At 40.1% G+C, this 288358-nt stretch overlaps 1 protein-coding gene across 1 annotated transcript; it reads right to left on the reverse strand.

Annotated features, from left to right (window-relative positions):
- Window positions 1-13375: 13375 nt before the first annotated feature.
- On the reverse strand, window positions 13376-186227 carry LOC133083034 (protein WWC3-like). The gene is made up of 25 exons (XM_061179696.1): window positions 185923-186227; window positions 139552-139661; window positions 137890-138093; window positions 124875-124951; window positions 123106-123185; window positions 91557-91686; window positions 78816-78965; window positions 73641-73714; window positions 69164-69406; window positions 55991-56080; window positions 54620-55171; window positions 51801-51811; window positions 49955-50060; window positions 49000-49074; window positions 47678-47764; window positions 47080-47272; window positions 46608-46739; window positions 45606-45770; window positions 45031-45182; window positions 43736-43901; window positions 19390-19554; window positions 17233-17325; window positions 15212-15439; window positions 14948-15075; window positions 13376-13527 (listed from the first exon to the last, which is right to left on the reverse strand). The coding sequence occupies exons 1-25, from the start codon at window positions 186225-186227 to the stop codon at window positions 13461-13463; spliced, it is 3783 nt and encodes a 1260-aa protein (XP_061035679.1). The 3' UTR covers window positions 13376-13460.
- Window positions 186228-288358: the final 102131 nt, after the last annotated feature.

The following is a 288358-nucleotide window of genomic DNA, read 5'->3' on the forward strand; positions in this document are numbered from 1 at the left end:
TCACATGCTATCTGCTAGAGATTGCAAAGACGGGAAGAAATTTTACTCTTTATATAGTTAGGTAGATACAACATGTTACAGTCATGTTTGCAAGGTAAAACTGTTCATTTTCTCCTATCATTATGACTCAAGGTTAAGTTTGTAATTTGGAGCCAGGAGACAACTGAATTAGGCCATCTTCCCCTGAAGTCCGTAAAGCCTTCTTCTTTCCTACATGATCCACCCATTCTAGCTCCCCAAAATTCTCAGCCACAATTTTGATGAGACATTTTTACATTTAAAGTAATTTCTGCTTTCTGTTCCTCCCGTTAACTCCCTATTTTCTACACATGTACCTGCCATTGTTTGCAGCCCTAAGTAATCACTAGTCCCCCACAAAAGCTGTATGTGGAAAATTAAGAAAATGGCCTGAAAATTAAGGAAATTCCCTGAAAAGTGAATAAGAAAATCTTTACAATTCTGCAAAAAATTTTTGAATGAAGTAACTGTCAAAATTCATGAACCTGTATCTCATGGGAGTATCTGTTTTATGTTCACAAAATGTTGAATGATGTAAAATTTCATTACTTACTGTAAATACACAAAATTCTGAATTAAAAACCATATTACACAAAGACATGCTCTTAATAATGGCACTCTTTCTAGGCTTGAAAAACTGCCTCCTAAAATATAATAAATATAAAAGGCATTACTAACTTTTTGTGCACATATTAAACACTTAACAAAGCCAGAGTAGTCAAATAGTCACAATGTTATTATAATAATTCTTTCAGCCATGAACAAAGAGAAATTCCTACTGATAATGGAGTGTTGTTATTTTTCAAACAAAGAAGAAACTTTTTATTCAATACTAAGATTGTTTCACAGAAATACTGTTTTATAATGATACCCCTATGTTGTTGGACAAAAGATTATTCCACATAATCTTTTAATAAAAATCCTTTGGCTCTTGCAGCAAAAGTAATTTTCCTCTTAGACACATATACAAATTTACTTTACTTATCACACTGTCTTTTTACTTGTTATCTCCCACTGTTTAGGATCTACTTAATGGTAGACCTACTACTTTCTGTTAAAATCTTATACTTCATGAGTATCAGACATTTACAGACATGCTAAATACAATCATGTTTATTACACTAATATGAAAATGTTTTGAATATTGTTTAATGCATAGACTACTTATATAGAATATACAGATAAATAACTTTATATTGTGAAATCAGTGATAACAGATCCATGCCAACTTTAAAAACTGAATTAAAAAACACAATATAAAAATAACCATTTTAAAGTATACAAGTCAGTGACATATAGTATCTTCCGAAATGGAGCTGGATGGCCACTGTTGATGTGAGTTCAGACATGTTCCTATACTACTGAGAACTTGAGTTTTCTAAACTTTATCAAATGTAAGGACACTACCAGCCTTTCTCAAAACAGTATCTGTTAGCAGCTGCCAGCTGCAACCTTCTGGTCTCAAGGTCTCTTCATAACTGTGAAACCCATCTCTTATTTTAGAAATAGTAGTGGCAAATGAGCCAGCTCAAGATACAGCCTCCCAGCAAAAGGCACTAGATTATTCAGCCAGAATACTATTAGCTAATAAAATTGCTTTAAATTACATTTTGGCAAAAAAAGAAAAGAGAGAGAGAGTGAGACAGAGAGAGAGACAAGTATAGTGGCCAATAGCTCCTATTATGTATAATACCCCTGGAAAAATGAAAAACCCAAATATAGAACAATTTAAAAGCTTACTTGGTTACTGAATATATTTAAAGAGGAAACACTCCAAAACTTATTTTTTCTGGTTGCATCTAGAAATAAAGGACTCTTTCTGATCATTATTCTCATTGTAATATGTTGGCTAATTTTCAAATGTTTGTCCAGGTGCTATAACAAAACAAAGAGAGAAGTAATGTTTTCATACTACAAAATATTGACGCTAAACTTGAAACTCAAGAGTATTTCCAGCTCTGTGTCCATTCCCAAATTAAGCAGGTCTATGTCCCATTTCATTAGGCAATAGCCAAAGTGGTTGTTGCCCCATTCCCTCAAAGAGTTGGGGAAAATTGAAACAGAAATGGAAACTAAAACTGAGTTCTTCTGCCATGTTTGTAATTAACTTCTCTATCCAAAACTTTATTCCCTTTCTTGTTCTCTACCTGTCCCTCAAGACTGAGGAGTATCAAAAAAGCAGGGGGGGGTGGGGGGGTGGAATTGTAACTGAGCAGGATCCTGTGGAGGTTTCCTGGAACAGACACTCCGCACAATGTCCTCTGCCTGCCCTTGTCTGTAGCAAAACTTTACCCTCCTAGACCTTCCTCAAGTTCCAAAGAGCAAATTTAATCAGAGAAGTGAGAATATGCAGAAAGAGAGGAAAAGAGTGAAGCAAAACAGAAATAATAATAGTTTAGCCATTAAACAAAGTGAAGGACCTTTAGTTCCTCCTCCAGGGCTACAGATCATATTCTGAGCCATGTCCTTTGAGCTGTTTTGCAGATACTGAAACCCCCACCAGGTGGGAGAAGTTAACTTCATGCTGCCCACAAGCACGTAGACTGCAGACTGCTTGGAACCAGAAGGTTGATGACGCTGACTCACGATGACCTCACCACCAACCAATCAGAAGAATGTCCACCAGCTGATCATGCAACCCACAACCCGCCCCCCCCCCCCCACAACCCCATCTTTAAAAGCCTTTTCCTGAAAGCCTGCAGGGAGTTCAGGCCTTTTGAGCACTAGCTGCCTGGACTCCTTGCTTGGCACTTGCAATAAAGGCTACACTTTCCTTCACCACAACTGGGTGTAAGTAGATTGGCTTCACTGCACACAGGTGAGCAGACCAAAGTGTGGTTTGGTAACACTACTGGCGCCGAGTGTGTGTGTAGAAGGGAGAGAAATCACTTTTATTTCAGAAACGAAATGGATTTATTTATGTGATGTGTTTATTTAAAAGATTCTTTAGGAATGAGATTTTGCAGATCTCATTTTTTTAAAGTTACTGTTTAAGTAAGCAGCCCGTATTTTATTTTAACTGGATAAATTTCATAGAGAAGTAAACACTGGCTGAATGTTACACTTTAATTGCTAGGAGACCAGTCATCTTGTGGTGTCACAGCTACTCAGGTTGAGAACCACTGTGATGGTCTAGACAGTTTATCTGTGTAGGTCTGCCAAAGCAGCATGTGAACCTGCGGGGTTGAAAAACAAGGTGAGAAAAGTAGCTGAAGAAAATTTTATTTGAAATGGCACATATTTCTTCAGAAATTCAAGATGCGTCTCCTAGAGATGGATCAACTGGTTCAGAAACCTTCATTAGTTTTCCATTGTGTGATCACACATTCACTGGGGACTCAGTCTTGAGATCTATGATGGAAGAAAATGCTTTTCAGGCTTTGTCTGAAGGATCCTTGATAAAAAGACCACGTTACATGTTTTGTGTCTCCAAACCAGCTGAAGATAATATTTTCTTTCTCTGACCTTTCCCAGAAAACTTTGGATGTATAGGAGTTTTGTAACAAAGGGCAGGTAGTCAGAATGTCAAAAGATTACAGTTAATTATAGAAAACCAGACATCTCAAGTGAATGAATTTAGCACTTTTCTACATATGGGAAGATACAAGAGCCTAGGCTCACTGAAAGCATTCCTTTGATATGCACCTTAGCTATCTAGGGTCAGAATCATGTTCTTTCCCATCCTGAGTCCCCTCTGGGTGCACCACTGGGGGCAGCTGTAGTGGCTGAGGGCTTAATGGTGGGCTTCCTGTTTTATCCTGAGTTCCCTCTGGGTTCACCTTCAGGGACAGCTGCAGTGGCTGATGGCTTGATGGCCACAACATCCTTTGTTTACTGATCTGGCTGGCAACACTCTTACTTCAGTGTGCTCTTCTCTCTATGCCCCCAGGAAAACAGACTGTATGTAGAGACCATTCTTAATCCTGATCATGATACCACCATGGGCGTCTACCTCAGCAAGACCTAAAGTGGTCCTGTTAGCAGTCTGCATGTATAAAGTTTGGCCTGCAAACTTCTTTAGTTTTGCTAAATAAACTAGAGCACCCATCACCCTTTGAACTGCTGTACATCCTCTGACCTGAGAGAAAGTCCTTTCTCCTACACCAAACACAACGAGAATGAAAGGGACAGCACATTCTACAGAGAACGAGTACACAGGGACTCATCAGTTAAAATATCCTCCAGCGGGCTTCCCTGGTGGCAGAGTGGCTGAGAATCTGCCTGCTAATGCAGGGAACGCGGGTTCGAGCCCTGGTCTGGGAAGGTCCCACATGCCGCGGAGCAACTGGGCCCGTGAGCCACGACTACTGAGCCTGCGCGTCTGGAGCCTGTGCTCCGCAACAGGAGAGGCTGCGATAATGAGAGGGCCGCGCACCGCGGTTAAGAGTGGCCCCCACTTGCCGCAACTAGAGAAAGCCCTCACACAGAAACGAAGACCCAACACAGCCATAAATAAATAAATAAATAAAACCCAAAGTTAAAAAAAATATATATATATCCTCCAGCTTCCAATTTCTGGTTATGGTGGGCAAGGCTTTTTTGGATCAACCTTCCTGCTTTTGAAAACAACTATAAGCACTGTATGAAAATATTTCTTATGAGGGAAGTTCCTGGTGGTCTAGTGCTTAGGAACTGACACTTTCACACTTTCTGGGCCTATAGGCCAGGTTCAATCCCTGGTGGAGGAACTAAGATCCCGCCAAGTGGTGTGGCAAAAAAGAAAAAAAATTACTTGCAAATCCTCCTAAAAGGACCTAAGGGGTGAGAAGACAGAAAGGAAATTCCAGACTCAAAACCAGGAGCAGAAAGAACTCAGAGCAAGGTAATTAATTTTTCCTTCTTTCATAAAGACTATCAGCTTTCTTTCTGATGACCTCCTAAGGAAACAGGAATAGAAATCAAAGCCCAAAGTTAAGTCTCAGGGTAAAGTTCAGTCTAATAGGAGACACTGCCCACAATTAGCTGGGCCCCAAAGGGCCATACCCTCACAAACAGCTGAGCTGAAAACAATCCCATCTTCCTAAGAACTTAAATGAATTTCACACTGCCTGGTCAGCACAAAGAATCTCAAGCCTCGATCAAGGGGATCTCAGGCTGACAGACACCCCAGAGACCAGAGAGATCAAAGTGCACATTATCTAAGAAGGAAACCAGAATTGTCCTAGGCCTCTTAATATTCTTACTAATTATATTTTGCACACACTGTCCAGCACAGATGGAACTAAGACAGCATGATAAGGAACCAGCAACCGCAGAAGTCAGGCTCAAACAGACTTCAGAATTTGGAACTGCTCTGAAAGCATCTACAAGGATAAAAGACAATCTTGGCAAAGTGACCAAGCAGATTTGAAAAACAATCAAGAAGAACTTTTAGGAATGAAAAATGCAGTAACTGAAATTAAAAACCAAATAGAATGGGTTTAAAGAATGTATTTACATTCAGTTGAAGAGCAAATTAGAAAAATGGAGGGTGATGAGAAAAAGTTGCTCTAAACTCACCATGGAAAGACAAAAAGGTGAAAAACAGAAGTATGGATGAACCTGACTAATGTGAAAAGACCTAACACAGGTTAAATCCAAGTCCGAGAAAAGAGAGGAGAGAGGAAGGAAAACCTAATTTTCCAGAACATGGCCAGAAACCATTCAAGCTCCAAGAAGTTAAAGAGGAGAGGGCTGTGGTATTCTCAAGAACTGTTTTCCCAGAAGAGGATAAAAAATTTTGAGCTTTGGTGGTTTCAGTATGCACGCTATAATTTCTACAGTTACCTTTAAAATAGCAGTATCAGAAATGGCTAACATTTAAAATCATTGAGGAAACATAAATTAAAAGTTGGAGCATTACAAAATAATCAGTCCAGGAAAGCTATGAAAGGGAAAGGGGGTGGGGGAAATAGCTGTACACAGAAGAGGCTGGACAAGTGGAAAGCACCGTAAAAAGTGATATATATATATGTATGTATATATGTATATATACACGTATAAATATATATCTCAAACCTTAAATGGGCCACACAAAAAGCCAGCATCAAAAAAATAAAATACAGGTCAGGTTTATCAGGTTTACCTATGATCTACAGATATCAAAAATCTGGAAAGAAACTGATATGCTGCATGAATACTAAACAAAAGGATGCTATAAGAGGTGAACTACCAGGGAGATACTGTATTTTTAATTTGTGTGTCCTAACAAGCTTAAAGTAGATACTGCAAAAACTGACAAATATAAAAGGACATATACAGAACATCACACCCAACATTCCTGGACACTATAGTTAATTAAGCACCAAGACTGTCTCCACCATGCCAACCTTCTAGTGGGTCAAGCATGAGTTTTGAACTTGTTTCTACTATCATGAAAGAAATTACTGGAAATACAGTTTGGATGAAAGAATGGCAGATCAGGGTCAAGAACCCACTTCCTTAGATGAAACCTATTTTAAAATTTAAAATTTTATTTTATTATTAAAATTAAATAAATTTAATTTATTAAATTAATAATAAATTAAATTGGATCTTCGTTGCTGCGCGCAGGCTTTCTCTAGTTGTGGCGAGCGGGGGCTACTCTTCGTTGCGGTGCGCGGGCTTCTCATTGTAGTGGCTTCCCTTGTTGCGGAGCATGGGCTCTAGGCCCGCAGGCTTCAGTAGTTACAGCACACCAGCTCAGTAGTTAATGACACATGGGCCCTAGAGCGCACAGGCTTCAGTAGCTGTGGCGCATGTGCTTAGTTACTCCAGGGCATGTGGGATCTTCCCCGCCCAGGGATCGAACCCGTGTCCCCTGCATTGGCAGGCAGATCCTTAACCACTGTGCCACCAGGGACGTCCTGAAACATTTTTGATTATACTTTTCCATACTGTTTTCTTCACTTCTGATCCAATCAAATTGGTCTTACATATTCAAAGGATGTGGATGAACAGGAAAAAAAAAAGAGCAACACAACTTCATACTGCAAACAGAAGCAAACAAACCTACCCAACAACATGCTGTTAACCAAGCATAGAGAAAATGGTGAGTAGTAAAGAGACATCTAGTCTTTGCCTTCCTCATCCCCAAGAGGTGACCTCTTCGCTCTTAGAACATCCAGCCTGATAACAGTGTTTCTGTTTACCTGGGGGCTTCCAGCTACACTTGACAGTCTAACAATGTGATAGATGGTAGGGACTTGGGGCTATTGGGTATTAGCTCTACCACTGAAGGGACTAGAGGCTAGGATCAGCCACAGGGGTGGTCAGCCACATGGCTGACCCCCAATAAAAACTCTGGACATTAAGGCTTGGGTGGGTCTGTCTGGTTGACCAAACTTCATGTCTATTGTCACACATCACAGCCAGGAATACTTAGCAATATCCATGACTTCACTGGGAGAAGACCATTGGAAGGTTTGTGTGTGTAGCTTTCCTAGACCCTGCCCTACTGCACCTCTTTCCTTGGCTGACTTTAATCGGTATCCTTTCCCTATAGTAAATTGTAACCGTGAGTGTAACAGCCTTTAGTGGGTATTGCAAGTTGTTCTAAAGTGTTATTAAATCCGGGTGTGGTTTGGGGACCCCCCCCACAAACTTGCAAGTGGTATCAGATATCAGGGTGTGGTATTGAGGATGACAATCTAACATTGCAACTGCTAGTAATCTACCAATACCACATTAGTAATACCAGGAATACAATTCCAGGGTCAAAAAGAACTACAAAAACATCTTTGTCTCCACTCAGTGGATTTCTTGTCCCTAGGAATACTGGCTTTGCAATTTTGATGTTATTTTATGTGTATTGTTTATAAAACTAAGTAACTTAATTAATACCAGGAGTTTCGTCCTAAGAGAAAGAGATATAGATATATGTAAAACAAAGTTAAGTTGGGGGGAAAATCTGTAACGTTAAATTTTAATTGGAAATTTAATTTAATAAATAACTTTGTTTAATTGGAAATAGGACATACAATTCAACTTCAAAAATTATTTTCAAAGGTTTGCAAAAGTTGAGAAAATAGCAGTAATGAGTCCCCATGTAAGCAACCCCAGCTTCAGCATTTTCCAACCCACGGCCAACCTTGATTCATCTTTACCTAAGCCGTCCTGCACTGGGTCATTCTGAAACAAATGCCCAACCACAAATCATTTGAACCTGAAATATTCTGTTACTCCTCTCTAAAAGGTAAGTAACTGCATCAGATTGCTAGGTTTCTTAGTCTCTTCCAATTTATGCTCTCCTCTCTCTTTTCATCCACGTTTGATTCTATCCTCCTTTTTGACAAGAATTCCTCACGAGAGGTATCACGCACTGCCACTGGGAGGCACATCATGTCTGGTTATCTCTTTTGTTGTCATGTTGAAATCAAGCAACAGGTTTAGGTGTCATAAGTGTGACCCCCAACACTAATATCCACTCTCAATGTTTTCACTCAAGGAAAAGAATTTTGACACCAATGAAGTATTCTGGTCTACAATTTCCAGGTGAGTATAAATAATCAGGAGTGCAGGTAGCACAGGTGCGAAGTCCTTGTGGTGAAATAAAAATTGAACAATCCCAGACTGTGGAGTACTGAATTAGACAAGCAGCCTGCACTCTTTAAAATTCAAAACAGGGAGGAAAACTCAGGTTAAAAGAGTCCCAAAGCGACACTACAGAAAACTGTGCGTGAGAACCTTGGTTGGTCCTTGGATCCACGTGGGGAAGGGAACACAGGCACAGGAAAAGAAAGAAAGAGTATAAAAGCAATAGAACAAGATGTTAACAATCATTTGCAGGTAGGCAGAAAATTAGCTGCCATTGGTTATTTGTCCTTGTCCTATTTTTTCAGTCTTTCTATATTTTGCGGTATTTCTGTTAAAACCAGTTGGGGAAAATATTGTACTTCATTAGCACATCAGATACCAGCCAACACTGGATGTGAACCTCTGTCAGAGGAATCTGAGGAGCGGAGAGGGGAAACAACTCTGCAGAAAAACATTTCATCTACACTAGGTTAAGGTTATTTGGACACCTTTAGCCCTTTACCTCAAGGAACCCACCTAAAGTCATCACACTCGAAACACAAAGTTTCCATCTCATGGCAAACTGTAGTTTATATAGGTAACCTGTAGAGACTGGGCTGATGGATGCAGCCCAAAGGGAAGTCACACAACTGTTTAGCATCAAGTTCAAGAGACCATCTGGCAACTTCTTGTCCTGGTAAAGAAAGCTAAATATGTGGACTGGGATGAGAATGGGACTCAAGAAGAACATCTCTGCCTGAAGCAACAGTCACATAGCTCTCTGACTTTCACATTGCAGTTCTCTCTAATCAACGTAGGTACAAATAAAATAGAAGGAGCAACAGGAAAAAGGAAGAAAGAGAGAGAAGGTTGAGAGGGAAGAAAGGAAACAAAAACTTACCTGTGTCAAATTTGATAAAGTTGGGTATCTTGCCAGTCCCTAAGTCAATCAGTACTGTGTCGTTCACCTTGATGAGACAACCTGGGTATTGAATGGTACAAGCATATGAGTTACCAAGTGCAGGATTCCCTTTGTACCCATAATTAACTTCCTCACTTCGTGTACTATCTCACACAGCGAAGAAAACCAATATAAAATGTAAAAGAAAACCAGCTGAAACAATCACCTAATTATTATCCCATCTGCATGATCAGACCCCCCAGATGGCTGTCCTCTTGCTCTCTGTACATCCCCTGCTGGACTGGTGCCTGCTTCACCTACACCCTACTCGCATGATTGACTTTGTCCTACATACCTGCCCCTGCCCCAGCTAGTGGTGGTTGTAGCTTTAGATCAGAACATCTTTACCAGGATAGTTTAACAAAGGGGCAGTGATGGGTGTGCCTCTCTACTAGTTTCCCTGGCAACTAATGAGCCAACCTGGTGTCAGTTCCACCTATAACTGGTAACCTTCCCCCTACCCCAGGAGTCCTGCCTGCTGTGAGCGGCACATGATGGGGTGTTGCTCCAGGACCTTGCTTAGATGTGTAAGTCCCCCCAGCCATTAAACCACTGATGTCTATGTTGCTGACCCCAGGCTCTTTCTTTGGTCTTAAAGCTGGGCAAGTGCAGGGCTTGCAGGCCTAGGGCTTGCAGGCCTCTGGCCTGCAGCCCAACAGTGGGACAAAGGAAATCTCACGGGGATGAAAGATTCAGGATATATAAAATTTTAAAAATAATAAAAAGATAAAGTAAGGTCAATAGAACGCTATGATATTTTGATTTAAAATGAGAAATATGTATTTTGGTCTTCATCCCAGGTTCTTCGTAACACAGAAATCAGTGCAAAGGTGAAATGAATGTCTTTTTTTTATTCCTAACAAGCTTCTTTCAACCATGAGTTTATTTTAATGAGACTTTTGGAAAACCCTGGATTAGTATAGGATGGGAGCTGAAATATTTACAGACAAAATGATATTGTGTGTGGGATTTGCTTTGAAATATGAGGAGAAGTGAATGAAAGTGTAAGAGAAACAAATTTGGCCATGACTGATCCATGTTGAAATTTGGTCAGAGGACCATAGGGATTTATTTTACTATTTTTATACATTTATAGTTCTCCAAAACTTAAAAGGAATTTTAAAACATATTTCCACTCTGTTTTAAGAACTCTAATTTTAAGAAATACTTTCAAACAATACAAATCGGAGGAAATGGTGGCATAAGCAAAGAGAGGAATATTGATTATTACTTATTCCCACAACAGAAGAATATTTATTTAAGCAGTTTTCAACCAAAGTTTGACAATTCAGTGATCATAGGAAGAAAAAATTCTTTTACTTGTAGCTCTATTTTAAAAGAAGCTTAGTGGCAGCATTTTGACAGTTTCTTGAAAAGGGATATCAACATTTGCAATCTACCTCTGACTACCCCAAGTAGGACTGCCAATAAAATAGGGCAGTTTTCTTAATGACAAAGGAAACATGTAAACATATTAGGTCATACAGTTCATGATGCTCCCATGACGTCAGGAATTTATTCTAGGGCCTACAATAGTGCCAGGTAAGTAGCAGGTGTTCAGTAAATATGTTTAATAAAGTAATGAATACATGAAAAAACATACAAATGACTGAGTTCTAAATTTTAATTGAGGAAGATATAGTATTTTATATCACTTCATCATGGGGACACAAAACTTAAGGATATACAAAGATAAACATAAAGCAACAGGACTCAACTTTTCGTTCATGTGGGATATGCTCTTGACAGTCTTAATTGATCAGAAGTTGCAAAATCAAGCCCACCATCTGCTCCACCACAGCCTCTAACACAGACCATTTGTCTTTTCCAGCATGAACAATGAACACTCAAAAAGGGGTCCTCCACAGGCAGCACAGAACTTTTCTTCATTTGTCCTGATTTTACTTCCTTACTATGATCTTATAAAAGCAATCACATGCAGGGCAGAGCCTGGAGAAGTAAAACAGAGAAGTGGCAAATGTAAGAGGCCACTGCACTGCCATAGAAGCGGGCATCATTTCTGCATTTGGCCAAGATGGGATTTAAAACAACAAAAATCCCCCAGCTCTCTAGCAGGGAAACACTTCCAAATGGAAATCTGTTGGAGCTGGGGATAGAGGGTGGAGAGGGGTATGTTAAGCAGTGTTATTCAAAAGCACTTGTTTGGGGCATTTCTATGCTGGCACAGCTGCTAAAGAGCACAGAGAAAATGCATTCTGCAAGTCTCCCTACATGAATGGAGACTGTACCTCAGACATAAATAACTTGCCATTTGCATGCTCTAGAGTCCAGTGGTAAACAGTTCTTTGTTTGATTTTAAAGTTTCAAATAGCTCAGAGAGCTCAGTTAGCTCAGTTAGAGAGGGCCTAACTGTCCTCACTTGCTTACCCATGCTGTCTGCTTGGCTGCTAATTCTAATAAGGAACGTTTTGTGAGTCTCTACTTCCACTGCCAGTATATACACTAAGAAATTGACGAGGGGAAAAAAAATTAGAAGCACAAACACATAGCAACAGATGATAACTGTGAATAGCATAAAGTTTTCAGTCTTAGTACTACTTACAAACTCTATTGTCCATATTATGTGGAATGCCAATGAAAGGCTTTCACAAAATAATTTTTAACTCAATTTAAAAGAAAGGCAGGTTATACTAGGGAAGAGGCTTCAGACTAATGAGACCATGATTAACAGATATTTTCAACGGAAAAGAGGGAGAAGAAAGTTACAGGAAGAGTTGTATTTTCTTTCTTTCACATTTTGTGACTGATCTTGTTTACTCATCCAAAGCTTCATGAAGAAGAGTGCATTTTAAATATAGTAAGTATATATAAGGCAAAATATTTATATCACTTGGCAATTCAAAAGAATAGTTGTATCCTTTTATTGAATAAAAATATTTTTCCTCATGAGCTAGTTCTAAGATTTCTTAAGAAATGTTGGGAAGACTCCAGTATGGGGCGGGGGCCCTCTGATCGAAAGCACACGCTCTCCTGTGAGTGACTCGCCGGGTACTTGGAGTTCCCACGGAAGCTGGCTTCCTCAAAAAAGCGCCTTCAAAGGTTATCGTGTCCATGCCGTGCCTGCTCTATCCATCAGCGGATCCAGTGACTCAGTGAAAACGCACCTTCCTTCTTCTCTTTTCACTTTCCTGCAGGGCAGAGCAGCAGAGCAGAAGCTCCACCACTGCCCTCCTTGTCAGTCAGGATCAGATGGGGCGGACTGAAAAGGCAGGCAGGGCTGCCGTGGCCGGGTGAGGGCGGGCTGTGCGGCTGCCGCTGCCGGGGGCTCCGTGACCGGCCTCAGACCCGGGGTGGGCACGGAAAGGTGCACGGAAACCAGGGGCTATGGGTGCCCAGCCCGCGAGGAAGACCGAGCTCCGCAACGCGCACCCCGCACTGACTTAGGACTGAGCCCCTAAGGTGGCATCTTAACAGAACACAAAGGGTGCCAAAGTGTACAATATACATGATAAATGCACACAGGAGAAACGGGGCGAGTGACGAGTTCAGCACATAGTGTTTGCATTTCCGATGTCAGACACAAAACCGGCCCCAAAGTTCCATTCTACCGCATGACAAATACTGAAGAACAAAATTTCAGTCTTAAAATACATCTTAAAGTCAGTATTTTCCTTCAAGGAAAAAAAAAGTACTATAAATAAATTACAATACAGTGAATTTGCCTGAACTCACTTCGTTTCTGTCTTCCAGCCTTTAAGTCAAATAAAACAGCGTAAAAACTGTACACTCTTAACATGATAATTGATCTCTTATAAAATAACCTGTCTTCAGAGATGTCAATTTCACAACAAGGAAAAACCAAGCCCTGTTGCCGTCACTATTATAAAATATATATGCATAGATATATGTGTTTTGTTTTTATTTATTTTTTACAAAATGTGTATATTAATAGCTTTGCACAAATATTTTAAAGACAAATTTAGCTAGTCTAAGAACTTCATGAAAATAAAACAGGCAGATAAATACTTCATGTGTACAAAGCACTACATCAAACATCGTCGGCGGGCAGAGGAGGTACGTTAATCCTTGGTCTTGTAAAAAATGCTATCTTCTCCCTGCGATTGGAAAGAATTACAGGTTAGAGGCTGATAGAAATGCAGTGAAAGGTGGCAAGAGGCTCTGCCATCAATGACAGCTTTTCTTACTCAGAGAACACATTGAATTTCAATCCCCAGGAGCACATCTGTATACAGATTCTCTGAAGTTTCTTGCCCCGGCCCCCTCTCTAAATTGTAATAGAAGTTACAAAGCCCCATGAGGGCAAGGGTTTGTCTCCAGTGCCTAGAACAGTGCCTGGTATACGCAGATGCTCAGCAAATAGTTCTTTATGAATAAATGAAAATCTCTACAAGGACTTCTAGATCATAGTTGAAGGAAGACAGCTATAGTGTTTTATACTCTTTTATGATGGGGAGGTAAAAATTCAGGGTATAAAAAAATTAAGACTAGAGGTCAGGCACATATTATTTAGCCCTAAAAAGGAACACTGCACTGATTCATGCTACAACATTGATGAACCTTAAAAATACTATCCTAAGTGAAAGCAGCCAAACACAAAAGACCACATACTGTATGACTTTTCTTATATGAAAGGTCCAGAACAGGCAAACCCATAGAGATGGAAAGGAGAATGGTGGCTGCCAGGAGCTGACGAGAGGTTGGCATGGGGAGTGACTGCTTAACGGGGGTACAGGGTTTCCTTTTGGGGTGATGGAAATGTTCTGGAACTGAATAGAGATTGTGACTGTACTAAATGCCATGGAATTGTTCACTTTAAAATGGTTAATCTTATGCTTCGTGAATTTCACCTCAATTTTTTAAAAAAGCCAGACACAAAAGAAAATAGATTAACTGGGTGATTTTCCTCATATAAAAAATAAAAACAGGGAAAGCTAATCTACGCTATTCAAATTCAAGATGGTGGTTATTCTGGTGTGGGAAATCTGGGGGTGCTGATAACATTTGATTCTTGCCATGTAGGGTTTATGACAATTCACTGAAATACTTCATATATAGGACGATATGCACGCTTTCCTGTATGTCTATTATGCTTCAATCAAAAGTTAACTAAAAAGGCAAAGGTGATACACATATGTATCTATATGTAGATCACTGTGCTGCTTACAAGGGCAAACATTTGGAAAGAAGCAGGGTATAAAATAGGTAAATTATATCTGTTAGATGAGACATTACAGCCAAAAAAGATAACAGATGATGTGGCAACATGGGGTATTTTAATTTAAAAAGAGCTAAATGCAAACTCGAACCCACACTGTGATTACAAGCAGCATGAAAAAAACAGTGTTTAGAAAAAAAGATCGGAAGAAAATGTGCACAATGCTAATAGCAGGGGAGATTCCTGCTTTGTCCTCGACTTCCTTGTGGGTCTTTCTCAATACTTACTTTACTCTTTATAATGACAAAGGTATGACAGTAAAAAGCAAGCGGGAGAGTGAGGCCTGGGCTTCTCCCCACCTGAACGCCTGCACTTGGATGGGCTCTTTGAGGTTCTGCCCGCGCAGCTGGCACACCCCTTTGGAGGCCTTCTTCAGCATCTGCTCAGCTGCCTGTTCTTGATGGAAGTCAAGTTGGGTCTGTCTCGTCTGGAACAGCAACGCGGGGTGAACCAGACGGGTTTGCTTCCAGTTTTAAGGAAGAGCGATGGAAGCTCCGGGCACCGGGAGGGGAGAAATGCCCGCCCGCCCGCCCCCTCCCCCCGCTGGCGGGCCGGGGCCTCACCTGCCTCTCGGCCTCCCGCAGCAGGCTCCGGAAGCGCTCGTCGCGCAGCAGCCAGGCCGGGGGCCCGGCGTGGCCGCGGAGCTGGGCGTCCTCCAGGCGCTGGCGCAGCTCGCGCAGGGCGCACAGCTCCTCGTTCAGCTGCCGCTGCCGCGTCCGCGACGCCTGGAGGTCCAGCTCCAGGTCCCGGGACGTGCGCGCCGCCAGCGCCGCCCGGGAGGACCTGCAGGGCTGCGAGACCGCGGCCGTGAGCGCGCCCACCCCGCCCGCGCCCTGCCTGCAGCTTCTTCCCCGAGTGACCGACCCCACTGGAGGGAGACACCCGCAGCGTGGCCCGACGCCAACACAACACGCACGTGGGCGACACGGGTTCAAACGTCCACTCCGGTAACGAGCCAGTGACAGCAAACTGTCCGCTGTAAGGACGACCTAGGCTTTGGCTAAAGCGCAGAGAAACAGACCCTCTCACACGGGGCAGGAGGGCATCATCTTTCTCAAGTGCTACTTGACAGTATAAGCAAGAGCCACAAAATGTGTGTTTTCTTTGGTTCTGAAATTTCATTTGACTTGCATCTGAAAGGCACAGCTGATGTGCAAAAGGTTTATGACAGAAAAAATCCTCCATACCTAACAAGAGAAAAGTGATCAAATACATTATAAGGCCAGCAGAAAACGCAGCTATTGTAAAAAGATGAACAATATACCGATGTGCCAAAATCTTAATGATCTACTGTATAACGGGAAAAAAGCACGTTATAAACCACGTTGAGGGCTTTCTGGTTAAACACACACAAGCTGTCAAAAACGTTCCTCCCCAGGGAATTCCCTGGTAGTCCAGTGGTTAGGCCTCCCCGCTTCCAATGCTGGGGTGCAAGTTCCATCCTTGGTCAGAGAACTAAGACTGCAAGCCGCGCAGCGAGGCCAAACAACAACAACAACAACAACAAAACGTTCCTCCCCATATAAGCCTGAAGTAAGCAAGTCTCCTGTTTTCAAGAAGGTTCTAAGGCGAGAATAGAATTTTGTACACGGAGCTGAGAGCAGTACTTCCCACCCCATGGCAAACAACGCTGGGGAAGGCAGTTAGTGCAGCAAAATCACACATCCACGAGCCTATCAGCGTTGTTGGGAGGACTGAGTAACTGTATGCGTTTTACACACCCGTAACACTATTGTGCACATATGCAGAAGTTAAATGCAAATGTAAGTGACTTAATAAACACGAACTCATTTAAAAGCTCCGCTGAATTCATAGCAGAGCTCACTGGTTCCCAACCAGGGGTGACTTGGGCCCTCAGGGGACATTTTTGGTTGTCACAACTGGGGGAGGGGGTGATACTGGCAACTAGTGGGTCAAGGCCAGGGATGCAGCTCAACAGCCCACAGTGCACAGGACAGCCCCCAACAAAGACAGACCTAGGCCAAAATGCCAACAGCATGGCTGCTGAGAAATACTTTTGTTGCTGAGTAATGTGTTTTCTTATCATTCTCAGTCAGCGGCTACTCTAAATACAACCACCACAAGGAGATCTGGGAATTTTTTTTCTTTCAAAGAATTCTTGCCCGGGCAAGTCAGGGAACCACTACCTTACAAATTAAAAGTGGCAAAACTGTGTGAAGTGGCGTGATGTGGAGAAAAAATTCGGTGTATATAAAGGAAAACTGTAGAACAGTCCTATGTAGGCGAATGCTCCACGTTGAAAGACTCAAATTTTCTAAACTGTATATACTCCCTTGTCAAAAAAGAGAGAAGAATCTCTTATACAGAATGGCTGTTTATTAATTTATTATATTTTAAAATGTAAAGATCATGTATTATCTTAGATTATGACATTATCTTAGGAAATTAACAAATATGGGTAACATATTGACATGATATACACTTTTTAAAATTATACCTAAGTAAACAAGGAAATAAACGTATCACCTTTCAATTAATCTTACCTAAAATATTACGTCTGCAGGTTTGTAGAAATAACTCCCAGCGTACATATAGACGGCACATTAGTCTACGTGGCACATACCTGCTTATAGCGAAGGGTTCGTCTTTGCAAAGTGTTTCGGACAAAGGGGGACTTCCGGGGCAGCGCTGAACTGTCGCTGTCACTACGATAAAGCTACACCAAAAAGATTGAGGTTCAGAAACATTTCCTCAAGAATTCAACATTCATTCTCTGTGTACTCTGAACTGGATTATTTTGTTTCTCGTGCAGGTACTCAAACAGTTATGACGTTTAGAGCTTTTACCAAGACTTTGGGTTTCGCTTACAAGAAAACCCTACACGAGAGTTTCAAGCCAAACAAAGACAAACCAAATAAGCAGAGCAACCCCCAGCCCCACCCCTCCTGCAGGTCCATCAACCGAACCAGCTGAGGTTTTCCAGGCTAATCGAGCAACACAATTTCAGTCCTATCAATGCCAACTGCCACTTGATACGGTGTGACGCTCATGAAAACCCGCACTCTCCTCGGCGCTTTTCACTTTTTATCAATCATTCTCATTTGCTGTGTTTCTAGCTTTGGCAAGAGCTGGGAAGACTGGCGTTCCAGAAAAGAGCCTCGTTCCTGGCAGGAGGACAAGCCCACACCACTAACACCCACCCTGCCCATCAAGGGAAAAGGCCTGGCTTTAAAGAGAAAAATAAATAATGCCGACTTCACGGGAGCCGAGACGTTACGTATTTCATTTGGCGGCAGGTTTTCATTTCAGGATCAACGTATATCTGTGTGAAAGCAAAGTCCTGGCCTTCACGGCCTTCCTTTCCATGCCAATGAACCCCAGATATCAGGAAATGTCGCAGCCCTGCACTTACATGCCTCCCAATCATCACAAACATATAATATAAACACAAAGAGGCCTCTAGAAGCATCGCCGGCCAGTGCGTGCCTTCGAGCAGGGCGCAAAGCCCAGTGCAGGGGCTGGAGGCCTGTCTCTGGGGAGGTGAAGGGCTCCCTCCGTCACCACCCTGTTCTCAGCAAGCAGGCTGGAGGCTGCTCCCAGGGGCTCGGCAGGAGTCTAGGATAAGGAAGGGTGGCCTTCGATCAGGCACCTCCACCCGCGTGATGAAGCATCAGGCCCCACAGGGCTGCAGCCTGATGGGGCGGGAGTGCCCCGCCTGACCCTGGGCTGCCCGGGGCAGCGCGACCGGGGCACCTCACCGCGTGGGGAGAGGAGCTGCAGGCCTCGCAGACGTGGCCACCCGGGCCCCAGCCCCTGTTGCTCCCTCCTGTGAGTAAAGGCTTCCCTCCCCAAGAAAGGTGGGCTCCCTGCTCAGCTCCTGGGCAGTGACCTGTAAGTCCCTAGAACGTTCCAAGTGTCTCTGTTTACCTGGGGACCTTGGCCCGGCCACACAGTCTCTGCTGACAATGTGAGGGGGGCCCTGGGCCACCCGCTTGGCCCTGGAGACGAAGGTCAGCCACGCCGGCCACCAGCTGTGCCTCGTGACGACCCCCACAAAACCCCTGGGCACCAAGCCTCGGGTGAACGCCCCTGGTCGGCTGTGCTCCCGGCACGCTGCCACTGCTCCGAGAGGTGAGAGCTCCCGCACAAATCCGCTGCGGGAGAAGGGCTGGAAGCTCCGCCCGGTCTCTCCGGAGTGCTGCCCGTCGCCTCTTCCCTCTGCGCGTCCGTCTGCACCCCTTCCCTGCGGCGCACCATCATCGTGGCTACGACGGCTTTTCTGAGTTCCGTGAGTCCTAGCCAATTTCTGAGCCTGAGGGTGGGCCTGGGGACCCCTCAGTGTCTCCCACGGAGGCCTGAGGGTCTGCCTCTCTCATATGATCAAACTCTGGCTTTGCCCTAATGCAGCGGCTCCTTGGCAGCCCCTTCAAGGGAAGATGCTTTCTCCAACGAGCCCCGTTAGAGGAGCGGGAGGGTCAAAGCTCTCCTCGAGCCAAACGGCGCCGCCAGTCTGCTGCGTCGTGAGCACTTACCCTCGACAGCGCCTCGTCTCTGCTAGTCCGTGCCGTCACTGTCACACGGCCACGGCCGGCCAACCTCCAACCTGCTGTCCTGTCTCCACGGACCACAGCAGGTGGGGTCTCCCCCTCCACCTGTCTCAGAGTTCTCAACCCTGCGTGCAGGTGAGGACCAGCCGGGAGCTCCAACCCTCTGCTGCCCAGCCCCGCCCGCGACCGATGAAGAATCCTTCCAGGCAGGTGGCAAAGGACTCCCAACTTACTCTGTAGACGTACTGGCTTCGTGCTCCGGGCGAGAAAGTCTGGGAACGCACAAGGGTGCTGCTCCGCGAGAAGGGCGAGCCGCGGGCCCTGCGGCCGGGCCTCTCCTTCGGCAGACTCGCCACCTCTTCCGGGAAGAGATCTTCTGTGTTGGTTTCCTTATCAACCTAGATAGTAATTTACTGTTTACCACGACTCTTTCTAGAACACAAGCATTGAATTAGTGTAGTCACCAAACAACCTTGCCATTTCCACTGGAGGTCTAAGTGGCATTTCACATTTAAGGAGTCTAAACTCCTGAATTTCTGTACTCTACCAAAAGTTTTTCATTTGTTCACGCAAAAAATCTTAGTGTCATCCTGGACTCCTGTCTTTCTCTCACACTCCATTATCTAGACCAAGAGAAACTGTGTTGGCTCAATTTTCAGAATTACAAGTATTCTGCACATGCATGAACCTAGAGCATATTAGGCTTAGTGAAATAAGTCACACAGAGAAAGACAAATGCTGTACGATTTCACTTATATGTGGAATCTAAAAAAACAAAATAAATGAACAAACATAAGAAAACAGCAGCAGAGTCATAAATCCAGAGACCAAACAGGGGATTGTCAGAGGGGAGACAGGTGATGGGAGGAAAGAAATAGGTGAGGGAGATTAAGAGGTACAAACTTACAATCACAAAACAAATGAATCATAGGTATGAATATACCGGGTGGGGAACAGAGCCAATACCTGTGCACTATCTTTGTGTCGTGACAGATGTTAACTCGACTTACTGTGGAGATCATTCTGACATGTATAGAAGTATGTTGTATAACAGGAACTAACAAAAGGTTGTAGGTCAGTTATATTTCAAAAACCAACAAGCTCACTGAAAACAGACAAGATCTGTGGTTACCAGAGGTGGGGATTGGGGGAGGGGGAATTCAATGAAGGCAGTCAAAAGGTACTAACTTCCAGTTACAAGATAAACAACTACTAAGCATGTATGTACAGCATGATAAATATAATGAACACTGCTGTATGTTATATATGAAAGTTGTCAAGAGAGTAAATTCTAAGAGTTTTCATTACAGGAAAAATACTTTTTTCTATTTCTGTTATTTTGTATCTATGTGAGATGATGGATGGTCACTAAACTTACTCTGGTATCATTCTAACATGTATGTAAATCCAACCATTATGATGTATACTTTAAACCTACGCAGTGTATATGTCAATTATATCTCAATAAAATGAAGAGAGAAAAAATTAGGCGTTTTTTGACCCCTTGTCACCAACCTTTCATCCAAGTCACCATAATCTCCTACTCAGCACATTTGTGCTATACACTTCTCACTGCCCTGCCTGATTCCATGCCTACCCTTCTCTTGAATCAATTCTTAGTGCAATTATGGAGATCCCAGTAAAACTGAAGTACAACCACGTCACCCCTGGGCTCAAAACTACTCCTCAATTTCCTACCCCTTTCAGAAAAAAACAAGAGTCCTGAGTGGACCCTACATAATTTGGTCCCTTCACTAACTCTGCTCTCAGCTGTGACAACTGCTTCTGCTCATCGCCCCAGCCCATGCTCCTTGCTATTCTCTCACCGTATTAGGCCTTCCACCTGTGTGCCTCAGTACATGCTCTTCCCCAGCTCCTGCACTTCCTTCCTTAAGGTCTCTACTCAAAACTCACCTTCTCAGAGATGCCTTAAAATGACCACCATCCCTAAAAATCTAAACCCTGATGATATTATTTGTTCGTTAGCCTCTCTGTTAAAATGCTTTCTTAAAACAGGGTGATTTTGGGAAAATGGTGAACTAGGAAGCTCTAAGTCCTTGTTTCTTCATGGAAACATCAAAAAACACTCAACTATACCTCAAAACAAAACAAAACCATACACTGCTGAAATAGACTTATAGGAGCTCTGCAAACAATCGCAGTCTTTAGTAAGCAAATGAATGAAGAAAAATGATAAAATATTCAAAATGAAAAAATATTCAAGTGGTAGGAAATTTTACAGCATTTTTTTTTTTTACTAGCCCTTGACCATGGTCTTTTAACTTAGAGGAGACAGCAGCCTAGTTCCCAATTCCCTCCCTTAAACTAGAAAAAGTAGGGTAGACCTTACTTGTAACATTTTAACATGTTAGGGAGCTAAAGGTTTGGACTAGTTTTGCCTAACTTGACTCTCAGGTGCAGGAGAAGCAGCATGGCCCATCTTAGTCGTAGAAAAGGATCAGAAGCAGCAGGCGGTACTCCTGAAAGCTGCTGCTGGACTGACCTACTGGTACAAACATACAATAGACCACAAAAAGCCCTAGAATAAGCTGGGTACAGACAATCTGGGAAATTGAGTGTTCAAAAAATTGAGCCATTTATATAGGGGAATTGAGAAAGCAGAAAGCAGGGTCAGTCAGCACACACTGAAGGAAAGACTCAACACACACTGAAGGAAAAAACTGGGGAGGTCATAAGCTTTCACTTCAAGGTGATGTCTAGGCTCACAGTCTGCAAAATCTGGGAAAAGTGCCTGTTTTTTCAAATGTACAATTTTCAACAACGACCAAAAAAAAATCACAAGGCATAGAAACATGGAAAGATGGCCCATTCAAAGGAAGCAAATAAATCAACAGAAATCATCTCAAAGCAAGCACAGACAACAAATCTACAATTTCAAATAACTGTATTAGATATGTCCAAAGAGCAAAAGGAAAAAAACATGCACAAAAAATAAGGAAATCAGGAAACAATATATGAATAAAATAATAATGATGATAATGAGTAAACGATATAAATTACTTTTTAAAAAAGCAAAGCTGGAGGTGAAAAAAATACAATAAGTGAATGAAGAAATTCACTAAAGAGGTAAAATGACATATTTAACTAGATATAAAAATAACAGGCAAACTGGAAGACAGGACAGTTGAAAATAAGGAATCCAGCAAACAAAGAAAGAAGATTGAAGGAAAGTGAACACAGCCTACAGGATTTATAGGACACTGTGTCAGTGGACCATTATGGGATCCTTATAAGGAGAAAAGAGAAAGTAGTGGAAAGATTTTTTTGAAGACATGGGAAGACTTTCCACATTTGATGAAATAGACGTTTATATAAATACAAGAAGCTTAACAACTACAAGTAGGGTAAACTCAGGGTGACCCACAACAAGACACATTATTATCAAACTGAACAAAGATAATGATGTAACACTGAAAGCAGCAAGACAGAAATGTCTGGACACATTTAAGGAAACCACAGTCAGATGATAAGCAGAAGCGTGGAGGACACAGGCAATAAGAAAAGTTGTCTGAGGACGTTTCTTTCCTAGGACTGTGCTTGCTTTGATTCCTGTTACCGGCATATACAGCTGCCTTTAAACGTCTTAATATAACTAAAGTCTCACCCTGGTTCTTTTCTGGACCGTATTTTCTGTTATATTCATCTGCCTATAACCTCTTATTCCTGGCTGACAGCAGGACTGCAGACCCCCTGCAGCTCTAACATACTGTGGCACCAGCCCTGATATATGTGGCCTCAAAGCTGATATCCAAACTATACCATTAGTGGTGTGAGTCTGGCAAGACAAGAACCAGCCCTTAGGGTAGTCCCCAGATAAGCCAGAACACTGTAAGCAGGTTCCACTCATTACCTTCGCCTGAGAGAAGAAACGGGAACTGGCATTTTCTTCCCAAACACGCTGTGCTACACCGGAAAGGGTCTGGGATAAAGGTGAGCAAAATGGCATGAAATTTCCTTGTTTTGAATGCAGCTTTTCTTGATTAGACATGTACTTGGTTCTTAATTCATTTCTAAAGTTCTTATAAACTATTTTGATCAAATATTATATATTTGATGTTTCCATGGGGGAAGAGAGCCTAGAGTTCCCTCGTCTGCCATCTTGTTGATTTCTCACTCTGAGGATCATTATCAGTAGCTCTGGTACACGACTGAAGTGAAGTTGGTATCAATTCAAATTAGGTTGTTATAACTTCAGGATCTTATATGCAATCCCCATGATAACCACACACACACAAAAACCTATCAGATATACATAAAGGGAAATGAGACGGGATACGAAACACGTCAAACAAACAAAAAAATCAACTAAATGTAAAAGAAGGAGGAAATGGAGGAAATGATGGGCAAAAAAACCTGTAAGATACAGAGAAAACAAGTAACAACATAGCAACAGAAAGCGTCCTTGTAAGAAATTACTTTAAATGTAAAGAGACTAAACTCCCCAAAGACATGCACTGACAGAACGGATAACACAAAAACCAACAACATATTGTTCAGGAGACCCATTTTTGATCTAAAGACACAGATACCTTGAAAGTAAAAGAAAAAATATTCTGTGGAAATGGTAACCAGAAGAGAGAAGGGGGACTATACAAGCCAAAAACCATTACAAAATACAAAGATTCATATATATGTAAATTTAATATTGACATATTGATGAAAAGTCTATTGATAAAAATGTCAATTCCTCATAAAAATTTAACAATTATAAATACATTTGAACCAAACATAAGAGCTCTATAATATGTGAAGCAAACATTGATATGAGGTTTGCTATGGATTTTCAATACATGGACTTTAATATGTTGAGGGATTTTATTTCTACTTAAGTACTTGAGTGTTTTGACCATGATGGTGGTCAAATCATTTCTTCTTCATTGTGTTAGTTTGCCACAGATGCACTTAAAAAGTACCACAGCGTCTGCTCTTACATTTTCGGGTAGATTGCCTATTTCCTCTTCATTTATTTGGTCTTGTAGGTTTTTACCTTGCTCCTTCATCTGTGACGTATTTTTTTGCCGTCTCTTTTTTTTTTTTTTAATGAGTGGGATTGTGTTCCTGTCTCACTGGTTGTTTGGCCTGAGGCTTCCAACACTGGAGTTTGTAGGCTATTGGGTAGAGCTGTCTTGGTGCTGAGATGAGGACCTCCATGAGACCTCACTCCGATGAATATTCCCTGGGGTCTGAGGTTCTCTGTTGGCAGGAATGTAAATTGATACAACCACTATGGAGAACAATATGGAGGTTCCTTAAAAAACTAAAAATAGAACTACCCTACGACCCAGCAATCCCACTACTGGGCACATACCGTGAGAAAACCGTAATTCAAAAAGAGTCATGTACCACAATGTTCACTGCAGCTCTACTTACAATAGCCAGGACACAGAAACAACCTAAGTGTCCATCGACAGCCGAATGGACAAAGCAGATGTGGCACGTATATACAGTGGAATATTACTCAGCCATAAAAAGAAAGGAAATTGAGTTATTTGTAGTGAGGTGGATGGACCTAGAGTCTGTCATACAGAGTGAAGTAAGTCAGAAAGAGAAAAACAAATACCCGTATGCTAACACATATATATGGAATCTAAAAAAAAAAGGCTCTGAAGAACCTAGGGGCAGGACCGGAATAAAGACGCAGACGTAGAGAATGGACTTGAGGACACGGGGAGGGGGAAGGGTAAGCTGGGACGAAGTGAGAGAGTGGCATGGACTTATACACACTACCAAATGTAAAAGAGAGAGCTAGTGGGAAGCAGCCGCATAGCACAGGGAGATCAGCTCGGTGCTTTGTGACCAACTAGAGGGGTGGAGTAGAGAGGGTGGGAGGGAGACGCAAGAGGGAGGGGATATGGGGATATACGTATACATATAGCTGATTCACTTTGTTATACAGCAGAAGCTAACCCAACAATGTAAAGCAATTATACTCCAATAAAGATCTATTAAAAAAAAATACCACAGACTAGGGAGATTAAACAACAGAAAAGTATTTTTTCACAATTATGGAAGCTCAAGTCCTACGTCAGGAGGGTTGTCAGCAGGGTTGATTTCTATTTTATTTATGTCTGGTTTAATCATTATTTCCTTCCTTCTGCTAGTTCTCATTTATTTGCTCCTCTTTCCTAGTTTCTTAAGTTGCAAGGTTTTGGTTTGTTGATTTGAGATATTGCTTCCTTTTTAAGGTAAGAGTTTATAGCCATTAATTTCCCTCTCAGTACATAGGAGGAAACCTTGCCACAACGTGGCAATGATGTTCTAGATACGACACCAAAAGCACAGGCCACAAAAGTAAAAAGGGCACAGTCAACAGACCTCAAAGACAACCCACTGAATGGGAGAAAATATACCCAAACCATGTATCCAGTAAAGAATTAATAACCAAAGTATCTGAAGAACTCCTACAAGTCAAAAACAAACAAATCTGATTTTAAAACTGGCAAAGAACTTAAAGAAGATATGCAAATAGCCATTAAGCTACATGAAAATATGATCACACTATGAATCCCTAGGGAAATAAAAAGCAAATCCACAGTGAATACTACTTTACATCCATTAGGATAATTCTTGTGAAAGAAACAGAAAACAACAAGTTTTGGCCAAGACTGGGAGAAAATGGAACTTCAAGGGCACTGCTCACAGGAATGCAAAATTGTGCAGCCACTGTAGAAGAAAATATGATGGATTCTTAAAAAATTTACTGTTGCCATATGATGAACCATTTCTATCTCTAGGTATATACCCAAAAGAAATGAAAGCAGGGACTGAAACAGATACTTGTATAACAATTTTCTAGCAACATTATTCATGATAGCCAAAAGATGGATGCAACTCAAGTGTATATCGACAGATGAATGTATAAACAAAATGTGCCACATATGTACAGAGGAATACTGTTCAGCCTTAAAAAGAAAGGAAATTCTGATGCAACCAACATGGATGAACGCTGAAGACATATGCTAAGTGAAATAATTCAGACACAAAATGATAAACATTGTATGACTGCATTTATACGAGGTAGCCAAACTAGGCAATCTCATAGAAACGGAAAGTGGAACAGTGTTTACTAAGACGTGGTTTGGGAAGAATTGGGAGTTGCTATTCAATGGGTACAGAGTTTCAGTTTGAGATGATGGAAAAGTTCTGGAAATGTAATGGCAATGACTGTACAACATTATGAACGTACTTAATGCCACTAAATTATACACCTAAAAGGGTTAAATAGGTAACTTTTATGTTATATATTTGCCACAATAAAAAACTTATCAAAGCTTTAAAAGCTCAAAAAAATCAGTATTGTACTTTACTGATTTATTTGGTCTATTGCATGCGTGCTCTTGAAAGCAGGGCTGTTTCTTTTCTGTGCTGTTGCGTGTGCAATCGGTGGTACATAACAGGTGTTCAATAAATACTTGAGGAAAGAATAAATTTGGAGAGTAGGTACTGGTATCTACAAAAATTAAACTATATATATTGTCCCTGCTATCAATAAATGTATGATCCATTGAGCAGATCAGTTACACGCATTAAATACCTAAAGAATTCCAAAGAAACATGAAAACAGTATGTAACAGTGTAGTATTGACTGTAATATGTAAATACTCATGGAATTCAGGATGAATTACTACGGGAAAATCATCATGAAGAAAATCTGAGTAATGTGGGACATAAAAGGAAAAAGAATGCAGTCTGAAATGGCATAGAGTGGGCACAAAGCAAATTTTTAAAAATTCAGGAGAAAATTTTCAAGTGGCACCAAAAAGACTAGGGGGTTGGGGGAAAGCCATGAAAAGGCTATCAGATCTATTTAGCTGATAGCAGGTCTGAAAGTTAGGATAAAGTACCTAGGATTGCACTGATGAGTCAGAAAAAAGATACAGCATCCTAAGCAAAGTGATGACCTAAGGAAAAGATGTTTAAGGGAATCAATCTGAGGCTGAAATGAAAAATAAACTAATGTGGGTGGAAAATAACGGCAATTTATGCAAAAAGTTCCCATAATGATCCGTTAAAGATATACTGAAGCCTACGGATCCTCTCCCCAAGAAAAAAAATCCATATACTTTGGCATGTGATTATCAGGTTGAGGACCTTAGACCTAGGCTAAAGAATTGGCTGTGAAAACAGAATGGCATGATTAAATCTAGGAGTTTACAATAAAGTAATGTAAAGAAAACTTAAAATCAGACACTTTTACCATGGATCCATTCACATAAATCAAATAGGACTAAAATTGACCGATATTTTGATTTTTAGATCTATAAACTGTTTTCTCTCTAGGGACATGGTTTACAAGGACTGCTTCAGGATTTTTAGCCAAGACTAAAATTCACAACTTCATGTTTTCTTTTAAAAGCATAAAACTAGCATCAAAATAAATGACAGTGTTGGATTATGATACAGAGGAGAGGAAAACAAAGGTGTGATTCCAAACTTGTTAACAAAAAATTTACTTTTAAAAATTAAGGGGGACGATCTCCCCACAAGACACTTATTAACTACAAGGGAAAAATATTAATTTTATTGCGGAGAAACGTTGACAGACATCATTTTAACAACATGAATAAAGCTGACTTCTTTAGCAGTATAGCAAATTCACCAACATGTGTCTCCTGATAGTATACATATGACTCAATGTCACTTCTAGATATTTCTGCCAAAAACACGAACCTGAATCTAATGAGGAAAAATCAGACAAAGCCACATGGAGGGACATCCTACAAAATAATGGGCCTGAATTTGTCAACCATGTTAAGGTCATAAAAGACAAAAATGTTCCAGAATAATGAAGATAAAGGGACTTGAGAGGTAAAAGCAAAGCATAAACCTTTATTGGAACCTTGATAAAAAATTTTTTCTTTTTCTTTAAACAATATTTGTGTTTCAATTGGTTAAATTTAAATATGTCTATAGATTTGATAATAGTAATAATTAGTTAATTTTCTGATTTCGATTACTATGGTAATGAGGCAGAATCATTGTTTTCAGGAAAACACACTGAAGAATTTGACTGGAAAAGGGTATGATATCTATAATGTATTCTCAAACAAATCAGAAGAGAAATTATATCATGTTAAGTAAATGGAACACTTGATTGTTAACTGGATCCCAAATAAACAACAAAAGAAACAAACCAAAATGCAACTAAATAATAAACAAAGAGGACTTCAAAGGAAATACCTAACTTTTAAAAAATACTTATGAAGCTGTGGACTAAGAATGCCACCTGCCATATCAGTGAACAACAGCCATCAGCCACTACAGCTGCCCCCAATGCTGAGCCCTGAGGGAACTCAAGATAAAAACAGGAAGCCCACCATCAAGCCCTCAGCCACTAGAGCCGCCCCCAATGGTGCACCCAGAGGGGACTCAGGATGGGAAAGAACATGATTCTGACCCTAGATAGCTAAGGTGCATATCAAAGGAATGCTTTCAGTGAGTCCAGACTCTTGTATCTTCCCATACGTAGAAAAGTGCTAAATTCATTCACTTGAGATGTCTGGTTTTCTAAAATTAACTTGCAGGAGTGGTGGAGGCAAGTCCTTGAACTGTGCAACCATCCCTATTCGGAAACCCACTCATTTTAATGAAAGCTTGCTCTGCTGGGAACGCGAATAAGTTCTGAGCATTGTGGTGGTCTTACACTACCAGAGGGAAAACCCAAGACACGTAAAAGGAGCTAAAACGACTTTAGGGCAAAACCCCGGAGGAGTTAGACTCACAAGCAGCACACTGGCCCACCCCACAATTTCAATGGAAAATTTTATCCCCAACAAATTCAACTTTAAAATGGGAAACAGATACTCTCAAACAGAGAAACACGGAGTGTCAGAAAGCCAGCCTCCACACTAACACTCTAGCCAGATTCACGTACAATACAAGGACCAACCGAATTAGGGAAATTAGAGTAAGAGATCTCAACCTTAAATGGCCAAATTGGGTCTGTTTTGACATTTGAAAACTAAGTTTTTTTTTTTGCATATGCAGCTAGAGAAAGGTCAAACAGAAATGGAATGCTTATTTCAATTGGTATTTAGACGCTTCTAAAAGGGGAAATGATAAAGTGACTTCTTCACAAAAAATCAACAAAAGGTTGCTCAAAATGATACTAGAATTTTTAAAAGCCACTAGCGTTAACCTTGTCTCTCACTCTGTTCCTTCTTTATATCCTCCTTTATCCGAAGTGCCTAACCCAGACGCGCTCTCTCTCTCTCTTCCACCAACCCATCCTCCTGCTGCTTCCCCTTCCCCAGGAAAGGAAGACATAAGATCAGAAGTACTCATAGCTCCCTTGAAGGAGAAACCTATTACAGGAAGAGGTGAACTGTACTCTGTGCTTACATACACATCCGGGACCCGAGCAGAACTTAGTTTTACCTAAGGACTTTCTCGAATGTAGTCAAGATCCATTGGGATTTGCTAAGGAATTTGAGCTAATCGTCCAAACCTGTTAAGCCCAGGTTTTCAGATTTATATCAATTAATACAGCTATTAGTTTCTAAAAGTCAAACAAAGGAATAAATAGAGAAAGCAGGATGGAGAGACCCCCTTAACAAATTTTGATTTATACAGCCCACAGGCTCAAGGTGAATGCAAGGAGTTAGCTCATAAATTACTCAGAATTATCACAGAGCTTTTTCCAAAAACTGCTGACTGGTCAAAGATTCAGCAACGTAAACAAACACGAGATGAACCAATCCTGGATTACTATGCGAGGTTCAAGGAAACTTTTAAACAATATTCCGGCATGACACCTGAATCATTCTTTAACCACCAAGATGATTCTTTGCTTAACTCCATCTTTTTAGACGGTCTAGATGAGGAATCGCCTACTCTAAACGACATGATTTAGGCATGTTAATCATTTAGACATGATTTGTCTGTATCACATACAAATGCCCTTGTCATGTTGGCTGACCAACTTTTCAAAAGTATTAAAAAGAAAAAGATGCCTCTATAAAAATTATGAACATTCAGTTGCAACAATTAAATAATCAATGTCAGTCTAAAGTTAACCCAACCCTATTCAATCCACGACTGGTAAATTCTGAAATTTGCTTTTACTGAAAAAAAACCGGGTCATTACTGGGGAAACTGCAAGAAAAGAAAAGAGAGACCTAGAAGGGAAACCAGATATTGACTGTAATTTCAAGTTAAACAAGAGTAAGGCTGATCTGAGGGAACATGGGGAGTCTTTCCCCTTCTCCTCTCTAACACTCTGGCAGAAACATAAACGATTATATGACGAGAAAACAATTAAAGCGGTAATAGATACAGGGGCTACCTTTTACATTTTGAGCCCTATCAAAATTAAAGGCTCTCTCTCTCTCTCTAATACCTCGGTACAGATGGTAGGGGTTTCTAATGCAAATATTAAGACCCTTAAATCATTACCTTTAGAATTATACTTAGGAGAACTTAAACGAAGGCACTCCTTTTTCCTAGTAGAAAATACCCCTATGCACCTGATAGGTATAGATTTATTAGAAACTTATGATGCTCATATTTCTTCTACTGTTAAGGGAGAAATGGTTTTAGCCCTAGAAGATTACTCAGATTTCTTCATCATATAACGTTTGTGACTGACAGTGATGCTGAACAAGAAAAACTGCCAGGCTTAGTACCTGAAGAATTGGGGTCACTTGATCCTACTGACATAGGGAAAATACATTCTGCAGCAGCCATTAAAATTACCACAGACCTAAATAAACCCCTGTCCAATATTAGTCAATACCTATCGAGGAGGGAAACACAGAAGAAATAGAACTTTTGGTATCAGCTTACATTAAGAAAGGGCTTATTGTGCCTTACACTAGCCCTTGTGACACTCCCATTCTGCCAGTTAAAAATCTAATGGCAAGAGTTAGAGATTTGTACGAGATTTGAGATCTATCAGTGCTATCATCTTCCCTGCCATTCTGTAGTGCCAAATACCCATACCTTACTGTCCTATGTCCCTAAAATAGTGACTTCTTTACTGTGAAAGATTTCTGCAGTGCATTCTTTAGTATCCCTGTACATCCTGATGACCAATATCTTTTTGCCTTTGCTTGGAATGCACAATAATATACATGGACTATGATGCCACAGGGCTACACTGAAAGCCCCACTTACTTTTCCCAGAAATTAAAAGTGGACTTACAGGGGAGACCTTCAAGATGGCGGAGGAGTAAGACGCGGAGATCACCTTCCTCCGCCCAAATACATCAGAAATACATCTACCTGTGGAACAACTCCTACAGAACACCTACTGAACGCTGGCAGAAGACCTCAGACCTCCCAAAAGGCAAGACACTCCCCACGTACCTGGGCAGGGCAAAAGAAAAAAGAAACAACAGAGACAAAAGAATAGGGACGGGACCTGCACCAGTGGGAGGGAGCTGTGAAGGAGGAAAGGTTTACACACACTAGGAAGACCCTTCGCTGGCGGAGATGGGGGTGGGCAGTGGGGTGAAGCTTCGGAGCCACGGAGGAGAGCGCAGTAATAGGGGTGCAAAGGGCAAAGCGGAGAGATTCCCGCACAGAGGATGGGTGCCGACCAGCACTCACCAGCCGGAGACGCCTGCTCACCCACCGGGGCCGGTGGGGGCTGGGAGCTGAGGCCCAGGCTTTGGAGGGCAGGTCCCAGGGAGAGGACTGGGGTTGGCTGCGTGAACACAGCCTGAAGGGGGATAATGCACCACAGCTAGCCGGGAGGGAGTCTGGGAAAAAGTCTGGAACTGCATAAGAGGCAAGAGACCATTGTTTCGGGGTGCGCGAGGAGAGGGGATTCAGAGCACCGCCTAAATGAGCTCCAGAGATGGGCGTGAGCTGCGGCTGTCAGTGAGGACACCAGAGACAGGTATGAGACGCTAAGGCTGCTGCTGCAGCCACCAAGGAGCCTGTGTGTAAGCACAGGTCACTATCCACACCTCCCCTCCCGGGAGCCTGTGCAGCCCGCCACTGCCAGGGTCCCGTGATCCAGGGACAACTTCCCTGGGAGAACACACGGCACACCTCAGGCTGGTGCAACGTCACGCTGGCTTCTGCGGCTGCAGGCTCCCCCCACATCCCATAGCCCTCCTTCTCCCCGGCCTGAGTGAGCCAGAGCCCCCGAATCAGCTGCTCCTTTAACCCTGTCCTGTCTGAGCGAAGAACAGATGTCCTCAGGCGACCTACACGCAGAGGCGGGGCCAAATCCAAAGCTGAACCCCAGGAGCTGTGTGAACAAAGACGAGAAGGGAAATCTCTCCCAGCAGCCTCAGGAGCAGAGGATTAAATCTCCACAATCAACTTGATGTACCTTGCATCTCTGGAATACTGAATAGACAACGAATCATCCCAAATTTGAGGTGGTGGACTTTGGGGTTTGCTTTCTGCACCTAATTTCTTTCTGGTTTTATGTTTATCTTAGTTTAGTACTTAAAGTTTATTATCATTGGTAGATTTATTTATTTGGTTGCTCTCGTCTTTCTTTTTTTTAATATATATATATATATATATTTTTTCTTTTCCTTTTTCTCTTTTTCTGAGTGTGTATGTGTATGCTTCTTGGTGTGATTTTCTCTGTATAGCTTTGCTTTTACCATTTGTCCTAGGGTTCTCTCTGTCCATTTTTTAGTATAGGTTTTAGCACTTGCTATCATCGGTGGATGTGTTATTTGGTTTGGTTGTGCTTTTCTTTCTTTCTTTTTATTTTTCTCTGTTTAATTACTTTCTAATTTTTTAAATTTTCAATAATTTTTTTGATTTTAATAACTTTATTTTCCATCCCTCACTCCTCCCTCCTCCCTCCTCCCTCCTCCCTCTCCCTCTCCCTCCCTCTCTCTCTCTCTCTCCTTCTTTTCTCCTGAGCTGTGTGGCTGACAGGGTCTTGGTGCTCCGGCCGCGTGTCAGGCCTGTGCCTCAGAGGTGGGAGAGCCGAGTTCAGGACATTGGTCCACCACAGACCTCCCGGCTCCATGTAATATCAAACGGCGAAAGCTCTCCCAGAGATCTCCATCTCAACGCCAAGACGCAGCTCCACTCAGTGACCAGCAAGCTACAGTGCTGGACACCCCATGCCAAACAACTACCAAGACAGGAACACAACCCCACCCATTAGCAGAGAGGTTGCCTAAAATCATACCAAGTTCACAGACAACCCAAAACACACTAGCAGACATGGCACAGCCCACCATAAAGACAAGATCCAGCCTCATCCACCAGAACACAGGCACTAGTCCCCTCCACCAGGAAGCCTACACAACCCACTGAACCAACCTTATCTACTGGGGGCAGACACGAAAAGCAACAGGAACTACGAACCTGCAGCCTGCGAAAAGGAAACCCCAAACACAGTAAGTTAAGCAAAATAAGAAGACAGAGAAACACACAGCAGATGAAGGAGCAAAGTAAAAACCCACCAGACCAAACAAATGAAGAGGAAATAGGCAGTCTACCTGAAAAAAATCAGAGTAATGATAGTAAACATGATCCAAATTCTTGGAAATAGAATGGAGAAAATACTAGAAACGTTTAACAAGGACCTAGAAGAACTAAAGAGCAAACAAAGATGAACAACACAATAAATGCAATTTAAAATTCTCTAGAAGGAGTCAATAGCACAATAACTGAGGCAGAAGAACGGATAAGTGACCTGGATGATAAAATAGTGGAAGTAACTACTGCAGAGCAGAATAAAGAAAAAAGAATGAAAAGAATTGAGGACAGTCTCAGAGACCTCTGGGCAAAAATCAAACGCACCAACATTCGAATTATAGGGGTCTCAGAAGAAGAAGAGTAAAAGAAAGGGTCTGAGAAACTATTTGAAGAGATTACAGTTGAAAACTTCCTTAACATGGGAAAGGAAATAGTCAACCAAGTCCAGGAAGCGCAGAGAGTTCCATACAGGATAAACCCAAGGAGAAACATGCCATGACACATATTAATCAAACTATCAGAAATTGAATACAAAGAAAAAATATTAAAAGCAGCAAGGGTAAAATAACAAAATACATACAAGGGAATCCCCATAAAGTTAACAGCTGATCTTTCAGCAGAAACTCTGCAAGCCAGAAGGGAGAGGCAAGGCATATTTAAAGTGATGAAAGGGAAAAACCTACAACCAAGATTACTCTACCCAGCACGGATCTCATTCAGATTCGACAGAGAAATTAAAACTTTACAGACAAGCAAAAGCTAAGAGAATTCAGCACCACCAAACCAGGTTTACAACAAATGCTAAAGGAACTTCTCTAGGCAGAAAACACAAGAAAAGAAAAAGACCTACAATAACAAACCCAAAACAATTAAGAAAATGGAAATAGGAACGAACATACATATTGATAACGACCTTAAATGTAAATGGATTAAATGCTCCAACCAAAAAACACAGACTGCCTGAATGGATACAAAAACAGGACCCGTATATATGCTGTCTACAAGAGACCCACTTCAGAGCTAGGGACACATACAGACTGAAAGCGAGGGGATGGAAAAAGATATTCCATGTAAATGGATATCAAAGGAAAGCTGGAGTAGCAATTCTCATAGCAGACAAAATAGACTTTAAAATAAAGACTATTACAAGAGACAAAGAAGGACACTACATAAGGATCAAGGGATCAATCCAAGAAGAAGATATAACAATTGTAAATATTTATGCAACCAACATAGGAGCACCTCAATACATAAGGCAAATACTAACAGCCATAAAAGGGGAAATCGACAGTAACACAATCATAGTAGGGTACTTTAATACCCCACTTTTACCAATGGACAGATCATCCAAAATGAAAATAAATAAGGAAATACAAGCTTTAAATGATACATTAAACAAGTTGGATTTCACTGATATTTATAGGACATGCCATCCAAAAACAACAGAATACGCTTTCTTCTCTAGTGCTCATGGAACATTCTCCTGGATAGATCATATCTTGGGTCACAATTCAAGCCTTGGTAAATTTAAGAAAATTGAAATCATATCAAGAACCTTTTCTGACCACAACGCTATGAGACTAGATTTCAATTACAGGAAAAAACATGTAAAAAATACAAACACATGGAGGCTAAACAATACACTACTTAATAAACAAGAGATCACTGAAGAAATCAAAGAAATCAAAAAATACCTAGAAACAAATAACAATGAAAACATGACGACCCAAAACCTATGGGATGCAGCAAAAGCAGTTCTAAGAGGGAAGTTTATAGCAATTCAATCCTACGTCAGGAAATAAGAAACACCCCAAATAAACAACCTAACCTTACACCTAAAGCAATTAGAGAAAGAAGAACAAAAAACCCCCAAAGTTAGCAGGAGGAAAGAAATCTTAAAGATCGGATCAGAAATAAATGAAAAAGAAATCAACGACACGATAGCAAGGATCAATAAAACTAAAAGCTGGTTCTTTGAGAAGATAAACAAAATTGATAAACCATTAGCCAGACTCATCAAGAAAAAAAGGGAGAAGACTCAAATCAATAGAATTAGAAATGAAAAAGAAGTAACAACTGACACTGCAGAAATACAAAGGATCATGAGAGATTACTACAAGCAACTCTATGCCAATAAAATGGACAACCTGGAAGAAATGGACAAATTCTAAAAGCACAACCTTCCTAGACTGAACCAGGAAGAAATAAAAAATATAAACAGACCACTCACAAGCACTGAAATTGAGAGTGTGATTAAAAAACTTCCAACAAACAAAAGCCCAGGACCAGATGGCTTCACAGGCGAATTCTACCAAACATTTAGACAAGAACTAACACCTATCCTTCTCAAACTCTTCCAAAATACAGCAGAGGGAGGAACACTCCCAAACTCATTCTACGAGGCCATCATCCTGATACCAAAACCAGACAAAGATGTCACAAAGAAAGAAAACTACAGACCAATATCACTGATGAACACAGATGCAAAAATCCTCAACAAAATACTAGCAAACAGCATCCAACAGCACACTAAAAAGATCATACACCATGAACAAGTGGGATTTATCCCAATATATGCAAATCAATGTGATAAACCATATTAACAGATTGAAGGAGAAAAGCCATATGATCATCTCAATAGATGCAGAACAAGCTTTTCACAAAATTCAACACCCATTTATGATAAAAACCCTCCAGAATTAGGCATAGAAGGAACTTACCTCAACATAATAAAGGCCATATATGACAAACCCACAGCCAACATCGTTCTCAATGGTGAAAAAATGAAACCATTTCCTCTAAGATCAGGAACAAGAGAAGATTGTCCACTCTCACGACTATTATTCATCATACTTTCGGAAGTTTTAGCCACAGCAATCAGAGAAGAAAAAGAAATAAACGGAATCCAAATTGGAAAAGAAGAAGTTAAGCTGTCACTGTTTGCAGATGACATGATACTATACATAGAGAATCCTACAGCTGCTACAAGAAAACTCCTGGAGCTAATCAATGAATTTGGTAAAGTAGCAGGAAACAAAATTAATGCACAGAAATCTCTTGCAGTCCGATACACTAATGATGAAAAATCTGAAACAGAATTTAAGGAAACACTCCCATGTACCACTGCAACAGAAAGAATAAAATACCTTGGAATAAACCTACCTAAGGAGACGAAAGACCTGTATGCAGAAAACTGTAAGACACTGACGAAAGAAATTAAAGATGATACAAACACATGGAGAGATAGACCATATTCCTGGATTGGAAGAATCAACATTGCGAAAATGACTCTACTACCGAAAGCAAGCTACAGATTCAATGCAATCCCTATCAAACTACCAAGGGCATTTTTCACAGAACAAGCACAAAAAATTGCACAGTTTGTATGGAGCCACCAAAGACGCCAAATAGCCAAAGCAATCTTGAGAAAGAAAAATGGATCTGGAGGAATCATCAGGCTCCCTGACTTCAGACTATACTACAAAGTTACAGTAATCAAGACAGTATGGTACTGGCACAAAAACAGAAATACAGATCAATGGAACAAGATAGCCCAGAGACAAACCCACGCAAATATGATCACCTTATTTTTGATAAACGAGGCAAGAATATACAATGGAGAAAAGACAGCCTCTTCAATAAGTGGTGCGGGGAAAACTGGACAGCTACATGTAAAAGAATGAAATTAGAACACTGCTTAACACCATACACAAAAATAAACTCAAAATGGATTAAAGACCTAAATGTAAGGCCAGACACTATAAACTCTTAGAGGAAAATATAGGGAGAACACTATGACATAAATCACAGCAAGATGCTTTCTGACCCACCTCCTAGAGACATGGAAATAAAAACAAAAATAAACAAATGGGATCTAATGGAACTTAAAAGCTTTTGCACAGCAAAGGAAACCATAAACAGGATGAAAAGACAACCCTCAGATTGGGAGAAAATATTTGCAAATGAAGCAGCTGACAAATGATTAATCTCCCAAATTTACAAGCAGCTCAATATCAAAAACACAAACAACCCAATCCAAAAAATGGGTAGAAGACTTAAATAGACATTTCTCCAAAGAAGATATACGGACTGACAACAAACACATGAAAGGATGCTCAACGTCACTAATCATTAGAGAAATGCAAATCAAAACTACAATGAGGGGCTTCCCTGGTAGCGCAGTGGTTGAGAGTCTGCCTGCCAATGCAGAGGACGCGGGTTCGAGCCCTGGTCCGGGAAGATCCCACATGCCGCGGAGCAGCTGGGCCCGTGAGCCACAATTACTGAGCCTGCACATCTGGAGCCCGTGCTCCGCAACAAGAGAGGATGCGATAGCGAGAGGCCCGCGCACCGCGATGAAGAGTGGCCCCCACTTGCCGCAACTAGAGAAAGCCCTCGCACAGAAACGAAGACCCAACACAGCCAAAATTAAATAAAGAAATAAAATTAAATAAAACAAAAACAAAAAACTACAATGAGGTGTCACCTCACACCAGTCAGAATGGCCATCATCAAAAAATCTACAAGCAATAAATGCTGCAGAGGGTGTGGAGAAAAGGGAACCCTCTTGCACTGTTGGTAGGAATGTAAATTGATACAGCCACGGTGGAGAACAGTATGGAGATTCCTTAAAAAACTAAAAACAGAACTACCATACGACCCAGCAATCCCACTACTGGGCATATACCCTGAGAAAACCATAATTCAGAAAGAGTCATGTACCACAATGTTCACTGCAGCTGTATTTACAATAGTCAGGACATGGAAGCAACTTAAGTGTCCATCAACAGATGAATGGATAAAGAAGATGTGGCACATATATACAATGGAATATTACTCAGCCATAAAAATAAACGAAACTTGAGTTATTTGTAGTGAGGTGGATGGACCTAGAATCTGTCATACAGAGTGAAGTAAGTCAGAAAGAGAAAAACAAATACCACATGCTAACACATATATATGGAATCTAAAAAAAAAAAAAAAAACTGGTTCTGAAGAACCTAGGGGCAGGACCGGAATAAAGACGCAGACGTAGAGAATGGACTTGAGGACACGGGGAGGGGGAAGGGTAAGCTGGGACAAAGTGAGAGAGTGGTATGGACATATATACACTACCAAATGTAAAAGAGATAGCTAGTGGGAAGCAGCCGCATAGTACAGGGAGATCAGCTCGGTGCTCTGTGACCACCTAGAGGGGTGGGATAGGGAGGGTGGGAGGGAGACGCAAGAGGGAGGAGATATGGGGATATATGTATATGTACAGCTGATTCACTTTGTTATACAGCAGAAACTAACACACCATTGTAAAGCAATAATACTCCAATAAAGGTATTAAAAATAATAATAAAAATAATAAAAAAAAGTGGACTTAACGTGATCCAGCGTTTCCTCATAAGTCAATTTTCATACAATATGTAGATGATTTGCTGTTGTGTTCAAACCCTTGATACATAATCAGCAAGACACCCTGTACTTGCTTCAGAAGTTAGCCTCAAAGGGATATAAAGCACCCAAAGAGTAATTACAATTTTGTGAGGCTAATGTAAAATACTTAGGATGTTCGGTATCTAAAGAAGGGGTTTCAATTGCTCTAGAGGCAATTTGGCTTTCCCTGCTCCTAAAACAAGAAGGCAACTAAGGAGATTTCTAGGCCTTGCAGGCTACCACAAGAGCTGGATTCCAAATTTTTCTTTAGCGTCTTGACCATAAATAATTTGCCTAAACAATACCAACCTGAACATCTTGGTTGGGGAATAGACCATTGCGAAGCCTCTAGTTTCTCTAAAGGGCTTCCTGGCAAAGGCCCCAGCCTCGGGGCACCCAAATTATGATTCTCCCTTTTTTCTCTTTGTGCATAAAAACAAGGGTGCCACACTAGGAGTATTAACTTTACGGCAGTCACTAATGACCAATAGGATTTTACTGCCAGCAGCTAGATCCAGTAGCTAAGGGCCTCCCCCTTGCCTCCGAGCTGTCACAGCAACAGCTGTGCTTTGTCAGACCACAGAGGAGACAGTCATGAGTCACCCTCTCACCGTCTTTGTTCCCCACTCCATGAAACCTCTACTAAACTCTCTTCACACACAACCTTATTCAGCGAGCCATTTAACTTCTCATGAGATTGTATTCCTCTCACCAAATGTAACTCTCCACAGGTGTAATGAACTTCGTCCAGTGACCTTGCTCCCCGAAGAATCAAATGGCAATAATGAAACGTATGATTGCATTGTTTTAACTGACAATTGTTAATCTTCTAGGATTGACCGTCAAGAAAGCCCAGTGGATAATCCTGACTTTATATTATTCACTGATGGTTCATATTTAGGAGGACCTCATGGAATGTACCAGGCTAGTAACGCTGTCGTTTCTCCACTGTGTATCCTTGAAAATGGGCCCTATCTAATGTCTTTTCTGCCCAACAGGCTGAACTAGCAGCACGAACAAGAGCCTGTCTGTCATTTGGCAAAAGGAAAATCTGCTAACATTTACACAGACAGCCACTGTACTTTTGGGGTGGCACATGATTTTGGTATGCTTTTGGAAAAAAAGAGGGGGGATTTTTAACATCCTCAGGACAGCCTACCAAAACTGGGGAACAAGTAGCAGAATTATTAGATGCAATTCTGTTGCCATGTGCACTTGCTGTTACTAAGGCATGGGGCCGTTCAAAGGCTGACGCTGCAGAAGCGAAAGGAAACTCTCTAGTCGATCATGCTGCCAAGACAGCAGCTCTGAAAAACAACAACAACCAACTAACCACTGTCTTTCCCTTTCAGCCTCCCAGTAAGCTTACTGATATACTGCTGAAGTTTCAGGGAATGGTGTTTTCTGAAAATGGTTAAAGCTTGCAGAAAAAAGAAAAAGACACCTAAACACAGAATGGAGGAAGAGTCAACTAACAAACAGCTGTGGACAGGTCCAAAGGGAAAGCCTATCTTTCTGTTTGGAGCTCAATATCCTATTTCACAATATATTTATGAGTTAACTCACTGGAACCCAGCTAAGGTGGTATTACGAGGTAAACAATATTTTTCGAAGCCTATTTTACAATAGCCCAGAAGGTTTACTCAAGATGTGCAACTTGTCCGAAGTATAACTCAGGGAAGCATTTACACAGTTCTCAAAGAAATTTCCCGTTACCTGCAGGTCTTCTTGAAATTTGGCATGTTGATTTTATACAAATGCCTCACTCACAAGGTTGTCAATACATTCTTGTTATAATTTGAATGTTTTCACATTGGGTTAAGGCATTCCCATGCAGAAAGGCCACAGTGCAGTAAGTAGAGAAATCAATTTTAGAGTGATACCTCTTTGAAGAAGCCCCTCAGAAATACATAGTGATAAAGGAACTCATTTTACTGGACAAATTATTAAGAAAATTTGCAAGATTTTTCCAACTATGCAGCACTTCTATTGTGTTTATAATCCCTAGGCTTCTGGTTAGTAGAAAGAACAAATGGAACAATTAAAAAACAACTGGCTAAAATTATGGAGGCTTATTCCTCACCTGGCCTAAGGCCCTTCCATTGGTTCTCCTCAACCTCAGATCCACCCCTCTTGGCAAACATCACTTCTCTCTCTTTGCGATGATCACAGGGAGAACAATGAGATTGAATGATGGATTACATTAATTTATATTATTAAAAGGGGACATATTACATCATGGCAGAAGCTTAACTGCATTTTTCAAAGGACATTCTAAGCTTGTTTCTGAAGCATATCATAGTAATGTATCCTCAAGCGAAGATCAGAAGCCCCATGACTTACAACCAGGAGATTATGTACATTGGAAAAGGCAGTATTTAAAAGACTACCTCCACCCTAGATGCAAGGTCCCTTATCAGGTTCTTTTAACTAACTCATGTGCAGCAAAACTGAAGGGAATTGACTCTAGGATTCATGTTTCCCACCTAAAAAGGGCTCCTGCACCAGACTGGTCTATAGAGAGGACTGATGACCTCAAACTCACCTTAAAGTGATGCTCCAATAGGAAAGAAACACCAACACCAGGATGAGAAGGTGACATCAGAAATAGACAGCTATGCCAAAAGGCTGGACCTGACCCATACGGTTATTTACAACATTTTATTCTTGGTTTCTTGGACTTCTGCACACAAACCAAATGTTTTCCTACAATGGGCACAGTTCTGTGCAAATTTTAGAAATCACTCCAATTGTTGGGATTATGGTCAATTACCTGCAGCCGGTACTTCTGGGTTATCTTGGTGGGTTTCTCCACTCCAGGGGTCTGATTGGACGGCCCTTAGGAAATCTATTTTAGAAGAAAGAAATTATAGTTCTGTCAGGCCACTACTGATATTACTAGAGAGGACTCCCTCACTTGGCCAATCAAACATACTTATTGTGACCCTAGCCATAAATATGAGTTTTCCATTGAGGTCAGTCAAGCTCAGTCAGAACAATGAACTCAATTTCAATCAAAAGGTGTAAGTTTTTAATTATTAGGAGGGACCCTCCCTCAGTTATGGGATGGATTTTTATGGCTGACACAACGCTATGGTCGTCTAAGTTTAAAGACCTCCCTGCATTGGGAACAGTTAAATCACACTAAAAACCATCAGCCTGATGACACTAGGAAATCAAGCTGTGTACATTATGAAAAATGCCAATATATCATTTCCCGTAAAGATAGTGATATGTATGGAACAGACTGGGTCAGGCGACGCGAATACAGTGGATCGCACCTAACGGAACTCAATGGCTTTGTGGGTCCAATATACGGGCCTGGCTTCCACCAGGATGGCTAGGAAGGTGTACTTTAGGATTCCCCTGGGCTCAAGGCCACTTATGTACAAATTTAGGTATAAGTCCAGCAAATTTACCATCAGTATGAGCCCAATGGACCAAGAGATCTGTATCTCACTGGTATGATTCCTTAGCAGTTATTTTTGTGCCTTCAGTAGGTCTGGAAGATACAGTTTCCCGCATCGAAGGCTTAACAGAATTCAGTCAAAAGGCCTTAAATGATAGCAACCATGCTATTAGCCTACTGAATTCTGAAGTCTCTATGATGAGAAAAGTGGTGCTATAAATTCCTTAACTTGAGGTGCCTGGTTTCCTTTCATTAACCATAATCTTTCAACGTTCCAACTACACGGTTTTTGTTGCAAAACCCCTATATATCCTGGCTCCTCCCTTACCTCTTTGGGGCAGTCTCTCAGAGCTACCTGAGAGGGTGTCTCCCAGGCTATAGTCCTCAGAAAGTCTGCCAAATAGAACAGAATTCTCAGCTTTTAGATTGTGCTTTTTTTTTTTCAGTCAACAAAGCACAACGGAACAATGGAGGAATTTTGTACGTGGACTTTATACTCGATGTCGTTGTTATATTTTCTGAGTCATTACTCTACTGTTAGGTAAGAAAATGTGCTTGTTCTTAGATTTGTACTGAATTGTTTAGGAGGAATGTGTCATGATCTTGAATTAGTTTTCAAATGATTCAGAAGGAAAAAGAAGCTGGGTGCACACACACATATATACACACAAAGAATGGAAATGTGAAGTATTAACAAAAGTGATTAGGGCATAAGTTAAACGTTGGGGAAGGGGGAAATACCAAAACTGCATCCCATGGCTGCTTACTCTGATTTGAGTCAATGACTGTAAAAGTGTTACAAAGCAGAACAATCACAATTATTGGCAGCCTAATCCAAAATAATTATTCCTGATGTAATGCACTTTAATCCACTTTAGAAAGATGCCAAGGGAGGGACTGTATGTCCACATTTGTTATGTGCTGAATAGTTTCGGAACAAAGATTTCCCCACTGGAGATACGGTGATGGGCACAACCAGGATTGGGTGAACAGAAGGGCCAAAAGGATGCTTCGCTGCTCTTAATGTCACAAACGGAGAACAACGACAAGTGTCCAAAATGTGAGGGACCCACGAAACACCCTGAGCCACACGCGGCGCTGAAGAGGGCACATGAAGGAGTAAAAATCCACCCCTTTTAGTTGTCCCTTCCTTTTAATTTAGAGTAGACAGACGTTTCCATGGTACCTGCTGTTTACAGATCTGAGGCCACTCACTTCAATTCCCTCGCGCGTAGGGCACACAGCCCCTCCTTCCAGGGCAGCGCCTGGTGCTGTGCGGCAAAACGTCAGGGGCTCCGCGAAATCCTTTGTCCTTTTCTGCCTACCTTCAGAGGCGGGGGCTGAAGTTTCTCGGGGCCGTAAGGGTCTGCCTGGCCAGCAAACGTGTGTCCGTGGATGGAGCTGACAGCAACGCAGCAGGGCTCTGGGTGCGGGGGGCTGGTCTGGGCGCAGCTGCTACAGCCACTGTCCACCGAGTCGGCTTGCCAACTCCTGAAGGCGGGCATGGCAAAAGCCCCCAAGACGTTCATCAGGGCACTGACTTTACTGCTGCACTCAGAGCACAGCAGCAGAGACGCCCCATATTTGCTTCCAATGACTGAAGACGGTTGCTTTTCTCATGAAATGAAAGGCAGTTCTGTTTCGTGGGGAAGACAGAGCTACAAGGCCTTTCATGAAGAGGGTCCGTCTGTCTGTATCGCCCAATTGCAGCCGCTGAAGATGCCAGCAGCCCGGAACCCCCTCTCCCCGAGCCCTCCCAGCCTCCTGCCCATCCCTGAACACACACCCTCCCCCTCTGCCGTGCACTTTCCCTTCCGAAAATAAATTCCTCTTGAAACTAAATCCAGAGAAAGCCATCAGGAAGAAGTAGCAAGCTTTGGAAGCATGATGCTCTTCATGGAAAACCGTGGAAGTAAAGCAACATGAAAGTGCTGCCGGAAAGGACCCGCAGGGAAGCGATCCACTCGCGGTGCCTGCCCATCTGAGCTACTCCTCTACTGCAGACACGTCTGCCCCACCCCGAGTCAAGCGTTCACCCACGGGCTGCTCCGGGGAAGAGGTAAAGGGCCATCGCATGATTCCGTTTACAAGAAAGGCCCAGGACAGGCAAATCCCTGGAGATGGCACGCAGACAGGCAGCCGCCAGGGGCCGGGAGGACCGGGCAGACTGTTAATGGGTATGGGGTTTCCTTTCGGCACGACGAAAACGCCCTCAACCTGAGTGTGACGTTGGCGGCACAGCTCTGTGCCTGCACTGCAAACCAGCGAATTGTCCACTTAATGGGTGAACCGTATGGCAGGGAGATTATATCCCAATAAAGCAGTTAATAAAGAAAAAGACAAAACTTAAAGGGCCCTATCGTATTCAATCCGGGCAGAGGGAGTCCCTCAACAGTCCGCCTCTTTGAGAGAAATTCGGGGAACAGAAGGAAAGGTGAAAAGCCTGCGCGTAGAGCTGGGGTCAATGTACTGCCCTCGTGCAGACTGGCATACAATCCCCCGTGAGAATCCCGACTTCTGGGCAAAGGTACCGAAGAGTCGCCGCACACATTCTACATCGCGTTGTGTCTGACGAACATCCCGGCTGCCTCTCCGCCGAGGGGCTGCTGGCCGCGCTCACCTCTCGGACACGGCCTCGGCCTGCTCCTCCGTGCGCTCCATCTCCAGGATCTCCTCCTCCGTGTACTCCAGCTTCACCCGCTCCTCGGCCAGCTCTCTCTCCACCGCCTGCAGCTGGGCCGTGGTTCTCGCCAGCAGCACCGTCACCGCGTCCTACAGGACGAAAGGGACGCTGCCAAGAAGCAGCCGAGGCCAGCGGCGTGCGGGCGGCAAAGCGGAAAGCGGGCGCGTGCACGGCCCTTGGGGAGCATCCCTGCTGCCGGGCTGGTGGCCGTCCCCGGCTGCTCTCCAGCAGGAAGCAGCTCACCCCCGGTTGACAGCAAGACGGTAACTTGGCCTTTCCATGTAGCTCTGAGGACTCAAATTTTAAAGCAACCAACGCATCACTCATGATCATGAACATGTTGCATTAAAGAATATTACCATGAATGGCCACATACATCACTACAGTCCGTTTTTATTACTTCCCTTGAAACCCTGCTTCTTCATCGCCACTGTGTTCTAAGACTAAGTCTACACACGTTTCTTAGAAACAATGTCCCCAGGAAAAGCCCGTCTCAAAGCCAGGCCACCTACTGTCTTTCCAGACGTGGTGTGTGCAGGGTCCCGGAAGTCGCTGTGCCCCAGCCGCTCGTCCTCCCGCCGGGGCGGCTCGGGGCCGGTGAACACCTGCACCGAGTACCAGCGCAGCTGCATCTCGCTCGAACCATCGTAATCAGCCAAGTTAATCTGAGCAATGCCCTGTGCGGTGTTAAAAAAAAAAAGGCAGAACAGGCCCTGAATGACTGCACCTTAACAACCAATGGGCATCAAGGTTAGCCTTTAATCTTTTTTTTTTTTTTTTTTTAATTAATTTTTTTTTTGGCTGTGCTGGGTCTTCGTTTCTGCACGAGGGCTTTCTCCAGTTGCGGCAAGCGGGGGCCACTCTTCATCGCGGTGCGCGGGCCTCTCACTATCGCGGCCTCTCTTGTTGCGGAGCACGGGCTCCAGACGCGCAGGCTCAGCAGTTGTGGCTCACGGGCCTAGTTGCTCCGCGGCATGTGGGATCCCCCCAGACCAGGGCTCGAACCCGTGTCCCCTGCATTGGCAGGCAGACTCCCAACCACTGCGCCACCAGGGAAGCCCACCCTTTAACCTTAAGCAGAAAGAATGGAAAGTATTTCATTCTTACTAACAGGACTAAGGTAAAACGAAAGTGGTGTTAAAGTGGTGTTGGAGGATGCTAGGGAGGATGACTCTCATGCTGCTTATTCAGCTCTATTAGAAACTGCTAGGAAGGGAAGAAGCAAAGAGAACAAAAGGTAACTCACAGTGAAGAAAATGGAAACTTCAGGATTGGATCTCACCCAGACTCTGGCCTATATGTTTCCTCCCTTGCTGATTTTAATCTGTATGTTACTCTGAAACAAACTGTAACCAAACAGAAGAACAGACAGAAACTGAGGAAGAGAGACAGGAAGAAAAGCAGGATTGAGGGAGAAGACAGGAGGATAGAAAGACTGATGTCAGAGACTGACAAAAAGAGACGGGGAAAGAGGGGTGGAAGGTAGGAAGGAGAGGGTGAGGAGGGCACCGTACCAGCAGTTCTTCCTGCAGCTGCGGATTCACTGAGCACATGTATAACTGAAGGGACTCCAACATCACCATGTTTGACTGCACAGGGATTTTGAAAACTTCATTAAACACCAAAAGAAAGTCCGAAGAACTGACCTACCTTGGGAGAGAGAAAAAAAAAGGGGAAGAAAAGGAAAGGAAAGAAAAGAAAAGAAAAAAAATTAGCAAAAAGAAAACATAAAAATCAGCAATTATAACTTCAGGGGGAGTCAAACAGACTTTCTGCTTTCACCACCTTTGTGGCAAAACATCTGCACTGATCTTTTCACGGCCCCCTGGCTCCCTCTCCAAGCTCTGCCTGCCTTGCCTCTCAGACTGCTTGCCCACCGAGGCACCCGCCGGGCTGGGCTCCCGGCCCTATCCACCCCCAGCACGGAAGCCAGCACCCAGGAGAAGCTCCAGCATCAGTGGAGTGAAGTACACCATCAGGGCGAACCCTCAGCCGCTGAACACCAGGCTGCTTCCAAGGCCTTCGGGAGGCCAGTTTACAAAGACGACTCACGGAAGGGGAAGGCACCGTCAGGCCTGAGCACCCATCACAGGTGGGTTCACCCGCCAGGGTAAGTGGGACCTCACACCCCCATCGGGCACCCATCTCCCCACCGGAGACAACACAGATTTCCTTCTCCCTGCTCGGACAAGGATGCCTGATCCCAGCCTGAGGCCTCTTCAGGCACCTCATCAGATCTCAAGAGCCGAGTGTGGCTGTGTCGCCACCAGCCTTGTGACCAGGATGGACGTTTTAAGCCCCAACGCTGCCGATGATGGGCACCCGGCACTTTGTCAGCATGGCCACGGCACATAACCAGCCTGGCTCCAGTAACTCCACCTGCCTCAAATAATAAACCAGCCTCTTCTTAAAACTTACAATCCTTTAGATTTCACACAGACATTCCCTGGCGTGTTATTCTAAATTCAGGTTCCAACACAGTCTTTTCCCTCCCCAAACTGCCACGTGCAGCAGGTCAGCCAGCGGTGCCGTGTGGAGGAGGGCCCGGGGGGAGGACACGGCCCCCACCGGCGCGGGAGCTTACATTTTGCAGTCTTCCTTCACCACCAGCCCGGCAAAGTTCTTCAGTTGGAGCACGTTCACGAGGAGACACTCGCTGGCACTGTCGTGCCTAGAAAATAAAATGCACGTTCACAGGCTGCAAATGCCCCACGGTGGAGAAATCCTGCTTGAACTACCGCAGTGGTCCTCACCCCACCCCCAGGGGACCTGTGCGAAGTCTAGAGACGTTTCTTACTGTCACACTGAGTGGAGGGGGGTGGCTACTGGATCTAGTGGGTGGAGGCCAGGGCTGCTGCTCAACACCCCAGAGGGCACAGGACGGCCCCAACCAAGAATGACCCAGCCCGAATGTCACGAGTGCCGAGAAACACTAGGATGACAAGAGTGAGCAAAAGAAAGAAATGAAATGGAGGTGTTTGTAATGAGGTGGATGGAGTTAGAGTCTGTCATACAGAGTGAAGTAAGTCAGAAAGAGAAAAACAAATACAGTATGCTAACACATATATATGGAATCTAAGGGAAAAAAAAAAAAAAAAAAAAGAGGTCATGAAGAACCTAGTGGCAAGATGGGAATAAAGACACAGACCTACTAGAGAATGGACTTGAGGATATGGGGAGGGGGAGGGGTGAGATGTGACAGGGTGAGAGAGTGTCATGGACATATATACACTACCAAATGTAAAACAGAAAACTAGTGGGAAGCAGCCGCATAGCACAGGGAGATCGGCTCGGTGCTTTGTGACCACCTAGAGGGGTGGGATAGGGAGGGTGGGAGGGAGGGAGATGCAAGAGGGAAGAGATATGGCAACATATGTATATGTGTAACTGATTCACTTTGTTGTAAAGCAGAAGCTAGCACACCATTGTAAAGCAATTATACTTCAATAAAGATGTTTAAAGGTTAAAAAAAAAAAAAAAAAAAAGAAAGCTGCTGGGATGTGATCATCCTGCCTCGTTCGCCTGAACACTGCTGGTTACTGCCTTCATAGACACTGCAGCTAGAAACCAAAACGCTTAGTGTTGCACAGCACCTGGCTACCCCAGCTCCGGCGGGAACTTCCCCGAGGGCCTGACCGTGCCCATGGGGTGACAGTCCCCAGCTGTGACTCGGTGTTGGAGGACGGCAGTGGAGCCGCTCTTGCCCATCTCTCCTTCCCGCCACCTCTGTCCCTTCACCTGAGAACGCTGAGATGGGCCCGGGGGTACCCAGGCCAGGGACCAGCAGCCGGATCACGCGGGTCCCCCCACGCCTCCTGGCCTGTGTGTGGAGGTGTGAGTCGCCGGGCGGGCCCCAATCTACCCGTCGTCTTTATGAGCAACAGGGAAGGAGCCTTCTGTACTCACAAAAATCCAACATGGATCTGGGGCCCCTCGTTACCGCAAGCGTCTCCAGGCACAGGCTCGTCGGCATCCTCACTCCTGCGCACAACCGGAAAGGCACCGCGTTATTCCGAGGGGACCTGCTTACCTCGGGCTCCGCAGAAGCTCTCTCACACTAGGGGTGCTTCTCACTGAGAAGGGCTTTATTAAGTTGCGACATAAATAAATGCTTTAAGTGACTGACAGGGCACGGCAGGTCCCCAGGATCCATGACGTCACCTCCCAGGGTACCTGCTGGCGAAGTGGCCTTTTTGAGAAAATACCTCTCAAAACCACACGTGATATTCACGACAACGTTCAAAAACATATACTTTTAAAACCTTTGCAAGGGGGACTTCTGGCGGTCCAGTGGTTTAAGACTCCGCGCTTCCACTGCAGGGGGCGCGGGTGCGATCCCTGGTCAGGGAACTAAGATCCCGCAAGCTGAGCAGCGCAGCCAAAAAAAAAAAAAAAAAAAAAAAGTTGGCGACAAGTGAAATGCATACAGACATCTGAGCTGAAAAAATGACATCAAAGGTCTCAAACAAAATAAAGCCCACGAGGGGTTTTGTTCTTGCAAAGCGATTCCTCCAGCGAAGGAAAGGGGACAGGGGGAACATCCATTTCTAGTGAACGTCCTTTCTAGAAAAGCAGGTCTCTCTCGCACACTGGTTCCCCTTTTCCGGCTCTACTGGGCTCATGCCTTCCAACCCCCGGGGCCGGAGAGAAAGCAGTCATCCTAGATGCCCGAAGCCAGGCCAGTCCCCAGACGCCACCTGGGAGGAGAGGGGGTCCATGGGGATGCTAAGGGCCCCTCCCGCATGGAGAGAAGCCAGAAGAGCTGCACCCCGGAGACACACAGAGTGTCAAGCCAGACAGGTCTCGGCAGGGGTGCCTTTTGGGAAGTCAGCCCAGGGAGGCCAGAAGGTCAGCTTCTAACCTTTTGGTGGCAGGTTCAAACACGCCGCTGTCGCTGGCCAGCGAGTAATCGGACAGGCAGGCAGACACGCAGCACGCTCTCCGCTCCAGCCTCTGGGCGCTGTCTTCTCGGGGGGGTCACCGCTGCAAGCGAGAGACACGGCCGGGCTCAGGAGGCGACAGCGCGGGAGCCCAGGGCAGAGCAGAGACAAAGGCACGAAGTGGTAGAGACAGGCCAGCACGTGTGCAGATGTGTGTTTACATGCGCTCTGCTCCAGTCTTTTCTTCTATTGGAAAATGGAAGAAACAGGCTTCTGGCTACTTCTTTAAAAGCTCTTTAAATGATCATCAATCTCCTTTCACCTCCTTAATGAGCGCACAGGTCAGAAGGTGGCGGGAAGGCCTTTGGCGTGGCCCTTTGAGAGAGCGTCACACGGGAAGCCCGGGAGAGAGACTTCGCCTGCACGCGGATGGCAGCGCACTCTCCGAGAAGTGGGAGGGGGTTGTTTCCTCCTTGACGCTGCTTGGTATTCTCCATACTTTATACAAGGAACATAGGCCACACTGCTTTATACTCAGAAGACAGAGTTTTTAAAAAGCATCAAATAACCCCCAACAAAATGGAGTGACTTTCAAGTCAGAGGACACAGAGGCACCCAGACTCGGCCTCTGCCAACGTCTCCGTGACCCCTCTGCCGCTCTAACTGCAGCGCCCTCCTCAGCAGCCCTGGGGCCAGGCTGGCTTCCAGAACTGTCTCCTGGGATTAGAAAGGACCATCACCGGGCAGCTTATTTTTGTCTCATATCTATTTTAACCAAGAGCCCAAGACAACCACTGACATTTTCCCTTTTACCATTTCATCAACTCTTTCTACTCCTTCCCTCACAGCAACAAGTTTCTTTTAACAAAAGCAACAGAAACAGGCATGCCGTCTCCCGCTGCTAAATGTGACGACGGACACAGGAACCTCAACACTTTCGAGAGAGGCACACACGGTTAGAACACAGGCTTAAAGCATGAAGCCCCAGAGTGAGCCTCACGCCAGCATCATGATGCCTCTTGTTAATAATGCAGGTCCCTCTGGTCTCTCTATGTTCTCCGGCCATCTAAGCTCTAGAAATTGAAAATCTAGACATCTGTGCACCCCTGACACCAATGACCACCTCTTTTCTTTTTTTTTCTTTTGGCTGCGCTGGGCCTTCTCTAGTTGTGGTGAGCGGGGGCTACTCTTCATTCCGGTGCACGGGCTTCTCAGGTCGGTGGCTTCTCTTGCTGCGGAGCATGGGCTCTAGGCATGCGGACTTCAACAGTTGCAGCGCATGGGCTCAGCAGTTGTGGCACACAGGCCCTAGAGCGCGCGAGCTTCAGTAGTTGCAGCTCTGGGCTCAGTAGTTGTGGCTCGCGGGCTCTAGAGTGCAAGCTCAGTAGTTGTGGCGCACGGGCTGAGCTGCTCCGTGGCACGTGGGATCTTCCTGGACCAGGGCTCGAATGCGTGTCCCCTGCACTGGCAGGCGGATTCTTAACCACTGCGCCACCAGGGAAATCCCCAACCATCTCTCTTTTCAGCCAAATTATTATTCACAGCAACAATTAAACCCCAATATATTCATCGGGATACAAAACAGGGCTGTGGCCTTTGGTCTCACGATGTTAACGGCAGACAAAAGCCGACCTTTCAAAGGTCTGCAGCGCCCAGCGTGGGGGCCACCGGCTCCGCCTCAGTCAGGGGCAGAAGCTGGCTCCGTCCTGGGGTGGCCGGAGGCACCGACTCTCAGATCGTAGATGACGACTCCCAAGTCCAGCTCTGCTCGTCACCCCCGCCCCACGGAAGGACCCAGAGCCCCCAGCTCTGAATTGCGGAGAGAACCCCTCAGTTTGCTGCATGGAACCCCAGCAAACACAATGGCTCACTACTTCCATTCCCAGCCCTGACACTCGGCCTTACATGCCTTTAAGGAAGTAACACCGCACAATGATCCAGTTAACTTCCAGGCAACCCAATGGTGTGACTGACAAAATTGCTCTCTCACTGCAATGAAAGTGGATGAAGAGAGAAAGGAAATGGGGGAATCAACCCTCAGTGATCCTGGGCTTAGCACATTCACGGAGCAACCGGATGCAGGAGTTGACAGAAGGAGGTACGGTCAGCACTTGCCCTGGGTGAGAAAGAAAGCACACGGCACACTCCACAGTACACACCGCAACCGTCTGCTCTTGGGCTTCAAGGCAACGAGACGGAAAGTGGGGAGCAACGCCAGTGAAGTAAGGAATAAACAAGCTTCCACACATTCATTTTATAAACCTCTGACCCTTCCATCATTAAACACAGACACACAGACACTGAGACCTAAGGACAGCAACGCTGCTTGACAAAAGGGAGGAAAGTATAAGGAAAATCACACCGTGGGCAAAGCTGCCAGCTGGCATATTAAAATAATGAAAGCGTTAAAGTCTGGGGAAAAAAACACAAGAAGGAAAAAATACGTCAAGCTCTTAGAAAAGTTCTTACACAACTTTCATAGCCAGGATGAATACCGTTCAAACGACAACAACAATAATAAGAGCAACTGTTGAGCTACATTAAAGCACAGCTATGAGCTATGCCCTTCCTGACCACACCCCGACCATCCTAAATACACTGATTCACTGCACAAAGATGTGGCACAGCCTGACCAGCAAGGCGAAGCGGAAGTCCAAGGTCACTTACAGTGAACATTTCTGTCGAGCCGCATGAGAAAAGAGATTAAAAAAAAAAAAAAAAAAGCACAAAGTGAAAAAACTGTAGCATTTAAGCCAACAATTTTAAACAGGGTATGAATGTAAAAAAAACATCAATAAACAGATGAACAAAGTCAAAATATTTATGGACGTATTAGCAAATACCAGTGCGAAATGAAAACAGGAACGGATTTCAGAATCATGACACATTTGACTTTTAAAGTGTGGGGAAGATAAAATTGTAGTAAACATGTAAAAACGGTTAAAGATGACAGTTTATTTCCCCACTCCCCTGCCCCACCTTCTGTCCCCTCAGACTGACTTAAAACACAATGGGCAATTCTGAATCTTATGTTACTAAAATTCTTCTCGCTAAAGCTTGCTTGAGTCAAACTTAGACGGTACTGTTCTTAGTCAGACTGGAGAGTGGAGGGAACTACGTGACCTCGGGCGTCATAAATGAGGGGTGGGGTTATTATAACGAGTACTGAGATCCTCGCCAACTTTCTGAAGCTGCGATGACTCTAGGCTCAGGCATTCCCACAAGCATCAAGGGAGGCAAGGAGTCACCCTGCGTCCAGGCCTGAAGCTGCTCACCCAGCCCTGCGCAAGCACCTATCAAGACCCATTCACTGAGTCAAGTACCTCTAGTTTGTAAGGGCCCAATTCTACTCATACGTGAACGCACCACCAGGTGGCAGTATCTGACCGTGCCGATAGCAAAGACCTCCCAGTCTACGAAGCTTGAAGCACTACAACATCCACCACCAAGTGGTGGATGAAATATAAAGAAATCAGCATCAGAAATTAAGTCAGCTCTTCTCCTTCCCACCCAGTCTCTCCCCTGGACCGAAAGGGGTCCTTACATCTTTTGCTGACTTTGTGTATAACTGGATTGATACTTCTATATTTCGGACTGTTTGCATAGGGAAAAGAAAAGTTTGCACAGGGAAAAGAAGAGTAAAGGCTAGACAATAAGTGAAAATGGAAAAGTTTTAAGGAAAGTTTGCAAAGGGAAAAGAAAAAAGTTAGACAATAAGTGAAAATGGACAAAAGAATACGGGTATAAAAAAGAACAAAGTAAATGCAGCTTACCTATGCATATGAACTATGGAAATAATTCATATTGGGATGTTGAAATAATGTATGAGCAGCATTTGCAAACAAAAAAGATAGGAAAACAATGGAGGTGCCAATTAGCCAAGGGACTGATTCAGAACATAGCTGGTCTGTCATCAGATATGTAAATGCTAAGAGAAACTAGTACTGTGTATATAACCCATGGGTAACAAAATGGTGTATTTGTTGAAGAGCAATGAAGCCGCGAGTCAACCAGATCTAAGGGTGCGCCCAAGGATATGCAGTTAGAGTTGAGTAGGCACGGATTTGAAGAGCACCAGAGAAAGTAATTTGGTAGAAATGACTAATGCTTACTGGGACAACTTCTGAAATCATGCAAAATACTGTCATTTCCTGCGTGACAGAATTAAGTCTTTGAAAATTCCAGGAACAAAGGATGAAGAGATGAAGTCACAGGGCCAACGTCAGTAGACATTTCTGCCGGGCCACAGCCAGACAGCAGCCCCAGTGCTGGTCTGAGGCGGGCACACACAGAACGTTGCATCTGGGCACACGCCCTGGAGAGTTCATGAAGGCCCGAGTACCTCTTCAGCAGCCTCCGAATGTGGAGGAACTGTCTCATTTTCGACAATTAAGTATATTCTGAAAACAAGCCAAATGCCTGGGAAAGACTACTTTCCATGACATTTCAAGGACCCAGGGCAAAAGCACGCAGAACGAGCGAGCGAGCGGGCGTGCGGGCCTCCTCTTGCCCTGGAGAGTCCTAAGCTGAGGGCTCACTAGGCCACAGCAGAGCCAGCTGGCTTCCATGCGGATGCACGCGGCTTCCTCCCTGAACTCGAGACCTTTCCTCCCCGGCCCCGGGGCACCCACCGGACCCATCAGGACGTACGTGCAGCCGTGGGAGCGGCAGCCGCTTGGGGTCCTCGCTCGCGAGGTCCTTCCCCGTCCCCGGGGCACCCGTGCGGCGGCAGGGACGCCGCGCCCGGCGGGTCTTCGTCCCCCAAGGCGGAGGCCTGAGCGCACAGCCTGTCCAGGGCGCCCAGGCCCGCCACCTCGAAGGCGTCCCCGAGCTGGGCCAGGGGCGAGTCTCGCGAGGCCGGGAGGAAGGGCGTGTCCAAGCGCGAGCTGGGCGGGGACAGCGAGGACAGGGACGCCAGGGACTGCGGCGTGTCCAGGGAGCGCGTGTGTTTGTGGAGGCCCGCGGGGCCCGGGGCCTCCGCCAAGGGGGCGTCCCGGCGCAGGGAGTCGAAGGAGACGAGGTCGAAGCGCAGGAGCGGGCCGCCCTCGGCGTCGGGCTTCTCGTACTGCGGGAGGCCGTAGATGTCGGTGAAGCTGACGGAGCTCAGGGAGCCCCGGCTGGAGGCCAGGGAGCCGCGGCTGGAGGCCAGGGAGCCGCGGCTGCTCCCCGAGGAGACGGTCAGGGTGCTGGCGGACAGGCTGAAACGAGAAGAGCAGCCTGGAGTCCGCGGCTGGAGCCTGCTCGTCCCCACCGCGAGCCGAGCCTCCGGTCTGCTCCACGAGGAGCAAAACTCTGCCTCGGGCCCGTTCACCCGGCGCCTCTTCAACACCTCGGAGCGTTTTAAGACACCCCTCCACCCCCGCCCCTTCGTGACTATCTCCTTTGTTTCTTTGATTGTCAGTAGAGAGCAGTAGTAAACGTCAAGGGCTCTTGCTCGAGTTCAAGTTCCAGCTCAAACTCAAGACTAGCTGAATGCATTTGATTTGGTCACGGGCTTTGCCCTTTCCCAGCCTCCCACCTTCTCACCCGGCGCTGGGATGATAGCGGTTCCTGCCTCAAGGCGCTGTGAGGAGGAGAACTGAGAAAATAATACCCAGAAAGCCCCTAACACTACACTTCACGATACGGTAAGTGCTTGAAAACTGGAGCTCTTACTGAGCATCCAAATCTGATTTTAAAGATATTCAGGCCTAATTAAAATGAATATCTTAAAAAAAAATAATTAAAAGTGTATGTGTGCATCTATGTAGATGGACATACACACTCCTGATGCTCTGAGTTACAAAATCCTTCGATAAATCTGACTTAAGATTCATTACTCTGAAGTCACACTTGGTTCTCCTCATATTCCTTGGGTCATATATAAGCAGCTCGTCTTAAAAATATCCTGTCTTCACTTTCCTGTCCTGTGCTTACAACCACTGCAGGTTCTAAGTTCTGGGAGAGAAAACCAGGGGCGCTATCAAAGCGTGAAGTTCACGGCCACTATGTTATAAGATGATAATCAAGTTACCTACCTTTGTAACTGGGACTGGAGATAGGACATTAGGCAGGTGGCTTCTTCCAGCTGCATCAGGAGACAGTTTCTTTTTTCCTGAAGTAGAATCCTGTAGGTACAAACACAGTCCACTGGTGGATTTCAAAGATGCCAAGTATATTTTCCTAACAAGAAATTCAACTCTATATTCCACCAAAACAGATTAATGACTATCAGTTCTAAAAGCACACCTACGTCACAAGTTCCAAGATAACTGGGTTTTTTTTTTGTTTTATTTCGCACTGTACCTCTAGAATCCTGAACAGTGCGAGTGATCCACACTAGAAGTTGGATGTGTGATGGAACAGATGTGTGGATGGATGGATAGAGAGATAAGATGGACGGATGGGAGGATGAGTGGGTGGACAGGCAGGTAAATAGACAGACGGATGGGAATCCAGCAGATGGGTTCAAATGCAGGGCTCATAGAAATCTACTGGATTTCCTTGGAATAAATCTGATTCCCTCATCCTAGGCCCTCTTCCAGGCAAAAAATAAATGCAATTCTAGTATCTAGAGAATAAAAGATCACAATCAAATGAAACAAAATATCAACCGTGTCCCTAGATCATGGGTTGGAGGTATATACTTCTTCTTCCTTCTGCCTTCTTCTACTTCATAATTTTCTAGAATATTTTTCTCCTACTGTAGTAAGCCTACTGCCGAGACTAGAGCCCTGCACATACAGTAAATAATTGTTGAACAGAGGGGACTGATTAATCTTGCCTTTATAACGAAAGACTGATTTACAAATCAAAATGATTGCATTTTGACACGTGACAGTGGAAAGAACCCATTAAACAAAGTTTTTCACCTGTTAGGGAAGGCAAAATGCTCAAGGAGAGGAAACCAGAAGGAGGTGAACTTTGGCAGCAGCCAGAGTTACAAAGTGTTGACTATTACTGATAAGCAAAAACTGGTATACCACTAATTTACAAAATGGAAGACAAGCTACTCAGAATTAATTTAAAGCCTGAATGATAAACATAAACTGTATCATACCTTCGTTTCTCTTAGATGGAAACAGAACTTCAAAATGTTTCCATGTAAAGCTCTTGTTTTATAGTAAAGACACATCATTCCTTTATAATCTAGCATGCAGGAATCACAGTACTTTCTGACTAATCAAATACCTTCGTAGCAAGAGCAAATGACCAAATTTAGATCTGAATAGTAAACGAGTGGTTTTCCAGGTGTGGTCCAAGGATCAGTGGGGATCCCAGAGACCCTTTTAGGGTGTCTAGTAAGGCTCCATTTCTCAGTGACACATCCATATGCAGTCAGATTTTCTTCATGTACCTAATCAAATTGACACATCACAACACCTGGTCAAGCAGCTGTCTTCCACTAAGTAAACCACTTGCCAAAATTGTAAAACCATACCACTCTTCTACACAATTATTAAAAATTATTTTTTATAAAATAAATTTTTCATGTTAAAATATAATGGGCATTATTATCACATAATAGATGATAAATATTTTTAAACTTCTCCATTCTAATTACTCATACATTAAATATAATCAGATAAAATCCACAAAAACAAAAGTGCTTCAGGATCCTTAGACTTTTTTTTTTTTAACAACTCTATTGGAGCTTAACTGTTCCACAATGGTGTGTCAGCCTCCGCTGTACAACAAACTGAATCAGCTACACACACACACACACACACACACATCCCCACATCTCCTCCCTCCTGCGTCTCCCTCCCACCCTCCCTATCCCAACCCTCTAGGTGGTCACAAAGCACCGAGCTGATCTCCCTGTGCTATGCGGCTGCTTCCCACTAGCTAGCTGTTTTACATTTGGTAGTGTATATATGTCCATGCCACTCTCTCACTTTGTCCCAGCTTACCCTTCCCCCTCCCCGTGTCCACAAGTCCATTCTCTACGTCTGCGTCTTTATTCCTGTCCTGCCCCTAGGTTCTTCACAACCTTTTTTTTTTTTTTTTTAAAGTCCATATATATGTGTTAGCATATGGTATTTGTTTTTCTCTTTCTGACTTACTTCACTCTGTATGACAGACTCTAGGTCCATCCACCTCACTACAAATAACTCAATTTCCTTTCTTTTTGTGGCTGAGTAATATTCCACTGTATATATGTGCCACATTTTCTTTATCCATTCATCTGTTGATGGACACTTAGGTTGCTTCCATGTCCTGGCTATTGTAAACAGAGCTGCAACGAACATTGTGGTACATGACTCTTTTTTTTGAATTATGGTTTTCTCAGGGTATATGCCCAGTAGTGGGATTGTTGGGTCGTATGGTAGTTCTATTTTTAGTTTTTTAAGGAACCTCCACTTAGACATTTTAATAGTGTAAAAATGTTCTAGAACCAAAAACCTCAAAAATGCTACAGTAAATTCTTCTAACTATAGGCTTTTAAAGTATCCATTTCCCTATAACATTTTAATATTTAGGGAAAATATTTTAGGAATGTCTTGTATAAAATAAAAATAACTTTTAAAAAGCAATTCTGAAGTTACAGTGAATGAATTCTTTATGCCATAACGCAAGAGACGTATTATCTAACAAAAACGGCACAGTATGATTGCCCATTTCAGGATGGCAACATGGAAAGATCCTGAACTCACTTCCTCCCACGAACATGTTGAATCTACAGATACATATGGAACAGTTTCCTCTGGAGAAAACATAAGAACTGGTGGAGTGACCCCTTCACATCAGGCGAATGAGAGGAGAACACACTGAAGTAGGTAGGAAAGGCTGAGACACAATTTTGCCATACACAGCATGGTGACCACGATCAGTAGGGAAGTCAAAACCAAGAGCTTCTCCCTGAGGAGCAAAGAGTTTGAACCCCACGTTGGGCACCTCAACTTTTAAGGCCTGCACCTGAGCGAGGAGCACCCAAAACATGTGACTGAAGACTGGTGGGGCTGACACCCACAAGACCTGCAGCGCTGTGGTGAACTAAAAGTCCTTAAAGGACCCCCACGTGAGCTCATCCACCCCAGGGCCCAGCGCAGAAGCATCCCTTTGAAAAGGATGAAATGGGTGAATTTGCTAATTTTAAAGTGTTGGTCTGAGGGGCAGAGGGCTGGCTGTGATACTCTCTGGTGATGGAGGCTTGGGGGTGCCATCCTCCTGCTTTCCCTCTGCCTTGCTAAATCCAATTTGTACCACATTTTTCCTTTCCAGTGGATGCCATCTTTCGTGGTGTCCCTTTGCCTTGCTAATGCCAGTGGGTACCCTATTGGTTTGCTTGTTTCTTTTCATTTCTTTTTTTTCTGTTTATTTCTCCCCACCCCTTTTTCTGGGTGCCATTTTTATGCTCACTCTGTGTTTTAGGTCACCTGTATCTCTAGGAGGGGGCCTTCTACACATATCCTGTACCCCAATTTTTATGTGTGGTAATGAGGTTTTTGTGGCTGCCCCTTGATTGCCTGGCTGTGGACGTCAGGAGTCTTGGGTGTCTGGGTCCCTCAGGACTGTAACAATTGAAAGACAGTTCTTGGCAACCTACCACTCGCAGGGCACTGCACAGACAAGAGACTTAAACCCAGCCTTAGTCTTTCTGAGAAAGAGGACTGTTTGCTTGTCCAGGAGCTTTCGCTTGAGGGGAAGGCTTCTGGTGTGACACACTTCTAGAGGTCTGTGGAGTTGCTCTCAGGGAACAGAGGCTGGAGGACAGGATCTTTGCACTGTCCCTCTGCTTTGCTTCAGCTTGCTTCTCTCTGCCATAAAGGACCTTATCTGGTGCCTCAGGTTTTGTGTCTGCTGCCAGGGGACACCTCTACATTGCTTGGCTCTGGCAGCCAGTGGTGGTCAGTGGGTCCCAGAAGACGGTGACCAACGGAGGAAAGTTCTTAAACAGCTACCATCCCAGAGCACAGCAGGAGGCAACGGAACAGGGAGCTAGGTCTTTCTGTGAAAGAGACTGATGAGCTTATTTTCATGGCTATGGACTGAGGGGCAGGCTTCTAAATTAAACACACATCAAAGGGCTAACTGTAAGCCTTCCAGGGACCTAGGAAAGCAGGTGCTCTCTTTTGAGCTCCCCCTCTGATGCCCCAGAGTGCTAGACTGTCTTGGAGGGGAGCTCTTAACACGTGTCTGGTGCCCTGCTTTTGTGGCTGCTGCCCACGGAACCCTCCTCCTCCCCCCCCACCCCAATGAATGCCTGGCCTGTTGCCCAGAGAGGCTTGTGTACCTGGGTCCCATAAGAGTCAGAGACACAGCTGGCTACCACACCCAGGGCACTGCACAGATAGCACACTGAAAACACCCCCTCCTTCTGTGGAAGAAGCCTGTTTGCTTGTGCAGGAACATTGGTGTGAGGGTCAGGCTTTGGGTTTTGCACACATCCAGAGGCCTATGGACTCGCTGTCTGGGAAAACAGGCTGAAGGATGACATCTTTGCACTCTCCCATTGCTTCACTACAGCTTACCGTAATCTCCAAGAAGGTGCTGATCCATTCTCATGGAGGCCTGAATTTGACAACTGTCACCAGAGGGGCACCCGCAGATGGCCTGGTCTGGTGGCCAGCAGAGCTTAGCTTAACAGTTGTACGGGACTGTACATATTTGCATTCTTTAAAAGCTGCTGCCTTTCAGGGTCAGGCTTCCAATCAGCCTGAACCTAGGTGGTGCTGAGGTCTTCCCTGACCTCTTTGGGACACTGACAGGTCCTGGAACACACTCAACAACTGGGAGATATTAAAAATAAAATGAGCTGCTTGGACAAGCAATCACCAACGTTTGAGAGACAAGCAAGAGCTGCAAGGTTGAAGGATAAGATTCATCTCCTAAATGAGGCCACTCCTCCAAGACTGGGAGAGGTGGCTATTTCATGGAGTGTATAAAAGCAAACACAGAAAGTCAAGCAAGATGAGGAAGAGGGGGAATATGCTGTACGTGGAACAATAAAATAAAACCTTGGAGAAAAACATAATGAAATGGAGGTAGATAATTTACGTGATAAAGGATTCAAAGTAATAATCATAAAGATGCCCACTGAGCTAGGAGAAGAATGCATGAACACAGTGAGAAGTTCAACAAAGACAGAAAATATAGGAAAGTACCAAATCGAAGTCACAGAGCTAAAAAATTGAAAAACACTGAAAAATACACTAGCGGGGTTCAATAGCCTAGAAGAAGTAGAAGAAAGGATCATTGAACTCAAAGCAAAGGCAGTGGAATTCACCCAAGCAGAGCAGCAAAAGGAGAAAAAAAAATTTTAAAGTGAAGGCAGCTTTGGGAATGTGTGAGACAACATCAGGTGGACTGATACGCATATTATAGGGGACCCAGAAGGAGAAAAGAGAGAGAAATGGGCAGAACTCTTATTTGAAAAAGAACGATTGAAAAGTTCCTTAACCTGGGGAAGGAAACACATCCAGCTCCGAGTTCCAAATAAGCTGTACTCAAAGGAACCCACAGCAAGACGCAGTATAATCAAAATGTCAAAAGTTAAAGACAGAGACTTAGGGCAGCAAGAGAAAAAGCAACTTGTTACACATAAGGGAATACTCAGAAGACTATCAGCAGATGTTTCAGCACAAACTCTGCTGCCCAGAAAGGAGCTGCACAATATAATCAAAGTGCTGAAAGAAAGAAAGAATACCCAGTAAAGTTACCATTCAGAAGTAAAGGAGAGAGAATTTTCCATACAAGCCATCCTACTGGAGGTGATCACCACTAAACCAGTCTTATAAGAAATGTTAAAGGGACTTCTTTAAGCTGAAAAGAAAGGGCACTAATTAACAGGAACATATATGAAAATATAAATCACCGTTAAAGGTAAATATATAGGAAAGGCAGTGGATTAATCTTTTGTAAAGCTAGTATGAAGGTTAAAAGATGAAAGTAGTAAAAATTACTGTAAAGATAATAATTGGTATTAGGGGATACACAAGACAAAAGATGTAAAACATGACATCAAAAACATAAAAATTGTGTGTGGGAAAATAAAAACTTACAGCTTTAGAATGTATTCAAACTTAAGTTGTTATCAACTTAAAATACACTGTTATAAGCTGTTACCTGTAAGCCTCATGGTAACTACAAAGCAACACCCTGTGGTACATAACACAAAAAATAATGACAAAGGAATCTAAGCATACCATTTGCAAACTGCAAAGGAAGAGAGCAAGAAACAAGAAAGGAATGCTGGAACGAGAAAACAAGTTTAAAAAAAATGAAATGGCAATAAATACAAATGGACTAAATTCTCCATTCAGAAGTAGCAGAGTGACTGAATGGCTAAAAAAAATAGCAACATATTTATACACAGCCTACAAGAGACCCACTTCAGGTATCAGGACAGGCACAGACTAAGAGTGAAAGGGGGGACAAAGATATGCCATAGAAATGGAAACCAGAAGAAAGCTGTGGCAGGTATACATATATATATCAGACAAAATAGAGTTTATGAACAAAGACTGTAATAAGAGACAAAGAAGGGGATTACCTAATGATAAAGGGGTCAATCCAGTAAGAGGATATAACATATGTAAACATTTATGCACCCAACACAGAACCATCTAAATATATAAGGCAAATATTAACAGTCCTAATGGGAGAAGTAGACATCAATACAATAATAGTAGGGGATTCTAATACTCCACTTACATCAACCATACAGATAATCCAGACAGAAAATCAGTAAGAAAACGTCGGCCTTAAAGAACATGTGAGATCACATAGATTTATCAGATATATACAGAATATTCCATCAAAAAAAAAGAAAAAAATCAGCAGAATCACACATTTTTCTGAAGAGCACATGGAACATTATGGAGAAGAAATTATTTTTTAGGCTACAAAAGTAAAGGAAGATTCAAGTGTATTCGGCAACAGGTGTAAAAGTAGAGATCAATTATGAAACAAAACTGGAAAGTTCACAAATGTGTGAGATCAAACAACATGTAGTGAACCGTCCATGGGTCAATGAAGAAATCAAAAGAGAAATTTAAAGAAAAACAACCTCAAGAAAATGAGAATACAACATAACAGATTTATGTAATGCAGCAAAAGCAGTTGTAAGAGGTCGGTTCTTGGTAATAAAATGTCTCACTCCAGAAACAAACTAACTTTACACAGGAAGAAAATAGAAAAAGAAGAACAAATGAACCCCAAAGGTACTATGAGGAAAGAAATAACAAAGATCGGGATGGAAATAAATGTAACAAAGACTCGAGAGACAATAGAAGAGATGAATGAAATTAAGAGGCCTTTTTTCTTTTAAAAGATAGACAAATTGACAAAAGTTTAGCTAGACGCGTCAAGAAAAGGACAGGGCTTAAATAAATAAAATCAGAAATAAAAGAGGAGACGTTACAACTGACACCACCGAAAAACAAAGCATTATGAGAGGCTGCTATAAACAATTATATGCCAGCAAACTGAACAATACAAAAGAAATGGATGCATCCTAGAAACATACAAGGCAGGACTGAATTATGAAGAAATAGAAAACTGAACATACCAATAACTAGTAAGGACACTGAATCAGTAATCCAACACTTCCCACCAAACAAAAGTTCAGGACCAGCAGGCTTCGCTGGTCAATTTTACCAAACAGTCAAAGAAGATTTAATACCTGTCTTTCTCAAACTTTCTGAAAAAGTTGAAGATGAGGGATGCTTCCTAACTTATGATACCAGCATTACCCTGTTACCAAAACCTGACAAGGACACCACAAGAAAAAGAAAAATACACTTCTATATCTGTACACACCAAATACACACATCAAACTTCTGGAATGCTACACAGCAGTTCTAAGAGCAATGTTTTTAGTGATAATTCCTACTACAAGATATAAGAAAAACTTCAAATACACAACCTAACTTTGAACCTCAAGGAATTAGAAAAGGAAGAACAAATGAAGTCTAAAGTTAGCCCAAGGAAGGAAATAATGAAGATGAGAGCAGAAATAAATGAAATAGAAGCTAAAAAGACAGTAGAAATTACCAATGAAACTGAGAGCAGGTTCTTTGAAATGATAAACAAAATTGACAAACCTTTAGCCAGGCTCACCAAGAAAAAAAGACTTAATTAAAATCAGAAATATCACAAATAATTAAACTAAGAAATGAATGAGGAGACATAACTAATACCACAGAAGTACAAACGATCATAAGAGACTGCTATGAACAATTATACATCAACAAATTGGACAACATATGAGAAATAAATTTCTAGAAACATATAACCAAGACCGAACAATGAAGAAACAAAATTGAACAGACAGTTTACTAGTAACAAGACTGAATCCGTAATTAAAAACCTCCCTCAAAAGTCCAGGAGCACATGACTTCACTAGTGAATTCTACCAAACATTCAAAGAAGAAGACTTAATAACAATTTTTCCCCAACTCTACCAAAAAAACAGAAGATGAAGGAACAATTTCAAACTTATTTTATGATGCCAGGATTACCCTGTTAAGAAAACCTGACACGGACACCACAAGAAAAGAAAATTACAGGCCAATATCCCTGATGAACATAGATGAAAAAATCACCAACAAAATATTAGCAAAGTGAATTCAACAATAAATTAAAAGATTCATACACTATAATCAAGTGAGGATTATTCCAGAGATGCTATAATGGTTCAATATTTGCAAATCAACATTGTATACCACATTAACAAGATGAAGGACAAAAATGATATGATTATCTCAATAGATACAAAAAAAAGCATTTGACAAAATTCAAACCATTTTTGACAAAAACTCTTTAAAAAGTGGGTATACAGGGAGCATACCTGAACATAATAAAGGTCATTGTGACAAACCTACAGCAAACATCATACTCAAACATGAAAAACTAAAAGCTTTTCCTCTAAGACCAGGAACAAGGCAAGGATGCCCACTCTCACCACTTTTGTTCAACACAGTATTGAAAGTCCTAGGCACAGCAAACTGACTAGAAAAAGAAATAAAAGAAATCCAAAATGGAAAGGAATAAGTACACCTATAACTATCTGCAGATGACATGATATGACATATAGGGAACTCTAAGGACTCCACCAAAAAGTTGTTAGAACTAATAAATGAAGTTGCAGTAAATTTGCAGGATACAAAACCAATACAGAGAAATATTTTACGTTTCTAAACATTAACAGTGATCTGTCAGAAAGACAAATGATGAAAGACAATCCCATTTACAATTGTATCGAAAAGAATAAAATACCAGGAATAAATTGAATGAAGGAGGTGAAAAACCTGTACAATGATGAGAGAAACTGAAGAAAAAAACAAATAAATAGAAAGATATTCTGTGCTTGTGGATTGGTAGAATTAACACTGTTAAAATGTCAATAATACTCAAAGCAATCTACAGAGTCAATGCAATCCCTACCAAAATACCAATGGCATTTCCCACTGAAAGAGAATAAAAAATCCTAAAACTGGCATCCACAAATGACCCCAATAGTCAAAGCAATCTTGAGAAAGAACTAACCTGGAAGAATCACACTTCCTGATTTCAAACTAAATGACAAAGCTATAGTCAAATCAGTATGATATCTGTATAAAAAGACACATAGATCAATGGAGAAGAACAAACAGCCTAGAAGTAAACCTACTCATATATGGTCAGTTAATTTACAACAAAAGAGCCAAGAATATAAAATGGGGAAAGGACATTCTCTTCAATAAATAGTGATAAGAAAACTGGACAGCCACACACAAAAGAATGAAACTGGACCATTAGCTTACACCATATAAAAAATTAACCAAAATGGATTAAAGACTTGGCTATAAGATGTGAAACTACAAAACACCAAGAGGAAAATATAGGTGGTATGTCAAGACCCTGACACTGGTCTTGGGGACAACATTTTGGATTTGACATCAAAAGCACAGGCAACAAAAGCAAAAATAAGCAAATGTACTATATCAAACTAAAAACCTTCTGCACAGCAAAGGAAACCATCAACCAAATAAAAAGGCAACCTAATGAATGGGAAAAGATATCTGCAAATCATATATCTCATAAGGGGTTAATATCCAAAATATATAAAAAATTCACACAACTCAGTTGAAAAAAACAAACAATCCAATTTAAAAAATGGCCAAAGAATCTGAAATAGACATTTATCTAAAGAAGACATATAGATGACCAACACATGTAAAGGCACATGTAAAGCTGCTCAGCATCTCTAATTATTAGAGAAATGCAAATCAAAACCACAGTGAGATACCACCTCACACCTGTCAGAATGGCTATTATCAAAAAGAACAGAAATAACAAGACTTAGTGAGGATGTGGAGAAAGGGGAACCCTCCTACACAGTTGGTGGGAATGTAAATTGGTGCAGCCACTATGAACAACCATATGGAGGTTCCTTAAAAATCAAAAATAGAGTTACCATATGATCAAGCAACACCACTTCTGGATATTTATCCAAAAAGAAAAAAGTGAAAACATTAATTTGAAAAGATACATGTATCCCAATATTCATAGCAGCATTAATTACAACAGCCAAGATATGCAAGCAACTGTCAGGTGAATGAATAAAGAAAATGTGGTAAATACACACACACGTTGGAATATTACTCAGCCAGAAAAGAAGAAAATCTTGTCATTTGTGACAACGTAGAGGAAACTTGAGAGTACAGTGCTAAAGTGAGATAAGTCAAAGACGTAAAGTATGGTCTCACTTATATGTGGAATCTAAAACAAACAAATAAACTAACAAGCTCATAGATACAGAGAGCAGATTGGTGGTGGCCAGACCTGAAGGACAGAGTGAAATGAGTAAATGTGGTCAAAAACTTCCAGTTATCAAGTTAAGTAAATCATGGAGAAGTAATGTACAGCAGTATGACTAGACTTAATCATTCTGTATTGTGTATTTGAAAGTTGCTATGAAAGTAAATCTTACAAGTTCTCATCACAAGAAAAAAAAATGTTGTAACCATGGGTGGTGATGAATGTAAATGTAAATTCCCTATAAAACAGAGGTGGAAACACTTATACAAGCCAGTCTATCAATTATTGAGAGATGTAAAAACTGTCTGGGATGTAAGTGGCCATATTTCTATTCTATTTTTCTATAAAAGTAGGAATCTTAAATACATGCCAACCTTCTGTACACATTTTTTCAACTAGGAAGCAAAAGACATACAGGAAACTTGCCAGGGTTCAACCCTAGAAACAGAGTCTCATGTTTGCACATTAAAGAAGGTGAACTTCTAAGAACATTAAGAACTACTTCTATGAAGAGGAGTATTTTAAAAGATAATAGATTTAAAAATGTACAGTCTAATTTACTATCTTTAAGTCATTTACTTTAAATAGTACTTTACTTTTTAAATGTTTATTTTTTATTAATTTCTACTGAAGTATAGTTGATTTATAATGTGTTAGTTTCAGGTGTACAGTAAAGTGATTCAGTTATACATATACATACATAAACAGATATTCCTTTTTTATACTCTCTTCCATTATAGGTTATTACAAGATATTGGGTATAGTTCCCAGTGCTATACAGTAGGTCCTTGATGGTTATCTATTTTATATATACTAGTATGTATATTTTAATCCCAAACTCCTAATTTATCCATCCTCCCTTTCCCTTTACCATTTCTGACCCAGGACCAATATATTTCATACTCAGAAGACAAGTTCACCTCTCCTTCTTCACCCCATGGTTTCAGATCCCAAGACTCAGCTCCTGCATTGGTCCCACAAGAGACCGCATAAGCTGGACAAGTTTGGGGGACCCAGGCCTTGAATCCAAGCATAATGGTAACACCTGCTCTGGGCGTTCCCTGGATTTGTGCCCTGGGATCTCCACATGGCAAGGGCGGAATCAGTCACTGGTGTGTGGGTGTCAGGTCCTGAGAAGCAAGTAGTATTCACAGGACTGAATCCATCCCATTAACAGAGAACCAAATGGAACTGCCAGGCCCTCCCACCCAGAACGTACACAAGAGAATACCATGGGAAGAATGGAAAGTGATATTAAGCTGAAACAATACAGAAGCACAAGAGCACAGATGAAACTTCCATTTCATAGTCCCTTTGCAGAGTCAGAAGCAATAAACTCTGGGTTTATTTTGAGTGAGGTGACAGGGCACTCTACCACGCCAGGCAAATTAACATGCACTCTGCCCATTCCTATGCGCTGGACTCTCCAAACCACACCGCTTCCCTCCAGCGCTGACGTTAGCCCCTAAGGACACAACACAGACCTATCAATTAATGATGAATAACCAAGCAGAGATAACCCCCAGCAAATACAGAGGACAATCCTAACACTCGATGAAACGGTCGTTATAAGGGCATCTGTACTGACCAAATAATTCAGGTGACTATTAAACTCTACTTAGAGAATGCTCACAGAGATACAGCTTATGATCCTGGTAATACAGTGAATTTTAAGGAGCCAGTATGTTATCGAATGGGCGGTGGGCTTTCCAAAGCTCAGCAAATATCCCCAAACTTCTGACAGCTGTGCAACGAGGAAAGCAGACCCAGCCTTCCACACAATTTGTGATCACAGAACAATCTGTGATCACACACAGCAAACGCAAACCAGGAGACAGGGCACACAATGAAAGGGCGAGCAACAGAGGACAAAGGACTCTGTGCTGGCTTCATATGTCCCACGCTGGTAAAGAGCCCAAAGACCAACTGAAGAGACTCACGTTCAGAAACAGACACGCGAGAGAGCAGAGACTTCCTGCTGCCAAAAGGGCAGGCTTTGCTGGCGGGAAATCAAAGTCGGAGATAAAAGTAAGAGGTAGACTGCGGAAACGGAGATGCTGCTGATGTCAGGAACGAGGTTCCTCCGTGGTCACGGAGCCGACCACCACCTGCCTCCGGCCCCCTGTTGGCTGGAGACCCGACACCTGTCCTGGACGCTGTCCTGAAAACACAGGGGGCGGGTGCACCCGGCACCTGCAGCGGGAGTGGGCGGGGTCTAAGTGGTGGGTTCCCCGGTCTTCCCTGCTCCATCCGGTTCTCGACCACCTCCCGCTTGTAATAGGGACCGGGAGCCTCCGAGCCCTGGGCAGCCCCTGCGGATGGCAGGCGCCCTGGGCACCCCCTGCGGACGGCAGGCACCGGCTCCCTCCACCTTCCGCCAGGCCGTGGCTGCCTGAATAACAAGGCTTCGGCTTTGCCAGCTGCTCCTCCGCTGGAAGCCGGCCCCGCCTGCCCGGCCAGCCCACCTTTCCGTGGCGCCCTGCACGGACGTGGCCCGGGAGCGCTGGATCTCCTCCTCCAGGCGCCGCCGCTCCTCCTCCAGCCGGGCCACGTCCTCCGCCGGCCTCCTCTGCTGGATGATGAGCTGCAGCTCCTGAAGCAGGGCCTCCTTCTCCTTGATGAGCTGCAGCCGGTCCCTGTCGGCCTCGGCCATGCCCGGCCAGGACTCGCTCTCAAACTGGGCCAGCTGCCGCTGGATATTTGAGACTCTGCGAGACAGGGACACAGAAAAATCCATGAACTTCATTTTAAAAATTCTCTTCACGATACAGACGCTAAAGTCCTCAACTAAGTATTAGCAAATTGAATCCAACGTAACACAGAAAAATTACAACACAACCGTCAAGTGGGATTTATCCTAGGTGTGCTAGTTCAACATTCAAAAATCAATTAATATAATCCATCACAGCAACCGATTGAAAAAGCAGATCATGTGACCATATCAAGAGATGCAGAACAAGCATCTGACAAAATCTAGCATTCATTTAGTATACATAAAAAACAAAACAAAAAACCCCCCACTAAAATAGAAATAGAAACTTCCTCAATTTGATAAAGAACATCTACAAAAAACAAACAAACAAACAAAAAAAACAACCAATACCATTCTTAATGTTGTGAAGCTCAAGCTTTCTCACTGAGATCAACTTCAAAACAACGGTGTACCCCATCACCAATCCTTTTCAACGTCATATGGAAGTCCTAACTAACGGAATAAAATAAAAGGAGTACACTGTGCACAGATTGGAAAGAAAGACATAAAACAGTCATTGTTCACAGCTCACATAATCATCTATGAGGAAAACCCAAAAGAAGCTGATAACAAAAAAAATTTCCCCTGGAACTCTTAAGCAATTAGTGCAAGATTGCAGGATACAAGCTTATACAAAAGTCAACTGCTTTCCTAAATACCATCAATAAACAAGTGGATCTGAAATTTAAAACACAATACCATTCACATGGCACCTCCAAAAATGAAATACTTAGTTATAAGTCTAACCAAACTTGTACAAGATCTATACAAAGGAAATTACAAAACTATGATGAACTGAAACAAAGAAGAACTAAATAAATGAAGAGACATTCCATGTTCATGGATAGGAAAAGTTCAATACTGTCAAGATGTCACTTCTTCCCAGCTTGCTCTATAGATTCAAAACAATCCCAATCAAAATTCCAGCAACTTATATTTGTGGACATAAACAAATTGATTCTAAAGGGGCAACAGGCCCAGAACAGCCAACACAATACTGAAGGAAGAGAACAAAGCTGGAGAACTGACACTAGGAGACCTCAAGACTTAATATAAAGCAGTACAGTAATCAAGATAGTGTGGTACTGGCAAAAGCATAGGATAGCAAAGGCAGTCTTTTCATCAAATGGTTCTGGAACAACTGGACATGCACATGCAAAAAAAAATCATCTAGACACAGACTTCACACCCTTCACAAAATTTAACTCAAGACCTAAATATAAAAGGCGAAACTGTAAAACTCTTAGAAGATTACATAGGATAAAACTATTAAGACCTTGGTTTGGAAATGTCATTTTAGATACAATACCAAAGGCACGATCCATGAAAGAAATAATGGGTAAGTTCAACTTCATTAAAATTAAAACTACTGCTCAGTGAAAGACTATGTCAACAGATGTGAGACAACAAATCACAGACTGGGAGGAAACATTTGCAAAAGACACATCTGATACAGAACTGTTATCCAAAATATAGAAAGAATACTTAAAACTCAACAATGAGAGAACAAACAACTCAATTAAATGGGCCAGAGACCTTAACGGACACCTCACTGAAGAAGATAAACAGACAGCAAAGCATATGAAAAAAAAGATGCTCTAAATCATATGTCACCAGGGAAAAGAAAATTAAAACAACAGTGAGATTCCACCACACACCTATTAGAATAGCCAAAATGAGAACATGTACAGCACCAAATGCTGGTGAGGATGTGGAGCAACAGGAACTCCCATTCACTGCTGGAAGGAATGCAAGATGCTACAGCCACTTTGGCAGTTTCTCACAAAACTAAACATACTCTTACCATGTGATCCAGCAGTCACACTCCTTCGTGTTTACCCAAAAGAGCTGAAATTTTTTGTCCACACAAATCTGCACATGGATGTTTATAGCAGCTTTGTTTATAATAGACAAACCTTGGAAGCAATTTGTTTCCATCTCACTGCTTATTAATTTTGTCCTGCTTTTATTTATATCGTCTATGTATCAAGAAACACTTCCCTTTATGTTTTTACATTTTATCAATGGAAATATATGTTTATTCCATCAATAAAATTGTACATAGGATAAAAAAAAAAACTTGGAAACAACCAAGATGTCCTACTTTAGTAGATGAACAGATAAATAAACTATGGTACTTTTAAGCAATGGGATATTATTCAGCCCTAAAAAGGAATGAGCCATCAAGACATGAAATACAGGAAGGAAACTTACACAGTATTATAAGTGAAAGAAGTCAATCTGAAAAGGCTACATACTGCATGATTATATGTATATGACTTTCTGGAAAACTATGGAGTTAGTAAAAACTCAGTGGTTTTCATAGGTTAGTGCTGAGGAAGGAATGAGTAGGCAGAGCACTGTGGATTTTTAGGGAAGTGAAAAGACTGTACTGAATACCATAATATTGGATACATGTCATTATACATTTGTCCAAATGCACAGAATGTACAATACCATGAATGAACCCTAATGTACAGAAACTATGGACTTCAGGTGATTATGATGTGACAATGTAGGTTCATGAATTGTAACAAATGTACCTACCCTCTGGTACATCTCTGGAGATGTTTATAGTGAGGGAGGTTATTTGTGTAGACAGGTAAGAAGTACATGGGAACTCTCTATATTGTCCGCTGAGTTTTGCTGTAAACCTGAAAATGCTCTAAAAAATAAAATATAAATATAAAATATACATAAGAAGGTGAAATGCAGTGTTCTTTCATGAATAATCTACCTAAATACTTACCTAAACATTTTAAAGGTTATTCACTGTAACCTTAAAGGTTACATCTCTAGAAAATAAGAAATCACTCACTGTGTTTGGTAAATGTTACAGCAAAACATGTAACAATTACTTGCTAAGCATAGCAATGACCTATTTCCTGAGTTTAGTACAGCCTGGCAAATTCCAGCCTACACTGTGCATTTTCAGAACAAACATGCAAAATGCCCAGAGGAATATTCACAAGAGGCAACATTCCTTCAAAAAATATGAGCAAGCTAAAGAGAAGAAGTATATGACCAATAATGTGACCACTGTAGATAATCAATATGGATAATGAATTTTGAAATATTACATGTGGAAATTTTAAAATCCAACACTACTACATCATAATAAGCAAGAAAATATTGGATATAAAACCACTTAGCAAACCGAAGACCTATGTCAGTTAATGCTTGTCCTTAGCAGGGAGTCATGAGAGCTGCTTTTGTTGATATTTTTACATTTTCTAAGAAGACAAGAAAAGTGAAATTCCAGACATACATAAATTATACACATTGATGAGATCCAATTATTTAGCCAGAAAGTATCCTCCTTAACTAGCTGGTATCCTGCTGTTTTGTCTTCAAGATAGTATTTCATTTTTGATGAAGGAAATTTCTTTTTGATATGCTTTATAGCTTTAAGAAGGACATATTTTAAACAACTGTGTTTTAAGATGTTACCAAAGGGTGAAAAGAGATAAAGTCTCTAAGCAGGTGAGAGCAATGCTAAAGCAGTGGGACAATATTGAAAACAAGGAGCCCTAAGCATTTGAGGAGAAATATGACATAATAATTGTCTCAGTTTTGCACATGTTCTAAAATTAAGACTAGGAAAGATAAACAAACAGGCATAAATATAGTCAAATATTGAATTTCAGAAGCCAGACTATTTATTATTATTTAGGTCAATATAAATAATTGCATTTAAATTCTTTCAAACAAAATGAAATGGAATATCTACTGCTATAACCTGTTACTCTACTACTTAAAATGTCTTTGAAAACAATTATGTGTGGCTTTTCCATTACTGGCTCAACATTAACCTATTGAGCCAAATAAATAAAAGGAAAAAAAATAGTTTAACTTAAGTTGGTCTGAGGGACTGATACTCAGTCTAAGAGGAGGGAAAAAGGGAGTTCTCAACTAGCCAGAAGGATTAAAAAAAGCTGAAAAATCTCCATTCTTAATGAATCAGATCTTTACAAGTGTTAGCAATATTTTGAATTTGACATTTTAAATGCACTTGACATTTTGTTACATGTATTCGGAAGCTAAACACAAATGAGAATCCATTATTTTGTATTACAGTAGACACTGCATTTTGGTAAAATTGTAGGTAGACACATACTGAACTGTGTTCAATTTCTCTCCGGGGAAAAAGAAGTAAGCAGAAGGCAAGATTTTTAAAATGAGTTTCTTACCTCTTTCTGGCCTCCTCACATTGCCAATTAAGTCTGACCTGGTCTACAAGGTTTGTTTTATCATCAAAGGCAAACTTTGGGGAATAAAAGAAAAACAATAAAAATTCATATTGAAACATTTTCAAAATTGTAAATTCATTTAAATTTCAGCAGCAGTTAAAAATACTCTTTTAATTCTTCTGTAAATTTCAATTTTTCAAAACACTGGAAGGAAATGTACCAAGTAAAATTCTGTTGCAACCTCTGACCAGAGGGTTTTGGGAATCCGGGTTTAATATTATCTAAACAGTTGGACTTTTTTTCCTCAGTGGAAATATATTCATTTGTTATTATATTAAACAAAATTGAAGTTTTTTAAAGAAAGAAATAATTTATTAACAGTTGATGCAAAGGTTTAAAATGTTATCCCATTTTGTACACTGTTCTCAAATATCCAGTTTCTCAATGAATGTGGAATGATGATGTGCTACTAAGAAATAATAAAATCTGAAGAAGACAGACTAGTACGTGTTTGGGATATAGGATAACTCTCTCCAATATGGTATGGTATATAAAAGAACAAAATGTAAAAAGAAGGAAATCAATGAATAAAAATGACTGGGATTGGGCAATATTACTTTAAGAGCTAGAATATAAAATGTGGTGTTCTGGATCCAATCAGTAGTTGTATTTAAATATTTTTCCTACCAATTACACTGAAGTGATCAACATGCTAGACAAAACAAAAAGACCTATATGAAACACAATTGTGGCTTACTTTTTTTCATTCCTGGAAATGTCATAAAAATGTATTTTCAATAAATCCTTCAGGGACTTCCCTGGTGGCACACAGGTTAAGAACCCTCCTGCCAATGCAGGGCACACGGGTTCAATTCCTGGTCCAGGAAGATCCTACATGCCGTGGAGCAACTAAGCCTGTGCACCGCAACTACTGAGCCTGCGCTCTAGAGCCTGTGAGCCACAACTACTGAGCCCGCATGCTGCAACTAATGAAGCCCGCGTGCCTAGAGCCCGTGCTCCACAACAAGAGGAGCCACCGCAATGAGAAGCCCGCGCACCGCAACGAAGAGTAGCCCCCGCTCGCCCCAGCTAGAGAAAGCCTGCACACAGCAACAAAGACCCAATGCAGCCAACGATAAATAACATAAATTTTTAAAAAATCCTTCAAGGTGTAGATTTGACTTTACTAGATCATATATTATGACCACTAAGTCTTTTTCCTTTTAATAACTTCATGTCAACAAATATTTAAGAACATTCTACTTGAATGATTAGTAATTAATATGTTGATACACATTTTGACAAATTTCTATTGTGAATTTCTCTACACGTATATTGCCTTGGAAATATACTGAATGACAAGATGAAGAAGTGGCTTATGGTGCACTGAAAATTCTCCAATGAAATGAGTCACAATCATATATTTAAACAGTTCTATCAGCTCTCCCTTTCCACAAACTCTGCTCAGTATACATATTTAGATATGAAGTTTGACATCTTCAGAAACTTTCCAGAGTGGAAATGCTCTACTTGTCTTTTCATCACCCTCTTTAACACTGAGCTGATTCTTCAGTGAGATTAATACACTTCACTCCTTAAATCTCTTCTAAAAGTAATTTACAAACTTGTAGGCTTCACTCTTCTTTGAGACAAATAAAAATGTTTTAGTCAAAAACAAAGCAACCTACAGTTTAAAAATACCAAAATGGTTCCTGTCTCAGTTTCTATATAGTCCTATATCATGTACCACAAATTCCAAATTCCAATGTTATGCTGATATTGCTTATAAGTCTCTGGTTACAAATCCCTATTCTTGAAAAACATGTCATATACCTAACACCTGCCCTCAAAACTGACTCATAATATTAACTAAAATAGATACACTGCTAAGTTGGCCCTCAACAATCTTCACCTTCTGTTATTCAGCCCATGTGTAATCACCTCTACTAGAAAGTAGGTTGGACCCAGTGACTTGATTCGATCCAATAGAACAGAGCAAAGGTAAAGAGAAGTCATTTCTGTGATTAAGTTACAATGGATTGTTACTCCCATCATGTTAGGTGACTTTCTCTGTTGCCTTCTCAGCGTGCACATTTTGGTGAAACAAACTGCCATGCTGAAGAGTATAGGTGATTTACAATATTGTGTTAGTTTCAGGTGCACAGCAAAGTGAATCAGTTTTACATATACATGTATCCACTCTTTTTAAAATTCTTTTCCCATGTAGGTCATTACAGACTGTTGAGTAGAGTTCCCTGTGCTATAGAGTAAGTCCTTATTAGCTATCAACTTTACACACAGTAGTGTCTATACGTCAATCCCCATCTCCCAATTTATCCCTCCTCCCTTTTCCCCCTGTCTAACCACAGTTTGTTTTCTACATCTGTGACTCTATTTCTGTTTTATATATAGGTTCATTTGTATCATTTTTTTTTAGATTCCACATATAAGCAATATCATATGATATTTGTCTTTCTCTGTCTGACTTACTTTACTTAGTATGATAATCTCTAGTTCCATCCATATTGCTGCAAATGGTATTATTTCATTCTTTTTTATGGCTGAGTAGTATTCCATTGTATACACGTACCACATCTTTATCCATTCCATGGTCAATGGACACTTAGCTTGCTTCCATGTCCTGGTTATTGTAAATAGTGCTGCAATGAACATTGGGGTGCATGTATCTTTTCGAATTATGGTTTTCTCCGGATATATGCCCAGGAGTCGGATAGCAGGATCATACGTAGCTCTATTTTTAGCTTTTTAAAGAAGCTCCATACTGTTCTCCATAGTGGCTGCACCAATTTACATTTCCACCAACAGTGGAATTTATTGCTTGTAGACTTTTTGATAACGGCCATTCTGACTGCTGTGAGGGGATACCGCATTGTAATTCTGATTTGCATTTCTCCAATAATTAGTGATGTTGAGCATCTTTTCATGTGCCTTTTGGCCATCAGTATGTCTTATTTGGAGAAATGTCTACTTAGATCTTCCACCCATTTTTTTGATTGAGTTGTTTGGTTTTTTTTTGATATTCAGCTGCATGAGCTGTTTGTATATTTTGGAGATTTATCCCTTGTTGGTTGCTTTGCAAATATTTTTTCTCATCTGCCTTTCCCTAGTCTTTTCATTTTGTTTATGGTTTCCTTTGCTGGGCAGAAGCTTTTAAGTTTAATGAGGTCCCATTTGTTTATTTTTGGTTTTATTTTCATTACTCTAGGAGGTGGGTCAAAAAAGATCTTGCTGTGATTTATGTCAAAGACTGTTCTTCCTATGTTTTCCTCTAAGAGTTTTATAGTGTCTGGTCTTACTAATCCATTTTGAATTTATTTTTGTGTATGATGTTAGAGAATGTTCTAATTGCATTCTTTTACATGTAGCTGTCCAGTTTTCCCAGCACCCTTTATTGAAGAGACTGTCTTTTCTCCCTTGTATATTCTTGCTTCTTTGGTCACCTAATCTGAGACTGACTTTCTAATTGACCTGACACCTTGACTGCAGTTTTAAAACCCTACATAGCAAGAGCTAACTTATATCATATGTACTTATGATATTGGGCATAGCTTTTTGATATTTTTCTCTATAGTAACATGATGTAGTAGATAGTGCAGGAGTTTAATCATCAGAGATGTAATTTTGAACCCAGACTTGCCTCTCTCAGCTTTAAGACCTTAGGTAACCTGGCACTTTAGTCTCCTCATCATACTACATAACAGAGATGGGAACAACTGGTTAAAATGAGGTCAGACGTGGGAAGCTGCCTGCCCCCATACACTTCAGAGTCTCATGAATAAGAATAATTTGCTGCTATTGTTATTATAACTCTGTAACAAGCTTCACACCAATAGTTTTAGGACATTCTATATAAATCATTACAAAAGTCTTTGATCTTACCTGTTTCTCCTCATGCTAGTTAGAAATACCTATCTTCTAATTCTAACCTTCTGACAAGAAGCAATGACTAATTAAAGAAACTGAGTGAGTCAGACTTCTTTCCTTCTCTCAGTCACTCCAAAATCTTTAGAAAACAATATTATTTTTTGAGTTAACAGATTCTTCCCTGTGTGTTACAGTTAGAGACCATATTCTTTAAACCACATAATACATGTGGTTGAAAATGTACAAGTGTACTATTAAGAACAATGAGGGGAAAACTGAAAATAGGCTGTTACCAGAAAATTCAAGAAATAGTCATTATTTACTACACTTCCAAAAGAGGAAATGTTTGCTGAGTTTTAAAATAGTAGCTAATTATTTTAAGACCTGAGTTTTATGTCAATCTATTTTCTTTATTCTCTCTTCATCTTTTGCTGTCTTCAGCTTTCCACTTACACATCTTTGTTTAATAAGTCCTAGGAAAAAGAAGCAGTCCAAGTGGCTTTCTATTTGGTAAAAAATTAACAGCAAATGTCACTCAATGACACTACAAAAGTACTGCTTTTAAATGTTCACAGTCCAGTTTCAAATACTGATTCCCAACCCTCGCTTAACTCAAGGATTCACACATTATCAAAAGTGCATTCTGAAATTCTACCAAGTCTCAAACAAAATTAATTTTAATTCAGGTAAATTTCCTAACCTTCTTTTAGAACAATGACAAACAATATCAAAGTAGAAGCCAAGAGTGCCTCAGCTACAAAGCCTTTAGTAACCCAGTGTTGTAAAGTCAGTCCTCAGGCAACCAGGGGAAAAATCCATTCTGCCACCTATTTTTATAAGTAAAGTTTTATAGGAGCATAGCCACACCAATTTGTTCATCTAGAACCTATGGCTCCTTGTGTACTAGATGGCAGAGCTGAATAGCTGACAGACACTGCATCCCTGCAAAGCCTAATACATTCACTGTCTGATCCTTTTACAGAAAAAGCTTGCTAATCTGTGCATTAGAAAGTCATGTTTTGTTGAAAAAGTGTTTAAACTCAACTCTGCAAAGGGTTCTGTTCTTTTAAAAAATCCAAGTCACAAGGACAAAGGTAGCTAACAATTTAACTGCATCCCATACCACTGAACCTTACAAGAGGGAATCAAACAATATGCTGTCTTTCAACCTAACTGCATAAAAGATTAAATATTTGTGAAAATGGAAAATTAAACAAAACTGCTGATGGTAACACAAAAGAAGCCCTTCTCTCTTAGCACACTTGTTTCTTGTCCCTTAAGCAAGCATACGTCTCCAATGATATCCGTTTGAGATGCAGCATCACAGAACTGTTGAGGCAAATGAGAATCTACAAATGAGCCCGAGTTCTGAGAAAAATCCTGCAGAGAGTCAGTAATAAAGGAGAAATTCTTGAAACCGTTGGTAAGGTTCACCAGGCTCTGTAACAGAATAAGACAAACTATTTGAAGAGAGATGTGCTGCTTCCCTTCTCTTTAAAGCAGTCATTTCACTCCAATTATAGGTCTCCAAATCTCACTAGGCAGTTGGTCCACCCCACTCTCCATTCTCGTTAGATTTAAAAGAAAATCTTCTCACTACTTACACCTTTAATAAATTTTTTTGCAATTTAAACCAGTGATTGAGTGATTCTGATGGATTGTGACTAAAATCGCAAATACTTGTGGTACCATTTTAACTGACTTTTATAATCTTTGTTTCCTAAAGAAAAACAGTAATGTTAGTAAGAAAAAAATGCTAACATCCCCTTGAGATCTTCATAGATAAACCACAGAGAATTTGAAAACAATTCCCATACTGTGCTCATATATGTTTTAGAGAGCTCAGATTCACCTAACACAATGCTTTCAAACTGAACCATTCTGTGGCATTTAATGCAATCACAATGTTGTACAACCACTGCTTCTTATCTAGTTCCCAAACATTTCCACCGGCCCAAGAGGAAACTTGTAGCTCTTTGAACAGGCAGTTATCACTGTTTCCCTGTCCTTAACCAAATGACAACCACTGTTTTCCTCTAACAATTTAATTATTGTGAATATTTCATATAAAATAAATCATACAAAATTATACAACTTGTGTCTGGCTCCTTTCATTTATAATAACATTTCTGAGATTCAAACACATAGCATGTCAACTACTTCATTCCTTTTTATGGCTGAATAATATTCCATTCTATATATAATGGAATATATATGCATTCATCGGCTGATAGGCACAAGCTATTTCTATCTTTTTTCTACTGAAAAATAATGCCGCTATGAATATGTATGAACTCGTATGAACACTTGTTTTAAATTCTTTTACATATATATAAATTTGGCAGTGGAACTGCTGGATCATACAGTAAAAGTAAGTTGTACTTTCTGAAGTATTCTCAAACTGCTTTCCAGAATGGCTGCATGTTTTATAATCAACAGCAACACACATGAGGGTTCGATTTCTCCATATCCTCACCAACGCTTGTTATTTGCAGTTTTTAAATTATACCATCTTATTCTGTGGGAAATATTATTTCACTGTGGTTGGCTTTGCATTTCCTCAATGATTAATGATGCTGAGCATTTTTTCATATGCTTACTAGCCATTTGTCCATCTTCTTTTCGAGAAATACCTGTTTAGGTTTTACCCCCTTTCAGTTGAATTGTTTGCCTTTCTTTTGTTAGGTTTAAGAGTTTTTTTGTTCTTGTTCTGCATGCTAGATACTTAAAAAATAAATGATTTGCAAATATTTTCTCTAATTTTGTGGAAACCTTTTAACTGCTGGCATCACTTAATGCATAACACTTTATTTGAACTTCAAAGTATCTGTGTTTTCTTTTATTCTCTGTGCTCTCTTGTGTTATATCCAAGAAAAGACTACCAAATCCAGTGCTCTGAAGATTTTCCTCTGTGTTTTCCTCAAAGAGTTTTGTAATCTTAGCTCCTGCATTTACATCCTTCATCAATTCTGAGTTAACCTTTTTATAGTGTAAGGTAAGGGTCCAGCTTCATTCCCCTGCATGTGAATATCCAGTTTTCCCCACACCATTTGTTGAACAGAGTGTCCTTTGCAGTAATAAATACCAGTCTTGACTCCCTTGTGGAAAATCAATTGACCATATATATGAGAGCTTATATATGGGCTCTGTATTCTACTCCATTGGCCCATATGTTTGTCCTTATGCCAGTAGCACACAGTTTTAGTTATTGTGGCTTTGTGCTAAGCTTTGAAATCAGGAAGTATGAGTCCTGTCACCTTGGTTTTTCTTTTTCAAAATGTTCTGGCTACTTAGGGGGTCCCTTGAAATTCCACATGAATTTGAGGACGGATTTTCTACTTCTGAAAAAGAAAACACGACTGGGGATTTGACAGGGATTGCACTGAAACTATTGATTACTATGGATAGTATAATACTTTTAATAATATTAAGTCTTCAAATCCATGAGCATGGGATAACCTTCCTTTTTTTTTAACATCTTTATTGGAGTATAATTGCTTTACAATGGTGTGTTAGTTTCTGCTTTATAACAAAGTGAATCAGTTTTACATATACATATGTTCCCATATCTCTTCCCTCTTGTATCTCCCTCCCTCCTGCCCTCCCCACCCCACACCTCTAGGTGGTCACAAAGCACAGAGCTGATCTCCCTGTGCTATGCGGTTCCTTCCCACTAGCTATCTTTTTTACGTTTGGTAGTGTATATATGTCCATGCCACTCTCTCTCTGTCACATCTTACCCTTCCCCCTCCCCAAATCCTCAAGTCCATTCTCTAGTAGGTCTGTGTCTTTATTCCCGTCTTGCCACTAGATTCTTCATGACCTTTCCCCCCCCTTAGATTCCATATATATGTGTTAGCATACTGTATTTGTTTTTCTCTTTCTAACTTACTTCACTCTGCATGACAGACTCTAACTCCATCCACCTCACTACAAATAACTCCATTTCGTTTCTTTTTATAGCTGAGTAATATTCCATAGTATATATGTGCCACGTCTTCTTTATCCATTCATCCGATGATGGACACTTAGGTTGCTTCCATGTCCTGACTATTGTAAATAGAGCTGCAAAGAACATTGTGGTACATGACTCTTTTTGAATTAAGGTTTTATCAGGGTATATGCCCAGTAATGGGATTGCTGGGTCGTATGGTAGGTCTATTTTTCGTTTTTTAAGGAAACTCCATACTGTTCTCCATAGTGGCTGTATCAATTTACATTCCCACCAACAGTGGAAGAGGGTTCCCCTTTCTCCACACCCTCTCCAGCATTTATTTTTTCTAGATTTTTTGATGATGGCCATTCTGACAGGTGTGAGATGATATCTCATTCTAGTTTTAATTTGCATTTCTCTAATGATTAATGATGTTGAGCATTCTTTCATGTGTTTGTGGGCAACCTGTATACCTTCTTTGGAGAAATGTCTATTTAGGTCCTCTGCCCATTTTTGGATTGCGTTGTTTGTTTTTTTGTTATTGAGCTGCATGAGCTGCTTGTAAATTTTGGAGATTAATCCTTTGTCAGTTGCTTCATTTGCAAATATTATCTCCCATTCTGAGGGTTGTCTTTTGGTCTTGTTTATGGTTTCCTTTGCTGTGAAAAAGCTTTTAAGTTTCATTAGGTCCCATTTGTTGAGTTTTGTTTTTATTTCCATTTCTCTAGGAGCTGGGTCAAAAAGGATCTTGCTGTGATTTATGTCATAGGGTATTCTGCCTATGTTTTCCTCTAAGAGTTTGATAGTGTCTGGCCTTACATTTAGGTCATTAATCCATTTTGAGTTTATTTTTGTGTATGGTGTTAGGGAGTGTTCTCATTTCCTACTTTTACATGTACCTGTCCAGTTTTCCCAGCACCACTTATTGAAGAGGTTGTCTTTTCTCCACTGTATATGCTTCCCTCCTTTATCAAAGATAAGGTGACCATATGTGCGTGCATTTATCTCTGGGCTTTCTATCCTGTTCCATTGATCTACATCTCTGTTTTGGTGCCAGTACCAAACTGTCTTGATTACTGTAGCTTTGTAGTATAGTCTGAAGTCAGGGAGCCTGATTCCTCCAGTTCCATTTTTCGTTCTCAAGATTGCTTTGGATATTGGGGGTCTTTTGTGTTTCCATACAAATTGTGAAATTTTTTGTTCTAGTTCTGTGAAAAATGCCAGTGGTAGTTTGATAGGGATTGCATTGAATCTGTAGATGGCTTTGGGCAGTAGAGTCATTTTCACAATGTTGATTCTTCCAATCCAAGAACATGGTATATCTCTCCATCTGTTGGTATCATTTCAAATTTATTTCATCAGTGTCTTATAATTTTCTGCACACAGGTCTTTTGTCTCCTTAGGTAGGTTTATTCCTAGATATTTTATTCTTTTTGTTGCAATGGTAAACGGGAGTATTTTCTTAATTTCACTTTCAGATTTTTCATCATCAGTGTATAGGAATGCAAGAGATTTCTGTGCATTAATTTTAGCTCTAGTAGTTTTCTGGTAGCATCTTTAGGATTCTCTATGTATTGTATCATGTCATCTGCAAACAGTGACAGCTTTACTTCTTCTTTTCCGATTTGGATTCCTTTTATTTCTTTTTCTGCTCTGATTGCTGTGGCTAACACTTCCAAAACTATGTTGAATAATAGTGGTGAGAGTGGGGAACCTTGTCTTGTTCCTGATGTTAGTGGAAATGGTTTCAGTTTTTCACCCTTGAGGACAATGTTGGCTGTGGGTTTGTCATATATGGCCTTTATTATGTTGAGGAAAGTTCCCTCTATGCCTACTTTCTGCAGGGCTTTTATCATAAATGGGTGTTGAATTTTGTCGAAAGCTTTCTCTGCATCTATTGAGATGATCATATGATTTTTCTCCTTCAATTTATTAATATGGTGTATCACGTTAATTGATTTGCGTATATTGAAGAATCCTTGCATTCCTAGAATAAACCCCACTTGATCATGGTGTATGATCCTTTTAATGTGCTGTTGGATTCTGTTTGCCAGTATTTTGTTGAGGATTTTTGCATCTATGTTCATCAGTGATATTGGCCTGTAGTTTTCTTTCTTTGTGACATCTTTGTCTGGTTTTGGTATCAGGGTGATGGTGGCCTTGTAGAATGAGTTGGGGAGTGTTCCTCCCTCTGCAATATTTTGGAAGAGTTTGAGAAGGATAGGTATTAGCTCTTCTCTAATGTTTGATAGAATTCGCCTGTGAAGCCATGTGGTCCTGGGCTTTTGTTTGTTGGAAGATTTTTAATTACAGTTTCAATTTCAGTGCTTGTGATTGGTCTGTTCATATTTTCTATTTCTTCCTGGTTCAGACTCGGCAGGTTGTGCATTTCTAAGAATTTGTCTATTTCTTCCAGGTTGTCCATTTTATTGGCATAGAGTTGCTTGTAGTAATCTCTCATGATCGTTTGTATTTCTGCAGTGTCAGTTGTTACTTCTCCTTTTTCATTTCTAATTCTATTGATTTGAGTCTTCTCCCTTTTTTTCTTGATGAGTCTGGCTAATGGTTTATCAATTTTGTTTCTCTTCTCAAAGAACCAGCTTTTAGTTTTATTGATCTTTGCTATTGTTTCCTTCATTTCTTTTTCATTTATTTCTGATCTGATCTTTATGATTTCTTTTCTTCTGCTAACTTTGGGTTTTTTTGTTCTTCTTTCTCTAATTGCTTTAGGTGCAAGGTTAGGTTGTTTATTTGAGATGTTTCCTGTTTCTTGAGGTAGGCTTGTATTGTTATAAACTTCCCTCTTAGAACTGCTTTTGCTGCATCCCATAGGTTTTGGGTCGTCGTGTCTCCATTGTCATTTGTTTCTAGGTATTTTTTCATTTCCCCTTTGATTTCTTCAGTGATCACTTCGTTATTAAGTAGTGTATTGTGTAGCCTCGATGTGTTTGTATTTTTTACAGATCTTTTCCTGTAATTGATATCTAGTGTAATAGCGTGGTCGCAAAAGATACTTGATACGATTTCAATTTTCTTAAATTTACCAAGGCTTGATTTGTGACCCAATATATTATCTCGGAGAATGTTCTATGAGCACTTGAGAAAAATGTGTATTCTGTTGTTTTGGGTGGAATGTCCTATAAATATCAATTAAGTCCATCTTGTTTAATGTATTATTTAATGCTTGTCTTTCCTTATGTATTTGCATTTTGGATGATCTGTCCATTGGTGAAAGTGGAGTGTTAAAGTACCCTACTATGATTGTGTTACAGTCGATTTCCCTTTTTATGTCTGTTAGTATTTGCCTTATGTATTGAGGTGCTCCTATGTTGGGTGCATAAATATTTACAATTGTTATACCTACTTCTTGGATCGATCCCTTGATCATTATGTACTGTCCTGCTTTGTCTCTTGTAATAGTCTTTATTTTAAAGTTTATTTTGTCTGATATGAGAATTGCTACTCCAGCTTTCTTTTGATTTCCATTTGCATGGAATATCTTTTTCCATTCCCTCACTTTCAGTCTGTATGTGTCCCTAGGTCTGAAATGCGTCTCTTGTAGACAGCATATATACGGGTCTTGTTTTTGTATCCATTCAGCCAGTCTGTGTCCTTTGTTGGGAGCATTGAATCCATTTACATTTAAGGTAATTATCAATATGTATGTTTCTATTCCCATTTTCTTAAATGTTCTGGGTTTGTTATTGTAGGTGTTTTCCTTCTCTTGTGTTCCTTGCCTAGCGAAGTTCTTTTAGCCTTTGTTGTAAAGCTGGTTTGGTGGTGCTGAACTCTCTCAGCTTTTGCTTGTCTGTAAAGTTTTTAATTTCTCCATCAAATCTGAATGAGATCCTTGCTGGCTAGAGTAATCTTGGTTGTAGGTTTTTCTCCTTCATCACTTTAAGTATATCCTGTCACTTCCTTCTGGCTTGCAGAGTTTCTGCTGAAAGATCAGCTGTTAACCTTATGGGGATTCCCTTGTGTGTTATTTGTTGTTTTTCCCTTGCTGCTTTTAATATGTTTTCTTTATATTTAATTTTTGATAGTTTGATACATATGTCTTGGCGTGTTTCTCCTTGGATTTATCCTGTATGGGACTCTCTGTGCTTCCAGGACTTGATTAACTATTTCCTTTCCCATATTAGGGAAGTTTTCAACTATAATCTCTTCAAATATTTTCTCAGTCCCTTTCTTTTTCTTTTCTTCTTCTGGGACCCCTATAATTCGAATGTTGGTGTGTTTAATGTTGTCCCAGAGGTCTCTGAGACTGTCCTCTGTTCTTTTCATTCTTTTTTCTTTATTCTGCTTTGCAGTAGTTATTTCCACTATTTTATCTTCCAGGTCACTTATCTGTTCTTATGCCTCCGTTATTCTGTTATTGATCCCTTCTAGAGTATTTTTAATTTCATTTATTGTGTTTTTCATCATTGCTCGGGTCTTCTTTAGTTCTTCTACGTCCTTGTTAAAAGTTTCTTGCATTTTGTCTATTCTATTTCCAAGATTTTGGATCATCTTTACTATCATTATTCTGAATTCTTTTTCAGGTAGACTGCCTATATCCTCTTCGTTTTTAGGTCTGGTGGGTTTTTACCTTGCTCCTTCATCTGCTGTGTTTTTCTGTCTTCTCATTTTGCTTATCTTACTGTGTTTGGGGTCTCCTTTGCGCAGGCTGCAGGTTCATAGTTCCTGTTGTTTTTGGTGTCTGTCCCCAGTGGCTAAGGTTGGTTCATTGGGTTGTGTAGGCTTCCTGGTGGAGGGGACTAGTGCCTGTGTGCTGGTGGATGAGGCTGGATCTAGTCTTTCTGGTGGGCACATCCACGTCTGGTGGTGTGTTTTGGGGTGTCTGTGGCCTTATTATGATTTTAGGCAGCCTCTCTGCTAATGGATGGGTCTGTGTTCTTGTCTTGCTAGGTGTTTGGCATATGGTGTCCAGCACTGTAGCTTGCTGGTCGTTGAGTGAAGCTGGGTCTTGGTGTTGAGATGGAGATCTCTGAGAGATTTTCGTCATTTGGTATTATGTGGAGCTGGGAGGTCTCTTGTGGACCAGTGTCCTGAAGTTGGCTATCCCCTCAGAGGCACAGCCCTGATGCCTGGCTGGAGCACCAAGAGCCTTTCATCCACACGGGTCAGAATAAAAGGGAGAAAAAATAGAAAGAAAGAAAGAGGATAAAATAAAATAAAATAAAGCTATTATAATAAAAAATAAGATAAAAATTATTAAGAAAAAATTTATTAAGAAAAAAAATTTTTTTTAATTTTTAAAAATAAATTTGTTAATTTTTTAAAATAAAAAAAATTATTAAGAAAAAAATTTATTAAGGAAAAAAGTTTTTTTAATTTTTTACAATAAAAAAATTAGAAAAAATTTATTTAGAACACATTTTTTTAATTTTTAAAATAAAAAATAAGAAAGAATTTAGTAAGAAAAAATTTATTTAGAAAAAAAATTTTTAAGAAAAAAACAAAAACGCACGGACCGAACCCTAGGACAGATGGTGAAAGCAAAGCTATACAGACAAAATCTCACACAAAAGCATACACATATACACTCACAAAAAGAGGAAAATGGGAAAAAATATTATATTCTGCTCCCAAAGTCCACCTCCTCAATTTGGGATGATTCGTTGTCTATTCAGGTATTCAACAGATGCAGGTACATCAAGCTGTTTGTGGAGCTTTAATATGCTGCTTTTGAGGCTGCTGGGAGAAATTTCCCTTTCTCTTCTTTGTTCGTACAGCTCCCGGGGTTCAGCTTTGGATTTGGCCCCGCCTCTGCGTGTAGGTCGCCTGAGAGCGTCTGTTCTTCGCTTAGACAGGACAGGGTTAAAGGAGCAGCTGCTTCGGGGGCTCTGGCTCACTCAGGCCAGGGGGAGGGATGGGTACGGATGCGGGGCGAACCTGTGGTGGCAGAGGCCGGAGAAACATTGCAGCAGCCTGAGGCATGCTGTGCATTCTTTCGGGGAAGTTGTCCCTGGATCACAGGACCCTGGCAGTGGCGGGCTGCACAGGCTCCCGGGAGGGGCGGTGTGGATAGTGACCTGTGCTCACACACAGGCTTCTTGGTGGCGGCAGCAGCAGCCTTAGCATCTCATGCCCGCCTCTGGGGTCTGCGCTGACAGCCGCAGCTCGTGCCCGTCTCTGGAGCTCGTTTAGGTGGTGCTCTGAAGCCCCTCTCCTCGCGCACCAGGAAACAAAGAGGCAAGAAAAAGTCTCTTGCCTGTTCGGCAGCTCCAGACTTTTTCCCGGACTCCCTCCCGGCTAGCTGTGGTGCGCTAACCCCTTCAGGCTGTGTTCTCCTCGCCAACCCCAGTCCTCTCCCTGGGATCCGAAGCCCAAGCCTCAGCTCCCAGCCCCCGCCCACCCAGGCGGGTGAACAGACAAGCCTCTAGGGCTGGTGAGTGCTGCTCGGCACCAATCCTCTGTGCGGGAATCTCTCCACTTTGCCCTTCGCACCCCTGTGGCTGCGCTCTCCTCTGTGGCTCCGAAGCTTCTCCCCTCTGCCACCTGCAGTCTCTGCCCACGAAGGGGCTTCCTAGTGTGTGGAAACCTTTCCTCCTTCACAGCTCCCTCCCACTGGTGCGCGTCCCATCCCTATTCTTTTGTCTCTGTTATTTCTTTTTTCTTTTGCCCTTCCCAGGTACGTGGGGAGTTTCTTGCCTTTTGGGAGGTCTGACGTCTTCTGCCAGCGTTCAGTGGGTGTTCTATAGGAGCAGTTCCACGTGTAGATGTATTTCTGATGTATTTGTGGGGAGGAAGGTGTTCTCCGTGTCTTACTCTTCCACCATCTTGCCCCAAACCCCCATAACCTTCTTTTATTTATGTTTTCTTTACTGATTGCTCATCATTAGCATACAGCATTTTTCTTTGTCAGTATTCTCATTTCGTTCACATTGTTTTCTAGACTTACTGTAGTATTTTGTCCACATTTTTTATTAGGCTTTTTGATGATACCTTACCCCTGTGTTTTAAAGTCTTTTATATCTTTAAAAGTAGAATATGTTTGATATCTGGGATTCTTACAGATAATTTCTGTCAATTAATTTCCTCCCTAGAATGAACCATGTTTTCCTGTTTTTTTGTACGCCATGTGATTTTCTGTTGAAAACTGAACATTTAACTTTTATAACGTGGTAATTCTAAAAATCAAGTTCTCCCTCTTCCCCATGGTACTTCTTTTTTTTTTTTTTTGGAAAGTTACAATAGTCCTTTTTTTTTTTTACAAACTATATTTCCAAAGACTGTTCCTAATTATGTGTGATCACTGACGTCTGGTTCCTTTATCTAATGTTTAGCTAATGTTTGATAGTGACCTCCTTGAATGCCAGGAGCTGCAAAAACAAAACTAAACCACCTCTCTATCTTTGCAGACTGGCTCTGTTCTCAGGTATTCCTCTACCATTTAGCTATACTTAGCTTATACTCTGAGCCTAAGAGAGCAGCACAAGCTCTAAAGGTCTTCTGAGGACTTTTCTGAGTATGTCTTTTACCTCTGCATACCCATAGCTTTCTAAATTCCTCCTCATATATAACTGCTTTAGATGTCCTAGTTTACCAGAGTCTCATCCCAACTTCTTCTCAGGGCCTTAAATAGTCTACTGTATGACTCCACTCATAAGCTCTCATCCAAGGTAACTCCATGCTTACAGTCAGCCTTGTAACTTTTAGAGCAGGGACTGATGTTTTTCTCATGCAGGTTCCAAGTTATACAAAATGAACACCTTGCGTCAGATTTTAAGGTAACCCCAAAATAGGTTTGAACAGGTATACACATTAATTTCTATATAAGGTCTGCTGTGATCCCTCCAGTTCAAGGCAGGGAGCTAGATCACCATTTCCTCAAGACCAAGATAGTGCTGCATTGGGAATGGAATGGGGCAAGGGCAAGGGATGGGGCATCAAGTAAAAATGCCATGAAATTTCACACCATTTTGAACATAGATTTTTCTTGATTGTAAATTTGTGTGATTCCTATAAGCCTCTGTCTGTTTTTCAGAATGCCCACAAAGTTGGATCAGTCAGTTTTTCATTTTTTTTCTTTTTTTTCTTTTTCCAAGGGCTTGGGACTTCTGAATCTTCCATGTCACCTCCATTATGTGTTTCTACAACCTGATATTTTCCACCCTAATTGTACACGGTTAAAATTAATATACATGCTAGTTTGCCAAAAACCACAGAAATTTTGGCAAACAGAACCTCTTAGTGTAAAAATTAAACAGACTTCAAATTTTCTACACTGATTTTACATTTCTGAACATATTCCTCTTCCACAGTTTTTACTACAAACTCAAGAACCAGAATACCTGAGTGCAATATAACTTGTATACGTGGTTGTAAACAAAAGTTTCTTAGAACGGATCAGTTTTTAGTATAAGAAAGCTAAAATAACTTATTTGATTTTAAAATAACTTATTTGATTTTAGTGCAATATAACTTGTATACATGGTTGTGAACAAAAGTTTCTTAGAAGGGGTCAGTTTTTCATATAAGAAAGCTAAAATAACTTATTTGATTTTAGTGAAAGAGGGTGTTGCTCTTGCCTCTTCCTGGAGGTTCCCATAGATTGTGAGGCTATGGACATCTCAGAGAAAATTCTGAGGCCTGAAACTCCTTCCATAAACTCTCTGTCCTTTCTCAAGCAAGGCAAGTTGATGATTTATCCACTGCTATGCACTGTATTCTCAGAGCGGCCAGAGCAGGGAACCCAGCTTTGACCTGGGCCAAAGCCTCTATATATACACTATCAAACACCACTTCGTTCACTCTGAGGTTTTGGCTAGGATTAGATGGGTAATGCATGCAAAGCATCTCGTCCAATTCTGCACACACAGAAGGTTCGCTAATGGTAGCTAGTCTTGTCACCATTGTTCAGAGCAAAACTAAGAATACATCATTTACCTACCATGACCTGGAAAGTCATTTACAAATACAGATGTGTGGGCCCCAACTACAGTCATTCTAATTCACTAGAATAGGTTAGGGCCCAACAATGTGCATTTTAACCACCATTTAGGAAACTCTACTTAATTCACTACAGCCTTGACTTTAGGAAGCACTGGTATACATTAAAGTTATATATGCACCTGTCTTATTTTGCCTCTATGTTTGATCTTTACTTTATATATCCCTGTATGTCTTATACTGTGCAGAATCTATATAAATGTGTATAAGGTAGCACGTGCCCATGTATCGGATTGAGTAAATCAAGAAAAACTGAAAAGAAATTAAAAATTATAACTAAAAAGAGACCATAGGGATCTCCCTGGTGGTCCAGTGGTTAAGACTCCGCCCTTCCACTGCAGGGTACACAGGTTCAATCCCTGGTCAGGGAACTAATATTCCCCAAGCCATGTGGTACAGCCAGAAAAAAAAAAGAAGTAAAAACGAGAGACCATAAAAGGAAAAACTGAATGCATTACAGCATCAAGCAAAAAGACCATCAAAAAAAAAAAAAAAAAAGACCATCATATATCCACTTGCAAAAGCACACCTTTTTCTAAAAATAACAGAAGCTACAGGAGTTAAGGGGCCAAAAAGATAGTAATAACAATAAAGCAAAGTAGAACTAACAAGATCTCAGATATATAATTTTTAAACATCCACATTATGGAATACTGTGCAGCTATAACTAAAGAGTAAAGAGCTATTTGTGTATATATTTGCAAAAGTACAGGATAATATTATGAGTAAGACAGCAAGAACAAACTGTATGTACATAATTAGCTTTTGTTTGAAGGCTATTTTTGTGTCTTTATAAACACTAGAAGAGTACACAAGAAACCACTAAAAGCAGTTATGGGCTATGAAGGAACATGGTGATTCCAAGACCTCTTATTAGTATACCTTTTTAATTGTTTTGATTATTGAACAACATGAACATTCCCAATTTTAAAAATACTTTTAAACACATATAAATTATATATACATAACAAGTAATAAACCTATTAAAATGCATGTGTGTATAGATACACAGACATATATAGATGAGAAAGGGAGGATACATATGTATGTATGTGAATATATAGAGAGGAAAGAAAGACAGACAAGCAGGCAGGCAGACGGATGGACGGATGTGGGTTCTGAAGAGCACCAGGGCCTCTTACTTGCATCAGGTCCCGCCTTTCCTTCTCGCCTGTACAAATGGTTTTTTTGATGGTCCTGAGCTCGCTCATTATAGCCTGTGCCTCATCCAGTTTGTAGTTGGTGTCAGCACTTGACATCTTTCGATCAATCCTGGTTCAAAAAGATATATAAGAGTCATTCTATGCGAGATTATAACATTCCATTAAATAATAATAACAGTAACCCCAAATGTTACACACACCAAAAAAAAGACAGCAAGAAAAAAAAAACCCTTCTTTCTTTCTGGTACATAAAAACAAATAAACATAAGTGAGATCTGTGAGCAGGGAGAATATATGGGGTAAAGCTAAAAACAGTAAATTATCAGTAACAGTGCTTTGTGCAAAGTTGAAAAATTCTACATTTCCTCTACATATCTCTTTTATTTCATTCTGGTTCCAGTTTATTACTCTTTCCTAGCCATCTCCTCAATTCTTTCCTTCAATTCAAATACATATACAAGGAACTTTTTCTCCTCCTTCCGTTCTTTTCTTTCTTCTTTCCTTATATCTACCCACCCACAAATCACAAACTAATATACTTCCTTCCTATTTCCTTTCATTTCTTCTTGTTCCTTCTTCCTTCCCTCCCTCCCATCCATCCATCTATTCATACATCCTTCCAGCCAATCCCTGTGTGCAGCAAGGGTGGTAGAAGCAGAGCACTGAACAAGACAAGGCTTGGCTCCAACCTTTAAAGAGGACGCAGTTTTCTGTAGCCAGAGAGAGAACGAAGTCCTTCTCTGGAAAGTCACCAGCTTGCATTTCAGGCTCCAGATCCACGATGACACAGATTCTAGCTCTAAACTGTTTCCCCCATGTTACCCAAAATTCCAGATCCCTAACAGCCAGCCCAAACTCCCTTCTGTTCCACTCAAAAGAGCATCCTGGCATGCTGGTGAGTACAAGTGACACTCCAGCTCTACAGTGGGACCCTGGGCAAGATATTTCACCTCTTTAAACCTGTTTCCTCATGCATCAAAGGAAGACACTAAAAATGTCCCTCACATTTAATGAGAAATGTAAGGAAAGGGCTAACTTGGCAGAGCCCTGGCGTATAATGTCTGCGCTGATTATTGTTATCAGGATAATGCTCAGCCTACTTACTCATGGGAGAAAAAGTTAAAAATTCACCAACTCCGGTACTTTGTTATCATTAACAAATTCCTGGCCACAAATGTCACAACTCACAGCAAAACTCAGCACCAGAGCTGATCTGAGCTATCAGCACCATTGGGATGAGAGAAGCAGGAAATCATTCTCTCCCTTTGGAATAGGGTTTCAGGGCTCAACAGCACTGCTATGATTGCCATCTGCAACAAACAAAATATTTATGAAAACTGGTCCAAGTCCTCTTCCTTGGAGAGAGTGGATACAGATGCACTGGGGGACCCCACACATTGAATGGTGACACACTTACATCCCAGCAAGGCTGGCCTCATGGGCCCTTGCATAATGGATCAGTTACAGAGGTGTATGCTCCTCATATACACATTGCTTTGAATGTTCCTATAAAGCATAAAGCTTCACTTACACATTTTTAGAGAAAGGTATATTTTTTAACTACAGAGTGTTTCATGAAGAAAGTTAAAATAAGTGAACAAAAACTAAAACTTGGACTACAGGCAAATTTTCTTTCTTTTTTCTCTGCTCTCATTAAACCCCTACTTCAGCTCTTTCATGCAACAGTTCATCCAAACCATTGAGGTGGTAAGCTTTAACACTATATCACCTTTGAGTCACTGTCAGATTCAGTGATAAAATATAAAAAGTTCCTCTTGGTGGCTATTAAAAACTGGGAGCCAAAAACAAGGATGGCAGCAGTAGGCATATTAGCCCTTTATACATTCTTTTATATCATCCCTCAAAACCAGCCCCACCTTTACCAAAATCACTGGCTTTCTCCCTCACTGCTAAGTGCCTTACACAGACTTATAAGTCAAAAGTGATATGCATAAACGGTCCATCTCGTACATTCTTACCAGTACAAACTCACAAAAAATCAGTGTAATTCACTACAATTTTACACAGGAGGCACTATGTGGTTGTACAATGTGATGACACTAGAAGTCAGGAGACGACTCTTGGCCCAAGATCTCATGCAAGTTAGCTGTGTCATCTTGAGAAGTTTCTGAACTCCCAGAAGCCTTGGTGACTTCATGAGGATGCCAAGTCTGCAATGGGATTCCCAAACCCAGCTGATCATCAGAACTATCCGGATCCCTACTGAACTTCACTCTCTAGAGGTAGAAATAGATTTGTTCATACATTAATCAGGTCCCAGAACAACCAAGTTGGAGAAGTCTCTTCTTACAATGATTATTTTTAGCTGGTGGATGTTACTTATAATTAGACTGACCTCCATGCTCTCAGTACAGTTTTAAATATGCAGGGAATTGACACTAGAAAGAGAGAGCCATTATTCAAGGACTGAGCTACATCAGAAATACAGATGATGTTCTCCTCCATGTCTAGTTCAGAGCTCAGACTCGGAGTGAGGTCCCTTGAACAGGGCTGTTCATCCACAGACTGCAGAAACACCAGGACACACATCGTAGGAAAACATAAAACAGAAGGAAAGCCCAGGGCTTCCCTGGTGGTGCAGTGGTTAAGAATCCGCCTGCCAATGCAGGGGACACGGGTGCGATCCCTAGCCCGGGAGGATCCCACATGCCACGGAGCAACTAGGCATGTGTGCCACAACTACTGAAGCCCGTGCACCTAGAGCCCGTGCTCCCCAACAGGAGAAGCCACCACAATGAGAAGCCAGTGCACCACAATGAAGAGTAGCCCCCCCCACCCCCGCTCACCACAACTAGAGAAAACCTGCACACAGCAACGAAGACCCAACACAGCCAAAAAAACAAAAAAACAAACAAAAAAAGAAAATCCCACACAGTTTTCCATTGTAGGCACTCTATGGAGAACCCAGAGTCTCTAACACAAGGCAGAAATAAAAGACCATCATTCTCACAGGACTGCATCTACCAAGGATGTGGCCCAACTTTTCTTTATGAAAAAATGAAAATTATTTACATAATAATGTATTCTTTCATTCATTCTGTGATAAGGATGTATATCATACATTTATGTATATGTTTACATTTTAATTTCATCACTCAAATGAAATCTGTAGACTTTCAAACAAAAACCCAAGGCCAGAAAAGTGTGATTTCTCTGTAAGAGTCAATGCCACTGCTAACCAGGTCTACTGGCTCCTCCAGAATGAAAAATACAGCAAATGAATTGTCATTTGACACTGACACCCATATAGAGAAATGAAATTCTACTGCATTGAACAAAGTGTTTTCAATTGCTTGAAAGTCAATGGTAATCAAATAGTCAGAGACACACACCCACTGTTAAGCCCACAACTAAGACTCTAACCACATCAGCTCCAGCTTCGTACTTAGGTGCTGTGACTTCATTATATCTTTTAGCAGCTACAGAGTCTAAGTGCAGCCAACAGTAAAGCCAGGCACTGCACCAGCTGCCTGTCAAGGCACCAGCATCTACAATGGTAACGGCCGCCACCTGGAGGAAAACAGGCCCTGATTCCCATCAGGGAGAGGGGATCAGCAACCGTGTAATGCAGGGGTTCCTAACAGGCCAGTATTGGTCCACAGCCTGTTAGGAACCAGGCCGCACAGCAGGAGGTGAGTGGTGGGAGAGTGAGCAAAGCTTCATCTGCCACTCCCTGTCGCTCACATTACCGCCTGAACCATCACCCCACCATCACTGGCATTAGCATCTGAACCATACGCCCCATCGCTCACATTACCGCCTGAACCATCCTCCCCCAATCCCCCGTCCATGGAAAAATTGTCTTCCACGAAACCCGTCCCTGGTGCCAAAAAGGTTTGGGACCACTGCTGTAATGCCTCTCATTGGCAGACACCACAAAGCGCCTCGGAGAACAAAAGTTCAACTTCAAGGCCACAGAAGTGGGCCGTGACCTTAGCTCCACCCAAGTGGCTCAAAAAGGAATGAAGATTGACCGAGAGCAGCTGCTTTCACTCTGTCCTGAGGGTGTCCCAACACAGTGAGGTGGGGTATCTAAAGGGAGAGGCCAAGCAGTAGTCGGGGATCCTCACCCCTGCTTTGGCAAGCCCCTCCTTTCTCTCCATCTCAGACAGTCTGCTTCCACAGAATATGTCATTTAACGGGAAGGAAAGCAGAAATGATTCCACTGTTAAAAAGTGTGAAAGCTATTAAAAAAGAGATCTCAGTGTTCTGAGACTGTCTGAAGCACTGAAATTTTGAAATAGTTATCTTTAGACACTATTATACAAAACATTATTATATGAAAATAGTTAAATGTATCAAGCACCTACTAGGTGACAGGGTTTTGCTACATGGTTTATGTCTGTCACCTCATTTAATTCCCTCAACAGCCTTATGAGAGAAGCATAATTTTCTACGATTTTATAACACAAAACTGAGGCTCAAAGAGATTAAGTGCCCCCAAATGAAAAGGCTGGTATCTTGTATATCTGGGATTCAAACCCTTATTTCCTGACTCTAAAGTCTAAATCCAGTCAACATCTGTAGCAATGCTTGTTTCTACTAGAAATGTACTCTGTTGAGTGCAACATCCATCACCCCCCCCCCTTCACAGTGGGCAAAGTAGAGTCCATATGTTTTTATAAGGGCAATGTATTTATATGTTTAATTTTATATGTCAAACTTGGCTGAGACACAATGTCTAGAGATTGAGTCAAACATTATTCTGGGTGTTCTTTTTAGGGTGTTTTTAAATGAGTCCATTTAAATCAGTGGACTCTGCACCAGCTCCCCCACACACGCTGCTGCTGCCAGGGCCAGTTTTCTTGCACCCACAGCCGGGCACTAGGAAAGGCCCCTGTGGCTGGGCACTAGCAGAAGCCCTCACCGGGGCCGGCTCTCCTGCACCACATCTGCTGGTTCCCCCACACACCGGGTCCCTGCTGGGGCCAGCTCTCTCGTGCCTGCGGCTGCCAGCAACCCCATGTGCCTGGTCCCCACCAGGGATCCCACAACCCTGGCTACTGCTGCCTCTGAACGCCTTCCTCATTGGGGCAGACTTGTGTGCATTGGGGCAGCCTCTGGAGCAGACCCCTGAGGGTGGCCCACACACAAAGGTGGGGCTGAAACCACAACTGAGACCCAAGGGCCAGGTAACTAAGGACAGTGAGGTCCACCTCACTACACCTACCTAGGGGTCTTGGAGGGTCTCCTGGGGAGGCAAAGATCGACTATAGCTCACTGCGAGGGCAAGGACACTGGTAGTGAATGCCCCAGGGAATACTGATTAGAGTGAGCTCTCCCAGAGGTCCACATTTCAGCACCAAAAACCAGGCCCATGCAGCAACCCGCCCGCTCCAGTGCTGGAAAGCTTCAGGCCAAACAACCACCAAAACTGGAACACAGCCCCACCAATCAGCAGACTAAAGACATACTGAGCTCACAGCCACCTCAAAACACACCCCTTCACAAGGCCCTGCCCATCAGAGGGACAAGACCCAGCACCACCCTCCAGAGGGCAGACACCAGTCCTTCCCACCAGGAAGCCTGCACAAACTCCTGGACCAACCTCACCCATCAGGGGGCAGAAACAAGAGCAAGAGTAACTACAATCCTGTAGTCTGTGGAAAAAAGACCACAAAAACAGAAAGTGAGACAAAGTGAGATGCTGCAAACAAAGAAACAAAATAAAAACCCACAAGAACAACTAAATGAAGAGAAGATAGGCAATTCACCTGAAAAAGAATTTAGAGTAATGATAGTAAAGATGATGCTAAATCTCAGAAAAAGAATGGAGGCACAGATTGAGAAGATACCAGATATGTTGAACAATGAACTAGAAGAGTTAAAGAACAAACAGAGATGAACAACGCTATAACTGAAATGAAAAATACACTGGAAAGAATCAACAGCAGAATAACTAAGACAGAAAAACAAATAAGTAAACTGGAAGACAGAATGGTGGAAATTACTACCACAGAACAGAACAAAGAAAAAAGAATGAAAAGAAATGAGGAAAGTCTCAGAGACCTCTGGGACAATATTAAATGCACCAACATTTGCATTATAGCAGTCCCAGAAGAAGAAGAGAAGAAAGGAAAGGACCGGAGAAAATATTTGAAGATATTACAGCCGAAAACTTCCCTAACATGACAAAGGAAATGCTCCCTCAAGTCCAGGAAGCACAGAGAGCCCCATACAGGATGAACCCAAGTGATATGAATCAAAGTGATAAAAATAAAAAGAAAAGAAAAAATATTAAAAGGAACAAGGGAAAAGGAACAAATAACATACAAGGGAATTCCCATAAGGTCATCAGCTGATTTTTCAGCAGAAACTCTGCAGGCCAGAAGGGAGGAGCACGATATATTTCAAGTGATGAGAGGGAAAAACTTACAACCAAGAATACTCTGCCCAGCAAGGTTTTCATTCAGAATTGATGGCGAAATCAAAAGCTTTACAGACAAGCAAAAGCTAACAGAATTCACCACCACCAAACCAGTTTACAACAAACGCTAAAGGAACTTTTCTAGGTGGGAAAGAGACCAGCAATTTAAAACAGCCTTGTACATATACAGACTGCTGTATCAAAACCTCATGGGTTGTAATGAGGTGGATGGACCTAGAATCTGTCATACAGAGTGAAGTCAGAAAGAGAAAAACAAATACTGTATGCTAATGCACACATAAGGAATCTAAAAAAATGGTACTGATGAACCAAGTGGCAGGACAGGAATAAAGATGCTGACGTAGAGAATGTACTTGAGGACATGGAGAGGAAGGGGAAGCTGGGACGAAGTGAGAGAGTAACACTGACACATATACACTACCAAACGTAAAATGGATAGCTAGTGGGAAGCTGCTGCATAGCAAAGGTAGATCAGCTCGATGCTTTGTGACCACCTAGAGGGATGAGAGGGATGCTCAAGAGGGAGGGGATATAGGGATATAAGTATACATATAGCTGATTAACTTTGCTGTACAGCACAAACTAACGTAAGACTGTAAAGCAATTACACTCCAATAAAGATATTTTAAAAAAAACCTCATGGGCACAGCAAATGCAAAAACAACAGATACACACACACAAAACAAACAGCAACCCTAACACAGCACTAAAGATGATCATCAAATGACAAGAGAACAAAAGAGGAAGGAAAGGGGAAAAACCTACAAAAACAAACCCCAAACAATTAAGAAAATGGTAACAGCAACATACATATCCATAATTACCTTAAATGTAAATGGATTAAATGTTCCCCCAAAAAAAAGACACAGACTGGCTGAATGGATACAAAACAAGACCCATATATATGCTGTCTACAAGAGACCCACTTCAGACTTAGGGACACATACAGACTGAAAGTGAAGGGATGGAAAAAGATATTCCATGCAAATGGAAATCAAAAGAAACCTGGAGTAGCAATACTCGTATCAGACAAAATAGACTTTAAAATAAAGACTGTTAACAACAGACAAGGAAGGACACTACACAACAATCAAGGGATCTATCCAAGAAGAAAATATAACAGTTATAAATATATGTGCACCCAACATAGGAGCGTCTCAATACATAAGGCAAATGCTAACAGCCATAAAAGGGGAAATCAACAGCAATGCAATAATAGTGGAGGATATTAAAACCCCACTTACACCAATGGACAGATCATCCAAACAGAAAATAAATAAGGAAAAACAAGATTTTAAATGACACAATACACCAGACAGATTTAATTGTTGTTTATAGGATATTCCACCTGAAAGCAGCTGAATACACTTTCTTCTCAAGTGCACATGGAACATTCTCCAGGAGTGATCACATCTTGGGCCACAAATAAAGCCTCGAAAAATTTAAGAAAACTGAAATTTTATCAAGTATCTTTTCCAACCACAACTCCATGAGATTAGAAATCAATTACAGGAAAAAAACTATAAAAACACAAACACATGGAGGCTAACCAAAACGCTACTAAATAACCAAGAGATCACTGAAGAAATCAAAGAGGAAATAAAAATGCATAGAAACAAATGACAATGAAAACATGACAACTGAAAACCTATGGGATGCAGCAAAAGCAGCTCTAAGAGGGAAGTTTATAACAATACAATCTTACCTCAGGAAAAAAGAAAAATCTCAAATAAACAACCTAACCTTATACCTGAAGCAACCAGAGAAAAAGTAAACAAAACCCAAAATCAGTAGAAGGAAAAAAATCATAAAAATCAGAGTAGAAATAAATGAAATAGAAACGAAGAAAACAATAGCAAAAATCAATTAAACTACAAGCTACTTCTTTGAAAAGATACACAAAATTGATAAACATTTAGCCAGACTCATCAAGAAAACAAGCGAGAGCACTCAAATCCATAAAATTAGAAATGAAAAAGTAGAAGTTACAGTGGACATCAAAGAAATACGAAGGATCCTCAGAGACTACTACAAGCAACTATACGCCAGTAAAATGGAGAACCTAGAAGAAATCCACAAATTCTTAGAGAGGTACAACCTTCCAAAACTGAACCAGGAAAAAATAGAAAATATGAACAGACCAATCACAAGTACTGAAATTGAAACTGTGAATAAAAAACTTCCAACAAAAAAAAATCCAGTACCAGATGGCTGCACAGGCAAATTTTACCAAACATTCAGAGAAGAGTTACCATCTACCCATCTGAAACTCTTCCAGACCAGTTCCTCTCATCAGGAGGCTTTCACAAGCCTCTTAGATAGCCTCATCCACCAGAGGGCAGACAGCAGAAGCAAGAAGAACTACAATCCTGCAGCCTGTGGGAGGAAAAGCACATTCACAGGAAGACAGACAAAATGAAAAGGCAGAGGACTATGTACCACATGAAGGAACAAGATAAAACCCCAGAAAAACAACTAAATGAAGTGGAGATAGGCAACCTTCCAGAAAAAGAACTCAGAATAATGATAGTGAAGATTATCCAGAACCTCGGAAAAGAATGGAGGCAAAGATCAAGAAGATGCAAACAATGTTTAACAAAGACCTAGAAGAATTAAAAAACAAACACCTAGAAGAATTAAAGAACAAACAAACACTGATGAAAAATAAAATAACTGAAATGAAAAATACACTAGAAGGAATCAACAGCAGAATAACTGAGGGAGAAGAAGGGATAAACGACCTGGAGGACAGAATAGTGGAATTCACTGCCATGGAACACAATAAAGAGAAAAGAATGAAAAGAAATGAAGACAGCCTAAGAGATCTCTAGACAACATTTAATGCACCAGCATTCACATTATAGGGGTCCCAAAAGGAGAAGAGAGAGAGAAAGGACATGAGAAAATATCTGAAGAGATTAGAGTCAAAAACTTCCCTAACATGGGAAAGGAAATAGCCACCTAAGTCCAGAGAGCGCAAAGAGTCCCAGGCAGGACAAACCCAAGGAGAAACACACCTAGACACATAGTAATCAAATTGACAAAAAAATAAAAACAAAGAAAAATTATTAAAAGCAACAAGGGAAAAATGACAAATAATATACAAGGGAACTCCCATAAGGTTAACAGCTGATTTCTCCACAGAAACTCTGCAAGCCAGAAAGAGTGGCACAATATATTTACAGTGATGAAACGGAAGAACCTACAACAAAGATTACCCTACCCGACAAGGATCTTATTCAGATTCGACAGAGACATTAAAAACTTTACGGACAAACAAAAGCTAAGAGAATTCAGCACCACGAAACCAGCTTTAAAACAAATGCTAAAGGAACTTCTCTAAGCAGGAAACACAAGAGAAGGAAAAGACCTACAATAAGAAACCCAAAACAGTTAAGAAAGTGGTAATAGGAACATACATATTGATAATTACCTTAAATGTAAAAGGATTAAATGCTCCAACCAAAAGACATACACTGGCTGAATGGATAAAAAACAAGACCTGTATATACGCTGTCCACAAGAGACCCACTTCAGACCAAGGGACACATACAGACTGAAAGCGAGGGGATGGAAAAAGATATTCCATGCAAATGGAAATCAAAAGAAAGCTGGAGTAGCAATATTCATATCACAGAAAATAGACTTTAAAGTAAAGACTATTACAAGAGACACTGAAGGACGCTACATAATGATCAAGGGATCAATCCAAAAAGAAGGTAAAACAACTGTAAATATTTATGCACCCAACATAGGAGTACCTCAATACATAAGGCAAATGCTAACAGAAATAAAAGGGGAAATCGACAGTAACACAATCATAGTAGGGGACTTTAACACCCCACTTACATCAAGGTACACATCATCCAAAATGAAATTAAATAAGAAAACACAAGCTTTAAATGATACATTAAACAAATAAACTTAATTAATATTTATAGGACATTCCATACAAAACAACAGAATACACTTTCTTCTCAAGTGCTTATGGGACATTCTCCAGGATAGATCATATCTTGGGTCACAAAAAAGCCTTGGTAAATTTAAGAAAATTGAAATCATATCAACTATCTTTTCCGACCACAATGCTATGACACTAGATATCAATTATAGGAAGAAAACTGTAAAAAATACAAACACATGGAGGCTAAACAATATGCTACTAAATAATCAAGAGATTACTGAAGAAATCAAAGAGGAAATCAAAAAATACCTAGAAACAGATGACAATGAAAACACGATGACCCAAAACCTATGGGATGCAGCAAAAGCAGTCCTAAGAGGGAAGTTTATAGTAATACATTCCTACCTCAGGAAACAAGAAAAATCTCAAATAAACAACCTACCCTTACACCTAAAGCAACTGGAGAAAGAAGAACAAAAAAACCCAAAAGTTAGAAGAAGGAAAGAAATCATAACAGAATTGAAAAAGAAATGATGGAAACAATAGCAAAGATCAATAAAAGTAAAAGCTGGTTCTTTGAGAAGGTAAACAAAATTGATAAATGAGTAGCCAGCCTCATCAAGAAAAAAAGGGGAAAGACTCAAAACAACAGAGTTAGAAATGAAAAAGGAGAAGTAACAACTAACACTGAAGAAATACAAAGGATCATGAGAGATTACTACAAGCAACTCTATGCCAATAAAATGGACAATCTGGAAGAAATGGACAAATTCTTAGAAAAGCACAACCTTCCGAGACTGAACCAGGAAGAAATAGAAAATATAAACAGATCAGTCACAAGCGCTTGACACTGTGATTAAAATCTTCCAAAAAACAAAAACCCAGGACCAGATGGCTTCACGGGTAAGTCTATCAAATATTTAGAGAAGAGCTAACACCTATCCTTCTCAAACCCTTCCAACATATAGCAGAAGGAGGAACACTCCCAAACTTATTCTACGAAGCCACCATTACCCTGATGCCAGAACCAGACAAAGATGTCACAAAAAAAGAAAATTACAGACCAATATCACTGATGAACATAGATGCAAAGATCCTCAACAAAATACTAGCAAACAGAATCCAACAGCACAGTAAAAGAATCGAACACCATGATCAAGTGGGGTTTATTCCGGGAATGCAAGGATTCTTCAATATATGCAAATCAATCAATGTGATAAACCATATTAACAAACTGAGAGATGAAAACGATATGATAATCTCAATAGATGGAGAAAAAGCTTTCAACAAAATTCAACACCCATTTAAGATAAAAACTCTCCAGAATGTGGGCACAGAGGGAATCCCCCTCAATATAACAAAGGCCATATATGACAAACCCACAGCCAACTTCATTCTCAATGGTGAAAAACTGAAACCATTTCCTCTAAGATCAGGAACAAGACAAGGTTGCTCACTGTCACCGCTATTATTCAACAGAGTTTTGGAAGTTTTAGCCACAGTCATCAGAGAAGAAAAAGAAATAAAAGGAATCCAAATTGGAAAAGAAGTAAAACTGTCACTGTTTGCAGATGACATGATACTATACATAGAGATCCTAAAGATGCTACCAGAAAACTACTAGAGCTAATCAATGAATTTGGTAAAGCAGCAGGATACAAACTGAATGCACAGAAATCTCTTACATTCCTATACAGTAATGATGAAAAATCTGAAACAGAAATTAAGGAAACACTTCCATTTACCACTGCAACAAAAAGAATAAAATACCTAGGAATAAACCTGCCTAAGGAGACAAAAGCCCTGTAAGCAGAAAACTATAAGACACTTATGAAAGAAATTAATGATACAAACAGATGGAGAGATATACCATGTTCTTGGATTGGAATATCAACTCTGTGAAAATGACTATACTACCCATAACAATCTACAGATTCAGTGTAATCCCTAGAAAACTACCAATGGCATTTTTCACATAACTAGAACAAAAAATTGCACAATTTGTATGGAAACACAAAAGATCATGAACAGCCAAAGCAATCTTGAGAAAGAAAAACGGAGCAGGAGGAATCAGGCTCCCTGACTTCAGACTACACGACAAAGCTACAGTAATCAAAACAGTATGGTACTGGCACAGAAACAGAAATATAGATCAATGGTGCGGGATAGAAAACCCAGATATTAACCCTCCCACATATAGTCACCTAATTTATGACAAAGGAGGCAAGAACATACAATGGAGAAAAGACAGCCTCTTCAATAAGTGGTCCTGGGAAACTGGACAGCTACATGTAAAAGAATGAAATTAGAACACTCCCTAACACCATATACAAAAATAAAGTAAAAATGGATTAAAGACCTAAATGTAAGACTGGATACTATAAAACTCTTGGAGCAACACATAGGCAGAACACACTCTGACATTAACTGCAGCAAAATCTTTTCTGATCCACCTCGTAATGAAAATAAAAACAAAAATAAACAAATGGGACCTCATTAAACTTAAAAGCTTCTGCACAGCAAAGGAAACCAAACCAAACAAAAAACAACCCTCAGAATGGGAAAATATTTGCAAATGAAGACACTGACAAGGGATTAATCTCCAAAATATACGAACAGCTCATGCAGCTCAGTATCAAAAAAAAGAAACAAGCCAGTCAAAAAATGGGCAGAAGATCTAAATAGACATTTCTCCAAAGACATACAGATGGCCAAGTTGCCCATGAAGAGATTGTGAACATCACTAATTATCAGAAAAATGCAAATCAAAACTGCAGTGAGGTATCACCTCACACCAGTCAGAAAATCAGAAAATCTACAAACAATAAATGCTGGAGAGGGTGTGGAGAAAAGGGAAAGCTCTCCTGCACTGTTGGTGGGAATGTAAATTGATATAGCCACTACGGAGAACAGTATGAAGTTTCCTTGAAAAACTAAAAACATAGCTACCATATGATCCAGAAATCCCAATCCTGGGCATATATCCAGAGAAAACCATAATTCAAAAAAGATAGAGGGAGGGGCAAGATGGCGGAAGAGTAAGACGCGGAGATCACCTTCCTCCCCACAGATACATGAGAAATACATCTACACGTGGAACTGCTCCTACAGAACACCCACTGAACGCTGGCAGAAGACGTCAGACCTCCCAAAAGGCAAGAAAATCCCCACGTACTTGGGTAGGGCAAAAGAAAAAAGAAATAACAGAGACAAAAGAATAGGGACGAGACCTGCACCAGTGGGAGGGAGCTGTGAAGGAGGAAAGGTTTCCACACACTAGGAAGCCCCTTCGTGGGCAGAGACTGCGGGTAGCAGAGGGGGGAAGCTTCGGAGCCACGGAGGAGAGCGCACCCACATTGGTGCGGAGGGCAAAGCGGAGATTCCCGCACAGAGGAGCGGTGCCGACCAGCACTCACCAGCCCGAGAGGCTTGTCTGCTCAGCCGCCGGGGCGGGCGGGGCCTGGGAGCTGGGGCTCGGGCTTCGGTGCTAGCCGGGAGGGAGTCCGGGAAAAAGACTGCAGCTGCCAAGGAGGCAGGAGAATTTTTCTTGCCTCTTTGTTTCGCGGCGCGCAAGGAGAGGGGATTCAGAGCGCCGCCTAAACGAGCTCCAGAGACGGGCGCGAGCCGCGGCTATCAGCGCAGATCCCACAGCAACAGGGACGCAGAGGGAAAAACGGAGAGATTCCCGCACAGAGGCTCGGCGCCGAGCAGCACTCACCAGCCCGAGGGGCTTGTCTGCTCACCCGCCCGGGGCGGGCGGGGGCTGGGAGCTGAGGCGCGGGCTTCGGTCGGATCCCAGGGAGAGGACTGGGGTTGGCTGCGTGAACACAGCCTGAAGGGTCTAGCGCACCACAACTAGCCGGGAGGGTGCACGAGAAAAAGTCTGCAGCTGCCGAAGAGGCGGGAGACTTTTTCTTGCCTCTTTGTTTCGCGGCGTGCAAGGAGAGGGGATTCAGAGCACCACTTAAACGAACTCCAGAGACGGGCGCGAGCCGCGGCTATCAGCACGGACCCCAGAGACGGGCATGAGACGCTAAGGCTGCTGCTGCCGCCACCAAACAGCCTGTGGGCGAGCACAGGTCATTCTCCACACCGCCCCTCCCGGGAGCCTGTGCAGCCCGCCACGGCCAGGCTCCCATAATCCGGGGACAACTTCCCCGGGAGAGCGCACGGCGCGCCTCAGGCTGCTGCAACGTCACGCCGGCTTCTGCCGCCGCAGGCTCGCCCCGCCTCCTCCGTACCGCTCCCTCCCCCCGGCCTGACTGAGCCAGAGCCCCCGAATCAGCTGCTCCTTTAACCCCGCTCTGTCTGGGCGGGGAACAGACGCCCTCAGGGGACCTACATGCAGAGGCGGGTCCAAATCCAAAGCTGAACCCCGGGAGCTGTACGAACAAAGAAGAGAAAGGGAAATCTCTCCCAGCAGCCTCAGAAGCAGCGGATTAAAGCTCCACAAACAACTTGATGTGCCTGCATCTGTTGAATACCTGAATAGACAACGAATCATCCCAAATTTAGGAGATGGACTTTGGGAGCAGGATATATTAACTTTTCCCCTTTTCCTTTTTTTTGTGAGTGTAGATGTGTATGCTTCTGGGTGAGATTTTGTCTGTATAGCTTTGCTCTCACCCTTAGTCTTAGGGTTAGGTCCGTCCGTTTTTTTTTTTTTTTTTTTTTTTTGGCTTAAAAAATTTTTTTTTCCCTAATAAATGTTTTCTTAATAATTTTTTCCTTATTTTCTATTTTAAAAAAAATTTTTAATAAGTTTTTTCATATTTTTTATTTTAAAAAATTAAAAAAATTTTTTTAATAAATTTTTTCTAAATAATTTTTTTCTTATTTTTAGTATAAAAAATTAATAAATCTATTTTTAAAAATTAAAAAAAATTTTTTTTTCTTAATAAATTTACTCTTAATAATTTTTTTTCTTATTTTTTATTATAATTGCTTTATTTTATTTTATTTTATCCTCTTTTTTTCTTTCTTTCCATTTTTTCTCCCTTTTATTCTGAGCCGTGTGGATGAAAGGCTCTTGGTGCTCCAGCCAGGCATCAGGGCTGTGCCTCTGAGGTGGGAGAGCCAACTTCAGGACACTGGTCCACAAGAGACCTCCCAGCTCCACGTAATACCAAACGGCGAAAATCTCTCACAGATCTCCATCTCAACATCAAGACCCAGCTTCACTCAACGACCAGCAAGCTACAGTGCTGGACACCCTATGCCAAACAACTAGCAAGAGAGGAACACAGCCCCATCCATTAACAGAGAGGCTGCCTAAAATCATAATAAGGCCACAGACACCCCAAAACACACCACCAGACGTGGACGAACCCACCAGAAAGACAACATCCAGCCTCATCCACCAGAACACAGGCACTAGTTCCCTCCACCAGGAAACCTACACAACCCACTGAACCAACCTTAGCCACTGGGGACAGATACCAAAAACAACGGGAACTACGAACCTGCAGCCTGTGAAAAGGAGACCCCAAACACAGTAAGATAAGCAAAATGAGAAGACAGAAAAACACACAGCAGATGAAGGAGCAGGGTCAAAACACACCAGACCTAACAAATGAAGAGGAAATAGGTAGTCTACCTGAAAAAGAATTCAGAATAATGATAGTAAGGATGATCCAAAGTCTTGGAAATAGAATAGACAAAATGCAAGAAACATTTAACAAGGACGTAGAAGTACTAAAGAGGAACCAAGAAACGATGACAAGCACAATAAATGAAATTAAAAATACTCTAGATGGGATCAATAGCAGAATAACTGAGGCAGAAGAACGGATAAGTGACCTGGAAGATAAAATGGTGGAAATAACTACTGCAAACCAGAATAAAGAAAAAAGAATGAAAAGAACTGAGGACAGTCTCAGAGACCTCTGGGACAACATTAAACGCACCAACATTCGAATTATAGGGGTCCCAGAAGAAGAAGAGAAAAGGAAAGGGACTGAGAAAATATTTGAAGAGATTATAGTTGAAAACTTCCCTAATATGGGAAAGGAAATAGTTAATCAAGTCCTGGAAGCACAGAGAGTCCCATACAGGATAAATCCAAGGAGAAACACACCAAGACACATATTAATCAAACTATCAAAAATTAAATATAAAGAAAACATATTAAAAGCAGCAAGGGAAAAACAACAGATAACACACAAGGGCATCCCCATAAGGTTAACAGCTGATCTTTCAGCAGAAACGCTGCAAGCCAGAAGGGAGTGGCAGGATATACTTAAAGTGATGAAGGAGAAAAACCTACAACCAAGATTACTCTACCCAGCAAGGATCTCATTCAGATTTGATGGAGAAATTAAAACCTTTACAGACAAGCAAAAGCTGAGAGAGTTCAGCACCACCAAACCAGCTTTACAACAAATGCTAAAGGAACTTCTCTAGGCAAGAAACACAAGAGAAGGAAAACACCTACAATAACAAACCCAAAACATTTAAGAAAATGGGAATAGGAACATACATATCGATAATTACCTTAAATGTAAATGGATTAAATGCTCCCACCAAAAGACACAGACTGGCTGAATGGATACAAAAACAAGACCCATATATATGCTGTCTACAAGAGACCCACTTCAGACCTAGAGACACATACAGACTGAAAGTGAGGGGATGGAAAAAGATATTCCATGCAAATGGAAATCAAAAGAAAGCTGGAGTAGCAATTCTCATATCAGACAAAACAGACTTTAAAATAAAGACAATTACAAGAGACAAAGACGGACACTATATAATGATCAAGGGATCGATCCAAGAGGAAGGTATAACAATTGTAAATATTTATGCACCCAACATAGGAGCACCTCAATACATAAGGCAAATACTAACAGCCATAAAAGGGGAAATCGACAGTAACATAATCATAGTAGGGGACTTTAACACCCCACTTTCACCAATGGACAGATCATCCAAAATGAAAATAAATAAGGAAACACAAGCTTTAAATGATACATTAAACAAGATGGACTTAATTGATATTTATAGGACATTCCACCCAAAAACAACAGAATACACATTTTTCTCAAGTGCTCATGGAACATTCTCCAGGATAGATCATATCTTGGGTCACAAATCAAGCCTTGGTAAATTTAAAAAAATTGAAATCGTATCAAGTATCTTTTCCGACCACAACGCTATGAGACTAGATATTAATTACAGGAAAAGATCTGTAAAAAATACAAACACATGGAGGCTACACAATACACTACTTAATAACGAAGTGATCACTGAAGAAATCAAAGGGGAAATCAAAAAATACCTAGAAACAAATGACAATGGAGACACGACGATCCAAAACCTATGGGATGCAGCAAAAGCAGTTCTAAGAGGGAAGTTTATAGCAATACAAGCCTACATCAAGAAACAGGAAACATCTCGAATAAACAACCTAACCTTGCACCTAAAGCAATTAGAGAAAGAAGAACAAAAAAACCCCAAAGCTAGCAGAAGGAAAGAAATCATAAAGATCAGATCAGAAATAAATGAAAAAGAAATGAAGGAAACAATAGCAAAAATCAATGAAACTAAAAGCTGGTTCTTTGAGAAGATAAACAAAATTGATAAACCATTAGCCAGACTCATCAAGAGAAAAAAGGAGAAGACTCAAATCAATAGAATTAGAAATGAAAAAGGAGAAGTAACCACTGACACTGCAGAAATACAAACGATCATAAGAGATTACTACAAGCAACTCTATGCTAATAAAATGGACAACCTGGAAGAAATGGACAGATTCTTAGAAATGCACAACCTGCCGAGACTGAACCAGGAAGAAATAGAAAATATGAACAGACCAATCACAAGCACTGAAATTGAAACTGTGATTAAAAATCTTCCAACACACAAAAGCCCAGGACCAGATGGCTTCACAGGCGAATTCTATCAAACATTTAGAGAAGAGCTAACACCTATCCTTCTCAAACTCTTCCAAAATATTGCAGAGGGAGGAACACTCCCCAACTCATTCTACGAGGCCACCATCACCCTGATACCAAAACCAGGCAAAGATGTCACAAAGAAAGAAAACTACAGGCCAATATCACTGATGAACATAGATGCAAAAATCCTCAACAAAATACTGGCAAACAGAATCCAACAGCACATTAAAAGGATCATACACCATGATCAAGTGGGGTTTATTCCAGGAATGCAAGGATTCTTCAATATACGCAAATCAATCAACGTGATACATCATATTAACAAATTGAAGGAGAAAAACCATATGATCATCTCAATAGATGCAGAGAAAGCTTTCGACAAAATTCAACACCCATTTATGATAAAAGTCCTGCAGAAAGTAGGCATAGAGGGAACTTTCCTCAACATAATAAAGGCCGTATATGACAAACCCACAGCCAACATTGTCCTCAATGGTGAAAAACTGAAACCATTTCCACTAAGATCAGGAACAAGACAAGGTTGCCCACTCTCACCACTATTATTCAACATAGTTTTGGAAGTGTTAGCCACAGCAATCAGAGACGAAAAAGAAATAAAAGGAATCCAAATCGGAAAAGAAGAAGTAAAGCTGTCACTGTTTGCAGATGACATGATACTATACATAGAGAATCCAAAAGATGCTACCAGAAAACTACTAGAGCTAATCAATGAATTTGGTAAAGTAGCAGGATACAAAATTAATGCACAGAAATCTCTTGCATTCCTGTATACTAATGATGAAAAATCTGAAAGTGAAATTAAGAAAACACTCCCGTTTACCATTGCAACAAAAAGAATAAAATACCTAGGAATAAACCTACCTAAGGAGACAAAAGACCTGTATGCAGAAAATTATAGGACACTGATGAAAGAAATTAAAGATGATACAAATAGATGGAGAGATATACCATGTTCTTGGATTGGAAGAATCAACATTGTGAAAATGACTCTGCTACCCAAAGCAATCTACAGATTCAATGCAATCCCTATCAAACTACCACTGGCATTTTTCACAGAACTAGAACAAAAAATTTCACAATTTGTATGGAAACACAAAAGACCCCGAATAGCCAAAGCAATCTTGAGAACGAAAAATGGAGCTGGAGGAATCAGGCTCCCTGACTTCAGACTATATTACAAAGCTACAGTAATCAAGACAGTTTGGTACTGGCACAAAAACAGAAATATAGATCAATGGAACAGGATAGAAAGCCCAGAGATAAGCCCACGCACATATGGTCACCTTATCTTTGATAAAGGAGGCAAGCATATACAGTGGAGAAAAGACAGCCTCTTCAATAAGTGGTGCTGGGAAAATTGGACAGGTACATGTAAAAGTATGAAATTAGAACACTCCCTAACACCATACACAAAAATAAACTCAAAATGGATTAAAGACCTAAGTGTAAGGCCAGACACTATCAAACTCTTAGAGGAAAACATAGGCAGAACACTGTATGACATAAGTCACAGCAAGATCCTTTTTGACCCAGGTCCTAGAGAAATGGAAATAAAAACACAAATAAACAAATGGGACCTAATGAAACTTAAAAGCTTTTGCACAGCAAAGGAAACCATAAACAAGACCAAAAGACAACCCTCAGAATGGGAGAAAATATTTGCAAATGAAGCAACGGACAAAGGATTAATCTCCAAGATTTACAAGCAGCTCATGCAGCTCAATAACAAAAAAACAAACAACCCAATCCAAAAATGGGCAGAAGACCTAAATAGACATTTCTCCAAAGAAGAGATACAGATTGCCAACAGACACATGAAAGAATGCTCAACATCATTAATCATTAGAGAAATGCAAATCAAAACTACAATGAGGTATCATCTCACACCGGCCAGAATGGCCATCATCAAAAAATCTAGAAACAATAAATGCTGGAGAGGGTGTGGAGAAAAGGGAACCCTCTTGCACTGTTGGTGGGAATGTAAATTGATACAACCACTATGGAGAACAGTATGGAGGTTCCTTAAAAAACTAAAAATAGAACTACCATATGACCCAGCAATCCCACTACTGGGCATATACCCTGAGAAAACCATAATTCAGAAAGAGTCATGTACCAAAATATTCATTGCAGCTCTGTTTACAATAGCCAGGACATGGAAGCAACCTAGGTGTCCATCATCGGATGAATGGATAAAGAAGATGTGGCACATATATACAATGGAATATTACTCAGCCATAAAAAGAAATGAAATGGAGGTGTTTGTAATGAGGTGGATGGAGTTAGAGTCTGTCATACAGAGTGAAGTAAGTCAGAAAGAGAAAAACAAATACAGTATGCTAACACATATATATGGAATCTAAGGGAAAAAAAAAAAAAAAAGAGGTCATGAAGAACCTAGTGGCAAGATGGGAATAAAGACACAGACCTACTAGAGAATGGACTTGAGGATATGGGGAGGGGGAGGGGTGAGATGTGACAGGGTGAGAGAGTGTCATGGACATATATACACTACCAAATGTAAAATAGATAACTAGTGGGAAGCAGCCGCATAGCACAGGGAGATCAGCTCGGTGCTTTGTGACCACCTAGAGGGGTGGGATAGGGAGGGTGGGAGGGAAGGAGATGCAAGAGGGAAGAGATATGGCAACATATGTATATGTGTAACTGATTCACTTTGTTGTAAAGCAGAAGCTAGCACACCATTGTAAAGCAATTATACTTCAATAAAGATGTTTAAAAAAAAAAAAAAAAAAAAAAAAAGATATATGCACCCCATGCTCATTGCAGCACTATTTACAATAGCCAGGACATGGAAGCAACCTAAATGTCCACCAACAGAGGAATGGGTAAGGAAGATGTGGTACATATATGCAATGGAATATTACTCAGCCATGTAAAGGAACAAAATAATGCCATTTGCAGTAACGTGGATGGACCTAGAGATTGTCATACTGAGTGAAGTAAGTCAGACAGAGAAAGGCATATCATATCATATGATATTGCTTATATGTGGAATCTAAAAACATGGTACAAATGATGTTATTCACAAACAGAAAAAGAGTCACAGATGCAGAAAACAAACATATGGTTACCAGGGGGAAGGGGAGGAAGGATAAATTGGGAAATTGGGATTGACATACAGACACTACTATATATAAAATGCATAACTAATAAGGACCTAGTGTATAGCACAGGGAACTCTACTCAATACTCTGTAATGGCCTATACAGGTAAATAATACATAAAAGAGTGGACATATGTATGTAGAGCTGACTCACTTTGCTGTATACCTGAAACTAACAGAACACTGTAAATCAAATATATTCCAATAAAAACTATTTTTAAAAATTAAAAAAAAATCAGTGGACTCTGAGTAAAACATATTAGTCTGCATAACGTGGGTGGGCTTTGTCCAATCAGATGTATGTTCTTCGGCATCACCGATTTGGGAAACTCATTCTGAGTCCTCCCCTCTCATGTCTCTGGATGCTAGTAATGAGTTACATGAAGATAATCTTTCAAAACAAGCTTCAGAAACTTTAGGGCAGCAGAGCCTACTAGTCCTTTCACTGGAAAAGGATAGCCCAATTTATCTGGAGACTTTAATTACTTGCTGTAAGAGTTTTTAATATTTGTTTGCACCAAGTATTTCACACATTTTATACATGTTCTGAAGTGTTTTATAAAAGGCCTCAAAAGAAATGTGAAATAATACTACACTGAGGAATTTCTCCTATAAGACTGACAAAAACAGTAAGGTTTGACAACACATGATGTTAGTAAAGTTCTGGGAAACAGAATCACTTGTGTCAGTGATGGAAATCCAAAATGGTGCAATATCTAACTATATAGCAAACGCATTTGCCATTTGGCCCAGAAATTCCTCTTTCAGGAAATATATATGTGTATATATCTGAAAAGATATATGTGTAAAACCTTAAGTAAAAAGCTGATGGGAAATGTTATAAATGCATGCATCAGATTGACAATACGAAACCCCAATGAGTAGCTTCACACCAAGAAAAGAGACAACCAGCCCTTTAGTAGAAGTGACCCAGGAGGACACAGCTACAGCACATACAGAAGCACCCTAGCTGGCATCTGAGCATCTGGAGGCGGGCAGAATTGTACAGGATAAAATTACAGAATGGGTACTGGTGTACCAGGAAGCATCACAAAGAGGGACAAAATGAGCAACAAAACCAGTAGCTGATGTTGAAAATGAAGCTTGATTTGCTTAAGAGAAAAAAATTTTTACATGCTGTGCTAACTAACTATAGCTAATTAAAGGAACTCCTTTTGTAGATCCAAATCAGAGGAGAATGAACACATTGCCGGGTAATGGTCAGGGAAGCAAAAAGAAGACAATTAGTTTAAAAGACTTCAGATCAAGATGACATAGAAGACACAATCCTCCATCCCCCCACAGAGATCAACAATGAGTTATCTAGGAACAGAACAGCTCTGGGAGAGCTCTGGGTTCCATTTAGACACTTCAGGAACACAGTGGAACTAAAACCCTGAGAATAACTGCAAAAAAGGGAATGAAGAACATTTTATCTGATTGTCCCCTTCCCCAGGCAGCACTACTCAGCATCAGGTGAGAACCACTCAGCTATAAAGGGTTCCCCTTGCCAGTAAAGGGACAGTGGGGTAAGCAACCACCTTACCCTGCTTACTAGGGCATCAGAGCAAGGACTCACTTTGGTTCACCCCACTGAGACACTGACAGACTGAGATGTAGAGAGATGGCTAAGAAGAAGGAAGAGCAGAGGTTTCCAACAGCAGGAGAAGCAACTGTGGTTCCCAGTTATCTGGCCTGCAGTGGACCCCAGCAGCTTTACCACTGAAGAAACATATAGCCTGCTCAATTGCCACAGATACCCTGCAGATTTCATCAGCCCCTTGCCACTGGTATTATTGTTTGTTGATGCCAGCCCTACCCTCCCTCCAGAGCCCAGGATGTGCACTCGTAGCCAGCCAAGGCCTCTGCAGCTGCTTGAATTAGCAATAACATGCTCATTGCTGAGGCCCACCAGCATGCACATGCTTAGGACTGGCTTCTCCTGCTATTCATCTGAATGTTATCTGCCTGAACCCTCATCACTGGCCTCAACAAACAGCAGTACACACACCTGGGCAGAGTCTGTACAGCCACAGGAGAGCACACCAACAACTAATACACCACAGCAGCTTGTAGGTTCAGATTCTGCCCTCTCTCCAGTCACTGGCCTACAACACTGTGTACACCTGCAACTAGCTCCTCCAGCTGTGCACTTGCAAAATCCCAGTCCACCCCCTGCCACTGTCTCCACTGTCATGTACTTGTGTCAAGAACCAGTAGACACAGTAGTGTACATCAACAGCCAGGGTCTTTGCAGCGGCCAGTGAGCCCATACTTGGCCCCAGCCCTTACCCTGGCCCCCACCAATACATGTATTTGGAAACAGCCACTGCTACTATATAGGCACCTGGGGCTGGCCCCACAGCCAAGTATATGCAAAACCACTGGTTCTAGCCACCACTGCTCTTTTCCCTTTTCTCTAGCCACTGTACCCAGAGTAACGGCTGAAGACCTCAACAGCCACTGCAGCCACTACAGGACACCTGCAGTTGTCAATACTGTGGACCTGAAAGCCTATGCTAATGAGTCACCAAACCCTCCACATGTCTCGTCCAGGTATATGCCATGACAACTGGTGCCCCATACCACTAAACTAGGGGTCAGAGCATTCCCTAACATGCTGTAAAGCATAAGGACATCCACTGTGTTAAGGTCTTTCCAACTGAAGACACAGAGTCATAAACTGAACTTGAAACCATCAAGTCTGGAATAGGTGATGGCTTCTTCAGATGCACAGACACCTACACAAGGCACAGGGATCATGAAGAGTCATAACACTATCTAAGGAAAACAGTAAAGTAATAGAGAACACAGTAAGAATACAATAATTAACCCAAAGAAACGGAGATTCAGGAATTACCAGAGAACTAATTCAAAATAATTATTCTAAAGATGATCACAGAGCTGCAAGAGAACATAGAAAAATAATAATGCTTTCAGGAAAACAACACAAGCACAAAATAAGTTCAACAAGCAGATAGAAAGCATTAAAAAGAAACAAAGAATGAGCTGAAGAATTCAATAGAGAGCTTCAATATCAGACTTGACCAAGCAGAAGAAAGAATCAGGGACCTCCAAGACAGATCATTTGAAATTATCCATCCTGAGGAGCAAAAAGAAGGACGAATGAAATGGAATTAAGAAAGCCTAGAGGACCAATGGAATGACAATAAGAGGAACAATTTACACATCATTGGAGTCCCAGAAGGAGAAGAGCAGGAGAAAGGATTGTGGAAAGCTTATTTGAAGGAATAATGGCAGAGAAGTTCCCAAACCTTGGGACAGATTTGGACATCAAAGTTCATAAAGCAATTAGGTCACTCCAAAATTCCAATCCAAAGATTTTTTCTCCAAGACTCATTATAATAAAACCCTCTAACATCAAAGACAATGTTAAACCATCAAGAGACAAATCATTCTCTCATACAAAGGAACCTGTATAAGGCTATGAGAGGATTTCTCAACAAAAACTTTACAGACCAGGAGAGGACAGAACGATATATTCAAAGGGCTGAAAGAAAAAACACTGCCAACCAAGAATGCTTTATCCAGCAAAGTTGTCCTTCAGAATTAAAGACAAAATAAAGCCAATCCCTATAAACAAAAGCTAAGGGAATTTATCCCCACTAGACCTATCTCAAGAAATCCTGGAAGGAGTTCTTCAAGCTAACACAAAAAGACACTTATTGGTAACATGAAAATCTATAAGACACAGGTAAAGCCATGTCTATATATTCAGTTTCAGAATATTCTAACACTTTAACATGGAGGCATGTTGACCACCTAATTCTAGTATATTGGTTGAAGGACAAAAGAACTGAATACAGCTGGAGTAGCAATAACTTGTTAATGAATATGAAATTTAAAAACAAGTGAAGTGTGATATCAAAAATATCAAATGGGTACGGGGGGTATAAAGGGTTGAGTTTTTGTATACAATCAAAATTAAGTTGTTATCAGCTTAAAATAGATTGTCGTATCTTTAAGACATTTCAAGTAAGCCTCTCACAAAACAAAAATCTGTAACAGATATGAACAAGGTAAGAAGAAGAAAATCAGAGTACCAACTACAAAAATCATTAATTCACAAAGGAAGACAGCAAGAGAAAAAAGGAACAAAGAAACTTATAAAACAGTCAGTAAAGAATGAACACATCATTGTGGCATGCGGGATCTTTAGTAACAGCATGTGGAATCTTTAGCTGCAGCCTGCATGATGCAACTAAAACAAAAAAAGATCCCACATGCCACAATGAAGATCTTGCACGTGGCAAGGAAGATCCCGAGTGCCACAACTAAGACGCGGCACAGCCAAATAAATAAATCTTTTTTTTAAAAAAAGAAGAATTAACATGTCAGCAGTCACTCCTTACATATCAATAAGTCCTTTAAATGTAAATGGGCTAAATGCGCCAATCAAAAGAGATGGAGTGGCTAGATGGATAAACAAACCCACTTATATGCTGCCTACAGGGGACTCACTTCTGATTCAAGGACACATACAGGCTCAAAATGAGGGGATGAAAAGATACTCCAGGCAAGTAGAAAGCAAAATACTTACAACAGACAATATGGACTTTAAGCCAAAAACAGGAAGAAGAATCAAAGAAGGTCAAATAATGTAAGGTTTATAATTACATTATAATAATGTAATTATAAAGGGTCAATTCGTCAAGAAGATACAACAATATTAAATATATACAAATCCAACATTAGAGCTAAATATATTAAGCAAATACTAACAAACCTGAAGGGAGTAATAAACAACGATCCAACAATAGTACAAGACTTTCATACCCTGCTTTCAACAATGGATAGGGTTTCCCTGGTGGCACACTGGTTAAGAATCCATCTGCCGATGCAGGGAACACGGGTTCGAGCCCTGGTCCACGAAGATCTCACATGCCACGGAGCAACTGTGTCCCTGCACTACAACTACTGAGCCTGTGCACTAGAGCCCGCGAGCTACAACTACTGAAGCCCGCACGCCTACAGCCCATGCTCCACAACAAGAGAAGTCACTGCAATGAGAAGCCCACACACCACAATGAAGAGTAGGCCCTGCTCGCCGCAACTAGAGAAAGCCCAAGCGCAGCAACGAAGATCCAATGCAGCCAAAAATAAATAAAATAAATAAATAAAAAAATTTAAAAATCACCAATAAAGCATAAAAAAAAAAAGGGATAGATCATGCAGACAGAAAATCAAGTTGAACTATACTTTAGACAAAATGGACCTAACAGGACATTCCATCCAACAGCAACAGAATACCCTTCTCCTCAAGAACACAAGGAATATTCTCCAGGACAGGTCATGTGTTAGGTCACAAAACTATCTTTAAGAAATCTTAAAATCATATCCTTAATCTTAAAAGACTGACATTATACCAAGTATCTTCTCTGATCACAAATATAAAACTAGATATCAATGACAGGAGAGAAACTGGAAAATTCACAAATATGTGGAAATTAAATAATACACACCTGAAAAACCAATGGCTCAAAGATGAAATCATAAAGGAAATTTAAAAATATCTTGAAACAAATGTAAATGTAAACACAACGTACTAAAACCTATGGGATGCTGCCAAAGCAGTTGTAAGAGGGAAGTTTAAAGGCAACAAACACCAGATATTTTGAGGGGAGAAAAAGGTCTCAAAAAACAATGTAATTTTACACCTCAGGGGAAGAGAAAAACAAACTAAGCCCAAACTTAGCAGAAAGAAGGAAATAACAAAGAACAGAGAAGAAATAAATGAAGTACAAATTAGAGAAAATTTAAAAAATCAACGAAACCAAGAGTTGGTTTTTTAAAAGATAAACAAAATTTTAGCTAGACTTACCAAGAAAAAAAAAAAAGAGAGAAGACTCAAATAAAATTACGAATGAAAAGGAAGACACAGATACAAAGGATTATAAAAAGCTACTAACAATTATATGTCAACGACTGAACAACCTACAAGAAATGGAAAAATTCCTAGGAACATAAAACCTAACAAGAGTGAATCATGAAGAAATAGAAAATGTAAACAAACCAATAACAATAAGGAGACTGAATCAAAATCTCTCAATAAAGAATAGTCCAGGTCCAGAAGGCTTCATGGGTAAACTCCAGCACACATTTGAAGAAGAATTAATATATATCTTTCTCAAACACTTCCCAAAAATTAAAGAGGAGGGAACACTCCAAAACTCATTTTACGAAGTCAGCATTACCCTGGCATTACCAAAGCTAGCTAGATAAGGTTACTACAAGAAAAGAAAACAACAGACCAATATCCCTGATAAATATAAATGCAAACATTCTCAACAAAATACTAGCAAAAAGAATTCAACAATACTTTAAAAGGGTCATACACCTTGATCAAGTGGTATTAGTTCCTGGGATGTTGGCATGTTTCAACATACACAAATCAATCCATGGATTACACAATAAAAGAATGAAGGATAAAAATCATATAAAGTATTTGATAACTTGCAACATGTTTTCATGATAAACGTTCTCAACAAATTGGTTGTAGAAAGAACATACCTCAACATAATATAGGACATAACATGACAAATCCGCAGCTAATACACTCAAGTGAAAGGCTGAAAGAAAGCTTTTCCTCTAAGATGATGAGAGGCATGCTCTGGCCACTTTTATTCAACATAGTACTGAAATTCCTAGCCAGGGCAATTAGGCAAGAAAAGAAATTTCAAACTGAAAAGGAAGAAGTCTCTGTCTCCATATGACATAAGCTTGTATATGGAAAATCCTGAAGATACCACCAACAGAACAGTCCTAATAAACAAATTCAGCAAAGTTGCAGTGTTCAGTATCAAGGTACAAACATCAGTTGTGTTTCTACACACTACAATGTAATATCAGAAAGAGAAATAAAGAAAAAAAATCCATTCACAATAGCACCAAGACCAACAAAATACTAGGAATAAGTTTAACCAAGGAAGTGAAAGTTCTATACACTGAAACCTACAAGACAGTAATGAAGAAATGAAAAACATGAATGAAAGGTTTCTCATGTCAATGATCAGAAGAGATAACACTGTTAAAATATCCATGCCATTCAAAGGCATCTATAGACTCCATGCAATCCTTATCAAAACTCCAAAGGCATTTTTCGCAGAATTAGTAAAGAACAATTCTAAATTTGTAAAAAAGGTCTCATAAAGCCAAAGCAATAATGAGAAAGAAGAAAGCTGGAGGAATCAAACTATCTGATTTTAAACTATATGACAAAACTATAGTTATCAAAACAGTATGGTACTGATGTAAAGAGACACATAGACCAATGTAGCAAAACTGAGAGCCCACTATAGGTTAAACTAATATTTGACAAGGCAGCCAAGAATATTCAAGGGGAAAGAAAAGTCTCTTCAATAAATGGTGTTGGGAAAACTGGATATTCATATGCAGAACAGTGAAACTGGACACATATCTTACACCACTCACAAAAATTAACTTCAAATAGATTAAGGATTTAAATTAAATGTAAGACCTGCAAATGTAAAATTTCTGTAAGAAAACACAGGGAAAAAGTTCCTTGCCATTGGAATTAACACAGGTTATATCCAAAATATATTAAAAACTCATACAATTCAATAGCAAAATAACTAACAATCCAATTTAAAAATAAGGGGAGACAGCTAGTGGGAAGCAGTCACATAGCACAGGGAGATCAGCTCAGTGCTTTGTGACCACCTAGAGGGGTGGGATAGGGAGGGTGGGAGGGAGACGCAAGAGGGAGGGGATATGGGGATATATATATGTATATGTATAGCTGATTGACTTTGTTATACAGCAGAAACTAACACACCATTGTGAAGCAATTATACTCTAATAAAGATGTAATAAATAAATAAATAAATAAGAAAAGAAATTCAATTCCAACTGGACTAAAACCAAAAAGGGAAATTACTGATTAAAAACTCATTTATTAAAAATAAATAAATAAATAAGGGGAGGATCTGAATAGACAGTTTCCTAAGAAGACATACAGATGGTCAATAGGCACATGAAAATATGCTCAATATCACTAAGACTCAGGTAAATCCAAATCAAAACCACAATGAGATACCACCTCACACCTGTCAGAATGGCTATCATCAAAATGATGAGAAATGCTGTTGGTGAGGATGTGGAGAAAAGGGAATTCTTGTACATTGTTGGTGGCATACAACCACTACAGAAAACAGAATGGAGGTTCTTCAAAAAATTAAAAATAGAGCTAACATATGATCCAGCAATTCTACTTCTTGCTATATATTATAAGGAAATGAAACCTCCATCAAATAATATGCACTCCCATATTCATTGCAGCATTATTCACAATAACCAAGTCACAGAAAGAACCTAATGATCCACTGACAGATGACTGGATAAACATATACATACACACAGTGCAATATTATTCAGCCACTAAAAAAGAATGCTATCTTACCATCTGTGATAACCTAAAGAGAGCTGGAGGCTTTATGCTAAGTGAAATAAGTCAGACAGAAAAGACAAATACTGTATTATTTCACTTATATGTGGAATCTAAAAAAAATTGAATTCACAGAAACAGAGGCTGGAGTAGTGGTTACCAGGGACTAAAGGGTGGGGGAAATGGGGAGATGCTGGTGAAAGGGTATGGACTTCCAGTTATAAGAGGAATAAATTCCAGAGCTGTAATGTCCACAAAAAAACAAAACAACAACAACCACCCCTCCCCCCACAAAAAAGACAAATGACTCATAAACCCAACCAATCTAGATAATTAAGAAAATGAATTTCAACGAAGTATTAAAGAACAGGACTTGACCTATGTTAATTACCTTTATATGACACTGAAATAATATATTTGTTGAACAGTGACATTCATCTTTTACCTTATGAAGAAGCAATACCGTAGTCACATCTGGCACAGGATTTCTGAATCTGCATATTGGATGCAAAGAGTGGAATGCTGCTACCCTTACCAATAATAGTAACCATATGGATTCCTACCATAAACTGAAAGCTGACTATGTATTAGATGCTGCTGCTGTTATCAGAATGACTACCATTCACAAATCAATGAGAAAAGTAGGCACAGAAAATATGAAGCATGTGCCCAAGTTCAGGAAATGAAGGTAGGATACAAATCAAGAATAATTTCATCCAAAAAGTAAACCAATGATGTTATCATTGATAAAATAACACTTGTTCATTAACTTAATATAGCTCACAAATTATAAGAAATTCATCCCCAAACTCTTAATAGGAATATAGTTCTAATTGTAAAGATGACAACAGGAGGAAGACCTATAAACTATATTCTCAAATAGAACATTCTGTAATGATGGAAATGTTCTATTATTTGAGTTGTCCAATACAGTCGTCATTAGCCTGGTGGTTCTCAAATGAGGGGTAATGTGTCCACCTAGGAGATATCTACCAGTACTGGAGAACATTTTTGGTTGTCACAATCAAGAGGTGTCACTGGTATCCAGTGGGGAGAACCCAGGGATGCTGCCAAATATCATACAATGGACAGGACATCCTCCACAAAATATCATAGGACAACTGAAAATGTCAATTGCGTTGAGGTAGAGAAAAGCTGAACTAACCACATACGGCTAGTAAGCACTTGAGTATGGCTAATGAGAAAGGAGAACTTAATTTTTAAATTAATGTACTTTTAATTAAGAAAATTTAATTTAATAATGATTATACAGCTTTATTTACATATATAAAGTATGTAGCTAGAGATAATGAGCATAATATAAAAATAAGGATCTTGTTTCTCAAGTATTTTAAAAACTGAGTATCTTCAAAGAACAGATTCTGGGATTAACATATACACACTACTAAATATAAAATTGATAACCAGCAAAGACCTACTGCATAGCACAGGGAACTATACTCATTATTTTGTAATAACCTATAACGGAAAAGAATGGAAAAGAATATATATGTATATGTATATGCATAACAGAATCACTTTGCTGTGTACCTGAAACTAACACAACACTGTAAATCAACCATACTTCAATACAGTTTCTTTTTTTAATTTAGGAAAATAATGAGCATAAATAAAAGCATAAAAGTGAACACCCATGAAGCTTTAGGACACATGTCCCGGCACCAAACAGGTCAGCGCAACAGGAAATCACAGGGAAACTCTCCCTCTGTCACTGCAGGCCACTCACTCTTGCAGGGTCTCTACCCCCTTTTCTTTGTACTGCAGTTCTTGCTTCATCTGGGTCAGCTCTCGTTTTAATCTGGAAAGCTAAAGACAAATTACATTTTCTTTTCCACAAAAAGAAGGTGTGAAAAATGATTTCTACAGTTGTTAGCCCTGTCATCTAAGTTTCTGACTAGCTTGCAATTCACGGGGTCACCCAGTCTCTCCATGACCTCCCATCCCTGGCACATCAAACAGCCTTGGCAGAGGGGCCGGCTCGCTTAGACACAAAAGGCCCGGGTCACGAACAGCTTTCTACCCATGTGGAGCCCTGGAATCGGCAACGATTTTCTTTTTCAAGGTATTGATTTACACATTGCAATGAGCAAACTTTGTCATACGTTTTTCATCCTCTCTTCCACTTACTACCCACAGATCCCACCTAGGAAACACTGTTGCTCAAAGCATGGCTTCCCACTACCTGAAAGTCAGTCGCCTGCAGCACTTATTTAAAACAGGTGCTAGGACGCACTCCAGGCCTTGTTAAAACTCCACCTCTGGCTCCTTCAGAAGAAACCCCGCGTCTTCCCCAGGTCCCCCTGGGAAGGTCCCCCACACTCGCTCCCCCTCTTCCATACGCAGTGACACACGTGTGGGGACGAATCGAGGACACGGTGACTGCACGGGACAGGGAGGGCTTGCAGACCCAGGGCAGCCCCTCCGAGCCCCTCGTGGAGGAGAGAGACCCCTCCACCCACCTCTGGAGAAGCCTGCCGGCCCTGGAGCCTGGTGACAAAGTGCCTTCCGAGCAAGGGGACAAAGGGCACAGCCCAGGAAGTGATTTTAAACCTAATGGTTCCCATGTCTTTTGTTCAGCATCTTCTGGGCACCTGGCAGGCCTGCTCACACAGCATCCAGTGAGAATCGCAGGAAGGCCGACGTCTGGGATCTCGTAACAGGCGCAGCACCTGGTCACAGGATGGAGCTCATGTTTCTAAGACGCCGAGAAAAATCCCCACGCAGATGTCTGATTGCTCCAGAAAGCAGGCATACTGACAGCCCTTCTGAACCGCGCTGGCTGGGGTTGGGAGCCATCTCTGGCAGCCGGGCGGGCAGGGGACACTTAATTGTGGGCCGTTCGCTGGCAGGGAGCCCTGCCTCTTCCAGGGGCAGCCAGCATGGTAATGAGACAGTTTCTATGGAAATGGGGATGGGGCTCACACTTTGAACTGATGCCCCAGGTGTTTTTTGTTGGTGCACTAGGATGTGAGAACCACAGCACTAAAAGAGACACTCTGGTTTAGGCACTGAGACACTAGGATGGGAGGCTTGGTCTCCAAGATGTCTCCTGTCCCCCCTCCCAGACACCAAAGACAAGAGGATGAAGGAATGGAACACGGTGGCACACAAAGAACCCGGCACCACTGGCAAGGAGCACCAGCACCTTCTGGTCAAACACCATCGCAGGCAAGATTTCTCTGGGAATACAGAGACCAGGGAAGAACAGCAGATGCTAAAGCTGCCAAGGGACAGAGCTGGCATCCCACTAATACAGGGAAGCAGCCCTGTGAGGTCGGGCCCTGACATCACCAAATCTTTCCAAATGTCGGATGAATCTAGCCCTATGAAATACACAGAGGGATACAAGCAATTTTGTGTTAGATGGGCTGAGGCTTTAAAATGAAACTTTTCTCTTCCTATCAAAGGAATTAAGTAAATCATAATAAGTGATGTTATCAGTATATAAAAAATACACATGCTGCTTCTAGTGTAAAAACACTCATTTTTACTCACCCTATCCCGATGACTTGTTATTTCTGCTTTTATTTGGAGTGGGTTGTACTTAGTATTTGTTGAATATCCAGAAAAGGCTAAATAGAAAGAAAATATTTTATTTTACAATAGAGCCATTAAAATAAATAAATGCATACAGACAAGACCTTCATATTCACCTTATTAATTACCTCTTAGCATCACACATACAAATTAACATTACCACTGACAAATAAAGAACTAACATTTCACAGCCTCAAATTTTTATAATGGTTGATTTTTACTTAAGGATTTGTTTGCAGATGACATGACCCTTTATATGAAAAATCTGAAAGAAATGACCAAAAAAAAAAACAAACTTCCAGTGACTAATAAATGATTATAGCAAGATTGTAGGATATAAGGTTATTATATAAAAGTCAATTGCTTTCCTAAATACCATCAATAAACAAGTAGATCTGAAATTTAAAACACAATACCATTCACATGGCACCCCCAAAAGTGAAATACTTAGTTATAAGTCTAACAAAACTTGTACAAGAGCTATACAAAGAAAATTACAAATCTCTGTTGAACTGAAACAAAGAACTAAATAAATGAAGAGACATTCCATGTTCATGGATGGGAAAGATTCAATACTGTCAAGATGTCACTTCTTTCCAGCATGCTTTATAGATTCAAAACAATCCCAATCAAAATTCTAGCAACTTATTTTTTGGACATCAACAAATTGATTCTAAAAGGACAATAGGCCCAGAACAGCCAATACAATACTAAAGAAGAACAAAGCTGGAGAACTGACACTATCAGACCTCAAGACAATATAAAGCTACAGTAATCGAGAAAGTACGGTAGTGGCAAAATAATAGGATAGCAAAGACAGTCTTTTCAATAAATGGTGCTGGAACAAGTGGACATGCACATGCAAAAAAAAAAAAATCATCTAGACAGACTTCACACCCTTCACAAAATTTAACTCAAGACCTAAATATAAAAGGCAAAACTATAAAACTCTTAGATTACATAGGAGAAAACTAAGAGAACCTTGGTTTGGAAATGTCATTTGAGGAACAATACCAAAGGCATGATCCATGAAAGAAATAATGGGTAAGCTCAACTTCATTAAAATTAAAACTTCTGCTCAGTGAAAGACAATGTCAACAGATGTGAGACAACAAATCACAGACTGGGAGGAAACATTTGCAAAAGACACATCTGATACAGAACTGTTATCCAAAATATAGAAAGAGTACTTAAAACTCAACAATGAGAGAACAAACAACTCAATTAAATGGGCCAGAGACCTTAACGGACACCTCACTGAAGAAGATAAACAGACAGCAAAGCATATGAAAGAAAGATGCTCTAAATCATATGTCACCAGGGAAATGAAAATTAAAACAACAGTGAGATTCCACCACACACCTATTAGAATAGCCAAAATGAGAACACGTACAGCACCAAATGCTGGTGAGGATGTGGAGCAACAGGAACTCCCATTCACTGTTGGAAGGAATGCAAGATGCTACAGCCACTTTGGCAGTTTCTCACAAAACTAAACATACTCTTACCATGTGATCCAGCAGTCACACTCCTTCGTGTTTACTCAAACGAACTGAAAATTTACATCTACATAAAAACTTGCACACTGCAGAAGGTTCATAACTCAAAACTGCCAAAACCTGGAAGCAACCTAGATGCCCTTCAACAGGTGAATGGTAAATAAACTTTATCACATCCAGACCATACAGTATTATTCAGCACTATAAAAGAGAAAAGAAAAAAAAAGTCAGGAAGCCATAATAAGATATGAAGAAACCTAAAATATACATGTGAAAAAATATACAAGTGGCAAAAGCCCATCTGAAAAGTCTGCATGTTATATGATTCCAAGTATACGACAATCTGGAAAAGGCAAAAACTGGATTCTACAGCAAAAGAATCAGTCATTGCCAGAGGTTGTAAGGGGGAGGGGGGGAATTAATAGGTAGAAACCAGAAGATTTTTAGAGAAGTGAAAATACTCTAAAAGATACTATAATGATACGTACATGTCAGTATATGTAGGTCCAAACTCACAGAATGTACAGCACCAAGAGGGAACCTATTATAAACCATGAACGCTGGGTAATGATGATATGTCAATATATGTTCATCAGTTGTAACAAATGTGCCCTCTGGTAAGTGATGGGGGAGGTTGTGTATGTGTAGGAGCAGTGGGGTATGGGAACTTTCTGTACTTTCTGCTGAATTTTGCTCTAACGGTAAAACTGTAAAAAATAAAGTTTTTTAAAGGTAGCTTTACAGTAATCTGTCAGTATATGGCAGACCTGAGAAAATGCAAGTCCTCCAAGGTTTTTTCCCCACACAAACTGAAGAGCCCACACTTTTATCCTGAGTTGGATTTCACAGATATGTAATAGCTAAAATACAATACATGGCTTACTGCTTTCTTAAACACTGCAGTGCACATGATTTAAAGTCCTTTTATAGGCACAGCATCATTACCAAGAATAACCCATATCTAGGGGTGAATAAGACACACAGAACTTTTACACAGTCAGCCACTTTCTGGCAGCACAGAGTGCTGCAAGCCTTTTCCAGTGTCTCGACAACTAGACCACTTTAGTGTCCGTTTCTAATTTCTATCACCCCGTCCACCTCTCTGCATCCCTTTTTCTTGATGCTTCTGACTCCTTTCTCTTAGGCCTTGAAGCTACAGTGACTTGGTTCCTGTCCCTTTCTGCATTGTGGAGACTCCTCTTTCTTCATCTGAGAGTCACCCCACACTGGTGTAATCTGCATCCAGGTCATTTTCATTAGTTTCTCCTGCTTATAAGACCCATCTGCAGGGTCACCATCCATTCTTTTATTCCTTTGATCTGGGTACTGAAGGCTATCATTCAGGTAACTTAGGTGGCAACATCTAGAAACTAGTTCAAAATCATTTCCTGACCTCATATTGGAGAGTGTGGTTTCTAGAGGAAGAATGTCATCTACTATATCAGTAAGCAAAGCAGGCACCTCCAATGGTACACCCTGTGGAGACTCAGGATGAAAAAACACAGGATACTGGCTCCAGATAGCTGAAGTGCATATCAAAGCAATGATTTCAGTGAGCCCAGACTCTTGCATCTTCCCATAAATAGGAAAGCACTAAATTCCTTAATGTGACATATCTGCTTTCTTTTATAAACAGTAATCTTTTACCTGTTTTTCTGTTGCAAAACTCTTTTATATGCTGGCCCCCCCCTTACCTCTTTGGATCAGTCCCTCAGAGCTATCTGAGACACTGCCTCACGGGCTTGAGTCTTCAGTAAGAGCCCCAAAAAAAACAACTCCCAACTTTTAGGTTGTGCATCATTCTTCAGTCATCAGCTCCATGCCATGAAGTGGCTTAAACACCAAGATTGTTTAATAGCTCCACATACAACAACTCCAAATAATTTGAACAGGTCAGAACCTCCTATTTAAAAAACAAACAAACAAACAAAACCAAAAAAACTTTTCTCTGCAAAACTTATTTAGCTCACTATCACTCAGAATTCCAAACAACTGAATCCACTGGAAATAAATTTCTGTTACAGCTAAAATAGTTGCCAAAATTACCTCAAATTTTCATTTACTAAGAATCATAGATACACAAAGACAATGGATTAAGTATTTAAAGAATACAAATCTTCCTTAGGCTAACTCCTATTCCTTTTGTTTTGCCTCTTTCTTTCCATTTATTAAGATCACAAACAAAATGAATACCTCAAACAATGCAACTGAAAGAAATCATTCATACAAAATCTCCACGTTAAAGTCCTGGGACTCAAACACAGTAAGTTAAGCAAAATGAGAAGACAGAGGAACACACAGCAGATGAAGAGGCAGAGTAAAAACCCACCAGACCAAACAAATGAAGAGGAAATAGGCAGTCTACCTAAAAAAGAATTCAGAGTAATGACACTAAACATGATCCAAAATCTTGGAAATAGAATGGAGAAAATACAAGAAATGTTTAACAAGGACCTAGAAGAACTAAAGAACAAACAAACAACAACAAACAACACAATAAATGAAATTTAAAATTCTCTAGAAGGGATCAATAGCACAATAACTGAGGCAGAAGAACGGATAAGTGACCTGGAAGATAAAATAGTGGAAGTAACTACTGCAGAGCAGAATAAAGGAAAAAGGATGAAAAGAACTGAGGACAGTCTCAGAGACCTCTGGGACAACATTAAAAGCACCAACATTCGAATTATAGGGATCCCAGAAGAAGAAGAGAAAAAAAAGGGACTGAGAAAATATTTGAAGAGATTATAGTTGAAAACTTTCCTAATATGAGAAAGGAAATAGTTAATCAAGTCCAGGAAGCACAGAGAGTCCCATACAGGATAAATCCAAGGAGAAACACACCAAGACAAATATTAATCAAACTATCAAAAAGTAAATACAAAGAAAAAATATTAAAAGCAAGAAGGGAAAAACAACAAATAATATACAGGGGAATCCTCATAAGGTTAACAGATGATCTTTCAGCAGAAACTCTGCAAGCTAGAAGGGAGTGGCAGGATATATTTAAAGTGATGAAAGGGAAAAACCTACAATCAAGATTACTCTACCTAGCAAGGATCTCATTCAGATATGACAGAGAATTTAAAACTTTTACAGAGAAGCAAAATCTAAGCAAATTCAGCACCAGCAAACCAGCTTTACAACAAATGCTAAAGGAACTTCTCTAAGCAGGAAACACAAGAGAAGGAAAAGACCTACAATAACAAACCCAAAACAATTAAGAAAAGGGTAAGAGCAGCATACATGCCAACAATTACCTTAAATGTAAATACATTAAATGCTCCAATGAAAAGACAAAGACTCAATGACTGGATACAAAAACAAGACCCATATATACACTGTATTCAAGAGACCCATTTCAGACTTGGGGACATATACAGACTGAAAGTGAGGGGATGGAAAAAGATATTCCATGCAAATGGAAATCAAAAGAAAGTTAGAGTAGGAATACTCCTATCAGATAAAATAGACTTTAAAATAAAGACTATTACATGAGACAAAGAAGGACACTACACAATGATCAAGAGATCAATCCAAGAAGATATAACGATTGTAAATATTTATGCACCCAACACAGGAGAACCTCAATACATAAAGCAAATGCTAACAGCCATAAAAGGGGGAAATCAACAGTAACACAATCATAGTAGGGGACTTAAACACCCCCCTTTCACCAATGGACATATCAACCAAAATGAAAATAAGGAAACAAAAGCTTTAAATGATACATTAAACAAGATGGACTTAACTGATATTTATAGGACATTCCCTACAAAAACAACAGAATAAACTTTCTTCTCAAGTGCTCATGGAACATTCTCCAGGACAGATCATATCTTGGGTCACAAACGAAGCCTTGGTAAATCTAAGACAATAGAAATCGTATCAAGTATCATTTCTGACCACAGCACTATGAGACTAGATATCAATTACAGGAAAAACTCTGTAAAAAATACAAACACATGTAGGCTAAACAATACACTACTTAATAAACAAGAGATCACTGAAGAAATCAAAGAGGAAATCAAAAAATACGTAGAAACAAATGACAATGAAAACACGACGACCCAAAACCTACGCAATGCAGCAAAAGCAGATCTAAGAGGGAAGTTTATAGCAATACAATACTACCTCAAAAAACAAGAAACATCTCAATTAAACAACCTAAACTTACATCTAAAGCAATTAGAGAAAGAACAAAAAAAATCCCCGAAGATAGCAGAAGGAAGGAAATCATAAAGATCAGATCAGAAATAAATGAAAAAGAAATGAAGGAAATGATAGCAAAGATCAATAAAATTAAAAGCTGGTTCTTTGAGAACATAAACAAAATTGAAAAACCATTAGCCAGACTCATCAAGAAAAAAAGGGAGAAGACTCAAAACAGAATTTGAAATGAAAAAGGAGAAGTAACAACTGACACTGCAGAAATACAAAGGATCATGAGAGACTACCAGAGAAAACTATACGCCAATAAAATGGACAACCTGGAAGAAATGGACAAATTCTTAGAAAAGCACAACCTTCTGAGACTGAACCAGGAAGAAACAGAAAATATAAACAGACCCATCACAAGCACTGAAATTGAGACTGTGATTAAAAATCTTCCAACAAACAAAAAGTCCAGGACCAGATGGCTTCACAGGCGAATTCTATCAAACATTTAGAAAAGAGCTAACACTCTTCCTTCTGAAACTCTTCCAAAATATAGCAGAGTGAGGAACACTCCCAAACTCATTCTATGAGGCCACCATCATCCTGATACCAAAACCAAACAAAGATGTCACAAAGAAAGAAAACTACAGGCCAATTTCACTGATAAACATAGATGCAAAAGTCCTCAACAAAATAATAGCAAACAGAATCCAACAGCACATTAAAAGGATCATACACCATGATCAAGTGGGGTTTATCCCAGGAATGCAAGGATTTTTCAATATCTGCAAATCAATCAAAGTGATACACCATATTAACAAACTGAAGGAGAAAATCCATATGGTCATCTCAATAGATGGAGAAAAAGCTTTCAACAAAATTCAACACCCATTTAAGATAAAAACCCGCCAGAAAGTAGGCATAGAGGGAACTTACCTCAACGTAATAAAGGCCGTATATGACAAACCCACATCCAACATCGTTCTCAATGGTGAAAAATTGAAACCATTTGCTCTAAGATCAGGAACAAGACAAGGTTGTCCACTCTCACAACTATTATTCAACATAGTTTTGGAAGTTTTAGCCACAGCCATCAGAGAAAAAAAAAGAAATAAAAGGAATCCAAATCAGAAAAGAAGAAGTAAAGCTGTCACTGTTTCCAGATGACATGATACTGTACACAGAGAATCCTAAAGATGTTACCAGAAAACTACTAGAGCTAATCAATGAATTTGTTAAAGTAGCAGGATACAAAATTAATGCACAGAACTCTCTTGTATCCCTATACACTAATGATGAAAAATCTGAAACCGAAATTAAGGAAACACTCCCATTTACCACTGCAACAAAAAGAATAAAATACCTAGGAATAAACCTACCTAAGGAGACAAAAGACTTGTATGCAGAAAACTGTAAGACATTGATGAAAGAAATTAAACATGATACAAATGGAGAGATATACCATGTTCTTGGATTGGAAGAATCAACATTGTGAAAATGACTATACTACTCAAAGCAATCTACAGATTCAATTCAATCCCTAGAAAACCAGCAAAGACATTTTTCACAGAACTAGAAAAAAAATTGCACAATTTGTATGGCAACATAGAAGACCCAAATAGCCAAAGCAATCTTGAGAAAGAAAAACGGAGCTGGAGGAATCAGGCTCCCTGACTTCAGACTATACTACAAAGCTACGGTAATCAAGATAGTATGGTACTGGCACAAAAACAAAAAAAAATCAATGGAACAAGATAGAAAGCCCAGAGATAAACACACGCACAAATGGTCACCTTACTTTTGATACAGGAGGCAAGAATATACAATGGAGAAAAGACAGTCTCTTCAATAAGTGGTGCTGGGAAAACTGGACAGCTACAAGTAAAAGAATGAAACCAGAACACTCCCTAACACCATACTCAAAAATCAACACAAAACGTATTAAAGACCTAAATGTAAGGGCAGACATTATAAAACTCTTAGAGGAAAACATAGGCAGAACACTCTGTGACATAAATCACAGCAAGATCCTTTTGACCCACCTCCTAGAGAAATGGAAATAAAAACAAAAATAAACAAATGGGACCTAATGAAACTTAAAAGCTTTTGCACAGCAAAGGAAACCATAAACAAGATGAAAAGACAATCCTTAGAATGGGAAAAAATATTTGCAAATGAAGCAACTGACAAAGAATTAATCTCCAAAATTTACAAGCAGCTCATACAGTTCAATATCAAAAAAACAAACCACCCAATACAAAAATGGGCAGAAGACCTACACAGACATTTCTCCAAAGAAGATATACAGATTGCCAACAAACACATGAAAGGATGCTCAACATCACTAATCATTAGAGAAATGCAAATCAAAACTACAATGAGGTATCACCTCACACCAGTCAGAATGGCCAGCATCAAAAAATCTATAAACAGTAAATGCTGGAAAGGGTGTGGAGAAAAGGGAACCCTCTTGCACTGTTTGTGGGTATGTAAACTGATGTAGCCACCATGGGGAACAGTATGGAGGTTCCTTTAAAAACTAAAAATAGAACTACCATACGACCCAGCAATCCCACTACTGGGCATATACCCTGAGAAAACCATAATTCAAAAAGAGTCATGTACCAAAATGTTCATTGCAGCTCTATTTACAATAGTCAGGACATGGAAGCAACCTAAGTGTCCATCATCGGATGAATGGATAAAGAAGATTTGGCACATATACACAATGGAATATTACTCAGCCATAAAAAGAAACGAAATGGAGTTATTTGTAGTGAGGTGGATGGAGTTAGAGTCTGTCATACAGAGTGAAATAAGTCAGAAAGAGAAAAACAAATACAGTATGCTAACACATATATATGGAATCTAAGGGGGGAAAAAAATGGTCATGAAGAACCTAGTGGTAAGATGGGAATAAAGACACAGACCTACTAGAGAATGGACTTGAGGACACGGGGAGGGGGAAGGGTAAGCTGTGACAAAGTGAGAGAGTGGCATGGACATATATATACTACCAAACGTAAAACAGATAGCTACTGGGAAGAAGCTGCATAGCACAGGGAGATCAGCTCGGTGCTCTGTGACCACCTAGAGGGGTGGGATAGGGTGGGTGAGAGGGAGGGAGATGCAAGAGGGAAGAGATATGGGAACATGTGTATATGTATAACTGATTCACTTTGTTATAAAGCAGAAACTAACACACCAGTGTAAAGCAATTATACTCCAATAAAGATGTTTTAAAAAAAAAAAAGGGTCATGTACCACAATGTTCACTGCAGCTCTATTTACAATAACCAGGACATGGAAGCAACCTACATGTCCACTGACAGATGAATGGTTAAAGAAGATGTGGCACATATATACAATGGAATATTACTCAGCCATAAAAAGAAATGAAATTGAGTTATTTGTAGTGAGGTGGATGGACCTAGAACCTGTCATACAGAGTGAAATAAGTCAGAAAGAGAAAAACAAATACCATATGCTAACACATATATATGTAGTCTAAAAAAAAAAAAGTGGTTATGAAGAACAAGGGGCAGGACAGGAATAAAGACGCAGATGTAGAGAATGGACTTGAGGACACGGGGAGGGGGAAGGGTAAGCTGGGGCAACGTGAGAGAGTGGCATGGACATATATACACTACCAAATGTACAACAGGTAGCTAGTGGGAAGCAGCCACATAGCACGGGAAGATCAGCTTGGTGCTTTGTGACCACCTATAGAGGTGGGATAGGGAGGGTGGAGGGAAACGCAAGAGGGAGGGGCCATGGGGATACATGTATATGTATGGCTGATTCACTTTGTTATGCAGCAGAAACTAACACACCATTGTAAAGCAATTATATTCCAATAAACATGTTAAAAAAAAAAGAGAACCCCCTACAGAACCAAGACTACAAGAAAGACTCCCACATAATCAGAGAGGAAGGGGAAAGAGTGCTGAGTTGGGACCTGTGCCCCTGGGAGGGGACTAAGAAGAAAAGGGAGGCTACAAAGGCAAAGACCCGTCCTGAGGAGTGAGCAGGTCAAGCCACAGACTCGTCCCACTTGGAGGAGACAGGCACTATGAGGCCTGGCTGCAAGAACTGCTGGGACAGACAGAAAGGCTGGAGAATCTGACACTCCACACCTGAGAAGTGTTTGTGTGCTGCCTTGCCCTCAGGCAGGATTTACAGCATGGATTGAGAAGACACAGGTGGCTGGCTGGTTTCTCGTGATCCCCTGCGTGCACTGATTCCCCAGACTGATCCAAGCAAACACCCTAGCAGGCTTGCTGCATGTCACAGCTCCACAGTTGGCTGCCAAGTCAAGGACAGAACTTGGCCATGGGAGGGGGAGGCACCACAGACCTTAATGAGGTATCTGAATGGGGCAGAGGCAGCCATTTCTGGCACTTACTTTCAGGAGAAAGTTCCTCTTTCTCTTACACTGCTCCAGCAACATGGGACCTGACCACACCTCTGATAGGGCAGTAATAGCCACTGAGCAGAGGAGAAGCCCTGGCTCAAACTGGCTCTGGCTCTAGCCGCTCCATCTCCAGTCCCACCACCTACCAAGGTGATAGCTGCCAGCACACCCTGAGGAAAGACATGACTAGTGATCACATCAGATCGAGCTCTCCCAACAAAGCCAAAGGGTACATGCAGGAAAAGCATTTGACAAAATTGAATATTCATTCATGATAAAAATTTTAATCAAAATTGGTATAGAGGGAACTTATCTCAACATAATGAAGGCCATTTATAACAAAGCCAGCCAACATAAGTACTCAATGGTGAAAAGCTGAAAGCCTTTCCTCTAGAATGAGAAAGAAAACAAGGATGCCCACTCTTCCCTCTTCTATTCAACTTAGTATTGAATACCTGGACACAGCAATCAGACAGGAAAAAAAAATTAAAAGCATCCAAACTGGAAGGGAAGACATAAAACTGTCATTATTTGCAGGTGCCAAGATACTCTATATGGAAAACTCTAATGTCTTCACCAAAAAACTATTAAAACTAATAAATGAATTCAGTAAACTTGCAAGATACAAGATTACTATTTAGAAATCTGTTGCTTTTCTATACACTAACAATGAAATATCGAAAAAAGAAAGCAAGAAAACAATCCTGTTTAAAATTTGATCAAAAAAATAAATAAAATATCTAGGAATAAACTTAACCAAGGAGGTGAAAGACCTATACTCTGAAAACTATAAAATACTGATGAATTAAAGATGATGCAAAGAAGTGGAAAGATAACCTATGCTCTTTGGTTGGAAAAATTAATATTATTAAAAGGGCCATACTGCTCAAAACAATCTACAATTTAAAGCTATCGCTATCAAAATATCAGGACATTTGTCACAGAACTAAAACAAATAATCACAAAATTTATATGGAACCGCAAAAGACCCCAATTTGCCAAAACAATCCTGAGAAAAAAGAACAAAGCTGGAGGTATCACACTCCCTGATTTCAGACTACATTACAAAGCTACAATAATCAAAATGACACGACATTAGCACAAAAACACTCACATAGATCAATGAAAGAGAAAAGAGAGAGCAGAAATAAACCCACACACCTATGGTCAATTAACCTACGAAAAAGGAGGCAAGAATAACAATGGAGAAAAGACAGTCTCTTCAGCAAGTGGTGCTGGGAAAGCTGCACAGCTGCATGTAAATCAATGAGATCAGAACATTTCCTCACACTGTACACAAAAACAAACTCAAAATAGTTTAAAGACCTACATGAAAGCCCAGAAATCATAAAACTCCTGGAAGAGAATAAAGGTGAAACACTCTTTGACATAAATTGTAGCAATATTTCTTTGGATCACTCTCCTAAGGCAAAAGAAATAAAAGCAAAAATAAACAAATGGGACCCAATTATGCTTAAAAGCTTTTGTACATCAAAGGAAACCATCTACAAAACAAAAAGACAACCTGTGGAATGGGAGAAGATATTTACAAATTATGTGACCAACAAGGGGTTAATGTCCAAAATATACAAACAGCTCATACAACTCAATATCAAAAAGCAAACAAACAACCCAAACAAAACATGGGCAGAAGACTTGAATAGACATCTTTCCAAAGAAGACACACAGATGGCTAACAGGCACTTGAAAAGATGCTCAACATCACTAATTATGAAGGGAATGCAAATCAAAACTACAGTGAGGTATCCCCTCACACCTGTCAGAATGGCCATGATCAGAAAGTCTAGAAACAACAAAATGTTGGTGAGAATGTGGAGAAATGGAACTCTCGTACGCTGTTGGTGGGAATGGAAACTGGTGCACCCACTGTGGAGACCAGTATGGAGATTTGTTATATAAATTAAAATAGAGCTACCATATATGACCCAGTAATTCCACTCCTGTATATACCCAGAACAAGAAAGAAAACACTAATTTGAAAAGATGCATGTACCCCAATGTTCACAGTTGCATTATTTACAATAACCAAGATATGGAAGCAACCTACGTGTCCATCAACAGACAACTGGATTAAGATGTGATATATGTATATATATACACAATGGTGTATCACTCAGTTATAAAAAAGAATGAAATCCTGCAATTTGCAACAACATGGATGGACCTAGAGAATATCATGCTTAGTGAAATGAGTCAGAGAAAGAAAGAAAAATACCATATGTTATTACTTATATGTGGAATCTAAAAAATACAGCAAACTACTGAATATAACAAAACAGAAACAAATTCACAGCTACAGAAAACAAACTAGTGGTTACCAGTGGGAGATGGAAGTGGGGAGGGACAAACTAGGGGTAGGAGATTAAGAGACACAAATTACTATGTATAAAGTAAATAAGCCACACAGATATATTGTACAGGACACAGTATATATATTTGGTAGTAACTTAAATCAGTATAATCTATAAAATTATTGAATCACTGTGTTGCATACCTAAAACTAATACAGTATTGTAAATCACTATACTTCAATTTTTAAAAAGTAAAAAAACAAAAAACATTGACAAGTTTGTTTCGTGTCACTATCTGAAATGTGCTTGTTTATTTTCTCCCTTCCCCACCCTCACGGAAGCCTCTTCTTTCTTGGGCTCCCCTGTGTTGCAGTGCCTGGGCACAAGGTGGGCAGTTGATCAACATTTGCTGAAGTAGCGGTAGTGAATGGCCACAGGATTCCAGCATGGAAGGATGACTACCTAACAGTTTGCGATTAGAAAATTTAGGAAGCTGTCTTGCCCGACTCAAGCTCAGTGTCTGCAGAAAGCCTAGCAGAGAGACGGCTTTGGAAGTCACGCGTGTTAACCGCGGGGGACGGTCAACTCACAGTTGGTGTACGAGCGGCCATCATCCTCGCACATCTTGTGCAGCTGCTGGTACTCCTCCTGGGCCAGCTCGAAACGCTGCTGCTTAATCTGGTAGATTTCTTTCTTGGCATTGAGGGCCTCCTGGGCTACAATTAAATACTCCTTCAGCATCCGTTCCTGCTCCCGCTGCCACTGTTCTCTGGGATCCTCAATCTGGGTAAGCTCTGAAATTGGAAGGGTAAGAACATAGGGGACTTCAAAGTAAAATCTTTACATTGACCAATAATCATGCAGTTAGGTGACTCGTTGATAAGAAAATTAATTAACTACCAGGAGGTACATTATGGAAGCGTCTATATAACAAACCTCCCAGAGTGTGGATCACATCCTACCTACACACCCACACTTGGGACGAGAAGAAAGCTCTGTAGACATGCAATAGCTCCATGGAGGGGAAGACAATAGCAGGCAACTTTTCACACTCTAAGTAAATGTTGGTGGACGTGAACCCAAAGGAGCTCATCCCTGTTAAATTAAGACACAGTCCAACCTTCCTCTCCCTGCCTTCTTCAAGCCAGGCTGCTGTGGGCTCTGCTGTCCCCGTGACTGGCTTGCTCCCCTTCTCCCATGCCAGATGGTGTCCTTCTGCATTCTTTGTGGACTTCCCATAAATTCCCCATTTTCCGCTCTGGCTCTCTCACTCTACCAGCTCCCGTAAGGGCTTATGCCCATCAGGCTCCAACCTCTCCCCTGAGCACCCATCTTTTCTTTCCTCCTCCCTCCTAGAGGCATCTCCACCTGGACGGACGCAAAGTAATTCTGAGTCACTTGTCCAAAGCATAAGCAAGCAGAGTTTACAAAGATGAGCCAGAACAGGTGGGTCCCAGGCCACAGAGGCAGGTACGCAGGATTTGCAGAAAGGTTGTGTAAGGTGGCCACTTGTGCCATTCAGTACTGCCACCTGGACCTGGAGAGGCCCAAACCATAGTGCAGGTGTGCCCAGCCCACAGCTCAGGGAAGGTGGCCCAGACAGACACCCCAGCTGCAAGCAATCAAGGGGCACCAGGCCAGCTGGGCCAGGGGGACAGAGGCCCTTGGGTGCAGCCTCACTAAGCACCACACCCATCTGGTGGGCGGTAGACCTGCCTGGAAGCCCTCCTGCCACTGGGATAACTGCCGGGGAGGGCAGCAGGACCAGGGCGGCACTCACATCCTTGCCCAATCCCTGGGTAAGAGTCGCAGTCACGTGAAGGCTGAGGGTATGGATCGGAAACTCCCCTGCCCCAGGACCGAGCCAGGACACCTCGCCATTCAGGGTTCCAAATGCTGAACTCCGAAGGCCAACTGGCAAGTGACAATGCAGGAATCAGCCCTAAAGATACAAGCCCGGGTCGATCACACTAACGGGACAGGAGGAGCCGTGCGGAAGGAGCTTTGTCACCCACATTCTGGGCACCGTGCATCTACAGGTGCCCCCAGCCTCCCCTGCACTCAACAAATCAAAGGACAGAAAGCACACTAAGGGGAACTTGGTGTTCCCAGTAGTAATGACAATGACAGAAACACTGGGCAGCTTGAACAAAAACTGGAGTGTGACGAAATGTGAATCTGAGAGAGAAATGGATCCCTACCTGAAACCCAATGGAGAGTAGTATAATTATCAAATGTGGCACTCTACTTACTTTTTATGTGGTTCATGTAATAAATGCCAACTTGTTTATCATATACAGTTTCCCATCCTAAAGGAAGTTCATCCCCAACACAATCAGCAAAGGTCAGTGGCTTTGTTATCCTACAAAATAAAGCAATGAAGATAATTTCAAATTCAAGACTATTTTGTATGTTTACTGAATCAATCTGATAATTAAATCTTATAATTAATCCTATGATCGTAATTATTCTTATAATTAATCCTTAACAAAAACTTATATTATCTAATCCAATTGATTAGATATTTGATTAGATAATATTGCTAACATCTGCTCCAATATTCTATTGAAAAACTAATTCACAAGCTTTTCCAGAAAACATAACTAGATTAGTACACTCATAATTAAAACCATTAAAATCTCAAAATTCAACATTTAACTGCAGTGAAAATATATACTGACAGTTAAAATAAAACTGTTAAACAAGCATTTCTCAAATAATCATATTTAATGATGTTATGCAAAAGAGATGTCACTCATTTTGAACAATAGAATACTTATCTTCTGTTCTCATTTCCTGAGAAATGTTCCTATCCAAATGTTTCAGTTTCTCTACTTCAAACATGAACACTGGCTTTAATCTATACTAAATGCTTCTGTAATATTTTCATTGATGAGTGTAAATTATTTAATGAATTCCACATTGACCATTAATCAGTTACAAAAACCAAAGTATATTAGCAAATTCTATCCAGCAGCATACTAAAAACCCACAAAAAGAGACAATAAACAAATTCTGCGAAGTTGCAGAACATAAAACGAACATGTAAAATTACTGGGTTCTATATACCAGAATTAACTATACAAAATGCAAATTGAGAAGGCAAAAACAAAACAAAACAAAACAGAATACACATTCTTTCCAAGTATACATGAAATATTCCCCAGGATAGATCACATACTAGGTCACAAAACTAGCCTCAACAAATTTAAGAGAACAGAAATTGTACCAATCAGTTTTCCAACCTCAACACTATGAAACTAGAAATCAACTACAGAAAGAAAAAGGAGAAATGAACACACGTATGGAGACTCAACATTTTACTGAAAAACCAACGGTTAAATGATGAATTCAAGAAGAAAATCAGAAAATACCTCAAAATAAATGAAAATGAAACCACAACTTTCCAAAATCTATGGGATGCAGCAAAAGCAGTTCTAAGAAGAGATAAATCTTCCTCAAGAAACAAGAAAAATCTCAAATAAACAACATAGCTTACCACCTAAACAAACTACAAAAACAAGGACAAACTAAGCTCAAAGTCAGCAGCAGGGAGGAAAACATAAAGATCAGCGAGGAAGTAAACAAAATAGAGATCAAAAAAGCAATGCAAAAGATCAATAAGGCAAGAGCTGCTTTTTTTCAAAACATAAACAAAATTGATAAACCTTTAGTCATGCTCACCAAGGGAAAAAAAGAGAGGAGTTCCAAGTAAACAAAATAAGAAATGAAAGAGGAGAAATAACAACCATAGCACAGAGATACAAAAAATCATAAGAGAATACTATGAACAGTTATATGCCAACAAACTGGACAACACAGAAGAACTGGACAAGTTTCTAGGAGCATACAACCTGCCAAAATTGAGTCAGGAGAAACAGACAATCTTAATAGACTGATCACTATCAGTGAAATTGAATTTGTAATAACAATAATTTTTTTAAAACTCCCAAAACACAGAAGTCTAGGAACAGACAGCTTCACAGGAGAATTCTACCAAACATAAAGAAAAGCTATTACTCTACAAATTATTCCAAAAAATGATTCCAAAATCATTCTATGAGGCCACCATCACCCTGATAACAAAACCAATCAAAACACTACCAAAAAAAAAAAAAAGATTATAGGCCAATAACTGATGAATATAGACCCAAAAATCCTCAACAAAATGTGAGCAAACTGAATTCAACATTATATGAAAAGAATCATACACCATGATTAAGTTGAATTCATTCCAGTGTCATTAGGATAGTTCAACATATGCAAATCAATTACTGTGATACGCCATATGAACAAAAGCTAAAGACAGAAACCACATGACCATTTCAATGGTCAAATTCAACATTAATTCATGATAAAAAAACTGTCATCAAAGTGGTTGTAGAAGGGACACATCTCTACATGATAAAGTCCATTTACAACAAACCCTACAGCCAACATAACACTCAATGGTAAAAAGCTGAAAGCCTTTCTTCTAAAATGAGAAAAAAAGACAGATACCCACTCTCACTTCTTCTATTTAACACTGAAACTATTTGAAGTCCAAGCCACAGCAATCAGACAAGAAAAAGCAATAAAAGGAATCCAAATTGGAAGGGAAAAGGTAAAACTCATTATTTGTGGACGACACGATACTCTATATAGAGAATCTTAAAGCCTCCATGAAAAAAGCATCAGACTAAGTGAATTCAGCAAGGCTGCAAGATATAAGATTAATATTTAGAAATCCACTGAGTTTCTATATACTAATAATGAAATACCAGAAAGAGAAAGGTTTTTTTAAAATCCTATTTATAATTACATTAAAAACAAACAAAAAACACAACCTAGGAATAAACTTAACCAAGGAAGTGAAAGACCTATATTTTGAAAACTATAAAACATTGATGAATGTAACTGAACAAGATTCAAGGAAATGAAAAGACATCCCATACTCTTAGATTAGAAGAATTAATGTTATAAAAATGGTCATACTTCCCAAAGCAATCTACAGACTTAATGTGATCACTATCAAAATACCCAGGACATTTGTCAGAAAGCTAAAACAAATAATCACAAAATTTATATGGAATCACAGAAGACCCCAAGTTGCCAAAACAATCGAGAAAAAGGAACAAAGCTGGAGGTATCACACTCCTTGATTTCAGACTACATTACACAGTTACAATAATCAAAATGACACATTAGCACAAAAACACCCACATAGATCAATGAAAGAGAAAAGAGAGAGCAGAAATAAACCCACACACCTATGGTCAATTAACCTATGAAAAAGGAGGCAAGAATAACAATGGAGAAAAGACAGTCTCTTCAGCAAGTGGTGCTGGGAAAGCTGCACAGCTGCATGTAAATCAATGAGATCAGAACATTTCCTCACACTGTACACAAAAACAAACTCAAAATAGTTTAAAGACCTACATGAAAGCCCAGTAATCATAAAACTCCTGGAAGAGAATAGAGGTGAAACACTCTTTGACATAAACTGTAGCAATATTTCTTTGGATCACTCTCCTAAGGCAAAAGAAATAAAAGCAAAAATAAACAAATGGGACCCAATTATGCCCAAAAGCTTTTGTACATCAAAGGAAACCATCCACAAAACAAAAAGACAACCTATGGAATGGGAGAAGATATTTACAAATTATGTGACCAACAAGGGGTTAATGTCCAAAATATACAAACAGCTCATACAACTCAATATCAAAAAGTAAACAAACAAACAACCCAAACAAAACATGGGCAGAAGACTTGAATAGACATGTTTCCAAAGAAGACACACAGATGGCTAACAGGCACTTGAAAAGATGCTCAACACCACTAATTACGAAGGGAATGCAAATCAAAACTACAGTGAGGTAACCCCTCATGCCTGTCAGAATGGCCATGATCAGAAAGTCTAGAAACAACAAAATGTTGGTGAGAATGTGGAGAAATGGAACTCTCGTACGCTGTTGGTGGGAATGGAAACTGGTGCATCACTGTGGAGACCAGTATGGAGGTTTGTTATATAAACTAAAAATAGAGCTACCATATATGATTCAGCAATTCCACTCCTGTATATATCCAGAACAAGAATGAAAACACTAATTTGAAAAGATGCACGTACCCCAATGTTCACAGCCGCATTATTTACAATAGCCAAGATATGAAAGCAACCTACGTGTCCATCAACAGACAACTGGATTAAGAAAATGTGATATTTGTGTATATATATATACACACACACACACACAATGGGATATCAGTCAGTTATAGAAAAAGAATGAAATCCTGCGATTTGCAACAATATGGATGGACCTAGAGAATATCATGCTTAGTGAAATAAGTCAGACAGAAAAAGACAAATACTATCGGATATCACTTACACGTGTAATTCAAAAATAATAATAATAATGATAGTAATAATAACACAATGGCTGTATCTGCAAAATAGAAACAGACTCAGATATAGAAAACAAATTGGTGGTTACCAAAGGTGACAGAGTAGGAGGAAGAGACAAATTAGGGGTATGGGATTAATGGATACAAGCTGCTATTAAACTACTATTAAAATAGATAAGAAACAAGAATATAATGTACAGCACAGGGAATTATACCCACTATGTTGTAATCACCTACAGTGAAATATAATTTCTGCAAAAAAATTTTTTTAAAAAACAAGGCTACCCAATATCTCTGTAATTGGGAGGTTTGTCTCAGTCCTGGTCAGGTGACCATGAGTGAACCAGAGGGAGTTGCTGAGTTTCCCTGCCAGGATCAGAGAAGGAAAGAAATTACTCCCATTCCCAGCTAGGTCACCTTTGGGACAACTTCCTTTCTCCATAGACATCCCCTTCCCTTCACAGGAAACAGATATTGAAACAGTAATGAAGACTCACTCATGGGTGATTCCTGCAGTGTTAAAATGAATTTACATTCCTATAGAAAAGGGAAAAAAAGGATTTATATTTTGAAAAGAAATAAAACCTAAAATACTTCTACAACAACAAAAAAAAAAAAAAAAAAGAAGAAAATTCCACTTGAAAATAGAACCTAGAAGAAATAAATACTTAAAAACAAGTTTATGGACAATCGAAGGTGGCGGAAGAGTTAGACGTGGAGATCACCTTCCTCTTCACAAATAAATCAGAAATACACCTACATGTGGAACTGCTCCTACAGAACACCTACTGAACACTGGCAGAAGACCTCAGACCTCCCAAAAGGCAAGAAATTCCCCATGTACCTGGGTAGGGCAAAACAAAAAAGAAAACACAGAGACAAAAGGATAGGGACAGGACCTGCACCAGTGGGAGGGAGCTGTGAAGGAGGAAAGGTTTCCACACACTAGGAAGGCCCTTCGCAGGCGGAGACTGCGGGTGGCGGAGCGGGGAGCTTCGGGGTGGCGGAGCGGGGAGCTTCGGAGCCATGGAGGAGAGCACAGCCACAGGGGTGCGGAGGGCAAAGCAGAGAGATTCCCGCACGAAGGATCGGTGCCGACCAGCACTCACCAGCCCGAGAGGCTTGTCTGCTCACCCGCTGGGGCGGGCGGGGGCTGGGAGCCGGATCCCAGGGAGAGACTTGGGTTGGCTGCGTAAACACAGCCTGAAGGCGGCTAGTGCACCACGGCTAGCCGGGAGGGAGTACGGGGAAAGGTCCGGACCTGCCGAACAGGCAAGAGACTTTTTCTTACCTCTTTGTTTCCTGGTGCGAGAGGAGAGGGGATTAACAGCGATGCTTAAAGGAGCTCCAGAGACGGCGTGAGCGGCGGCTATCAGCACGGACCCCACAGACACTAAGGCTGCTGCTACCGCCACCAAGAAGCCTGTGAGCAAACACAGGTCACTATCCATACCTCCCCTCCAGGAGCCTGTGGAGCCTGCCACTGCCAGGGTCCCGTGATCCAGGGACAACTTCCCCGGGAAAACACACGGCGCACCTCAGGCTGTTGCAACGTCATGCTGGCCTCTGCCACCGCAGGCTCGCCCCGCATCAGCACCCCTCCCTCCCCTCAGCCTGAGTGAGCCAGAGCCCCTGGATCAGCTGCTCCTTTAACCCCGTCCTGTCTGGGCGAAGAACAGATGCTCTCAGGCGACCTACACGCAGAGGCGGGTCCAAATCCAAAGCTGAACCCCGGGAGCTGTGCGAACAAAGAAGAGAAAGGGATATTTCTCCCAGCAGCCTCAGGAGCAAAGGATTAAATCTCCAAAATCAACTTGATGTACCTGCATCTGTGGAATACCTGAATAGACAACGAATCATCTCAAATTGAGGAGGTGAACTTTGGGAGCAAAGATTTTTTTTTCTTTTTCCCTTTTTCTCTTTTTGTGAGTGTGTATGTGTACGCTTCTGTGTGTGATTTTGTCTGTATAGCTTTGCTTTTACCAATTGTCTTAGGGCTCTGTCTGTCCTTTTTTTAAATTACTTTAAAAAATTTTTTTCTTAGTAATTATTTATTTAAATAAGTTTATTTTATTTTATTTTACTTTATTTTATTTTATCTTTTTCTTTTTCTTTCTTCCTGTCTCCCTTTCTCCCTTTCTTTCTATTTTTTCTCTCTTTTATTCTGAGCCGTGTGGATGAAAAGCTCTTGGTGATCCAGCCAGGCATCAGGGCTGTGCCTCTGAGGTGGGAGAGCCAAGTTCAGGACACTGGTCAACAAAAGACCTCCCAGCTCCACGTAATATCAAACAGTGAAAATCTCCGAGAGATCTCCATCTCAACGCCAAGACCCAGCTTCACTCAAAGACCAGCAAGCTACAGTGCTTGGACACCCTATGCCAAACAACTAGCAAGACAGGAACACAACCCCATCCGTTAGCAGAGAGGCTGCCTAAAATCATAATAAGGCCACAGACACCCCAAAACACACCAGCAGACGTGGACAAGCCCACCAGAAAGACAAGATCCAGCCTCATCCACCAGAACACAGGCACTAGTCCCCTCCACCAGGAAGCCTACACAACCCAATGAACCAACCTTACCCACTGGGGGCAGACACGAAAAACAACAGGAACTACGAACCTGCAGCCTGCGCAAAGGAGACCCCAAACACAGTAAGATAAGCAAAATGAGAAGACAGAAAAACACACAGCAGATGAAGGAGCAATGTAAAAACACACCAGACCTAACAAATGAAGAGGAAATAGGCAGTCTACCTGAAAAAGACTTCAGAATAATGATAGTAAAGATGATCCAAAATCTTGGAAATAGAATAGAGAAAATACAAGAAACCTTTAACAGGACCTATGAGAATTAAAGTGCAAGCAAACAATGATGAACAACACAATAAATGAAATTAAAAATACTCTAGAAGGGATCAATAGCAGAATAACTGAGGCAGAAGAATGGATAAGTGACCTGGAAGATAAAATAGTGGAAATAACTACTGCAGAGCAGAGTAAAGAAAAAAGAATGAAAAGAATTGAGGACAGTCTCAGAGACCTCTGGGGCAACATTAAATACACCAACATTCGAATTATAGGGGTCCCAGAAGAAGAAGAAAAAAAGAAAGGAACTGATAAAATATTTGAAGAGATTATAGTTGAAAACCTCTCTAATATGGGAAAGGAAATAGTTAATCAAGTCCAGGAAGCACAGAGAGTCCCATACAGGATAAAACCAAGAGGAAACACGCCAAGACACGTATTAATCGAACTATCAAAAATTAAATATGAAGAAAAAATATTAAAAGCAGCAAGGAAAAAACAGCAAATAACACACAAGGGAATACCCATAAGGTTAACACTGATCTTCCAGCAGAAACTCTGCAAGCCAGAAGGGAGTGGCAGGACATATTTAAAGTGTTGAAGGAGAAAAACCTACAATCAAGATTACTCTACCCAGCAAGGATCTCACTCAGATTTGATGGAGAAATTAAAAACTTACCAGACAAGCAAAAGCTAAGAAAATTCAGTACCATCTTTACAACATATGCTAAAGGAACTTCCTTAGGCAGGAATCACAAGAGAAGGAAAAGACCTACAATAACAAACCCAAAACAATTAAGAAAATGGTAATAGGAACATACATATAGATAATTATCTTAAATGTAAATGGATTAAATGCTCCAACCAAAAGACACAGACTGGCGGAATGGATACAAAAACAAGACCTGTATATATGCTGTCTACAAGAGACCCACTTCAGACCTAGGGACACATACAGACTGAAAGTGAGGGGATGGAAAACGATACTCCATGCAAATGGAAATCAAAAGAAAGCTGGAGCAGCAATTCTCATATCAGACAAAATAGACTTTAAAATAAAAATTATTACAAGAGACAACGAAGGACACTACATAATGATCAAAAGATCGATCCAAGAAGAAGATGTAACAATTGTAAATATTTATGCACCCAACATAGGAGCACCTCAATACATACGGCAAATGCTAACAGCCAGAAAAGGGGAAATCGGAGTAACACAATCATAGTAGGGGACTTTAACACCCCACTTCCACCAATAGACAGATCATCCGAAATGAAAATAAATAAGAAAACACAAGCATTAAATGATACATGAAACAACATGGACTTAATTGATATTTATAGCACATTCCATCCAAAAACAACAGAATACACTTTCTTCTCAAGTACTCATGGAACATTCTCCAGGAGAGATCATATCTTGGCTCACAAAACAAGCATTGGTAAATTTAAGAAAATTGAAATCGTATCAACCATCTTTTCTGACGACAGCACTATGAGACTAAATATGAATTATAGGAAAAAAATCTATAAAAAATACAAACACTTGGAGGCTAAATATTACACTACTTAATAACCAGGAGATCACTGAAGAAATCAAAGAGGAAATCAAAAAATACTGAGAAACAAATGACAATGAAAACCAGTGGCCCAAAACCTATAGGTTACAGCAAAAGCAGTCTAAGAGAGAAGTTTATAGCAATACAATCCTACCTCAAGAATCAAGAAACATCTCAAGTAAACAACCAAACATTACACCTAAAGCAATTAGAGAAAGTAGAACAAAAAACCCCCAAAGTTAGCAGAAGGAAAGGAAGCATAAAGATCAGATCAGATATAAATGAAAAAGAAATGAAGGAAAGGATAGCAAAGATCAATAAAACTAAAAGCTAGTTCTTTGAGAACATAAACAAAATTGATGAACAATTACCCAGACTCATTAAGAAAATAGGGAAAAGATCAGATCAACAGAATCTGAAATGAAAAAGAAGAAGTATCAACTGACACTGCAGAAATACAAAGGATCATGAGAGATTACTACAAGCAACGATATGCGAATAAAATGGACAACCTGGAAGAAATGCACAAATTCTTAAAAAAGCACAACCTTCTGAGACTGAGACAGGAAGAAACAGAAAATCTAAAAAGACCACTCACAAGCACTGAAATTGAGACTGTGATTTAAAATCTTCCAAAAAACAAAAGCCCAGGACCAGATGGCTTCACAGGCGAATTCTATCAAACATTTAGAAAAGAGCTAACACCTATCCTTCTCAAACTCTTCCAAAATATAGCAGAGTGAGGAACACTCCCAATCTCACTCACCATCACCCTGATACCAAACCCAGACAATGATGTCACAAAGAAAGAAAACTACAAGCCAATATCACTGATGAACATAGATGCAAAAATCCTCAACAAAATACTAGCAAACAGAATCCAACAGCACATTAAAAGGATCATACACCATGATCAAGTGGGGTTATCCCAGGAATGCAAGGATTCTTCAATATATGCAAATCAATCAAAGTGATACACCATATTAACAAACTGAAGGAGAAAAACCATATGGTCATCTCAATAGATGCAGAAAAAGCTTTTGACAAAATTCAACACCCATTTATGATAAAAACCCTCCAGAAAGTAGGCATACAGAGCACTTACCTCAACATAATAAAGGACATATATGACAAACCCACAGCCAATATCGTTCTCAATGGTGAAAAATTGAAAAAATTTGATCTAAGATCAGGAACAAGACAAGGTTGTCCACTCTCACCACTATTATTCAACATAGCTTTGGAAGTTTTAGCCACAGCCAACAGAGAAGAAAAAGAAATAAAAGGAATCCAAATCGGAAAAGAAGAAGTAAAGCAGTCACCGTTTGCAGATGACATGATACTATACATAGAGAATCCTAAAGATGCTACCAGAAAACTACTAGAGCTAATCAATGAATTTGGTAAAGTAGCAGGATACAAAATTAATGCACAGAACTCTCTTGCATTCCTATATACTAATGATGAAAAATCTGAAACCGAAATTAAGGAAACACTCCTATTTACCACTGCAACAAAAAGCATAAAATACTTAGGAATAAACCTACCTAAGGACACAAAAGACCTGTATGCAGAAAACTATAAGACACTGATGAAAGAAATTAAAGATGATATAAACAGATGGAGAGATATACCATGTTCTTGGATTGGAAGAATCAACATTGTGAAAATGACTCTACTACCCAAGGCAATCTACAGATTCAACGCAATCCCTAGAAAACTACCAATGGCATTTTTCACAGAACTAGAACAAAAAATTGCACAATTTGTATGGAAACAAAAAAGACCCAAATAGCCAAAGCAATCTTGAGAAAGAAAAACGGAGCGGGAGGAATCAGGCTCCCTGACTTCAGACTATACTACAAAGCTACAGTAATCAAGACAGTAAGGTACTGGCATAGAAAAAGAAATACCGATAAATGGAACAGGATAGAAAGCCCAGAGATAAACTCACGCACATATCACCTTATATTTGATAAATGAGGCAAGCATATACAGTGGAGAAAAGAGAGCCTCTTCAATAAGTGGTGCTAGGAAAACTGGACAGGTACATGTAAAAGTATGAAATTAGAACACTCCCTAACACCATACACAAAAATAAACTCAAAATGGATTAAATACCTAAATGTAAGGCCAGATACTATCAAACTCTTAGAGCAAAACAAGCAGAACACTCTGTGACATAAATCACAGCAAGATCCTTTTTGACCCACATCCTAGAGAAATGGAAATAAAAACAAAAATGAACAAATGGGACCTAATGAAACTTATAAGCTTTGGCACAGCCAAGGAAACCATAAACAAGACGAAAAGACAAAGCTCAGAGTGGGAGAAAATACTTGTAAATGAAGCAACTGACAAAGGATTAATCTCCAAAATTTACAAACAGCTCATGCAGCTCAATATCAAAAAACAAACATGTCAATCCAAACACGCACAGAAGACCTAAATAGACATTTCTCCAAAGAAGATACACAGATTGCCAGAAAACACATGAAAGAATACTCAACATCACTGATTATTAAAAAATGGAAATCAAAACTACAATGAGGTATCACCTCACACTAGTCAGAATGGCCATCATCAAAAAATCTACAAACAATAAATGCTGGAGAAGGTGTGGAGAAAAGGCAACCCTCTTGCAGTGTTGGCAGGAATGTAAATTGATACTGCCACTATGGAGAACAGTATGGAGGTTCCTTAAAAAATAGAAATAGAACTACCATATGACCTAGCAATCCCACTACTGGGCATATACCCTGAGAAAACCGTACCTCAAAAAGAGTCATAGACCACAATGTTCATTACAGGTCTATTTACAATAGCCAGGACATGGAAGCAACCTACGTGTCCATCGACAGATGAATGGATAAAGAAGATGTGGCACATATCTACAATGGAATATTACTCAGCCATAAAAGGAAACAATATTGAGTTATTTGTATTGAGGTGGATGGACCTAGAGTCTGTCAGAGAGTGAAGTAAGTCAGAAAGCGAAAAATAAATACTGTATGCTAACACATATATATGGTATCTAAATTTAAAAAAAAAAGGTTCTAAAGAACCTAGAGGCAAGACAGGAATAAAGACAAAGACGTAGACAATGGACTTGCAGACACAGGGACGGGAAATGGTAAACTGGGGTGAAGTGAGAGAGTGGCATGGACTTATATATACTATCAAATGTAAAATAGATAGCTAGTCGGAAGCAGCCACATAGCACAGGGAGCTCAGCTCGGTGCTTTGTGACCACCTCGAGGGATGGGATAGGGAAGGTGGGAGGGAGACTGAAGAGGTAGGAGATACGGGGATATATGTATATGTATAGCTGATTCACTTTGTTATACAGCAGAAACTAGCATACCACTGTAAAGCAATTATACTCCAACAAAGATGTTAAAAAAAAAAGTGAACCAGGAGGAAACAGAAAATATGAACAGACCAATCATAAGTAATGAAACTGTGATTAAAAATCTTCCAACAAACAAAAGTCCAGGACCAGATGGCTCTACAGGCAAATTCTATCAAACATCTAGAGAAAAAACTAACACCAATCCTTCTCAAACTCTTCCAAAAAATTGCAGAGGAAGGAACACTCCCAAACTCATTCTACGAGGGCACCACCACCCTTACACCAAAACCAAATTATCACAGAAAGAAGAAAATTACAGGCCAATATCACTGATGAACATAGACACAAAAATACTCAACAAAATACAAGCTAACCGAATCCAACAACACATTAAACGGATCATACATCATGATCAAATGGGGTTTATCCCAGGAATGCAAGAGTTCTTCAATATACACAAATCAATTAATGTGATACACCGTATTAACAAATTGAGGAATACAATCCATATGATATTCTCAATAGATGGAGCAAAACTTTCGACAAAATTCAACACCCATTCATGATAAAAACTCCCCAGAAACTGGGCATAGAGGGAACCTACGTCAACATAATAACGGCCATATATGACAAACTCACAGCAAACCTTATTCTCAATGGTGAACAACTGTAATCATTCCCTCTAAAATCAGGAACAAGACATGGTTGCCCACTCTCACCACTATTATTCAACATAGTTTTGGAAGTCCTAGTCATGGCAATCAGAGAAGAAAAAGAAATAAAAGGAATCCAAATTGGCAAAGAAGTAAAACTGTCACTGTCTGCAGATGACACGATATTATACATTATACATAAAATCCTAAAGACACCACCAGAAAACTAGTAGAGCTAATCAATGAATTTAGTAAAGTCGCAGGATACAAAATTAATACACAGAAGTCTCTTGCATTCCTACAAACTAACAATGAAAGATCAGAAAGAGAAATTAAGGAAACAATCCCATTCACCAGTGCAACAAAAAGAATAAAATACCTAGGAGATAAACCCACCTAAGGAGGAAAAAGACCTGTACATAGAAAACTGTAAGATACTGATGAAAGAAATCAAAGTTGACACAAACTTTGCAGAGATACACCATGTTCTGGGATTGGAAGACTCAATATTGTGAAAATGACTATGCTACCCAAAGCAATCCAGAGATTCAACGTAATCCCTATCAACTTAGCAATGGCATTTTTCACAGAATTAGAACAAAAAATTTTACAATTTGTATGGAAACACAAAAGACCATGAACAGCCAAAGCAGTCTTGAGAGAAACAAACAGAGCTGTAGCAATCAGGCTCCCTAACTTCAGACTATACTACAAAGCTATAGTAATTAAGACAGTATGGTACTGGCACAAAACAGAAATATAGATCAATGAAACAGGATAGAAAGTCCAGAGATAAACCCACACACCTATGGTCACCTAATCTATGACAAAGGAGGCCAGAATACACAATGGAGCAAAGACACCCTCTTTAATAAGTGGTTCTGGGAAAACTAAACAGCTACATGTAAAAGTATGAAATTAGAACACTCCCTAACACCATACACAAGAATAAACTCAAAATAGATTAAAGACCTAAAGGTAAGGCCAAACACTATAAAACTCTTAACAGGGAAAGCATAGGCAGAACACTCTTTGACATAAATCGCAGCAATATCTTTTTTGACCCAGCTCCTAGGGTAATTAGAGAACAAACAAACAAAGGGGACCTAATTAAACTTAAAAGCTTTTGCAAATGAAATCGTAAACAAGATGAAAAGACAACCCTCAGAATTGGAGAAAATATTTGAAAATGAAACAACTGACAAAGGGTTAATCTCCAAAATACACAAATAGCTCATGCAGCTCAATATCAAAATAATAAACAACCTAATCAAAAAAATGGACAGAATACTTAAATAGACATTTCTCCAAAGACATACAGATGGCCAAGAGGCACATGAAAAGATGCTCAACATCACTAATTATTAGAGAAATGCAAATCAAAACTACAATGAGGGATCACCTCACACCAGTCAGAATGGCCATCATCAGAAAATCTACAAACAATAAATGCTGGAGAGGGCGTGGAGAAAAGGGAACACTCTTGCACTGTTGGTGGGAATGAAAATTGATAAAGCCACTATACAGAACAGTAGGGAGGTTCCTTAAAAAACTAAAAATAAAACTACCATGTGACACAGCAATCCCACTATTGGGCATAAACCCATAAAAAACCATAATTCAAAAAGACACATGTGCCCCAATGTTCACTGCAGCACCATTTACAATAGCCAGGACATGGAAACAACCTAAATGTCCATCAGCACAGGAGTGGATAAAGAAGATGTGGTACACATATACAATGGAATATTACTCAGCCAGAAAAAGGAACAAAATTGGGTCATTTGTAGAGACGGAGCTAGAGTCTGTCATACAGAGTGAAGTAAGTCAGAAAGAGAAAAACAAATATCATACATTAATGCATATATGTGGACTCTAGAAAAATGGTACAGATGAACCTATTCCCAGGGCAGGAATAGAGACACAGACGTAGAGAATGGACATGTGGCCCTGGGGGGAAGGGGAGTATGGGACAAATTGGGAGATTAGGTTTGACCATAAATACACTACGATATGTAAAACAGCTAGTGGGAACCTGCTATACAGCACAGGGAGCTCAGCTCGGTGCTCTGTGATGGCCTAGATGGGTGGGATGAGGGAGTGGGAAGGAGGTCCAAGAGGGAGGGGATAGATGTATACGTATAGCTGATTCACTTCACTGTACAGCAGAAAGTAACACAACACTGTGAAGCAACTATACTCCGAGTAAAAAAATAATTTTTTTTTAAATAAAAATAAATAAGCCTATACTCTACGAAATCATTCTGTATGATTCCAAATAATGACATTCTGGAAAAGGCAAAACTACGAAGACAGAATGATGAATTTAGTGTATAAGGGGAGAGGGGAGGGGTGCTAGGCAGTAGGGTAGGGAAATGAATGAATAGGCTAGCAGAGAGGGTTTTTATGGCAGTAAAACTTTCTGTACTATACCTAACGATGATATATGTCACTATACATTTGTCTAAAACCAAAGAATGTATAATACTAAGAGTGAACCCAAATGTAAACTATAGGTGATGATGATGTGTTAAAGTAGGTCCATCAATTGTAACAAATGCACCACTCTGCTGGGAGATATTATAATCAGAGAGGCTAAGCAACATGTTAAGGTAAGGAAATATCTGTATTTTCTGCTGAATTTTACTGTGAACCTAAAACTACTTTTTAAAAAATTAAGTCATTAAGCATAAGAGCAATGAAGAAAAATATACACTATCCTAACAAATTCACTTTTGTAGAGATAAAACACAAAACAAAGCACAAATTTATTATCTTACAATACTAGGTATCAGAGACCTGAAATAGATCTCAGTAGGCTAACATCAGCATGTATATAGAACTGAATCATTTTGGAGGCTTTAGGAGAGAATCTCTTTCTTCGATCTTTTCAGTGGTTCCTTGGCTCATGCCCTTTCATCCATCCTCAAAGCCAGTAATGGTATTAGTCAGACCTCTGCTTCTGTCATCACATTTCCTCATTGACTCTGACCCTCTTCCTACTTCCCTTTTATAATGACACTTGTGATTCCATTGGGTCCCCTGGAAAATCCAACACAGCCTTCCCCATTTCAAGAGCTTTACCTGAATCCCATCTGCAAAGTCCCTTTTGCAGTGTAAGATCATATATTCACAGGTTCCAGGGCTTAGACATGGACTTTTTTGGGGGGACATTATTCTGCCAACCACAGAGAGTCATTTGGGAGACTCAGGGCCAGAAGTGGGCAGAGTAGTCAGTGGCAGTCCACTGCTTTGAAGGCCATGCCCTCCATCCCAGCCAGGTTCTGCATGCTGGTATATCTGACATCAACTACATCAAACTGCAGAAAAGTAAAGGTGAGCAGCGGAAGGTGAGAGCAGATATAAAAGTATACACTGGTTCTGAACACATTTCCTGTATCAAAAGGAGGCCAGGGTAATCCTATGGTGCTTGTACTACACTTTCCAGTCTCCTGGAACAAGATAATCTCTACATTTCCCATTCACACTTGTTTTTAATATGCAATTCAGAGAGGATACTATTCATCTGCATTTCATTCCAAACCAATCCTCAAGAAATTATGATGACTCCCTCCCCTTTTCCGACACACCTGGTTCACAGCGAGTTTCAGAGCCCGCCAGAACACAGACCCCAGGCTGTTTGTGGCTATTTACGTGGTGGATTAGACCCCATTTGCTATGCTAGTGCTTCTCCAACTTCAATGGTGTAACACTGACACCCAAGAGCTGGGTACTCACTTAGCAATGAGCGGGTCCCTGAACTCCCTGAAATTACACAAAAACGTTGATAAGCTCAGTCCAGGGCTGTCAGCCGATTCCCTGAGATGGTGGTCACCCCCAAAAAGAAAATGAGAAGCTCATTTCTCTGTCAAGTTTAAGACAGCAATGAATGTACCACAAGCCTGCCACACTAGTCCTGAAAAGTCTCTCAAATAATCACATTTATTATTTATTTAGAACACGCATATACTCGATTTGGCAATTGTCATCTAGTCTCAATTCTAGAATTTAGGGTAAAGGGTAATCACACCTAGAACTCAGTGTAAACATTGCAATTGACATTACAGTGTATTAATGTAGCATAAGTGACCCGATTTCAGTGATGAGTCTTAGAACTACTCCTGAATTACATTCGTGGTTTCCATGTGAAAAGACTGTCTTCTTAAGAATTTTTTTTTAATTACATATTATCCGTCCTTTCACTGACTCCAACACAAAACTAACAGTTACAGTTCATGGGCAGATTGCCAGACTAATCTGAAAAGCAAACGGCTCCTCAGACACACCTCAGGGAAAGAGGAGACATGGGTCTTATGAATAGCAGTGAATCCACAAGACAAATGACCATGGAGAATCAGACGCAGGTGTCCCTTTCCCCGAGTAGCACAAGACTGCATTTGCAGGAGACCTCCAGTCTCCACCGTCTTTGATTTAAAAAACAAAAGGCCCACCACCAGACTCACTGCTTCAGTAGCAACAAGTTTTCCCACTATCCTTGATGCCTCAACCAGGTACATCTTACAAAGATTTGTCTAAGTGTCATTCCTAGGGACCAAACATCATTTAGGGATTCATTTGTCTTCCTGAACCTCTGCACGCAAAGCCAGGTGGCATCATGTTCTGCAGGGCACAGCTTTTCACAGTGGAGAAATGGGCTGGTTAGCCCAAAAGGAGATGGTAGAACCTGATCGCAGTCAACTCACCCAAGTTTGAAAGTCAGTGTTACTGGAATCCCAACAGGGGTATCAATCAGGTCAGAAACCCCACTGAGAATCATGCCAAAGGCATCTTTCATTAGTCACAATAAAACAGCCCTGCTTTATCAGGTGAGCCAATATTTAAAGGCTGTCTCCTGTAAGTAAGTCAGTATTCATTACCCAAAGCAATGGAGTAGCAACAACGCTAACATTTCCACCAAACCCCTGTTTCATCTTCCTCTTGGACACACAGAAAGATCACATTTCCCAGCCTCCTGTGCAGCTAAGTGGAGACACATGACCAGGCTCTAGCCAATGGGCTGTGGGCAGAGGTAATATAAACCCCATCCAGGCTTGTCCTGTAAGCTCCTTGCAGGACGCTTCATGCCCTCTCACAGCCTTTGCCTGTTGGCCAAAAACAAACAACCCAGCAGAGAATGGCTGCTATAGTCTGAATATTTGTGTCCCCCCAAAATTCATATGTTGAAAAACCCAATTATGATGGTATTAGGAGGTGGGACCTTGGGAAGTGTTTGGGTCATGAGGGTGGAGCCCTTGGGAATGGGATTAGTGTTCTTATAAAAAAGACCCCAGAGTGCTCCCTAACCCTCCCACTTTGTGAGGACACAGTGAGGAGTCGCTGGCTCTGAACCAGGGAGAAGGCTCTCACCAGAACCTGACCATGCTTGAGCCTTGATCTTTGACTTCCAGCCTCTAGAACTGTGAGAAAAAAATTTCTGTTGGTTATAAGCAACCCAGTCTGTGATATTTTGTAATAGCAGCATGGACAGACTAAGACAATAGCAAAGCCTGAAAAGTTGAGAGAGCCGAGCCATGGAAGAAGTCTGGGTCCCCAATACTACGTGGATCAAAGAGTCTGAAAAGCCCCTTCCCCACCCCAATAGGTCACACTGAACTGATATGAGCAAGAAACTTCTATTCTATTAAGCATCTGAGATTTTGAGCTGTTTGTTAGAACAGTCAGCTGGCTAAAATATTTGGAGATCTGGAAAAAGGAGAGAAATACTCAGAACCTGCGAGAAGTCTGAATATTTAATCTTACTTGGTTATGTGAGCATCCTTAGTGATTCAGAGCATGTTAGCCAAGCACAGACATTATTTGGAGAGGACGGGATGGCTTATCCCTGTCCTGCTATGGAGCCTGGAGGGGGAAGGGGTAAAAAGGACCACTGTCCATATCTCAGCACTTATCAGTTTGTAATAAGTGACAGCACTTAACACTCTGTAATCATTATTTGACATGGTTGCCTCCTCTATTGGTCTGGGAGTTCCTTGAGAAAAAAGATGCTGTTTCTCTAATTCGTCTTTTTAAGCCAGAGCCCTCACATACAACAGGCCTTCATTAAACTGTTTGATAAACTAATCAGGCCAATTTCCGAAACTTATGCCATATAAAAACCAGAATGGAGCCAATTAGTAGTCAAGGAACAAGTGGAAGAGGGCAGACTGGAATTTGACTGAGCTTGCAAAGCCTAAACTGTAAGAAAAACAGGGCTCAGGAGGCCAAGGTGCTACGGGACCATCCCTCCCTCGAACAGCTCTCCTTAGGCAGATACATCCTAGCAAGGGAGAAAGGTGGTTCACAGAGCGTGATGAAATGTCCCTGAAGACCTCCCACATCCTCTGTTCTGATTCTCTACCGACCAAGCCCACTTCTCATCTACACTATGGTTTCCTGAGTGTGGGCCTTTCCACCAGGAAGGGAGAGACCAGGGTGGACAGGGGCGAGATCCTGGCAAGATGTTCTTTCCTCCAGCAAAGAATAAAGTGTCCAAAGGTAAACGAATCTAGGAGGTATTTCGGATGACCAGCAAACTTCCTGGGGGCTCCACCTCACCAGCGATCCTACCGGTTCTCACACGGGTTCAGACACTGGTGAACCGAAGTCACAACACCTGACAAAGACCACGAGCTGGTGACTGAATAAGTGTAAAGTCCTACAGTGTATGTTTTGTTGAATCATGCTGACAATGGACAGACACTGCAACAACCTGTAAAAACGTCATGGGAGGAAAAACTTCCAACTGAGGCAACTATACTTTAAGCACTTACTAGTGAGGAGGAGCCTGGGCAAATGACTGTCTGGCTGTGCCTCAGTTTTCTCATCTTTACTATGGGGTGGTGGGGCTGAAAGGCTGTAACCAATATCAAGGTTTTGGGGACTTATTACATACTCCACAAACATGCATCTTCCTTCCACGCTATTTTTTCCTCTAAAAACTGGGGGAATGTCAGTATTATTCTGATGTAGCAGTATAATACTGTACGAGTGGAACACAGTTTAAAAGCCTGGGATTGAGATGCTAGAATGCAGGGCTGAGCAAGCTGCCCACAGGCCAAGATGCAAGTCTACCACCCAAAGGAAACCACAGCCAGAGGGGCACCCGATCGCAGTCACCTGCCTGAGCACCTCACCCAGGACGGTCTTCCACCTTGAAGATGACAGAAGAATTTCTCATCAAGCCCATCAAGTGCACAGTCCTGAGATAAGTGAACACACTTTGTTCACCTCAAATACAGGCTCTAATGATACAACTTAGACTAAAATAAAGACAAACTTCAGCCCAGTTAGTAAAAAGAATTCTCTAGGGCAGTGCTGTCCAATAGAAATATTTACAATGAGGACCACATACTTAACTAAAAAATTTCTAGGGCTTCCCTGGTGGCGCAGTGGTTGAGAATCCGCCTGCCAATGCAGGGGACATGGATTTGAGCCCTGGTCCGGGAAGATCCCACATGCCGTGGAGCAACTAAGCCCGTGCACCACAACTACTGAGCCTGCGCTCTAGAGCCCGCGAGCCACAACTACTGAGCCCACGTGCCACAACTACTGAAGCCTGCGCCCTAGAGCCCGTGCTCTGCAACAAGAGAAGCCACCACAATGAGAAGCCCACGCACCGCAACGAAGAGTAGCCCCCACTTAGTGCAACTAAAAAAAGAAAGCCTGCGTGCAGCAACGAAGACCCAACGCAGCCAAAAATTAATTAATAAATTAAAAAATCTTTCTAGTAGCCACATTTAAAAGAGTAAAAATAAACAGGTGAGATTATTTTAATAATATTTTCTGTTTAACACAGTACATCCAAACTACTATCAATGTGACATGTAATGATTATAAAAATTATAAATGAGATATTTGACATCCTTTTTTGGTGTGAAGTCTCTGAAAGCTGGTGTGTGTTTTACGCTGCGAGCATATCTCAAGCGCCCAGTTGCCCATCTGGCTGTGGCTACCGCGCTGGACAGCACAGCTCCGGGACCTCACCTCGTTCTCTGACAGTCTGATTCTACGAAGGACCACGGCAAAGTCCACTGGCTGAGGCTGAGACCAAGACCACTTAAGAAACATCCAGCCTGAGACACCGCCTTCTACAAGCCCCTGGTGGGGATCTGGAAAGAGTCAGGTTTCTAAGACCACAAAACATCCCGCAGGGAACTGTTTCCCTTCCCTCCGCCCCTGGCTGCCCATCCGCCTTCCCAGCAAGTCCCGCGGGAACAGCTATTCCCAAACTTGGAGCGTTCTTTCCCTTTCCCATGCTTCCCTCCCGCCCCCTTCCTGTTCAAATCCTGATGCGTCTTCCAAGATTTGGCCCAGATTCCTCCCGTCCAGACCCAGCCCACCCCAGCAGGAAGTAGGCTGTCCTTTCTTGGGCCAGCCTCAGCACTTTCTCTCTCCTCCTGGGACAGTTATTAAAACTCTAAGTAGAACGTGGTTATTTGTTCACATCGCATCTCCCGTAGCATTTGTTCCTTCCGGGCAAGAATGGCATCTCCTCCCGCTCTGACCTGCCCCCACAGAGCTCCAGGGCGCACCCCAGTAGGTGCTCAGCTGCACACACAGGGTGAGTCACAGACACGACCCGATTAAGGGCGAATGGAGCCTGCCACCAAATACATGTCCACAGCAGTTCTAGAGCTGTTCTCACACGTCTCTGCCTCGACAGAATATGCTCATGAGCAGGTGTGCAGATCTGAGGCTTGAGAGACTGGATCCAAGAAAGCGGGCTGCTGCGTGACGGATGCATCGCTTCCTCTTCAGGGAAGGGAGGAAAGATGCTTGGGATTCTCTAAACCCATCATTCCCAATCCTCTGTATTCATCTGTCACATTACTGTACATCATGCTCTCATGCTATAGCCATAGCCCATTAGTGGGCGGTGAAATTGATTATGTCCCAATCAGTGGTTTGGTTTAAAAAGAAAGTACTGGAGCACATCACACCTCACAAGGGTAGGACGTACATCCTATGTCATGACACTTCTTTCCATTGCACATGTGATACAGAATGGTCTCCTACTTTCTGGAGCAGTACCTGGCAAGGCAATGCTCCAGGATATACCTATAGGTGGCTGCATCCAGTCACACAAGGACCACCGTGCTTAATGCACAGGGCTGACGCCTACCACCTGTAGGTTTTGCAGACACCACTGAAAGTGTGCAGTCACAGCCACCAGCCTCCCGGGCAAAGCCCGCATTATGCTCAGAGGGACGGGAGAAACTTCTTTAATCAGCACGACAATTTTAAAAAGGTGGGTCCCTCATAACCACCCCCACTTTACCTAAGGAGGAAACTGAGCTCAGGGACAGGCACCTAAGAAGTGGCAAGACCAGGGAGGAGAAGCCTGCTCAGGTCACCAGCGGCTCTCTGCACTCCCATCGAGCTCAGAGGAGGGATTACAGGCAAAAATGAAAGGGTTCCTACCGCTCAGGCAGGAACCACCATCCCTGAGGAAAAGAGTGGAAATAAAGATGCTGTATTACTGCTATAAGAATATGCATATACACACCATATTCCTCTTTTAAATAATTTTTATCCGCCTTACTCCCCTGACAAACTGCTAATGATAATTACTCAGAGGCTACAGTTTGGGAAGTTAATGACTATCTTTTTATTTTTAGTATGACCAAAACACTAGAAGGGGATGTTAATGCAGACCTTAAAAATAAAATAAAACATAATACTATAATTTTGGTTCTTAACTTACTACTGATTTTAAGAGACACAAGCAATATTTGAAGGAGGAAATTTAAAAATTAAATGGGAAGATCTTTTACGGTTTTGGGTTAAAAAGAAATATACATAGAGTAATAGCCAAGAAAAGTAAATTCAACTGAAATAAAAGAGTAAACCACACTGGCAAAGGAGAGTGGGAAGGCTGAACAATAACATTCCTTAGAAATGGCATCAAAGAGAGAGGTGCAGCCAGTGGAGGGCAGTTACTGATCATCCATTCAGATGATGAGCAGCACAAAGCTGCAGAGTTGACATCTTGGGCACTTGCCTTAACATCTAAGACAGTCACCCATCAAGCTCTGATGCAGAAACACGTGCCAGGAAAGGATGCAGTGAACAAACGACAAGTTCTCAGAAACAGCAGTTCTTTTAGGTCTTGGATCTCTCTGGGAATCTGAGATAAGCCATTGATCTCCTCCCTAGAAAAATGTGTTTACACATATACCCAAAATGCTGCCCTCATATATACACGAAATGTTTGAAGTCCAGTTTCAGGAACCCTGTTCCCAAAGCCCCCACCCAGCGGAAGAGGCACCAAGTAGAGGGCACAGCTCCTGGGGGAAGGGCCAGCTTCACCAATGGTGGGTTCAAGGCCCAAGGGAGAGGAGCACCAAGGCTGCTTCTGACCTGCCCAAGGAACCTGCCTCATGCAAGAGAGGAGAACATCTATGGCAAGGGTAAAGTTAGAGAAAGGATGCCTCCCCAAGAAAGTGTAGGCCATCCTGACAAACAGCAGGGCTGGAGTTTGCATGTGGCTGCTTCTATACAGAAATACCACATTTTGTTTTGATAACTCTTGCTACTCCAGTTAGACCATGGGTCATGTCACTTGAAGGATTGTTTCTTCATGTAGTTTTGTTTGTTTTGGGGGAGAAGGGCGGTTCATCAAAATCACCTGGGTAACCTGAGGGTAGCAAGACTGCTTATTATAAAAAGTTTCCAGGTATTTTGCACAAAGTCCTAAGAACCACAAGTTTGGGTGAACACTTCTTAAGCCTGCTTGTTAATTAAACTTCTAATACCACTTTTTGAAAATGGATACCAGGGTATTTCCTACGTCCTGCTGATCAGCTCTCCTGCTGGGCTGTGTGTGTGTGTGTGTGTGTGTGTGTATTTGTGTGTGTGCCTTTATGCGTCTATACAAATACAAACATATACTGATAGCTCCACAAACTAATCTGACCTACAGCTAGAACTTAAAAGCACCAGGTTAGGATGGTTTATGTAGATACACACATGTTAAATACAAAAATGTTTGTATCTCTTGTAAGATCTCAGGATTTCATGTGCTGCAACATTAATGACAGGTGAAGAGCATGATGTGGCTCCAGCCTTCCACACCCCAGAAAACTGTCCATTTTAAAACAACATAAATAGATGTGTAACATTCAGAAAAACAACAGTAATGACAAAACCACAGCTACAAGGCAATCAAGAGTAACATAACCACAACAGTGTGTGGATTCAAAATCCTTTGAAAACTGTAAAGCACTATAGAATTTAAAGACTCATTCGTTCAATTAAAAAATTAATTTTTTAAAACTTAATGAGTCCCACGTCTAAGGTCAGAGCACACGCAGAGAAAGGCAAATATCATGTGATATCACTTATATGTGGAAACTAAAAAATGATACAAATGAACTTGCTTACAAAATAGAAACAGACTCACAGACATAGAAAACAAGCTTATGGTTACCAAAGAGGAAAGGTGAGGAATAAGGATAAATTAGGAGGTTGGGATTGACATATACACACTACTATACATAAAATAATCAACAAGGTCCTACTGTACAGCACAGGGAACTCTACTCAATACTCCACAATAACCTATACGAGAAAAGAATCTGGAAAAGAGTGGATATATGTATATGTATAACTGAATCACTTTGCTGTACACCTCAAACTAACACAACATTGTAAATCAAGTATTCTCCAATATAAAATAAAAATTAAATTTTAAAAAATGATTAAAAAATTAATAAAGTAGCAATTTCCTGGGGAAAAAAAAAGCCATGCCTCCAAAATGATGGACGGACCCAGAGTGTAGTCCGCAGAGATGAACACAAAACAAACTGGAGAGGTGACCTCAACATCACCGGACTGTGGTGTGCTCATTATGGACACCCAAATAAGGGCAAATGTTAATGGACCCTAATGAGAGCTGACAAGGACCAGAGGGAAGGGTGAAACCGAAGGTGCCCCCAGGCCAGCTCAACAAAAGAAAGAACGATCTAACTCTGAGCTGGCTGGCACTCCGTGGTCAGAGATGTCATCAGGCAGAAGGCACCCGGCCGCCTGACTGCTGACGGCCCACGTTCAGGCTGCAATGCTTGCGGGAGCGTGAGGTGCAAGACCCCCCTCGGAACAGGAATGGTGCCTGTGGCTTCAAGCCTCTGATGTTCCAATGCTGTTCACTGTGACAGTTCCTGGTGGTGTTTCAGAAATCTGGCTTCAGGAACCTCTCTGGTGGTCCAGTGGCTAAGACTCCATGCTCCCAATGCAGGGGGCCCAGGTTCGATCCCTGGTCAGGGAATTAGATCCCACATGTCGCAACTAAGGAGCCCGCAGGCCACAACTAAAATATCCCGCAGCTAAGATCCAATGCAGCCAAAATAAATAAATGAATATTAAAAAAGGAAAGAAAAGAAAAGAACTCTGGCTTCAGTAATCCTGACTGGAGATGGTGACGTTTTGTGTCATTGCACAATTCCACCGGAGTGGAGGCAGTTACCATGGAGGGACCACCATACGTAGTATTCGTTTGCTCCTTTACAAACAAACTGTGCTACAATTAACACTCTCCAGCACCTTCCTTTCCCTGCTTCTGCAAAGTTCTGACTTCGATCCATCTTTCCAGTAAGTCTAAGACCTGATTATCAAAAGAACAATGGTCTAAAGGTCATCCTTCTGTTTCACCTTTACTTTCAAGGGAGGAAAAAATAACTTAATTAATACAGGAACGATTAACTTTATGTAGGGCTAACCTTTTTGGTGAGGAAAAAAACCCAGCTTTGCAAACAGTACCAGCCAACTGCTTCACAAAACCAATTCCAGTAATTCGTATACCTGCAGTACCGTTACGTCATTGGTTTCCTTCTCAGAAAATTTCCCAGTTTTCCTTTATTTTAGTAATTCGGAATAGGTCAAGGCACCTTCTTTAACTCCAGGTGGATAGATAAAGCAACGAAACACCAGTGAAACATAAAAAAGATCACGGGAAAGAGAGGAAAGACGCAAAGGCATGCTTGTGTTTTCTGGTCCACAATCAGTGAGGAGCTCCTGTGGAATCCAAGTTGACTTTGAACTACCCACGACTCTGGAGAGTAAGCCACAAACTAACCTCACAGCTCAGGACAGTGGAAAAAACCAGGAGGAACTTAGCTCCTCCTCCAACCCCACAACCTGCTTGGGATTAATCCACATGGTTTTACTGAAAATGGTAAAAGTAGCACTCGTCCCTGAAGTGACATGCTAGGTTTTTATTTTCACTGGACAAAGTAAGAATGACACCCACTCAAACCAATGAAAGAGTGGCTACTAAGCACCCTGAAACAGATGGAAAGTGATGTTTGTCTACTTTACAAAACAAGATAATAGAAATAAGCACATTTGAAGGTAACACAGACTTTGTATTCTATTAAATATTTAGTAAGCTAGCACTACACTTAGAACTGAGAAACCAACTGACTCATGAAAAATAAGTATTTATCAGTTATTTGTTCATATGAAACTTAACAATAACCCATACTTTTAAAGTAGGTGCCGATAAACGGTGTAACAAGAATTCCACTGATATTTTTTAAAGTATAATAAGTGCATGTGTGCTTATTTTAAAATTGAATGAAAGTACGTTTAAAGCCTCAAGGTAGAGGTGAGTATTAGGAGTTGTTCAAACAGGAATTGTTTCTGGCCACAACACTAGGACACAAAATGCAATTCTACTTTGTCTTTCACCAGTAATCACATATAAATGCAATAACATACTCTTGGTAATCTTTAACACTTCTGTCAACATGCCATCTTCATGGTGACATTCTGGAGGTTTATGATATGGGGGAAAGGGTTTGGTTCCTGGTGTCTTTGCTTCTGATACTGAGATTAACAAGATGACAACCAGGTTAGTCACAGAATGATTTATCTGGGATGCCTTCTGAATCACTATATCTAAGGTGAACAAAATGACATCATAGAGCTTTTGAAGAAAACTCACAATGTTCCCGAAGCCAATAAGCCTAAAAACTCCCCCATTCCAAACTCAAATGGCTTCACCTAATAATCATGTCCGTCAGTCCCTGTGTAACTCAAACTTGTCAAAAAAAAGGGGGGTGGGGGAGAAAGAGAGACACTCAGGGAAAAAAAGGGGAAGGGGGCAGGAAATAATTTTCAAAGCAGACGAGATGTGCAACTTCCAAGCAGCTATGCAATAAAATACCTGTTTGTTACAATTCTGAAGTTCCCCATGCAGTTACACATCTGAAAATAGCCACCTTATATCAAAATTTTCCACTATATTGAGTTCTATTGTCACAATTATCAATAGGCATATGCTTGAGACTCAGTGATGTGCCCATGTGTTGTGCTCAAGAGAAGCAAACAGAAATTTAACAAACAAATCTATATTCAGGCAAAAGTAGTGGAGAAAGAAGAGAAAACAATATGGGAATAGAGAAGAAGGAGAAAATGTTTCTGAAATTCATTCTATAGTATCATCCTTTTCAGCTATTTTAATCTTCTCATTTAATTCTTTGAAAAGTTAATATATTCATATGGTTCAAAAGGCAAAAAGCATTTTTAAAAAGCTGACTTCAAAAGCTCTATGGTATCATTTTGTTTGCCTCTCCTATCCCTGCCCCTATCATAACAGTTCCCCAAACCATCCTCCCAAACACATAAACATTTAAAATAATTTCTTAGGTTTGTAACTGATCTTTATACATCTACAAGAAAGTCTGAATACTGATACTTATTCCCACACAAATGGTTATATTTGAGCTCATAAGACAGTAACCGTTAACATTTTACACTTGTGCATTACTTGGACAACCAGACCAGTAGGCTTTCTCATCTCTCTCCTCTTGACAAGCAGCTTTCCAATTAGAGTCCTGTACAATGTCTGTGTTCTGTATGCAACTAGCAACAGCTGCCATTTTTGTAGTTCTGCATACTGCCTAACTTAGTTCATTTAAAAATCACCACAACCTCTTGCTGTCCCCAGTTTATATGTAAGAAAATTGAAGCTCAAAGTGGTTACAAAACTTGCCCAAGAATATACTGCTGTATGAGAACCTGGATTCTAGCCGAAGCCTGTACAGCTGGTTCACAGGACTGAAAATAAAAGACTGTCTTTGTCCCACCTACAGAGAAAAAGAAATAAATGCATAGAATCTCTCCATTTTAAGATTTTCACACTAGGTTTACTAAACACTGGAGCCTCCTAAATTACTTTTCTGCTAATCCTAGCGCAAAATGGTTGTCACCCTGGGCTGTATACTGGAATACGCAGGGGAACTTAAAACACAGGAATACCTGGATCCTATTCCCAAAGAACCTGATATAATCAATATGATGACTTCTAATGTGTAACAGATGGAGAAGTATACTCCTTGTTACAAGAGAAAATCTGAAAAACAAGAGCAAATGAACAAGAAGGAAAAACAGCTAAACAGTTACTTTAACATCTCTGTACCATATAGTATGTGAGTTCATGGTTATAATTTGACACTAAAAAACATATTAAGGATTATTATTCTGCTTGCAAAATAGTACTCAGCTAACACATGTCATAATAGAATAGCTATTTCCTAAGTTCTATCAAGGTTGGAGAAAGCCCCAGATATAATCAGGTCCAAGAAAAGTATTTCCATCAAAAGGGAGCTAGTAAAGAATAGAGAAGATAATGCTACTTCAAATGCAAAAACATCAACACAAAACTCAAAGGATATAAAGATTCACTGAAACATGATTTCAGCAATGACAACAATAATCCTCCAGTAACCAAATGCAAACAACAAGGAAATCTGCCATCTACTTATTAAGGAATTCAAAATAGATGTTTTGTGAAAACTAAAAGAGCTACAACAAACACAGAAAGAAACCAGGAAAAAAACATGAACAAAATGGGAAACTTAACAAAGACAAATCATAAAAAAGAATCACAGCTCTACTCTGGAGCTGAAGAATTCAGTGAATGAAATGAAGAATGCAATAGAGAGCATCAACACAGGAACAGATGAAGAAAAGAAAAAGAATCAGTAAGTTAAAGGAAAGAAATATGAAATAGTCAATCAGGAGCAATAACAGAATCAGTAGAGTTCCAAAAGAAGAGAGGAAAAAGAGGAACAGAATGTTTATTTAAAGATATAATAACTGAGGACTTTCCAAACCTGGGGAAGCCTTGAACATCCAAATTCATGCTGATAATAGACCACTGCATTATTTCAATTCAAAATGATCTTTCCCATGACTCACTATAATGAAACTATCAAAAATCAAAGATAAATAATTGTAAAAGCAGGCAAGGAAAAAAAAGACTGTAATTTACAAAGGAAGCCCTAATTAGGGTTTGAGCAGATTCCTAAGCAGAAAACTTACAGGCCAGGAACACACAGTAAGATAATATTCCAACCAAGGATACTCTACCCAGCAAAATTATCATTCAGATATGAAGCATAAACAATGACTTGCCCAGAAGAACAAACCTGAGGGATCATCACCCGTAGGCCTACAATACAAGAAATGCTGAAAGTAGTTCTTCAAATTGAAATGAAAAAGAGAACAATCATTAATATGAAAAGGTATGAAAATATATAATGCTCTGATAAAGGTAATTATATAGCCAGATTCAGAAAATCCTCATGCTGTAATATGAGTATGTGTTAACCATTTAACTATAACATGTTAACAAATACGCAACATAAATGAAGTTAATTGTGACACTACAAATATGAAAGACAGGAGAAAAAGAACAGAGTTGTTGAATGTGACTGAAATTAAGTTGCTATCATTGTAAAAGAGATTGCTATAGCTAAAAGACATTTAATGTGAGCCTCATGTAACCACAGCAAAAAACATATAGTACATTTACAAAAGATACAGACAAGACAAAAAGCATACCACCAAAGAAAATCACCAGTCCACAAAAACCAGCAGCAGAAGAAAAAAGGAATTAACAGAACTACAAAAAAGCCAGAAATTAGTTAAAAAGATGACACTGGTAACCCCTGAACTAGCAATAATAACTCCAAATGTAAATGGATTGAATTCTCCAATCAAAAGGCACAGAGTAATGAAATAAATTAAAAAATAAGACCCAACTATATGCTGCCTACAAGAAACTCACTTCAGTTTTAAAGACATGCATAGGTGCAAAACAAAGGAATGGGAAAATATTCCATGCCAATGAAACCAAAAGAAAGAGGAGATGCGTATCCTTGTAACAGGCAAAAGATACTTAAAGCCAAAAATTATAACAAGACAAAGAAGGACATCATGCGATGATAAAGAGATCAATTAATCATAATATGTAACAATTATAAACATATACGGACCCACCATCAGAATACCTAAATATGTTAAGCAAACAGTAACAGATCAGAAGTAAGAAAAGGACAAAACAGTACTGTAGGTGAGCTAAATAACCCCACGCTCAGCAATGGATAGATCATCCAGACAGAAATTTAATTAGGAAACATTGTATTTGTACTATACTTTAGACCAAATGAACTTAAAACACATATATAAAAAACACTCCATGCAACAACAGCAGACTATACAGGCATACCTCAAATATACTCCAGGTTCAGCTCCACAGTTAATAGACTGCAGTATAGTTGAAACATAACTTTCATCTGCACTGGAAAACCAAAAAATTTGTGTGACTCACTTTATTATATTACTGAGTAAATGATATTATCACTTACTGAGGTGATTGGGAACCAAACCTGCAATATTTCTGAGGTAAGCTTTCAATTTTAACATTCCTAGAACAAAACACAGTATGTAAGCACTTTGACATTGATCTCAGCAACAATTTTTTGGATTTGACACCAAAAGCACAAACAACAAAATCAAAAATCAACAGGTAATACTACAGGTAAAAGATACTCAACATCACTAACCATCAGAGAAATGCAAATCAAAACCACAGAGGTATCATCTCACAGATGTCAAAAAGCCAGAGACAACAAGTGTTGTGAGGATTTGTGGAAAAAAAAAAAAAAGGAAACCATGTATTACTCATGAAAATGTAAATTTGTACTGCCACCATGGAAAAGTTTAGATGTTCCTCAAGAATTAAAAATGGAACTGTCATATGATTTAGCAACCCTATTTCCAGTATATGCCCTAAGGAAATAGCACTATCTCAAAGAGATATGCACCCCACTGTTCATGAAGCATTTTTCATACAGCCATGACTTACTTGAAAATAACCTAAGTGTCCAACAGAGGTTGGAAAGTTTTTCTACATGTGGAATACACATACACACAACCATGAGAAAGAACAAAATCCTGCCATTTTCGACAACATGGATGGTAGCTGAGGGTAGTATACCGGGTGAAATTAGTCAGGTAGAGAAATATAACATACTATATCTGATGAGGAAAATCATAAATATTCTATGGCAGGACAATCAAACTAAGACAGAAAGAAAACAAAACAAAAAAATGACATGCCCCCTTTGTGGCAGGCCTTTCCCAATGTGCAATGTGCATCTACATTATACATTAACCAGACTTCCTCAAAGTGGGAGGATGAAATCAACCTGTGAAAAAAAATAGCCCCTTTCTTCAGAGGCCAGCATTGTAATATTGTAATTCTAGGATTAATATATTTCTTTCTGATCTCACACAAGGGTACAAGGGGTCACATTGACCAAAGGCTTGACTGTACATGCATAATTGAAAAAAACAAAAAACAAACCAAAAAAACTTTGCTTAACTATGTACACAATACTAACCTGTCAAAATGATACATAATTTCTTTGTCTCAAAAATGTATAAAACTGCATCTCTAACTCCTGCAGGTCTCAGAGCTTCTGAGTATCTGTTTCCAGGTTACAATCCTCAATTTGGTTCAAATAAAATTCTCTTTCCTTTCTTCTTAGCCTAATTGTTATTTGATTTTTCATCGATGTTTTCTTGGCATAGCTAGTAGGATATCAGATACACCCACCAGGGGACACCTAAAGTCTTCTAGAACCAGTGCTTTTTTTACCAGCACAGGCCCTTTAAACCATAATGGCTTCTCTGTACTCCTAAGGTGCTTTGGTGAGTTCTCCTGATATTCAGACATCACTGCTTTAAATGATGTCTTGAATTTTATTCAAGCTGGGATTTTTTGCTTAAGACTTAGAATCTTAAAGAGCACTAATACATTTTCATAAGCAGGGATCTAAGGGAGATCTAGGCAAGAAGCCTAGGGAAACATAGGTGGCTAATCTTTATTAATTTTGACTCAAACTGAAAACAAGCTGATATATGGTCTGAACAAACCGTTTGCTAGTGAAATGAGAGAGTCAATTATTCAACTCCAAAGAACAGGGATATTTGCTCCTTCTGGCCACAAGATGTCCTCAGCTAAGAATCCCACAGAAGGGCCTGAGGACCAATCCTCCTGACCTGCTGTGGTCCCACAGGGAACCCTACTACAACAATTAAGTAAATTCTCCTCTTTCTGGAAATACGTGAGCTAAAGACTGATCATCTGGTGCTCCTAGCAGCCATGGCAGTTTCAGGCTGTTGGGAAAAAAACTGAAACACATAAAAGAGTCAAATAGACCTGAGAGTAACTCCCTGGGAGCTAAACTCAGAAGCAGCACACATCTGATCCACCACACTGTCCTCTGAAAGTTATTCAGACCAAATTTGAATTAGGCTAACAAATTAATAATGGGAAATTGTGCCTCAAAGGCTGAACAGCTCCCATGTAGATAGCCTCTATGGTAAAACTAGCTGGGTTTATGTATGATACCTATGGAACTAACACTTGCAAGTATTTAACCAAATGCGTAAATCAAACCAAAGATAACTTGTCCCTGAGATGACCGAAATGGGGCATTTTTGATTTACCTAAATTGGTTTATTTGTGCACTCAAGTAGAAAAAGCCAGCTATAAAAATCAAACAACCAGAATGGGAGGCATATTTTAATTGTACCTGGAAGCCTCAAAACAAGGAAAAATGAAAATGGCTTCATTGCAAGAAACAAACCAAAAATTGTTAGAAACAGCGGCTAAATTAGAGAAAGCCTCAGAAGCCACTGCTTCTCCTCCTCTCCTTCTTCCTTCTCCACCTCCTTCTCTAGCTTCTTTATATCGTCTGCCTGAGCTTCCCCGCCCTGACCTTCCTTCTCCAACACCAAAAGAAAAATATATTGAATGTGAGACAGACAATGAAAGCAACACCAAGGTAATAGCAGCTCTCTTTAAGGAAAAGCCCACAAGAAGAGGGAACTGGCTCTTATCTAGCTAGGACTAGGACAGAACTTAGGAATTTGACTAAGGATTTTCCAAATCCCTTATAAGACAATTTGATCTTAACAGTAAGCACTTACAAGCCTGGACATTCAGACTTATACCCAGCTGGTACATTTACTACTTTGTCTCTGAAAGTAAAGCAAAGGAATGGCTCTGAAAGATATATTGGAAAGCACCTATGGAGGATTTTCATAAGTATGAGGTTACAGATTACCACAAATGTGGAGAAACTGCCCTCAACTTGTATCAGTCAATTCCAAAAATCCGACAGAAAATAGATTGGGCAAAGGTCCATCAATGTAAACAGAGGCCAGGAGAAACTATTTTTGATTATTTTGAAAGATTTGAAAAGACATTCAAACAACATTCTGGCATGGATCCAGAGAGTTTTCTAAACCATCAGAATAATCCAGTATTAAATTCCATTTTTCTAGAAGGATTAAATGAAGAATTGGCACGACTAGTTAAAAGACATGAACTTGATTGGGCTGATATGCATAAAAATACTCAAGTCACTATTGTTGATATGCTTTTTAAAACCTTACAGAAAGAAAACGAAAAAGAAAAGTTACCGAGATTATGAATGTGCACGTACAGCAGTTTGGAAGCCCTACAAAACTCACCTGGCTAAATTCCAGCCAGGCTCGAAATGACTGCACCTGCTTTTATTGCAAGAAAAACCCAGACATTTTAAAAGGGACTGACACAAATTCAAGCAAGACGTAGAACAAAGTACGATTAAAAAGCAACAAGGGTGCTCTGAGGATTTTGAGAGGGCGTTTCCCCCTCTTCCTCACAAATACCTTAGGGGAAACTGAAATAAGTATCAGAGGGAAAACATCTAAGACCCTTGTAGACGCTGGGGCTGCATTATCTGTTCTCAACCTTAGGTTTATTCATTGGTCTCTTCTTCGGGGTAAACAATCGATTCAAATGGTAGGGGTTTCAAATTTTCCTATGCAGGTTTTTGAATCAAAACCAATAACTTTTCCACTAGAAACTATCACAGGAAAACATGTATTCCTTTTGGTGAAAGGTGCTCCAATTCATCTGATTGGGTGAGACCTTTTAGAGGTATATAAGGCTCATACTGACTTTTCACATAAAGGTGAAATGATTTTAGATTTAGAAAATGTAGATGCAGATCAGAACATAATTACTGAAAAATTAATGGTTATTAAAACAAAAATTCAGACAAATCAAGAGGAAATTACTGATTTGCTATTACAAGTGCCTATGGAAATATGGTCATATTCTTCCTCAGATATTGGGGAAATTAAAATGGCTACTCCTATTAAAGTAACTATTGACAATTCCAAGCCTCTACCTAGTATCTGACAATATCCATGCAGACCAGAGGCATTAAATGGAATAAGACCTTTTATTCAGGAATTCCTTAAGAAAGAACTTATAATTCCTTGCACGAGTCCCTACAATACCCCCCTTTTACCAGTAAGAAAACCAAATGGAAAGGGCTGGAGGTTGGTTCAGGACCTGAGAGCTATAAATGATATTGTAATTCTTTGCCACCCTGTGGTTCCTAATCCTCATATACTGCTCTGAGCCATTCCAACAGACACCTATTATTTCCCAGTAGTAGACCTATGGAGCACATTCTTTAGTATTCCAGGAGAAAAAGAAAGCCAATACCTTTTTGCCTTTACATGGGAAGATCGTGAATATACTTGAACAATTATGTCACGAGGCTATACTGAAAGCCTTACTTATTTTTCTCAAAAAATTAAAGCTGATTTGAGTGATGTATACTTTCCTAATGACTCTGCTTTGATTCAGTATATAGATGATTTACTTTTGCGTTCTACAACTGAACAGGATTGCCAAAGAGACACTATCCACTATTGCAACAATTAGCCTCTAAGAGGCATAAGGTGTCCAAAGACAAACTACAATTCCGCTCACCAGCTGTGCAATATTTAGGTCATTTAATATCTAAGGAAGGATTGCTGACTGATTCTGAAAGGATTAAGGGAATCTTAGCTTTCTCACTCTGCCAGATAAAGAAACAACTGAAAGGATTTCTAGGTCTAATGATATTGCAGGAGTTGGGTGCCTAGATTTTCCCTCATGGCCCAACCTCTCTTTGCATTACTCAACTCTGATCAGCCACACGCCACTGAATAGACAACAGAAGGAGAAAAGGCTATAAATGCCCTGGAATCTGCACTAGCCTGGGCTCCAGCTTTGGGCCATCCTAACTATAAACTACCATTTTTCCTCTTTGTGCCTGAAGATAGAGGACACACCCTGGGTGTATTCACTCAGAGGCCCTGTGACCAGCACTGACCCATAGGATAATACAGTCAGCAGTTAGATTCAGTGGCAGAAGGCCTCCCACCCTGTATGAGAGCTATTTCAGCAATATCTGTCTTATGCAAAGCTACTGAAGAACTTGTAATGGGGTCTCCTCTGACTATTTATGTTCCTCACTAGGTTGAATCTCTCTTAAATCCTCATCATACTCAACACTATTCTGTGAGTTGCTTGGCCTGTCACGAAGTATCGTTACTCTCTTCACCCAATATTACTTTGGCTCAGTGGAACAGTCTTAACCCTGCAACTTTGCTTCCGGCATCTCAAGATGACAACAGCCACGACTGCATTATGCTGACTAACTTCTTAATCCCAGAATTGATTTGCAAGAAGTTCCCACTGATAATGCTGATTTAATTTTGTTTCCAGATGGATCCCATCTAAAGGATGAACATGGACATCATTGAGCTGCGTATGTAATAACTTCAGTAGTAGAAATAACTGAAAGTTCTTATTTACCAGACACCAAATCGGCCCAACAAGCTCAACTGATTGCACTGACTAGGGCTTGTCAATTAGCCAAAGATCAAATAGCCAATATTTATACTTATAGTCGCTATGTCTTTGGAGCGGGTCATGATTTTAGAATGCTATGGAAACAGAGAGGATTTCTCACCTCTTTGATCAGCCTATAAAGAATGGACAGCAAGTCTCAAAACTGTTAACTTCCATTCAATTGCCCAAACAGGTAGCTATCATGAAGATACCTGGGCATTCCAAATCTGACTTAACAGAGGCCAAAGGAAATCAACAGACTGATGCTGCAGCTAAACAAGCTGCCTTAAGTCTTGTCCCTGCCCAATTTCAAGACAGTCCTCTGCTCAAACATAACTCTGATAAAACTGTTAAGAAATTTCTTTTGCAGCCTCAGGAGCCAACTTCACAAAATGAAAAGCAGGCTTGGAAGAAAAAAGGGAGGTATTTTGATCCTCTCTCACAAATATGGTTCAGACCAAATAAGAGGCCTACAGTACCTGTAAGTATTATAAGTTAAGTGCTCAATTGCCTTTACTCCAACGAGGACATTCCCTGGCCCACTAGTCACCCAAGAAAATGATATAAGGGGGAAAACAATATATCCAGAAACCTTCCCCTACTCTAGCTTGTTAGGTTTATGACCAATGTTCTATCTGTCCTAAATGTAATCCTGGTAAACCCCTTCATGGCTCTCAAGGCCACTGCCCCCTCCCTAAAGGATGCTTTGAAGTTTGACTGCTGGACTTCATCCATGTGCCTTCCTTTCAAGGCTATAAATACATCCAGGTAAGAGTCTGCATGTTTTCCCACTGGGCGGAGGCATTTCCTTGCAGAAGAGCAACGGCCTTAACAGTAGGCAAATTACTACTGGAAAAAATAATTCCAGTTTGGGGATTTCCCTCTGAGTTGCATAGTGACTGGGGAATCCATTTTACTGGACAGATTATTAAGTTCATTGGTAAGATTTGCAAATAATGCAACATTTTCACTGTGCCTATCACCCTCAACCCTCAGGGTTAGTAGAAAGGACAAATAGCATTATTAAAACACAATCAGCAAAACAACAACAACAACAACACACAACCAGCTAAATTTTCAGAGGCTTTTAATCTTCCACAGCCAAAAGCTCTTCCCTTGGTACACCTCAATCTTAAGTCTACTCCCTCTGGTACACATCAATTGTCTTCTTTTGAAATAACTAGTGGGCAACTTATGCATTTAGATGAAGGTATATACGAACCAGCGATGCTTAAAGGTGATATTCTATGTTATTGTCAGGGATTCATCAAAGCACTTAAAAGAAACCGAAAAATTAGTAACTGATTCCTTCTACAGTGAGCTCCCAGGAGACAAGGACCTTAATGACCACAGGTTACAGCCTGGACATTCTGTCTATTGCAAAAGACATCAAATAAAGGATTCCTTACAACCACATAGGAAAGGAGCATACGAGGTACCATTAACAAATCCCTGTGCTGCAAAATTTAAAGGAGGAAGCAAAACTTAAAGGAACATTTCTCACCTCCAAAAGGCCTCCCCTCCTGAATGGACTGCAACTCCTATTTTTGACACCTGGCTTTGACTAACTAAGAGATGCCCCACCAAACCAGGACAGGAAGAATTCAACAGCAGTGGCATTCAGCTAACCCAAGAGTCCAGAACAGACCTGTAACACATTGTACTAGTTCAAACTGTTTCTCTCCATTATAATGCCTGGCTCTCTACCAAAATTGAAAGTTATTGTTCTATTTCTAGCTGTGGATGGAAAGAAAACTCTTTAGTAAAACTATCTCAAAGTATAGCTTCTGGGGGCAATTTAATTGATTTTTGGATTTTTCATCAAATTCCTTCATCAGTACAAGGCCGATTAAACCCCTTGTAATTCCTGTCACTGACTTTTCAGATGTTTCTAATGTTACAAGTTTCTCAGGTAGATCTCCCTCTGGCCTAACCTTTCAGGTCCAAATTCTCCAAAACACTAATATATCCATCCCTTGCCTGACACTATCCTCAGATTTTAGAGACCAAACACAACTTACCCTAGGACACCCTTGCTCCGTCCCTTACGTAACAGATGTCTCAAAGAAGGAACATGAGTCACTTATGCCAGCAACTCCCCAATATGCAATATCATATAGATAGCTTTTGGAAAGCCTGCAGAAGAAATGACCCACGGTTTAACACTGTGTTAACAGAACTTCCAATTAATGAAGCCATCAATGAAAGCTCTCTGGAAGGAATCACTTATGCTCCCCCAGGTTTTGTCTTCATATGTGGTATTGGAACTGACCCACCTTGCCAAGGGGGGTGGGAGCACATGAACGTCTAAAGAGCTGGCAAGTGGAAGGTTTATTTTATCAGGACGTTATGTTATGCCATCATCTTTGCAAAAAGAGACAATGTACCTCCTTTTTATCCCCATTACAGAGTCAAGAGATTCAAGCTAGGAGAATACCAAGATACCTGGTGGCAAAGTCTTTTTGGAATCCTGGTTCCTAGCACAGGAGTATAAACAGGGATATGCTTAAGAAATCTATCAGCCACCACTGGTCAAATGGCTGAAGAAACCACAAATAGCATTGCAGCACAGCAGAAATCCCCAAATTCCTTAGCCCAACTAATGTTAGATAACAGAACTGCCTTAGATTTCCTACTGGCCAAACAAGGAGATGTTTGTGTTATTGCTCACATGACTTGTTGCACTCATGTTAACACCTCCAGAGAGGTTGAGAAATGCCTGGAAAAAATTCTCCAAAAAGCAAAATGGTTACTAGATGTAAGAAAGACTTATCCTTTCAGTGACCTTTTCAGTTGGCTACCCTCAGGACTAGGCAACTTTTTCTGCTGTGCTTTACAGACAATTGTTATTTTCATTATATGCATTTCCATTATCTTCCTGGCTATCAAATTACTGATGACATGTATCACTGCTTGCTCTAAGTCTAGAGCCAAAAGCACACAAGCAATGATGTACAACAAACTGAGATTATTGATCAAATGTATAATCTATAAAACTTGCCTTCATGAATATATTTCTATGATTGTTACATTCAATTAAATTACTATGATAAAATATAGTTTGATACCTAAATAAATTGAAACTGTAGATCATTTCTATAATTCTATATAAGGTAATGGACACGCAAAATGCACATAGGGTACAAGTGGCATAAGTCCTATTGGACACCCTAGAATTGGCTACTAGTCCTTGCCGAGCATCCTACTACCACAAACCCCTAAAACAAACAAACAAACAAACAAAGGACTGGGCTATGAAGACCCAGCATCGAGGCACATGATGGATCTGGGGCAGGTAAGCAACCACCTCGGCATCAAGAGACCAAACAGTTGTTCGTCTAATGCCTTCTATCAAAAGATTTATCATGAAAAGGGGGAAGATAATGAGGAAAATCATAAATATTCTATGGCAGGGTAATCAAACTAAAACAGAAAGAAAACAAAAACCAAATGACATGCCCCTTGCGGCAGGCCCTTCCCAATGTGCAATGTGCATCTACATTATACATTAACCAGAACTCCTCAAAGCAGGAGGATGAAAATCAACCTTTGCTAAAAGTTGGCCCCTTTCTTCAGATGCCAGCATTGTAATACTGTAATTCTATGATTAATATACTTCTTTTTCATCTCATACAAGGGTACAAGGGTTGCACTGACCAAAGGCTTAACTGTACATGCATAATTGAAAAAAAATAAACAACACTTTGTTTAACTGTGTACACAATGCTAACCTGTCAGTATGATACATAATTTTTTTGTCTCAAATATGTACAAAACTGCATCTCTAACTCATGCAGTTCTCACAGCTTCTGAAAATCTGTTTCCCAGGTTATAATCCTCAGTTTGGCTCAAATAAAATTCTCTTTCCTTTCTTCTTAGCTTGAATAGTTATTTGATTTTTCATCAACATATCATTGGCATAAGATATTAAAAATTCTGTATGTGGAATCCAAAAAATCAGAACTTGCAGAAACTAAGAGCACAGTGGTAGTTACCAGTGGCTGGGGATGATGAAAACAAGAAGATGTTGGCCAAAGGGTCTTCTTCCATTCATAAGACAATGCGTTCTGTGGATCTAATTTACAAAGTGACCACTTTATTATACTCAATACATTATAATTACTGTATTAAAATCAATACTGTATTATACACTTGAAAGTTGTTGAGAGTATTTGTATCTCTTAAAGTGTCTTACCACAAAAAGGAAAAAGTAATTATGTGAGGTGATGAAGGTGTTAATAACCCTACCAAGAAAATCACTGCAATGTACTCATGTACCAAAGCATTAAGCTGTACATCTCAAACTTACACAGTTGCATGTCAATCATTTTTCAAAAATACTGCGGGAAAAAGTTTCAACTAAAAGTAGGTCTATCTATATGATAATATGAAAACAACTCTACAGAAAGCATACATATAAACAACTTTTGAAAGCACTACATATTACCAAAAGAAGCAAAAAAGTTTTCCCATATTTTTTGCCAAAAGCTAAGTGGTCACTAAACTCTGAGTTAATATATACAGAACACGTGTGCCACTAATGTAAATCACAGAAGACTTGCCCAAGGAAATATCAAGCCAAAGAAATGGTAAATTAACTTTATATTTGTAATCAAGTTTTAGAGTATGAGTCACAGTAAACTAACTACAAAAATTATATGCACAGTTACTAATTTCTAGAAATAACCAATTTAAACCTAAGATAAGTTCACAATGAAAATTTCAAATATGATTTAAAACACTGAGTTTTTAGTCACTTCCCTAAAGATGTTTCCTTAGGTTCATATCATTTTGTTACAACTTTTGAAAAATACTGTTACAGTAATTCATCAACATTCACTGAGCTGGAAATAACAATACTGTTGAACACTATTCTATATATAGTAATTTGTATCTGTTAATCCCAGACTCCTAATTTATCCCTTCCCCTTTGGTAACCATAATTTTGTTTTCTATGTCTGTGAATCTATTTCTGTTTTGTAATAATTTCATTTCTATCTTTTTTTTTAGATTCCACAAATAAGTGATATCGCATGATATTTGTCTTTCTCTGACTTACTTCACTTAGTATAATCTCTACATTGCTGCAAATGGCATTTTTTTTCATTCTTTTAAAAAGGGTTTTTTAATGTCATATGCAGATGGAGAAAACACTGCATTTTAGAAGCACATTTTGTTTCTTTATAATAAAAATTAATTAAAAGTTTAAAGGAAAGTCACCTACAAAAAGTGACAGCTTTCTGTATCGAAAGAGAAAGAACAACTATGACACCCTTCAGCAGCCTCCACATACAAGTTTGTGGCTTGCCAGTACTCCATATGTATTTCAGGCAGGTATCATGGGAAATGAGTTCATGCTGCTGAATTTTCACTTCCTTAAAAACTTGCAGAAGACTCAAATCAATAGAGTAAGAAATGAAAAAGGAGAAGTAACAACTGGCACTGCAGAAATACAACGGATCATGAGAGATTACTACAAGCGACTATATGCCAATAAAATGGACAACCAGGAAGAAATGCACAAATTCTTAGAAAAGCACAACCTTCCGAGACTGAACCAGGAAGAAATAGAAAATATAAACAGACCACTCACAAGTACTGAAATTGAGAGTGTGATTAAAAATCTTCCAAGAAACAAAAGCCCAGGACCAGATGGCTTCACAGGTGAATTCTATCAAACATTTACAGAAGAGCTAACAACTATCCTTCTCAAACTCTTCCAAAATATATCAGAGGGAGGAACACTCCCAAACTCATTCTACGAGGCCACCATCACCTTGATACCAAAACCAGGTAAGATGTCACAAAGAAAGAAAACTACAAGCCAATATCACTGATGAACATAGATGCAAAAATCCTCAACAAAATACTAGCAAACAGAATCCAACAGCAAATTAAAAGGATCATATACCACGATCAAGTGGGGTTTATCCCAGGAATGCAAGGATTCTTCAATATGTGCAAATCAATCAATGTGATAAATCACATTAACAAACTGAAGGAGAAAAACCGTATCATCTCAATAGATGCAGAAAAAGCTTTTGACAAAATTCAACACCCATTTATGATAAAAACCCTCCAGAAAGTAGGCATAGAGGGAACTTACCTCAACGTAATAAAGGTCATATATGACAAACCCACAGCCAACATCATTCTCAATGGTGAAAAACTGAAACCATTTCCTCTAAGATCTGGAACAAGACAAGGCTGTCCACTCTCACCACTACTACTCAACATAGTTTTGGAAGTTTTAGCTACAGCAGTCAGAGAAGAAAAAAGAAATAAAAGGAATCCAAATCGGAAAAGAAATAAAGCTGTCACTGTTTGTAGATGACATACTATACATAGAGAATCCTAAAGATGCTACCAGAAAACTTCTAGAACTAATCAATGAATTTGGTAAAGTAGCAGGATACAAAATCAATGCACAGAACTCTCTTGCATTCCTATACACTAATGATGAAAAATCTGAAACTGAAATTAAGGAAACACTCCCATTTACCATTGCAACAAAAAGAATAAAATACCTAGAAATAAACCTACCTAAGGAGACAAAAGACCTGTATGCAGAAAACTATAAGACACTGATGAAAGAAATTAAAGATGATACAAACAGATGGAGAGATATATCATGTTTTTTGATTGGAAGAATCAACACTGTGTAATGACTATACTACCCAAAGCAATCTACAGATTCAATGCAATCCTTAGAAAACTACCAATTGCATTTTTCACAGAACTAGAACAAAAAATTTCACAAACTGTATGGAAACACAAAAGACCCCGAATAGCCAAAGCAATCTTGAGAAAGAAAAACAGAGCTGGAGGAATCAGGCTCCCTGACTTCAGACTATACTACAAAGCTACAGTAATAAAGACAGTATGGTACTGGCACAAAAACAGAAATATAGATCAATGGAACAGGACAGAAAGCCCAGAGATAAACCCACGCACATATGGTCACCTTGTTTTTGATAAACGAGGCAAGAATATACAATGGAGAAAAGACAGTCTCTTCAATAAGTGGTGCTGGGAAAACTGGACAGCTACATGGAAAAGAACGTAATTAGAACACTCCCTAACACCATACACAAAAATAAACTCAAAATGGATTAAAGACCTAAATGTAAGGCCAGATACTATAAAACTCTTAAAGGAAAACAAGCAGAACACTCTATGACATAAATCACAGCCAGATCCTTTTTGACCTACCTCCTAGAGAAATGGAAATAAAAACAAAAATAAACAAATGGGACCTAATGAAACTTAAAAGCTTTTGCACAGCAAAGGAAATCATAAACAAGACAAAAAGACAACCCTTAGAATGGGAGAAAATATTTGCAAATGAAGCAACTGACAAAGGATTAATCTCCAAAATTTACAAGCAGCTTTGCAGCTCAGTATCAAAAAAAACAAACAACCCAATCCAAACACGGGCAGAAGACCTACACAGACATTCCTCCAAAGAAGATATACAGATTGCCAACAAGCACATGAAAGGATGCTCAACATCATGAATCATTAGAGAAATGCAAATCAGAACTACAATGAGGTATCACCTCACACTGGTCAGAAGGGGAATCATCCAAAGGTCTACAAACAATAAATGCTGGAGAGCGTGTGGAGAAAAGAAAACCCTCCTACACTGTTGGTGGGAATCTAAATTGGTATAGCCACTATGGAGACCAGTTTGGAGGTTCCTTAAAAAACTAAAAATAAAACTACCATACGACCCAGCAATCCCACTACTGGGCATATACCCTGAGAAAACCATAATTCAAAAAGAGTCATGGACCACAATGTTCATTGCAGGTCTATTTACAACAGCCAGGACATGGAACCAACATAAGTGTCCATCGACACATGAATGGATACAGAAGATGTGGCAATATATACAATGGAATATTACTCAGCCATAAAAAGAAACGAAATTGAGTTATTTGTAGTGAGGTGGATGGAGTTAGAGTCTGTCACACAGAGTGAAGTAAGTCAGAAAGAGAAAAACAAATACCGTATGCTAACACATATATATGGAATCTAAGAACAACAGCAACAAAAAAGGTCATGAAGAACCTAGGGGCAAGATGGGAATAAAGACACAGACCTACTAGAGAATGGACTTGAGGATATGGGGAGGGGGAAGGGTAAGCTGTGACAAAGTGAGAGACTGGCATGGACATATATACACTACCAAACGTAAAATAGATAGCTAGTGGGAAGCAGCCGCATAGCACAGGGAGATCAGCTTGGTGCTTTGTGACCACCTAGAGGGGTGGTATAGGGAGGGTGGGAGGGAGGGAGACGCAAGAAGGAAGATATATGGGAACACATGTATACGTATAACTGATTCACTTTGTTATAAAGCAGAAACTAACACACCAGTGTAAAGCAATTATACTCCAATAAAGATGTTAAAAAAAAAAGATGTGGCACATACATACAATGGAATATTACTCAGCCATAAAAAGAAATGAAATTGAATTATTTGTAGTGAGGTGGATGGAACTAGAGTCTGTCATACAGAGTGAAGTAAGTCAGAAAGAGAAAAACAAATTCTGTATGCTAACACATATATATGGAATTAAAAAAAAAAAAAAAAGGTTGTGAAGAACCTAGGAGCAGGACAGGAATAAAGACCCAGACTTCGAGAATGGACTTGAGGACACGGGGAGGGGGAAGGGTAAGCTGGGACAAAGTGAGAGAGTGGCATGGACATATATACACTACCAAATGTAAAATAGCTAGCTAGTAGGAAGCAGCCGCATAGCACAGGGAGATCAGCTCGGTGCTTTGTGACCACCTAGAGGGGTGAGATGGGGAAGGTGGGAGGGAGACGCAAGAGGGAGGAGATATGGGGATATATGTATTTGTATAGCTGACTCGCTTTGATATAAAGCAGAAAGTGACACACGGTTGTGAAGCAATTATACTCCAATAAAGATGTTTAAAAAAAATTATCTCATAAAAGATTCATATGTTGTTACTTTGCAAAAAAAAAAGTGCAACATATTCACTTTTGTTCACTGGTTTGGTACTTTTAGCATTTAAGTGCTACTTTTTTTGAACGTGTAGCTAAGTGACGTCTGAAAAATAAGTGTAAAATGTTATTCAATTACACAAACTAATCTTCATAAAAAGGAAGCTAGGAAATGTATCTGAATGACATGGAAATGAAGATTATACAACCTGATTTCTATAATCTGCTCACTTATGTTGCTTGATTTCTCATTAAAACAGAAACTTATACATAGTTTCACTATGAATCCCCATTCCAATACAAACTGTTTTATATTACCCTCATAAAATGACCCCTGGCCTCTTCTAAGCAAAAACAGTATGTTTAATTGGTTCATTTTCCAGTTGTTTGGGTTTTTAACAGACTTACAGCATAAAAAGACACCATATTCCAAGCAGTTTTAGTAACTCCAGAACCATCCAAGGCTTGATCAGACAGCTGTGGCTCTAGCTTTTGGTTAAAATTATATGATCTCATCTCATAGTTACATTTTCAACGTAACTAACCATCTTACTAATCTTTAAATATCTGCTAGGATTCATATAAATTTCTGAATCCAGAAGGTTGCAACACTGAGAGTGAATGTTAGGGAATCGATCCTTTTGCTTGGTTTTTCCCTATCTGAACCCAGAGAAATCCTCAAACAATAATTCAGTAGATTGTCTCCTTTTTTATAAAATAAAAGAGCTTAGTTTGAAATGCCTGTTGCAGGAGCACTGCCTTTCCAGTGCAGGTAGGAGGAATCAGGAGCCTGTCACCACACTGGGTGTTTTCAAGCCTCAAAATCACTGGGAAGCTTGCAGTACTTCCCTTCTGGCACTCGGGCCCAGTGTGGAGAGAAGTTGCTCCAGGCAGAACAAGATATCAGATAATCACTGGAAAGGCTCAGTTTGAACAGAATTCCAACTCCACAAAAAAATCCATCTCTCCAAAAGCGGCTGAACATTGAAAGCAGCAGACAATTGAGCAAAAATTAAGAAAAAGCATCATTAGATGAACTTAAATTTAATATGGTAGTTTTAAAAGTATTCGTTTTTACTCCAGAAGATTTATTTATATGAATAATAAGACTTAGTGGTCTTCTCGTATCTTGCACAAAAAGGAAACCTAAAATTTAACTTTTTTCCTCTTTGTTCAAAAAGCATATGGGTCTAATCATAGCCCATTCTGACCGCAGTACACAGGCTTTTTCAATCAGAATTTTAACTCAACTTTTAAGGCGCTAAAGAGTAACCATCACAAGTTTGATGGTTACTCCAAAGAATCGGGAATTCCTAAGTGTCCCATCTGGCACAGTCTTCGAATGGAAACTAGGCTCAGCCCGCCAGACAAGGAACCCACACCACGAGGCTGGGGCGCACGTTTGTGCTCCAAGATGACAGCTCATCTGGCCACCGCGAGGTCGGGGGCGCCTGTAGGGCCACAGCCGGGGGGCGGTGGGCCGCGGAGGCCCGACAGGGATGGGCGAGACCGCGGAGTAAAAAGGAAGAGAGGGCCATCCGTCAGCCCCTGGAGAGGAAATTCCAGGCGCCCAGCTCCCAGGCGTCGGTCAGCGGGTGACGTCAGGGAACCAAGGAAGAGACTTCGCTGTGTGGAGGGAATCCTAGAGATCAAGGCTCCGCGTTCAGTAGTGTCACAAGCTTGCAGAGCGAACGACCCAATTAACTCCTTCGGCCTACCGGGTAACCCACGGACTGGACCCAAGTTTAGGGGTTCCGGACGGCTCCGAGCTGGGCGGAGCATGTCGCCAATGCATCCGTCAGTGCGTCAGCCGCCGGAAGTGGCACTCCCTCAGAGTCACACCGCCCCCGCACCCCCCATACCGGTCGCGGGGGTCGATCCACGACGTCTGGCGCGTGTTGTGGTCGATGTAGAAGACGCGGCCGTCGTAGTCGCGCGCCTCCTCCCAGCCGGCGGGCAGCGGCAGCTCGGCGCTCTCCCGGGCCCGCGGGGGTGGCGGCGCGGAGGGCGCGGAGGACGCGGAGGGCTCGGAGGGCTCCGGGGCCGCGGCGGGGGGCGCGGGCGGCGGCGGCTCCGGCGGGGGCTGCGCGGGCTGAGGCGGCTCCTGCGGGGCCTCGCGCGGCTGTCCCCGCCGCCGCCGCCGGCCGCCGCCGCTCAGCCACGGCATGACGGCGCGGGCCCTGTTGCCGCCCGGCCGCCCCACGCGCGCCGCCTCCTCCGCCAGCACTAAGGCCCGGCGTCCGGGGCGCGGGGGCGGCCGCGGGGAACCGACCGCAGCGCCTGGTGCATCCTCCGCCCGGTGCCCGCGCACCGGCGCCCGTCTGCAGCCCGCCAGCCGACGCCCGCTTCCCTGCTCCGCCTGGATAGCCGACACATGCGCGGAGTTACAGGCTAGGGGTCCAAGCCACGGCCCCTCCTGAATGCCTCTCTATTTTGAAGGAACGCACAGCCACGTTCGCACAGTTTTCAGCCATACTGGGTGTGGGCGCCAGTGTAGTTAGCGGAAGACCCCACCTCCTTCCTACGCCTGGTGGCTCCTCCCACAATCTTCATGGAGTGTTCTTACTCCTCTAGCAGCAATCTGTTCCGCTTCGTGCTCTGTCTTCCTCTAAATCTCTCAACTGCTTTATTCTTCAGGCATGCTATGGACTGAAGACTGTCATGCCAACCCCCCTCCCATATGCATACCAGAAGGTAAGGATATTTGGAGGTGAGTTCTTCAAATCTCTGTTTAAGTTAAAACGAGGCCCTCAGAAAGGGGCCTACCATTTAATGCAATCTGACTGGTCCCTTAATTTTAAGAAGATGAAATTTTTGCACGCAGGTTTGTACATACAAAGAGAATACAGTCAACGAGAGGGTATCCATCTTCAAGCTAAACAGAGGAAACTAACCCTGCCAGCACCTTGGGCTTCAACTTCCACCTCCTAGAACTGTGAGAAAGTAAATTTTTGTGGTTTTGGCCACCTAAGTCTGTGGTATTTTGTTAAGGCAGCCCTAGCAAACTAATACAAGAGTCCTGATTGCGATACTTTATCGCAGGAAAATATGGACGTTTTGTTTTGTTATTTTTTTAATGAAATATAATTGCCATATAGTAGTATGTTAGTTTCAGGTATACAACATAAAGATTTCATATTTGTGTATATTGGGAAATGATCACCACAATAAGTGAAGTTAAATCAGTTACCATACATTGTTACATTTTTTCTTGTGATGAGAATTTTTAACATTTACTCTCGCCACAAATTTCAAATGCACAGTACAGTATTAACTATAGTCACCATGCAGTACATTACATCCTCATGTATTTTATAACTGGAATTTTGTAACTTTTGACCCATTTCACCCATCTCCCCATGCCCTGGTGTCTGGCAAGCACCTATGTTCTCTATTTTTGTTGTTGTTGTTGTTTATAATGCCACATATAAAAATCATACAGTATTCATCATTCTCTTTCTGACTTATTGCACTTAACATAATGCCCTTAAGTCATCCATGGCATCGCAAATGGTAAGTTTTCCTTCTTTTTTAATGGCCAAATTCCATTGTATATATACACCACATCTTCTTTATTCATTCATCTGTTGTGTATGGTATACGATAGTAGTTCAGTTTCATTCTTTTACATATAGTTTAGTTTTCCCAGCACCATTTATTGAAGAGACTGTGTTTTCCACATTGTACCTTCTTGGCTCTTCTGTCGCAACGCAATTGATCATGTATCTGTGAGTTTATTTCTGGATTCTCTATTCTGTTCCACTGATCTGTGTGTCTTTTTTTATGCTTCTATCATACTGTTTTGATTACTATAGCTTTATAGTATAAATTGAAATCAGGAAATATGATGCCTTCAACTTTGTTCTCGTTGCTCAATATTTCTGTGGGTATTTGGGGTCTTTTGTGGTTCCATAGAAATTTGGGGATTGTTTGTTCTATTTATTTGAAAAATACCATTGGAATTTTGATAGGGATTGCATTGAATCTATAGATTGTATGGACATTTTAACAACATTAATTCTTTGAAACAGTGAGCACAGAATATCGTTCCATTTATATGTGTTTTTATTTTTTTTTCCATCAGTATCTTACAGTTTTCAGTGTGCAGGTCTTTCTCCTCCTTGCTTAAATTTATCCCTAAGTATTTTATCTTTTTGATGCAATTGTAAATGGGATTGTTTTCTTAATTTCTTTTTCTGTTGATTTGTTACTAGAGTATAGAAATGCAACATTGATTTTGTATCCTGCAACTTTACTGAATTTGTTTCTTAGTTCTAACAGTTTTTTAGTGGAGTCTTTAGGGTTTTCTATATATAATATCCTGTCATCTGCAAGAGTGACAGTTTTACTTCTTCCTTTCTTTTCTTGCCTAATTGCTCTGGCTAGGACTTCCTATAATGCAATGAATAAAAGCAGCAACAGTTTTGTTCCCGATATTGGTGACAAGCTTTCTGCTTTTCACCATTCAGTGTAAACTTACTTGTGAGTTTGTCACACGTAGTCTTTATTATGCTTAGATATGTCCACTGTATACCCTCTTTGTTGAGAGTTTTTTCATAAAATGATGTTGGATTTTGTCAGATACTTTTTCTGCATCTCTTGAGATGATCATATGATTTTTATCCTTCGTATTTTTGACGTGGTGTATTACATTGACTGATTTCTGGTTGTTAAAGCATTTTTGCATCCCTGGAATTAGTCCCACTGGATGAAGGTGTATGATTCTTTTAATATGTTGTTGGATTCTGTTTGCTAATGTCTTTACAAGATTTTTTACATCTATGTTTATGAGAAATATTGGCCTGTAATTTTCTTTCCTTGTAGTGTCCTTGTAGTGTCTGGTTTTGGTATCGGCAATGCTGGCATCGTAAAATGAGTTTGTGTTCCCTCTTCTTTTATTTTTTGGAAGAGTTCCAGAAGAATTACTATTAATTCTTTAAATGTTTGTTAGAATTCACTAGTGAAGCAGGCTGGTCCTGGGCTTCATTGTGGGATGTTTTTAATTACTGATTCAATCTCATTCCTAGTTTTCAGACTGTACTGATTTTCTACTTCTTTATGATTCAGTCTCAATAGGTTGTATGTTTCTAGGATTTCTATATTTCTTCTAGGTTGATCCTATTTTTGGCATGTAATTGTTCATAGCAGTCTCCTATGACCTTTGTATTTCTGTAGTATTTCTACAGTTTGTTTTGGGGTTTTTTTAGTCTCTATTTCATTTATTTCTGCTCTGATCTTTATTATTCCTTTCCTCCTACTATCTTTGAGCTTAGTTTGTCTCTTTTTCTAGTTCTGTGAAGTATTAAATTAGGTTGTTTATTTGAAATCTTTTTTGTTTTATGATAAATGCCTTAAATTGTGGTATGTGGTATTTTCATCTTGTCTCAAGGTAAATTTTTTATTTCCCTTCTTTTTAAAATTGAAGTAGAGTTGATTTACAATATTGTATTAGTTACAAGTGTACAGCATATTGATTCCATTATAAATATATATATACATATATAAATATATACCTGTATATATATTCTTTTTCAAATTCTTTTCCACTATACGTTGTTACAAGATACTGAATATAGTTCCCTATGCTATACAGTTGGTGTTTGTCTGTTTTATATATATATATTTTATTTTATATATATCTGTTTTATATATATCTGTTAATCCCAAACACATATTTCTATTTTGATTTCTTCATTGACCCATTGGCTGTTCAGTAGCATTGTCTAATCTTCATATATTTGTGAATTTTCTATTTTTTTTCTTGTATTTGATTTCTAGTTTCATACCATTATAGTCAGAAAAGATGCTGGAGATGTTTTCAGTCTTCTTTAAATTTATTGATTTGCTTTGTTGCCTGACATATAATCCATCCTGAAGAATGTTTTATATACACTGGAGAAGAGTGTGTATTCTCTTGCTTTTGGGGGGATGGTTTGTAAATGTTGTTTTACATTCACTTTGTCCAATGTATCATTAAGCAAAATGTCTTCAAGTTTACTCCATGTAGCATATTTCAATTTCATTCCTTTTTATGACTGAATAATGTATCATTATGTGAATATACACATTTTGTTTATTCATTCCTGTGTTCAGTGAAAATTTGGGTTTTTTTCACCATCTTTTGGCTATGGTGAATAATGCTCCACTGAACATTGGCATATAAGTATCCATGAATGTGATGTTGGCACAGGTTCAAAAAGTATGTGTCCTACTTTTTACCAGCACATAGTTGGATAAACCTATTGTGTAGTCAAGGCAATCCATGGAGTATCCTTATTAAGAATAAATCTTGGGACTTCCCTGGTGGTCCAGTGGGTAAGACTCCGCACTCCCAATGCAGGGGGCCCAGGTTCCATCCCGGGTCAAGGCACTAGATCCTGCTTGCATGCCGCAACTAAGAGTTCACATGCTGCAACTGAAGATCCCCCAGGCCGCAGCTAAGACCTGGTGCAGCCTAAATAAATAAATAAATATTTAAAAAAAAAAAGAAAGAAAAGAAATTTCATTACATCAGGCAAACTGATTAAGGAGTAAGGTTTCATTTTGTATGTGAAATCAAATTCCAAAAAGGCCACCAGAAACTGAAGTGTCTTTTATATGTTTTATGATATATATTTATAGCAGCTTTTCAGATAGTAAGGAAGGTCACTTACTGGCATGCCAGGAACCTTAGGAGATTTGGGGAACCTTGAGGAGACATGATTTACCACATTTGTAGGCGCTATAGGTGAAATACTAGAATCAAATTTCTTGGGTTTCCTAGTCATGATATTGAAAAGCAAATAATAAAGTCTTTAAAAGTCTTTTATGTCTTTATAAAAGATACTTTATAAAATCTCTTTAGGTAAAAAAATTTCTGCCCAATACCTCTAGATTTACTGACCATGCTATAAAGAAGAGTTATGGCTTCCTTATGTAAATTAATCAGGCCAAAACACAATAAGGCCAGTCCTTTTTCTGTATGATTAAGAGGATCTTTGGAAAATGTTAAGGGGGAGGGACTGTTAAGAAAAATTATATAAAATTGGTCATTAGGCAAAAGGATGACTGATATCCTTTTAATGTTATAATGGAGTATGGTTCAACAGGTTTTATTATTTAATTATGTAGGCATATACCTTTGTTTGACTTGCTGTTACCACTGGTTAAGGCCCAGACTCTCTGAAGTTACATGTTGGCCTGTAAATTTTTGCCTGGTGTAGGTGAAAATTATTTTTGTCAGGGAGAGAAAATAACCCTAAAACTTACAGTTTTATTGTTCTTTAGGACATTAACTAGTTTCACCTCTTAATTAGCAAACTTTTTCAAGCATTCCCTTTCTATCTGGTTATAAATCTCTATTTCTTACATTCTCTTAGAATCAACTTCTGATTAATGATTTAATTTTTAAAAATTTTTCTTTGACACGAGTTAACGTGGACTTTGGGGTTAAGGCTTAAAATGACATTACTGAGAATTTGAGTTATGCTGCACAGTTAAGTATTATTTTACAGTTCAGAAAGCCCTGACAGTCTTTCTCTCCTTCCTTAAAACATTTAAATAAATAAAGAATAATGTAATAATGAACACCAACGTACTTTACAGGTTTGTCAGAGTTTAGCATTTACCCTAGTAAATTACCGGCTTAGTATCTGTCCCAGATTCTTTTGAAGAGAAGGAAATAATACAGATATTCTTGAAACCCACTGCATGTTTTTATATCTTCACTGCATATGTATGTATCAATATGCAATATCTAGTTTTACTTTGCATGTTTTGAAACTATTTATAAACACTATTGTATTGCATGAATTCCTTTGTAACTTACTTTTTATTTTAATTTGAGCTTACTTTTTTAAAACTAAACTTTTTATTTCGGAATAATTTTAGATTTACAGAAAAGTTGTAATGCAGTACAGCTTCCTCTAATGTTAACATCATACATAACCACATACAATTGTTGAAACTAAGAAATAAACATTGGCACAGTACTACTAACTAGACTACACACTTTTTTCAGATTTCACCTGTTTTTCCAGTAATGCTGTTTTCCTATTCCAGGATCCAGTCTAGGGCACCACATTGTGTTTAGCAGATTACATTCTTAAGATTTGTAATGACACATAGTATTCTAATTTCATGCATTTTAACTGAAGTTAGAATTTATTTTGCTATTGCTGTTGGTTGTTTCCAGACACCATGGTACGGTCTGTACCATGTATTATTTACCCTATTAGGAAACACAGAAAAAGCCTGTGACTTATGGTAAAATCCATACCTTTACCTTCAAAATCTGACTCTGATTTTTTTTTCCCTAGGCTTATCCTCTTATCTTCATGCCCAGCCTTTCTCCAGTGTTTTCAAAACCTCCCCACTGCTTTTGTTTTCCAGCTTTGCCTTTTCTAGTCAGTCATCTTCCTCACGCCACCCCTAGCCACAGCTGTGTCTGTTAGAATGCTCTGCAGTTTAAGAGAAGAATGTGAAAGCTTAGGAAAGTTCAGGAAAGCTTGGACTTGGAATGAAATAGAGTTAAGTTCATATCTTTCTATATCTTCATTTGACAAAGAGTTACTAATCATCTCCTATGTGCCAGAAACTGCTAGGTACCCAGAGGTTTTACCTTAAATCCTTCTCTTCCAATTTTACCTGCCAGGTGGATCTCATTTATTCTAATGGTTTCAGCTAAGAAATTACACCTTTTGCCAGACTTTGCTTCTGAGCTTCTAGCCTATATATCTAACTGCTTCCTGGACATCTGCATTTGGATATCTGATAAGTAATCTGAGTCAACCCATTCAAAAATTAATTTATCATCTGTGAACATGCTCTTAACTGCTCCTCTTCTAATATTGCCTATCTTAGGGAGTGCCATCTGCAATCATCCAGGAACAGCTGGGAGTTTTCCTTGATTCTTTCTCTTACCTAACATGAATCCAATGCAGTATCAAGTTCTGTCTGTTCCATTACCTTAGCACTACTCATATTTGTCACTTGCACGTATTCATTCATCCTCCATTTATTCAGTGCTTTTTAGTGACAGAACCTGTCTTGTGTTCTGAGGAAACAGATAAACTAGTGCTTCTCAAACTATCTGGTAAAAGGCTGCTGTTGTTGTTGTTGTTTTTCTTTTTTCTTTGCAATTAGTCATGGATAGATTGTCTGGTAAAATACAATGAAACTTAATTAGTAGACAAATGAAATGAAAAGAACATTCAAAGCTCCCCATTTTTCATTATCAGTTTCAGTAAACAAAAAATTGCTTGCCAAATTACTATAAAAGTTTCTAAATACTTCTCACAATTTTTGTACCTATGAGGTTGCACACTGGTAAAGTTTGCTACCTAGCATCATGCATGACCTCATTTTGAGTTAAAAGAATCACAACTGCCATGGATGGTGGGGTTCAGACGATGGGTTGGGAGACACCTCAGTGACCCAGGACTGCACTGTAGAGGCCCCAGTTTATAAGGGAGGTGAGAAGAGAAACAGTCATTCTCAGGCACAAGGTGTGCTTTTCTAGGATGGACTGTTGGTGGAGGATGAGGCTAGAGCAGTAGACAGGACTCGATGTGGGGTTCAAACTTTTTTGCTCCTAAGGGAGAAGCTCCAAGTTTTAAGTTTTCTCATGAGGTAAGTACTGTACTAGGATGGGTTTATGGCAAAATTGTGTCACCCTCTCCTGCCTGCTTTGATGTGGGTATTTTTTTTTCTTGTTTTCCCAGTGTGTAGGAATTGCTTAGCTAGCTTGTAGGTTACTTTCAGATCTGTGTACGTTTGTGGGAGGGTGTGAGTCAAGATTATCCTACATCACCATTTCGACAAGATCCCCCTCAATGTTTTTGAAACACTGTTAAAGTGATACAAAAATAGCTAGTAAAAACTCTAACACTGTAACAAATGCAGATTTACAGGGGAAGGAAGCATAGAGAAAAATGTCAGGAAGTGCTCACAGCAGTTTGCATTCCTTTAGTAGAGCTAATACTAGACCAACCCATCTTTAAGCAAAGATTGACTTTTGCCTTTTTTTCCCATGCACCTCCCCTGCCTGGTATCCCTATCCAGGACTGGTTACATATTTTGTGTGTGAAGTAGTGCAAAATGAAAGTGTGGGAATATTTGTTCAAAAAATATTGAGTTTCAAGTTGGTGACAATATAGCTTTAAATCAAGTGCAGAGGCCATCAGTATGGAACTCTGTGCACAACACAGGTCAGATGCCAATTAAGCTGGCCTTGTCCTCCTCTGACTTGTGTCCTTTAAAAATTCCAAACAAATAGTAATTTTCAAAAAAAAAATCATTTTGGACAAAGAAGTCGTATTAAACTACTTGTTACTGACGACTCCTCTGCCAGCCAGTTGTGTCTCAGAGATCAACAGAAAGACCCTCCACTGCTTCTGACTCCCTGAGTTCCCTGGAAACTGGCCCCCAGGCTCCTCCTGCTGCTTCAGGAAGAATTAGAACTATAGATGTGTTAGGTCAGTCTCAGCCCCTCAATAGCAGTGCTATTGGCTCAGAATGCCTGCAGCACTCACCTGGGCCTGCACTTCTGGTCATAAGTTTCCACGGACATGTTCCCAACCAGAGGCAATGGACCAGCCCTTGTAATTCTTATTATGCTTGCAGAACATACCTGGCAACGACCCTCAGAAAACTTTGGAAAAGCAAGCTTTCTTACTCACAGGTCCTGGAGAGCACCACAGCACACTCAGCACCACCCAGAAAAGTAGAGAGGGGAACAACATGGACCTGCAGTTCTGCCTTTATTGTCGCCTGAGGGTGGGGGGCCTCAGGTTTTGAGGTTCGCTCTCTATTAGTGAATTTAAAACATAAGAACAGGAATTAAAGTGCAGGAAGGGAAAACCAGGGTCATTCAAGAGGTCAGTTATCTAGGTAAGCCAGGACTTTCTAAAAGGGGAATTTCATGAGTGGGGTGGCCTGGTTTCCTTTTTAGTTGGTTTACTAGTGGCTGTGTCATATAACTGGCAATGCAATATATTTAGTCAAGATGGCTGTCTGAAATCAATGCTCCAGAAATCAAAAGCTTAGTGTCAGGCACTTAACACTACAATAGAATTGTGTTCATGACATCCCAGTTAGAGCTAGGAAATCCCAAAAAAGAGAATTCTCCCATGACAGCCCCAGAAATAACAACAAATCCAAGAGCTCCAGTATAAAACACCTGAGTCTGTGACCACATGCCATAAACAGAAATAGCTAGTAGGCCAGAGGCGATCCAGAAATTTCCGTAAGTGAAATGTAATGCTCAAAGTTCAGATTTACCTTGCACCTCTTGATAACCAGTCTGTACTTGAGCGGATGTATTCCTTTATGGAACCATTCCAGCAAATCATGAAGAAGGAATCGTAGAACTAGAATGTCATCATTTTCAATTCTACAAGAATTAAAATGGAGCTCAGCTTTGAACAGCAGTAGCTGCTACAATTATCAGAATATGTTACCTCTCCGTGGAATTAAACACTACCATTTAGGATATAGTATTGTCCAAAAGTCAAACCTGAATTTGATCAAAGCTTTTGGACCCTATAACAGCTGGCAGGACACATAGATATCAGAGAAAAGATTAAAACATCAGGATGCAATCAGTAAAATCTAGACTGTGGAAACTACCCAACAAATGATCTTTTTTCTTTGACAAATAGCCAGTGAAGAGAGGGAGGTAGAGAAGAAACTGTACATTAAAAAGGAACTTAATTTCAGGTGCACAGCAAAGCAACTCAGCCATGCATATACATGTATCCATTCTACCCCAAACTCCCGTCCCATCCAGGCTGCCACATAACATTGAGCAGAGTTCCCTGTGCTATACAGTAGGTCCTTGTTGTTATCCATCTTAAAATAGCAGTGTGTACATGTCGATACCAAACTCCCTAACTATCCCTCCTCCCCATTTCCCCCTGGTAACCAAAAGTTCATTCTCTAAGTCTATACCCAAATATAAAATTAAAAAATTTTTTAAAAAAGGAACTTAAGAGATATAGCATGATGTGGGCCATATTTGGAATCAGATTCAAACAAACAAGCTGGACATAGGTTTGTGATACTTATGAGACAGTTGGAAATGTGAATACTCCCTGGAGATGTAATGATATTAAGAAGTAATTTTTTGTAAATTTGAATTTAAAAATTTAGATTTGATAGTGGTATTTCATTTATTTTCTTAAGTGTCCATTTTCTTTCTCTTAGATACACATTTGGAAATAATTATAAAATATGACATATTTAAGACTTAATTCAAAATAATTGGATAGAAGGGAATGGGAAGAATTGGATATAAAGCAAGTTTGCCAAGAGTTAATGTTGAATTTGATGGTAGATCATGGAAGTTCATTATCCTATTTTTAAGTTGTATATGGGAGACAGGCAGTGATATTGGCATCTTATGATTATAGGCTACAGATTTCAAACCACAGCACAACACAGTAAGTCTTTATTTTATTTATGGCCTAAAATATCAGTAGTACTGAAGATGTGAAACCTTGAACTAGAAGCAACAGAAGGAATGTCTGTTTTTTCACCACTGCATAATCTGGCAAAAAGCAAGTAATAAATATTTGTGGACTAAATAAATTACTATGCTCACAATCACATACATCACAAAAAGAGACAATCGTATATGATGTGCCTCTATGGAAGCAAACACCACCACCTATGATGTAAGCCTGCCCTAAAAATAAGGAAATCTGGGCAGCTTCTCTATAGAGATTTGATGGAATCTGGAAGTCTTTATTAGCTTAGTTTTCCCCTCTTATTTTGGAAGAAAAATTTTGTCAAATATAGAATTCTTGGTTGAAAGTTTTTTTTGTTTTTTTTTTCCATTAACATTTTAAATATATCATCCCACTGCCTTCCAGGCTATAAGGTTTTTGCTGAGAAATTACCTGGTAATTTGTAGAGGCTCCCTTATAACTTGTTGATTCTTTTTCTTTTGCTACTTTCAAGATTCCTTGTCTTTGACTTTTGACTGTTTGGTATAATGTGTCTCAGTGTGGGTCTTTTTGGCTTTTTCCTAACTGGAGTTGACTGAGTTTCTTGGATTTGTTGATTCATGTCTTTTTTTTTTTCAAATTTAAGAGGTTTTCATTCATTATTTTTTGAAATAATCTTTATATATATGCTTTTGTCTCTGTCTCGTCTCCTTCTGGGACTTCCATAATGCATATTTTGGTCCTGTTGCTTGTATCCCACAAGTTTCTAAGCTCTGTTCACTTTCTTCATTCTTTTTGCTTATTTCTTTCCTCAATAATATTAAATGTTCTGTGCTCAAGTTCACTGATTCTTTCTTCTGCATGCACAAGTCTGCTATTGAACTTCTCCAGTGAAATATTCAATTTGGCTCCTTTAGTTTTCAGCTTCAGAATTTGGTTCCCTTTTTAGAATTTCTGTTTCTTTGTTGATCTTATTTTGTTCATATACCACCTTCCTGCTCTCCTTTAATTTTTTTAAAACATATTTAAGACAGTTGTTTTAAATATCTTTTCCTAGTAAGTCCAATTCCTGTTTTCTTGGGGACAGTTTCTGCCACTTGATTTTCTTCCATTGAATGGGTCATGTTTTCCTGTTTCTTAGTATGGCTTGTGATCTTTTGTTGATAATTGGGCATTTGAAAAAAACACTCACCTTTCCTAGTCTTTCCAGACCGACTTTTTACCATGGACACTCTTCACTAATTAGCTGTGTATAACATAGCCTTGATGTCATCCTGAGGAGAAAGTTTCTTAGCTCTTTTCTGAACATTGAGTATTGCCTGTGCCTGTGTATGCTTTTTTCCATTTCCCTGTGCAGATGACTGCTTATTAAATGTCATATAAAAATTTTAAAGATAATTATCAATCCATCCAATGATTCTTCTTGATTTTATCACTTCCTATCAGTGTTTACTGTATCTTGTGTTTTTTAATTTTCATTTCCTTGATAACAAGTGAGAATGAGATCTTTTCAAATGTTTATTGGCCATCTAAAAATTTATTTTGTTCTGTGCCAGATTAAATCTTTTGTGGGACTTATATTTTTTATCCCACATGTTTTCTGTGCCCTGTTTCTTTTATATGGATGGCCTGTCTTTCCCAGACCCTCGTATGAATTGTTTTTATTATTTTGTAAGAAATGTGCCCTTTTCCTTGCAGAGCAGCTGCTGTCTCTTTCTCTTAAAGATTGTACAGTTTTACACAAGGTAGGCCTCCCTTTTCCTGGGGTAGAAATAATATATATTTAGTTTGTATTTGATATTTTTTCTCTTTTATTGAGGTATAATTACATACACATTATATTAGTTTCAGGTGTGCAACATAATGATTTGATCTTTGTATGTATTATGAAATGATCACCATAGCAAATCTAGTTAACATCTGTCACTCTACATAGATACAGAATTTTTTTCTTTTGGTGAGAACTTTTAAGATCTACTCTTTTAGCAACATTCAAATATATAATACAGTATTATTAACTATTGTTGGCATCTTAATTTAATATTTTTAAATCAATGGACATTGTTCTGAAGAGTTTACAAATATACTCTCATATAATCCTCCTGACATTTCTATGTGGCTGGTACTAATTATTATTTCAATTTTTAAGATGAGGAAACTTAGGCATATAGGGGTTAATAACAAGCCAAGGTAACACTGATGTTATGTGGTGGGCTGAGATTTGAACCCAGACAATCTAGCAACACAGCCTGCACAACTACATAATAGGTGTTGGCACTTAAGTCATCTACTGCCCCTGAGAGACTTTTCAATATTGCATATCTTCTGCTCTCTTCCTGTTATCCTCCCTTTCTCACCAAACTTTTTCTTTCCTTCTCTTCTTCTCTTTTGACTTATTGCTACTCAGTCAACAATATTTAATTACCATGTACTCTGCCAGCTACCCTTGCTTTACCAGCAGCTACAAGAGAAAATACCTGACTAGTGATATTTGTGCACAAGGTCATTCCTGAAGGCATTTATCATTCTTCAAAAATTATTAATAGTCTCTAACAAAAATAACTTAGTTTTTAACCTGAATGCCCATGATCTCTGACCATTTTGTCATCAAGGTTCATTTTTTTCGTACTGATTTGCAAGAATTCTTTATAATTAAAAGGTAACAACTCATTTTATAGTAAGCCTGCTTGAGATATTTCTCCAACATTTTGTCTGCTTCAAAAATTTTTATATATACATGTGTGTACAGAAGCTTCAGTTTCTGTGGGGAATATAAGAAATTCTGTCTTGATAGTATCTTTAATTTGCAGTAAGAAATTAAATAAACAACTACCCACATATTCTTCCAGATCTGTGTTTAGTCATGTAACTCATAATTTGTGGGAAAATACTTTTTAGAGGCCTATACTCCAAAAATTTTCCAGTTTTACTGGGAATCTAATTAAGGAAATAAACACAACAGCAGTGTTGAGAGTAAAACCATTTTGGAAAACTAGCATTTTATATTAGAGTTTAACAAATGCATACCTTACTATGCATTTGTTTTATTCTTTGATACATATGCAACAGAAATGCAAAATATATGCACCACAACACATTACACAGGTTTTACAGCAGTACTGTACATCAAACTGTAAAGTACTCAAATGCCTATAACCAGCAGAATGGATACAGAAATTGTAGTACATTAATACAATGGCATATGGTATATAGCAGTTGAGGGGTAGTGTCTGAAAGAGGGCCTTATGGTTGTTTCTGGACCTAATGTTTTATCTTGATCTGGGTGCTGGTTAAATGGTCCTAATAAGTTTGTGAAAACTGATCACTCTTTACAGTTTGGATATGTGCACTCTCTTATATGTACATGTAACTTAAGTTTTCTTTAAAACCCTTTTAAAAATCATCTCCATGCTCTACTTTTTATCTAACTAAATGGCAAAATTTTTTTTAATTTACAAATGTTTGTGAGGGCACAGGAAAACATAAAATCTAAAGGGATTTTATGATCATGGGCTGACTCTGCCTTCATGAAAGGGAGGGCTAGGTAAACTTCCCATTCTCCCACTGAGGTAGAAAGGAAGGTTGTTTCTTGATGTTGCTCCAAGGGAGGGAGATGGTAAACAATCCCATGAGAAAACAAAACCTCAAGCCTGTATAACACAGGAGTCTGAATGTACAACATCCTTATCAAGTAGTAAAAACAGCTGAGAATATATCAGCATAGAAAGACATGAATGCTTGGAGCAGATAAATGAGAACCAACTCTAACATGTAGAAGTGAAATTAAAATATCTGAACATGAAAGCCAAGAGAAAATTTTAAGAACAGGGAAAAAATTACCAACAGTGAAAAATGAAGTAGTTTAACAATATGAATTACATCAGCAGGAAAAAAAAAAGCAGGAAAACAATGAAATATCTCTAAGCGCCAACAGCTTAGAATTCTGACAACTAAGGAGTTAAAAAGAAATGTGCAAAACATATGTAAAGAAATCTTAAAATATTAGTAGAAGACCCAAAAGCTTGAAAAGATGGAAGAACATATCAGATATACATTCTTTATGGAAGAACATATTAGATATACATTCTTTAGGAAATCCCCAAATTAATCTAAATTTTTCAAAATCTCAAATGTAATGAGAATATATTTTAGAAATACATTACTTTAAAGTTAATATGGAAAAATTGGCAAACAAAGCCTGGGAAAAAATTAAGAAAAGAGTAAGTGGTCGCAAGCAGTGCTAGGACTACTAAATATTAAATACATTATAAATGCGTTAATTTTATGAGTACAGTTCTGAAACATTAATTGACAGATTAATGCATAAAACTGCCTGAAATTAGTACATAGCATAAAAATTATTATATAAGAAAGTGGTATTGTGTAAGTGTATGGAGAATGGGATTATTTAATAAATAGCAAACTTGACAAATTTGTAGTCACTTAGGAAAAAATCATGTGGATTTTATCCGAAGAGTGGTAGTTGTCCACCAAACTCCATTTTCTCCTTCTCCCTGGGTACATAGATAAATTTAATAGCCCCTTTCATGGTTGGGTGTAACTATAAAACAAAGTTGTTGACAAAAGAGAATGAGTAGAGGTAATAGGTGAGTTTCCAGCCTAGATTTAAGACCTTGAATTTAGCTCCTCCTTACTCTCATATTTCTTCCAATTTGTTGCCATCCAGAGGTATAATCACCCCAGAATTGACAAGGGTGACATCTGAGGGGACAGAGGGAGGATAAAATAGAAACTGGACCCCTAAACGATGTTTGGAAGCAAACCACCCACTGGTATGGAATGACCATCTTAGTCATTGCTGTGAGCTGAATGTTTGTTACCTCCGCAAAATTCATATGTTGAAATCTTAACCCCCAATATGATGGTATTTGTAAGTGAAGCCCTTTGGGAGGTCATGAGGTCATGAGGATAGGGCCCTCATGAATGGGACTAGTGCTCCTATAAACATCCCATAGAGACCCCTAACCTGTACCACCGTGTAAGAACATAGAGAATAGACAGCTATCTATGAACCAGGAGGAAGTCCTTTATGAGATACAGAATCTGCCAAAGTTTTGACCTTGGACTTACCATAATCCAGAACTGTGAGAAATAAATGATTGTTGTTTGATGCTCAGTCTATGGTATTTTATTATAGTAGCCCAAACTGACATCTTGTGAGATTTATATTTTCAGCTACTGAACATTTTAGAATTTTATTTCTAAAGCAGAGTAACCTTTATAGTTTCTCATAGAGATCTTTAACTCACATCCCAGCTAAACGTCTAGGTGGATTAACATTTAAATTTAATAAATGATATATGAGAGCCTTCAAATTTTTTTTTATTTTGAAATAATCATAGTTTCACAGGAAGTTGTAAAGTTAGTACCACGAGCTTCTCTGTGCCCAACAGAGAGATCATTGTGTGCATTATCCAGGTTTCCCCCAATGATTTATCTTACATAGCTGTAGTACAATATGAAATTGACATTGGTAGAGTGCCATTTTATCACATATATAGATTCATTTAACCACAACTACAATCAAGACACAGACCATTTTATTACTATGAATATCTCCTTCCTGCTACTCCTTCATAGTCATACCTACTTCCCTGTCTGAGGTCTCTATTCTGTTCTATTTATATGTAAATAGTATGGTATTCCTCTAATACTATACCTCCAATACCAATAGTACTTCCATATCAATGAATATAGCTATGTAAATGTCTTGACATCGTGTGGTCTGCTGCTTCTTTATACTTACTTTTCAATTTAACAACTCTAATTCCTTTGCCTTTTCACATAAATTTAAAATAGTTCTCCCTAAATCCTTAAAACGTCTTGCTGAGATTTTATAGGAATTGAGTTAATCCTGTCAATTTAGGAATAATTAACGTCTTTATTGAGACTCCTTATCCATGAATACAGTATGTGTCTCCATTTATTTAGATCCTCTTTGTAGCTTTGCAGCTTTCAGCTTTCAAGTTCTGAATATGCTTTGTTAGATTCACACCTAAATATTTCAGTTTTAGATTGTAATGGTATTATATTTTTTAATTTCATGTATTCATTGGTGTTATATCGGAATACAGTAAGTTTTGCATGTTAATCTTTCATATCGCAAAGTTGCTTAACTTACCAATTCTAGGAGGTTTTATATAGACTCAGTGGAATTTTCTACCTAGACCACCATGACATTTGCAAATATTTTATTTCTTTCCTAGCTGTGTAGGTCTTATTTCCTTTCCTGCCTTATGCAGTGTTGAGAACTAGGAAGTACTATGCTGAAAAGCAGTGATGAGGTAGGACATCCTTGCTTTCTTTCCTTCTCCAGTAGTATGTTAGCTATAGGGGTTTTGTAGATATTCTTTATCAAGTTCTAGAAGGTCCCCTCTATTTCTGGTTTAGTGAAAGTCCTTATCATAAATTGCTGATGAATTTTGTCAAATACTTTCTCTATATCAACCAGTATAGTCATGTGACTTTTCTTATCTACCCTGTTAATATGTCAATTAAATTGAGTGATTTTTAAAAAGTATTGAACCAGCCTTGCCCCACTGGAATGAACCCACTTAGTCATGTATATAATTTATTAATTCATTTTTGGGTTTGATTTGCTTATATTTTCCTGAGCATTTTTGTTTCTAAGTTCATGGGAGATATTGGTCTATAATTTTTTTAAATATACTTTTTTGTCTGGTTTTGGTATCATAGTAATACTGGCTTCATAAAATGAACTGGAAAATATTCCTTCCTCTTCTATATTTTGGAAAAGATTGTGTAAAATTGCTTTGTGTGTATGCATATAGAGTCTCAGAGTGGGGAAGGTCTTTTTCAGATTTCTAAAAATCCAGATGCTATAAAGTAAATAATTGAAAATATGTGATTACACAAAAATAAAAATATATCTCAGGGAATAAACTATTAACTTTTAGTAAATAAATACTAAAAGAAGGAAAACAACATAAATAATATCAGAAGTTAATAAACTGGGGGAAATTAGTGGTAACTGATATGACCAAAAACAATGAATTTTCAGTTTTCTACATAAAGAATTTCTATAAAACAATTAGAAAATTACAACCACAAATTAGGAAAATGGGCAAGGAAATAGAAATGGCTCTTACACATGTGAACAAAGATTCGGTCTTACCCATAGTAAAAGAAATACAGATTAAACTCTGAAGTTATCGTCCATTTATGAGATTTGGCTAAAAAAGTTATATAACATAAGGTATAGATGTTGGAGTATAAATTGACATAACTGCTCTGAAGAACAGTTTAACTATCTATTGGGAGTACTCTCTAAACCTAGAAATTCTATTTCTGGAAATATATTTTGCAGATTGCCTTGCAACATATATGTCCAGAAATACGTATGTACAAAGACTATTTGTAGCAGTAAAGAGTTGAAATCAACTTAAATATTTATCAATAAGGTATTTGTTAAATAAGTTATCTCCACACAGTGGAATGTTGTGAAGCTATTAAAAAGAATAAGGTGTTCTGTATGCATGTGTTTGAAGCCATCTGTAAAACATTTTAAGTGAAAGAGCCAGGTACAGCTACATGTGTATTGCATACTATGATTTAAAAACTGAGAATTGTTCTGTTAATCATCGCTGGCAACCAGTATGAACTGAGTCTGGTGCTCCCGCCCCACCCTGGTTTGCCAGTGGGGTCTCTGGCGAGGTTGGGGGACAGAGGGTGCTGAGAAGGCAGGAGGTGTGGGCTGACTGCTCTGACTCCCGGTCTGTAGAGGGAGCTGGCTGTGACCCTCCACCAGAGCTTGGCTCCTGGGCATCAGAAACTTCGAAGGCTTGTGATTTTACCCTCCCGCGAGCTCAGAAGTCAGCCTGCCCCGGTTTCATGTGCATATCCTGACGGAAGGCACCAGAGCCCTGGTCAGAGACACAGACTTTATTATAGCAAAATGCAGCAGCCAGAGCAGTGTCTTGACTTGATACCCAGCTCCCCGGTTCCCACAGGATGAAGTGAGGAGAGCGCTGTCACCTGCCTGTGGTGGGGACGTGGCAGAGCAGAGGAGCCCTGAGTTAGGAGCCGAGCTGTTAGCAGGGCTACTGATGGCCTGCCCTCCTGCCCTCCGGAGAGATGACTCTCCCTGGGATGCAAGCCAAATTCCCAGGGCCCGAGGGGTAGGCTCTCCAGGTTTGTTGCCTTGGAAGATGAGCAAAGATCTCCTGGTTGGGAAGGAGAAGGCTGAGGGGCCCGGATGGCTCCGGGAGTGCCACGTTCTTGATCTGTCATATCCACTCTCTCCAGCTCTCTGGGCTGGCTGCTGTCCCATCATCCACTAACAAAGCCTCACAGCATCCTTTGCTCAGAAGATTCGGACCATACACAGGAACACCAAAAATCTCTGAAGAATTGTCCTCAGAGCTTCTTTTTCACATCAAACCGAAAGTGGTGAGGACTCCCCAGTGTTACCAGCCTTGACTGTTGCATGATCCCTTATTGGTTTTCCTCCAAATCTGCTCTTACTTTTGTAATAAACAAAATCTCCTTAATTACCGATTTGTACATGCCACACACACTTAGAGACCTTGTCTTAATTAAGCATATATTCAAAACATTTAGAAATCAATAAGAAAAAGATATACAATCCAACAGGATAATAAACAAAGGCTATGAACAGGAAATTCACAAAAGATGGAATCTTGTTGGCCAAGAAGCCTTGAAAGATGTCTAACCACAAAGATGCTTAACACAACATCTCACAACGCACAGTGCTGGCAAGGATGTGAGGAAATGAAAATTTCATTCACTACTGGCTGAAGTGTGCAATTTGCCAGGATCTAGAGGAACTGAAATAGCACATGCCTCTAACAAGATATTCCTCTTTCAGGAATCTCAGATTCCTTAAATTGATACAGTTAATTCTTCTCCAGGCATATCTCCTAGAGATAGTCTAGATAAACTCTTGAACACCTGCTCAATCATAAGAGCATTGATTCTAAATTACTTGAAACAACCTATGTGTTTATTAGTATAAAAAGTGTGAATAAATTACATTAATATGTTATATTTATAAATTAGAATGGTTACAATGAACTCCATCCATGTCAACATGGGTAAATTTCAAAATCACAGTGTTAAGAGGATTAAAGGTATGTACTTGCATTTTATGTGTAGAATTTTAAAAACACAGACAAAATTTGTATTATTTATGGATACACAGTTTGTAGTTAAATAATGAAATAAAGAATAAGAAAACAAACCAAAAAAATAGAATAGGAAGAACAATCACCAATTTAAGATTAGAGATTAATTTTGGGATGGCAGGGTAGGAATAATTGGATAAATCTTCAACTCTATATGTAAACTTTCTTTCTTTTTTTGGCCACACCAACCTGCTTGTGGGATTTTAGTTCCCTGACCACGGATTGAACCCCGGCCCTTGGTAGTGAAAGCATGGAGTCCTAACCACTGGACTACCAGGGAATTCCCCTATAAACTTTTATCCTAAAATATAATCTGAAGTGAAAGGTGACAAAAGAAATGTGTGTCAAATTTAGGTAGTGGCATATTTTATAAATAATTGAACAGTTTAAATGACCAATTTAAATAGGTTAAACAAGGGACAGTGCATCCACAGGTTGGAACACCATCCAGTCTTTAAAGATTACTATATCAAAAAATACTTAGTATGGGTAAATGCTCAAGATACATTTGAACTGAGAGACTAATTAGAAAACACTTGTATAAAGGCAACATATTTTGTTTTAAAATGTGTGGATTCCTCTTTTCATCACTTACCTTTAAAATTGAAGGCAATAGCAAGGCTTTAAATCATGGCTGTCTTTTAATAATGTGACTATCTATAAATGATTTGTATTTTCTCCAGTAAACAGACTTTCCAAAGAACATATAGTCATCAGAAAAATAAACAGGTGAACAACTCATTTTTACAAGTAACATGTCAAAGTAAACAACTGAGCATACTCAATTTCAGACAAAAATACACGAAATTACTGTTGCTTCTATTTTTTGCTTATGCAGCCCGACTTATAGATAAATAGAAAAATCTTTTATGAATGGAAGTGAAATAGTCTTCTTTATATATTGGTAAACACTATAATTTTATTGTTAAAAATTAATACATGCTCACTGTAGAATTTTAGAGAATCCAAGAAAGTACCAATTAAAAAGTCACCCATAATCTCACTTTACATTTGACCTACGTTTCTTACTTCCTGAGCAGGAAGATATAAATGGTGCAGAATACAGTTTTTCTGCTATTTTGGTGCTTTGTATTTGGTTTTGATACCGGTTCTTGCTTCTTTATCTATAATCAAGCCTCTTTATTTACATAAATATCTAGTAATTTGATCCTGTTCATACAACTGATTGCTTGTAGTTTTTGTTTTTGCAGTTAAAATAGTGCTGAAATGAATATGACATGTATGTATGCATCTATACCTATGTGTGTGTATGTATAGATATATGAGTATGTGCATGTGTGAAATCATATAAACATTATTTAAATGAAAACCCAAATACAGTGTTACTTTGTATCTCTAAAAAACACACGTACATGGACACTTAGTAAATATTATCTAATTTCAAAAGTCTCATCAACTTGTACTTTTACACAATGCATGAGTACTCATTTACCAATCCCTTATGCCTTTTTACAAATGTGATAGGTAAAATTTTATATTCTATAATTGTTTGGCTTGCTTTTTTAAAAATTACAGATTAGGACGTCCCTGGTGGCACAGTGGTTAAGAATCCACCCCAGGGCTTCCCTGGTGGCGCAGTGGTTGAGAGTCTGCCTGCCAGTGCAGGGGACATGGGTTCGAGCCCTGGTCTGGGAGGATCCCACATGCCGCGGAGTGACTGGGCCTGTGAGCCACAATTTCTGAGCCTGCGCGTCTGGACCCTGTGCTCCCCAACAAGAGAGGCCGCGATAGTGAGAGGCCCACGCACCGCGATGAGGAGTGGCCCCCGCTTGCCACAACTAGAGAAAGCCCTTGCACAGAAATGAAGACCCAACACAGCCATAAATAAATAAAAAATTAAAATTAAAAAAAAAAAAGAATCCACCCTAATGCAGGGTACATGGGTTCAATCCCTGGTCCGGGAAGATCCCACATGCTGTGGAGCAACTAAGCCCATGCACCACAACTACTGAGCCTGCGCTCTACAGCCCAGGAGCCACAACTACTGAGCCCACCTGCCACAACTACTGAAGCCCACGCGCCTAGAGCCCATGCTCTGCAACAAGAGAAGCCACTGCAATGAGAAGCCCACTCACCGCAACGAAGAGTAGCCCCCGGTCCACGCAACAACAAGATCCAGCGCAACCAAAAATTAAAAAAAAAAAAATTACAGATTTGTTTCAACATTTTTCCTTTGTTCATTGATAATTTCTGTTTCTTCATATACTATTGGTTACTTCATCTTTTTCCATGTAAATATGTTGCCTTATATGTCTGGCTTCTTTCATTCAGAATAATATTTTGAAGGTTGATCCACATTGTAGCATGTATTAGTGCTCCATTCATACTGTGGGTGAATAATATTTCATTTGCTTGTTTATATCACCATTTGTTTATCCTTTCATTTGTTGATGGACTTTGGTTGTGTTAGCCTTTTGATATTATGAATAATGCTAGTATGAACATTTATGTAAATGTTTTTGTGTGGACAAATATTTTTAATTGTTTGGGGGTATATACTGAGGAGTGGAGTTGCTGGGACACAGAGAAGAAAAGTTTTTGACTCCCATATGTGCCATTCCTGCAAACTAGCATCCTCCAACCCCCAACCCCATCTCAGATTGGCTTTACTTACTCTTAGTCTTTACGGGTATAAGGCAGGGGTTCTCAACACTGGCTGCCAGTAGGGTTTCCAACTGTCTTGGTTACCTGTGACTCATTTTTACTGAAAGCCCAGTGTACTGGGGAAACCTCTTAGTTTTCCTTAGTCCTAGGCAAACTAGAATAGTTAGTTACCCCACCATTGGAACCACTGGATCCATCAAGAAACCTGGTGCTGTACCCCACCTCCAAAAATGCTGATGTAATTGGTCTGTGGTGAGGCTTGGGCACCGGGATTTTTAAAGCTACCCAAGTACATCTAATATGCAGCTAGACTGAAAAGACACTGGTGTGTTTTGCTCTAGGTATCCACAGTTGGGAGCTGTTCTGATAGCTGTACTGGCAACAGAAAGGACTCTTGTCTTCCTCTGGATGTGGTTCCATCTATGGCTCTCAGGACTTTACAAAATGTATTTTGTTCTTTAGTACTGCTGGTAGATTTTGCTCTTTGTATTTTCATCTTTGTTTCCAAGTATCTGATAGCAATTGTATAAGGAGTTCTTAATTTACCCAACTACCACACTGAGAAACTGAAGTCCCAGACTAGTCAGTATGAAACTATTCTCTTTCTGTTTGTACCAATCGGGTTTCCTAATTAGAAGCAATGGAAACCTACTCCATTTGATTTAAACAGAATGGGATTTAACAGATGAATATTTTTGGAGTCTGGGAAGGATCAGGGAATAATGATTGGAAGTGAAATCACCAGGAACAATGATTAAAACCACCCCAGAAGGGGAGTTTATGAAGACACTAATGCTTCCAGCACAGACACACTTAACATGTCATTTGCATGAGTGATGCTAAGCTCTGGTGCTACCCTGAGAAATGGAAGCTATGCTTCTGCCTCTGACACTGGCTGTCACTAACCTCACCAGCAAGATTCTAGACTTTGTCTCCAACTCAGTGTCTGATAGATGCACTAGTTGGAAAAGTGTGAGACGCATGCATCCACTGGCTGAAAGGGAAGCTGGCAAGATCAGGTTCTACAATGGGTGATGTTATCCTGCTACATAAGAAGGAAATTCCCCAAATGTAGGAAATTTTAGATTTTGGGAGCCAAAACTTAGTGATGAATAGCCACTAACCTGCCCACACAAAGAAGTGACAAGTTAGGGGGAAAATGTAATCATCCAGAAGGCCATCATATGTCAGAACAACTGGATGTGGAGATTTTCATGAATTCCTAGAAAATTGCACTGGGTAGTTGTATAAGAAGATGCAAGTTGCCTATCAAGCCACACTCACAATTTGCCTAGAACTTTCAATTTTATAAGTGGGTCTCCCTGACTGGAATGTAAACACTTAAAAGGGCATAGTCTAAGTTCATATGATTGTGTTGCTTTGCCTATTAGTGTAGGCATCTGCCCTGGAGGAGAGGCTCCAGGTTCGTGGTAGAAGTGGAACAGTGGAACAGCAGTGGAAGCATAGTTGGTGGTACCTAAAATCAAACCATGGACAAGTTCAGCCTGGGAACCCTGAATGAGGTTTAGGGTACATTCCCAGTTGATACCAGGAAGTTGTTACGAGTGACTCTGAGCTGGTAGAGGGAGCACAAAACCCAGAATTTCAAAAGAGTGAAGACCAACCATGGAGAAGCAGAGATAAAGTGATAATAGGCAAGTACAGGGATAGAGCCCTCCTAGTCCTCATAGTAGTACAGGGATAAATTAATTCTACTTGATAGTATTATTCACAATTGGATCTTTTTTTAAAGTGGCTCTGGGTTTTTGTTGTGGTAAAATATATGTAACATAAGACTTGACACCTAAACCATTTCTACATGTACAGTTTGGTAGCGTTAAGTAACTTCACATTGCTAGGCAACCAATCTCCAGAACTTCTCATCATGCAAAACTAAAATTCTATACCCATTAAACAACTCCTCATTTTCCCCATATGCAAATCCTGGAACCCACCATTCCACTTTCTGTTTCTATGAAGTCTACTACTTTAAGTACTCCATACCAATATTTGTCCCTTTATAACTAGCTTATTTCACTTAGTGTCTTCGGAGTTCATGTTTTAGCATAATGTCAGAATTTTGTACCTTTTTAAGATTGAGTAAGAGTCGTTGTATACATAAGCCACATTTTGTTTATTCACCTCTTGATGGACATTGGGTTGTTTCCACATTTAGCTAATGTTAACAACAGTGATGTAAATGCTGATGTGCAAGTATCTGCTTGATGCCTGCTTTAATTTTTTTTTATATATATACCTAAGACCAGAATTGCTGGATCATGCTGTAATGCTGTGCTTAAATTTTGAGGAGCACCAAACTTTTCCATATTGGCTGCCCCATTTTGCTTTCCCTCCAAGGATCCAGATTTCTTCACATTTTCCCCAAAGCTTATTTTCCATTAAAAATATATGTATCATAATAGCTATGAAGTGGTTTTCATTTGCATTTCCCTAATGAATAATGATGTTGAGTCTCCTTTCATGTGCTTATTGTTCATGAGTGTATCTTATTTGGAGAAATATCTAATATGCTCTTTACCCTTTTTTAAAATTGGGTTTTTGTTGTTACTGTTGAATTATAGGAATTTTTTACATCTTTGGATATTAATCCCTTATCAAGTACATGAGTCATAGACATTTTCTCCCCATCTGTGGTTGCCCTTTCACTCTGTTGATAGTACACTTGATACCAAAAAAAATTTTTTTAATTTTGTTGAAATTCAATTTATTATTTTTTTCACACACACTGTATTTTATTTTTACAAGAGATTGACACCAAGCATTGTACATGGATGACCACAACAAAAGCAACAATGATTGCAATTACCAAACATGAAACACAGTCATACTATGTCATAATATTGACATTCAGTCCAGTAATCCTCCACTGTAACAGCTCCTTTACTTTGCAGTGAAAATTGATTTGTATATTCTTTGCCTCTGAGTCCTTGTGGGATTTTTTCTTTTTTTAAATTCAAACAGAAAGTCACAAAAATTATACTCATCCTCATCAGTTCACTCAGTCCCATGTAATTAATTTTTTTTTTCATCTTGATCTTTTGTTAGCACTTTTATGAGCTCATCAGTTTTTCATTAGAGTTCTGAAAATGCTTATTCATTCAGTTCAGCAGTACAGTCAGGTACCAGAAACCTGTACTTGTCAGAGTCTTTTCCATGAATTTCCTGAAGATGAAACCCTTTTATAGGAACATATTTACAAAAGCATCAGAGTACACCCAGAACTGTCTGTAAATGACAAAAGACTTAAAAATGACCATGGTTAAAGATCTGATGAAAGTTCATAATAATGCAGTTGACAAGAAAATTAGTTATTTCTGAGATATACATTTTAAAGTAATAACTAGGATTATGAATTATAACATTATACCAGAACATATAAGATTTTTAGAAATTTCATGTAATGTCTGAAACATTTATATTAACATATTTCCATACAAATAACCCAATGAAAGTTTAGTATTAGTTGTTTTGTTTGTTCGTTTATACTGCAGGTTCTTATTAGTCATCAATTTTATACACATCAGTGTATACATGTCAATCCCAATCGCCCAATTCAGCACACCACCATCCCCACCCCACCGCTGTTTTCCCCCCTTGGTGTCCATATGTCTGTTCTCTACATCTGTGTCTCAACTTCTGCCCTGCAAACCGGCTCATCTGTACCATTTTTCTAGGTTCCACATACATGCGTTAATATACGATATTTGTTTTTCTCTTTCTGACTTACTTCACTCTGTATGACAGTCTCTAGATCCATCCACGTCTCAACAAATGACTCAATTTGGTTCCTTTTTATGGCTGAGTAATATTCCATTGTATATATGTACCACAACTTCTTTATCCATTCGTCTGTTGATGGGCATTTAGGTTGCTTCCATGACCTGACAATTGTAAATAGTGCTGCAATGAACATTCGGGTGCATGTGTCTTTTTGAATTACGGTTTTCTCTGGGTATATGCCCAGTAGTGGGATTGCTGGGTCATATGGTAATTCTATTTTTAGTTTTTTAAGGAACCTCCATATTGTTCTCCATAGTGGCTGTATCAATTTACATTCCCACCAACAGTGCAAGAGGGTTCCCTTTTCTCCACACCCTCTCCAGCATTTGTTGTTTGTAGATTTTCTGATGATGCCCATTCTAACTGGTGTGAGGTGATACCTCATTGTAGTTTTGATTTGCATTTCTCTAATAATTAGTGATGTTGAGCATCTTTTCATGTGCTTCGTGGCCGTCTGTATGTCTTCTTTGGAGAAATGTCTATTTAGGTCTTCTGCCCATTTTTGGATTGGGGTGTTTGTTTCTTTAATATTGAGCTGAATGAGCTGTTTATATATTTTGGAGATTAATCCTTTGTCCGTTGATTCATTTGCAAATATTTTCTCCCATTCTGAGGGTTGTCTTTTCGTCTTGTTTATCGTTTCCTTTGCTGTGCAAAAGCTTTGAAGTTTCATTAGGTCCCATTTGTTTATTTTTATTTCCATTACTCTAGGAGGTGGATCAAAAAAGATCTTGCTGTGATTAATATCAAAGAGTGTTCTTCCTATGTTTTCCTCTAAGAGTTTTATAGTGTCCAGTCTTACATTTAGGTCTCTAATCCATTTTGAGTTTATTTTTGTGTATGGTGTTAGGGAGTATTCTAATTTCATTCTTTTACATGTAGCTGTCCAGTTTTCCCAGCACCACTTATTGAAGAGACTGTCTTTTCTCCATTGTATATCTTTGCCTCCTTTGTCATAGATTAGTTGACCATAGGTGCGTGGGTTTATCTCTGGGCTTTCTATCTTGTTCCATTGATCTATGTTTCTGTTTTTGTGCCAGTACCATATTGTCTTGATTACTGTAGCTTTGTAGTATAGTCTGAAGTCAGGGAGTCTGATTCCTCCAGCTCCGTTTTTTTCCCTCAAGACTGCTTTGGCTATTCGGGGTCTTTTGTGTCTCCATACAAATTTTAAGATGATTTGTTCTAGCTCTGTAAAAAATGCCATTGGTAATTTGATAGGGATTACATTGAATCTGTAGATTGCTTTGGGTAGTATAGTCATTTTCACAATGTTGATTCTTCCAATCCAAGAACATGGTATATCTCTCCATCTGTTGGTATCATCTTTAATTTCTTTCATCAGTGTCTTATATTTTTCTGCATACAGGTCTTTTGTCTCCCTAGGTAGGTTTATTCCTAGGTATTTTATTCTTTTTGTTGCAATGGTAAATGGGAGTGTCTCCATAATTTCTCTTTCAGATTTTTCATCATTAGTGTATAGGAATGCAAGAGATTTCTGTGCATTAATTTTGTATCCTGCAACTTTACCATATTCATTAATTAGCTCTAGCAGTTTTCCGGTGGCAGTTTTAGGATTCTCTATGTATAGTATCATGTCATCTGCGAACAGTGACAGTTTTACTTCTTCTTTTCCAATTTGTATTCCTTTTATTTCTTTTTCTTCTCTGATTGCCGTGGCTAGGACTTCCAGAACTATGTTGAATAATAGTGGTGAGAGTGGACATCCTTGTCTCGTTCCTGATCTTAGAAGAAATGCTTTCAGTTTTTCACCATTGAGAATGATGTTTGCTGTGGGTTTGTCATATATGGCCTTTATTATGTTGAGGTAGGTTCCCTCTATGCCCACTTTCTGGAGAGTTTTCATCATAAATGGGTGTTGAATTTTGTCAAAAGCTTTTTCTGCATCTATTGAGATGATCATATGGTTTTTATTCTTCAATTTGTTAATATGGTGTATCACATTGATTGATTTGCGTATATTGAAGAATCCTTGCATCCCTGGGATAAATCCCACTTGATCATGGTGTATGATCCTTTAAATGTGTTGTTGGATTCTGTTTGCTAGTATTTTGTTGAGGATTTTTGCATCTATATTCATCAGTGATATTGGTCTGTAATTTTCTTTTTTTGTAGTGTCTTTGTCTGGTTTTGGTATCAGGGTGATGGTGGCCTCATAGAATGAGTTTGGGAGTGTTCCTTCCTCTGCAATTTTTTGGAAGAGTTTGAGAAGGATAGGTGTTAGCTCTTCTGTAAATGTTTGATAGATTTCACCTGTGAAGCCATCTGGTCCTGGACTTTTCTTTGTTGGAAGATTTTTAATCACAGTTTCAATTTCATTACTTGTGATTAGTCTGTTCATATTTTCTGCTTCTTCCTGGTTCAGTCTTGGAAGGTTATACCTTTCTAAGAATTTGTCCATTTCTTCCAGGTTGTCCATTTTATTGGCATAAAGTTGCTTGTACTAGTCTCTTAGGATGCTTTGTATTTCTGCGGTGTCTGTTGTAACTTCTCCTTTTTCATTTCTGATTTTATTGATTTGAGTCCTCTCCCTCTTTTTCTTGATGAGTCTGGCTAATGGCTTATCAATTTTGTTTATCTTCTCAAAGAACCAGCTTTTAGTTTTATTGATCTTTGCTATTGTTTTCTTTGTTTGTATTTCATTTATTTCCGCTCTGATCTTTATGATATCTTTCCTTCTGCTAACTTTGGGTTTTGTTTGTTCTTCTTTCTCTAGTTTCTTTAGGTGTAAGGTTAGATTGTTTACTTGAGATTTTTCTTGTTTCTTTCGGTAGGCTTGTATAGCTATAAACTTCCCTCTTAGAACTGCTTTTGCTGCATCCCATAGGTTTTGGGTTGTCGTGTTTTCATTGTCATTTGTCTCTAGGTATTTTTTGATTTCCTCTTTGATTTCTTCAGTGATCTCTTGGTTATTTAGTAACGTATTGTTTAGCCTCCATGTGTTTGCGTTTTTTACGTTTTTTCCCCTGTAATTCATTTCTAATCTCATAGCATTGTGGTCAGAAAAGATGCTTGATATGATTTCAATTTTCTTAAATTTACTGAAGCTTGATTTGTGACCCAAGATGTGATCTATCCTGGAGAATGTTCCGTGCGCACTTGAGAAGAACGTGTAATCTGCTGTTTTTGGATGGAATGTCCTATAAATATCAATTAAATCTATCTGGTCTATTGTGTCATTTAAAGCTTCTGTTTCCTTATTTATTTTCATTTTGGATGATCTGTCCATTGGTGTAAGTGAGGTGTTAAAGTCCCCCACTATTATTGTGTTACTGTCAATTTCCTCCTTTATAGCTGTTAGCAGTTGCCTTATGTAATCATGTGCTCCTATGTTGGGTGCATATATATTTATAATTGTTATATCTTCTTCTTGGATTGATCCCTTGATCATTATGTAGTGTCCTTCCTTGTCTCTTGTAACATTCTTTATTTTAAAGTCTATTTTATCTGATATGAGTATAGCTACTCCAGCTTTCTTTTGATTTCCATTTGCATGGAATATCTTTTTCCATCCCCTCACTTTCAGTCTGTATGTGTCCCTAGGTCTAAAGTGGGTCTCTTGTAGACAGCATATATATGGGTCTTGTTTTTGTATCCATTCAGCAAGCCTGTGTCTTTTGGCTGGAGCATTTAATCCATTCACGTTTAAGGTAGTTATTGATATGTATGTTCCTATGACCATTTTCTTAATTGTTTTGGGTTTGTTTTTGTAGGTCCTTTTCTTCTCTTGTGCTTCCCACTTAGAGAAGTTCCTTTAACATTTGTTGTAGAACTGGTTTGGTGGTGCTGAATTCTCTTAGCTTTTGCTTGTCTGTAAAGCTTTTGATTTCTCCATCAAATCTAAATGAGATCCTTGTCGGGTAGAGTAATCTTGGTTGTAGGTTCTTCCCTTTCATCACTTTAAGTATATCATGCCACTCCCTTCTGGCTTGTAGAGTTTCTGCTGAGAAATCAGCTGTTAACCTTATGGGAGTTCCCTTGTATGTTATTTGTCATTTTTCCCTTGCTGCTTTCAATAATTTTTCTTTGCCTTTAATTTTTGCCACTTTGATTACTATGTGTCTCAGCGTGCTTCTCCTTGGGTTTATCCTGTTTGGGACTCTCTGCGCTTCCTGGACTTGGGTGGCTATTTCCTTTCCCATGTTAGGGAAGTTTTCGACTATAAGCTCTTCAGATATTTTCTCTGGTCCTTTCTCTCTCTCTTCTCCTTCTGGGACCCCTATAATGCGAATGTTGTTGCATTTAATGTTGTCCCAGAGGTCTCTTAGGCTGTCTTCATTTCTTTTCATTCTTTTTTCTTTAGTCTGTTCCGCAGCAGTGAATTCCACCATTCTGTCTTCCAGGTCACTTATCCGTTCTTCTGCCTCAGTTATTCTACTATTGATTCCTTCTAGTGTAGTTTTCATTTCAGTTATTGTATTGGTCATCTCTGTTTGTTTGTTCTTTAATTCTTCTAGGTCTTTGTTAATCATTTCTTGCATCTTCTCAATCTTTGCCTCCATTCTTATTCCAAGGTCCTGGATCATCTTCACTATCATTACTCTGAATTCTTTTTCTGGAAGGTTGCCTATCTCCACTTCATTTAGTTGTTTTTCTGGGGTTTTTTCTTGTTCCTTCATCTGGTATATAACCCTCTGCCTTTTCATCTTGTCTATCTTTCTGTAAATGTGGTTTCTGTTCCACAGGCTGCAGGACTGTAGTTTTTCTTGCTTCTGCTGTCTGCCCTCTGGTGGTTGAGGCTATCTAAGAGGCTTGATGGGAGGCTCTGGAGGTGGGTAGAGCTGACTGTTTCTGTGGTGGTCAGAGCTCCGTAAAACTTTAATCCACTTGACTGTTGATGGGTGGGGCTGGGTTCCCTCCCTGTTGGTTGTTTTGCCTGAGGCAACCCAACACTGGAGCCTACCCAGGCTCTTTGGTGGGGCTAATGGCAGACTCTGGGAGGGCTCACGCCAAGGAGTATATCCCAGAACCTCCGCTGCCAGTGTCCTTGTCCCCACGGTGAAACAGAGCCAGCCCCCGCCTCTGCAGGAGACCCCCCAACACCAGCAGTTATGTCTGGTTCAGTCTCCCCCAGGGTCACTGCTCCTTCCCCTGGGTCCCGATGCACACACTATTTTGTGTACACCCTCCAAGAGTGGGGTCTCTGTTTCCCCCAGTCCTGTCAAAGTCCTGCAATCAATTCCCACTAGGCTTCAAAGTCTGATTCTCTATGAATTCCTCCTCCTGTTGCCTGACCCCCAGGTTGGGAAGCCTGACGTGGGGCTCAGAACGTTCACTCCAGTGGGTGGACTTCTGTGGTAAAAGTGCTCGCCAGTCTGTGAGTCACCCACCCAGCAGTTATGGGATTTGATTTTACTCTGATTGCGCCCCTCCTACCGTCTCACTGTGGCTTCTCCTCTGTCCTTGGACGTGGGGGTATCCTCCTTGGTGAAGTCCAGTGTCTTCCTGTCGATGATTGTCCAGCAGCCAGTTGTGATTCTGGTGCTCTCGCAAGAGGGAGTGAGAGCACGTCCTTCTACTCCGCCATCTTGGTTAATCCTCGTTCTCATTCTAATTTCTGAATTGAGCCTGTCTCTTATCACCTCGCTGACCCACCAGGCAATCTCACTCTCTGTTGCGGGCCGAAGCTCAATTTATTTTTTTATTTTGCTCCCTGTGATTTGGTCACGTCAAAAAAAATTAGTGTCAGATCCAATATCATGAAGCTTCTCCTGATGTTTTCTTCCAAGACTTTATATATTAACGTCTTATATTTAGGTCTTTGATTCATTTTGAGTTAATTCTTGTATACAAGGATCCAACTTCATTCTTTTGCATACAGGTATTCATTCTCCCTGGCACCATTTCTGGAAAAGACTGTCTTTACCCACCAAATGTTCTTGTCATCCTGTAACTGGCTGTCTGTTCTACTTAATTGGTATTTTGTCCTTATGCCAGTTATCATACTGTTTTGATTATTGTAGGTTTGAGGGTATTTGCAATGAAGCAGTACGAATCTTCCAACTTTGTTCTTCAATTGTTTTGGCTATTTAGTATCCCTTGAGAATCCATTTAAAATTTAGGATTGATTTTTCTATATCTGTAAAAAATTATTTTGAGATGTTGATAAGGATTGCATTACATCTGTAGATTCTTTGGGTAATATTATCATTATAACATTATTAAGTCTTTTAATCCATGAATACAGTATGTCTTTATCTAGGTCTTCTTTACTGTCTTTTAGCAACATTTTTTGCTTTTTATCATACAAGTCTTTCCTCTCTTTGATTAAATTTATACCTAAGTATTTTATTCTTTTTGATGCTATTTTAAATGAAATTGTTTTCTTAATTTTCTTTTTGCATTGTTCATTACCAGAGTACCTAAATGCAATTGATTTTGAATGTGTGTGTTGATTTTGTATAATGAAAATTGGTAGAATTTGTTTATTAGCTCTAACAGGTTTTTTTTATGTGTGGGATCTTTAGGTTTTCTACATATAAGTTTGTCATTAGTAAAGAGAGATAATTTTACTACTTCCTTTCCAATTTGGATAACTTCTATTTCTTTTTCTTGCCTAACTGTTGTGCCTTCAATTTTCAGTATGGTATTGAATGGAAGTGGTGAAAGTGGGCATTCTTAATCCTGATTTGATGGGAAATAATTTTAGTTTTTCTCCATGCATTAAGAGAGATTACCTGTTACTGTTTTTGAGGATCCCATGTAAGTGATTAGTATCTTCTTTCTTGCTGCTTTCAAAATTCTATACCTTTAGATTTAGACAATTTCATTACAAAGTGTTTTGGTTTGGGGTCTCTTGCCTATGTTTGTTGAGCTTCTTGACCTTGTATATTCCTGTCATATTCAAATTAGGGAAGTTTTGTTCCACTACTCCTTCAAGATATTTTCTGCTCCTTTATCTCTCTTTTCTCCTTTAAGAAATCCTATAAAGTGTATGTTGATATGTTTGGTTGTGTCCTATAAGTACCACAGACTTTGTTAATTCTTCCCCATTTTTTTTCCTGCTTATCAGATAGAATACTTTCATTGGGTTATCTTTAAGTTCACTAATCCTTTATTTTGCCTGATCAAATCTGATGTGGACACATCTATTGAGTATTTCACTTCAGGTCTTGTACTTTGCAGTTCCAGAATTTCTTTTGGGTTTTTTTTTTTCATAATTTCTATCCATTTATTTTCATTTTGCTTGGACATTATTTTCCCAATTTCCTTCAGTTCTTTTCCCATTGTTTCCTTAACTCATTGAACCTACTTAAGACAACTGATTTAAGAGTGACATCAACATTACAGCGGCATAAGATGTTCCTCTTTTTTTGTCCCCATCTTTACCAACAAAAATTTACTATCTGTTGATATCTGTCCATGAGCAAAAAAAAGTGCATCCCTGGGAGATGTGAGATCCTCACCATACAACAAGGGACCCGGGAGGATTTTTTGCCCACCTGTGCATTGAATTATAGGCAGATGGACTTTGACTCAACCTGTAGAGCATGGATGAGAGTGTAAACAAGTACCAGTCTTTCTTGGCCATAGTCTGGGAGTACCTGGAGAATACTGACTGGGTCAGTCCCCATGGACAAGAGAGCCTTTGTGGAAGTCCAGGCTCCCAGAGGAGAAATTTCAGCACTCTGTTGGAGGGGAAAAAAAACAAGTTTTGGTGCATTGGAGTGGGTAAGAAGAACAGCTTGACTTTGCCCGCATCACCCCCTACAGTATGGGGGCACAGCTTAGGGCTAAATGAGACCCTCTCAGGCTGTTTTTTTCTCAGAGGGTAAATGAAATTGTGGCTTCACAGCTCTGTGTGACTCTGCCAAAGAAACTCATTTGTCTCTCACAGCATCCAGAGTTTTAAATTAGGAGCCCCATTACTGTGGGGAGGGAGCAGATTAGGAGAGCAGCAAAAAAGGCATTAAAGGGATACGATTTCTGCTCACTGTGCTGTGGACTCCATCAGGAAGCCTACTGTATGAGCCACTGGGAAAGCCTCACCTGTAGAAACCCTCAGCTGACCCATGGGGACCCTCAGCACCTCACATGACAAACTCACATTTCCCCTACTCTGTGGCAGTATCTCTGAGTGCCCTCCTGAGGGCATCAAGAGTGACATTTGGTCAAAATGGTAGGGAAAATATACAATTGTCACTCTGTGCAGATGACAAGATTCTACATATAGAAAACCCTAAAAACTTCACACAAAAACTACTAGAACTGATGAATTCAACAAGGTAGCAGGAGACAAGATTAACTTACAGTAATCAGTTGCATTTCTTTAACAATGAAATATCAGAAAGTGAAGGTAAACAAGAAATCCCTTTTAAAATGACATTAAAAAATAAAATATGTAGAAATAAACCTCACCAAGGAGGTGAGAGACTTATATGCTAAGAACTACAAAACATTAATAAAGGAAATTGAAGATGATTCAAAGAAATGGACAGACATCCCATGCTTTTGGATTGGAAGAATTAATATTGTTAAAAATGGCCATACTACCCAAAGCAATCTACAGATTTAATGCAATACCTATCAAAATACTCATGACATTTTTCAAAGAACTGTAACAAATATCATAAAATTTATATGGAACCATAAAAGTCATGGTATTGCCAAAGGAATCCTGAGGAAAGAGAACAAAGCAAGAGGCAACACCCTTTGACTTCAGACAATACTTCAAAGCTACAGTTATCAAAACAGCATCGTTTTAGCACAAAAACAGCCATTTGAATCAACAGAGTAGAGAGCCCAGAAATAAATTCACACACCTATGATCAATTCTTTGATAAAGGAGGCAAGAATAAACCGTGGAAAAAATACATTCTTTTCAGCAGATGGCATTGGGAAAGTAGGACAGCTGCATGTAAATCAATGAAGTTAAAACACACCTTCACATCATACACAAAAATAAACTCAAAATGGTTTAAAGACTTAAACATAAGAAATAACACCATAAAACTCCTAGAAGAGAGCATAGGCAAAACATTCTCTGACATAAATCATATGAAAAGACAACCTACAGAATGGAAAAAAAATACTTGCAAATAATGCAACCAACGGGGCTTAATCTCCAAAATATACAAACAGCTCATACAATTCAATAAAGAAAACAAAGAACCCAATCAAAAAATGGGCAGAAGACCTTAACGGACATTTTTCCAAAGAAGACTTACAGATGGCCAGTATGCACATGGAAAGATGCTCAACATCACTAAGTATCAGAGAAATGCAAATCAAAACTACAATAAGGGATCACCTCACACCAGTCAGAATGGCTATCATCAAAAAAACCTACAAACAATAAATGCTGGAGAGGGTGTGGCGTAAAGGGAACCCTCCTACACTGTTGGTGGGAGTTTAAATTGGTGCAGCCACTATGGAGAACACTATGGAGGTTCCTTATAAAAGCAAAATACAGCCACCATATGATCCAGCAATCCCACTTCTGGGCATATACCCAGAGAAAAGCATAATTTGAAAAAAATACATGCACCCCAATGTTCATTGCAGCACTATTTACAATAGCCAGGACATGGAAGCAACCTCAATGTCCATCAACAGAGGAATGGATAGGGACTTCCCTGGTGGTCCAGCAGTTAAGAATCCACCTTCCAATGCAGGGGACATGGGTTCAATCCCTGGTCAGAGAACTAAGACGCCACATGCCACAGGGCAACTACTGAGCCTGAGCACCACAACTACACAGCCCATGTGCCGCAACTAGAGAGAAGCCCACACACCACAACAAAGAGCTCAAGTGCTGCAACAAAAGATCCCATGTGCCGCAACTAAGACTTGATGCAGAGAAAAATAAAAATTAAATAAATAATTAATTATTTAAAAAAAAAACAGACAAAGAAGATGTGGTATATATGTACAATGGAATATAACTCAGCAATAAAAATGAACAAAATAATGCCATTTGCAGCAACATGGATGACCTAGAGATTGTCATATTGAGTGAAGTGAGTCAGACATAGAAAGACAAATATCATATATCTCTTATATGTGGAATCTAAAAAAAAGGGTACAAATGAACTTATTTACAAAACAGAACTAGAGTCAGGGATGTAGACAAAAATCCTACAGTGCAATGTTAAAATGGTATTCTCTTCATAAAACTTGTTAAGTTCTAAATTTTAGCTAAGGTCCCCAACTGATGTTTGTGCCTAATGCCAATTTTGGAAACATGAACACCACAAGGAAGCAAAACTTCCCCATCTCAGTATGTGATATCCCATATTTGATCAGTTATCCTGCCAGAGGTCATAATGCCTCACATGTATCTAGAAGTTAGTTCTGTACTGCCTCAGTAGGAGCTTTCAAAGAAAATAAAAAATTCCAAAGGGGTGATGGGATTTCTGTGGCCTAAAGTCCTGTGGAACTTGGAAAAAGCACTCACAAGAACACCAAAATCAAAGAGACACACTAAGTTAGAGTTATTCTGTCTCCCACAATTTTTCTGAAACTAAACAAAGCGGGTTATAAAGTGCAATATTCTGACTGATTTGGAATTTGGACCAATGAATAAGTTTTCTTTAAAGACTGGATTCTGTGCAGGGGCATTTTCTGTAACACAAAATTATGGTAAGACCTGCAGAACAGCAAGAACATAACAACTCCATGTAAACCTATGGGCAAAGAAAGACCATTCTCTAGGATAGCTACTACCAGCATAAAGCAATGTCCCTAGGATGACCTCATTAAAAAACCTGCTTGAGTTGGTCCGAGCCGCCGAAAGGTCTGGTCGCAGAGACAGGGACGCGTAATCCTCAGCGTGCTCCATCCCAACAGCAGCCCTCCACGGCTCAGCAGGGCAGCGAGCCTCTGGGCACCGGCCCCTCTGCTCCATGGAAAAGCATGCGGGATCTTAGTTCCCAGACCAGGGATCGAACCCGTGCTCCCTGCAGTGGAAGCGTGGAGTCTTAAAGCACTGGACGGCCAGGGAAGTCCTCCAGAGCCGTGTGGATGAAAGGCTCTTGGTGCTCCAGCCAGGCATCAGGGCTGTGCCTCTGAGGTGGGAGAGCCAACTTCAGGACACTGGTCCACAAGAGACCTCCCAGCTCCATGTAATACCAAACGGCAGAAATCTCTCAGAGATCTCCATCTCAACATCAAGACCCAGCTTCACTCAACGACCAGCAAGCTACATTGCTGGACACCCTATGCCAAACAACTAGCAAGACAGGAACACAGCCCCATCCATTAACAGAGAGGCTGCCTAAAATCATAATAAGGCCACAGACACCCCAAAACACACCACCAGACGTGGACGTGCCCACCAGAAAGACAAGATCCAGCCTCATCCACCAGAACACAGGCACTAGGAAACCTACACAACCCACTGAACCAACCTTAGCCACTGGGGACAGATACCAAAAACAACAGGAACTACGAACCTGCAGCCTGCGAAAAGGAGACCCCAAACACAGTAAGTTAAGCAAAATGAGAAGACAGAAAAACACACAGCAGATGAAGGAGCAGGGTCAAAACACACCAGACCTAACAAATGAAGAGGTAATAGGTAGTCTACCTGAAAAAGAATTCAGAATAATGATAGTAAGGATGATCCAAAATCTTGGAAATAGAATAGACAAAATGCAAGAAACATTTAACAAGGACGTAGAAGAACTAAAGAGGAACCAAGCAACGATGAAAAGCACAATAAATGAAATTAAAAATACTCTAGACGGGATCAATAGCAGAATAACTGAGGCAGAAGAACGGATAAGTGACCTGGAAGATAAAATGGTGGAAATAACTACTGCAGAGCAGAATAAAGAAAAAAGAATGAAAAGAACTGAGGACAGTCTCAGAGACCTCTGGGACAACATTAAACGCACCAACATTCGAATTATAGGGGTCCCACAAGAAGAATAGAAAAAGAAAGGGACTGATAAAATATTTGAAGAGATTATAGTTGAAAACTTCCCTAATATGGGAAAGGAAATAGTTAATCAAGTCCTGGAAGCACAGAGAGTCCCATACAGGATAAATCCAAGGAGAAACACACCAAGACACATATTAATCAAACTATCAAAAATTAAATATAAAGAAAACATATTAAAAGCAGCAAGGGAAAAACAACAAATAACACACAAGGGAATCCCCATAAGGTTAACAGCTGATCTTTCAGCAGAAACTCTGCAAGCCAGAAGGGAGTGGCAGGATACACTTAAAGTGATGAAGGAGAAAAACCTACAACCAAGACTACTCTACCCAGCAAGGATCTCATTCAGATTTGATGGAGAAATTAAAACCTTTACAGACAAGCAAAAGCTGAGAGAGTTCAGCACCACCAAACCAGCTTTACAACAAATGCTAAAGGAACTTCTCTAGGCAAGAAACACAAGAGAAGGAAAACACCTACAATAACAAACCCAAAACATTTAAGAAAATGGGAATAGGAACATACATATCGATAATTACCTTAAATGTAAATGGATTAAATGCTCCCACCAAAAGACACAGACTGGCTGAATGGATACAAAAACAAGACCCATATATATGCTGTCTACAAGAGACCCACTTCAGACCTAGAGACACATACAGACTGAAAGTGAGGGGATGGAAAAAGATATTCCATGCAAATGGAAATCAAAAGAAAGCTGGAGTAGCAATTCTCATATCAGACAAAATAGACTTTAAAATAAAGACTATTACAAGAGACAAAGAAGGACACTATATAATGATCAAGGGATCGATCCAAGAGGAAGGTATAACAATTGTAAATATTTATGCACCCAACATAGGAGCACCTCAATACATAAGGCAAATACTAACAGCCATAAAAGGGGAAATCGACAGTAACACAATCATAGTAGGGGACTTTAACACCCCACTTTCACCAATGGACAGATCATCCAAAATGAAAATAAATAAGGAAACACAAGCTTTAAATGATACATTAAACAAGATGGACTTAATTGATATTTATAGGACATTCCACCCCAAAACAACAGAATACACATTTTTCTCAAGTGCTCATGGAACATTCTCCAGGATAGATCATATCTTGGGTCACAAATCAAGCCTTGGTAAATTTAAAAAAATTGAAATCGTATCAAGTATCTTTTCCGACCACAATGCTATGAGACTAGATATCAATTACAGGAAAAGATCTGTAAAAAATACAAACACATGGAGGCTACACAATACACTACTTAATAACGAAGTTATCACTGAAGAAATTAAAGGGGAAATCAAAAAATACCTAGAAACAAATGACAATGGAGACACGATGACCCAAAACCTATGGGATGCAGCAAAAGCAGTTCTAAGAGGGAAGTTTATAGCAATACAAGCCTACATCAAGAAACAGGAAACATCTCGTATAAACAACCTAACCTTGCACCTAAAGCAATTAGAGAAAGAAGAACAAAAAAACCCCAAAGCTAGCAGAAGGAAAGAAATCATAAAGATCAGATCAGAAATAAATGAAAAAGAAATGAAGGAAACAATAGCAAAAATCAATGAAACTACAAGCTGGTTCTTTGAGAAGATAAACAAAATTGATAAACCATTAGCCAGACTCATCAAGAGAAAAAGGGAGAAGACTCAAATCAATAGAATTAGAAATGAAAAAGGAGAAGTAACCACTGACACTGCAGAAATACAAACGATCATGAGAGATTACTACAAGCAACTCTATGCCAATAAAATGGACAACCTGGAAGAAATGGACAGATTCTTAGAAATGCACAACCTGCCGAGACTGAACCAGGAAGAAATAGAAAATATGAACAGACCCATCACAAGCACTGAAATTGAAACTGTGATTAAAAATCTTCCAACACACAAAACCCCAGGACCAGATGGCTTCACAGGCGAATTCTATCAAACATTTAGAGAAGAGCTAACACCTATCCTTCTCAAACTCTTCCAAAATATTGCAGAGGGAGGAACACTCCCCAACTCATTCTATGAGGCCACCATCACCCTGATACCAAAACCAGACAAAGATGTCACAAAGAAAGAAAACTACAGGCCAATATCACTGATGAACACTGATGCAAAAATCCTCAACAAAATACTAGCAAACAGAATCCAACAGCACATTAAAAAGATTATACACCATGATCAAGTGGGGTTTATTCCAGGAATGCAAGGATTCTTCAATATACGCAAATCAATCAACGTGATACATCATATTAACAAATTGAAAGAGAAAAACCATATGATCATCTCAATAGATGCAGAGAAAGCTTTCGACAAAATTCAACACCCATTTATGATAAAAGCCCTGCAGAAAGTAGGCATAGAGGGAACTTTCCTCAACATAATAAAGGCCATATATGACAAACCCACAGCCAACATTGTCCTCAATGGTGAAAAACTGAAACCATTTCCACTAAGATCAGGAACAAGACAAGGTTGCCCACTCTCACCACTATTATTCAACGTAGTTTTGGTAGTGTTAGCCACAGCAATCAGAGCAGAAAAAGAAATAAAAGGAATCCAAATCAGAAAAGAAGAAGTAAAGCTGTCACTGTTTGCAGATGACATTATACTATACATAGAGAATCCTAAAGATGCTACCAGAAAACTATGAGAGCTAATCAATGAATTTGGTAAAGTAGCAGGATACAAAATTAATGCACAGAAATCTCTTGCATTCCTATATACTAATGATGAAAAATCTGAAAGTGAAATTAAGAAAACACTCCCGTTTACCATTGCAACAAAAAGAATAAAATATCTAGGAATAAACCTACCTAAGGAGACAAAAGACCTGTATGCAGAAAATTATAGGACACTGATGAAAGAAATTAAAGATGATACAAATAGATGGAGAGATATACCATGTTCTTGGATTGGAAGAATCAACATTGTGAAAATGACTCTGCTACCCAAAGCAATCTACAGATTCAATGCAATCCCTATCAAACTACCACTGGCATTTTTCACAAAACTACAACCAAAAATTTCACAATTTGTATGGAAACACAAAAGACCCCGAATAGCCAAAGCAATCTTGAGAACGAAAAATGGAGCTGGAAGAATCAGGCTCCCTGACTTCAGACTATATTACAAAGCTACAGTAATCAAGACAGTTTGGTACTGGCACAAAAACAGAAATATAGATCAATGAAACAGGATAGAAAGCCCAGAGATAAGCCCACGCACATATAGTCACCTTATCTTTGATAAAGGAGGCAAGAGTATACAGTGGAGAAAAGACAGCCTCTTCAATAAGTGGTACTGGGAAAATTGGACAGGTACATGTAAAAGTATGAAATTAGAACACTCCCTGACACCATACACAAAAATAAACTCAAAATGGATTAAAGACCTAAGTGTAAGGCCAGACACTATCAAACTCTTAGAAGAAAACATAGGCAGAACACTCTATGACATAAATCACAGCAAGATCCTTTTTGACCCAGCACCTAGAGAAATGGAAATAAAAACACAAATAAACAAATGGGACCTAATGAAACTTAAAAGCTTTTGCACAGCAAAGGAAACCATAAACAAGACCAAAAGACAACCCTCAGAATGGGAGAAAATATTTGCAAATGAAGCAACTGACAAAGGATTAATCTCCAAGATTTAGAAGCAGCTCATGCAGCTCAATAACGAAAAAACAAACAACCCAATCCAAAACTGGGCAGAAGACCTAAATAGACATTTCTCCAAAGAAGATATACAGATTGCCAACAGACACATGAAAGGATGCTCAACATCATTAATCATTAGAGAAATGCAAATCAAAACTACAATGAGGTATCATCTCACACCGGTCAGAATGGCCATCATCAAAAAATCTAGAAACAATAAATGCTGGAGAGGGTGTGGAGAAAAGGGAACACTCTTGCACTGTTGGTGGGAATGTAAATTGATACAGCCACTATGGAGAACAGTATGGAGGTTCCTTAAAAAACTAAAAATAGAACTACCATACGACCCAGCAATCCCACTACTGGGCATATACCCTGAGAAAACCATAATTCAGAAAGAGTCATGTACCAAAATATTCATTGCAGCTCTGTTTACAATAGCCAGGACATGGAAGCAACCTAGGTGTCCATCATCGGATGAATGGATAAAGAAGATGTGGCACATATATACAATGGAATATTACTCAGCCATAAAAAGAAAGAAATGAAATGGAGGTATTTGTAATGAGGTGGGTGGAGTTAGAGTCTGTCATACAGAGTGAAGTAAGTCAGAAAGAGAAAAAGAAATACAGTATGCTAACACATATATATGGAATCTAAGGGGAAAAAAAAGGTCATGAAGAACCTAGAGGCAAGATGGGAATAAAGACACAGACCTACTAGAGAATGGACTTGAGGATATGGGGAGGGGGAGGGGTGAGATGTGACAGGGTGAGAGAGTGTCATGGACATATATACACTACCAAATGTAAAATAGATAGCTAGTGGGAAGCAGCCGCATAGCACAGGGAGATCGGCTCGGTGCTTTGTGACCACCTAGAGGGGTGGGATAGGGAGGGTGGGAGGGAGGGAGATGCAAGAGGGAAGAGATATGGGAACATATGTATATGTATAACTGATTCACTTTGTTATAAAGCAGAAAGTAACACACCATTGTAAAGCAATTATACTTCAATAAAGATGTTTAAAAAAAAAAAACCTGCTTGAGAATGTTGAATGCTGCCAAAAGAATTTACCTGAATATAGGCCCATGCCCTCCCTCTCTTAGAGCATTAACTAATTACAAATGTGAATCCTTTCTCTGTCCTGCTGGGATGTTTCGGTACCTCCTACAACCCAGGAGTGTCTTTCTCAATGACCTGAAAGCCATTCCTCTGAAATGTAAGTATCAGGAAGGATAGGGCCTCTGTCTCCCAATCTCTCTGCAAGGATAGCCTCCTCACTGATAATTGCCAGCTAGCAGATGCAGCTAGAGTAATCACATTTACACTGACTAGCCTTGTAATTTTTCAGTTAAACCCCGCTGTTTGCTCCCTCTCCATCATTCTTCCTTTAAAACAATAGTCAACTCTACACAAATCAGATTGGAACTCAGCTGTTTCCCTTACTGTCAGCAGTTACTGAATAAAATCTGTCTCACCACTTTAACGAATTTCTGGCTTTGTTTATCTTTGAAATGGCTTATAAATACAAAGGCTGGCACAATTTGAAAATCTTATTAGGGCTAAAAGGAAGGCTTGGATCAACTTCCTAAAAGCAAGAAAACAAATGAAATTATATGAGAGCACTATGAGCCTTTGTTTGCTGTGTTTCTTTTTTTAAGTATATTTTCTGAAGGTAGTTTTTATTGTCTAAATATAAAAATACAAAATTTACCATTTGACCATTTTTAAGTGTACAGCTCGGTCGTATTACATTTACATTATTGTGCAACTATTAACATCATTTATATCCAAAACATTTTCATCTTCCCAAAATAAAACTGTACCCATTTAAACACTAACTACCTATTTCTCCAAATCATCACAACCACCATTCTATGCTGTGTTTCTAGGGCTTTAAGTAGGTTTCTCATGTGTGGCTAATTTTTAAGGTTCACCAGCTCTTAAACTACTTACTAAAGTTATATATAGTTATGTAGTTTATATATATACATATATAATTGTACATAGGTATATAGTATCTGTGTTCTTGAGGGATACAAACTAATACTCAAAGCATTTTTTAAAAGTAAACACAATGTTTAAAGTAACATGAATCTACACATCTTCCTGTCAAAAGTTAAGGGAATTGGAGTGAAAGTCAACATCCACTTTCAGCTTATCATTTCAGTCTCTTCCGTCCACTCTTTTTCCTTTTCTTTTCGTCTTTTAACTATTTTGGTGTTTTATTCTATCTGAGAGATGGATAGAGGATATCAACAGCAGGAAAAGTGTTCAAGTTACTCTCCATTTTCACTTGTATTAGCTGATGATTCACAATAACTATACAAGGTTGGCAACATCACTTTTGGGGAGTTTAAACACTTTAAAACAAAACTGCCAAAAAGCAATATTGGAACACTGAAAATTGTCTCTTTCTAAATAGGATTTACTAAAGTTTTTTAAAAGTGTATTTTCTTTTATCAACAAACTTTATTTGGTCACTGAAAGGATATTTAATAAATTTAGATTTATACTTCAGAGACCAGCTTTACTAATAATGTACTTTACCAAGGCACATGTTACCCACTTAATAACAAAGTTTGTTGTTGCAGAGAGGGTGATAAGTGAAAAATTTTTTAATGGCATTTATCTATTTTGATCCTATAGCTTTGCTAATGTTTTCAAATGTCATATTTTGGTAATTTTGTTTCTTCCATCCTCCAATCATGTCATTCAAAGTTACATGTGGATTACTACTGTCAACAGGGTGTGGTTGCTGAGATGCTTAGTTAATTTTGGATAATTCCTGTAAGATTTGAGAGGAGCCTGCTTAGTGAAAAACCTCTACATTTTGATTCCCTTTAGAGGCAAGTCCCTTTCACCCAGGTGACCAAATTTGACCTCAGATTAGCTATGGAAATAGAACTTAATAATAAAAAAAGTAGCATTTTTTTGGCGTTTCCTCAAAAAACTAAACATAGAATTTACATATGACTAACAACTCCTTTGTACATAATCAAAATAATAAAAAACAGGGATTCAAACAGATTTTTGTAAATCACTTTCATAGCAGCATTATTCAATATGCCAAAATGTGGAAGCTACCCAAATATCCATTCGCAGAAGGGAAATACAAATTTGGTATATTCATACAACAAAATCTAGCAGCTGTAAAAAGGAATGATATCTTGATACATTCTACAATCTTTTTTTTTTTTGGCATGTGGGATCTTAGTTCCCTGACCAGGGATGGAACCTGTGCCCCTGAAGTGGAAGTGCGGAATCTTAATCACAGAATCGCCAAGTCTTAATCACCGAACCGCCAGGGAAGTCCCCATTCTACAATCTTATATGAACGTTGGAAACATGCTAGGTGAAAGGAATCAGACACAAAAGGCCATATATTGTAAGATTCAACTTTTTTGAAATACCTAGAATTGGCAAATGTATAAATAAAGAAAGTTAAAGATTAAAGGTTACTAGGAATGGGAGAAGGGATGAACTCAGTGTTATTGTTTTACAGCTACAGAGTTTTGGGGGGTGATGATGAAAATTTTTGAAAACAATGTGGTGGTTGCACAGCATTGTGAAAGTACTTAATGCTACTACATTATGCACTTAAAATGGCTAAAACGACAATTTAAACATATTTTGTAAACATATACCATCACAATACTTTTGTTCAAGTACCATTTAGTAGACAAATGGGGCTATATCAAATTTCAAGAGGTCTGTGTGTTAAAGAAAACAATCAACAGAATGAAAGACAATTTATGGAATAAGAGAATAACTGAAAATCATATGATAAGGGATTAATATCCAGAATATATGAAGAACTCATACAACAACAACAAAAGTCACCAATTTAAAAATGGGCAAAGGACTTGAGTAGAATTTTTTCCAGAGAAGACATGCAAACACCCAACCAGTGTATTAGAAGATGATGAACATCACTAACCTTTAGGGAAATTATAAGAAAAACCACAAGGTGATACCACTTCACACCCATAAGGATGGCCACTATTAAAAGAAAAAGATAATAAAACCACACAAAAACCAGAAGATAACAAGTGTTTCCAAGGATGTTGAGAAATTGGAAACTTTGTGCACTGTTGGTGCATAAAAAGGAATTTAAAGAGTTGCAGTTGCTATGAATACACACCATTTTTTCCTCAAAAAAATTAAAACTATCATATGATCCAGCAATCCCACTTCTGGGAATATATCCAAGAGATTTAAAACAGGATCTGGTAAAGATATCTGCACTCCCATATTTGTCACAGTATTATTCTCAATAGCCACAAGGTGGAAGAAAACTAAACGTCCATCCACAGATGAATAAATAAAGAAAAGGTGGCATATGTGTGTGTGTGTGTGTGTGTGTGTGTATTCAGCCTTAGAAAGGAAGGATAGTCTGATATACACTACAATATGGATGAACTTCACAATATTATGCTAACTGAAATAAGCTTATATGAGGTCCCTAGAGCAGTCAAATTTATAGAGACAGAAAGTAGATTATAGTTATCAGGGGCTTGAGGAGGGAGAAATGGAGAGATATTTCTTAATAAGTATAAAGTTTCAGTTATGCAAGATTAAAAAACTCTAGAGATCTGTTACACAACAATATGAACATAGTTAACATTACTAAACTGTACTCATTAAATCATTAGTATGGTAAATTTTATATTATGTGGTTGTTAATCAGAACTTTTTAGAAATTATAATTATCAAAGTGGTTGTAATTTTATTTGCTGGGGTACATATTGCTGCTCTGAACTCATTCTGGCTTTACCTAGGGATATAGAAAAGAAATTTCTGATGAAACACACTGGGCCCAAAATATGAATTTATATTGCTGAATGTCGCTGTCTATAAATGTTATTTTATTTAATACTCAACAATTGAGAAAATGCCTGTTCTATAATGAACTATGCACATCAGGAAACAGGCACAGTGTTCCTATGCCTGTATATAAACATGTTTGTGTACATATGTATATAATGTAATACATATAATATTATATTAAAGATTATGATTCACTTTAATTCAGTCTACATTGCTTGAGAATCTTTGTTAAAGAATTTTACATACATATTCACAAAGCATATTGGTCTATAATTCTCCTGTAGTGTCTTTGGCTTTCACATCAAGCCAATGGATTGGCCTTGTAGAATGAGTTACAAAGTGTTTGACTTTTTGGAAGAGTTAAATGTTGGTAGAATTACCAGTGAAACCATCTTGTTGAGGACTTTCCCGTTTTGGAAGGCTTTTTTCTCATTACTAATTATGGGTGTGTTCGGATTTTTCTTTCTCTACATAATGCAATCTTGGTAGCTTTTCTCTTTCTAGGAGTTTGTACATTTATTTAGGTTTTTCAATTTTTTTGGCATAAAATAGTTCCATCTTTATTTCTGTAAAATCAGTAGTAATGTCCCATTTTTATTTCTGGTTTTAGTAATTTGAGCCTACTACCTTTTTTTGGGTCTATCCAAATAGATGTTTGTCAATTGTTTTGTTCTTTTCAAAGAGCCAAATTTTAGTCACCTTGATTTTCTTTATTGTTTTCTATTCTCTATTTTATTTATTATTTTACTTATCTCCGATCTAATCTTTCTCATTCCTTCTGTTAATTTTGCATTTAGTATGATATTTTTCTACCTCATTTAGATAGAAATTTAGGTTATTGATTTTGAGATTTTTTTTGTTCAATTCAATTATTTACAATTATAAAATTTCCTCCAAGCAGTATTTTTGCTGAATCTCATACGTTTTGGTATGTTGTACTTTCATTTTCATTTGTCTCAAGGTGTTTTCTAATTTTTCTTGTGATTTCTTCTTTGACCTGTTGATTTCTTAAGAGTTTGTTGCTTGATTTCCACGTTGTGTGAATTTTTCAGTGTTCATTCTGTTGCTGTTTCTAGTTTTATTCTACCGTGATCAGAAAAAGTATTTTTCATTATTGCAGGCTTTTTCAATTTATTAAGACTTATTTTGTGACTTAAACTGTGATCTATTTTTCAGCACATTCAACGTACACTTAAGAAAAATGCTGTTGCTGGGTAGGAGTGTTCTGTTTATGTCTCAGGTTCAGTTAGTTTATAGTCTTCCTCAAGTCCTCTATTTCCTTATTAATGTTCTATCTGGTTGTTTTATCCAAAATGTGGTTTTGAAAACTCCAACTGTTATTGGAGTTGTACAACTCATATCTTCTTTATACATTCCATAGATATATTCTTTGACATTACCTTGAGAATGTTATAAAACATCCTAAAGTTATAAAATTCTAATTTCAGTTGATACCAACTTAACACCAAATGCATTACAAAAATTTACCCTTATATAGCTCTATCCCGATTTCCCTATATAGTGTTACTAATGTCACAAATTACATCCTTATACACTTCTTACCCATTAACATAGATGTATAATGATTTTTCTCCTTTTGTTTTTATTTCCTGTAGAAGATAAAAACTGTTTTTACAAACCAAACTTAAAATAATACTTGGTTTTTTAATTGTTCATGTATTTACCTTTACTGGAAATATTTATACATTCATGGATTTTCAGTCTCTAACATGACCCAGAGATTCCTTTTAGCATCTCTTGTAGGGAATGGCTACTTGTAATGAACTCCCTCCAATTATCTGGAAATATCGTATTTTCTCCCTCATTTGTGAAGGACAGTTTTTTGGGGTGTAGAATTCTCAATTTATGTGGTTGGGTTTTTTCCTTTCAGCATTTAAAATACATTATCCCACTGATTTTTGGCCTTCAACATTTCTCCTGACATATTAGCTACTAACCTTGTTGATAATTCCTTGTACGTGATGAGTTGCTTCTACCTTGCTACTTTTAACATTTTTTCCTGTGTCCTTGGCTTTCAAAAGTTTGATCATAATGTGTCTTGGCATGAGTCTCTGGGGTTTTTTTAGGTCAGAATTTGTTGAATTTCTTCAGTTTATAGCTTCAGAGTTTTATCAAATTTAGTTATTTTTCTGTCAGTATTTTCTCAAATAATCACTTTCCTTTTCTCTGTCTTCTCTTTTTGGGTGATCTACAGTAAGTCTATTGATGTATTTGAATGTGTCCTCAAAGTTTGCTAAGCTTTGTTCACTTTTCTTCATTCTCTTTTCTATCTGCTCCTCAGAATGAATAATTTCAAACGTCTCATCTTCTGGTTTGCTGATTCTTCCTTCTAAGTGCTCAAGTCTGTTGATTAACCCCTATAGTGATTTTTTAAATTCCAATTATTGTATTATTTTTGCTCCAGAATTCCAGCTTATAATTTTTATCTCTTTGTTTAAATTCTCATTTTGTTCATGTATTATTTTCTGGGCTTCCTTTAGTTCTTTGCCCATTTTTTTTCCTGAGCATACTTCTTGCTCATGCTTGTGGCTTTCTAAATTTCCCTATTTACGTGGCTGATTTTGAATGTCTTAATTTCCACAAAAAGTATCACCCCAGTTTCTCAGCAGGGTCTATTTTATGCCTCTACCCATAATCTCTTACCGGTATCTGTGGATCTGTAGTTACCCTCCAGCTTTCATGAGCAGACTCTGCTGCTGTTCCTGCCTAATATTTGAATTAGCTTAAACAGAGAAAAGTAATTCAAGTGAACCCAGGCAAGGTAGAACATTGCTAATAAAGTCTGGTTTATTCAATCTGGTTGAGAAAAAGAACTGAGACATTGACTACTGACTCCTCCGCACTGAGACTGATACAGCAACAGGAGGGGGTGAAGACAAGAGCAAGTGAAAACACCACAAAGCTTTTTCTACTGTTTTTTTTAAGGTAATTGGTTATTTACATGTTTACTGTAAAAACTCTGTTTTCCAGAAATCCTGCAAGTTTAAGTTTATATTTTTGTTGTGTTTTGGTGTTTCTGTGGGGAAATAAATGCTTGAAACTTCATAGTCCAAATTTTTGCTTAGTCAATGGATTTCTAATAGACATTCCAAGACAATTAAATGAGGAGATAATCATTGTTCAGAAGTTTCTGAATCAGTAGATAGCCACGTGTAAATAAATAAAGCTGAGCCCCTACATCACATTGGTAATAAAAAAGTGAAAGATTTCATATAAGAAATAAAACTCTTAGAAAAAAATATATTTTTAAACCTTAATGACTTTGGGTTAGGTAATTTTTTATTAAGTATGACACCAAAAGGACAAGCATCTAAAGAAAAACTTGGTAAGTTTGGCCTTGTCATAAAGAGAAACTTTTATACTTTAAAGAGAATGATGAAGAAAAATGAAAAGATATCCCATACAATGACAGAAAAAACTTCCCAGTCATATATTCTATAAAGACCTATTATCCCAAATTTTCTATATGGTGTTAAATTCAAAAATATAATGTAAAAAAAAAGTCTACTTGTTAACTGTACAAACTATTTGAATACACACATCTCCAAAGAAGATATAAAAAGTGGTGAATGAGCACATTAAAACATGCTCAAAATGATTAGTGCAAATCAAAAACACAATGTGATACAACTTAACAGTCACTAGGGTGTCTTTGGTAAGAATATAGAAGAACTAGACATCTTATACTTTGCTGGAGGGAATGTAAAATATTGCAAACATTTTGAAAAGTATCTTATCTGTTCTTCAAAAATTACACAAGTAGTTAACATATGACCCCATAATTCCACTACTGGGTATAACACAAGTATTTTAGTCTGGGTTCTACAGAGAAAGAGAACTCACTACCTGCCTGGAGTGCGGGGGGTGGGGGTGGGGTGGCGAGAGGGAAGTGAGCAAGAGAGAGAGAGGGAAAGAGAGAGATTGAGATTGAGAGATTTAATTGAATTGGCTTAAACTATTGTGAGGGCTGGGAAGTCCAAAATATTCAGGGAAGTCTGACAGACTGGAGATTGAGGCAACAGCTCATCATGCAGAATCGCTTTTTTCCTTGAAAGAGCTGTCTTTTCTCTTAAGGACTTAGAGACTGATCAAAAGATAAAGCCTCATCCACATTATGCTGGGTGCGTTTATTGGCTAGGGATGCCAGAAGAAAGTACCACAGATTACACGACTTAACAGAAATTAGGACATTGATATCTACAGAGAGAGTAACAAGAAAAACATAGCCATCTACAATGCAAGGACACCAATCGTACTGAATGAGCGCAAAACCTGATGGCCTCATTATAACTTGATTACTGTCCTAAAGACCCTATCTCCAAATACTGTGGATTTTAATTGCAACATGTTTGTATTGAAGGAACCAAATTCAGTCCAAAATACTCACTCCTCTAGCCTCCAAAAATTCATGTTCTTTTCTGCACTAAAAATGCATTCACTTCATGCAATCCCATCCTAAAACTCATTCTACCACCAACTCTAAATCCCAACTTTTATTTAAATAGCATCTCTAGCTGTTAAACTCTGAAGCCAGACAACTTGTTTGCTTTGAAAATAGAATGGTGGAAAAAAGAAGTAAAGCTGTCACTGTTTGCAGATGACATGATACTATACATAGAGAATCCTAAAGAGGCTACCAGAATAGTACTAGAGCTAATCAATGAATTTGGTAAAGTAGCAGGATACAAAATTAATGCACAGAAATCGCTGGCATTCTTATACACTAATGATGAAAAATCTGAAAGTGAAATTAAGAAAACACTATTTACCACTATTTACCACTGCAACAAATAGAATAAAATATCTAGGAGTAAACCTACCTAAGGAGACAAAAGACCTGTATGCAGAAAATTAGAAGACACTGATGAAAGAAATTAAAGATGATACAAACAGATGGAGAGATATATCATATTCTTGGACTGGAAGAATCAACATTGTGAAAATGACTCTACTACAAAAAGAAATCTACAGATTTAATGCAATCCCTGTCAAACTACCACTGGCATTTTTCACACAACTAGAACGAAAAATTTCATAATTTGTATGGAAACACAAAAGACCCCGAATAGCCCAAGCAATCTAGAAAACGGAAAATGGAGCTGGACGAATCAGGCTCCCTGACTTCTGACTATACTGTAAAGCTACAGTAATCAAGACAGAATGGTACTGGCACAAAAACAGAAATATAGATGAATGGAACAGGATAGAAAGCCCAGAGATAATCCCACACACATATGGTCACCTTATCTTTGGTAAAGGAGGCAAGAATATAGAGTGGAGAAAAAACAGCCTCTTCAATAAGTGGTGCTGGGAAAACTAGACAGGTACATGTAAAAGTATGAAAGGAGAAGACTCCCTAACACCATATGCAAAAATAAACTCAAAATAGATTAAAGACCTAAATGTAAGGCCAGACACTATCAAACTCTTAGAGGAAAACATAAGCAGAACACTCTATGACATAAATCACAGCAAGATCCTTTTTGACCCACCTCCTAGAGAAATGGAAATAAAACCGAAAATAAACAAATGGGACCTAAGGAAACTTAAAAGCTTTTGCACAGCAAAGGAAACCATAAACAAGATGAAAAGACAACCTTTAGAATGGGAGGAAATACTTGCAAATGAAGCAACTGACAATGGATTCATCTCCAAAATTTACAAGCAGCTCATTCAGCTCAGTATCAAAAAAACAAACAACCCAATCCAAAAATGGGCAGAAGACCTAAAGAGACATTTCTCCAAAGAAGATACACAGATTGCCCACAAACACATGAAAAAATCCTCAACATCATTAATCATTAGAGAAATGCAAATCAAAACTACAATGAGATATCATCTCACCCTGGTCAGAATGAGCATCATCAAAAAATCTAGAAACAATAAACGCTGGAGAGGGTGTGGAGAAAAATGTACACTCTTGCACTGTTGGTGGGAATGTAAATTGATATGGCCACTATGGAGAACAGTATGGAGGTTCCTTAAAAAACTAAGAATAGAAATACCATAAGACCCAGCAATCCCACTACTGGGTATAAACCCAGAGAAAACCATAATTCAAAAAGACACATGCATCCCAATGTTCATTTCAGCACTATTTACAATAGCCAGGTCATGGAATCAACGTAAATGCCCATCGACAGAAGAATGGATAAAGAATTTGTGGTACATATATACAATGGAATATTACTCACCCATTAAAAAGAATGAAACTGAGTCATTTGTTGAGACCTGGATGGATCTAGAGACTGTCATACAGGGTGAAGTAAGTCAGAAAGAGAAAAACAAATATCATATATTAACGCATGTATGTGGAACTTAGAGAAATGGTACATATGAACCGGTTTGCAGAGCAGAAGTTCAGATACAGGTGTAGAGAACAAACGTATGGATACCAAGGGGGAAAAAACGCAGTTGGGGAGGGTTGTTTGTGAGCTGAATTAGGCGATGGGAGTGACATGTGTACACTGATGTTTATAAAATGGATGAATGATTAAAAAAATAAAATTAAAATTAAAAAAATAAAACGAATATGGAAAAAATGGACATCCTTTAATTTGCTAGAGGGAATGTAAAATATTGGAAACATTTTGAAACAATATCTAATCTTTTCTTCATAAATTACACAGGTAGTTACGTTATGACCCCATAATTCCACTACTGGGTAAAACACAAAAGTGTTTTACTCTGGGTTCCACAGAGAAACAGAACACACTAGCTGCCTGAGTGTGGGAGGGGAGGGAAGGGAGCAAGAGAGAGATAGAGAGAGATTGAGATTTAGACATTTTATTGAATTGGCTTAATATATTGTGAGGGCAGGGAAGTCCAAAATATTCAGGGAAGTCTGACAGACTGGAGACTAAGAAAACAGCTGGTCATGCAGAATTACTTTTTTCCGTGAAAGAACAGTCTTTTCTCTTAAGGACTTGTAGACTGATCAAAAGACAAAGCCTCATTCCACATTATGCAGTCTACATTTATTGGCAAAGGCTGCCAGAAGAAAGTACCACAGATTACATGATTAACAGAAATTAGGACATTGAAACATACAGAGAGAGTAACAAATAAAACATAGCCATCTACAATCCAAGGACACCAATCTTACTGAATTAAGGCAAAACCTGATGACCTCATTTTAAGTTGATTACTCTCCTAAAGACCCTATCTCTAAATACTGTGGAATATAATTACAACTTGTTTGTATTGAAGGAATAAAATTCAGTCTAAAATACTCACTCCTCTAGCCTCCCAAAATTCATGTACTTTTTTGCACAAAAAGTGCATTCACTTCGTGCCATCCCACCCTAAAACTCATTCTAGCCCCAACTCTAAAGGCCAACTGTTATTTAAATAGCATCTCTAGCTGTTAAACTCTGAAGCCACACAAATTGTTTGCTTTCAAAATACAATGGTGGAAAAAAGAAGTAAAGTTGTCACTGTTTGCAGATGACATGATACTATACATAGAGAATCCTAAAGAGGCTACCAGAAAAGTAGCAGAGCTAATCAATGAATTTGGTTATGTAGCGGGACACAAAATTAATGCAGAGAAATCGCTTGCATTCCTATACACTAATGATGAAAAATCTGAAAGTGAAATTAAGAAAACACTCCTATTTACCATGCAACATAAAGAATAAAATATCTAGAACTAAACCTACCTAAGGAGAAAAAAGACCTGTATGCAAAAAATTATAAGACACTGATGAAAGAAATTAAAGATGATACAAACAAATGGAGAGATATATCATGTTCTTGGACTGGAAGAATCAATATAGTGAAAATGACTCAACTACCCAAAGCAATCTACAGATTTAATGCAATCCCTGTCAAAATACCACTGGCATTTTTCACACAACTAGAACCAAAAATTTCACAATTTGTATGGAAACACAAAAGACCCCGAATAGCCAAAGCAATCTTGAAAATGAAAAATGGAGCTGGACGAATCAGGCTCCCTGACTTCAGACTATACTGAAAAGCTACAGTAATCAAGACAGTATGGTACTGGCACAAAAACAGAAATATAGATCAATGGAACAGGATAGAGACCCCAGAGATAAACCCACACACATATGATCACCTTATCTTTGGTAAAGGAGGCAAGAATATAGAGTGGAGAAAAGACAGCCTTTTCAATAAGTGGTGCTGGAAAAACTGGACAGGTAAATGTAAAAGTATGAAAGGAGAAGACTCCCTAACACCATACGTAAAAATAAACTCAAAATAGATTGAAAACCTAAATGTAAGGACAGATACTGTCAATCCCTTAGAGGAAACCTTAAGCAGAACACTCTATGACATAAATCACAGCAAGAACCTTTTTGACCCATCTCCTAGAGAAATGGAAATAAAACCAAAAATAAACAAATGGGACATAAGGAAACTTAAAAGCTATTGCACAACAAAGGAAACCATAAAAAAGACGAAAAGACAACCCTTAAAATGGGAGGAAATATTTGCAAATGAAGCAACTGACAATGGATTCATCTCCAAAATTTACAAGCAGTTCATGCAGCTCAATATCAAAGAAACAAACAACCCAATCCAAAAATGGGCAGAAGACCTAAAGAGACATTTCTTTAAAGAAACATACAGATTGCCAACAAACACAAGAAAGAATGCTCAACATCATTAATTATTAGAGAAATGCAAATCAATACTACAATGAGATATCATCTCACATTGGTCAGAATGGGCATCATCAAAAAATCTACAAACAATAAATGCTGGAGAGGGTGTGGAGAAAAGGGAACACTCTTGCGCTGTTGGTGGGAATGTAAATTGATACAGCCACTATGGAGAACAGTATGGAGGGTCCTTAAAACACGAAGAGTAGAACTACCATATGATGCAGGAATCCCACTACTGGGAATATACCCAGAGAAAACCGTAATTCAAAAAGGCACATGCACCCCAATAGTCATTTCAGCACTACTTACAATAGCCAGGTCATGGAAGCCTCCCAAATGCCCATCGACAGATGAATGGATAAAGAAGTTGGGGTACATGTATACAATGGAATATTATTCAGCCATTACAAGGAACGAAATTGAGTCATTTGTTGAGACGTGGATGGATATAGAGACTGTCACACGGAGTGAACTTGTGAACCGAGAGAAATGGTACAGACGAACGGGTTTGCAGGGCAGAAGTTGAGACAGAGATGTAGAGGACCAACGGATAGACACCGAGGGGGGAGAACCACAGTGGGGTGGGGATGGTGGTGTGCTGAATTGGGCAATGGGTTTGATATTTATACACTGATGTGTCTAAAACTGATGACTGCTTTTAAGAAATTAAAACTAAAAATAAAATGAAAGTTAAGAATATAGAGAAATGAAAACAATATGGAAGAAATGGATATGTTACACTTTGCTGGAGGGAATGTAGAATATGGCAAAGAGTTTGCAAAACCTCTTATCTTTCCTTCAACATTTACAGAGGTAGTTACCTCACGACCCCATAATTCCACTAGTGGGTATAACACAAGTGTTTTCATCTGGGTTCCACGGAGAAACAGAACCCACTAGCTGCCTGGGGGTGGGAGGGGAGGGAAGGGAGCAAGAGAGAGAGAGAGAGAGAGAGAGAGAGAGAGAGAGAGAGATTGAGATTGAGAGATTTTCTTGAATTGGCTTAACGTATGGTGAGGACTGGGAAGTCAAAATATTCAGGGCAGTCTGACAGACTGGAGACCGAGGACACCGCTGTTCATGCAGAATCGCGTTTTTCCTTGAAAGAGCAGTCTTTTCTCTTGAGGACTTGCGGACTGATCAAAAGATAAAGCCTCATCCCACATTATGCAGGGCGCGTGTATTTGCCAGGGCTGCCAGGAGAAAGTACCAAGGATTACATGTCTTAACAGGAATTAGGACATTGATATATACAGAGAGAGTAACACGACAAACATAGCCATCTACAATCCAAGGACACCATTCGGACTGAATTAGGGCAAGACCTGATGGCCTCATTTTCACTTGATTCCTGTCCTAAAGACCCTATCTCCAAAGACTGTGGAGTATATTTGCAACTTGTTTGTATTGAAGGAACAAAGTTCAGTCCAAATTACTCACTCCTGTAACCGCCCAAAATTCATCCTCTTTTTTGCACGAAAAATGCATTCACTTCATGCAATCCCTTCGTAAACCTCATTCTAGCGGCAACTGTTAAGTCCCAACTTTTATTGAAATAGCTTCTGAAACGGTTAAACTCTGAAGCCAGACAACTTGGTTGCTTTCAAACTACAACGGTGGAAAGAAGAAGTACAGCTGTCACTGTTTTCAGGGGGCACGATGCTATACGTAGAGAATCCTAAAGAGGCTACCAGAAAACTACTAGAGCCAAGCAGTGAATTTGGTAAAGTAGCAGGATACAAAATTAATGCACAGAAATCGCTGGCATTCCTATACGCTAATGATGAAAAATCTGAAAGTGAAATAAAGGAAACACTCCTAGGTACCATTGCAACACAACGAATTAAATGTCTAGGACTCAAAATACCTAAGGCGACAAAAGACCTGTATGCAGAACATTATAAGACACTGATGAACTACATTAGAAATGATACACACAGATGGAGAGGTATATCATGTTCTTCGATTGGAAGAATCACTATTGTGAAAATGACTCTACTCGCCAAAGCCACCTAGAGATTTAATGCGATCCCCATCAAACTACCACTGGCATTTTTTACAGAACTCCAACCAAACATTTCACAATTTGTATGCAAACACAGAAGACCCCGAATAGCCAAAGCAATCTTGAAAGCGAAAAATGGAGCTGGAGGAATCGGGCTCCCTGACTTCAGACGATACTGCAAAGCTACAGAAATCAAGACAGTATGGTAGTGGCACAAAAACTGACATAAATCCATGGAACAGGCTAGAAACCCAGAGACAAACACACGCACATATGGTCCCCTTATCTTTGATAAAGGAGGCAAGAATATAGAGTGGAGAAAAGTCAGCCTCTTCAGTAAGTGGTGTTGGGAAAACTGGACAGGTACATGTACAAGGATGAAAGGAGAAGACTCCCTAACACCATCCACAAAAATAAACTCCAAATGGGTTAAAGACCCAAATGTAAGGCCAGACACTCCCAAACGCTTAGAGGAAAGCATAAGCAGAACACTCTATGACAGAAATCACAGCAAGATCCTTTTTGACCCACATGCTAGAAAAATGGAAATAAAAACAGAAATAAACAAACAGGACCGAAGGGAACTTAAAATCTTTTGCACAGCAAAGGGAACCAAGACGAAACAAGACGAAAAGACAACCCTTAGAATGGGAGACAATATTTACAAAGGAAGCACCTGACAAAGGAGTCATCTCCAAAACTTACAAGCACCTCATGCAGCTCAATATCAAAAAGACAACGCAACCCAAAACTGGGCAGAAGACCTGGAGAGACAGTCCTCCAAAGAAAAAATCCAGACTGCCCATAAACGCACGAAAGAATGCTCAACCTCATTTACCATTAGAGAAATGCAAATGAAAAGTACAATGACATATCATCTCACACCGGTCAGAGTGGCCCTCATCAAAGAAGTCTAGAAACAATCAATGCTGGAGCGGGGGTGGAGAAAAGGGAACACTCTTGCGCTGTTGGTGGGAAGGTAAATTGATACAGCCACTATGGAGAACTGTACGGAGGGTCCTTCAAAAACTAAGACTAGAACTGCCATAGGACGCAGGAATCCCACTACTGGGCATATACCCAGAGAACACCGTAATTCCAAAAGACACATGCACCCCAATATTCATTTCAGCACTATTTACAATAGCCAGGTCATGGAAGCAAGCCACGTGCCCATCGACAGACGAATGGATAAAGAAGTTGTGGTACATATATACAATGGAATGTTACTCAGCCATTAAAAGGAACGAAATTGAGTCATTAGTTGAGACGTGGATGGTTCTAGAGACGGTCACACAGAGTGAACTTAGCGAGAAAGAGAAAAACAAATGTCGTACCTTAATGCATGTATGTGGCACCTAGAGAAATGGTACAGACGAACTGGTTTGCAGGGCAGAAGTTGAGACAGAGATGTAGAGGACCAACGGATAGACACCGAGGGGGGAGAACCACAGTGGGGTGGGGATGGTGGTGTGCTGAATTGGGCAATGGGTTTGATATTTATACACTGATGTGTCTAAAACTGATGACTGCTTTTAAGAAATTAAAACTAAAAATAAAATGAAAGTTAAGAATATAGAGAAATGAAAACAATATGGAAGAAATGGATATGTTACACTTTGCTGGAGGGAATGTAGAATATGGCAAAGAGTTTGCAAAACCTCTTATCTTTCCTTCAACATTTACAGAGGTAGTTACCTCACGACCCCATAATTCCACTAGTGGGTATAACACAAGTGTTTTCATCTGGGTTCCACGGAGAAACAGAACCCACTAGCTGCCTGGGGGTGGGAGGGGAGGGAAGGGAGCAAGAGAGAGAGAGAGAGAGAGAGAGAGAGAGAGAGAGATTGAGATTGAGAGATTTTCTTGAATTGGCTTAACGTATGGTGAGGACTGGGAAGTCAAAATATTCAGGGCAGTCTGACAGACTGGAGACCGAGGACACCGCTGTTCATGCAGAATCGCGTTTTTCCTTGAAAGAGCAGTCTTTTCTCTTGAGGACTTGCGGACTGATCAAAAGATAAAGCCTCATCCCACATTATGCAGGGTGCATGTATTTGCCAGGGCTGCCAGGAGAAAGTACCAAGGATTACATGTCTTAACAGGAATTAGGACATTGATATATACAGAGAGAGTAACACGACAAACATAGCCATCTACAATCCAAGGACACCATTCGGACTGAATTAGGGCAAGACCTGATGGCCTCACTTTCACTTGATTCCTGTCCTAAAGACCCTATCTCCAAAGACTGTGGAGTATATTTGCAACTTGTTTGTATTGAAGGAACAAAGTTCAGTCCAAATTACTCACTCCTGTAACCGCCCAAAATTCATCCTCTTTTTTGCACGAAAAATGCATTCACTTCATGCAATCCCTTCGTAAACCTCATTCTAGCGGCAACTGTTAAGTCCCAACTTTTATTGAAATAGCTTCTGAAACGGTTAAACTCTGAAGCCAGACAACTTGGTTGCTTTCAAACTACAACGGTGGAAAGAAGAAGTACAGCTGTCACTGTTTTCAGGGGGCACGATGCTATACGTAGAGAATCCTAAAGAGGCTACCAGAAAACTACTAGAGCCAAGCAGTGAATTTGGTAAAGTAGCAGGATACAAAATTAATGCACAGAAATCGCTGGCATTCCTATACGCTAATGATGAAAAATCTGAAAGTGAAATAAAGGAAACACTCCTAGGTACCATTGCAACACAACGAATTAAATGTCTAGGACTCAAAATACCTAAGGCGACAAAAGACCTGTATGCAGAACATTATAAGACACTGATGAACTACATTAGAAATGATACACACAGATGGAGAGGTATATCATGTTCTTCGATTGGAAGAATCACTATTGTGAAAATGACTCTACTCGCCAAAGCCACCTAGAGATTTAATGCGATCCCCATCAAACTACCACTGGCATTTTTTACAGAACTCCAACCAAACATTTCACAATTTGTATGCAAACACAGAAGACCCCGAATAGCCAAAGCAATCTTGAAAGCGAAAAATGGAGCTGGAGGAATCGGGCTCCCTGACTTCAGACAATACTGCAAAGCTACAGAAATCAAGACAGTATGGTAGTGGCACAAAAACTGACATAAATCCATGGAACAGGCTAGAAACCCAGAGACAAACACACGCACATATGGTCCCCTTATCTTTGATAAAGGAGGCAAGAATATAGAGTGGAGAAAAGTCAGCCTCTTCAGTAAGTGGTGTTGGGAAAACTGGACAGGTACATGTACAAGGATGAAAGGAGAAGACTCCCTAACACCATCCACAAAAATAAACTCCAAATGGGTTAAAGACCCAAATGTAAGGCCAGACACTCCCAAACGCTTAGAGGAAAGCATAAGCAGAACACTCTATGACAGAAATCACAGCAAGATCCTTTTTGACCCACATGCTAGAAAAATGGAAATAAAAACAGAAATAAACAAACAGGACCGAAGGGAACTTAAAATCTTTTGCACGGCAAAGGGAACCAAGACGAAACAAGACGAAAAGACAACCCTTAGAATGGGAGACAATATTTACAAAGGAAGCAGCTGACAAAGGAGTCATCTCCAAAACTTACAAGCACCTCATGCAGCTCAATATCAAAAAGACAAACAACCCAACCCAAAACTGGGCAGAAGACCTGGAGAGACAGTCCTCCAAAGAAAAAATCCAGACTGCCCATAAACGCACGAAAGAATGCTCAACCTCATTTACCATTAGAGAAATGCAAATGAAAAGTACAATGACATATCATCTCACACCGGTCAGAGTGGCCCTCATCAAAGAAGTCTAGAAACAATCAATGCTGGAGCGGGGGTGGAGAAAAGGGAACACTCTTGCGCTGTTGGTGGGAAGGTAAATTGATACAGCCACTATGGAGAACTGTACGGAGGGTCCTTCAAAAACTAAGACTAGAACTGCCATAGGACGCAGGAATCCCACTACTGGGCATATACCCAGAGAACACCGTAATTCCAAAAGACACATGCACCCCAATATTCATTTCAGCACTATTTACAATAGCCAGGTCATGGAAGCAAGCCACGTGCCCATCGACAGACGAATGGATAAAGAAGTTGTGGTACATATATACAATGGAATGTTACTCAGCCATTAAAAGGAACGAAATTGAGTCATTAGTTGAGACGTGGATGGTTCTAGAGACGGTCACACAGAGTGAACTTAGCGAGAAAGAGAAAAACAAATGTCGTACCTTAATGCATGTATGTGGCACCTAGAGAAATGGTACAGACGAACTGGTTTGCAGGGCAGAAGTTGAGACAGAGATGTAGAGGACCAACGGATAGACACCGAGGGGGGAGAACCACAGTGGGGTGGGGATGGTGGTGTGCTGAATTGGGCAATGGGTTTGATATTTATACACTGATGTGTCTAAAACTGATGACTGCTTTTAAGAAATTAAAACTAAAAATAAAATGAAAGTTAAGAATATAGAGAAATGAAAACAATATGGAAGAAATGGATATGTTACACTTTGCTGGAGGGAATGTAGAATATGGCAAAGAGTTTGCAAAGCCTCTTATCTTTCCTTCAACATTTACAGAGGTAGTTACCTCACGACCCCATAATTCCACTAGTGGGTATAACACAAGTGTTTTCATCTGGGTTCCACGGAGAAACAGAACCCACTAGCTGCCTGGGGGTGGGAGGGGAGGGAAGGGAGCAAGAGAGAGAGAGAGAGAGAGAGAGAGAGAGAGAGAGAGATTGAGATTGAGAGATTTTCTTGAATTGGCTTAACGTATGGTGAGGACTGGGAAGTCAAAATATTCAGGGCAGTCTGACAGACTGGAGACCGAGGACACCGCTGTTCATGCAGAATCGCGTTTTTCCTTGAAAGAGCAGTCTTTTCTCTTGAGGACTTGCGGACTGATCAAAAGATAAAGCCTCATCCCACATTATGCAGGGTGCATGTATTTGCCAGGGCTGCCAGGAGAAAGTACCAAGGATTACATGTCTTAACAGGAATTAGGACATTGATATATACAGAGAGAGTAACACGACAAACATAGCCATCTACAATCCAAGGACACCATTCGGACTGAATTAGGGCAAGACCTGATGGCCTCATTTTCACTTGATTCCTGTCCTAAAGACCCTATCTCCAAAGACTGTGGAGTATATTTGCAACTTGTTGGTATTGAAGGAACAAAGTTCAGTCCAAATTACTCACTCCTGTGACCGCCCAAAATTCATCCTCTTTTTTGCACGAAAAATGCATTCACTTCATGCAATCCCTTCGTAAACCTCATTCTAGCGGCAACTGTTAAGTCCCAACTTTTATTGAAATAGCTTCTGAAACGGTTAAACTCTGAAGCCAGACAACTTGGTTGCTTTCAAACTACAACGGTGGAAAGAAGAAGTAGAGCTGTCACTGTTTTCAGGGGGCACGATGCTATACGTAGAGAATCCTAAAGAGGCTACCAGAAAACTACTAGAGCCAAGCAGTGAATTTGGTAAAGTAGCAGGATACAAAATTAATGCACAGAAATCGCTGGCATTCCTATACGCTAATGATGAAAAATCTGAAAGTGAAATAAAGGAAACACTCCTAGGTACCATTGCAACACAACGAATTAAATGTCTAGGACTCAAAATACCTAAGGCGACAAAAGACCTGTATGCAGAACATTATAAGACACTGATGAACTACATTAGAAATGATACACACAGATGGAGAGGTATATCATGTTCTTCGATTGGAAGAATCACTATTGTGAAAATGACTCTACTCGCCAAAGCCACCTAGAGATTTAATGCGATCCCCATCAAACTACCACTGGCATTTTTTACAGAACTCCAACCAAACATTTCACAATTTGTATGCAAACACAGAAGACCCCGAATAGCCAAAGCAATCTTGAAAGCGAAAAATGGAGCTGGAGGAATCGGGCTCCCTGACTTCAGACGATACTGCAAAGCTACAGAAATCAAGACAGTATGGTAGTGGCACAAAAACTGACATAAATCCATGGAACAGGCTAGAAACCCAGAGACAAACACACGCACAATGGTCCCCTTATCTTTGATAAAGGAGGCAAGAATATAGAGTGGAGAAAAGTCAGCCTCTTCAGTAAGTGGTGTTGGGAAAACTGGACAGGTACATGTACAAGGATGAAAGGAGAAGACCCCCTAACACCATCCACAAAAATAAACTCCAAATGGGTTAAAGACCCAAATGTAAGGCCAGACACTCCCAAACGCTTAGAGGAAAGCATAAGCAGAACACTCTATGACAGAAATCACAGCAAGATCCTTTTTGACCCACATGCTAGAAAAATGGAAATAAAAACAGAAATAAACAAACAGGACCGAAGGGAACTTAAAATCTTTTGCACGGCAAAGGGAACCAAGACGAAACAAGACGAAAAGACAACCCTTAGAATGGGAGACAATATTTACAAAGGAAGCAGCTGACAAAGGAGTCATCTCCAAAACTTACAAGCACCTCATGCAGCTCAATATCAAAAAGACAAACAACCCAACCCAAAACTGGGCAGAAGACCTGGAGAGACAGTCCTCCAAAGAAAAAATCCAGACTGCCCATAAACGCACGAAAGAATGCTCAACCTCATTTACCATTAGAGAAATGCAAATGAAAAGTACAATGACATATCATCTCACACCGGTCAGAGTGGCCCTCATCAAAGAAGTCTAGAAACAATCAATGCTGGAGCGGGGGTGGAGAAAAGGGAACACTCTTGCGCTGTTGGTGGGAAGGTAAATTGATACAGCCACTATGGAGAACTGTACGGAGGGTCCTTCAAAAACTAAGACTAGAACTGCCATAGGACGCAGGAATCCCACTACAGGGCATATACCCAGAGAACACCGTAATTCCAAAAGACACATGCACCCCAATATTCATTTCAGCACTATTTACAATAGCCAGGTCATGGAAGCAAGCCACGTGCCCATCGACAGACGAATGGATAAAGAAGTTGTGGTACATATACACAATGGAATGTTACTCAGCCATTAAAAGGAAAGAAATTGAGTCATTAGTTGAGACGTGGATGGTTCTAGAGACGGTCACACAGAGTGAACTTAGCGAGAAAGAGAAAAACAAATGTCGTACCTTAATGCATGTATGTGGCACCTAGAGAAATGGTACAGACGAACGGGTTTGCAGGGCAGAAGTTGAGACAGAGATGTAGAGGACCAACGGATAGACACCGAGGGGGGAGAACCACAGTGGGGTGGGGATGGTGGTGTGCTGAATTGGGCAATGGGTTTGATATTTATACACTGATGTGTCTAAAACTGATGACTGCTTTTAAGAAATTAAAACTAAAAATAAAATGAAAGTTAAGAATATAGAGAAATGAAAACAATATGGAAGAAATGGATATGTTACACTTTGCTGGAGGGAATGTAGAATATGGCAAAGAGTTTGCAAAGCCTCTTATCTTTCCTTCAACATTTACAGAGGTAGTTACCTCACGACCCCATAATTCCACTAGTGGGTATAACACAAGTGTTTTCATCTGGGTTCCACGGAGAAACAGAACCCACTAGCTGCCTGGGGGTGGGAGGGGAGGGAAGGGAGCAAGAGAGAGAGAGAGAGAGAGAGAGAGAGAGAGAGAGAGAGAGATTGAGATTGAGAGATTTTCTTGAATTGGCTTAACGTATGGTGAGGACTGGGAAGTCAAAATATTCAGGGCAGTCTGACAGACTGGAGACCGAGGACACCGCTGTTCATGCAGAATCGCGTTTTTCCTTGAAAGAGCAGTCTTTTCTCTTGAGGACTTGCGGACTGATCAAAAGATAAAGCCTCATCCCACATTATGCAGGGTGCGTGTATTTGCCAGGGCTGCCAGGAGAAAGTACCAAGGATTACATGTCTTAACAGGAATTAGGACATTGATATATACAGAGAGAGTAACACGACAAACATAGCCATCTACAATCCAAGGACACCATTCGGACTGAATTAGGGCAAGACCTGATGGCCTCATTTTCACTTGATTCCTGTCCTAAAGACCCTATCTCCAAAGACTGTGGAGTATATTTGCAACTTGTTGGTATTGAAGGAACAAAGTTCAGTCCAAATTACTCACTCCTGTGACCGCCCAAAATTCATCCTCTTTTTTGCACGAAAAATGCATTCACTTCATGCAATCCCTTCGTAAACCTCATTCTAGCGGCAACTGTTAAGTCCCAACTTTTATTGAAATAGCTTCTGAAACGGTTAAACTCTGAAGCCAGACAACTTGGTTGCTTTCAAACTACAACGGTGGAAAGAAGAAGTACAGCTGTCACTGTTTTCAGGGGGCACGATGCTATACGTAGAGAATCCTAAAGAGGCTACCAGAAAACTACTAGAGCCAAGCAGTGAATTTGGTAAAGTAGCAGGATACAAAATTAATGCACAGAAATCGCTGGCATTCCTATACGCTAATGATGAAAAATCTGAAAGTGAAATAAAGGAAACACTCCTAGGTACCATTGCAACACAACGAATTAAATGTCTAGGACTCAAAATACCTAAGGCGACAAAAGACCTGTATGCAGAACATTATAAGACACTGATGAACTACATTAGAAAGGATACACACAGATGGAGAGGTATATCATGTTCTTCGATTGGAAGAATCACTATTGTGAAAATGACTCTACTCGCCAAAGCCACCTAGAGATTTAATGCGATCCCCATGAAACTACCACTGGCATTTTTTACAGAACTCCAACCAAACATTTCACAATTTGTATGCAAACACAGAAGACCCCGAATAGCCAAAGCAATCTTGAAAGCGAAAAATGGAGCTGGAGGAATCGGGCTCCCTGACTTCAGACGATACTGCAAAGCTACAGAAATCAAGACAGTATGGTAGTGGCACAAAAACTGACATAAATCCATGGAACAGGCTAGAAACCCAGAGACAAACACACGCACATATGGTCCCCTTATCTTTGATAAAGGAGGCAAGAATATAGAGTGGAGAAAAGTCAGCCTCTTCAGTAAGTGGTGTTGGGAAAACTGGACAGGTACATGTACAAGGATGAAAGGAGAAGACCCCCTAACACCATCCACAAAAATAAACTCCAAATGGGTTAAAGACCCAAATGTAAGGCCAGACACTCCCAAACGCTTAGAGGAAAGCATAAGCAGAACACTCTATGACAGAAATCACAGCAAGATCCTTTTTGACCCACATGCTAGAAAAATGGAAATAAAAACAGAAATAAACAAACAGGACCGAAGGGAACTTAAAATCTTTTGCACGGCAAAGGGAACCAAGACGAAACAAGACGAAAAGACAACCCTTAGAATGGGAGACAATATTTACAAAGGAAGCAGCTGACAAAGGAGTCATCTCCAAAACTTACAAGCACCTCATGCAGCTCAATATCAAAAAGACAAACAACCCAACCCAAAACTGGGCAGAAGACCTGGAGAGACAGTCCTCCAAAGAAAAAATCCAGACTGCCCATAAACGCACGAAAGAATGCTCAACCTCATTTACCATTAGAGAAATGCAAATGAAAAGTACAATGACATATCATCTCACACCGGTCAGAGTGGCCCTCATCAAAGAAGTCTAGAAACAATCAATGCTGGAGCGGGGGTGGAGAAAAGGGAACACTCTTGCGCTGTTGGTGGGAAGGTAAATTGATACAGCCACTATGGAGAACTGTACGGAGGGTCCTTCAAAAACTAAGACTAGAACTGCCATAGGACGCAGGAATCCCACTACAGGGCATATACCCAGAGAACACCGTAATTCCAAAAGACACATGCACCCCAATATTCATTTCAGCACTATTTACAATAGCCAGGTCATGGAAGCAAGCCACGTGCCCATCGACAGACGAATGGATAAAGAAGTTGTGGTACATATACACAATGGAATGTTACTCAGCCATTAAAAGGAAAGAAATTGAGTCATTAGTTGAGACGTGGATGGTTCTAGAGACGGTCACACAGAGTGAACTTAGCGAGAAAGAGAAAAACAAATGTCGTACCTTAATGCATGTATGTGGCACCTAGAGAAATGGTACAGACGAACGGGTTTGCAGGGCAGAAGTTGAGACAGAGATGTAGAGGACCAACGGATAGACACCGAGGGGGGAGAACCACAGTGGGGTGGGGATGGTGGTGTGCTGAATTGGGCAATGGGTTTGATATTTATACACTGATGTGTCTAAAACTGATGACTGCTTTTAAGAAATTAAAACTAAAAATAAAATGAAAGTTAAGAATATAGAGAAATGAAAACAATATGGAAGAAATGGATATGTTACACTTTGCTGGAGGGAATGTAGAATATGGCAAAGAGTTTGCAAAGCCTCTTATCTTTCCTTCAACATTTACAGAGGTAGTTACCTCACGACCCCATAATTCCACTAGTGGGTATAACACAAGTGTTTTCATCTGGGTTCCACGGAGAAACAGAACCCACTAGCTGCCTGGGGGTGGGAGGGGAGGGAAGGGAGCAAGAGAGAGAGAGAGAGAGAGAGAGAGAGAGAGAGAGAGAGAGATTGAGATTGAGAGATTTTCTTGAATTGGCTTAACGTATGGTGAGGACTGGGAAGTCAAAATATTCAGGGCAGTCTGACAGACTGGAGACCGAGGACACCGCTGTTCATGCAGAATCGCGTTTTTCCTTGAAAGAGCAGTCTTTTCTCTTGAGGACTTGCGGACTGATCAAAAGATAAAGCCTCATCCCACATTATGCAGGGTGCATGTATTTGCCAGGGCTGCCAGGAGAAAGTACCAAGGATTACATGTCTTAACAGGAATTAGGACATTGATATATACAGAGAGAGTAACACGACAAACATAGCCATCTACAATCCAAGGACACCATTCGGACTGAATTAGGGCAAGACCTGATGGCCTCATTTTCACTTGATTCCTGTCCTAAAGACCCTATCTCCAAAGACTGTGGAGTATATTTGCAACTTGTTGGTATTGAAGGAACAAAGTTCAGTCCAAATTACTCACTCCTGTGACCGCCCAAAATTCATCCTCTTTTTTGCACGAAAAATGCATTCACTTCATGCAATCCCTTCGTAAACCTCATTCTAGCGGCAACTGTTAAGTCCCAACTTTTATTGAAATAGCTTCTGAAACGGTTAAACTCTGAAGCCAGACAACTTGGTTGCTTTCAAACTACAACGGTGGAAAGAAGAAGTAGAGCTGTCACTGTTTTCAGGGGGCACGATGCTATACGTAGAGAATCCTAAAGAGGCTACCAGAAAACTACTAGAGCCAAGCAGTGAATTTGGTAAAGTAGCAGGATACAAAATTAATGCACAGAAATCGCTGGCATTCCTATACGCTAATGATGAAAAACCTGAAAGTGAAATAAAGGAAACACTCCTAGGTACCATTGCAACACAACGAATTAAATGTCTAGGACTCAAAATACCTAAGGCGACAAAAGACCTGTATGCAGAACATTATAAGACACTGATGAACTACATTAGAAATGATACACACAGATGGAGAGGTATATCATGTTCTTCGATTGGAAGAATCACTATTGTGAAAATGACTCTACTCGCCAAAGCCACCTAGAGATTTAATGCGATCCCCATCAAACTACCACTGGCAGTTTTTACAGAACTCCAACCAAACATTTCACAATTTGTATGCAAACACAGAAGACCCCGAATAGCCAAAGCAATCTTGAAAGCGAAAAATGGAGCTGGAGGAATCGGGCTCCCTGACTTCAGACGATACTGCAAAGCTACAGAAATCAAGACAGTATGGTAGTGGCACAAAAACTGACATAAATCCATGGAACAGGCTAGAAACCCAGAGACAAACACACGCACATATGGTCCCCTTATCTTTGATAAAGGAGGCAAGAATATAGAGTGGAGAAAAGTCAGCCTCTTCAGTAAGTGGTGTTGGGAAAACTGGACAGGTACATGTACAAGGATGAAAGGAGAAGACCCCCTAACACCATCCACAAAAATAAACTCCAAATGGGTTAAAGACCCAAATGTAAGGCCAGACACTCCCAAACGCTTAGAGGAAAGCATAAGCAGAACACTCTATGACAGAAATCACAGCAAGATCCTTTTTGACCCACATGCTAGAAAAATGGAAATAAAAACAGAAATAAACAAACAGGACCGAAGGGAACTTAAAATCTTTTGCACGGCAAAGGGAACCAAGACGAAACAAGACGAAAAGACAACCCTTAGAATGGGAGACAATATTTACAAAGGAAGCACCTGACAAAGGAGTCATCTCCAAAACTTACAAGCACCTCATGCAGCTCAATATCAAAAAGACAAACAACCCAACCCAAAACTGGGCAGAAGACCTGGAGAGACAGTCCTCCAAAGAAAAAATCCAGACTGCCCATAAACGCACGAAAGAATGCTCAACCTCATTTACCATTAGAGAAATGCAAATGAAAAGTACAATGACATATCATCTCACACCGGTCAGAGTGGCCCTCATCAAAGAAGTCTAGAAACAATCAATGCTGGAGCGGGGGTGGAGAAAAGGGAACACTCTTGCGCTGTTGGTGGGAAGGTAAATTGATACAGCCACTATGGAGAACTGTACGGAGGGTCCTTCAAAAACTAAGACTAGAACTGCCATAGGATGCAGGAATCCCACTACTGGGCATATACCCAGAGAACACCGTAATTCCAAAAGACACATGCACCCCAATATTCATTTCAGCACTATTTACAATAGCCAGGTCATGGAAGCAAGCCACGTGCCCATCGACAGACGAATGGATAAAGAAGTTGTGGTACATATACACAATGGAATGTTACTCAACCATTAAAAGGAACGAAATTGAGTCATTAGTTGAGACGTGGATGGTTCTAGAGACGGTCACACAGAGTGAACTTAGCGAGAAAGAGAAAAACAAATGTCGTACCTTAATGCATGTATGTGGCACCTAGAGAAATGGTACAGACGAACGGGTTTGCAGGGCAGAAGTTGAGACAGAGATGTAGAGGACCAACGGATAGACACCGAGGGGGGAGAACCACAGTGGGGTGGGGATGGTGGTGTGCTGAATTGGGCAATGGGTTTGATATTTATACACTGATGTGTCTAAAACTGATGACTGCTTTTAAGAAATTAAAACTAAAATAAAATGAAAGTTAAGAATATAGAGAAATGAAAACAATATGGAAGAAATGGATATGTTACACTTTGCTGGAGGGAATGTAGAATATGGCAAAGAGTTTGCAAAACCTCTTATCTTTCCTTCAACATTTACAGAGGTAGTTACCTCACGACCCCATAATTCCACTAGTGGGTATAACACAAGTGTTTTCATCTGGGTTCCACGGAGAAACAGAACCCACTAGCTGCCTGGGGGTGGGAGGGGAGGGAAGGGAGCAAGAGAGAGAGAGAGAGAGAGAGAGAGAGAGAGAGATTGAGATTGAGAGATTTTCTTGAATTGGCTTAACGTATGGTGAGGACTGGGAAGTCAAAATATTCAGGGCAGTCTGACAGACTGGAGACCGAGGACACCGCTGTTCATGCAGAATCGCGTTTTTCCTTGAAAGAGCAGTCTTTTCTCTTGAGGACTTGTGGACTGATCAAAAGATAAAGCCTCATCCCACATTATGCAGGGCGCGTGTATTTGCCAGGGCTGCCAGGAGAAAGTACCAAGGATTACATGTCTTAACAGGAATTAGGACATTGATATATACAGAGAGAGTAACACGACAAACATAGCCATCTACAATCCAAGGACACCATTCGGACTGAATTAGGGCAAGACCTGATGGCCTCATTTTCACTTGATTCCTGTCCTAAAGACCCTATCTCCAAAGACTGTGGAGTATATTTGCAACTTGTTGGTATTGAAGGAACAAAGTTCAGTCCAAATTACTCACTCCTGTAACCGCCCAAAATTCATCCTCTTTTTTGCACGAAAAATGCATTCACTTCATGCAATCCCTTCGTAAACCTCATTCTAGCGGCAACTGTTAAGTCCCAACTTTTATTGAAATAGCTTCTGAAACGGTTAAACTCTGAAGCCAGACAACTTGGTTGCTTTCAAACTACAACGGTGGAAAGAAGAAGTACAGCTGTCACTGTTTTCAGGGGGCACGATGCTATACGTAGAGAATCCTAAAGAGGCTACCAGAAAACTACTAGAGCCAAGCAGTGAATTTGGTAAAGTAGCAGGATACAAAATTAATGCACAGAAATCGCTGGCATTCCTATACGCTAATGATGAAAAATCTGAAAGTGAAATAAAGGAAACACTCCTAGGTACCATTGCAACACAACGAATTAAATGTCTAGGACTCAAAATACCTAAGGCGACAAAAGACCTGTATGCAGAACATTATAAGACACTGATGAACTACATTAGAAATGATACACACAGATGGAGAGGTATATCATGTTCTTCGATTGGAAGAATCACTATTGTGAAAATGACTCTACTCGCCAAAGCCACCTAGAGATTTAATGCGATCCCCATCAAACTACCACTGGCATTTTTTACAGAACTCCAACCAAACATTTCACAATTTGTATGCAAACACAGAAGACCCCGAATAGCCAAAGCAATCTTGAAAGCGAAAAATGGAGCTGGAGGAATCGGGCTCCCTGACTTCAGACGATACTGCAAAGCTACAGAAATCAAGACAGTATGGTAGTGGCACAAAAACTGACATAAATCCATGGAACAGGCTAGAAACCCAGAGACAAACACACGCACATATGGTCCCCTTATCTTTGATAAAGGAGGCAAGAATATAGAGTGGAGAAAAGTCAGCCTCTTCAGTAAGTGGTGTTGGGAAAACTGGACAGGTACATGTACAAGGATGAAAGGAGAAGACCCCCTAACACCATCCACAAAAATAAACTCCAAATGGGTTAAAGACCCAAATGTAAGGCCAGACACTCCCAAACGCTTAGAGGAAAGCATAAGCAGAACACTCTATGACAGAAATCACAGCAAGATCCTTTTTGACCCACATGCTAGAAAAATGGAAATAAAAACAGAAATAAACAAACAGGACCGAAGGGAACTTAAAATCTTTTGCACGGCAAAGGGAACCAAGACGAAACAAGACGAAAAGACAACCCTTAGAATGGGAGACAATATTTACAAAGGAAGCACCTGACAAAGGAGTCATCTCCAAAACTTACAAGCACCTCATGCAGCTCAATATCAAAAAGACAAACAACCCAACCCAAAACTGGGCAGAAGACCTGGAGAGACAGTCCTCCAAAGAAAAAATCCAGACTGCCCATAAACGCACGAAAGAATGCTCAACCTCATTTACCATTAGAGAAATGCAAATGAAAAGTACAATGACATATCATCTCACACCGGTCAGAGTGGCCCTCATCAAAGAAGTCTAGAAACAATCAATGCTGGAGCGGGGGTGGAGAAAAGGGAACACTCTTGCGCTGTTGGTGGGAAGGTAAATTGATACAGCCACTATGGAGAACTGTACGGAGGGTCCTTCAAAAACTAAGACTAGAACTGCCATAGGATGCAGGAATCCCACTACTGGGCATATACCCAGAGAACACCGTAATTCCAAAAGACACATGCACCCCAATATTCATTTCAGCACTATTTACAATAGCCAGGTCATGGAAGCAAGCCACGTGCCCATCGACAGACGAATGGATAAAGAAGTTGTGGTACATATACACAATGGAATGTTACTCAACCATTAAAAGGAACGAAATTGAGTCATTAGTTGAGACGTGGATGGTTCTAGAGACGGTCACACAGAGTGAACTTAGCGAGAAAGAGAAAAACAAATGTCGTACCTTAATGCATGTATGTGGCACCTAGAGAAATGGTACAGACGAACGGGTTTGCAGGGCAGAAGTTGAGACAGAGATGTAGAGGACCAACGGATAGACACCGAGGGGGGAGAACCACAGTGGGGTGGGGATGGTGGTGTGCTGAATTGGGCAATGGGTTTGATATTTATACACTGATGTGTCTAAAACTGATGACTGCTTTTAAGAAATTAAAACTAAAATAAAATGAAAGTTAAGAATATAGAGAAATGAAAACAATATGGAAGAAATGGATATGTTACACTTTGCTGGAGGGAATGTAGAATATGGCAAAGAGTTTGCAAAACCTCTTATCTTTCCTTCAACATTTACAGAGGTAGTTACCTCACGACCCCATAATTCCACTAGTGGGTATAACACAAGTGTTTTCATCTGGGTTCCACGGAGAAACAGAACCCACTAGCTGCCTGGGGGTGGGAGGGGAGGGAAGGGAGCAAGAGAGAGAGAGAGAGAGAGAGAGAGAGAGAGAGATTGAGATTGAGAGATTTTCTTGAATTGGCTTAACGTATGGTGAGGACTGGGAAGTCAAAATATTCAGGGCAGTCTGACAGACTGGAGACCGAGGACACCGCTGTTCATGCAGAATCGCGTTTTTCCTTGAAAGAGCAGTCTTTTCTCTTGAGGACTTGTGGACTGATCAAAAGATAAAGCCTCATCCCACATTATGCAGGGCGCGTGTATTTGCCAGGGCTGCCAGGAGAAAGTACCAAGGATTACATGTCTTAACAGGAATTAGGACATTGATATATACAGAGAGAGTAACACGACAAACATAGCCATCTACAATCCAAGGACACCATTCGGACTGAATTAGGGCAAGACCTGATGGCCTCATTTTCACTTGATTCCTGTCCTAAAGACCCTATCTCCAAAGACTGTGGAGTATATTTGCAACTTGTTGGTATTGAAGGAACAAAGTTCAGTCCAAATTACTCACTCCTGTGACCGCCCAAAATTCATCCTCTTTTTTGCACGAAAAATGCATTCACTTCATGCAATCCCTTCGTAAACCTCATTCTAGCGGCAACTGTTAAGTCCCAACTTTTATTGAAATAGCTTCTGAAACGGTTAAACTCTGAAGCCAGACAACTTGGTTGCTTTCAAACTACAACGGTGGAAAGAAGAAGTACAGCTGTCACTGTTTTCAGGGGGCACGATGCTATACGTAGAGAATCCTAAAGAGGCTACCAGAAAACTACTAGAGCCAAGCAGTGAATTTGGTAAAGTAGCAGGATACAAAATTAATGCACAGAAATCGCTGGCATTCCTATACGCTAATGATGAAAAATCTGAAAGTGAAATAAAGGAAACACTCCTAGGTACCATTGCAACACAACGAATTAAATGTCTAGGACTCAAAATACCTAAGGCGACAAAAGACCTGTATGCAGAACATTATAAGACACTGATGAACTACATTAGAAATGATACACACAGATGGAGAGGTATATCATGTTCTTCGATTGGAAGAATCACTATTGTGAAAATGACTCTACTCGCCAAAGCCACCTAGAGATTTAATGCGATCCCCATCAAACTACCACTGGCATTTTTTACAGAACTCCAACCAAACATTTCACAATTTGTATGCAAACACAGAAGACCCCGAATAGCCAAAGCAATCTTGAAAGCGAAAAATGGAGCTGGAGGAATCGGGCTCCCTGACTTCAGACGATACTGCAAAGCTACAGAAATCAAGACAGTATGGTAGTGGCACAAAAACTGACATAAATCCATGGAACAGGCTAGAAACCCAGAGACAAACACACGCACATATGGTCCCCTTATCTTTGATAAAGGAGGCAAGAATATAGAGTGGAGAAAAGTCAGCCTCTTCAGTAAGTGGTGTTGGGAAAACTGGACAGGTACATGTACAAGGATGAAAGGAGAAGACCCCCTAACACCATCCACAAAAATAAACTCCAAATGGGTTAAAGACCCAAATGTAAGGCCAGACACTCCCAAACGCTTAGAGGAAAGCATAAGCAGAACACTCTATGACAGAAATCACAGCAAGATCCTTTTTGACCCACATGCTAGAAAAATGGAAATAAAAACAGAAATAAACAAACAGGACCGAAGGGAACTTAAAATCTTTTGCACGGCAAAGGGAACCAAGACGAAACAAGACGAAAAGACAACCCTTAGAATGGGAGACAATATTTACAAAGGAAGCACCTGACAAAGGAGTCATCTCCAAAACTTACAAGCACCTCATGCAGCTCAATATCAAAAAGACAAACAACCCAACCCAAAACTGGGCAGAAGACCTGGAGAGACAGTCCTCCAAAGAAAAAATCCAGACTGCCCATAAACGCACGAAAGAATGCTCAACCTCATTTACCATTAGAGAAATGCAAATGAAAAGTACAATGACATATCATCTCACACCGGTCAGAGTGGCCCTCATCAAAGAAGTCTAGAAACAATCAATGCTGGAGCGGGGGTGGAGAAAAGGGAACACTCTTGCGCTGTTGGTGGGAAGGTAAATTGATACAGCCACTATGGAGAACTGTACGGAGGGTCCTTCAAAAACTAAGACTAGAACTGCCATAGGATGCAGGAATCCCACTACTGGGCATATACCCAGAGAACACCGTAATTCCAAAAGACACATGCACCCCAATATTCATTTCAGCACTATTTACAATAGCCAGGTCATGGAAGCAAGCCACGTGCCCATCGACAGACGAATGGATAAAGAAGTTGTGGTACATATACACAATGGAATGTTACTCAACCATTAAAAGGAACGAAATTGAGTCATTAGTTGAGACGTGGATGGTTCTAGAGACGGTCACACAGAGTGAACTTAGCGAGAAAGAGAAAAACAAATGTCGTACCTTAATGCATGTATGTGGCACCTAGAGAAATGGTACAGACGAACGGGTTTGCAGGGCAGAAGTTGAGACAGAGATGTAGAGGACCAACGGATAGACACCGAGGGGGGAGAACCACAGTGGGGTGGGGATGGTGGTGTGCTGAATTGGGCAATGGGTTTGATATTTATACACTGATGTGTCTAAAACTGATGACTGCTTTTAAGAAATTAAAACTAAAATAAAATGAAAGTTAAGAATATAGAGAAATGAAAACAATATGGAAGAAATGGATATGTTACACTTTGCTGGAGGGAATGTAGAATATGGCAAAGAGTTTGCAAAACCTCTTATCTTTCCTTCAACATTTACAGAGGTAGTTACCTCACGACCCCATAATTCCACTAGTGGGTATAACACAAGTGTTTTCATCTGGGTTCCACGGAGAAACAGAACCCACTAGCTGCCTGGGGGTGGGAGGGGAGGGAAGGGAGCAAGAGAGAGAGAGAGAGAGAGAGAGAGAGAGAGAGATTGAGATTGAGAGATTTTCTTGAATTGGCTTAACGTATGGTGAGGACTGGGAAGTCAAAATATTCAGGGCAGTCTGACAGACTGGAGACCGAGGACACCGCTGTTCATGCAGAATCGCGTTTTTCCTTGAAAGAGCAGTCTTTTCTCTTGAGGACTTGTGGACTGATCAAAAGATAAAGCCTCATCCCACATTATGCAGGGCGCGTGTATTTGCCAGGGCTGCCAGGAGAAAGTACCAAGGATTACATGTCTTAACAGGAATTAGGACATTGATATATACAGAGAGAGTAACACGACAAACATAGCCATCTACAATCCAAGGACACCATTCGGACTGAATTAGGGCAAGACCTGATGGCCTCATTTTCACTTGATTCCTGTCCTAAAGACCCTATCTCCAAAGACTGTGGAGTATATTTGCAACTTGTTGGTATTGAAGGAACAAAGTTCAGTCCAAATTACTCACTCCTGTGACCGCCCAAAATTCATCCTCTTTTTTGCACGAAAAATGCATTCACTTCATGCAATCCCTTCGTAAACCTCATTCTAGCGGCAACTGTTAAGTCCCAACTTTTATTGAAATAGCTTCTGAAACGGTTAAACTCTGAAGCCAGACAACTTGGTTGCTTTCAAACTACAACGGTGGAAAGAAGAAGTACAGCTGTCACTGTTTTCAGGGGGCACGATGCTATACGTAGAGAATCCTAAAGAGGCTACCAGAAAACTACTAGAGCCAAGCAGTGAATTTGGTAAAGTAGCAGGATACAAAATTAATGCACAGAAATCGCTGGCATTCCTATACGCTAATGATGAAAAATCTGAAAGTGAAATAAAGGAAACACTCCTAGGTACCATTGCAACACAACGAATTAAATGTCTAGGACTCAAAATACCTAAGGCGACAAAAGACCTGTATGCAGAACATTATAAGACACTGATGAACTACATTAGAAATGATACACACAGATGGAGAGGTATATCATGTTCTTCGATTGGAAGAATCACTATTGTGAAAATGACTCTACTCGCCAAAGCCACCTAGAGATTTAATGCGATCCCCATCAAACTACCACTGGCATTTTTTACAGAACTCCAACCAAACATTTCACAATTTGTATGCAAACACAGAAGACCCCGAATAGCCAAAGCAATCTTGAAAGCGAAAAATGGAGCTGGAGGAATCGGGCTCCCTGACTTCAGACGATACTGCAAAGCTACAGAAATCAAGACAGTATGGTAGTGGCACAAAAACTGACATAAATCCATGGAACAGGCTAGAAACCCAGAGACAAACACACGCACATATGGTCCCCTTATCTTTGATAAAGGAGGCAAGAATATAGAGTGGAGAAAAGTCAGCCTCTTCAGTAAGTGGTGTTGGGAAAACTGGACAGGTACATGTACAAGGATGAAAGGAGAAGACCCCCTAACACCATCCACAAAAATAAACTCCAAATGGGTTAAAGACCCAAATGTAAGGCCAGACACTCCCAAACGCTTAGAGGAAAGCATAAGCAGAACACTCTATGACAGAAATCACAGCAAGATCCTTTTTGACCCACATGCTAGAAAAATGGAAATAAAAACAGAAATAAACAAACAGGACCGAAGGGAACTTAAAATCTTTTGCACGGCAAAGGGAACCAAGACGAAACAAGACGAAAAGACAACCCTTAGAATGGGAGACAATATTTACAAAGGAAGCAGCTGACAAAGGAGTCATCTCCAAAACTTACAAGCACCTCATGCAGCTCAATATCAAAAAGACAAACAACCCAACCCAAAACTGGGCAGAAGACCTGGAGAGACAGTCCTCCAAAGAAAAAATCCAGACTGCCCATAAACGCACGAAAGAATGCTCAACCTCATTTACCATTAGAGAAATGCAAATGAAAAGTACAATGACATATCATCTCACACCGGTCAGAGTGGCCCTCATCAAAGAAGTCTAGAAACAATCAATGCTGGAGCGGGGGTGGAGAAAAGGGAACACTCTTGCGCTGTTGGTGGGAAGGTAAATTGATACAGCCACTATGGAGAACTGTACGGAGGGTCCTTCAAAAACTAAGACTAGAACTGCCATAGGACGCAGGAATCCCACTACAGGGCATATACCCAGAGAACACCGTAATTCCAAAAGACACATGCACCCCAATATTCATTTCAGCACTATTTACAATAGCCAGGTCATGGAAGCAAGCCACGTGCCCATCGACAGACGAATGGATAAAGAAGTTGTGGTACATATATACAATGGAATGTTACTCAGCCATTAAAAGGTACGAAATTGAGTCATTAGTTGAGACGTGGATGGTTCTAGAGACGGTCACACAGAGTGAACTTAGCGAGAAAGAGAAAAACAAATGTCGTACCTTAATGCATGTATGTGGCACCTAGAGAAATGGTACAGACGAACGGGTTTGCAGGGCAGAAGTTGAGACAGAGATGTAGAGGACCAACGGATAGACACCGAAGGGGGGAGAACCACAGTGGGGTGGGGATGGTGGTGTGCTGAATTGGGCAATGGGTTTGATATTTATACACTGATGTGTCTAAAACTGATGACTGCTTTTAAGAAATTAAAACTAAAAATAAAATGAAAGTTAAGAATATAGAGAAATGAAAACAATATGGAAGAAATGGATATGTTACACTTTGCTGGAGGGAATGTAGAATATGGCAAAGAGTTTGCAAAACCTCTTATCTTTCCTTCAACATTTACAGAGGTAGTTACCTCACGACCCCATAATTCCACTAGTGGGTATAACACAAGTGTTTTCATCTGGGTTCCACGCAGAAACAGAACCCACTAGCTGCCTGGGGGTGGGAGGGGAGGGAAGGGAGCAAGAGAGAGAGAGAGAGAGAGAGAGAGAGAGAGAGATTGAGATTGAGAGATTTTCTTGAATTGGCTTAACGTATGGTGAGGACTGGGAATTCAAAATATTCAGGGCAGTCTGACAGACTGGAGACCGAGGACACCGCTGTTCATGCAGAATCGCGTTTTTCCTTGAAAGAGCAGTCTTTTCTCTTGAGGACTTGCGGACTGATCAAAAGATAAAGCCTCATCCCACATTATGCAGGGCGCGTGTATTTGCCAGGGCTGCCAGGAGAAAGTACCAAGGATTACATGTCTTAACAGGAATTAGGACATTGATATATACAGAGAGAGTAACACGACAAACATAGCCATCTACAATCCAAGGACACCATTCGGACTGAATTAGGGCAAGACCTGATGGCCTCATTTTCACTTGATTCCTGTCCTAAAGACCCTATCTCCAAAGACTGTGGAGTATATTTGCAACTTGTTGGTATTGAAGGAACAAAGTTCAGTCCAAATTACTCACTCCTGTGACCGCCCAAAATTCATCCTCTTTTTTGCACGAAAAATGCATTCACTTCATGCAATCCCTTCGTAAACCTCATTCTAGCGGCAACTGTTAAGTCCCAACTTTTATTGAAATAGCTTCTGAAACGGTTAAACTCTGAAGCCAGACAACTTGGTTGCTTTCAAACTACAACGGTGGAAAGAAGAAGTACAGCTGTCACTGTTTTCAGGGGGCACGATGCTATACGTAGAGAATCCTAAAGAGGCTACCAGAAAACTACTAGAGCCAAGCAGTGAATTTGGTAAAGTAGCAGGATACAAAATTAATGCACAGAAATCGCTGGCATTCCTATACGCTAATGATGAAAAATCTGAAAGTGAAATAAAGGAAACACTCCTAGGTACCATTGCAACACAACGAATTAAATGTCTAGGACTCAAAATACCTAAGGCGACAAAAGACCTGTATGCAGAACATTATAAGACACTGATGAACTACATTAGAAATGATACACACAGATGGAGAGGTATATCATGTTCTTCGATTGGAAGAATCACTATTGTGAAAATGACTCTACTCGCCAAAGCCACCTAGAGATTTAATGCGATCCCCATCAAACTACCACTGGCATTTTTTACAGAACTCCAACCAAACATTTCACAATTTGTATGCAAACACAGAAGACCCCGAATAGCCAAAGCAATCTTGAAAGCGAAAAATGGAGCTGGAGGAATTGGGCTCCCTGACTTCAGACGATACTGCAAAGCTACAGAAATCAAGACAGTATGGTAGTGGCACAAAAACTGACATAAATCCATGGAACAGGCTAGAAACCCAGAGACAAACACACGCACATATGGTCCCCTTATCTTTGATAAAGGAGGCAAGAATATAGAGTGGAGAAAAGTCAGCCTCTTCAGTAAGTGGTGTTGGGAAAACTGGACAGGTACATGTACAAGGATGAAAGGAGAAGACCCCCTAACACCATCCACAAAAATAAACTCCAAATGGGTTAAAGACCCAAATGTAAGGCCAGACACTCCCAAACGCTTAGAGGAAAGCATAAGCAGAACACTCTATGACAGAAATCACAGCAAGATCCTTTTTGACCCACATGCTAGAAAAATGGAAATAAAAACAGAAATAAACAAACAGGACCGAAGGGAACTTAAAATCTTTTGCACGGCAAAGGGAACCAAGACGAAACAAGACGAAAAGACAACCCTTAGAATGGGAGACAATATTTACAAAGGAAGCAGCTGACAAAGGAGTCATCTCCAAAACTTACAAGCACCTCATGCAGCTCAATATCAAAAAGACAAACAACCCAACCCAAAACTGGGCAGAAGACCTGGAGAGACAGTCCTCCAAAGAAAAAATCCAGACTGCCCATAAACGCACGAAAGAATGCTCAACCTCATTTACCATTAGAGAAATGCAAATGAAAAGTACAATGACATATCATCTCACACCGGTCAGAGTGGCCCTCATCAAAGAAGTCTAGAAACAATCAATGCTGGAGCGGGGGTGGAGAAAAGGGAACACTCTTGCGCTGTTGGTGGGAAGGTAAATTGATACAGCCACTATGGAGAACTGTACGGAGGGTCCTTCAAAAACTAAGACTAGAACTGCCATAGGACGCAGGAATCCCACTACAGGGCATATACCCAGAGAACACCGTAATTCCAAAAGACACATGCACCCCAATATTCATTTCAGCACTATTTACAATAGCCAGGTCATGGAAGCAAGCCACGTGCCCATCGACAGACGAATGGATAAAGAAGTTGTGGTACATATATACAATGGAATGTTACTCAGCCATTAAAAGGTACGAAATTGAGTCATTAGTTGAGACGTGGATGGTTCTAGAGACGGTCACACAGAGTGAACTTAGCGAGAAAGAGAAAAACAAATGTCGTACCTTAATGCATGTATGTGGCACCTAGAGAAATGGTACAGACGAACGGGTTTGCAGGGCAGAAGTTGAGACAGAGATGTAGAGGACCAACGGATAGACACCGAAGGGGGGAGAACCACAGTGGGGTGGGGATGGTGGTGTGCTGAATTGGGCAATGGGTTTGATATTTATACACTGATGTGTCTAAAACTGATGACTGCTTTTAAGAAATTAAAACTAAAAATAAAATGAAAGTTAAGAATATAGAGAAATGAAAACAATATGGAAGAAATGGATATGTTACACTTTGCTGGAGGGAATGTAGAATATGGCAAAGAGTTTGCAAAACCTCTTATCTTTCCTTCAACATTTACAGAGGTAGTTACCTCACGACCCCATAATTCCACTAGTGGGTATAACACAAGTGTTTTCATCTGGGTTCCACGCAGAAACAGAACCCACTAGCTGCCTGGGGGTGGGAGGGGAGGGAAGGGAGCAAGAGAGAGAGAGAGAGAGAGAGAGAGAGAGAGAGATTGAGATTGAGAGATTTTCTTGAATTGGCTTAACGTATGGTGAGGACTGGGAATTCAAAATATTCAGGGCAGTCTGACAGACTGGAGACCGAGGACACCGCTGTTCATGCAGAATCGCGTTTTTCCTTGAAAGAGCAGTCTTTTCTCTTGAGGACTTGCGGACTGATCAAAAGATAAAGCCTCATCCCACATTATGCAGGGCGCGTGTATTTGCCAGGGCTGCCAGGAGAAAGTACCAAGGATTACATGTCTTAACAGGAATTAGGACATTGATATATACAGAGAGAGTAACACGACAAACATAGCCATCTACAATCCAAGGACACCATTCGGACTGAATTAGGGCAAGACCTGATGGCCTCATTTTCACTTGATTCCTGTCCTAAAGACCCTATCTCCAAAGACTGTGGAGTATATTTGCAACTTGTTGGTATTGAAGGAACAAAGTTCAGTCCAAATTACTCACTCCTGTGACCGCCCAAAATTCATCCTCTTTTTTGCACGAAAAATGCATTCACTTCATGCAATCCCTTCGTAAACCTCATTCTAGCGGCAACTGTTAAGTCCCAACTTTTATTGAAATAGCTTCTGAAACGGTTAAACTCTGAAGCCAGACAACTTGGTTGCTTTCAAACTACAACGGTGGAAAGAAGAAGTACAGCTGTCACTGTTTTCAGGGGGCACGATGCTATACGTAGAGAATCCTAAAGAGGCTACCAGAAAACTACTAGAGCCAAGCAGTGAATTTGGTAAAGTAGCAGGATACAAAATTAATGCACAGAAATCGCTGGCATTCCTATACGCTAATGATGAAAAATCTGAAAGTGAAATAAAGGAAACACTCCTAGGTACCATTGCAACACAACGAATTAAATGTCTAGGACTCAAAATACCTAAGGCGACAAAAGACCTGTATGCAGAACATTATAAGACACTGATGAACTACATTAGAAATGATACACACAGATGGAGAGGTATATCATGTTCTTCGATTGGAAGAATCACTATTGTGAAAATGACTCTACTCGCCAAAGCCACCTAGAGATTTAATGCGATCCCCATCAAACTACCACTGGCATTTTTTACAGAACTCCAACCAAACATTTCACAATTTGTATGCAAACACAGAAGACCCCGAATAGCCAAAGCAATCTTGAAAGCGAAAAATGGAGCTGGAGGAATCGGGCTCCCTGACTTCAGACGATACTGCAAAGCTACAGAAATCAAGACAGTATGGTAGTGGCACAAAAACTGACATAAATCCATGGAACAGGCTAGAAACCCAGAGACAAACACACGCACATATGGTCCCCTTATCTTTGATAAAGGAGGCAAGAATATAGAGTGGAGAAAAGTCAGCCTCTTCAGTAAGTGGTGTTGGGAAAACTGGACAGGTACATGTACAAGGATGAAAGGAGAAGACCCCCTAACACCATCCACAAAAATAAACTCCAAATGGGTTAAAGACCCAAATGTAAGGCCAGACACTCCCAAACGCTTAGAGGAAAGCATAAGCAGAACACTCTATGACAGAAATCACAGCAAGATCCTTTTTGACCCACATGCTAGAAAAATGGAAATAAAAACAGAAATAAACAAACAGGACCGAAGGGAACTTAAAATCTTTTGCACGGCAAAGGGAACCAAGACGAAACAAGACGAAAAGACAACCCTTAGAATGGGAGACAATATTTACAAAGGAAGCACCTGACAAAGGAGTCATCTCCAAAACTTACAAGCACCTCATGCAGCTCAATATCAAAAAGACAAACAACCCAACCCAAAACTGGGCAGAAGACCTGGAGAGACAGTCCTCCAAAGAAAAAATCCAGACTGCCCATAAACGCACGAAAGAATGCTCAACCTCATTTACCATTAGAGAAATGCAAATGAAAAGTACAATGACATATCATCTCACACCGGTCAGAGTGGCCCTCATCAAAGAAGTCTAGAAACAATCAATGCTGGAGCGGGGGTGGAGAAAAGGGAACACTCTTGCGCTGTTGGTGGGAAGGTAAATTGATACAGCCACTATGGAGAACTGTACGGAGGGTCCTTCAAAAACTAAGACTAGAACTGCCATAGGACGCAGGAATCCCACTACAGGGCATATACCCAGAGAACACCGTAATTCCAAAAGACACATGCACCCCAATATTCATTTCAGCACTATTTACAATAGCCAGGTCATGGAAGCAAGCCACGTGCCCATCGACAGACGAATGGATAAAGAAGTTGTGGTACATATATACAATGGAATGTTACTCAGCCATTAAAAGGAACGAAATTGAGTCATTAGTTGAGACGTGGATGGTTCTAGAGACGGTCACACAGAGTGAACTTAGCGAGAAAGAGAAAAACAAATGTCGTACCTTAATGCATGTATGTGGCACCTAGAGAAATGGTACAGACGAACGGGTTTGCAGGGCAGAAGTTGAGACAGAGATGTAGAGGACCAACGGATAGACACCGAAGGGGGGAGAACCACAGTGGGGTGGGGATGGTGGTGTGCTGAATTGGGCAATGGGTTTGATATTTATACACTGATGTGTCTAAAACTGATGACTGCTTTTAAGAAATTAAAACTAAAAATAAAATGAAAGTTAAGAATATAGAGAAATGAAAACAATATGGAAGAAATGGATATGTTACACTTTGCTGGAGGGAATGTAGAATATGGCAAAGAGTTTGCAAAACCTCTTATCTTTCCTTCAACATTTACAGAGGTAGTTACCTCACGACCCCATAATTCCACTAGTGGGTATAACACAAGTGTTTTCATCTGGGTTCCACGGAGAAACAGAACCCACTAGCTGCCTGGGGGTGGGAGGGGAGGGAAGGGAGCAAGAGAGAGAGAGAGAGAGAGAGAGAGAGAGAGAGAGAGAGAGATTGAGATTGAGAGATTTTCTTGAATTGGCTTAACGTATGGTGAGGACTGGGAAGTCAAAATATTCAGGGCAGTCTGACAGACTGGAGACCGAGGACACCGCTGTTCATGCAGAATCGCCTTTTTCCTTGAAAGAGCAGTCTTTTCTCTTGAGGACTTGCAGACTGATCAAAAGATAAAGCCTCATCCCACATTATGCAGGGTGCATGTATTTGCCAGGGCTGCCAGGAGAAAGTACCAAGGATTACATGTCTTAACAGGAATTAGGACATTGATATATACAGAGAGAGTAACACGACAAACATAGCCATCTACAATCCAAGGACACCATTCGGACTGAATTAGGGCAAGACCTGATGGCCTCATTTTCACTTGATTCCTGTCCTAAAGACCCTATCTCCAAAGACTGTGGAGTATTTTTGCAACTTGTTGGTATTGAAGGAACAAAGTTCAGTCCAAATTACTCACTCCTGTGACCGCCCAAAATTCATCCTGTTTTTTGCACGAAAAATGCATTCACTTCATGCAATCCCTTCGTAAACCTCATTCTAGCGGCAACTGTTAAGTCCCAACTTTTATTGAAATAGCTTCTGAAACGGTTAAACTCTGAAGCCAGACAACTTGGTTGCTTTCAAACTACAACGGTGGAAAGAAGAAGTACAGCTGTCACTGTTTTCAGGGGGCACGATGCTATACGTAGAGAATCCTAAAGAGGCTACCAGAAAACTACTAGAGCCAAGCAGTGAATTTGGTAAAGTAGCAGGATACAAAATTAATGCACAGAAATCGCTGGCATTCCTATACGCTAATGATGAAAAATCTGAAAGTGAAATAAAGGAAACACTCCTAGGTACCATTGCAACACAACGAATTAAATGTCTAGGACTCAAAATACCTAAGGCGACAAAAGACCTGTATGCAGAACATTATAAGACACTGATGAACTACATTAGAAATGATACACACAGATGGAGAGGTATATCATGTTCTTCGATTGGAAGAATCACTATTGTGAAAATGACTCTACTCGCCAAAGCCACCTAGAGATTTAATGCGATCCCCATCAAACTACCACTGGCATTTTTTACAGAACTCCAACCAAACATTTCACAATTTGTATGCAAACACAGAAGACCCCGAATAGCCAAAGCAATCTTGAAAGCGAAAAATGGAGCTGGAGGAATCGGGCTCCCTGACTTCAGACGATACTGCAAAGCTACAGAAATCAAGACAGTATGGTAGTGGCACAAAAACTGACATAAATCCATGGAACAGGCTAGAAACCCAGAGACAAACACACGCACATATGGTCCCCTTATCTTTGATAAAGGAGGCAAGAATATAGAGTGGAGAAAAGTCAGCCTCTTCAGTAAGTGGTGTTGGGAAAACTGGACAGGTACATGTACAAGGATGAAAGGAGAAGACTCCCTAACACCATCCACAAAAATAAACTCCAAATGGGTTAAAGACCCAAATGTAAGGCCAGACACTCCCAAACGCTTAGAGGAAAGCATAAGCAGAACACTCTATGACAGAAATCACAGCAAGATCCTTTTTGACCCACATGCTAGAAAAATGGAAATAAAAACAGAAATAAACAAACAGGACCGAAGGGAACTTAAAATCTTTTGCACGGCAAAGGGAACTATAAACAAGACGAAAAGACAACCCTTAGAATGGGAGACAATATTTACAAAGGAAGCAGCTGACAAAGGAGTCATCTCCAAAACTTACAAGCACCTCATGCAGCTCAATATCAAAAAGACAAACAACCCAACCCAAAACTGGGCAGAAGACCTGGAGAGACAGTCCTCCAAAGAAAAAATCCAGACTGCCCATAAACGCACGAAAGAATGCTCAACCTCATTTACCATTAGGGAAATGCAAATGAAAAGTACAATGACATATCATCTCACACCGGTCAGAGTGGCCCTCATCAAAGAAGTCTAGAAACAATCAATGCTGGAGCGGGGGTGGAGAAAAGGGAACACTCTTGCGCTGTTGGTGGGAAGGTAAATTGATACAGCCACTATGGAGAACTGTACGGAGGGTCCTTCAAAAACTAAGACTAGAACTGCCATAGGACGCAGGAATCCCACTACAGGGCATATACCCAGAGAACACCGTAATTCCAAAAGACACATGCACCCCAATATTCATTTCAGCACTATTTACAATAGCCAGGTCATGGAAGCAAGCCACGTGCCCATCGACAGACGAATGGATAAAGAAGTTGTGGTACATATATACAATGGAATGTTACTCAGCCATTAAAAGGAACGAAATTGAGTCATTAGTTGAGACGTGGATGGTTCTAGAGACGGTCACACAGAGTGAACTTAGCGAGAAAGAGAAAAACAAATGTCGTACCTTAATGCATGTATGTGGCACCTAGAGAAATGGTACAGACGAACGGGTTTGCAGGGCAGAAGTTGAGACAGAGATGTAGAGGACAAACGGATAGACACCGAAGGGGGGAGAACCACAGTGGGGTGGGGATGGTGGTGTGCTGAATTGGGCAATGGGTTTGATATTTATACACTGATGTGTCTAAAACTGATGACTGCTTTTAAGAAATTAAAACTAAAAATAAAATGAAAGTTAAGAATATAGAGAAATGAAAACAATATGGAAGAAATGGATATGTTACACTTTGCTGGAGGGAATGTAGAATATGGCAAAGAGTTTGCAAAACCTCTTATCTTTCCTTCAACATTTACAGAGGTAGTTACCTCACGACCCCATAATTCCACTAGTGGGTATAACACAAGTGTTTTCATCTGGGTTCCACGGAGAAACAGAACCCACTAGCTGCCTGGGGGTGGGAGGGGAGGGAAGGGAGCAAGAGAGAGAGAGAGAGAGAGAGAGAGAGAGAGAGAGAGATTGAGATTGAGAGATTTTCTTGAATTGGCTTAACGTATGGTGAGGACTGGGAAGTCAAAATATTCAGGGCAGTCTGACAGACTGGAGACCGAGGACACCGCTGTTCATGCAGAATCGCCTTTTTCCTTGAAAGAGCAGTCTTTTCTCTTGAGGACTTGCAGACTGATCAAAAGATAAAGCCTCATCCCACATTATGCAGGGTGCATGTATTTGCCAGGGCTGCCAGGAGAAAGTACCAAGGATTACATGTCTTAACAGGAATTAGGACATTGATATATACACAGAGAGTAACACGACAAACATAGCCATCTACAATCCAAGGACACCATTCGGACTGAATTAGGGCAAGACCTGATGGCCTCATTTTCACTTGATTCCTGTCCTAAAGACCCTATCTCCAAAGACTGTGGAGTATTTTTGCAACTTGTTGGTATTGAAGGAACAAAGTTCAGTCCAAATTACTCACTCCTGTGACCGCCCAAAATTCATCCTGTTTTTTGCACGAAAAATGCATTCACTTCATGCAATCCCTTCGTAAACCTCATTCTAGCGGCAACTGTTAAGTCCCAACTTTTATTGAAATAGCTTCTGAAACGGTTAAACTCTGAAGCCAGACAACTTGGTTGCTTTCAAACTACAACGGTGGAAAGAAGAAGTACAGCTGTCACTGTTTTCAGGGGGCACGATGCTATACGTAGAGAATCCTAAAGAGGCTACCAGAAAACTACTAGAGCCAAGCAGTGAATTTGGTAAAGTAGCAGGATACAAAATTAATGCACAGAAATCGCTGGCATTCCTATACGCTAATGATGAAAAATCTGAAAGTGAAATAAAGGAAACACTCCTAGGTACCATTGCAACACAACGAATTAAATGTCTAGGACTCTAAATACCTAAGGCGACAAAAGACCTGTATGCAGAACATTATAAGACACTGATGAACTACATTAGAAATGATACACACAGATGGAGAGGTATATCATGTTCTTCGATTGGAAGAATCACTATTGTGAAAATGACTCTACTCGCCAAAGCCACCTAGAGATTTAATGCGATCCCCATCAAACTACCACTGGCATTTTTTACAGAACTCCAACCAAACATTTCACAATTTGTATGCAAACACAGAAGACCCCGAATAGCCAAAGCAATCTTGAAAGCGAAAAATGGAGCTGGAGGAATCGGGCTCCCTGACTTCAGACGATACTGCAAAGCTACAGAAATCAAGACAGTATGGTAGTGGCACAAAAACTGACATAAATCCATGGAACAGGCTAGAAACCCAGAGACAAACACACGCACATATGGTCCCCTTATCTTTGATAAAGGAGGCAAGAATATAGAGTGGAGAAAAGTCAGCCTCTTCAGTAAGTGGTGTTGGGAAAATTGGACAGGTACATGTACAAGGATGAAAGGAGAAGACTCCCTAACACCATCCACAAAAATAAACTCCAAATGGGTTAAAGACCCAAATGTAAGGCCAGACACTCCCAAACGCTTAGAGGAAAGCATAAGCAGAACACTCTATGACAGAAATCACAGCAAGATCCTTTTTGACCCACATGCTAGAAAAATGGAAATAAAAACAGAAATAAACAAACAGGACGGAAGGGAACTTAAAATCTTTTGCACGGCAAAGGGAACTATAAACAAGACGAAAAGACAACCCTTAGAATGGGAGACAATATTTACAAAGGAAGCAGCTGACAAAGGAGTCATCTCCAAAACTTACAAGCACCTCATGCAGCTCAATATCAAAAAGACAAACAACCCAACCCAAAACTGGGCAGAAGACCTGGAGAGACAGTCCTCCAAAGAAAAAATCCAGACTGCCCATAAACGCACGAAAGAATGCTCAACCTCATTTACCATTAGAGAAATGCAAATGAAAAGTACAATGACATATCATCTCACACCGGTCAGAGTGGCCCTCATCAAAGAAGTCTAGAAACAATCAATGCTGGAGCGGGGGTGGAGAAAAGGGAACACTCTTGCGCTGTTGGTGGGAAGGTAAATTGATACAGCCACTATGGAGAACTGTACGGAGGGTCCTTCAAAAACTAAGACTAGAACTGCCATAGGACGCAGGAATCCCACTACAGGGCATATACCCAGAGAACACCGTAATTCCAAAAGACACATGCACCCCAATATTCATTTCAGCACTATTTACAATAGCCAGGTCATGGAAGCAAGCCACGTGCCCATCGACAGACGAATGGATAAAGAAGTTGTGGTACATATATACAATGGAATGTTACTCAGCCATTAAAAGGAACGAAATTGAGTCATTAGTTGAGACGTGGATGGTTCTAGAGACGGTCACACAGAGTGAACTTAGCGAGAAAGAGAAAAACAAATGTCGTACCTTAATGCATGTATGTGGCACCTAGAGAAATGGTACAGACGAACGGGTTTGCAGGGCAGAAGTTGAGACAGAGATGTAGAGGACCAACGGATAGACACCGAGGGGGGAGAACCACAGTGGGGTGGGGATGGTGGTGTGCTGAATTGGGCAATGGGTTTGATATTTATACACTGATGTGTCTAAAACTGATGACTGCTTTTAAGAAATTAAAACTAAAAATAAAATGAAAGTTAAGAATATAGAGAAATGAAAACATTATGGAAGAAATGGATATGTTACACTTTGCTGGAGGGAATGTAGAATATGGCAAAGAGTTTGCAAAACCTCTTATGTTTCCTTCAACATTTACAGAGGTAGTTACCTCACGACCCCATAATTCCACTAGTGGGTATAACACAAGTGTTTTCATCTGGGTTCCACGGAGAAACAGAACCCACTAGCTGCCTGGGGGTGGGAGGGGAGGGAAGGGAGCAAGAGAGAGAGAGAGAGAGAGAGATTGAGATTGAGAGATTTTCTTGAATTGGCTTAACGTATGGTGAGGACTGGGAAGTCAAAATATTCAGGGCAGTCTGACAGACTGGAGACCGAGGACACCGCTGTTCATGCAGAATCGCGTTTTTCCTTGAAAGAGCAGTCTTTTCTCTTGAGGACTTGCGGACTGATCAAAAGATAAAGCCTCATCCCACATTATGCAGGGTGCATGTATTTGCCAGGGCTGCCAGGAGAAAGTACCAAGGATTACATGTCTTAACAGGAATTAGGACGTTGATATATACAGAGAGAGTAACACGACAAACATAGCCATCTACAATCCAAGGACACCATTCGGACTGAATTAGGGCAAGACCTGATGGCCTCATTTTCACTTGATTCCTGTCCTAAAGACCCTATCTCCAAAGACTGTGGAGTATATTTGCAACTTGTTGGTATTGAAGGAACAAAGTTCAGTCCAAATTACTCACTCCTGTAACCGCCCAAAATTCATCCTCTTTTTTGCACGAAAAATGCATTCACTTCATGCAATCCCTTCGTAAACCTCATTCTAGCGGCAACTGTTAAGTCCCAACTTTTATTGAAATAGCTTCTGAAACGGTTAAACTCTGAAGCCAGACAACTTGGTTGCTTTCAAACTACAACGGTGGAAAGAAGAAGTACAGCTGTCACTGTTTTCAGGGGGCACGATGCTATACGTAGAGAATCCTAAAGAGGCTACCAGAAAACTACTAGAGCCAAGCAGTGAATTTGGTAAAGTAGCAGGATACAAAATTAATGCACAGAAATCGCTGGCATTCCTATACGCTAATGATGAAAAATCTGAAAGTGAAATAAAGGAAACACTCCTAGGTACCATTGCAACACAACGAATTAAATGTCTAGGACTCAAAATACCTAAGGCGACAAAAGACCTGTATGCAGAACATTATAAGACACTGATGAACTACATTAGAAATGATACACACAGATGGAGAGGTATATCATGTTCTTCGATTGGAAGAATCACTATTGTGAAAATGACTCTACTCACCAAAGCCACCTAGAGATTTAATGCGATCCCCATCAAACTACCACTGGCATTTTTTACAGAACTCCAACCAAACATTTCACAATTTGTATGCAAACACAGAAGACCCCGAATAGCCAAAGCAATCTTGAAAGCGAAAAATGGAGCTGGAGGAATCGGGCTCCCTGACTTCAGACGATACTGCAAAGCTACAGAAATCAAGACAGTATGGTAGTGGCACAAAAACTGACATAAATCCATGGAACAGGCTAGAAACCCAGAGACAAACACACGCACATATGGTCCCCTTATCTTTGATAAAGGAGGCAAGAATATAGAGTGGAGAAAAGTCAGCCTCTTCAGTAAGTGGTGTTGGGAAAATTGGACAGGTACATGTACAAGGATGAAAGGAGAAGACTCCCTAACACCATCCACAAAAATAAACTCCAAATGGGTTAAAGACCCAAATGTAAGGCCAGACACTCCCAAACGCTTAGAGGAAAGCATAAGCAGAACACTCTATGACAGAAATCACAGCAAGATCCTTTTTGACCCACATGCTAGAAAAATGGAAATAAAAACAGAAATAAACAAACAGGACGGAAGGGAACTTAAAATCTTTTGCACGGCAAAGGGAACTATAAACAAGACGAAAAGACAACCCTTAGAATGGGAGACAATATTTACAAAGGAAGCAGCTGACAAAGGAGTCATCTCCAAAACTTACAAGCACCTCATGCAGCTCAATATCAAAAAGACAAACAACCCAACCCAAAACTGGGCAGAAGACCTGGAGAGACAGTCCTCCAAAGAAAAAATCCAGACTGCCCATAAACGCACGAAAGAATGCTCAACCTCATTTACCATTAGAGAAATGCAAATGAAAAGTACAATGACATATCATCTCACACCGGTCAGAGTGGCCCTCATCAAAGAAGTCTAGAAACAATCAATGCTGGAGCGGGGGTGGAGAAAAGGGAACACTCTTGCGCTGTTGGTGGGAAGGTAAATTGATACAGCCACTATGGAGAACTGTACGGAGGGTCCTTCAAAAACTAAGACTAGAACTGCCATAGGACGCAGGAATCCCACTACTGGGGATATACCCAGAGAACACCGTAATTCCAAAAGACACATGCACCCCAATATTCATTTCAGCACTATTTACAATAGCCAGGTCATGGAAGCAAGCCACGTGCCCATCGACAGACGAATGGATAAAGAAGTTGTGGTACATATATACAATGGAATGTTACTCAGCCATTAAAAGGAACGAAATTGAGTCATTAGTTGAGACGTGGATGGTTCTAGAGACGGTCACACAGAGTGAACTTAGCGAGAAAGAGAAAAACAAATGTCGTACCTTAATGCATGTATGTGGCACCTAGAGAAATGGTACAGACGAACGGGTTTGCAGGGCAGAAGTTGAGACAGAGATGTAGAGGACCAACGGATAGACACCGAGGGGGGAGAACCACAGTGGGGTGGGGATGGTGGTGTGCTGAATTGGGCAATGGGTTTGATATTTATACACTGATGTGTCTAAAACTGATGACTGCTTTTAAGAAATTAAAACTAAAAATAAAATGAAAGTTAAGAATATAGAGAAAAAACATTATGGAAGAAATGGATATGTTACACTTTGCTGGAGGGAATGTAGAATATGGCAAAGAGTTTGCAAAACCTCTTATCTTTCCTTCAACATTTACAGAGGTAGTTACCTCACGACCCCATAATTCCACTAGTGGGTATAACACAAGTGTTTTCATCTGGGTTCCACGCAGAAACAGAACCCACTAGCTGCCTGGGGGTGGGAGGGGAGGGAAGGGAGCAAGAGAGAGAGAGAGAGAGAGAGAGAGAGAGAGAGAGAGAGATTGAGATTGAGAGATTTTCTTGAATTGGCTTAACGTATGGTGAGGACTGGGAAGTCAAAATATTCAGGGCAGTCTGACAGACTGGAGACCGAGGACACCGCTGTTCATGCAGAATCGCGTTTTTCCTTGAAAGAGCAGTCTTTTCTCTTGAGGACTTGCGGACTGATCAAAAGATAAAGCCTCATCCCACATTATGCAGGGCGCGTGTATTTGCTAGGGCTGCCAGGAGAAAGTACCAAGGATTAAATGTCTTAACAGGAATTAGGACATTGATATATACAGAGAGAGTAACACGACAAACATAGCCATCTACAATCCAAGGACACCATTCGGACTGAATTAGGGCAAGACCTGATGGCCTCATTTTCACTTGATTCCTGTCCTAAAGACCCTATCTCCAAAGACTGTGGAGTATTTTTGCAACTTGTTGGTATTGAAGGAACAAAGTTCAGTCCAAATTACTCACTCCTGTGACCGCCCAAAATTCATCCTCTTTTTTGCACGAAAAATGCATTCACTTCATGCAATCCCTTCGTAAACCTCATTCTAGCGGCAACTGTTAAGTCCCAACTTTTATTGAAATAGCTTCTGAAACGGTTAAACTCTGAAGCCAGACAACTTGGTTGCTTTCAAACTACAACGGTGGAAAGAAGAAGTACAGCTGTCACTGTTTTCAGGGGGCACGATGCTATACGTAGAGAATCCTAAAGAGGCTACCAGAAAACTACTAGAGCCAAGCAGTGAATTTGGTAAAGTAGCAGGATACAAAATTAATGCACAGAAATCGCTGGCATTCCTATACGCTAATGATGAAAAATCTGAAAGTGAAATAAAGGAAACACTCCTAGGTACCATTGCAACACAACGAATTAAATGTCTAGGACTCAAAATACCTAAGGCGACAAAAGACCTGTATGCAGAACATTATAAGACACTGATGAACTACATTAGAAATGATACACACAGATGGAGAGGTATATCATGTTCTTCGATTGGAAGAATCACTATTGTGAAAATGACTCTACTCGCCAAAGCCACCTAGAGATTTAATGCGATCCCCATCAAACTACCACTGGCATTTTTTACAGAACTCCAACCAAACATTTCACAATTTGTATGCAAACACAGAAGACCCCGAATAGCCAAAGCAATCTTGAAAGCGAAAAATGGAGCTGGAGGAATCGGGCTCCCTGACTTCAGACGATACTGCAAAGCTACAGAAATCAAGACAGTATGGTAGTGGCACAAAAACTGACATAAATCCATGGAACAGGCTAGAAACCCAGAGACAAACACACGCACATATGGTCCCCTTATCTTTGATAAAGGAGGCAAGAATATAGAGTGGAGAAAAGTCAGCCTCTTCAGTAAGTGGTCTTGGGAAAACTGGACAGGTACATGTACAAGGATGAAAGGAGAAGACTCCCTAACACCATCCACAAAAATAAACTCCAAATGGGTTAAAGACCCAAATGTCAGGCCAGACACTCCCAAACGCTTAGAGGAAAGCATAAGCAGAACACTCTATGACAGAAATCACAGCAAGATCCTTTTGGACCCACATGGTAGAAAAATGGAAATAAAAACAGAAATACACAAACAGGACCAAAGGGAACTTAAAATCTTTTGCACGGCAAAGGGAACCATAAACAAGAAGAAAAGACAACCCTTAGAATGGGAGACAATATTTACAAAGGAAGCAGCTGACAAAGGAGTCATCTCCAAAACTTACAAGCACCTCATGCAGCTCAATATCAAAAAGACAAACAACCCAACCCAAAACTGGGCAGAAGACCTGGAGAGACAGTCCTCCAAAGAAAAAATCCAGACTGCCCATAAACTCACGAAAGAATGCTCAACCTCATTTACCATTAGAGAAATGCAAATGAAAAGTACAATGACATATCATCTCACACCGGTCAGAGTGGCCCTCATCAAAGAAGTCTAGAAACAATCAATGCTGGAGCGGGGGTGGAGAAAAGGGAACACTCTTGCGCTGTTGGTGGGAAGGTAAATTGATACAGCCACTATGGAGAACTGTACGGAGGGTCCTTCAAAAACTAAGACTAGAACTGCCATAGGACGCAGGAATCCCACTACTGGGCATATACCCAGAGAACACCGTAATTCCAAAAGACACATGCACCCCAATATTCATTTCAGCACTATTTACAATAGCCAGGTCATGGAAGCAAGCCACGTGCCCATCGACAGACGAATGGATAAAGAAGTTGTGGTACATATATACAATGGAATGTTACTCAGCCATTAAAAGGAACGAAATTGAGTCATTAGTTGAGACGTGGATGGTTCTAGAGACGGTCACACAGAGTGAACTTAGCGAGAAAGAGAAAAACAAATGTCGTACCTTAATGCATATATGTGGCACCTAGAGAAATGGTACAGACGAACGGGTTTGCAGGGCAGAAGTTGAGACAGAGATGTAGAGGACCAACGGATAGACACCGAAGGGGGGAGAACCACAGTGGGGTGGGGATGGTGGTGTGCTGAATTGGGCAATGGGTTTGATATTTATACACTGATGTGTCTAAAACTGATGACTGCTTTTAAGAAATTAAAACTAAAAATAAAATGAAAGTTAAGAATATAGAGAAATGAAAACAATATGGAAGAAATGGATATGTTACACTTTGCTGGAGGGAATGTAGAATATGGCAAAGAGTTTGCAAAACCTCTTATCTTTCCTTCAACATTTACAGAGGTAGTTACCTCACGACCCCATAATTCCACTAGTGGGTATAACACAAGTGTTTTCATCTGGGTTCCACGGAGAAACAGAACCCACTAGCTGCCTGGGGGTGGGAGGGGAGGGAAGGGAGCAAGAGAGAGAGAGAGAGAGAGAGAGAGAGAGAGAGAGAGAGAGAGATTGAGATTGAGAGATTTTCTTGAATTGGCTTAACGTATGGTGAGGACTGGGAAGTCAAAATATTCAGGGCAGTCTGACAGACTGGAGACCGAGGACACTGCTGTTCATGCAGAATCGCGTTTTTCCTTGAAAGAGCAGTCTTTTCTCTTGAGGACTTGCGGACTGATCAAAAGATAAAGCCTCATCCCACATTATGCAGGGCGCGTGTATTTGCTAGGGCTGCCAGGAGAAAGTACCAAGGATTACATGTCTTAACAGGAATTAGGACATTGATATATACAGAGAGAGTAACACGACAAACATAGCCATCTACAATCCAAGGACACCATTCGGACTGAATTAGGGCAAGACCTGATGGCCTCATTTTCACTTGATTCCTGTCCTAAAGACCCTATCTCCAAAGACTGTGGAGTATTTTTGCAACTTGTTTGTATTGAAGGAACAAAGTTCAGTCCAAATTACTCACTCCTGTAACCGCCCAAAATACATCCTCTTTTTTGCACGAAAAATGCATTCACTTCATGCAATCCCTTCGTAAACCTCATTCTAGCGGCAACTGTTAAGTCCCAACTTTTATTGAAATAGCTTCTGAAACGGTTAAACTCTGAAGCCAGACAACTTGGTTGCTTTCAAACTACAACGGTGGAAAGAAGAAGTACAGCTGTCACTGTTTTCAGGGGGCACGATGCTATACGTAGAGAATCCTAAAGAGGCTACCAGAAAACTACTAGAGCCAAGCAGCGAATTTGGTAAAGTAGCAGGATACAAAATTAATGCACAGAAATCGCTGGCATTCCTATACGCTAATGATGAAAAATCTGAAAGTGAAATAAAGGAAACACTCCTAGGTACCATTGCAACACAACGAATTAAATGTCTAGGACTCAAAATACCTAAGGCGACAAAAGACCTGTATGCAGAACATTATAAGACACTGATGAACTACATTAGAAATGATACACACAGATGGAGAGGTATATCATGTTCTTCGATTGGAAGAATCACTATTGTGAAAATGACTCTACTCACCAAAGCCACCTAGAGATTTAATGCGATCCCCATGAAACTACCACTGGCATTTTTTACAGAACTCCAACCAAACATTTCACAATTTGTATGCAAACACAGAAGACCCCGAATAGCCAAAGCAATCTTGAAAGCGAAAAATGGAGCTGGAGGAATCGGGCTCCCTGACTTCAGACGATACTGCAAAGCTACAGAAATCAAGACAGTATGGTAGTGGCACAAAAACTGACATAAATCCATGGAACAGGCTAGAAACCCAGAGACAAACACACGCACATATGGTCCCCTTATCTTTGATAAAGGAGGCAAGAATATAGAGTGGAGAAAAGTCAGCCTCTTCAGTAAGTGGTGTTGGGAAAACTGGACAGGTACATGTACAAGGATGAAAGGAGAAGACCCCCTAACACCATCCACAAAAATAAACTCCAAATGGGTTAAAGACCCAAATGTAAGGCCAGACACTCCCAAACGCTTAGAGGAAAGCATAAGCAGAACACTCTATGACAGAAATCACAGCAAGATCCTTTTTGACCCACATGCTAGAAAAATGGAAATAAAAACAGAAATAAACAAACAGGACCGAAGGGAACTTAAAATCTTTTGCACGGCAAAGGGAACCAAGACGAAACAAGACGAAAAGACAACCCTTAGAATGGGAGACAATATTTACAAAGGAAGCACCTGACAAAGGAGTCATCTCCAAAACTTACAAGCACCTCATGCAGCTCAATATCAAAAAGACAAACAACCCAACCCAAAACTGGGCAGAAGACCTGGAGAGACAGTCCTCCAAAGAAAAAATCCAGACTGCCCATAAACGCACGAAAGAATGCTCAACCTCATTTACCATTAGAGAAATGCAAATGAAAAGTACAATGACATATCATCTCACACCGGTCAGAGTGGCCCTCATCAAAGAAGTCTAGAAACAATCAATGCTGGAGCGGGGGTGGAGAAAAGGGAACACTCTTGCGCTGTTGGTGGGAAGGTAAATTGATACAGCCACTATGGAGAACTGTACGGAGGGTCCTTCAAAAACTAAGACTAGAACTGCCATAGGACGCAGGAATCCCACTACTGGGCATATACCCAGAGAACACCGTAATTCCAAAAGACACATGCACCCCAATATTCATTTCAGCACTATTTACAATAGCCAGGTCATGGAAGCAAGCCACGTGCCCATCGACAGACGAATGGATAAAGAAGTTGTGGTACATATATACAATGGAATGTTACTCAGCCATTAAAAGGAACGAAATTGAGTCATTAGTTGAGACGTGGATGGTTCTAGAGACGGTCACACAGAGTGAACTTAGCGAGAAAGAGAAAAACAAATGTCGTACCTTAATGCATGTATGTGGCACCTAGAGAAATGGTACAGACGAACGGGTTTGCAGGGCAGAAGTTGAGACAGAGATGTAGAGGACCAACGGATAGACACCGAAGGGGGGAGAACCACAGTGGGGTGGGGATGGTGGTGTGCTGAATTGGGCAATGGGTTTGATATTTATACACTGATGTGTCTAAAACTGATGACTGCTTTTAAGAAATTAAAACTAAAAATAAAATGAAAGTTAAGAATATAGAGAAATGAAAACAATATGGAAGAAATGGATATGTTACACTTTGCTGGAGGGAATGTAGAATATGGCAAAGAGTTTGCAAAACCTCTTATCTTTCCTTCAACATTTACAGAGGTAGTTACCTCACGACCCCATAATTCCACTAGTGGGTATAACACAAGTGTTTTCATCTGGGTTCCACGGAGAAACAGAACCCACTAGCTGCCTGGGGGTGGGAGAGGAGGGAAGGGAGCAAGAGAGAGAGAGAGAGAGAGAGAGATTGAGATTGAGAGATTTTCTTGAATTGGCTTAACGTATGGTGAGGACTGGGAAGTCAAAATATTCAGGGCAGTCTGACAGACTGGAGACCGAGGACACCGCTGTTCATGCAGAATCGCGTTTTTCCTTGAAAGAGCAGTCTTTTCTCTTGAGGACTTGCGGACTGATCAAAAGATAAAGCCTCATCCCACATTATGCAGGGCGCGTGTATTTGCCAGGGCTGCCAGGAGAAAGTACCAAGGATTACATGTCTTAACAGGAATTAGGACATTGATATATACAGAGAGAGTAACACGACAAACATAGCCATCTACAATCCAAGGACACCATTCGGACTGAATTAGGGCAAGACCTGATGGCCTCATTTTCACTTGATTCCTGTCCTAAAGACCCTATCTCCAAAGACTGTGGAGTATATTTGCAACTTGTTGGTATTGAAGGAACAAAGTTCAGTCCAAATTACTCACTCCTGTGACCGCCCAAAATTCATCCTCTTTTTTGCACGAAAAATGCATTCACTTCATGCAATCCCTTCGTAAACCTCATTCTAGCGGCAACTGTTAAGTCCCAACTTTTATTGAAATAGCTTCTGAAACGGTTAAACTCTGAAGCCAGACAACTTGGTTGCTTTCAAACTACAACGGTGGAAAGAAGAAGTACAGCTGTCACTGTTTTCAGGGGGCACGATGCTATACGTAGAGAATCATAAAGAGGCTACCAGAAAACTACTAGAGCCAAGCAGTGAATTTGGTAAAGTAGCAGGATACAAAATTAATGCACAGAAATCGCTGGCATTCCTATACGCTAATGATGAAAAATCTGAAAGTGAAATAAAGGAAACACTCCTAGGTACCATTGCAACACAACGAATTAAATGTCTAGGACTCAAAATACCTAAGGCGACAAAAGACCTGTATGCAGAACATTATAAGACACTGATGAACTACATTAGAAATGATACACACAGATGGAGAGGTATATCATGTTCTTCGATTGGAAGAATCACTATTGTGAAAATGACTCTACTCGCCAAAGCCACCTAGAGATTTAATGCGATCCCCATCAAACTACCACTGGCATTTTTTACAGAACTCCAACCAAACATTTCACAATTTGTATGCAAACACAGAAGACCCCGAATAGCCAAAGCAATCTTGAAAGCGAAAAATGGAGCTGGATGAATCGGGCTCCCTGACTTCAGACGATACTGCAAAGCTACAGAAATCAAGACAGTATGGTAGTGGCACAAAAACTGACATAAATCCATGGAACAGGCTAGAAACCCAGAGACAAACACACGCACATATGGTCCCCTTATCTTTGATAAAGGAGGCAAGAATATAGAGTGGAGAAAAGTCAGCCTCTTCAGTAAGTGGTGTTGGGAAAACTGGACAGGTACATGTACAAGGATGAAAGGAGAAGACCCCCTAACACCATCCACAAAAATAAACTCCAAATGGGTTAAAGACCCAAATGTAAGGCCAGACACTCCCAAACGCTTAGAGGAAAGCATAAGCAGAACACTCTATGACAGAAATCACAGCAAGATCCTTTTTGACCCACATGCTAGAAAAATGGAAATAAAAACAGAAATAAACAAACAGGACGGAAGGGAACTTAAAATCTTTTGCACGGCAAAGGGAACCAAGACGAAACAAGACGAAAAGACAACCCTTAGAGTGGGAGACAATATTTCCAAAGGAAGCAGCTGACAAAGGAGTCATCTCCAAAACTTACAAGCACCTCATGCAGCTCAATATCAAAAAGACAAACAACCCAACCCAAAACTGGGCAGAAGACCTGGAGAGACAGTCCTCCAAAGAAAAAATCCAGACTGCCCATAAACGCACGAAAGAATGCTCAACCTCATTTACCATTAGAGAAATGCAAATGAAAAGTACAATGACATATCATCTCACACCTGTCAGAGTGGCCCTCATCAAAGAAGTCTAGAAAGAATCAATGCTGGAGCGGGGGTGGAGAAAAGGGAACACTCTTGCGCTGTTGGTGGGAAGGTAAATTGATACAGCCACTATGGAGAACTGTACGGAGGGTCCTTCAAAAACTAAGACTAGAACTGCCATAGGACGCAGGAATCCCACTACAGGGCATATACCCAGAGAACACCGTAATTCCAAAAGACACATGCACCCCAATATTCATTTCAGCACTATTTACAATAGCCAGGTCATGGAAGCAAGCCACGTGCCCATCGACAGACGAATGGATAAAGAAGTTGTGGTACATATACACAATGGAATGTTACTCAGCCATTAAAAGGAACGAAATTGAGTCATTAGTTGAGACGTGGATGGTTCTAGAGACGGTCACACAGAGTGAACTTAGCGAGAAAGAGAAAAACAAATGTCGTACCTTAATGCATGTATGTGGCACCTAGAGAAATGGTACAGACGAACGGGTTTGCAGGGCAGAAGTTGAGACAGAGATGTAGAGGACCAACGGATAGACACCGAAGGGGGGAGAACCACAGTGGGGTGGGGATGGTGGTGTGCTGAATTGGGCAATGGGTTTGATATTTATACACTGATGTGTCTAAAACTGATGACTGCTTTTAAGAAATTAAAACTAAAAATAAAATGAAAGTTAAGAATATAGAGAAATGAAAACAATATGGAAGAAATGGATATGTTACACTTTGCTGGAGGGAATGTAGAATATGGCAAAGAGTTTGCAAAACCTCTTATCTTTCCTTCAACATTTACAGAGGTAGTTACCTCACGACCCCATAATTCCACTAGTGGGTATAACACAAGTGTTTTCATCTGGGTTCCACGGAGAAACAGAACCCACTAGCTGCCTGGGGGTGGGAGAGGAGGGAAGGGAGCAAGAGAGAGAGAGAGAGAGAGAGAGATTGAGATTGAGAGATTTTCTTGAATTGGCTTAACGTATGGTGAGGACTGGGAAGTCAAAATATTCAGGGCAGTCTGACAGACTGGAGACCGAGGACACCGCTGTTCATGCAGAATCGCGTTTTTCCTTGAAAGAGCAGTCTTTTCTCTT

Source organism: Eubalaena glacialis, unplaced genomic scaffold (genome assembly GCF_028564815.1).
Source record: "Eubalaena glacialis isolate mEubGla1 unplaced genomic scaffold, mEubGla1.1.hap2.+ XY H_4, whole genome shotgun sequence".
Lineage (NCBI taxonomy): Eukaryota > Metazoa > Chordata > Mammalia > Artiodactyla > Balaenidae > Eubalaena > Eubalaena glacialis.

Coding starts and splice junctions, on each gene's coding strand:
- LOC133083034 (XM_061179696.1), bottom strand. CDS start 186,227: ATGCCGTGGCTGAGCGGCGGCGGCCGGCGGCGGCGGCGGGGACAGCCG. Junction 56,081..69,163: donor GTGCAGGGCGCCACGGAAAG/GTGGGCTGGCCG, acceptor TTGTACCTACAG/GATTCTACTTCAGGAAAAAA. Junction 49,075..49,954: donor TTTGAACCTGCCACCAAAAG/GTTAGAAGCTGA, acceptor GGTTGTGCGCAG/GAGTGAGGATGCCGACGAGC.